This window comes from Aquarana catesbeiana, linkage group LG02 (assembly GCF_042186555.1).
Source record: "Aquarana catesbeiana isolate 2022-GZ linkage group LG02, ASM4218655v1, whole genome shotgun sequence".
Classification (NCBI taxonomy): domain Eukaryota; kingdom Metazoa; phylum Chordata; class Amphibia; order Anura; family Ranidae; genus Aquarana; species Aquarana catesbeiana.
The window spans coordinates 553318932-553607289 of record NC_133325.1 but is presented as its reverse complement, the minus strand read 5'-3'; the positions used below and the strand labels follow the sequence as shown (position 1 = coordinate 553607289).

Sequence of the window (288358 nt, the reverse complement as noted above, 5' to 3'; positions counted from 1 at the left end):
AGAGTGTGGGGAGTTGGGCAGCATAGGATGGGAACCGCCAGACACCATGCAATGGTGTAACTGATTTTGGAGGTCTGCAGCTGTGAGGGCTTCTCTCCCTCTCTCTCTGCAGTCCTGCCAGGTAAAGGACTTGCCTCAGATTCTGACTTGGTCTCCTGCCTAGGGATGGGCAGAACGGACCCCTGTTCGGTTTGGACCAGAACTTCAAATATCAAAAGTGCCCATTTTGAAGGCTTAAATGCAAGTAATTAGGCATACAATGGTTTTAGGGGTCCGGGTCCTGCCCTGGGGGACATGGATCAATAAAAAAAAAAGTTTGTGAAAAACGTCATTTTTAAATGAGCAGTGATTTTTTGATTTTTAACGTGAAAGGCTAAAAATGAAAAATTCTTTCCAATATAGTGCCTGCGGAGTCCCCTTAGTCTAACTGTAAAGTGGCAGATCTGTACCATGTCTAGAATCTGCTGCAGCAATAATTGAGTTGATAAAGCCAAAAAAAATGACATTTTTCCTGCAAGTTGCCTTTATTTTGCTCAGCAACAGCTGGGGAGCCAGTGTATATGAGGCCACAATGTAGTTCACTGGGAACAAGATTAGAGATTTTTTGGATACATTCTGGTGTCACTTTGGATAGAAGTAATGGGTGCGTTAAAATTGGTCTTTGGGTGTCTGTGGCGCTTTCCCACCATAACCCTATAGAGATAATTTTGATGAAAGTAAGAATGTGGGTGGCAGGGACTGTATTTTTTTTTCCGCTGCAGAAGATGGGGCAGAGAAATTTTCCGGCTACAGTCTACAGGTGGTGGTGTGCTGCTGGTAGATAAGCTGCTAGGACCTTGGACACCCTGTGCTATACCATCATCCCTGTCAGTGGAGGCTGCTGAAAGGTAATGACTCGGTATCGCAGGGGCAGACTGAAGTGGGTAAGGAGGAGGAAGAGGGACAGATTTGTGCCTCTTTTGTGTGGCTTTTAGGTGCTCTTGCCAACGGGCCGAGTGGTTGGACGTTAAATGCCTTGTTAGGCATGTGGTACCCAAATGGCTGGTGTTTTTGACACGTTTGATGTGCCTGTGACACAGTTTGCAGATAGCAACAGTGTGATCTGCTGCAGATGTGCTGAAAAAGGCCCAGACAGCTGAGCTGTGGGGAGTGGGCCGGGAGATAACAGCTGCAGAATGTGATGGAATAGGGTGGCTGCTCTCTACTCTTTCTTGATGCCGACCTCCTTGGGGTTGTGCCGCCTCACCTTCAGTTTCCTCCTCTGCTCTATCTGGCATCCAAGTCGCATCAGTGACCTCATCATCATCTCCATCTCCATCATTACCACTGGAGACAATTTGGCAATACGCTGCGGCTTGGGGAACCCGAATGCCAATTTGTCTACCAGTGTTCCTCCCTCTCTCTAGGCTCATGTTCCTGTCACATCCTTAACTTCAGAACCAGCATCTGAATCCAGTAATGGCTGGGCATCATCAAGGAGCAAGTGGCTGACGCTGTGGTCAAATAACTCAGCTAACTTCTCAATGGCTGATGTTAGAGCTATGGCAGGAATAGATGTGGACAAGGAGGCAGGTTTATCCACTCTGGCAACTGCAGGGGACTGCACACTTGTCTCTGCTTGTGTGACAGAGGATGAGGAGGATGAGGAAGGTTTAGTAAGCCAGTCCACCACCTCCTCTGCATGCTGTGGCTGGATAGCACAGGCAAACTCACTAAACAGAGGAAATGATGCCCTGCCTAAGGACTGACCACCACGTCCACCTTTGCCTGTCTGCCTCTCCTTGTTGTTCGGTGCTTATAAGCAAATATAAAGGAGAAGTTGAAATCTGTACGTAGATGCACTTTAATCAATGTAAAGAGGTGTTTGGTGCCCTTTAATTTGAGTACCCACACTACACAAACACACTCCATGGATACAATATAATATGCTGCAATATAATGCGCCAAACGTACAGTGATGCAAAGAACTATGTGGCGTTAAACTGGCAGTAACGCACACAGAAGTAAATGGCGTTAAACTGGCAGTAACGCACAAAACGATATGGCGTTAAACTGGCAGTAACACACACAGAAGTAAATGGGGTTAAACTGGCAGTAACGCACAAAACTATATAGCGTTAAACTTGTAGTAACGCACACAGAACTATATGGCGTTAAACTGGCAGTAATGCATGCAAAACGATATGGCGTTAAACTGGCAGTAACACACACAGAAGTAAATGGGGTTAAACTGGCAGTAACGCACAAAACTATATGGCGTTAAACTTGTAGTAACGCACACAGAACTATATGGCGTTAAACTGGCAGTAATGCATGCAAAACGATATGGCGTTAAACTGGCAGTAATGCACGCAATACCATATGGCATTAAACTGGCAGTAACGCAATCAAATAGACGGTGTTCAACCGTCACTACACTGAAGCTATCTGAACTGTCCCTACTCTAGCTATATACTAATGTCTCACTACACTGAAACTATCCCTACTGTAGCTGCACACTATGAAAAGCTGAATGATGGTCCTCCTCACTACACTCACACTATCACTAGACTGACACTAAACTAATATTCTACTCTGACAATTGAAGCAAAATAGCACAGTATAGCACAATAATATCACTGAACAGAGCCCTGTTCTATCTCTCTCCACACCAAAATGGAGAAAATGGCTGCCATTGAAAGAATACTTTTATACTGTGGGACGGGAATGAGCCATGATTGGATAAAGTCATGATGACAGTGTCCAGTCATGACTCTGACAGTGCTCTGTGCCTTGATTGGCTGAAGCTTTCACTGCTTCAGCCAATCAGGGCTTGCAATGCACTGTTCAATGCCACAATGCATTGTGGTCAGTTCGGGGGTCCGAACAAACGGTCAAACGCCCCGTTTGTTCGGCTGTTATCCGACCGTCCGAACAACGAAAGTTCGGCCCGAACTTATGCTCGGGCCGAACCGTTCGCACATCCCTAGTGCTGCCCTGGCTCCCCTGCTATGCTGTGTACTTCTGAGGGTTTGACAGTCAGACTGGTTTTTGTCTAAGACTCTGACTGTGTCTGCTGTCTGCCTTTGGAAGTGCTGCCTGAAGCTCACCTGCACATACTTCTGAAGTGAGTGGATGAAGGCAGATGGCTCTTAAAGTGGTGTTCCAGCTGAAAAAAAAAAGTTTTAAAAGTCAGCAGCTACAAACACTGTAGCTGCTGACTTTTAATAAGCACACTTACCTGTCCAGGGTGCCCGCGATGTTGGCCGCCCAAGGCCGATACGTCCATCGGATCGAGTCCAGGCGCCACCATTTGAACTAAGGGAAACAGGCAGTGGAGCCTTGCGGCTTCACTGCCCGTTCGCGAGTCGCGCGGCACTTTGTGAATGGCCGGCTGTGTTCTGGGACACATACATACACACACACACACACACACACACACACACACACACACACACACACACGTCCCGGAAGACAGCGCGCCCCATTCACCAGAAGACGCGAGGAGGAGAAGAATGAAGACTACTGTGGAATAGGAAGTGGCAGATTAGGACGATCTGGCTAGCAACAGCCATTTCAGGTAAGTAAAAAAAATTTTTTTTCAATTTTTTTCCCCCACATTTTTAGGAGCCTTTCTATGTAATTTTTTTTTTTATTTTTTAGGGTGGACCTCCGCTTTAAAGAGACAGTGTACCTGTTTTTTGGTGAGAGGTAATATGCTTTTCTCCATATATTTTGTGCAAATATGAGCTTGCCACACCCGTTAGTGGCACAGAAGATTAACAAAGGTAGGAGGGGGCGACGTGGGACATGGTTCTTAAAAGAGTACTCAAGGAAAATATGCAAATTAAGGTGTTTTGCATTATTTTAGGAGCAGAAACGCTGAACGCAAACGCTCCAAAAAATATAAGACCCGCCAACGATCACAGGATGACGACACCTAACAGGTTGTCACATTCATTAAGCATGTGGTTATTACACTCTAAAGGAGTTGTTTCCACTTACCCTGTGACAGGATCGAGGAAATTGGCACATGCGTTTATGCCAGCATGATAGAAGATGCCTTGCCAAGCTCATTTTCGTTGCATTTTGGGCCTGCATGTAGTCTGCAGTGGCAGAGCAATGAAATTGCACAGGCAGCCTCACAAGGATGAGGTTGTGCAAAATTCTAAGACCTATTAAGGCGACTATAGCAGAAAGTATACTGCAAATATCCACGCCACCAGCAACACCCATAACGATAGAGCGTAAATCGCTTGTTTGATGAAGGATGACCGAGACCCCGTCAGTGTTGCCAACCACCCGTAGATTTATGGCAGCCTGTAATTTTGACCCCTTTTTCGGGGCGCCCGTGAAAGTCCGTTACGGGCACCGGTGCCCGTAAAAATGATGGCCGCGAGCCGACCACGCAACTGCGCATGCGCGGTTCCGAAGCCGGCCCGAGCTCGGGAAAGCTCGTACGCGCTCGGCCGGGCAGCGCATGCGCAGTAACGTAATTGCGCCACCTGGCACCATTTTCGAATCCATCAAGAGAGACCACGGCGGCCAGCCAGGGCGACTCTGTCCTGTCATGCAGTGGATGATTGCACACTCATCATAGGCAGAGGTAACGGAGGAGAGTGAAGCTGTAGGGGGGGATATAATATCCGTAGTAAAAGGAGGACGTTACTGGGAGCCGGCCGCAAGAAGTAATATGATGGTGAATAGAGCACATCAGTCTCTGTCCCTGGGCCCTGGCTGCATGGCATATGCAGGGGACAGAGACTGATGTGCTCTATTCACCATCATATTACTTCTCCAATCCACATCATCAGTGTGCTGTGTCCTCCTGTGCCCCTTTCATCTCTCCACAGGTCAGGGCAACACAGTGATGATGTGGAGAAGTAATATGATAGCGGGCAAAGGAGGAGGCTACTCTGAGGATGTATCATGCCCGCAGCCTCTGTCCACCTCCTGTAGTATGTCCGCAGCCTCTGTCCACCTCCTGCAGTATGCCCGCAGCCTCTGTCCACCTCCTGTATTATGCCCGCAGCCTCTGTCCACCTCCTGTAGTATGCCCGCAGCCTCTGTCCACCTCCTGTAGTATGTCCGCAGCCTCTGTCCACCTCCTGTAGTATGTCCGCAGCCTCTGTCCACCTCCTGTAGTATGTCCGCAGCCTCTGTCCACCTCCTGTAGTATGTCCGCAGCCTCTGTCCACCTCCTGTAGTATGTCCGCAGCCTCTGTCCACCTCCTGTAGTATGTCCGCAGCCTCTGTCCACCTCCTGTAGTATGTCCGCAGCCTCTGTCCACCTCCTGTAGTATGTCCGCAGCCTCTGTCCACCTCCTGTAGTATGTCCGCAGCCTCTGTCCACCTCCTGTAGTATGTCCGCAGCCTCTGTCCACCTCCTGTAGTATGTCCGCAGATTCTGTCCACCTCCTGTAGTATGTCCGCAGCCTCTGTCCACCTCCTGTAGTATGTCCGCAGCCTCTGTCCACCTCCTGTAGTATGTCCGCAGCCTCTGTCCACCTCCTGTAGTATGTCCGCAGCCTCTGTCCACCTCCTGTAGTATGTCCGCAGCCTCTGTCCACCTCCTGTAGTATGTCCACAGCCTTTGTCCACCTCCTGTATCATGTCTGCAGCCTCTGTCCTCCTGTATCATGTTTGCAGCCTCTGTCCTCCTGTATCATGTTCGCAGCCTCTGTCCTCCTGTATCATGTTCGCAGCCTCTGTCCTCCTGTATCATGTTCGCAGCCTCTGACCATCTCTTGTCTTTTATCATGTCTGCAGTCTCTGAGGGGATCCTAGAAAGGAGTCAAGAGTGGGAGCACCGCCAGGATGGGGGTTACAGGAAGAGACAGACTTGTGTGGACTGTGGAGAGGAGACTATAGAATAGCCGCCAAGCTGGAGCCGTCTGACTAAGCCCTGCAAGGTGCACCTGAGAGGAGGTCAGTGACAGTGCCGCCAGGCCAGTCTGGGGGGTCACTAATGTAAGGGTGGAGTGAATACAATAATGTAAGAGGGCACTGATAGAAAGGTTTCCCCCTATATTAGTAACCCCCCTTACCTTAGTGTATTCACTCTGCAGAAGGTGGTCTCTGGTCACCATCCTGTACACTCTGATGTAAGGGGGAACTCTCTGCTGGCCGGGTTATAGTATCCTGACCTTCATGTAAATTGAGAAATATGTTTTTTGACTTTTGTTTAACTTAAATACATTGCTAATAGCACTAGCTATGTGTTTATAGTTCAAATATTGATATTTTCACTGTTTAGCACTAAAAACAGTAATTTGGATCCGCCAGTAAATGTCATGATTTTTTGCCAGTAAAATTTGTAAATTTTGGCGTTCTGCCAGTAGATTTCACTTTGGGGGGTTGGCAACACTGGACCCCATCAGAAGACCAATTTACAGTAACAGGTTCTCTGAACTTTATCCAGATGGCTGATGTATGTTTATGCACTGCACTTCCAGGGGTGGATGCTGCCCTCTAGTGTCTGAGACAGCAAGTGTCTTTGCCTTTTTATAACTCGGTTGTCTTTAGAGTTCCTATGGATGAGAAAGTGGACTTGTTCACACCAGATGCAGTCCAGTGCGTTTTTATTCTGCATCAAGAACGCATGGACTGTGTCTAACTTTGATTCCAATTACTTAGTTCACACCCGTACAGCACATTCTAGTGCAGTCAACCAAAGTAGAATGTTGCATTGTTTCTGTATGGAACGCATCTGGAAAGTGGCAAAACGCATTGAGATGCATCAAAAACACTCATGCAGAAACACATCTAGAACATAGAAATTGTGGCGATCTGGCCATCAGACTTGTACAGAATCTATACAGTGACAGATTTTGCCTGCCAATCAGCAACAGAGTTAACTTCGCTATATAAACTTCAGAAATGGTATTACATTCAACACAGGAAACTACAAGATTTGGCATAGTTTCTGGAAAGAGTGGAACCTAGCAACTGACTTTTGGTTGATACTTTTGATAGACCTAGTATAAGCGCTGGCGCACTCAGTCACTGCTATGAGAGCATTATGGTTATGCCACCGGAGGGCAGGCGGAACTTCTACACAAACCTTTGACATTTCCTATAATGGGAGGTTATTGTTTGGCCAAACACTGAACAATGCACTTAAGCGAATGACAGGAGGAAAAGTCTGGATGGTGGCCACAGATTAGTAAGAGGAAGCCGTCATCCTTTACTCAAGCCTACTGAACTTCAGAAGGTGCAGGAGGCCAAACCTTATAGGACAGGCTGCAGATTTAACAGATCACAGTGGAGGTGTCTCAAAGTTACTTTTGACATGAAATCAAGCCCAGAGCAAGCTGCTAAGATGGCTGGAAAGTCTTTTGAAAGTACGTCCAACCAGTCTCCTCCAGTTGGGACCAGAGGGCCTGAGTAAAATTGATGGTTGCAGCCTCCTTCTGGAGGGTTTGGAAGTCAATCATCAAAGACCAGTGGGTCCAGAAGACAGGTGGGAGTACAATGGGGAATTCCAAAGTTGACCACTGAATTTGTTTAATTTATGTTCAACAGATCTCAGTTTGCAAGATTTTTATACTGCTACAAGGCCATCATGCCAGTGATGCCAGAAACATAGAATCATCTGTGGGCCTTTCTCTCCAGTTTTTTCTAGTACTTAAGGCAGGAGCATTCTGGCCTGTTTCTGTTTGAAGGAATTGAATGTGTTCATACACACCAAGAGGTTTAAGATGGAGTTCATGCAGACAGTCCCAGGGACAGTTCAGCAGGAGGACCAGTTGGTATCAATCGACCAGCCGACTCATACTTCCATGTACCAATCAATGCCGAGCATCAGAGGCGTGTGAGATTTACGGTGGCCAGATGTCACTTCTAGTTCAGGTGTCTGCCTTTTACAGAATTGGCACAACCCCAGGAATCTTTTTGAAGATCTTGTTGGCAGTGGTGGTACCTTGGGCCAGGTGGCACATAAAGTAGTTTTCAAGCTGTCTTCTTTAACGTATGAGCTGGGCTGTCTATGGATCAGAAAATCTTTGTGCCTATACAAATTCAACAAGAACTGGAATTTAAAAAAAAAGCACTGTGCTTCTTTCGGAGGCATGCCTCTCAGCCCAGGAGATGTGCAAGGCCATTGGAACGCTGTGAAACGCAGATTCCCCAAGTATCTTGAATGGAAGGAAGTGTTTTCTAGCATTGCAAGCCTTATGCCGCGTACACACGGTCGAACTTTTCAGCTACAAAAGTCCGACAGACTTTCGACGGACTTTCAACAGACTTTCTAACGACCGGACTTGCCTACACACGATCACACAAAAGTCCGACGGATTTGTACGTGATTACGCACACCGGACTAAAATAAGGAAGTTGATAGCCAGTAGCCAATAGCTGCCCTAGCGTCGTTTTTTGTCCGTCGGACTAGCATACAGATGAGCGGATTTCTGGGTCCGGCGGAGTTACGACGTAAAGATTTGAAGCATGTTTCCAGCCGTCAGATTTGCGGCTGGAAAAGTCAGCTGAAAGTCCGGGGAAGCCCACACACGATCGGATTGTCCGCCGGACTTTTGTAGCCGAAAAGTCAGACCTTGTGTATGCGGCATTATAGGATCTTACAGGGGGCTGAGTAAGGTTGACAACAAGACTGTAGTAGCCTACATTGCCTGACAAGAGGACACCAAAAGTCTTTTCCTGTTGCATCTTGCAAAGAAACTTTTCGTGGGGCAGAGAACCACTTAGTCGGTTAAGGTTGGTCTTCTTGCCAGGGAAGCAAAATCAAATTTTTGGTTCTGTTAGGTAGAATATTTTTTCTACAAGTGCCTCATACCAATATTGGCCCTATGGGGCAATATTATGGGGCAGTAGTTCTCAGGGAGACTTCACTGAACATGCAGCTTCTGATATTTGCAACAGAATACCAATGCAAAGACTCCGTCATACAAGATACGTTCACAGTGCCATGGAATTTTCTGTCTGATCTTTGTCTCTGTTCAAATGAAATCTTTTATGGCAAGATCAGTAACAGCACCCCAATCCAATGAGACTACTTTTAATAGCCTGGCTATGGAATAGGCTACGCTAGAGGTGCAGGGATTCTCATCTGAGGTTGTTCAGACCTTGGTGACCAGAAGATCATCCATGAACAATACATAGGAGAGGATATGAAAGAAGTTTGTTTTGTTTGCTCAGCGAAAGCTTTCTCTCCTGCGTTCCCTGCTCTAGCCAATATCCTTGACATTTTACAGTCAGCACTAGAGGTTGGTCTGGCTAACAACTCCATTTAAGGTACAGATCTCTACTTTATCTCTTCACAGGGTGCAAAAGCCAGTCATCAGATGATTCTTCCAGATGAAAATCTATATATGACCTTGAGAGAAATCCTTGTTCCCTCTGTGGGACTTGGGCTTGGATCTGGGAGCACCATTGCTCCAATAGGTTTCATTTCCATTGAAGTACCTCACGGTAAAACTAGTTCTCCTGACAGAAGGATGTTGAAGATTGCAACACTTTCCTGCAAGGGCCCTTTTCTGTTCTTTTTTTTACCAGAGATGGGGATACTATGTCTATCGCCAAAGTTAAATTTTAAAGTGGTATCCAGTTTCCAGAAAAACTTGTAGTCCCTCCGAGTTTCACATGAGAGTCACTGAGTGCACAGCAGGAAGACTTCAATTTTCTTACACATGGTCGAGTTATTAACAGTGTACTTGGTCAAAAGAGGAAAGTGTACAATCTTTTCATTTAGCCATCAGGCCCTCAAGAGTCATCCACTCTTGGGTTACCAGCATAGCTCCCAACTGTCCCTGATTTGGAAAAATGTCCCTCTGTCCTCCTTTTTTCCCTCATTTTGGTCTGATCTATATAGATGTCTATAAAATGCACTTGTTATCTAAGTGTTTTCCAGCACTAAACCTTTCATCCAATTTCTAAATTGCTGCATTTGTAAATTCCAAAAGCCAATATAAAGGATTAGTAGTGGTTAAAAAAAAAAAACCACTTGTGGGTTTAGCCCAAAAATCTTGTTTTTTGTACAATTCTCCTTTAAGTGGACGTGGCAAGGGGTGTGTACTGTGCCTGCATACTTTTTCTGATCGGTGGCCCTCATTTCCATCTCAAAGTTGGGAGGTATGGTAACCAGGGTGGTTATGCCAGAATTGCAGGGAAGATATAGGTAAGGGCTAGCTTGAAAGTCTGGTGTGGCCTTCATTCAACCTTACAAGCTAGATATGCGACCAGCAAGTTTGGGACAAGAGAGATCAATTCTTTCTGGCTTTAGCAGGTTTTCTTCAATTGTCAGTGTCTCTTTTCATTTGCTCTCTCCCGCCCTATATTAGCTAGGTATATCCCGTAGTGTGCTGATGTGAGGTGGGCCAGGAAAAGGGAAAATTGTTATCAAATACTTACTGTAATTTTCCTTTCCTGGCCCATCCTCACATCAGGACTCCCTCCCTAGTGGCCTGTCGCAGGCTAAGTTATCAAACATTCTAGTTGGGGGAGGGGCTGTCTTCTATTTAGCTAGATACAGGTGGTCATGTGGGGCTCTGGAGGAGGTGTTAACCCATTGTGTGCTGACGTGAGGATGGGCCAGGAAAGGAAAGTTACAGTAAGTATTTGATAACAATTTTCCCTTATTTCGAGTCTGCTAAAGTCAAACAAAGCAAAAATCAATCAACTTTTTATTTCAACATTAGTATAAACATTTTGTTACATGAATGTACTTGGGTCAAAAAAAAGGCATGGAAATGATGCTCCAGCATTTCACAATAGTTAGAAGGGCCCTGATCAAAAGACCTTACAATCTACAAGGGTAGGACAGCAAAAATTAAACACATTAAACAAATCACATTAGAAATGCAGGGATACAAATCAAGCATGACTAACCTTTTTTGTGATCAGAAGTCCTCGCCCCAAACCCCCAAAAAGTTACATGGCAGAAGTATCATAAGCAAAAAAAGACAAAATACAAAAGGCAGAGTACAAACTTCATTGACACACACACAGTAGGAATGAATTAGCAGGAACATTCCTTTTTATCTCAAACATTACATAGCAGTTGTAAGTCTAACATGTGAGATTTAGAAGCAATCATCAAACAGCTTTAGTGGGGTGTGCAGGGTTAGGAATTATGCAAACCCCAAAAAACCCACATCTATTTGTAACCCAGTATACACACTGCAAAGAAAAATTCTGGCCTGTTCTTAGGCCAAACAGCCGTCACAAATGCTGGTCTTTAAATAACCTAAGCTTTCTCACCTCCACCCACCCAGTAAAGGACACACCCACCAGTCCAATTGATTCTGTCTCTTGAGGTGGACTCAAGTGGTCACACTTGTTCATTAGAAAATACACACTCGGGGGAGGTGGCCGAGCGATGGCAGAGTGAGGACGCACACCTCGGAGCTCTGTGCGGGGAAGCCCTGAGAACGAGCAGATAACGTTGTCAGAGAGAGCCGGAATTCATGCCAGGGGACCGCAAACACCCGCTGGACTTGGGGGCACAGAAGGGCTAGGAAATCACCCATTATTTCCTCAGGCAACACGCTGTTTCCTCCCCCGCTGCCCCGGCCAAGATGGCGCCGCCTCGAGTTCCTCCAACGAGCGCCGCCGCTTCATCCAAGAAGAGCACTCAGCCGGGACCCAATGCTGGAGGCGACCGAGCAGCTCAAGATGACAGGTCAGCCTCCCCTATACTATCCCCTATGATTCCAAGTACAGACACACAACCCAGTTGCGGTCATGCAGGGGAGACAGGCATTAATGCGGAGTGCTCTCTTAGAGACATTGTGGCAGGTCTGCCCACAAGGCAGGATCTCCAGGAAATGGCGGCATCCATAGTTAATGCTCTCTCCAGGGAACTACATGACTTACGCCATCAAGTAGATACAGTGGAAGAGAGGGTCACTGTGTTGGAATCCTCCGCATCCACTTCTGATGCCCGCATTGCCTCTATGGAGCAGGAGCAGCGTGGCTTCCGCCGCCATCTTGTGGAGATACAACTAAAGTTAGATGACGGCGAGAACAGAAGCAGACACAACAATTTGTGCCTCCGCGGCATCCCTGAAGCCACCATGGGCTCGGACCTACTTGCAACGGTGGTAGCTATCCTGAACCAGGTCCTCGGAAAACCGCCGACTACGGAGTTGGAGCTGGATAGGGTCCACCGTATCCCAGGACCCAGAGCGCCCCCCGCAGCATCCCAGGATCCCGATGCTATAGACCACCCACGAGATGTTCTGTGTAGGGTGCATTTCTTTAACATAAAAGAAGAGATCCTGCGCCTGGCATGGGAACGCGGCCCAATTGACTTTGACGGTGCGTTGATCCGGATCTACCCTGACATCTCCAGCCAAACAAGAGCAATGCGTGGCCTTCTGAGACCCCTGTTGGAGGTAATCCATGAGGCAGAGGCGACTTACCGCTGGGGTCACCCCTTCCATCTAATTGTGCGGAGGCGAGGAGCAGAATTCTACCTACGCTCACCAGACCAACTCTCAGACTTGTTCAGCTTTTTAGCCAAGCCTGCTGTGAGTGTCCCCAATTGGTTTGACTACCTGTTTTCCCTGGAGGCCCTTGGCCCACCTCTGCCCAGGCCGCAATGAGTTTGCCGACCCCGCTCACGCGCCACAAGTCGAGAGACTGTTAGATCTCACCCGAGGTCCTCCAAAGCTTAACCCTTCATCTTACGCCAAGGATTGGTAAGACATGATGAACGCTCGCACTGCATCACCTTCCTGGGTATTCTAAAAACATTAGCATTACACCTACAAGATGTTTCTGGAACTGCCTTGATGGGCAACTTCCTGGGGCTACATTGACTATCTTACACAGTATGCCCCAAGGATTCCTGGCCCCTGGATGTACCTTTGAACTCCATCTGGGGACTACAGGATGCCAACTGACATTTGCTAGCCTGCTAAGTGAGGTGCTGGGACAAAACAGACTCTGAATAGTCCCGTCTTGTATGCCGCCTCTCCCATTCAGTTTCACTATTGGTGGCTGGTGGGGGAGACGGATGCAGCGGGGAGAGCAGCAGACGGGTCATAAGCCCCCACATCTTAGGATGCTCCCACTGAATTTCATTATCCACTGGATATGTCGATTCCTCAATTTCAGATAGGTGCCCTGAGGGCCTGGTTTGTTTCTTTTTATGTGTTTTTCATATTCAATGGTTATTTTACTTGTCTCCCGGGCTAACTTCAAGACCTCTTACCCCCCTTAGTTTTTCCTAATGTATATGCAAGTAGCTACGTATTTGGAAGGGGGGGAGGGGTAGTGCCATAGTGGGTAATATTCTCAGGGCTGTGGTAGTCATGGGTGACATGTTCTGTTATGTTATGTTTTGTTATGCTATGTTATGCTATTTTATGCCGTTTTATTTTATTTTATTGTTTTTCATTTGCATTGTTCGCATTGACTTCGCCTCCCACAATCCGCTTCGGTATCCCCCAATGCGTAGGTAAAGACCCTTGGTCCTGGTGTTACGGGCTTCGCCATTGGGCATCAGCGTGGGTCCCGCCAATAATTCTTATTGTTTGCTTTGGCACTGGGATTCTTTCTGACGTTCATGAGCCTCCCGGGGACACTATCACCGAATGGTCACGGCGGAGGGTGCCCAGCTGCTCCGTTTTAAGTACTAATTGCTAAAGGTAATGTTAAGTTATATTGGTTCTCATATGAGAAACATTACGATTCTCTGGGGCGTTATCCCCCACATCTCCACCTATATTGTTTATTCCGATCACTGCCTTAACCCTGCTCAATTTAGAGTAGACCTTAACGCTCCTTCCACCCCCCCATTAGGGCGGACTCCTGTGTGGGCACTTTAAGTGTGCAACAGGGGCCCATAGTTAGTCTACGACAGGAACCGTTCACTCCCCTACCCCATCCCTCTTCCCTTCCTACCTTTTCCCCTCACGCTACCTTTTCCTGTCTTCTCCTTCTCCCCCCCCCTTTTTTTTTTTTTTTCCCTTTCTATTGTTCCCATCTTTCTCCCCTCACGTACTTTTTGTTAGTGTCCATACCTCTTTTTCCGTCCATTCGCCCCTTCCTGTTTCCTTACTCTCCCCCCTGGTCTATTTTCTCCTATCCCTGACCTCTGCCTGGGGGGGGCTCTGTTCTTGGGAATCTTCCACGCTTCTATTGACGTCCATTTCCCTGCCAGAAGATACAATGGGTCACCTAAAGATCACCTCTCTAAATGTGCGTGGCCTCAATATACCGGAGAAGCGCTCACAGCTTCTAGCCGACCTGCGCAGGGGCAAAACACATGTTGCTTTTCTACAGGAGACGCACATCTGTGCAGATTCTATCCCTAGGCTGACCAACGGGGCCTTTCCTGTAGCATACCACAGTGTCTCTCCGATCTCCAAATCGAAAGGGGTCAGCATCATACTAGCCAGGTCGGTTCCATGGGTGTTTGAGGCGCAGTGGGCAGACGCGCAGGGTTGTTTTCTTCTCCTAAAGGGAAGGGTGTCCGATGTGCGGGTCACTTTCGCAAATGTCTATTTCCCCAATGTGGATCATCCACAGTTTTTGCGCAAGCTCCTCTCTGAGCTCTTGGAGTTCTCAGAGGGGATGCTTATCTTTGGCGGAGACCTTAATTTTGCCATGGATCCGACCTTGGACGTCTCACGTGGAGCCTCACACCTGTCATACTCTCGCTTGAGACGTCTTAAGGCAGACCTCCATACCCTACACCTAGTTGACCCTTGGCGGTTGCTCCACAACCAAGACAGAGACTATACATTTTACTCTCAGGTGCATCACACCTACTCGCGGTTAGACTATCTACTGTTGTCACATAAAGATCTAGATAAAGTGGTTTCTACATCCATAGATGTCATATCTTTTTCCGATCATGCACCAGTCCACTTGACACTCCAGTTGGGGCCAATGGCTCGGTCTCCCCCATCTTGGAGACTAAATGAAGCACTGCTTCAAACGGAGGAAACCCGCTCAGATACTGAACACACTGCGGGAGTATTTTTCCGTCAACGAGGGGTCAGTTCCCAACCCACTTGTGGTCTGGGAAGCCCACTAGATGGTTGTAAGAGGCGCATTGATCAGAATAGGAGCCCGTCTCAAGCGGGATAGACTTCGACGCACGGAGGAACTCCTTGCATTGATCCGTAATCTGGAGAGTATACGCAAGGCTAGTCTTGCTCGCGCAACTTTTCGAGACCTTCAGAAGGCCCGTGAGGAGCTTTGTACGCTTTTATTTCATAAGACAAAACAGAAACTAGCATGGGCATGTCGTACTATGTTTGAGTTCTCAAACAAACCCGGGTCACTTCTGGCTAGAGCTCTGCAGGGCCCTCGCACGAAAACCTATATCCCCCACATACAGTCTTCCACGGGACAGAAGCTAAATACCTCTTCGGACATGGCTGAGGAGTTCCGCTCTTTCTACACAAGTCTTTATAAGTTAGAGAGAGCGCAATCTGTGGACTCCCCGACGGAGGGCAGTCATACCCTCCAATCTTACTTAGCTGCATCAGGCATGCCATCATTACCTGATAATGTAAGGGAGGAGTTGGAGGAACCCTTGACTGTTGAAGAATTGGGAGCGGCACTGGCCTCTTCGAAACCAAAAAAGGCCCTGACGGCCTAACCCCAGTGTACTACATAACTTTTTTCGACATATTATCAAAACCTCTGGTTTCGGCCCTTAATACCATCACGGAGGGGAACTCATTCCCAGTAGATACCTTAAGGGCCTATATCTCTCTCATCCCGAAAGAGGGTAAAGATCCGCTGCTGTGTGGGAGTTATCGCCCAATTGCACTTCTGAATTCGGACCTAAAACTTTTTGCCAAGATCCTGGCCAATAGACTGCTCCCCCACATACAGAGTCTTATTCACCGAGACTAGGCAGGCTTTGTGCCGCTACGAGAACCGCAGGATAACACCATCCGAGTTATTAATTTGATACATGCGGCAAAGACTACTAAACGGGCTCTTCTGATGTCAACCGACGCGGAGAAGGCCTTTGACCGTGTCGACTGGTCCTTTATCCGGGCTACTCTAGAGCACATAGGCCTTCGTTCATCCATGCTACAGTGGATACTGTCCTTATATACTCACCCCACTGCATCGGTCAAGGGGAACAAGACGAGATCGGACTTCTTTGACATCCGAAATGGCACACGTCAGGGCTGTCCCCTATCCCCCCTGATCTTTATTTTGTCCCTAGAACCCCTTCTGTGTACGATAAGGGCGAACTCAGACGTTGTAGGTTACTTGAAACCCTCGGGATCTCATAAGGTGGCCGCTTTTGCGGACGACCTTATCTTCTTTTTAACAGAACCACTTACTTCTCTCCCCAACTTGCTCCGATCCCTTCAAGAATACGGTACTCTCTCTTCTTTTCAGATCAATTTAACCAAATCCTCCATTCTCAACATAATAGTAGGCACAAGAATTGTCCAACGGTTACGTTCGGCCTTTCCACTGAGATGGGCAACCAAGCTTATACGATACCTAGGAGTTGACATTACCTCGGCAAATTATGCCCCGCTACTCCTCCGTCTCAAAACGGACCTCCTACACTGGCATTCTCTGACGCTGACTTGGTTCGGCAGATGTAGTGCCCTCAAGATGACTTTACTGCCTAGGGTTTTATACCTGATGCAGGCACTTCCCATCCGATTTCTTGGGGCCCAACGGCCAGCTTTCCTCAGAAGCCGGGACATCAGTGACGGACCCTCCCCTAGATTTCCGTAGTGGCCTACAGCTGCGTAATTATCTACGCAGCTGCTTGAGGAAACCAGGCATTACCCGCAAACTCACTAAACTGGAGCTTATTTGCCATCATGGGGAGCCAATACGACACTGTCTCTCCCTGCTTTACTCATCCTTAACCCAACCAGAGGAAGGGTATGTACCCCTGTTTCTCACTAAATGGGAGGTGGAACTCAGAACCCAATTCACTGATGTGCAGAGACAAAAAATTCTCTACTTTGCCCAGAAATCCTCTATTGCCACTAGGGTACAGGAAACCTGTTACAAAATTATGACACGTTGGTACAGGGTTCCTGCCGTTCTGCATCGTTTCTTCCCTCAGGTGCCCAGCCTTTGTTGGCGCTGTGGCACTGAGGAGGGGACGATGTTACATATCTTCTGACTTGAGGTTACCCGCACAATCGGACACCTCACCGGTGTCTCCTTGGAAGGAAATCCTGCAGCCTGTCTGCTCCATCTATCAGAACGACCCATTAAGAAATATAAGACCTCCCTCACCATCCAACTATTGAATGCCGCCAAGGCTTGTATTCCCCTTTGCTGGAGATCGGAGAGACCACCGGCAAAGTCCCTATGGTTTACTAAAGCGAACGAACTAAGGGATATGGAGGACCTTACTGCTACCTTACACAATCGAGAGGAGACCTTTCGAGAGACCTGGAGACCATGGCAGCACTTTATCTATACAGAAGCCTATCTTCAGGAAATGGCACAATCTAACTAACTTAATGGGCTAGCATCATCCCCCAGGCGGAGGACACCACATCCTACTATATCTATTATCACACTTTACTCTACCCTCCCTTTTTACTACCTCATCTCTTCAGTCTTTGCTCTCCTCTCTGTCCCCTCCCCTTTCTTTGCCCTCCCTCCCCATCTACCCTGGTTATATTCCTTTCCTACCCTTGGGGATACCAGTTTTTGTATTATGCATCCTCATTCATGGGTTTCTTTTTGTCCAGATACAGAGAAAATCCTAAAATTCATTACCCCTCCATAGGTCCCATGTCTGGGCTACATAGCTTTTTAGATCCCAATGTTCACCAATTATATGAAAAAATATCTTATATCACTGAGTGGCACGACTTGACATACAGGGTAGTCAGCTTTAAGTCAAACAACTAAGCTCCCAGAGCACTCACAAGGTCTCATACATAGGCAGTATTGTTATACCGGGGTATCACTCCCATAAGCCTTGAATATGGTGCTAATTAAGGTAACTAGATTTGTTGACCTTGTTGTTTTTGGTATTACTGTTTACATTTTTTCTTTCTCCTCATGTTTGACTATGACATTGTACTAATATTGAATATGTAACTGGTTGTATCTACTTAGTGTGGAAAATAAAGGAATTGAAAAGGAAAATACACACTCTTTACAAATGAAAAAATGCCTCAGCAGGGTAAAAGGGGAAATGACAACTTTCTGAGGGCTGCTTCACACAAATTGGTGACAAAGCACATTCGTCATTTATCATAAGCATACAACATTAAAATATGTGTGCAGCATCACACCAGACATATACATCTGGGCCAAAATACCCCAGTTCTAGATTTGGTGCAAACCCACACTTGCTTGATTTTATAATGTGATTTCTTGGGGTTCCATTATGTGAAACCCATCAAAAATGTTAGCACTGGTGAAAAAGAAAGTTTAACACCACAACATATAGACCTCTAGCCAGCTAGCAGGATTAGGAATCGAACCAAGAAACTCAGTGCTGCAAGGCTGAAGCTTTAGCCCCCGTTCCCACCTATGCGAATTAGATGCGGCTTACTCCGCATCTAATTAGCAGGACATTTTAAAATACATTCATATGAATGCATCTGGTTCACATATGTGCATTGCATTCGCACTTCGCATTGCACAAAAAGCATGTGCGTTTTCTGGGCATTGCGGTGCGAATTACGAGCCCCTTGTCTTCTATGGGACCGCATCTGCTTCGCAGATGCATTGCGTTCTGAACATGGATTTTCTCCTTCTCCTCACTACACCTCCCCCTCTCTTCCCCCTCTCCCTCCCCTTATGTTTAACAACATTGGAAGAACAGAACTTCTCTACATGAAGTGGCATGTTTGGGATGCAAACCCAGAAACTCAAGTAACTCAATGTTTGTTGCGCCAGGGCACTCCCAGGCACAAGCAGGGATATGGTAAAAGCAAATCAACCTTCTAACCATACACAATGAAAATTATATAGCATGGATGGGAAGTGAAAGAAATGGTAAAGGAATGATGTTTACCAATTGAGTTTTTTTTAAAAAAAAAACATTAAAAAAAATGACAAAATGGTTAATAAATGTGAAAAGTCCATTTGTCCTGGATGATAACCTCAGGGATAGTGAAAATCTGGGGAGCCACACTAGAAAGGTAGCTAGCTGGGGAGCAGAAGTTACTCTGGTAATAGGAACATAAAAGACAAAAGAGCAGCGCCAATCTGAGTGTAGTAGTTATAAAAGCACACTTTATTCATAAATAGTTGCACTCACTAGATAGCAGTTGTATGTGGGCACCTCATTAGGTAGCGACCAAAAGTGTCACAGAAGTCCAGGGTGGCTTAGTGCAGCGCGGTGCGGTCCTATCGAGGTCCACGGTGCCGGTGGCAGGGTGGCTTAGTGCAGCGCGGTCCTGTCAAGCTCCGTGGTGCCGGTGGTTTCCGGTGTCCCAGGCTTGACGTGGAGGGCGCAGAAGGAGATCGTCAGCCGGGTGTCACTGTCAAGTACCAAAGTACCATTAGAATCAATGGCTGAAACTTGCATTGGGCTACATAACTCTCATTTTCACTCCCAAAAAAGCTTTTTAACTCAGCTCTCATTTTGGTATTTACCATAACTCTTGGTAAAAAAGCAATGAGAGTTGTTTGCAGGTCTGAGCATGCTCAGTTGTGTTGGCACCTAGTTGTAAAGAGACAGGGAATTTATTTCTTCTCAGACTTTTAAAGATATTTCAGTGTAGAAATCACTTTTTCACACAGTTTAAAAGCACATTATCTTCAAACAATATACCACATATTTCAGTAATTTAGGCAATTATTGCATGCTCTAAACATTATTTCCATGTGCAATAGTCGTGGTCCTAACAAGAGTCATGGTTTGAGCGCTATTTGTTTTCAGGGAGCTATAGTAAATTCGTTTTTGAGAGTATTTTTTGCACCAGCGCTATAGTAAATACCGTTTTAGCGCTAATTAGTGCTATATTAAATGACCCAGGGGGGTGAATACAAGGGGGGAGGGGGGGCGAAGAAAGAAAAGGTTGCCAGAAGTCCAATGCCAGGGGAAAAAAGTTATAATTCAGCAAACAAACTCATTAGGTAAGGCAGTTACAGTGTAAAGTCTACAGCTTTTACCCATACTCCCAGATTTTGGTAAATTTCCTAGGGCAATTTTACCCCAAATAAGTAAGTTTATAAAGTGATAAGGTTTTTTTAACCATGGATCTCCACTGTTATACCGTAGGAGGGTCCGACACCTTCCATTTGGTAAAAATAGTTTTCCCAGTCTTACTGTGGATATAAAAAGTCTACACACCCCTGGTAAAATGTCAGGTTCCTTTGATGTAAAAATGAGACAAAGATAAATATTTTCAGAACTTTTTCCACCTTGAGCCCGGGTTCACACCTATGCGAATTAGATGTGCGTTTCTCCACATCTAATTCGCATAGCAGGAGAATGTGACTGGCTCCCTATGGAGCCGGTTCACATATCTCCGGGGCGGCTGCGGAGCGCACTGCACAAAAACACTGTGCTCCGTTTCAGCCGAATTCAGGCATAGAATCAGCCCTGATTCGTCCCTGAAACGGGGAACAGGGACGCACAGCACTCCTGTGCGATCTGCAGCCCGTTATAGTGTGAACCCGGGCTTCATGCGACCTAAAAACTGTACAACTCAATTGAAAAACAAACTGAAATCTTTTAGGGGGTGGGGGGGGAGTAAAACTAAAAAACTAAAATAATGTGGTTGAATAAGTGTGCACACCCTCTTATAACTGGGGATGTAGCTGTGTTTAGAATTAAGCAATCACATTCAAACTCATGTTAAATAGGAGTCAGTACACACCTGCCATCATTTAAAGTGCCTCTGATTAACCCCAAATAAGGTTCTAGTAGGTGTTTCCTGACATTTTCTTAGTCGCATCCTACAGCAAAAGCCATGGTCTGCAGAGAGCTTCCAAACCATCAGAGGGATCTCATTATTAAAAGGTATCAGGAGAAGGGTACAAAAGAATTTCCAAGGCATCAAATATACGATGGAACACAGTGAATACAGTCATTATCAAGCGGAGAAAATATGGCATAACAGTGACATTACAAAGAACTGGACGTCCCTCCAAAATTGATGAAAAGAGAAAAGAAAACTGGTCAGGGAGGCTTCCAAGATGCCTGCAGCAACATTAAAGAGCTGCAGGAATATCTGGCAAGTCCTGGCTGTGTGGTACATGTGACAACAATCTCCCATATTCTTTATATGTAGGGGCTATGGGGTAGAGTGGCAAGGCGGAAGCCTTTTCTTATGAAGAAAAACATCCAAGCCCAGCTAATTTTTGCAAAAACACATATGAAGTCTCCCAAAAGCATGTGGGAAAATGTGTTATGGTCTGATGAAACCAAGGTTGAACTTTTTGGCCATAAATCCAAAAGATATGTTTAGCGCAAAAACAGCACTGCACATCACCAAAAGAACACCATACCAACAGTGAAGCATGGTGGTGGCAGCATCATGCTTTGGAGCTGTTTTTCTTCAGCTGGAACAGGGACCTTAGTCAAGGTAGAAGGTCAATATTGGCACAAAACCTGCAGGCTTCTGCTAGAAAGCTAAACATGAAGAGGAACTTCATCTTTCAGCATGATAACGACCCAAAGCATACATCCAAATCAACAAAGGAATGGCTTCACCGGAAGAAGATTAAAGTTTTGGAATGGCCCAGCAAGAGTTTAAAGGTGTGCACACTTATGCAGTTGTAGAGCTGTACGATTTATAGGTCACATTAAAGGTGGAAAAAGTTCAGAAATGATTTAGCTTTAGCCTCGTACACACGTTACGATTGTTGGCCAACCGAGTGTCTGATTTTTGTTAAAAGGGCGTGTGCCAGGATCTTGTCTTGCATACTAATGATGCACAATTGTTGCGCCACAAACATGAACGTAGTGACGTACTATTAAGAATTTCAGCTCTTGAGCACCACCCTTTGGGCCCCTTCTGCTAATTTCGTGTTTGAGCATGCGTGTTTGTACTTTCGACTTTTATGTGACAGATTTGTGTACTGACCATAAGGAAATCTGACGTCAAAACGTCGTCTGCCAAAAATTTACTAGCCTGTCATCCAACATTTGTTGGCCAAAAGTTGGACAACAATTGTCAAAAGATGCGTACAACGGTAAGATTTTAGGACAACAGTCTGCCAGCAGACAATCCACTGCCAACACTCGTACCTTGTGTACAAAGCTTTAGTCTAATTTTTTTTCATAACAGAAACCTGACATTTTAACAGGGGTGTGTAGATTATTTTTATATGCCATGTAAATAACTTTATGTGAAGAGGAGTATCGATCACATCGCATTATCCCAGCAGGAGCAAAAGCTAGTCCATAGAAGCTACCAATTTGCGTCCTACAGAAAGATCAGCCACCACTACTTGCCAAAAATATTGTATATACAAGACCAAACCAAGTGAATAAACATGCCTGACTCAGTAAGGCATTTACGGCAATGAGGATCCACGTTCGCATAGATAGTAGAGAGTCTTTTGGGTGAATAGTATGCCCTGTGAAGAAATTTTAGTTGTTTCCATCTGTCTCGCTCTGAGATGTCTCTCACGGACGCATGGATTCCAATGGGTTTTTTTTTTTTTTTTGAAGCACGTGATTTTAGCCAAAGTCTCTAATAGGCTTCAAAAAAGGGTGGGCTTGGGGCGCAGAGCACTGCACCCCGAGCCCACCCAGTTGTGTGGCAATAGCGATTGAATACTCGCTATTGTCACACTAATTCCCCTCCCGGCCAATCTGAGACCCGTTTCCCGGCTGGCCGAAAGGAGAATCGATCCTATTGGCCTAGGAAGAGGAAGGAGGAGATGCACGGCCGCTGTGATGCAGAGGAGGAGATGCAGGGAAAGCTGCCGCCCATCACCTGGAGGGAAGAGCTGCCAACCGACCGAGGGGGGTGCGGATGACCCAACCAAGCCAGTGCGGGTGACCCGAATGACAGGGGGGGGGTCTGTGGGTGCACTGTTTGCCGCAAAATGAAATATACCACCAGCTGCCACTAGCTTGGAGGTATCAGTCTAGGCAAGGCAAAAATACAAGGAGAAAAGGAGTATCTTTTGATACAGACCATATCATATGATACAGACAGGGACAATCATAGTATATCTGTACCATATGATAGCTGTGGCCAATCACAACTTTCACAATAGTACACAATGAATGAATTGATGCTATTCATAAAAATGATTGCTTATAAAAGTGATAATAACTGTTATAAGCAATCATAGTGTAAAAGAAAAAAAATCCTGGTCACCTCTCCAAATTAGTACAGTGTCACTCTGGTAACACACTGTATTGCTCTACTCACAGTATGTTTTTCAATGTTTAAAAAATAAAATTACAAAGAAAAAAATGTTAAAAAATTGAAAAAGAAAAGATTAGATTTGTGTTTTTTACATTCTGTCACCAGTTAGTGTCACCAGTCATATGATGATGCTGTACTGGTCTAGTGACACTATGCGGAAAAAAATTGTAAAAAAAAAGTTTTTTTTTTTAATTTCTTAATTTTCCAAAAAAATGTGACAAAAAATAAAAATTTCAAGAAACTCACCAGTTTCAGCTTGTTCAATAAAGCCTTCACAATGAAACCTGGAAGCTGATTGGTTACTATGCACAGCTGCACCAGATTCTGTGTGCACCAGTTTTAGTAAGTCTCCCCCATAGTGCTCACCAATGTGTTTATTGGCTCAACTGTTGCCGCTTTCAAAGTAGTCCCCAACAAACTTCACAAAGCTTGTGTAGCAAAGTCTCTTACCTCTTTTGGTCTAATGAGAACCTCCAAGGCCAAAGATAGCTGACATTCTTCTGTAAGTGGTGGGTTGTGAGGCATAGTGGGTGCAAAGATAATGAAAGCTGTTGGGCGCCAGACACTTCTTGGATGTAAAAGAAGTTTTATTTCTTTTGACAGTCCTTCTATATTTGGGGGAAAGAGGGCTAGGGGCAGGACACCCTTAGATAGTTGCAAACTGAAATGGCAGACTCCGAGACTTCAATAGGAGGACAGCCGTACATCGAAAGGCCCCAGCAAGGTGCCACTTCTGCACGTGCACGATTGCTGTCTCCTATGGTAACAGTCCTTTAACAGTTCTAACTCAAAAGTAACAGTTCTTTTAGCTCCACTACAACTGCTCCTTGTAGTTCTTCAATACTGAGCTCCTGGTCTCTCACTAGACCCTCTGATTCACTGACTATGAATCCCTCCAAGGTTTGTGATAGTATCTCCCTCAAGCGTCACCCATGCTTCCCTGCTGGGTCCCTAGGTTGGCACTTCGGATACCTTCAAGCTTTACCCCTGCTGACCGGCTTGGTCCCTGGCTTGACACACAAGGCTACTCTGCAAGCGTCCCCTCCGCTGGTTGGGTGCAGGGGCGGATCCAGAGTCTAGTCTCGGGAGGGGCAGTGCCAAAAAATATGTTTTCTTGTGGGCAAATTAATGAAAAAATGGCTGGTGTTGGCGCTTCAATCATCCCGGCACCATGGTTGTTATGGTATCAGGATGATTGAAGCACATTATTTCTTTTAATACATTGTAATATAAAATTAAATGGTTCAACTCACCATAATGCAGAATCAGTGGGAGCCCTGAGCGTGTCACTTGCCACCGTCGCCTGCCACACATTGTGGATTGTCACTTACCTGCCACATGTTGCAGATTCTCACTTGCCACGTCACCTGCCACCAAATGCGGATTGTCACTTGCCACGTCACCGGCCACACATTGCGGATTGTCACTTGCCAGGTCACCTGTCAGCAGATGCGGATTGTCACTTGCCACGTCACCTGCCATACATTGCGGATTGTCACTTGCCTGCCACCAGATGCAGATTGTCACCTGCCACATGTTGCGAATTGTCACTTGCCACATCACCTGCCACCAGATGCGGATTGTCATGTCACCTGCCACCAGATGCGGATTGTCACTTGCCACACATTGAGGATTGTCACTTGCCATGTCACCTGACACACCTTGCGGATTGTCACGTGCCTGCTAAGGTGGTGTTTTGCTTGTCTCTTGCTCCTTTTGTCCGAGTCAAGCAGCAGAGAGATAATGTAATCTCTCTGCTGCCCATGCTGCCCGCACAGTGAGGGCAGAAGTTACTTCAGGGATGCGGGGGCGGTGAGAGGTGATGTCATCTCTCTGCTCCCCTGCCCGCCAGCTCGCTGATTGGCCAGCCGCCCACTCACACCTAGCCTGCTTTCACCCGCCCACACACTGAGCCACACGCCTGCCCACAAACCGAGCCGCCCGGTCCTCCTGCAGAGCCGCCCACTCCCTCATCCGCTCGCGGAGCCGCCCGCACTCTCTCATCCACCTGCAGAGCTGCCTGCTCTCTCACCCGCCCGGCCCACAACAAATTTCTCGGGGTGGCAATTGCCCCGTTGCCCCCCCCCAGATCCGCCCATGGTTGGGTGCCTTGATCACCGCCTGAAGTTTCCCGATTCTCCCCTGTGCCCTTTTTAGTGAGAATCTGATTCCGGTACTTTCTTCAGTTACTCACTGTGGTCCCTGGTAAAGGTGATTGGTCCCTTCATGGCGACAGCTTCCCTTCAACCTCCGACCACTGACAGGTTTTCCGGCCAGCAGAACCATCAATTTTGGTTGGACTGCAAGTCGCAGTCCCAACCCTGTGCTGCCCTCTTACTTCTGGATAGGCCCTCACACAGCCTGGCATCTAGATGCCCCCCGGGATAGGCCCAATCTCCGGCCTAGCAGCCCAGGGCAGTCGCGACATGTCCTCCCTAACAGCCATCCAGGTGGCACAGAACAGAGATCGCCTGACCTCACCCGAATATATAGGCTCTCCCAGCAGGCCAAGGGATTAAAGAAAACCCCTGCGCATTGGCTGGGACACCCACATACCCATAACCTGACCTTAGGTTGACCTTCTCGTACCTAGTATCACCAAGTACCCGGCCACCTAGTGGTAGTTTTAGGGCTGGGCTCAGCCCTTCCTTCTCAAAGCTGGCCACTCAGCTGTCTAATTGGCAGCTCCTATCTCTCCACAGTGACTCATCTGTTGATGATATCCTGCTCGTCAGTCCTGCCTACTTAAGCCGTCCAGTCCAGATGATCTCTGCCTTCGCCTTGGTCACATCTCTAGAGACGCTCTCCTGTGTTCCTTGGCTGACATTCCTTCTAGCTCCAGATCCTGCTTGCTGCTCTACTATGCTCATCTCTGGCTCCCTAACGTTTTGGCTTATCTGACTGTTTGTTCTGGTTCCTGAACTCTGGCTATGTTTTGACTACGTTTACCTTTTTCTATTATTATTAAACAACTGTGATTTAACTGTACTTCTGTCTCAGTTTGATTCATGGTTTCTGACAGGTAGAAAAGAAAAGTGCAACAAGGCCAAGCTTAGGGAGAAATCAAAAGATCCCTATCAATCGACCAAGATAACTACTCTTGGCAAGTAAATTTGGGAGGAGCTCCCTGACTAAAATCCATGGCGCTACACTTATTTGGTTATACTCCTATGGGTCACAGGAGTGCACTTAGTTCTGCAGTCCTGTGACCCAGATTCAGCAGACAGCGGGCTAAAGTTCAGGGTCTGAAGGTATCCTGACAATAACGTCGGGATCCACCCAGATGCCACTCAGTACGCTGCTGAGAGCCTGGGGCAGCCACTCCCACCCTCTCAACAACCCGGCGCTTCAGTGAGCGCTGGAAGGGCAGGACAGAGAGACGGTGACTGACAGTCATCGTTGTCTGCTCAGTGAAGGCTGAGAGCTGAGCAATCAGTGGTCTTAGAGACAGCAGTGGACTGATGCTGCATCCACATAGGTGAGTATGTGTGTTTGTTATTTTGTAATTCCGTACTTCTATAATATGCAGAATGGGTGTAAGTCTTGTTGCAGAGCAGTTAGTATTTTGTGGCATATGGGTGCAGTGTATACAACAAGTAGGTTCAGATTCTATTTAACCATGCCTCCTTTTCACCCTTTATGCATTCTGTATTCATGTTGCTTAGCCTTGTAATTTAACTATATCCTTCTGTATGCCTATGGCTACCACCCTGGAAGAAACCCAGAATAAAGAAGCAGCCATGGATCCCCTTAAACTACCTGGCCAGGTCCTATTGCCCAAAAAAACAAGAATACCGGATAGGCCCCATCTTATTCAAATGATACTGTAATGCTCTAATAGAAATTCCTACAATTATGGCATGTGAGGTGCAGCAACAGTGCACAAGAGCAGCAAAAAGTTACAACTTCTAGCAGGTTTTTTTTGCTGTCTCTGTCTCACTGAGGATCTTCGCCCTCTATCTAGTGTGAACCAGCCTATGCAATTATTCCTAGTGAGGGTAAAAGGAAACAAAAAGTGGTAATAATTTTAACAGAACTTATTCACATTTATCTGCAGAGTTTATTATATACAACGTAAAAAGATGACATTTTATTCCTTAACCAGTTATTGACCGCCCACCACACATATATTGCAGCAAGGCGGCCGCTCTGCGCCAGATCACATTCCTGGTACGTGATCTGACACTCCCGGATCTGGGGTGATTATACACAGCAGAAGTCCAGCAGAGGGTACCGCGTACTCGTTGTCCGCCAGCACCCGCCAATTGTACAGGGCACAGGCAGAACGACAATCTGTAAACAAGGTCGATTGTCGTTCTGTCAGAGGCGAAGGCACAGATCCTGCGTTTCTGCTAAGCAGGAACACTGATCTTTGTCTTCCCCTAGTCAGATCACCTCCCCAACAGTGGGTAAGCACAACCCAGGCATACATTTAACCCTTTCATCGCCCCAGCTGTTAACCCCTTCCCTGCCAGTGTCATTAGTACAATGACATTGCAAAATTTTTTAGCACTGAATTAGTGTCACTGGTCCCCAAAAAGTGTCAAAAGTGTCAGGTGTCTGATTTGCCTGCCGCAATATCGCAGTCCCACTATAAGCCGCAAATCGCTGCTAATCGCCTCCATTACTAGAAATTTTTTTGGGGGAAAAATAAATAAAAATATGCCATAGTTTGTAGAAGATATAACTTTTGCCCAAACCAATCAATATACGCTTATTGGGGGGTTTGCCAAAAAATATGTAGCAGAATACATATTAGCATAAACTGATGAAGAAATTTGATTTTTTTTTTTACATTTGTTTATTGTGTATGTTTTATAGCAGAAAGTAAAAAAAATGTTTTTTTTTCTTCAAAATAGTCAGTATTTCTTTGTTTATAGAGCAAAAAATAAAAACCGCAGAGGTGTTCAAATACCCCCCAAAAAAGCTCTATTTGTGGGGAAAAAAAAGAACAAAAATTCTATTTGGGTACAGTGTCGCACGACTGCGCAATGTCAGTTAAAATAAAGCAGTGCTGTACCACAAAAAATTGCCTGGTCGTGAAGGAGATCTTCTGGAGTTGAACTGGTAAAATACATTTTGGTTGCAGCCAAGTAATCATTATTTTATGCCCAGTGGGCTAAATACGGTATGCACCCACACATAAGGATATTTTAGCTCAGATTGTGCGTGAAATGTAAAATGTGCCTATAGCTTAATGTAAAATTATTTTACATCTTTTCTTTCAGAACACAAAAATAATATGATCTCTACCACACTGCCCTCTAGTGATAAAACATGTTATGTTCCTTATCATAGTACTGATTGGCATGCGCACCTTTTAAGCAGAGACAGCTGAAGCCTTTTTGGGCCCTTAGCAAAATTTGGGGGGCCCCACATTTTGTCTGTATTGTACTGTACTGAGGCTTAACCCTGTGTGACAAAGTGTGTGTTTTCAAGAACTTAAAGCAATGTAACCGCTTCCAGAATGATTTTCCACAATGGTTGACCTATTAAATTTTACTTTATTAAAATGAATGGTTTTAAAAATTAAAAGAAATTTAAATAACGTAAAAGAAAGTAATATCAACTTGCAAATGCATAGAATAATCATCTGAGCACAGTAAAAAGTAATACATAATGTTAACATAGTGAAAATGATTTCCATACTTGAAGGATAATTTCAGTAAGGCCAGTTGTAGACAGGCGTGATAATTTTATAATGTTTATACTCAGGATCTTGTTGACAGAAAGATTCTGGGTAAAATGTTCTGTAAAGACCTTGCGCAAACACACATGTGAGCGTAAAAGTGTGTAAGCATATAGACAATTAAAATTCTTCTTCATTGCCAATCAGGGTGGATATAAATCAATGTTTTGGTTTTTTTTTGTTTTTTTTTTAACCACTTCAGCCCCGGAAGGATTTACCCCCTTCCTGACCAGAGCACTTTTTACAATTTGGCACTGCGTCGCTTTAACTGCTAATTGCGCGGTCATGCAATGCTGTACCCAAACAAAATTTGCGTCCTTTTCTTCCCACAAATAGAGCTTTCTTTTGATGGTATTTGATCACCTCTGTCGTTTTTATTTTTTGCGCTATACCTGGAAAAAGACAGAAAATTTGGAAAAAATTGATATTTTCTACTTTTTGTTCTAAAAAAAATCCAATAAACTCAATTTTAGTCATACATTTAGGCCAAAATGTATTCGGCCACATGTCTTTGGTAAAAAAAATGTCAATAAGTGTATATTTATTGGTTTGCGCAAAAGTTATAGCGCCTACAAACTAGGGTACATTTTCTGGAATTTACACAGCCTTTAATTTATGACTGCCTATGATGTTTCTTGAGGTGCTAAAATGGCAGGGCAGTACAAAACCCCCACAAATGACCCCATTTTGGAAAGTAGACACCCCAAGGAAATTGCTGAGAGGCATGTTGAGCCCATTGAATATTCATTTTTTTTGTCCCAAGTGATTGAATAATGACAAAAAAAAAAAAAAAATTACAAAAAGTTGTCACTAAATGATATATTGCTCACACAGGCCATGGGCATATGTGGAATTGCCCCCCAAAATACATTTAGCTGCTTCTCCTGAGTATGGGGATACCACATGTGTGGAACTTTTTGGGAGACTATGCCGCGTACGGGGCCCCGAAAACCAATCACTGCCTTCAGGATTTCTAAGGGCGTACATTTTTGATTTTACTCCTCACTACCTATCACAGTTTTGAATGCCATAAAATGCCCAGATGGCATAACCCCCCCCCCCAAATGACTCCATTTTGGAAAGTAGACACCCCAAGCTATTTGCTTTGAGGCATGTTGAGTCCATGGAATGTTTTATATATTGACACAAGTTGCGGGAAAGTGACAAATTTTTTTTTTTTTTTTTTGCACAAAATTGTCACTAAATGATATATTGCTCACACAGGCCATGGGCATATGTGGAATTGCACCCCAAAATACATTTAGCTGCTTCTCCTGAGTATGGGGATACCACATGTGTGGGACTTTTTAGGAGCCTAGCCGCGTACGGGGCCCCAAAAACCAAGCACCGCCTTCAGGATTTCTAAGGGCGTGAATTTTTGATTTCACTCTTCACTGCCTATCACAGTTTCGGAGGCCATGGAATGCCCAGGTGGCACAAACCCCCCCCCAAATGACCCCATTTTGGAAAGTAGACACCCCAAGCTATTTGCTGAGAGGCATGGTGAGTATTTTGCAGCTCTCATTTGTTTTTGAAAATAAAGAAAGACAAGAAAAAAACATTTTTTTTTTCTTTTTTCAATTTTCAAAACTTTGTGACAAAAAGTGAGGTCTGCAAAATACTCACTATACCTCTTAGCAAATAGCTTGGGATGTCTACTTTCCAAAATGGGGTCATTTGGGGGGGGGGGGGGGTTGCCACCTGGGCATTCCATGGCCTCCGAAACTGTGATAGGCAGTGAAGAGTGAAATCAAAAATTTACGCCTTTAGAAAGCCTGAAGGCGGTGCTTGGTTTTCGGGGTCCCGTGCGCGGCTAGGCTCCCAAAAAGTCCCACACATGTGGTATCCCCGTACTCAGGAGAAGCAACAGAATTTATTTTGGGGTGTAATTTCACATATTCCCATGGCATGTTTGAGCAATATATCATTTAGTGACAACTTTGTGCAAAAAAAAAAAAAAAAAATTGTCTCTTTCCCGCAACTTGTGTCACAATATAAAATATTCCATGGACTCGACATGCCTCTCAGCAAATAGCTTGGGGTGTCTACTTTCCAAAATGGGGTCATTTGGGGGGGTTTTGAACTGTCCTGGCATTTTATGCACAACATTTAGAAGCTTATGTCACACATCACCCACTCTTCTAACCACTTGAATACAAAGCCCTTTCTGACACTTTTTGATTACATGAAAAAATTATTTTTTTTTGCAAGAAAATTACTTTGAACCCCCACACATTATATATTTTTTTAAAGCAAATGCCCTACAGATTAAAATGGTGGGTGTTTCATTTTTTTTTTTCACACAGTATTTGCGCAGCGATTTTTCAAACGCATTTTTTGGGGAAAAAACACACTTTTTTAAAATTTTAATGCACTAAAACACACTATATTGCCCAAATGTTTGATGAAATAAAAAAGATGATCTTAGGCCGAGTACATGGATACCAAACATGACATGCTTTAAAATTGCGCACAAACGTGCAGTGGCGACAAACTAAATACATTTTTAAAAGCCTTTAAAAGCCTTTACAGGTTACCACTTTAGATTTACAGAGGAGGTCTACTGCCAAAATTACTGCCCTCGATCTGACCTTCGCGGTGATACCTCACATGCATGGTGCAATTGCTGTTTACATTTGACGCCAGACCGACGCTTGCGTTCGCCTTAGCGTGAGAGCAGGGGGGACAGGGGTGCTTTTTTTTTTTTTTTTTTTTTTCTTTATTATTTTTTTGCTTTTTTTATCTTATTTTTAAACTGTTCCTTTCATATTTTTTTTTTTAAATCATTTTTATTGTTATCTCAGGGAATGTAAATATCCCCTATCATAGCAATAGGTGGTGACAGGTACTCTTTTTTGAAAAAATTGGGGTCTATTAGACCCTAGATTTCTCCTCTGCCCTCAAAGCATCTGACCACACCAAGATCGGTGTGATAAAATGCTTTCCCAATTTCCCAATGGCGCTGTTTACATCCGGCAAAATCTAAGTCATAAAATGCTCGTAGCTTCCGGTTTCTTAGGCCATAGAGATGTTTGGAGCCACTCTGGTCTCTGATCAGCTCTATGGTCAGCTGGATGAATCACCGGCTGCATTCTCAGGTTCCCTGTTGAGACAGGAGAGCCAGAGAAAAACACGGAAGACGGTGGGGGGGGCACCCCCCCCCACTGCTTGTAAAAGCAGTCTAGAGGCTAATTAGCCGCTAGGATTGCTTTTACATGAAAGCCGACCGCTGGCTGAAAAGAATGATACCAAGATGATACCTAAACCTGCAGGCATCATTCTGGTATAACCACTCAAAGTCGTGAATGGCGTACCTGAAGACAAAAAAATGGTTAACAATAAAGCACAGTAAACGGTAAAGTATAAAAAATTGCAGACCTGAAAAACAAACATGATAAAACATAATAACAATAAAACACTGCAGAATAGAATACAGTAAAAAAGAGCAGAACAATAGAGAGAGAATAGAGAGAGAGAGAACAATAAAACGACAACTATTTTTTTTTATTTTATATTTTTGTATGTGTTTTTTTTTTTTACACTTTTTTTTGTAACTAACTTTTATAACTGTAACCGGTTCCAGGTTTGGGTCTCTCAAAATGTGATGGCATCTTGGGAGACCCTGTGAATGTGTGCCTAGCCTGTGCAATGCTGTACCCTACGCTAATACTCAACTAGTGAATGGTAGCATTCAAAACATTCACCAATGCAAAGACCAGGATTGTCAGGACAGGAGGGACAATAATAGCGGGTGTCACGCCTATATCCGCACTTGCTGCAGACACAACATCTTTTTTGGGGGGGTTCGCTGGGTAGGGGTACTCGGGAGGACATAAAGAAAATGCCTCTCATGCAGCCGACTGCATTTGGTTGGGGATGTGAATGGGGGAAGTACGGGCGCTGCAGAAGTGGTGGGTTCCCAATTAGGATTGGCGAATGCAGCAGGAAGGGCATTATGGGCACGACGAGCCTGTGTTTGTCTTCTTGGTGGCAGTGGGACACTACTTGTGCTTGCCACCTCACCAGCTTGAACTGCACTTATGGGACTCGCCACGTCACCAAGTGTTACTGCAGTGCTGGTTTGACTACGACCGGGGTGTACTAGGCCGCTGGTGCTTGCCAGTTCACCAAAACGCTACCAAAAAAACTGTTAGCGATCGCAGGGATCAGGCCTGACTCTGCGAACGCTGCAGTTATGAGTTTAGTGTTTTGTAAGTGACAGTGATCGATCGATACTGCACTTGGGTGGGCTGGGCCGGGCTGGGCGGAGGGGCAAAACGCAGGTGCTAGCAGGTATCTGGGCTGATCCCACTAACACTGCGTTTTTGGGAACCCTAAACTGCTGGGGACGCTAGTATAGATCTGATCGGATCAGGTATTGATCTGATCAGATACTATACCACTAAGGGAGGTGTACGGTGCGTGCGTGGGTGTTAGCGCGACTGGCGCTAACCTGACGCTGCCTGGGGCTGGTGCTTGCCAGTTCACCAAAACGCTACCAAAAAAACTGTTAGCGATTGCAGGGATCAGGCCTGACTCTGCGAACGCTGCAGTTATGCGTTTAGCGTTTTGTAAGTGACCGTGATCGATCGATACTGCACTTGGGTGGGCTGGGCTGGGCCGGGCAGAGGGGCAAAACGCAGGTGCTAGCGGGTATCTGGGCTGATCCCGCTAACACTGCGTTTTTGGGAACCCTAAACTGCTGGGGACGCCAGTATAGATCTGATCGGATCAGATATTGATGCGTTCAGATAGTATACCACTAAGGGAGGCGTATGCTGCGTGCGTGGGTGTTAGCGGTACTGGCGCTAATCTGACGCTGCTTGGGGCGACGCATATCACCGCCGGGCGATCAGGGGGCTAAACCTTTATTCGGTAATAAACGGCGGGTGCCCTGACACTATGAAAAATAAACGAACTAACCAGCGTCACCCGTAACACTTATACGGTGATCAGTGGTGAAAGGGTTAACTAGGGGGCAATCAAGGGCTTAAAACATTTATTAGGTAGTATATGGGGGTCCCTGTCACTATAAAACGCTGACGGCGAACCTAAATATTTACGTTCCTAACTAGCATCACCAGCGACACTAATACAGCGATCAGAAAAATGATCGCTTAGTGACACTGGTGACAGGGGGTGATCAAGGGGTTAAAACTTTATTAGGGGGGTTAGGGGGTACCCTAGACCTAAAGGGGGTAACACTCACTGTCCTAACACTGTAACTGTCACTAACTGACACCCTGCAGTAATCAGAAAAAAAAAATAAAAAATACTGCTTGGTGTCAGTGTTACAGGGAGGGGGGAGGGGTGATTGGGGGGTGATCGGGGGGCGATCGGGGGTGTTTTGTGTGCCTGGCATGTTCTACTGTGTGTGTGTGTTGGTGCACTTACATGTCTTCTCTCCTCGGCGTTAGAACGGAAACGGCCGAGCCGAGGAGAGATGACATCACAACCTCTGCCTGTGTGTACTATACACAGGCAGGGGATGTTCCTCATTGGCTGGGAGCGATCGCGAGGGGGGGGGCCACGATCGGATGGTCCCCCCCTCGTCTCTCATCGCTCCTAGCCAAATGCCGACCGCCGCTGGCACCGGGGGGGGTCCGATTGGACCCCCCGCTCGCGGGAAGGCAATCACGTATGGGTACGTGATTTTGCCTGCCCGTGCCATTCTGCTCACGTATATATGCGTGAGGCGGTCGGCAAGTGGTTAAATCAGATTTTTTTTTTATTTAAATCGTTTTTTTTGTTTTTTTTTAACTTTACCAAATTTAGTTTAATAAAATGGTTTTGGAGTAAAAATCTAAAGATAGTTTTCTATTTAAGATACATTAATAATTTAGTTTATTCAGCATGAAATGGAGCTTAGTTATGTAGCACGTGGCTGTATATTCTGCAATATTTACATTTTTGGTAAACACATTCAATGAATCCAAGCTCTGCAAGCTGAGATAACATGCACTGCATTGATGAATTCACACAATTTCACAGTAACCATGAGATAAAACAAAGTTCAGGAATATTCCTTTATCCCGTTGTTTTGCAAATCTATGTACACTACAAACTGTATGATTGAATCAGTTTTGATTTCACTGTTTTACCAACCTGACAGCTTATTATTCTAAATAGGAAACCTTCAATTTGTTTGCAAATATTAAAGATTTTAACTACCAGCAAGAATGAGTCCTTACATTTACAGAGCCGTGTCATTTCAGATCCATCATGGCAGCACCTGTTAGTGGACATCCACTCATCTGCTGCCGCCACGTTCCTCACCTTGTTGTGTCACTGCCGCATCACCAGCCGTCCCATTAAAGTGAATGAGACTGTCAGTGAGTCAACAGCGGGTCAGAGGAGGAGCCGCTGTGGGACAGAGATGACAGTTGCTCTTTAAAAATTATGATTTGAATCATGATTTAACCACTTAAGCCCCGGAACATTTGGCTGGCCAAAGACCAGAGCACTTTTTGTGATTCGGCACTGCGTCGTTTTAACTGACAATTGCGTGGTCGTGCGACGTGGCTCCCAAACAAAATTGACGTCCTTTTTTTCCTACAAATAGAGCTTTCTTTTGGTGGTATTTGATCACCTCCTGCGGTTTTTATTTTTTGCGCTATAAACAAAAAAAGAGCGACAATTTTGAAAAAAAAAAAAAACAATATTTTTTACTTTTTGCTATAATAAATATCCCCCAAAAAATATATAAACACATTTTTTTCCCTCAGTTTTTGGTAAAAAAAATCGCAATAAGCGTTTATTGATCGGTTTGCGCAAAAGTTATAGCGTCTACAAAATAGGGGATAGTTTAATGGCATTTTTATTGATAATTTTTTTTATTACTAGTGTAGCGCCCACCTACTTAGGTGTGTGCTAACTAGTCAGTGAAGGTTAGTGTTAGGTAAAAAGTCCATTGCATTACCATGTTGGTTTAAGCCTGGTTGGGTTTATTTTGGTTGTGAGAAATGACAGAGTAGAATTGGGGGTGTGACCACCTGCATTCTGTTGAGAGTGATGCCTTGTTTGTCCAGTAAGAGGTGCTGGAGGGAAGGTAAATTGGAAACAGGATACAGTTAGTTGTATTGGCAACCCTGAACCAATCATTAATTTGAGTGGGCAGGGGCTATCGGGCTCATATAAACTGTGGGTCAAATGCTCAAAGGAGTCTGGCTGATGGGAAAAGATTTGCAGAAGAAGACATCATGTAGAAGTTGGTGCAGCCTGGGGGTTCTCTCCCCTCAGGGGGAGAGGAGTGTGCCACGTGGGAAAGGAGGTGGTTTAAAAGACATTTAAAGATGGTTCTGAACATGCGGAGCAGGAAGTGACTGTCAAGAGGATGCGGTAGATCGGGGCTATCTCAGACTTTTCCTGAACCGACCAGGGAGGATTACAGAAGTCAAGATGGGCAGGTGAGGCCTAACACTTCTTAAAAATCTGAGACCCAAGGTGTCTTTCAGAGGGGCGCTGTCGGTTCATCAAGGGAAAAGGTTATAACTACCATTACAGGAACCAAGTTTATAAAGGCAGCTCATATTTCCTGAGGATACAGATTGTACATATCACACATTCTTTTCAGCTATGCACCAATGGAAAAGAATAAAGTTTCAAGTTTATCTGTTTTAGACTGTCTGCTGTGTCATTAGTTCAAGGAAGGGGGGTAACAGAACCACACTAGCGAAAAGGAATGAACTACCCAGCAGCTCCTATGGGGGTAGTGCGCTACACTAGCAATGGCGACGATCAGTGATTTTATCATGACTGCGACATTATGGCGGACAGATCGGACACTTTTGGCGCTGTTTTGGGACCATTCACATTTAACAGCGATCAGTGCGATTACAAATGCATGGATGACTGTGTAAATGTGACTGGCAGTGAAGGGGTTAACCAGGAGGGGGCGCTGCAGGGGTTAAGTGTGTCCTAGGGATGTGTTCTAACTGTGGAGGGGATGGGCTATGTGTGACACGACACTGATCACCGCTCCCGATTACAGGGAGCTGTGATCAGTGTCACTAGGTAGAATGGGGTAATGCATGTTTAGATCAGCATTTCCCCGTTCTTTCTCTCTGTGAGACGATCGTGGGTATCCCTGTGGACATCGAGTCCGCGGGACCCTCGATCACACTCACGGAGCTCGCGGCAGGGTCACGCGCGTGCCACCGGTGTCGCGCATACGACCACACGGCGGCAAATTTAAAGGGACGTACCTGTACGCCCATTTGCCTGTCCGTGCCATTGTGTTGACGTATATGTACATGCGGCGGTCGGCAAGTGGTTAAATCGACTTGATTTAAATCAAATCCACCCTGTTGCCAATGTTGTAATGTACTCATTTATACTTGGGTAAACATGCTTATAGACACATAAACATGCATAAGCGTGTAAATTACTGCACTCAAATGTAAAATTTTCTATTTTTGTTTTACGGCTCTGTACTGTATCACAGATCTTTACTCAGCTGTGTGCATTGTTCCATAGACAACAATGCATCTAATTTCAAATCAGTAAAAAAAGTGTCTGTAATGCTACCCCCGTAAGGGCCCCTGGATGTTGTTTGTCCTCTTGTGCTGCCCTGAACCTGGGAACTTCCCAGCCTTTCTGACACTCTAGGTTCGGACATACTGTATACCCGTTTAAAAATGAACCACAGACAGTATAATCTGAACTCAGCAGACTTTCTGTATTGACAAAATGAACAGTGGGTGCAATAAAGTGTATCTCCTTTTTTGATTGGCATGGTATCTGGCATATATGTATAGATGTTCTGATTAGAGTCTGCTCGGTTTGAATTTATAGGATATCTCTATTACAAATATTTTTTCTTCTTTTGCACATGCTGGTTGGTATTTTTTGACAATTGGTTTTCAGTTTCTGCAGGGAAGGCACAGGCGTTTCTCTATGAATAATAGTTGCTGTGGAAAATTTCTTTAAGGAATATACATGCATTTTTTAATTAATATTATATATATATATATATATATATATATATATATATATACAGTATATATATATATATATATATATATATATATATATATATATATGGTATTTCACAAAAGTGAGTACACCCCTCACATTTTTGTAAATATTCTATTATATCTTTTCATGTGACAACACTGAACAAATGACACTTTGCTACAATGTAAAGTAGTGAGTGTACAGCTTGTATAACAGTGTACATTTGCTGTCCCCTCAAAATAACTCAACGCACAGCCATTAAAGTGGATGTAAACCCAATTTTTTTTTTTTTTTTAGTGTCATAATGTAGAGTATAAGATTTGCTATCATTTGAGCCCAGTCTTGCCACAAATCCAGCTCTGCAATCCTCTTTTATTGTTCAGTGAGATAAATCTTGACAAACAGAGAAAAACTTTGTCAAATCCTCCCCCTTGCTGTGAGTGACAGCTGATTTACATATCTCGTGCACTAGCCTAAGACACAGGCATTATTTTTTAATTCCCTCCCACTCCTTTCTTCTGCTGCTCTGCCAGGATTGGATGTTCCACACCGCAGCATACTTGGGCATGCTGAAGTAATGTGGTTACTTTCCTGTCTTTTCACTGGATGTTAGAGATCATAGCAGAAGTTCAGTGTTAGAAATAAACAGGAGAAATGCATATTGACAAGGGGAGTGTAGAAGTGGGCGGGGAGTCTACTGACATCATGACTCCACTCACCGAGCTCCAGACAACAGACCCACCCACAGAATCTGCAGTTTTTGGGGTCTAATAACAGACAGAGGGAAGACATTTGACAGGTAAAGATACATGCAGGAGGCATGTATATCCTTATAGATAACCCCTATGGCAGTAGTTTAGAAAGGATGACATTTGGTTTACATAGACTTTAATGTCTAAACCGCTGGCAACAAAATTGAGTACACCCCTAATGATAATATCCAAATTGGGCCCAAAGTGTCAATACTTTGTGTGGCCACCATTATTTTCCAGCACTACCTTAACTATCTTGGATATGGAGTTCACCAGAGCTTCACAGGTTGCCACTGGAGTCCTCTTCCACTCCTCCATGACGAGATCACAGAGCTGGTGGATGTTAGAGACCTTGCACTCCTCCACCTTCCGTTTGAGGATGCCCCACAGATGCTCAATAGGGTTTAGGTCTAGAGACATGCTTGGCCAGTTCATCACCTTTACCCTCAGCTTTTTTAGCAAGGCAGTGGTCGTCTTGCAGGTGTGTTTGGGGTCATTATGTTGGAATACTGCCCTGCGGCCCAGTCTCTGAAGGGTGGGGATCATGCTCTGCTTCAGTATGTCACAGTACATATTGGCATTCATGGTTCCCTCAATGAACTGTAGCTCCCCGGTTATGGCAGCACTCATGCAGCCCCAGACCATGACACTCCCACCACAATGCTTGACCAGGCAAAACACACTTGTCTTTGTACTCCTCACCACCACACAAGCTTGACACCATCTGAACCAAATAAGTTTATCTTGGTCTCATCAGACCACAGAACATGGTTCCAGTAATCTGTGTCCTTAGTCTGCTTGTCTTCAGCAAACTGTTTGCAGGCTTTCTTGTGCATCATCCTTAGAAGAGGCTTGCTTCTGGGACAACAGCCATGCAGACCAATTTGATGCAGTGTGCGGCGTATGGTCTGAGCACTGACTGGCTGACCCCCAACCCCTTAAACCTCTGCAGCAATGCTGGCAACACTCATACGTCTATTTCCCAAAGACAACCTATGGATATGACGCTGAGCACATACACTCAACTTCTTTGGTCGACCATGGCAAGGCCTGTTCTGAGTGGAACCTGTCCTGTTAAACTGCTGTATGGTTTTGGCCACGGTGCTGCAGCTCAGTTTCAGGGTCTTGGCAATCTTCTTATAGCCTAGGCCATCTTTATGTAGAGCAATAATTATTTTTTCAGATCCTCAGAGAGTTCTTTATCATGAGGTGCCATGTTGAACTTCCAGTGACCAGTATGAGAGCGTTAACACCAAATTTAACACACCTGCTCCCCATTCACACCTGAGACATTGTAATACTAACGAGTCACATGACACCAGGGAGGCAAAATGGCTAATTGGGCCCAATTTGGACATTTTCACATAGGGGTGTACTCACTTTTGTTGCCAGCGGTTTAGACATTAATGGCTGTGTGTTTAGTTATTTTAAGGGGACAGCAAATTTACACTGTTATACAAGCTGTACACTCACTACAGTCTCACTTATACACTCTGGCAAAGTGTAATTTTTTCAGTGTTTTCACATGAAAAGATAATAAAATATTTACAAAAATGTGAGGGGTGTACTCACTCTTGTGAGATACTCAGTGTGTGTATATATATATATATATATATATATATATATATATATATATATATATATATATATATATATATATATATATATATGATATATTGTTAAAAAGCTAATACAACATATACTTGTACCGGTCTGTGAGGATTTTGCATGATGAGACGATATCTGTCTGTCTTGTCTCTCCACGGATTAAGGGCAGTGACTCCGTGCTTTTGATTTAATATTTGTTTGTTCTATGTTTATGCCTATTTTTTGTGTATAATGAATGGTGCTGCTCTGTTATAGGACTGTAGTGTGACCTATGTGCCACAGGTTATAAATTAGAGAGTAATACTAAAACTGTGCACAAGATGGCAGTAGGAACTAAACGTGCAAAAATCAAAACAGCCTTCAAAATGCAACTGTGAAAAAGGATATCCAGGGCAAATAAAAAACTTGTATAACAAATAATGAGTGATAAATCAATCAGTGCTCATAGGAATAAACATCAACATCTCAATAAATAATGTCTCTAAAATAATCCTGGGGTGCAGGTGTGAGGAGTGAAAAGTGGTGCTCCAATCTTATCCGTGCAAACTATGAAGTAAGTAACAAGTGTCTCTTCATTCCATGCAGTGACACGTCTATGTGAAGTGACCTCTCACCTTACTGCTGTAAGGTAACAGCATGGGAAAAATCAATAATTCCAAACTCCTCTGTCTTTGCATGGATAGCTAGTGGCTTCTATATGTGCTCTGTTTCTTTTAAGGGTCCTCCTCACATTAATCCAAGAATCAGTACTCAGTGGTGGATGGTGGCTCCTCTGTACTGGACTTTCACACTCGCCCCAAGAGGGATGCAGAGGAAAGAAGGGGAAGCCCAATAGTGTAGTAAAATGTATTGATAAAACCAACACAGAATGACGCTTACATTAGGCAAGATGAGACACAGGGGTTTATTTACTAAAGCTGGAGAGTGCAAAATCAGTCTCACTTCTGCAGAGAAACCAATCAGCTTCCAGGTTTTATTTCCAATGTTTACTTGAACAAGCTGAGGTTAGAAGCTGATTGGTTTCTCTGCAGAAGTGAGACTGATTTTGCACTCTTCAGCTTTAGTAAAACCCCACAGTGTATCATCCATGAGCACTGAGCTTGTCTCCCGTGTCACTTCTGGTGTGCCTGTCAGTCAACCCCGACGCATATTGGGTCACGTGACTTCTTCCACTGATGCCACCACCATGTTTCATGGTGGGGATGGTGTGTTCAGGGTGATGTGCAGTGTTAGTTTTCCACCACACAGCGTTTTGCTTTTAGGCCAAGAAGTTACATTTTGGTCTCATCTGACCAGAACGCCTTCTTCCACATGTTTACTGTGTCCCCCAAATGGCTTCTTGCAAACTGCAAACAGGACTTCATATGGGTTTCTTTCAACAATGGGTTTCTTCTTGCCACTTTTCCATAAAGGCCATATTTGTTGAGTGCCTGGCTTGTCAGTTTCGGTGGACGGCCATGTCTGGTAGGTTTGCAGTTGTGCCATACTCTTTCCATTTTCCGATGATGAATTGAACATTGCTCTGTGAGATGTTGAAAGCTTGCGATATTTTTTTATAACTTGGTGATGCATTTAATCTGGGAAATACATTCCTTCAGCGCAAAGCACAGGATTTGCATCAGTGCATAGGATATCCTTACAAAAATAAAAAAGTGGAAGGTAATTCACCCCTAGGTATTATATATATCATACGCGCATTTGTGTCTCCTCCCGCCCTTGCACGTCTAATTAAGTATGACCTCTTGTATACAGAATTGGACTCCCTGCCCACTTTCTGGATGCTGGACCACCGTGAGCTTATCCTGATGTGTTGTGACGTTTTGTCTTCTTGCTCTGGCTATTTAAAATATTTCTCGTATCAAAGGTAGGACCCTTTGTTATTTTTGAATTCCTGCATATACAGGTTCTTTATTCCCAATGATGTCAATATTGCTTATACTCTGTATTGATATGTTATAGATGTCTGTATCCCCCTGAAGAAGATCGTATACAAAATTATGATTGAAACACGTTGGGTTTACTCTAAACAGTAATATCCACAGATATACCATTTGTGGATTTCTTTTTGTTAAATGTTATGTAGACATCTAATATGTTTATTTTTGTGTACACTAGAGCTCTTGTTGTTGTTTCTCCTTTTCCACATGTTCCCCTTCCCATACCCTTTCCTTTTGGTTATTGCTACTTTTATTGATGCAATTTTACCCATTAAAAATAAAAACAATATTTTTATATAAAACAAGTATTTTTCATTACTTATAAGCTGCGTACAAGCCACTGTATCTTACTTTTTGTTACATACATTATTGGGCTAGCAGCACGTTGTTTATAATCAGGTCTGGTGTGTTCCTTGGCCTTCATGATGCTGTCTGTTCACTAAGGATCACTAACAAACCTCAGGGGCTTCACAGAACAGCTGTATTCATACCGAGATTAAATTACACACAGGTGGACTCTATTTACTAATTAGGTGAAATCTGAAGGCAATTGGTTCCACTAGATTTTAGTTAGGGGTATCAGAGTAAAGGGGGTTGAATACAAATGCATGCCACACTTTTCAGGTATTAATTTGCAAACATTTTGAAAACCAAAACATTTATCATTTTACTTTCACTTCACAATTATGTGCCACTTTGTGTTGGTCTAACACATAAAATCCCAATAAAATACATTTACATTTTTGGTTGTAACATGACAAAATGTGGAAAATGTCAAGAGGTATGAATACTTTTTTAAGGCACTGTACGTCAGCCAAACCCTGGGTCAGCACCCAAAGCTAGTTGAGTTGAACACTCTGCAATCAGGTATGTACAGAATATCAAGCACACAGTAATGAATAGTAACACTCAAATATGCAGAAAAGAATAATAAACACTGAATAATTGAATACTAAAAGGAAAGAATAGAAGGTTCTAGCAGTCAGCAGGCAAATAGTGGGTATGGTAGAAGGGATAAATTCCACTGGAATCCGGATTATGATGTCTGCGTGCAGTGTCCATGTGTTGTATGTTACTGACAAGAAGGGGACATGGGCATACGCCCACTCACTGGATCTCGAAGGCAGTCGGCACGTACAGGCAATGATATAGGGTCTTTTCCCCAGCCAGGGCAAGGATGGTTGCAGATTCAGCAGTCAGGGCTGGGACCCTATGCACAGTTCCTTTATTCACCAGCCACAGGGCTAAGGGTCCTCTGGTGTGGCACAGCAATGCAATCCCTCATGGGCCCGCTCCAAACACTTCTTTTAAAGCCTCTCCCATAATCCCCTCTTGTTGATTGGTGGCTTGTTGGGAGATGTAGTCTGAGAGGGACTCGCATTTCAGTTGTGGCTGAACACAGGACTACAAATCCCACAGTCCTTTGCATCCTGGCTCAGAAATATAATGCAAACAGTCTGGGTGCAGCACTAGAAGGAAACAGGAGCATACTGCAGCTAATGAGGTAATGTCTACTATATTTATACCACGGTAACCTGTACCTTGCTACATTCCGTTTTTCTACTCCTGGCCACATAATCACATCGTCACTGCCAATCTGTTTTTAAAAATCCATTATTCAATAATTGGCTATAAACAATTCTTTCAAGTACCAGCCTACTGTCCCACCTTGAGCACTGGCATCTCTACGAGTGCTGTGAGAGGTGACACACTGCAGTGTGAGGATTATTCAAACAGAATAAGTTCCTGCCCATGTCACAGCCACTCCCTGGAGGCCGACATGTGCGGTTTGTTTCGTTCCGTTATTATTCGAACAAATTTTCCATTATTTGGATATATTTTTTCGAATCCCCGAATTACAATATAAACACATTTTACCGAATGCTCTGAATAATGAAACGAAATTCAAAGCAACTTTTACATTGAACTCTAGTCGAAATTCTAACTGTACACATATTGCTGAAATCAAAGACTGTGTGTGTTATTAGAGTACCATTTCAAAATAATGCTGTTTTTGTTAAGCCAAAGGTGATTTAAAGAGCCATTGTAATCATTTGATGAAGATTTTTCTTTTGTTCAAAATTCGAAGAAAGTTCGAAAAAGACATAAAACTAATTCCGAAAACGAATTGAAAGAATCAACCGAATTTAACTAAACTAAATAACTAGATTAACAAATCGAAACAACATTTTTTCGTCATGGACATGTCTACCTGGAGGCCCGCCCCGACCTGATATGGAAGTAGAAAACTGTTTTCTGTCTTCCTCCGCCCTTTTACAGGAAGCTACCACTGAGCCCCGGCATCATGTCCTGCGGTGAGGCCGAAAGGAGGACCGGGACAGGAGGACTCAGGGGTTGATTTACCAAATCTGGTGCAGCTGATTGGTTTCTATGTAGAGCTGCATCAAATTTTGCGCACTTCAGTTTTACTAAATAACACCCACAGATTCCCCCTTAGTCAGTGTCACTCCCTAGAGGGCCACGTGGCTTGCAGCAGACAGAGAGATGCGGGTGAGAGGCAGGTGCATGATATATGCAATATAATTGCATATTTTATGTCGCAGCTCTTTCCCTCTGGAGCTCTCTGGAGAGAGAGAGAGGAGGGTGAGAGAGACGAGGGGAGAGGTGAGAGAGAAATCAGTGGGTGAGAGGAGGGTTGAGGGAGACCCCTAGCCCTGTTTTCAGTCCCTCCTGTGCCCCCCTGTCCCAGTCCCTGTCTGTCGGTAGGTGTATGTGATGCCTGGTACCTTCCATGCCAGCATTAGGACATTTAAGGCTCTGGGAGGCACTAGGGATGCTGCACCCGCTGCTGCTGGCCTCTTTGGGGGTCAGGGAGAAATATTCTCCCTTCTGGGCTCTCAGTTCTAGATAACCTCGATGCTCAACTTCCCTGTGGCCTCCGTCTCTGGGGGAGCCCACTCACCATGTGGGGATGATAGGCAGAGCAAGACACGTTAAAGATGGCTATGCTCTGTCACATTAGCCAGCTCTTGCACATGTGGCCCGAAAGCCCCCCCGGCCCACCAGGTAAGTGCTCGGTTTACCTTATGGCCAGTCCGGGCCTGCTATCGTCCTCTGCCCATCTTCACTTCACCCCCCCCCACTGTAGTGTTCTTTGCCCCCTTCACATCACCCCGCTGTAGTGTCCTCTGTCCCTTTTAAATCACACCCACAACCACTGTAGTGCCCTCTGCCCCTCCATCACTCCCCACATCCACACACAAACACAGCTGTGTGTAGGTAGCACTTTCCTACCTTACACAGGTGTACAACAGAACAGAGAGTGGGAGGCAGCACAGCAGAGGATGAAGGGCGGGAGCATGAGCTGCCGGAGTTAACTTTTCACAGTAACAAGCTAATGATTGTTAGGACCGCCTGGCATCCTTGCAACCATCACCTACTGGTTAACTCGAAAGGTAAACTGAAGCAGCTCCCAATCCTGCCCTCCATCTACTACTGTGCTGCCTCCCGCTCTATGCTCTGTAGTGAAGAAGAGAGGGGCGGAGACTGGGAAAGAAGGATCGGCAAAGCAGGGCCATGTTTGCAATGAACGGCTTCCTGACCCCTGACATGGAGCATATACTCACCAAGCAATTTATTAAAACCCCACTAAACTAATTCTGGACAGGACCTCCCTTGCTCTCAAAACAGGCTCAATATTTGGAGGCATGGATTCCATTTTTTATAAACATACCTTTGAGACATTGGTCCATATTGACATGATTGTATCATGCAATTTTTGCAAATTGGTCAGCTGAACATTCATGCTGCAAATTTCCCTTTGGTGTTCTGTTGATCTCAGATCCCGTGATGCACCTACCATGTGTTTCTCTGAGCAGAAAACAAAATTAATCAGAACAAGCTACTTTATTCTAGTCTTCAACAGTCCAGTTTTGATGAGCCTGTGTCCACTGCAGGCTTTAGCTTTCTGTTCTTAGCTGACCGGAAAGTAGTGTTTTGCTGTCGTAGTCCATCCACCTCAAGGTTTGATGTATTGTGCATTCTGCTCATCACAAGCAGCTTGAAGCTGTCTGTCCAGTCAGGCGTTTTTTTTCAACAAAACTAAAAAATTTTTGGTATTTCCCACCATTTTGAGTAAACTCTAGACTGTGTAAGAAATCCCCAGGTGATCTGCAGCTATGGAAATATTCAAACCAACCTGTTTAGCACTAACAATCATGCCATGGTCAAAATCATGAACATCCCATTTTTCCCCATTTTGGTGTTTACATGGTTAGTACACCGACTCCTGACCGCAGCTGTCAGTTTTGGGTTGGATGGCACAAAAAAAAACTGTAGTGTGTATCCGGCTGAAGTCAATAGGGCATGCGGCCATACAACCCAGGTCAGGGTCTTCCTAAGGTGTATTCATTTATTTAAAACAATATTGCACTTACATCAATTGTAGAAGAAAAATGCTTAAAACATCATTGCCGGCCGGCATACAGCAATACAACCCACACTTCTGGGAATGGGGACAGGCGATGACTTCAGCACATCGCTCTGCTCAAATGTGCTCACGTCATTGCTTGACCCCGTTCCCGGAAGTGACGGTTGTATTGCTGTATGTCGGCCGGCAATGACGTTTTAAACGTTTTTCTTCTACAATTGATGTACGTGCAATCTCGTTTTAAATGAATTTTTACTACGCAGAGTATTCTTTTTCATGTCTACCCATGGGAGTGACATCTAGGAGTGATCTTTGGATGACCATTGTTGTGTAGTCTCTTATCTCGGAGGAGATCTTCTGAATACACCTTGGGAAGACACTGGCCTGAGTTGTATGGCCGCATGCCTTATTGACCTTTCTTTAACCAGAAGGTCATATAAAGTTGGTAAACTTACATCTTTACCATTAAGGTGGAGGTCACAGTTGGAATCCTTAAAGTAGTGATGGATTTCTTACTTCACGCACAGACTTTTGGAACAGTTTTGAGCATCCTTTGAAGAGCACATAAAGTCCAAGTAAAAATGAATAATTATGTGCATTCGCTTGAACTTTATACACAGTATACCCATTTACATTTATTTCCGATTTAGAGGTTCTTTTATTTGTTCACTTTCGGTGGTACAATTACTAATAAGCGCAATTTTTTTTATATGTTATACTTATTTTTTTTTATTTCAGGTACTTATATAGTGTCGTCAATTTACACAGCGCTTTGCATATACGGTACATTGTACATTCACATCAGTCCCTACCCTCAAGGAGCTTACAATCTAAGGTCCCTAACTCACATTCATACATACTAGGGACAATTTAGAGAGGATCCAATTAACCTACCAGCATGTTTTTGGAGTGTGGGAGGATACCCAAGTACCTGGAGGAAACCCACGCAGGCACAGGGAGAACATGCAAACTCCAGGCAGGTGGTTGGGATTCGAACCAGTGACCCTTTTTTCTGCTAGGTGAGAGTGCTACCCACTACACCACTGTGCCGCCCATACTTATGTGTACTGTGCTAATATCTCACAGCAAAGTCGCTGCTCATTTTTATCAATAAGGTTTATATTTATATTTTTTGGTATTTTGGTCTAAGCACAGTTTCTTCTTAAATGTAATACTCCCAGTGTTTGCACCACATTAAGCTGAATTGAGTTCGGGAAAATTAGTAATGCTCTATCAATGTGCACATTTCGTTTCCTAGTTATCAGCTGATCAATTAACATACACACTTTGAATCTGGATGCCATAGTCAGCTGCATATAAGGCTTTGTTTACACTATTGCGAATTGGAAGCAGATTTACCAATTCGCATAGCAGAAGATTGTGACAGGCTCCCTATGGAGCCGGTTCACACATCTCCGGTGCAAATTGCACATGAGTCCTGTGCGTCTTTTGGTCTATTTCAGATCTGAATTCAGCCAAAAATTTGGGCTGAAATTGGACCTGAAACGGTGAATGGGAATGCAGCGGACTCCTGCTGTAGTGTGAACCCAGCCTAATACTATTATGAAAAGAAAATACCGGTAATTCTTTCTGTGGAAATGTAGTTTGCTTTTCTACTAAAAGTCCCCTCTACTGTTAGTCAGGGTCATGCTGGCCACTTGTGCTGCTGTATGACTTACAAGTGTCATGTTTGTATTATGTTTAAAAAGAATAAAAAAAAAACATACACACTTTGAGGTTCTTCAGCTGAAACAAGGCCTCTGGGAACTGGATGTCAAGGTCTACCACTGTTTTAAAAAAACACCATAGATGTCTTTATTATTTCAAGTCAGTTTTCTTTATCACCAGGGCCGGGACCTGTATCTTAAAAAAATGGTTTCCTTGTAACTGATAAAATAGTGTCTGGTTTTCCGAATAAAGCCCACTGTAACATCAAGCTGTGTGTTGGTAGATGTCAGTAGTTTGCTTATGGTGTTTGGTTTGCAGAAGATGTCATAAAAGACCACACTTAAAAGGAATATTCTGTCATCTTCTTTTAACTTGCTTGTGGCTAACAACTTTAATTTGTTATGAATAAGAATTTGTGACGATTGGCAGGAATTCCACAGTGCACAAAACAGTGTGTATAATGTAGTAAAGTATCAGGGTTATAGATAACAAAAAGAATGCTGGTAGTAATAGTACAGCTAATTGAACAGATTGCACATTAAGGAGGAGATACTGTAAATTATTGCACAGTGGTAGCTGGCAGTAAAGCTGACTGGTGGTAATGATAGCCTCAATTGATCAGGGAGTATGAGAGTGATGGTGGAGCTGAACCATAGTTGTCAAGGGATTGCAGCATTGCTCAATTTTTTCTCTCAATAAAGTTAGCAGGGAACCTGTACAATGAACATGTGTGATTCAATCCTATCATTCATGAGCACAACAACTCAAACATGTGAGTATAGCTGTAATTGTTGGTAGGGTTTAGGTCTGCTACTATGCAGCAATGCCATAGAACCACCGCTTAGCCAGTTTGGCTACAGCAACAATATGTGCAACAAAGGGTAGACCCTAAGACACTTTGGGGGTTATTTACGAAAGGCAAATCCACTTTGCACTACAAGTACAAAGTGCACTTGGAAGTGCAGTCGCTGTAGATGCGAGGGGGATATGCAAGGTAAATAGAAAACAGCATTTTAGCTTGCACATGATTGGATGATAAAATCAGCAGAGCTTCCCCTCATTTCAGATCTACCCCTCAGATTTACAGCGACTGCACTTCCAAGTGCACTTTGCACTTGTAGTGCAAAGTAGATTTGCCTTTCATAAATAACCCCCTTTGTCTTTGTTACTAAGTAAAAGCAATAATGCTGCTTACAATTGTGCAACAAGAATGACTTCTTTGTGTGTTGCTTCTAAGTACTTAAAGTGTATCTAAAGCAAAAGAAATTTTTTTTTCTAGTTTTGAATACAGCAGAAAGAAGGTCAACCTCTGGCAGGTGTTGGGTATGTGTCTCCGCTGGTGCCATTCACAGACTTTTTTCCCTGGAGAACATTGCTAGTGGACAGGGAAAGTGATGGGAAATCCAAAATTTTACAGCTGTCAACCAAACAGAAGCTTAAGTGGAAACTGGAAAACCTTCTCTGATGACAACTGTCTAAGAAGGGATTTACATTCACTTTGGAGGGTTTTCATCTCACTCTCTGTTGTGTCTATGACAGAAAGTGGATGGAAATCTGCTAAATGGGACACAGACCGTTACATAGTAGGTGAGGTTGAAAAAAGACACAAGTCCAACCTATGTGTGTGATTATATGTCAGTATTACATTGTATATCCCTGTATGTTGTGGTCATTCAGGTGCTTATCTAATAGTTTTTTTTAAACTATCGATGCCCCCCGCTGAGACCACCTCCTGTGGAAGGGAATTCCACATCCTTGCCGCTCTTACAGTAAAGAACCCTCTACGTAGTTTAAGGTTAAACCTCTTTTCTTCTAATTTTAATGAGTGGCTATGTGTCTTGTTAAACTCCCTTCCACAAAAAAGTATTATCTCTATGGTGGGGTCACCAGTATGGTATTTGTATATTGAATCATATCCCCTCTCAAACGTCTCTTCTCCAGAGAGAATAGGTTCAGCGCTCGCAACCTTTCTTCATAACTAATATCCTCCAGACCCTTCATTAGCTTTGTTGCCCTTCTTTGTACTCGCTCCATTTGTAGTACATCCTTCCTGAGGACTGGTGCCCAGAACTGGACAGCATATTTTAGGTGCGGCCAGACCAGAGTCTCATAGAGCGGGAGAATTATCGTTTTATCATTGGAGTTGATCCCCTTTTTAATGCATGCCAATATTCTGTTTGCTTTGGTAGCAGCAGCTTGGCATTGCATGCCATTGCTGAGCCTATGATCTACTAGGACCCCAAGGTCCATTTCCATCCTAGAATTCCCCCAGAGGTTCTCCCCCCAGTGTATAGATTGCATTCGTATTTTTGCCACCCAAATGCATTATTTTACATTTTTCTACATTAAACCTCATTTGCGGAAAAGTTATTGCCCTGCAAATAATAAGTAAAAAAAATTTAGTACGGGTAACAACAATTCCTTACTAGGGATGAGCCCGATGTTCGAGTCGAACGTTAGTTTGACTCAAACATTAGGTGTTCGCTGAACAGCGAACAATATGCAGCATTCGTAGCAAATTCGAAAGCTGCGGAACACCATTAAAGTCTATGGGACACTAGCATAAAAAAAAACAAAAGTGCTAATTTTGAAGGCTTATATGCAAAAAGTTTTAAAAACTTCTGTTTTTTCAGGAGCAGTGGATTTTAATAATGCTTAAAGTGAAACAATAAAAATGAAATATTCCTTTAAAATATGGTGCCTGGGGGGTGTGCTTAGTATGCTTGTAAAGCGCATCTTTCCTGTGTTTAGAACAGTACCACAGGAAAATGACATTTCTAAAGGGAATAAAAGTCATTCAAAACTGCTCGCGGCTGTAATTTATTGCCGGGTTCCAGCAATATAGATAAAAATTTACAAAAACGGCATGGGTTGACCCCCACCTCCCTCCAAAGTCAATTACCAGGACCTTTGGGTCTGGTATGGATAATAAGGGAAACCCCGCACAAAAAAAAAGGTGTAGGGGTACCCCTCAAAATCCATACCAGACCCTTATCCGAGCATGCAACCTGGCAGGCCGCAGGAAATGGGGGGGCGAGAAAGCACCCCCCCTCCTGAACCGTACCAGGCCACATGCCCTCAACATGGGGAGCATGCTGTGGGGTCCCCCCCAAAACACCTTGTACCAGTGTTGATGGGGACAAGAGCCTCTTCCCCACAACCCTTGCCCGATGGTTGTAGGGGTCTGTGGGCTTATCGGAATCTGGAAGCCCCCTTTAACAAGGGGACCCCCAGATCCCGCCCCCCCATGTTAATGGGTATCGGGTATATTGTACCCCTACACATCCACCAAGAAAAGTATCAAAATGGTAAAAATGACAGTAGACAATTTGGGACAAGTCCTTTTTTTTTTTTTAATGTCCCGCGATGTCCATTCATCCTCAATCACAGCGTCCGCGGACTAAGAAAAAAAAACGGAAAAAACTCCGCCTCCATGGGAGGCTCCCGGTTGACAGCTGACAATGCAGAAAGCCTGCAGTTATATAGCTGAGGGCGGGGCCACCCGGTGACGTAAACGGTGGCCCTGCCTCATGTGATGTCATGTAATGTCAGAGGGGGCAGGGTCACACGTTTACGTCACCAGGTGGCCCTGCCCTCAAGCTATATAACAGCTGTCAATGCAGAAAGCCTGCAGTCAGCGGGAGCCTCCCATGGAGGTGGAGTTTTTTCAGGTTTTTTTTTTCCTCGGTCCTTGGGACGCTATGATCGAAGATGAATGGACATCATGGGACTTTGTCTAATTGTCCAAATTGTCTAATGTCATTTTTACCATTTTGATACTTTTTTTAGTGAATATGTAGGGGTACAATGTACCCAATACCCATTAACATAGGGGTGGCTGGGATCTGGGGGTCCCCTTGTTAAAGGGGGCTTCTAGGTTCCGATAAGCCCCCCTGCTCGGCAGACCCCCACAACATGGGGACAAGGTGTTTTGGGGGGACCCCAAAGCATGCTCTCCAAGTTGAGGGCATGTGGCCTGGTACGGTTCAGGAGGGCGGCGCTCTCTTGTGTCCCCCCCTTTCCTGGGGCCTGCCAGGTTGCATGCTCGGATAAGGGTCTGGTATGGATTTTGGGGGGACCCCTGTGCCATTTTTTTTACATTTTGGCTCGGGGTTCCCCTTAAAATCCATACCAGACCTGAAGGGCCTGGTATGGATTTTGGGGAGCCCCCCCCCCCACGAAATGTTTTAAAAATTTTGGTGTGATGTTCCCCTTAATATCCAAACCAGACCCAAAAGGGCCTGGTAATGGATTGGGGGGGGAGCCCATGCCATTTTTCAATGATTTTTATCTATAGTGCTGGGAGCCGACAATTCATTACAGCCGCAAGCAGTTTTAAATGACTTTTTTTCTTTTAGAAATGTAATTTTGCTGTGGTACTGTTCTAAACACAGGAAGGATGTGCTACTTTACCGGCATACTAGGGAGACCCCCCAGGCACGATATTTGAAGGAATATTTCATTTTTATTGTTTCACTTTAAGCATTATTAAAATCACCGCTCCTGAAAAAATGTCCATTTTAAAAAAACGTTATTTTGCTCTGATACATGTTCCCTGGGGCAGGACTGGTTCCCCAAAAACATTTTGTGGCAATAACTTGCATATAAGTCTTTAAAATTAGCACTTTTCGTACAAATGATTTGCCTGTTCGCAGGTTCTGGTGCGAACCGAACCGGGGAGTGGCTCATCCCTATTCCTTACTCAATCAAAAACAAAAACTGCTTTGGCTTTAAATATACTTTTATGAGAAAAAGTACTTTGTTTTACTTTCGTAGAATTCATTTTTCAACTGTACATTCAAGCTACTGGTTGTAGCATATGAGTTTTGTATAGCATGAGCCCATTTTTATTATTTTGTGTATCACTATAATTTTTTATTAAATTGTATCCAATGGTGAAGCACTTCCTTGGCACTGGATATGATATATATGTCATTAGACTATGTGGTGATAACAAGTTGTAGGTGGTAACTGCTTTCTTGTTTTTTTTTGTTTTGATATAGTGGTGTTGAGTAGAGTAGTGCAAGGTACCTATATTTATTTATTCTATATTTTTTTTATTATTTGAGAATATGTTGTAGCTTTAATAAGGAGGAGGTTTCATGTAGATGCAAGTGTTCATGTACTGCATATGATAACAAAAAAATTGGGCAAATGATGATCTTATGGGAGAGAAGGCAGAACCAATAGTTAACCAGAAGACAGAAAATTATTGTCTCTAATTTCCTTGAAAGCACATGAATATTCACCAAGGCTTTTTGAGGAATATTATAAATGAGACGTGAGAAAATTAGTATAAAGCAAATACATCATTGCACATTAAGAAAATCATACCGGCAGTTAAATTGTGATCATGTTGTAGGATGATTACTATCTCGGTATGGATGCCTTGCAAGGGATTGTACTCTATGGGGGTTATTTACGAAAAGGTAAATCCACTTTGCACTACAAGTGCAAAGTGCACTTGAAATTGCACTGAAAGTGCACATGGAAGTGCAGTCGCTGTAGATCCGAGGGGGACATGCATGGAAGATAAAAAACAACATTTTAGCTTGCACATGATTGGATAATAAAATCAGCAGAGCTTCCCCTCATTTCAGATCTACCCCTCATATTTACAGCGACTGCACTTCCAAGTGCATTTTCCGTGGAATTTCAAGTGCACTTTGCACTTGTAGTTTGCACTTGTAGTGCAAAGTGAATTTGCCTTTCTTAAATAACTCCCCTTGTCCCCTTGTCAGGAAACTCTGGATGAATATGTTCCATCACCCATCCATCAGTTAAAATCAAAGCATTGATGGGCCATGGAGGGCAAATATTCAAAACAAAAACACAATGAAAAGTAGCAAAGTTTTGAAAATGCTTAGTCAAAGTCCTGACATAAATTCAAATAGGAAGCTGTGGCATGACCTGAAACAATTAGTTTGTGTTAACTAATTTTAAATTAAAGCTGTCCTGCACCACCCCCTTTTTTTTTTTTGTGTTGCAAATTAAAAATATTTTCATAACGGGGCTTTTGCTTGTTTGCCCCTCAGGCAACTTATCTTTCATAATGTTTATTGGAGCCACCCTCCTAGTTCTATCTCTACTAGTGCTTTAACGTTGATTACTAGTTTGCTTGTCCTTTTCCAGATATGCTTTGTTGCTGTGCCTGTTTAACATAGTGCTCTATGCATTATACAAGACTTTTGGTTGTATTGGTAGTCTACTAGAAAGAAAATGAATGCAAAAAAAATAAAAAAAACACAAATCAGTTCTGCATAGGATAGTGGGCTAAAGTTTCTACAAAGTGATTTGAAAGAAAGATATTAGATGCTTGGTAGTGTTGTTTGCAAGCATTATTTGTTCACTTTGCTCCTTTTATTAAATGTTTGATTTTGATTGCAGACCTGGAAACTTTCAGTCTGAGAGAAAATACAGTAACAGAGGAAATCAGGAAGTATGAAAACTTAATTTCACTAGATTAATTGTGAATGGAAGGATCGTTGTTAGGGCCTGTGTCTACAGCTCTGCACTTGTGTCGATGGGCAAATGCAGATTGTTTTTGGCTACATTCAACTTACTGAGATCAGTTTCAGATACTTCGGAGATCATTTGGAGTACATTGCATTTGACCTCCTCATCTGCATTAGACCTCCTTGTAGGCTGCCTTACCCTGCTTTGGGCTGGGCTTTTGCATTCATATCGACTTGTTTGATGAGAACAGCAGTTTCAGTGCAAAAAAAATGGTATATGTAGTCAGCTTTAGGGTATTTATATAAAACCATGCGTGCCATACTAGCCTTTCCTTCAATGAACACAGCAGTCTGCTCAAGACGTTACCACAAAGCTTTTATCATCAAATTATATACAAAATGTCACTAAAGGCACCTTTATGCATACAAACTGATTCTTAAAAAATACAACAAACAATGTTATAGTTTCTTTGCTTATAAATCCTTCAGTGATGTTATTTACAGGAGGTGCACATGCCGCACACAAATATAATGTACAGGTTATTTCAAAATATTAAAACTTTTTTGCTTTTTAATTTTGGCAAAATATAAACCTTTACAGCTCCGTTTTTGGGGTATTTTTGTAAATATATACAAGTTTGAAGAATGCTAATGAAGTACACCTGTTATGAGAGAAATATGTGCCCTGCCATTGCTGGCCCCATGTGAAAATTCTAATTTCCTGGTTCAGAACTTCTGAGCCACGAACCCAGAAGAAGTTTAAGTAAAAGCCAAAGACTGAATCCCTTACCTCTAATCTTGCTCTAGGTCAGTGACTCAAAGTACTGAAGCCAGTGAATCAACATGACAGCCACACAATGGCATCCTACATATTTCCCCCATGGCAGGTACCCTTAATAAAAAGGCAAACTAAAAAAGGCAGCATTAAATATTAACTAAAAATCAACATAATTAGTGACAAAGGGCTGAAAGCATGTGCGATTCAAATGCGGTTGCTGCGAAGGTTTCAGTTGCCCCCTCATGTAAACCAAAAAAAAAAAAGAACTTGGCAAAAATGAACATGCAATAAAACAATGGATACAAAGGTTTGGACTGTGTATGCTGTTAAATTAAGTCAACAATGGTCAAAACTTTCAATCACATATCTGTATGATAACCGTCTGATGACTTTAAAGGTACAGAGTCAAATCCATCGGATGTTCTCTGAAATAAAAATAAACCATCATAAATACCTAAGGGTCTTCTAGTTTGAAGGGGAGAAATAAAGACAGAGACAGTAGGAGGAGGACTATAAGAGATCATAGAAAAAACATGCACCTTCTTAGACAGCGACATAAACTTGCGCAGTATGGAATGACGATTATTAAATATGAGTTCATCCTCAGCATCCTCCCCCTCCATTATGGCACAGCTGTCAGCTGCTGGTAGCTCTCCATCCTTTGTTGGGGCATTCATCATCAGCCGTGAATACTTGTACTCCAAGCTTGGCAACAAGAGAAAAAAAAAAACTCTTTATGATAATGTAAGAGAAGATTTGAAATGAAGGCCCTCTGAGTTGATGTCTATCCTTTTTCCATTTTATCAGTGAGTACTCTATGGCAAGTTTTTCATTATAATGCACACACTTATTACAATAGTTTAATGGTGACCTACAGTGTATATAATTCTATTATTTTCAATGGTACTTCAGAAGGTAAGAGATAAACACAATGGTGGGTAATACAGATATTTTAAATATAACCAACAGCAATTACTTGTGGTTGTTCTGCAAAAACATATACAGCAACAACAAGATACACTTAGACCATATGATCTTGCAATTCAGGTAAAAGGGGTAGAAAAACACAAGGTAAGGGATTAAATAAACTGTATAAATTGTAGCAATTGAAGGGGAGGCAGAGGCAGTAGCAAACCGGAAAATTTGGGGTCAGATTGCATGCTTGAATGAAAGGATGATTTTTAAGGGTGAATTTAATGGATTCATAAACTGAAGAGTGCTGAACTGTGGTCAAAAGGGAAGGATAGGTCATTTCTGGAGTAAAAGTTTGCACTTGGTAGACGTGATTGAATCTGGGAAAAGGCAGGAAAATGTATGGATTTCCAGACTGGAGCAACTTTGAAGGGTCATCGAGGTTCAAACCTAAAGACCAACTCTAGTTTTCCCATGCACTTCCCTTTGTTTTTTTTTTTATTATTTTAAAATGTTTCTGTGAGTGTTCAATCCAGTTGTGTGATGTCACAAGTGCTCTTTTTCTCCTGTCTTCTGTGATTGGTTGGTTCTGAATGTTGCAGGGAATGCTGACACGCCATTATATGGTGTCATTCTCTGCAACCTTGTTCTTTGAACCCAGGGTGACCGAATGACGGGGTGGGTCTTCGATGCCCTGGGTTGGACACAAATGGCATTAAGCGCCGGCACCACTCGGTGCAGCATTCAGCCCTGGGCTGAGTGCTGTAACTTTCACTCCTAGGTGTACTTAAACACAGGAAGGGATGCACTGCAGCGAGACAAGCCCCGTGTGCAAGGGGCCTAAGATGTTATTAAAAATAATTTTTATTTCTTTACCATTTGTCCACTTTTTATTAATTTAGTTTAGTGGTGGATCAAAAAATACACACACTTTAAAAAAAAAGCTTCCATTTAATTTGTGAATAACTTTACCATGCTTTATGCCGGAAAAAATAATTTATGTGCATTAAAAAAAAAGTGACAAATCACAGAATTCTGTGATTAATAAAGTTACAAGCAGCATTAATTCCCAGATAGAGAAACCCATTTTGATTATTACAATTTTAGCAAAAATCTGGCAAGGTTTCATAATGCTCATGACTAAATCACATGGGTTAATACCAAAACCACAGCAGTAGTAAAATTGCGCTTGCTCCAAAATGGTAAGCCGCTAACACCGCAAACAGAATAATTGCCAAATCAATCAATAGTAACCAAAACGTGTAGCGCTAACTGAAAATTATACCCTCAAATTAATAAGGTGAAGAGCTAATGCTCTAAATACAATTTGACTAGAAAAGAAAGAAGAACACAGAAAAAATGTCCATCACTGGAAAAAATTTGTGAAATATAAATAAATAAATATAAATAAAAGTCCGTGTACATAAAGACTCTACTTATCACCACTTGTGAGATGTATAAAGTACCATCACCAGCATATAATCATAAAAGTCTTAAAAAGATAATGCACAGCTGGTTCCTAAGTAGTCCCATGTATATATGTTGAATAGTGCGTGGAAGGACCAACTCTGTAACTTCACACCACAGTGTCCTAAAAGATGTGCACTTCCCTCAACCGATGAAAATGGGGGCTTACCGGAGGGTTTGAACCCAAAACAGTGTATACTGTGAGGGTCAAACCGGCTTTTATTGCTCACTGGCAATGGGAGGAAGACCTTGACAGCCTGAAGATGAAGAGATCACAGGGGGCCTCAAAGATGTATCCTCTCCAAATGAAACCATGGATCTCCCCACATGTGGCTCATACAGGATAGAAAAAAGGGCCACATAGTGTGATACCGTAAAACAACATATTTTATTGTAAAAAAGAAATACACTTACATTATAGATGATAAAAAAGCGCTTGTACATAAAAAGGCGGCAGTGGAGTCCTCCCGACGCGTTTCGTCTAACAAGACTTCGTCCAGGGTTTCATTTGGAGAGGATACATCTTTGAGGCCCCCTGTGATCCCTTCATCTTCAGGCTGTCAAGGTCTTCCTCCCATTGCTAGTGAGCAATAAAAGCCGGTTTGACCCTCACAGTATACACTGTTTTGGGTTCAAACCCTCCGGTAAGCCCCCATTTTCATCGGTTGAGGGAAGTGCACATCTTTTAGGACACTGTGGTGTGAAGTTACAGAGTTGGTCCTTCCACGCACTATTCAACATATATACGTGGGACTACTTAGGAACCAGCTGTGCATTATCTTTTTAAGACTTTTATGATTATATGCTGGTGATGGTACTTTATACATCACTCACAAGTGGTGATAAGTAGAGTCTCTATGTACACGGACTTTTATTTATATTTATTTATTTATATTTCACAAATTTTTTCCAGTGATGGACATTTTTTCTGTGTTCTTCTTTCTTTTCTAGTCAAATTGTATTTAGAGCATTAGCTCTTCACCTTATTAATTTGAGGGTATAATTTTCAGTTAGCGCTACACATTTTGGTTACTATTAAATCACATGGGTTAAACCATATCCAACCCCCAGTTCTTTCTAGTTGTCCATGGAGAAAACAGTGGAAACCCTAGCACCAAGAGACATTGGGGGTTATTTACTAAAGGAAAGTCCACTTTGCACTTGGAAGTGCAGTCGCTGTAGATTTGAGGGGGACATGCAAGGAAAATAAAAAAACAGCATTTTAGCTTGTACATGATTGGATGATAAAATCAGCAGAGCTTCCCTTCATTTCAGATCTACCCTTTAGATTTACAGAGACTGCACTTCCAAGTGCACTTGTAGTGCAAAGTGGATTTGCCTTTCGTAAATAACCCCCATTGGATGTCATTCCTGGCAGGGCCGCTGTGCTTACAAGCACAGTCCATCTTGGCTTGGTAGGCAAGGACACTTGATATTAATATTCACTGCTACAATGAGCATCAAGGATTTGGCCGTCTTATTTGCCATGACAGCTCAGACCACAAAACTGGATGAATGCAGAGAATGACAAAAATCTCCACATTTGTATTTCAAGCCATTTGCCAGGGGTTCTATTTTGAGTATTGTTGTTATTTTTATAGCAACTGCTAGAGCAGGGGCCATTTATACCACACCTCGCTGCAATGCATGTGTTTTCAAGTTTTGAAGCACATTGTGACGTGCTGCATTAGGCAGCCTATTCAAAAATTGAATGGGCTGCAATGCACTTACATATGCATAAAGCAGTGTAGACTGTATTTTTTCCTCAGCACTCTGGACAGGACACAGGTGGGGTTATTTACGAAAGGCAAATCCACTTTGCACTGCAAGTGCACTAAAAGTGCACTTGGAAGTCGAGTCGCTGTAGATATGAGGGGGACATGCAAGAAAAATAAAAAACAGTATTTTAGCTTGTACATGATTGGATGATAAAATCAGCAGATCTTCCCCTCGGATCTACATCGACTGCACTTCCAAGTGTATTGGTAGTGCAAAGTGGATTTGCCTTTCGTAAATAACCTCCAGTGTGTTGTGGGGCACTTAAGTACCATTGAAAATGAATAGGTAAAAGCAGGTTTCTGCAATGCAGTGGTGTGAATAAACCCTAAAGAGCATGTGTAGCAAAAAAACAAAAAAAAAACAAAAACACTAAACAAACTTTAAAAAGAATGGTAAGTATGTTAACGGCAAATTCTTACTTTCGATTCTTGCTCCAAAAGTAAGCAGTAAGTGCTGTGAGTATCAGTGCAGAGCAAATACCACCAGTCACTCCCACTTTCAGCCAGAAATCTTCGGTCTTACAAATACTGACAGTCGATTCTGGAAGCTTCACACCACCGACACACAGCCGTGGCATATGCCACAATGCAGTTGTCCTCTGAAAAATAAAACATTATTGTAAAGTTGTTAGTGGACATTTATATACCGTGTGCTCACTGTAGCATATGTTACCAACCCTTTTAATAATTTATTAGTCAGTTTTAGATCCATTTTTCCCCAGAGCCTTAAACAATGTACCCAGATCCATATGGTTTTTTTTTTTGCATTCTTTTTATTCCAATACTTAGGGGTGCAGAAAACATCACCAAAATGAGACAGAGAGCATAGACATCCATAAGCCACTTGAAGACAGGTAACGTTACAAGTAAAACGCAATTAACATATCTAATAAGAATGGCGTCGGTACAAGGTAAAGCACAGAAAGTTCTGGCAAAAAAAGTGCACTTGAATTATCCAATCGAGGAAGAGAGGGAAACGCAACAAAATTGATAAATCATACACATAAATTATGTAGTACTCTTGCTTCATTGAAATGCAAGAAACAGGCATAAACAGTTCCCAGAACTACAGAATTCATGTTCCAATGCCTGTGGATATGTGCTAAACATAATCCATATAATGGGCAAAAAGGGGATGTAGACCTGTCAGTATATGGGACTAAGTGCTTTAAACTGGTTGTAAAGCTTCAGGGTTTTTTTTACCTAATACATTTTCTGCACTGAGGTTAAAAAAAAAAACATTTACCTGCAGCTCCCCCCAGCCCCCCTAAATACTTACTTGAGCCTGATTCAGTGAGGGCAGCGGAAGCCATTGGCTCCTGCGGCTGTCATTCAAATTCAGGGACGATGGTACAGAGCCAAGCTGCACTGTGTGTGTGTCAATAGATCAAGCCCACACTTGTGTTACCATAGGAAGCACCTTCCTATGGTGGCACACGGAGACGAGGAGGAGCCCAAAGCACTGGCGGAGGATCCCAGAAGAAGAGGTTTGAGGCCGTTCTATGCAAAACCATTGCACAGAGCGGGTAAGTATATCATGTTATTTTTTTAAAAAGAGAACCTTTACAATCAATTATAAATAGAAAAATAGAGCAAAATTACATGATAGACACAGATAGAAAAGAAAGGCACAAAGAGATGAAGCGAAGCAGAAAGAACAGCACATCAAGCAGAAGGACGGCACGTCAAACCCTAATCTGGGGGGGGGGGGGGAGGGAGGGAAGAGTTGGCAAGGGGAAAGGTAAGAACCCAAGGAGTCAGTCAACCCCAGAGAAATTGCTTGAACTCAGAATGAATATGCATTCCAGTAAAGCCATATTTTACCGCGATGTTCCTCCCTGTCATGTAACTTACTGGTGAGTTCCTCTATATGTAGAATTCTATGTAACCATGGTTGAATCAAAGAGGAAGTGTAGACTTCCAGTTTTCCGGGATGCAAGAACAGGCAGCATTAAATAAGTGATGTATGACAGATTTTTTTGTAAGCTTTCAAAAGGATGTTATTATGGTGTGAAAAAATTAAGAAAGGGAGTCTGGGACTACCTGCTCTGTAAATGTTTGAATTATATTGCACACCCATGTTCAAAAGGGTTGGATAACCGGACAGGACCAAAAAATATGGAGCAGAACCCCCGGGTGACCCTTGACACCTCCAACAGGTCGCTGGCGTAGATGGGTACATTGCGTGAAGTTTGTATCCTAATTCTTGATACCTATTATTTATAGATGATTTGTAGGATAATAAAGTATTTTGGAATGTTCTACAGGTGTCAGTGTAAGTTGGAGGTCAGGAGTAGCTGATAAGCCCAGATAAAAAGTATGACATCTACAGATTAAGTGCTTTTTGATTTTTGATAACGTAGAATTAAAATTCTTGCAATATATTAGGGACAGTTCTAGCAGGGTGGCCCAGGAAAAAAGTAGGTTATCGACATAAGCCGAGACCTTATGTTCTTTTTGTCCCACCATGATCCAGGAGATGTCCCTGTTTGTCCAGGTAGACTTTACCCAAGGTTCCAAGGTTAATAAAAAAATTAAGGGACAACCCTGATGCATACCATTATATATGCTGAAAGGCATAGGCAAAGTCCCATAAATTTTAACCTGTACCCATGGTGCCGAGTAAAGTACACCCACTCATTTTCTCATACGTGGGCCCAGGTCAATAAATTGATTAATTGGATGGATGAAAATTCAGTTGACTGTGTCTACATAGTTTACATAGTTAGTCAGGTTGAAAAAAAAGACACAAGTCCATCCAGTTCAACCATAAAAAAATAAATAAAATAAAAAATATCATACAATCCAATATACCCAATTCTATAACCACAGTTGATCCAGAGGGAGGCAAAAAACCGCAGCAGAGCATGCTTTAATTTGCTACAGCAGGGGAAAAAATTCCTTCCTGATCCCCCAGGAAGCAATCGGATTTTCCCTGGATCAACTTTACCTATAAATGTTAGTATCCAGTTATATTATGTCAAAAGCCTTTTTACATAGTTACATAGTAGGTGAGGTTGAAAAAAGACACAAGTCCATCAAGTCCAACCTATGTGTGTGATTATGTGTCAGTATTACATTACATATCCCTGTATATTGCGGTCATTCAGGTGATTATCTAATAGTTTCTTGAAGCTATCAATGCTCCCCGCTGAGACCACCGCCTGTGGAAGGGAATTCCACATCCTTGCCGCTCTTACCGTAAAGAACCCTCTACGTAGTTTAAGGTTAAACCTCTTTTCTTCTAATTGTAATGAGTGGCCACGAGTCTTATTAAACTCTCTTCTGCGAAAAAGTTTTATCCCTATTGTGGGGTCACCAGTACAGTATTTGTAAACTGAAATCATATCCCCTCTCAAGCGTCTCTTCTCCAGAGAGAATAAGTTCAGTGCTCGCAACCTTTCCTCATAACTAAGATCCTCCAGACCCTTTATTAGCTTTGTTGCCCTTCTTTGTACTCGCTCAATTTCCAGTACGTCCCTCCTGAGGACTGGTGCCCAGAACTGGACAGCATACTCCAGGTGCGGCCGGACCAGAGTCTTGTAGAGCGGGAGAATTATCGTTTTATCTCTGCAGTTGATCCCCCTTTTAATGCATGCCAATATTCTGTTTGCTTTATTAGCAGCAGCTTGGCATTGCATGCCATTGCTGAGCCTATCATCCACTAGGACCCCCAGGTCCTTTTCCATCCTAGATTCCCCCAGAGGTTCTCCCCCCAGTGTTTAGATTGCATTCATATTTCTGCCACCCAAATGCATTATTTTACATTTTTCTACATTGAACCTCATTTGCCATGTAGTCGCCCACCCCATTAATTTGTTCAGGTCTTTTTGCAAGATTTCCACATCCTGCGGAGAAGTTATTGCCCTGCTTAGCTTAGTATCGTCTGCAAATACAGAGATTGAACTGTTTATCCCATCCTCCAGGTCGTTTATGAACAAATTAAATAGGATTGGTCCGAGCACAGAACCCTGGGGAACCCCACTACCCACCCCTGACCATTCTGAGTACTCCCCATTTATCACCACCCTCTGAACACGCCCTTGTAGCCAGTTTTCAATCCATGTACTCACCCTATGGTCCATGCCAACGCACCTTATTTTGTACAGTAAACGTTTATGAGGAACTGTGTCAAATGCTTTCGCAAAATCCAGATACACCACGTCTACGGGCCTTCCTTTATCTAGATGGCAACTCACCTCCTCATAGAAGGTTAATAGATTGGTTTGGCAAGAACGATTCTTCATGAATCCATGCTGATTACTGCTAGCTAAAATCTTGTATATAGTCCCTTATCATCCCCTCCAAGAGTTTACATACTATTGATGTTAGGCTAACTGGTCTGTAATTCCCAGGGATGTTTTTTTGGGCCCTTTTTAAATATTGGTGCTACATTGGCTTTTCTCCAATCAGCTGGTACCATTCCAGTCAATAGGCTGTCTGTAAAAATATACTACTCCTAATAAGATGAGATCAGACCTATTATTTAAATAAAATAAAAAAATCAAAGACTGAGGAGACATTGAAAACAAAAAAATATATAACTTTAGTATAGTTCTCTCTTCCCACTATAATTCTGATCGATCAATAGATCAAAGAGTGGCCATGCTCAGCTTAATAACAGCAAGCAGTTTGTTTGATTCAAATTCGCTTGCAACAAATTGGAACACAATTTATACATCTGTAATGAATAGCTTTCACAAATAAGAGAATGCTAACTACATATAAAATGTTTTATTGTGTAAAGGTATTTAAAAAAATCTACATAATTAAAAAGAGTTTATAATGACACACCTGGATTCCATGTTGACACACACTTGTGATGATGTGGTAATCATTGACAGTACAAAGAGGACACGCCTTTTCTGTCTCCCACAGAAAATGAAATACACAGCCATCACAAGTTCCCTCTGGGCAGTGCCTGTAAGACAAAATTAGTGTTATGTCAGATCCATTAGCTATATCTTCACATAAAAGATGCTCTTCAGTCTGTAGCAAAAAAAATTTAAAAAGTCAACAGCTACAAATACTGTAACTGCTAACCTTTATTATAGGGAATTTTACCTCTCCGGGGATCCAGTGCGATCCTCTCCTGACCCGGTTCTTCGCCGGTCTTCGGGTCCCCGACACTGGCATGTCTAGTGTGGAAAGCCAGCTGTGACTCCTTGTGGCTTCACAGCCAGCTTCCCCATACATGTGCGAGTAGTGCTGAACTTTGTGAATGGTCCTGCAGCCTCTTGGGACCTGTGTCCGAGGAGGTTGCAGACAGGGAGGGGGGACAACGTCAGGTAGAATCACTTAGGTAATTCCAGCTGAAGTGAGAGCAGGTACCTGCCAAAACTAGGTACCTGCTCCCCACCACCAAAAAATAAATAAATAAATAAAATGAACCTCCAATATTGTTAGAGGCGAGGGGAAGATTCTTTAAAACAGAACTTCCATTGAGGGTGAAGTTCCGCTTTAAGCAATACTCTAAAAAAAATTTAAAAATTAATAAATATAATTAGTACAAACACCAACTTCAAGTATGTTATTTATTGCATACTTACATTGGTCCAGCTTGGTAGCAGTGTAGGTATGCATATCTCACACCTGTTGGACCTCAGGGAAGCAGACCATCCCTGCAGTAATTGGTATTACTACAGTGATAGCAGAATCTTGGTCCTGTGACAAGCAATTTCCCATGTGCACACTGACCACATTTGCTTTTCTGGCACTGCCACCATTCACAGAATGCCATATAATGTTTTCAGTGAATACAAGGCGTTCTCTGATTGGAATCAGTAGAGGGGAGGGGCAGTGATGTCACAATGCATTTCTAACTATATTGAGCTAAAGATATTTTAGGTAAAATATGCAGTATGTGTATATTCATGACACTCACTAACTGGCTTTAATAAGCTCTGAAACACATTCAACATTGCAGAACAAGTTCAGATGAAAGACTAAATGAGATTCTCCACAGATAAGCAGTGAAGAGATTGTTAAATTTTTAATAGGGAAAATAAATATACCCTATTTATCCTAATTTAGCTGACACAATATCTGTCTGGGAATTAGCGGGGAGAGGGCGTGTTTTTAGATCTTTTCTCTTTTTTTTCATGGTGGGAAATGCTGTTGGAGGTGAAGGAGGGGGTGCTAAGCAGAAGGGATAGGTTTGTGACAAGGGGTAGGATAGGTACAAGGAGAAGGGAAGGTAGGAATGAGAACTGGAATGAGGTTGTAAGGTGAGCGATGGCCAGATGGTGTAAGGTATGGGAAGTGGGGAAAGAAAAGTATATGAATGGCCCAGGGGCATAAGCAGGAAAGGGGGGGAGTAGATGAACAGGGGTCAGTGTATCCCTCAGATGGTCACTGAGTGTACTGCAGAAAGTTCAGGGGTCTCCATAAAGGAGGGCCTTGTCTTCCTTCAAAATCGTGGAGTCAGGTTTGCTTTGGGAGAGAGACTGAGGTCCTCCACCTGCCTGTTATCCTGCCCCCTACAGATCCACACGGATATTGAGGGTGGGAAATTTCTTGGAGATTGGTCCAGTAGGGTCTACGATTCAGGCAGGACCAGAAAACATGGATAATCAAGACCTTGTCATTACTGCAATGCCAGCATCTGTCAGTAACCTCTGGCTAGTTCTGTGCCATCTGAACAGGGTTTTGAAGTTAGGTTCTTAAAAAACCATGTGCTGACAGAATTTCACTGTAAAGTGAACTATTTTTTAGCATTGTTCTGGCATATGGCTGTTTGCAGGACTTTGTTTGAAGTTTGGGATGAATTGACCCACCTTTGGTTGGAAAAGACATTTGTAGAAGTTGGGCAGGGTGTGTTGGAGCAGGCCCAGGTGAGTGCATAATGTTTCAAAGTTGGTAAGGAATTTTGAAAATGACATGGAAGATGGTGGGGAGCAGAGAAACTGTCTGAGTTGTACAGCTTTCCATAAGTCTTGGTTGGAGGACATCATCAGGGAGTTAATAGAGGGCCACTGTTCAGACAATGTGAAATGGAAGGCTTGGAAAAAAGACCTTTCATTTAGTCCAGTACAAACTCAGGATTACAGTGTACTAGATATAGAGGTGAGTGGGTAGGGAGATAGGTTGCGTTTCTGGAAAGCCTGAGAGCAGCCCTACATGGGGGGTTATTGGATGTCATTTCAGTTATGTAGGATTTTTTGGGTAGCACCATGTGAGTCTACTTAGGGGAAGATAGAGAGGGCTTGTTTGAGTGCAACCCATTGTTTGAGTGGTATTTGAAAATGTCAGGCCTCCATGGATTTTAGGGGGGTGGGAGTTGGGGAGCTGGACTTTAAGCTTGGGTCATTTGTTAGCCCACATGAACTTGGTTTGTGGCTTCTGTGGACACCTAGTCAGTCAGTGCTTGCAGATTTTGGTTAATCTCTGCGAGGTCTCTATTTAAAGCGAACTTGATTTGAGTTGCAAATGGAGCAAGATCCTCCCTCACTGGAAGAGACTAGAAGAGACTACAGGATTTTAGAAATATTTGCCACTGACAGAATATGGAAGAGGTTGTCGTCTGGTGCACATTCCCTCCATAGCAGTGACAGAGTGGTGAGGATTATTGAAGCCTGCAGGCCCTTCACTGAGTCTGGGGTGTGTCAGGGTATTATTTCTGGGCTGTTATGCATTGAAGCCCCCCCCCCGAGAGGCAATCGGATATTCCCTGGAACAATTGTACCTATAAATGTCAGTATCCAGTTATACAACCCCTGGCAAAAATTATGGAATCACCAGTCCCTAAGGATGTTCCTTCAGTTGTTTATTGTTGTAGAAAAAAGCAGATCACAGACATGGCCAAAAACTAAAGGCATTTCGAATGGCAACTTTCTGGCTTTAAGAAACACTAAAAGAAATCAAGAAAAATAATTGTGGTGGCCAGTAACAGTTAGGTTTATAGAACAAGCACAGGGAATAAATTATGGAATCACTCAATTCTGAGGAAAAAATTATGGAATCATGAAAAACAAACAAACACAATAACACTCCAACACATCACTAGTACTTTGTTGCACCACCTCTGACTTTTATAACTGCTTGCAGTCTGAGGCATTGACTTAATGAGTAATAAACAGTACTCTTCATCAATCTGGCTCCAGCCTTCTCTGATTGCTGTTACCAAATCATCTTTGTAGGTTGGAGCCTTGTCATGGACCATTTTCTTTAACTTCCACCACAGATTTTCAATTGGATTGAGATCCGGACTGTTTGCAGGCCATGACATTGACCTTATGTGTCTTTCTTCAAGGAATTTTTTCACAGTTTTTGCTCTATGGCAAGATGCATTATCATCTTGATAAATGATTTCATCATCCCCAAACATCCTTTCAATAGATGGGATAAGAAAAGTGTCCAAAATTTCAATGTAAACCTGTGCATTTATTGAAGATTTAATGACAGCCATCTCCCCAGTGCCTTTACCTGACATGCAGCCCCATATCTTAATTGACTGTGGAAATTTGCATGTTTTCTTCAGACAGTCGTCTGCATAAATCTCATTGGAACGGCACCAAACAAAAGTTCCAGCATCATCACCTTGCCCAATGCAGATTCGAGATTCATCACTGAATATGACTTTCATCCAATCATCCACAGTCCACGATTGCCTTTCCTTAGCCCATTGTAACCTTGTTTTTTTGTGTTTAGGTGTTAGAGATGGCTTTCTTTTAGCTTTTCTGTATGTAAATCCCATTTCCTTTAGGCGGTTTCTTACAGTTCGGTCACAGATGTTGACTCCTGTTTCCTCCCATTTGTTCCTCATTTGTTTTGTTGTATGTTTTCTGTTTTCAAGGTCTATTGCTTTAAGTTTTCTGTCTTGACGCTTTGATGTCTTCCTTGGTCTACCAGTATGCTTGCCTTTAACCACCTTACCATGTTGTTTGTATTTGGTCCATGTTTTAGACACAGCCGACTGTGAACAACCAACATCTTGTGCAACACTGCGTGATGATTTACCCTCTTTACCTACATACTAACAAACAGATTTAATCTGATGCAGGTGTTAGTGTTTGTAATGAAAATTTACAGGGTGATTCCATAATTTTTTCCTCAGAATTGAGTGATTCCATAAATATTCCCTGTGCTTGTTCTATAAATCTAACTGTTACTGGCCACCACAATTATTTTTCTTGATTTCTTTTAGTGTTTCTTAAAGCCAGAAAGTTGCCATTTGAAATGCCTTTAATTTTTGGCCATGTCTGTGATCTGCTTTTTTCTACAACAATAAACAACTGAAGGAACATCCTCAGGGACTGGTGATTCCATAATTTTTGCCAGGGGTTGTATTATGTACATTTACGAAAGAATCCAGCCCTTTTTTTAAAGCTGTCTACTAAGCTGTCCAGAACCAGCTTTTGAGTGAGTCTATTCCATATTTTTGCAGCTCTCACTGTGAAGAAACCTTTCCATATTTGGATATTAAATCTCTTTTCCTCTAGATTTAAAGAGTGCCCCCTTGTCCTCTGTGATGACCTTAAAGTGAATAGCTCAACACCATGTTCACTATATGGACCACTTATGTATTATACACATTGATCATATCCCCCTTAATCTCCTCTTTTCCAGAGAGAATAAATTCAGTTCCTCTACACTTTCCTCATAGCTGAGCTCCTCCATGCCTCTTCTCAGTTTGGTTGCTCTTCTCTGCACTCTCCAGTTCCCCAATATCTTTTTTATGAAATTGTGCCCAAAACTGAACTGCATATTCCAAGAGGTCTTACTAATGATTTGTACAGGGGCAAAGTGATATTTCTATCTCTGGAGTCTATACCTTTCTTAATACAAGAAAGGGCTTTGCATGCTTTGGAAACCGCATCTTGGTATTGCATGCTATTATTAAGCGTATGATTTACCAAAACATTTAGATCCTTCTCCACCATTGATTCTCCTAGTTGTTCTCCCCCTAGTATCTATGATGCATGCATATCCTTAGCCCCCAAGTGCATAATTTTACATTTATCAATATTAAACCTCATCTGCCACATAATTGCCCATTTAAACAGTGCATTGAGGTTGGCTTGAGAGTTGTAGCCCTCATGTAAGGATGTTATTCCACTGCATAGCTTGGTGTCATCTGCAAAGACTGCAATGGCACTTTTAATCCCAGAAGCTATATCATTTATAAATATGTTAAAAAGTAAAGGGGCCCAACACTGTACTACTTTCTAAATTCTGTGTTTTAGCCAGTTTTCTATTCATTTACAAACTGATTTTGCCAAGCCTGTAGACTTTACCTTACACATTAGGAGCAGTTTGGTAAGACCACAACTCAGTACCACAACTCAGGAAAGAGTGAACTATGCCAGTGAGCTCTGTTCTTTATATATATTTTGTAGTGACCATGAGCTGGAAGGCAAATTGTTGTGGTATCTGTTGGGCTTTCTGGGCATTCCCTTAATATATCTTTTTTTTTTACCATTTTTACCATTTTAGTAGATTTTAATGTGGTCTTCGATATTTTTATTTTCAAGTATGGCAACCCATTATCAGATTTTGCTTTTGGTAAAAAAGGAGGTTATTCACACAAATTCTCCTGTATGTTTGGTGTGTAAAAGCTGGCCTTGGAACAGTTTTTTTATAATTTTTTTAAATTATTGGATCATAAGATTGGTTAAACAAAATAAATTCTTTGGCAGATAGGACAGTTCACATATAGTATACCATACAGTATATGTATTTTAGCAGTGCATTTATCCACTGAATTTCAGTTTCAATAAAAGATATTACTAACAGCTAAAACCCAACGGTCACTATTACATACTCCCCCTCTAGTACCTCTCCGCTGCCTTTGATACAGTTGACCATCCCCTCCTCAAAAAACTCTATTTCCTTGTTCTCCATGACTGTGCTCTCCATTGGTTTGAATCTTACCTATCTCACAGCATCTTCAGTGTCACTTACAACTCTACTTCCTCATATCCTTCTCCTCTTACCGTTGAGGTCCCTCAAGGTTCTGTCCATGGACCTCTCCTATTCTCAATCTACACCTCCTTTCTGGGTTTGCTGATAGCCTCCTAATATAATTTCTATGCTGATGACACCCAAATTTATCTCTCTACCTTTCAGCTTACCCCATCAGTTTACTCACGTATCACTGATTTACTAAGACATATCTCACTGGATGTCACACCCCTTTTTTAAACTCAATCCATCCAAAACCGAACTCATAATATTTCCTCCCCCGCGTGCCCCTTCCCCTGACTACTCTGTCAAAATCAAATGACACAATTATCAGTCTGTCCAGCATGCCAGGGTGCTAGGGGTAACCCTGGACTCTGAACTGTCCTATCAGGCCCACATCCAATCCTTGTCCAAATCATGCCACCTTAACCTCTGCAACATCTCCAGAATATGCCCCTTTTTAACCATTGACACAACTATGCTTCTAATTAGGGATGGCTCCTGGCAATATAGATGAAAAATCAAGGAGAAAAACTGTGTAGCCCCCCCCCCCCCCCCCCCTAGTCCATACCAGGCGCTTTGGGTCTGGTATGGATATTAAGCGGAACTCCATGCCAGCATTTAAAAAAATATTGGCGTGGGGCCCCCCCAATATCTATACCAGACCCTTATCCGAGCATGCAGCCTGACAGGTCAGGATGGGGGGGGGGGGGACGAGCGAGCGCTCAACCCCCTCCTGAACCATATCAGATATATATATATATATATATTTTTTTTATTAATAATAATAGAAAATCTTTTTTTACCTATTGTTTTTCATTTTGTTATTTTAAAAGTTTGCTATGCCTCTTTTTACATTTAGAAATAGTTGCATAAGAATTAAAATTGTAAATATTTAAACTATATAGCTACAGTAAATAATGTGAACCATGTGCAATCAGTTTCAAATTCATATTGTTTGGGAACATATGAATATAAAAGAACATTTCCTACCTTGGCACAGATATATTTTGTATGTCAGTAATTTGAGGATTACAGCGAAGGCGGATAGTAGTAGACCGTCCAGAAATACAGGACTGTGTAACCTCTTTTGACCTGTAAGATTATGAAGAGATTAGTGGAAAACAAATAAAAAATAAACAAACATACCTTCGAGTCTGTAACATAACTAATGTTAAGCTCCCAGTAATGGCATATTATATATATATATATATATATATATATATATATATATATATATATATATATATATACACACACACACACACACACACACACACACACACACACACACACACACACAAAATTGTCACTATGAAGAATCCACAAAGAAGCCAATGATTTTTATTAGTGCTACTGCTAGATTACCCAAATCTATATAGAGAAAATGCCACCACATAGAAGGCAAACAGGAAGCAATTCATGCCGGCCATCTGAATGGGAGATAAAGATCTAATCTTTTTTTTTTTTTTTTTTTGGCAAAAAAAATTAGGAAAGAAGTGTAGACTGGAGTTTACTTTACAGCTATTGATCTTGGGATAAAATTACCTACGGTATTTACATTTTGTTAATCCCCTTCTGCATTTTACAGAGTAATATATTTGACATTAGATTGTGGATCGCTTACCTGTAATAGAATATGATGTCTTTTACGGCTACGTTTTCTCCAGGAAAAAGATCCACTGGAGATGAGATTTTATCAAGAGCGGTTTCTGTTGTGACACCTAGCAATAGAAATATAGAGATGTTGAATTTGTATCTGCAGATTTTCCTATTCCTCATATATTGAGCTATTAGCAGTTTAATATAGTAGTAGCCTTTAACACCGAACTAACCTATGAGCTGATCAGCGAGGTTTGCTGGTTGTGTAGTCATCACTGTCTTGTGACCAAGTTTATCTGAAGGCACAAACATAGACTGGCAAACGTAGGAGGCAACAGAACGCATGGGCTCCATATCTGATCCCCAGGTATCTGATGCATTTTGTATACACGTAGCCAGTTTTTTCCCCTGTAAGAATAAATTCACACTTACAGCCTGATACATAAAATTAGGACATTACTTTATGTGCATACACATAATAAAACTGCAAAAACTGTGTCAACAGAATCTGTAGCATGCTTTGTGAGAAAGCAGTCTAAAAATTTTAGTTGCATCTAGGTCAGTGGCCTCCAATCTGTGGCCCTTTGCTTGCCTTTATCTGGCCCTTAAGGCACCATTCCATTCACTGACACCAACGATAAGGCACTATTCCTTCCCTAAATACCAACAATGGGGCATGGTTTCTCCCACTAAAAACCAATGATGGGGCATTGTTTACGCCTCCAGGGTGTTTTCTAATCCCACTGGCCACACTATGGCCTCTCTAAATCCTGAATGACAGTTAACTGGCACTTTGCTTAGAAAGTTTGGAGACCCCTGATCTAGGTGGCAGTGGTATCGATTGTTTTATTGATTTGTTGATACAACTATAAGGAAAAGTTTTTTTTTTTTAGTGCTGCAATAGACATGCAACTTCTATGAGGCCCATGACACCTGGCAGTCATAGCATATTGGGAATGCCTGTATACTTTTCCTTTTATAGCTAACAATACATGTAAACAGCTCAATACATAAAGAAATATACATTAAGGGCCCTTTCAAATCATCACATTTTAAGGGAGTGTGTCCTATGCCATACTTTTTCAAATAGGTGTCCCTCGTTCCAATTTCAAAAAGTTGGGAGGTATGTAGTTTCATTAGAATCTTTAGACCTATTCACTTTGGTAATGTACATTTTGAAATCTCCTGCTTGCTGTATTTATATTGGTTGATACTAGAGCGGCTTGCAGACGTTGAAGCTCAGCGCCGCCATTCCCTGATGATAGGTATTGGGTAGGGTGATTGAGCTCAGTTTAGTTTCTATGCATCTTGCTTGCTGCACCTTTTGTGCACCCCTTGAAAAATGCGCATTACATCATAGCCACAGTAATGCAATATAGTTGCTGTAACAATTTTAGTTATGGTAATGATGTGAAACCAATGGAAGAATCAGTGTGGTGTGCTAATTATTTATTTAAGATACAAGCTGCACCTCTCAGTTTTGTTATTTGTGCAAGTGTGTGTTATTGGGCCTTTCATTATATTTTGTAATGAGTCCCAAAGGAGTTTTGCTAAACCCCTATGTGTGCAGATTTAACAGCTCCAGAACTAAATGCATTAGACCAGGTCAGGATCCAAGGATTAGACATAATTCAAATTTAGAGATCCATCAATTAAAACGGTTTGTTCAAATATGAGGGTGCCCGTAGATACTGTATGTAGTGTCCAACAATCTTAAGATTAAGAGATTTTATAAGCAATATTCATATCAGGTTATGTGCAGTACCGAAAGAAAAAAATTTCTTGGTCCTTTTTTTCCTTACATTTTCCTTGAATAACCAGAATTTCAGGTTTGGAAATTAATGATAAATTGCATAATAAAAAAAACTTGAAAATGTCAAAACACTGCAAGCAGAGCATTTCAATAAACTAAAATGTTGCAATTCAGAACCTCCCAAATTAATTATAGTTTGCAGAGGGATGTTGTATTGTCTAAAAAGATTTGTGTAAGTTTCAACATGTAGAGCCACATATATGGAAACCTGAAAGGACAAGTAGGTTATTGTTTTAAAAGGAGGTGTCAAAATTAGGTATAATTCCAACGCAAAAGTTCTGTGCCTGCTCTCTATTCTGGCCACAGCTTTTATATAGTTTTTGTTGCCTTCTTGAACTACTAATGATTAATCACAAGAAGAGCAGTTGTTTGCTAATTAGATGGAGTAAAATGGCCACCTATTGAGGTCAGGTGCACAAGTACATTATACTGTATATATTTACTGCAATTCATGTAAGCTTACACCATTAGAAGCCAGTTTTTCGAACAACGAAATCCTCCCTATAGGAGATATGGAACCCGCCATGATCGAGGTTTACCTCCCTCCCCGCTCCCAAGCTAATCTAGACCTATACAGGCTCTGCCACAGTCCCCCAACTTGATACTAAACCAAAAAAAACAAACAAAAAAAAACACAACATAACAAAGAAATGAGTTATAACAGCAACGCCATTGGGAGATAGTTCCTCCGCTCTAATTATAGGTCTCTTAAATGAAGGCTCTTCACCTTGGAGTAATGTTGTAATACACCACTAGTTAGTCATTTAATTTCCGTAGAGACCCATAAATTATATTAGTACCTCCCATAATTTAAGACCATGTCCACTTGAGTCTAAAATTAATTTAAAGTTAAATCAACCTCTTTTCAGTTAGTCATCTTTGTCTCCTACAAGAATCACTAGGGACCATACTCCAAGGTACGGTACGGAATTTGAACAAAATCCGTCCTCCGATTTTCAGGGAATGTCACCTCTGAGAGGCCTAAAACTTCCATAAAACCTGCTACGTCACTATGTGATTGATAAACCACAGTAACATCACCCTTTTTTAGTATGCAGCCCAAAAGGAAAGCCCCAGTGGTATGTAATCCCTGTCTGTCTTAGAACCACTAAAAGAGGTCGCAATGAGTGCCGCTTTGATAGGGTACATCTAGAAATATCTGAAAAAGTATAACTGAGCTCCTTCAAATTCCAGACATTGTCTAGAACGCATCCTATTCATGACGGCATCCTTAATCGAGTATTTGTGCATTCTACAGATCACATCTCTAGGGGCATCAGTGCCTGAGTTGAGTGCCTGAATACCCGATGTATCCGATCAAATTAAATTGGGGTAGTGATCTCTCTTCCAAGGATTGAATTAAAAGTTCTCTGTAAGGTTAAGCTAAAATCTTGCATCCTGACTGTCTCAGAGAGGACCCTAATTCTAATATTAGAGTGCCTATTCTTATTTTCCTGATCATCTAATTGAGAAAATAGGGATTCTGTTGATCTTGTGCAACTATTTTGTCCTTTAACTGCTGCATTGCCAGTGTAATATCATCCTGTTTGGTTTCTAAGGCCTCACTCACCTGTTGTCTGAAGCAGAGAGCGGATGTGTGCGTCTGTAAGCTCCAGGCCATCTGGCCTCCCTGGATTCATCCCGGACTCCCTAGGAGAACAGAACCGGGACCCCTCCAGCACGTGTATCAGGATCGGGACGGGACCACCCCGGACCCGACTCGCCTCAGGCAGCCCCCCAGGTCTCTATCCGAGCCATCCGCAACCATTCGGACACCCGATCCGAGCCGCCAGCGTCTTCGGAAAAGCCTCCAGGACAGGCCACGTCTCCGGCATAGGTCCGACCCAGTGCCGGCCTGCTGCTTCTCTCCCCCCCAGGCTCGATTGGTAGACCCGCGCACTCCCTCCAACCGGACCCCATCTTCACTCTCAGACTTGACCGCAGCTGCGCCGGGAGCCTGAGCATCGAACAGCCCGCAGCTCGGGCCAGCCCGGCAGCCATCTTGGTCCACCCGACGAGGCCACAGCACTCCACCAGTCCTCCAGGAACTCATCTCCGGACTCCCCTGCAGCACCATCCGGGACCCCAGTCCCACCAGACCCCCACCCAGCTCTCAGTCCACCAGGGCACCTTCCGCAGCCGCCGTCCGGTCCCCTCTTCTCTAACCCCTAGACTCGAGGGACAGACCGCGGCTGCGGCCTAGTTTCAGCCCTCACCAGCCTACCCCCTCAGATCACCCACTTCGATTTCAGCAGACCAGCCGCCCTTCCTACCCGAACCCCCTCTCCGCTACCGGACCACCGTGGGGGCACTGAGGGATACAAGAGCCAAGACAAGAGCCAGGATAACCATGGCCCAGACCTAGCCCTGGAGTCCAGCCCCACCTAGACGCGGCGGCAGGATTGGTAAGTAGTGGCCTAGGTCCCCTAGGCCCTCCTCCGGTCAGTGTGTCCCCCCCGACTTTACATCCTGCCTTCTCTCGCTTCATCTCTGGTATTTCCGGTCAGGTAAGTGACCCGGGGCACCACTCATAGAAGTTGATCCAGGGTCCCCAGGTCCGATCACCTCTCGGGGGGGTCAGGAAGGAATTTTTTTCCTCTGCTGCAGCAATTGGCCAGCTCAGCTAGGGGTTTTTCGCCTTCCTCTGGATCAACGGGAGGGTAGGCCAGTGGAGCCCCCCCTCCATCACCACCACCACCAGAACTTTGCACCTTCATCAGCACTATCGGCTACACTACCCCCTTTATCAGCGGCACCCCTCAGGACCATCATCTACTCAGCAACTGCAATTGTCGCTTCATCAGTATCATCATCGCATCATCCAATCAGCATCAACTCTTTTTTTTATCATGTGCAACTTCAAATACTCAGCAGATGCCCTCCACAGGCTAAGAAATACCATCTCAACTTTACCAACCTCCATTAAAAAAATACTAAGAAAAAGAACAATTACTAAAGACCAACCTACAATCAGCCATCAAACATAGGAAGTCACCAATCCAACCACAACAATTAACATGCGCCCTGATAAACACCAGATCTGCAGTCAAACACAGACTGGAAGTTCACGACTTCATCACCCAAAACAACATAGATTGCCTCTTCATCACGGAGGAGGAGGAGGCCTAGCAGTGATCTTCAAATCTCACCTTGCGCTCATCAAACCAACTTTACAGAACTCAGTGCCTTTCATGTAGACACTCACCCTTCATCTTCAAACAACACCCCAAGACACCAGTCACATACTACTATGCTACAGATCACCAGGACCGAAGACTAATCTCCTTACACCCTGCACTGAATTCTTCTCAACACCCTGAAAACCAAAAACTTTCTGGTACTTGGGGACTTCAACCTCTGGGCAAACTACCCAAGACCCCATCGCCACTGCCTGCATTAACCAACTAGAAGAACTTGGTCTGCAGCAACTGATAAATACTCCCACGCATGGTTCAGGACACATTCTGGACCTCATCTTCAAACAAAATATGGACATCAACTTATTTGACAACATACTGCTACCATGGACGGACCACCATGCTATCAAATTTAAAATTGCCACCAACACCACCATCCAAAAACCGAAACACACAATAACAACACACTGGACCAGATCTCAGAAGAAACTACATTCCGAACACTTCAAAACCACATTATCAACCAAAATAGCAATGCTAAAGCCAAACCACTCAACGGAACAAACTCTCAACTCCTTGAACAAGACATTACTACGAAGGAGACGAAGTGGCTCCAAAACGTAGAACACGCATCCGCAAAAAGAACTCTGGATGATTTAATGGCACTCTTACATCACTACATCACTGAAGCAGGAATGTAGAAAAGCCGAAAGAGCCTGGAGAAGAAAGGAAAAAAACCACACTAACTACAAAGCACTCACCAAGAAATATCACATAGCAATCTTCAAAGCAAAAAAAGAACATTTCTCAAACACCATCTCAACAGCCTTAAACCGCCCTCGGGAACTTTTCAAAATAGTCGCGCAGACTATGAACCCTACCTGCCTAGAGCCCCCAGCATACGAAACTCAAGAATTCTGTAATGAGTTATCAGATTTTTTCATTGACAAAATCGACAACATTTGGGAAACAATTCAACAGAAAAAAACAACCAACCTCATTCAACTAAAGCAAAAAGAGAAAATCGACACGAACGTCACACAAGCACCGAATTTCTCGCTGATCCCAATCACCACTGACACCACCAAAAACATCATCAGAAGCCTCCGAGACAGCACATCACCAAAGACATCATTCCCACAAAACTCCTGAAAGAATGTTACGACATTCTGGCTCCTACTATAACACATCTAATAAATCAATCGTTCAGAGAAGGGATTGTTCGAATCGCCCTCAAGCAAGGCATCATCAAACCCCTTGACCCTAAAGATCCTAACTACCGCAGACCAGTTACAAGCCTCAACTCCATCTCCAAGATTATGGAAAACGCAGTACAATGCCACTTGGACACACACAAACTCTCGGACCCACTGCAATCAGGCTTCTGCCCAGGCCATGGCACACAAACGGCACTTCTTCAAATATGGGACGACGCCCTCGAAGCAGCAGATGACGGAGAATCTTGTCTCCTGGTACTGTTGGACCTCAGTGCAGCGTTCAACACAGTGGACCACAATACCCTACTCATCCGCCTCACAGAAGTAGCTGGAGACTCAGATTCAGATCTACCATGGTTCGCATCCTTCCTACAAAATCGTTCACAGACAGTGAATCTAGGAGCCTTCACCTCTGAAACTCTTGCAATTTCTTGTGGAGTCCCTCAAGGTTCACCCTTATCACCAGTGCTCTTCAACATCTACATCCGTCCACTCCTCCAAATCATTAGAAAATCGGACCTCTGCTTCCACTCATTTGCTGATGACACCCAACTCTACTTTTGCATCACCGATCAAAAAGACCACTACCAGAGACTAGAAAAATGCCTCACATTGATAGATGATTGGATGACCACGAGCTCCCTCAAACTCAAACGGATCCAAAACAGAGCTTCTTCTCCTCCAAGCAAACCGTAAAACAAAAACTTAGAATCCTTGGACACCACCCACCATCCTTGGACAGACCATCTCCCCAAGCACCAAATCCAAAAGTCTCGGAGTCATCTTTGACTCAGAAATGTCGATGGATGCACAAATAGGATCGGTAGTCAGTGGATCTCACCATCTCTTTCGCCTACTACATAGACTCATCCCCTTCATTCCAGAAGAGGACAAAGCAGCAGTAGTTGAAACAATCATCAATTCCCGGCTCGACTACGCAAACTCCCTCTACATAGGACTACCTAAGTCATCCAAAACACTGCAGCAAGACTGGTAACTGAAAAAACCCTGGAAATCCATCTCCCCATCCCTGAGGAGCCTACATCGGCTAACCATAAAGGACCGGATCACTTTCGAAGACCCTCTGCCTCACCCATAAATGCACTCATTGAAACTCTCCACAATACCTTTGCGAGAAAATAAATCACTACACACCTAAGCGCAGTCTTCGATCAACTAACCAAAACCTCCTCCTCATTCCCAAGTCCGTCTACAAATCAAAGGGAGAACGAAGATTCGCAGTCCAAGGACCATGGTTATGGAACGCTCTACCTGCCAACATCCGCATGGAAGAAAATCATCGGGCCTTCAGAAAAAAACTCAAGACCCATCTCTTCTAAGTAAAACAGGACTAACAGCATGGATCAAGTGCCTTGAGGCGATTCACTTTGCATTTGCAGCGCTATACAAATCTTTCATTCATTCATTCATTCATTCATGGCCCAGCTGTGTAGTATCCGCTTTAACGCAGTCTAATTCCTGTTTAAAAGCATTTTCCATTTTGCTCAACATGGCTTCAAGCTCCGCCTTGGTAGGGAAAGATCTAATATGCTCTCTAATATCCCAGTCTCGTTCAGGGGAGATGGGTGCTGCAGCATCTGGACCTAACTGATGATATGGTTGTTTTTGTATCCAATTCCGTGGCCGTAGCTTTACCGATGGTTGTAGCTGTACTTGCATTTGGGGCTGCAGTTGAGTCGGTGATTGTTGTTGCAATTGCTTCTGTAATTGAAGCTCTTGCTGTAGCAGTAATTGTGTCTGCGACTGTACGTGCAGCTCCAATGGCAGCTGCTGCATCCGCATCTGTGATTGCTGATACAGCTATGGCTGTAGTTGCTGCTGTAATCTCGGCTGCTGTTGCAATTGTGCCTGCTGTATCTGCTGCCCCGTTTGCACTTTTAACTGTGACTGTGCCCTCAGCTAAGGCCATATCTGCGATAGCTGTGCCTGCAATGGAGACTGTGATTGCCCTTGTATCTGTGGTAGCAACTGTCTCTAACTGTGACTGTAATTGTCATTTTGAATGTGGTTGTAACTGCGTTTGCTGCTCTGACCGCTGCTGCTGCAGCTGCATCTGGTTCTGCAAGAGAGGATACAGTGGGGGATATTCCTGCAGATCTGTAAGTGCGACTGTACCTCCAATTGTTGTTATAATTGCTGATGTGGTTGCAGTTGACTTTGAGAAGCCAAGTCTTCCTATGTCTGTAGCGATTGCAACTGATGCATATGCTGTATCTGCAGTTGAGTCTGCAATTGTGACCGCATCTGTGACTGTGGCTTTTCTTGCTGTAGCTCCAACTGTGGCTGTTTCTGTAGTTGCAACTGTGCGAGTTGCAATATCTGTTCCTGTTGTTCGGACAGCGGCTGTGGCCGTTGCTGTAGATCTAGGGTCAAGTCCAGGTGTGGCTGCATTTATGATTGCAATTGCTTCTGAGATGTCTGGTGCTGAAAGGTCTGAGACATCAAGTACTCCTGTGGCAGTGTCTCCATCAGTATCTGTGTCTGGAAGACCGTATATGTTTGTTGCTGTGTTTGCAAAGACTGTTGCTGGTGCTGTGTTTGCAGCCGTTGCTGCCGCTGCTCTTGCTGTGACTCTAGCTGTTGCTGCTGCTCTGATTGCTGTTCAAGTTTGGATTGTAGTTGTAAGTGTGACAGTGGCAGAGTCTGTAATTGCGGGGTTGGCTGCAACTGTGTATGCTGTATTTGCGATACTGACTGTGGGTGAGGTTGTGGCTACATTTGAGATTCCTGTTGTGATTGGACCTGTAAAGATGGCTGTATAGATGGCTGTGGCTGCTCTATAATTTGAAGAAGTTCAGGCAGTGCAGGGTATAGAGGAGGTGCAGATATAGGGAGAGACATAGGTAATTCAGATAAATCAGATCCATCAAGACTTACTGCCAACCTGCTTCCTCCATTCTCTGCACTTGTTTGCTGTGTTCTCTGAGTGCCACTTGACCCAAGTATGCTTCTTTCATTCTCCCTATCTTCCGAATTGACATTGGCTGACCCTGGAGCCCTGGCGCCCCCTTTCATAGATCCTGAAGGTGCTGTGACAGCAGTGACAGCTAAAGGGGAACCCTTTCCTCTCTCCTGGAAGAGAGATGTCTGGCCACACAATCTATCTTGTTGCTGACCTGCTGGTGTCTGCTTCTGCTGTTTAGGCTGGTTAGCCCTTCTCTGCCCGTTCGGAGTCAGGTCCTTTTTGGACACTTGCGCATGGCCTCAGGTGTGAGCAGGCCCCGTGTAAGACTTTAGGTCTTGTTTTGTCTTGTTTTGGGGGTTAAATGAAGGTTTTTGGAATAGGATGGGTTGAGTATGAGTGTTGGTTAGGATTGTGTTTTCTGCCTGTGTGGTTTGTGGGTTTCTTTTTTTTTTAGGAGGACCTGATCCCGTTTCATCTATATTATATGGAGTATTCCTGAAGCTCTTTTTATTGATATTACCTCTGACTTATGAAAGAAATAATTAAGGTCATCTCTTATAATGTCCGTGGGATGTGTTCTCCGACTAAACAAAATTAGGTTAGAATTAAAGCGTCTAAATCCTCAGATTATAATGCTGCAAGAGACACATTTTAAGTCCACTAAAACCCCTAAATTGCCTACACATACATTTAACCTGTGGTATTCAAGTTTATTACTGGTTTCAAAGGCAAGAGAGGTGGCTATAGGAAACCATAAGAACTGCCCCTTTTTGGTCAATGATTACTGTATAGACCCTGAGGGCGGTTTCGATTTTCTGAAAGGTCAGATCAAGGGCCAAACATACACTTTTGCTACAATATATGCTCCCAATCTTCATCAAATAACATTTATAGAAGGGATTCTCTCCAAATTGGTATCCTTCCAGGAGGGCATCCTTGTTCTGGGGGGAGACTTTAAGCCCCAACCCAGAGCTGGATATATCAAATGGAAAGTCGGTACTATCCAAGAGGGCCTTAATGCGTTTTCATAAGACTATGGAGTTTAATCACTTAATTGACTGCTGGAGGATGCTTAATGCATCTATGAAAAGGACTATAGTTATTACTCTAAGGTCCATAAGATGTATTCTAGAATTGATGTTATGGTTGGATCAGTTTTAATTTGATCTGTCAGAGGAAGCAGTTATCGAAAAGATTACATTGTCGGATCATGCTGCGGTCTCAATTACGATTAGATGGGATGGCGAGGGAATGGACCTGGCACATGAACGAGAACAGCAGCAGTCACCGAAGCAATTAGAACAATTTGAGATAAACACTACAGACGATGTCTCCCAAAAGGTAATATGGGAAGGGCACAAAGCAGTTATTAGAGGAGTTCTGATTTCACAGGGTCCAAGGATCAAGAGGCAAAAATCTGAGGAAATGCGGCACCTACTTTCAGATATACATATATATAATATATGGAAAACTTATATAAACGCTTACAATCTTCTGAAATCGAGAACCGTCTCTATGAGGCAAGTGATAGATTGTCTGTGTTCCTGGACCATCAGGTTAAGAGAAAATTAAGGTTCTGGGCTCATAGGTTTTATAAACAGGACCAAAGAATGCGAAGCAAGCAGATGTTGAAACCATACTGATAAGGCCGAGACCTGGCCCTTGATAGTACGCAGTTTCACCTCTAGCCCCATTTGCAGAAATTCAAGAATTCTACCTATGACATACTTCCTAGGATGCCAACCCCTGGATTTACACCAAGAAACATATGCTTTCCAGACGCTATAATAAATAACTCTGGAAGCTGGCTTCCTTGCATTAACCAAGGTAGGTATCACTGAGCCTGAAAGCCCACGATTCTTTAGAATGTGGGTTTCAATAGCCAAACCGTTAAATTTAGCATTTGTAAAGTAGGATGGAACACTGTTCCCTGCGATAGCACGTTTAGATGTGGTGGTAGGGTCCATGGGACCCCTACCACCATCTTTACTATTTCTGCATGCCAAAATCTTCTGGGCCATGCTGGGGCCACAAGAACTACAAACTTAATTTCCCGCTTGATCCTGCGAAGAAGTCGAGGTAGCAGCAGAATAGGAGGGAATGCATAAATCAGTGAGAACTGATCCCACGCATCTGTTCCGCATGCGAGTTTACCAAACTTTTCCTTATTTAAATATTAACTTTATAATAAAAACATTTCCTTATTTAAATACTACACTATGGGAGCCCATATCTCATTTCTTGCATGAAAACCTTACCTATACTGGATATTGGAGAGAGCATTAGGAGAGGAGTACAGCTGGTTGATTTGGGCTTGGTGAGGGATCCTTTGCACACACAATTCGATCCAGCTGCGGGATATCCTTGGAAGATCCATAGGACCTGGATACTGGTTGGTAAAGTTGGAGCCTGGCTGCATAATCGGTGCATCAAGCCTATATGCTATGCAAGATCCCCCTGTAGGGGTTACTGGAGCTGGTGAGTGGGGACCCAAGAGGGGGAGCACTTAAAAGTCACCTGAATTTTTTTCCTGTGTATCGTCACCAAGCACTTAACTATCACATAAGACTTTGGTTGGATTGATTTTTTGATGTATTTATTGGACTTGGCACGTTAATTTTTTGGGGTCGTTTCATATAATTTCTACTATTTTTTAATATCTTATATTTGTCCTACACTTTTGGGACTTTTGATTTTTATTTGATTTATTTATTTATTTTCATTTACCTGTATTTTTGTTATTGTAGTATCACGTTTTTATTATCACTTCTAAACATTTATTTATATCTAGTTTATTTGGCAACCTAGTGAGGTTTGCAACATTAGCACATGCACATTGGAAATTTATTAGGAATGCACTATTGGTATATGCACATTTAATAGTCACTATAGAGGCACACAGCACCTAACAAGTGAACAGGGTCTGTCGCCTTTCATTATATAGGTAGCGCCATTTACCCTCATACTTGCACTATTATCGAATGGAACTGAGCATAGGGAACTGCTTTGAATGAAGCCACTATCTTCCCCAACAACCTCATACAAAGGCGAATGGAGGGACCCTTCTTTGCCCTGACCCCCTGAACCAGCTCCTTTATGGCGCTGATCTTTGCCTGGGGTAAAAACACCTTCTTCTGGGCTGTATCTATGACAAGACCCAAGTACTCTAATCTTCTTACTGGCTTTAAAGTATATTTCTCTAGGTTGAGGACCCAACCTAGGTATTCCAGGTAATTGACTGTGGTGACCATGCTTTGGTCCAAGTAGACTACCGACCGGTCTATCAAGAGCAGGTCATCCAGGTATGCTATTATTGTTATACCTTGAGTCCTTAATCTGGCCAGAGGAAGGGCCAGAAGTTTTGTAAACACCCGAGGTGCAGTAGCTAGACCGAAAGGCAAGGCTACATACTGAAAATAAAGTTTTTCTACTTCGAAACGCAGATACTTCTGGTGAGCGGGGAAAATAGGGACATGCAGGTATGCATCCTTGATGTCGATTGATGCCGGAAGCTCTCCCCCTTGTAGGAAGGAGACTACTGATTGGATTGATTCTATGCAAAAAAGAGCGAATCTTCAGGAACTGGTTTAGATCTTTGAGATCTAGAATGGGTCTGACATCCCCATTTGGTTTTGGTACCGTGAAAAGGTTTGAAAAAAAAACCAACTCTTCCACGCGGACCACCATGATCACTTTTTGTGACAAAAGTCGTTCTAACGCTAGAAAGAGAGACTTCATTTTCTCTGGATCTTTGGGGACATTTGACCTGAGGAAACGAGGAGACGGGAATTCTCGGAACTCTAGTTTGTAACCTAGAGCTATTCTGGAGACCACCCATCTGTCCCAAAATTCCTCCTGCCAAACCTTTGAAAACTGCAGAAGTCTTCCCCCCACTCGAGCGAGCGGGGGCGCCCCTTCATAAAGAGGCTTTAGCATTCTGTCTTGCGGGTTTCCTCCCCCAGGACTTATTTTGTCCCTGGGGTTGACCCTGAGGTTTACCTCTTGAACCTGATGTTGAAGGCCGTCTCGACTGCTTGGAGGCTGATGCCCCTGGCACTGGAGAATGAGCCCATTTAAATGAGGGACGTTTACTCTTTTTCTTAACTGGCAAAAGGGTACTGTTCCCCACTTGATATTCTTTGGATATATTTGTCCAAATCCTCCGCAAATAGCTTTTCACGGAAAGGAAAACCAGCCATGAGCTTTTTTGCATGGCGCTTCGGCTGAGCAACTTTTCAACCATAAGATTCTACACATATTTACCAACCCAAGCATAAGGCGAGAGGTTTGAAGAATAGAATCTCTGATTGCGTCAATTGCAAAAGCCACTGGCAGCTCAGCTAATTCCTGGGCCTGCTGTTCAGGGAACACCTTGAGTAAATGGTCTCTCAAGGACTGACATACCCCATTTGCCGCCACTGCAGGTTGAGCCACTGAACCTGTGGAGAAAATATTTTTTTACAGGAATTCCAATTTTTTTATCAGTTGGATCCCTAAGCATTTTCAACCAGACAAGTCAAACTTTTATACACAGAGGATATAGCAGCGTCAATTGCTGGTATACTCCACATCTTAGTAAATTTTTCCTCCATAGGATAAAGTGTTGAAAACTTTTTAGGAGGGAAAAAGTGCTTATCTGGGTGATCCCACTCAGAATACATAAGCTTTTCTAGTAATGTTAGTGAACCCAAACGGGAAGTGGGCTCTTGAACCGACTTCGTTAAGGGTAGCTTAAATGTGGAGCAGACCATTTCAGTAAGAGAATGCACCAGCAACTTTTCAGCATGTGAAGATGAAGAAGGTCCTTCCCCACTTGATTCCTCGGAAGAGGAATCATCAGCCTGTTCACAGTCCCCTGAGGAGGATTCATCTTCCCACCCTCCCACAGTTCCTATGTTTGAGGATCCTGGGTGGTAGAAGGGGACCTAATGCGTTTTCTTCCACTCTGTGAAGACGCGATTAAAGCCACTAATCTTTCCTCTAAACCAGTGGTCATCAACCCTGTCCTCAGGGCCCACTAACAGGCCACGTTTTATGTATTACCTTGGGGAGATGCAGACTAGAATACTGCACTCACTGAGAAGTAAATGATATCACCTGTGATGTATTTCAGTTATCTTACAAACCTGGTCTGTTGATGGGCCCTGAGGACAGGGTAGATGACCACTGCTCTAAACCACTCATAGCTGAGAAGAAAGCCTGCTCAATTATATAGACTGGGGCTGAAGTGTCGGAAGCAACTGCAGCCTCTGGTGACCCCGATGGCTCAATATGACCAGCCTCCTTAGATCAGGATGGTGTTGCAGAGGTAGGGTCCTTAGGACCTGAGGGCGACCCCTTTGTGTGCTTGGTTTTTGTGACATTTGAACCACCTCCTCTGGTCATAGTGCTGAGCACAAGCGCAGAGGTACTACCAAAAAAATGCACCCACTGCTGAGCAATAGTCCAGCAACTGCCGCTGCTATTAAGCTCAGCCTGATGCTTAAGTAAATGTGTCTGGGAATGCCTGTGTCACCAACTCACATGCCACCCGTCCGCTCTGTGTCCCTCCTTTAGCTGAATGCACCTGAAAAAAGGTGCATTCTATAGCTATACAGCCCGCGTTGTGGATGCTGAAGCACGCCAACACAGCTAAGCCCTGCCCCTTCCTCCGACCACCCACCACGTTCTGCCTCATCTATTTTAAAATAGATCATTTTCCCGCGCGAGCGGGCTCCGATCCTGACCGGACCGCATCGAGGGGAACTGGGGTGGAGGAGAGGAGGAGAGCTGCCGAAGGAAACCGCCGTAATGGCAGCGAGAGCGGTGGGGCACATCGCCGTCTGACGCCATGCTCCCTCTGCTTGGAGTAAAGCTATCCAGGTGGGGGACATTCCTAGGAGAACAAAACCCCCTTTCCCACAACTTTACCTGGAGCTTTGGGCCAGGGGAAGCGTGCAGCTTGTACACAGAGTACGTGCTCTTGACAGCCCCCCGGTGATGACTATAGGCATGATAACATTTACTTAAAGGAGAAAAACCCACAAGAATTTGAAAAATTCCTTAGGAATCTCCCTTACCTTATCCAGATGCAGGGTTCTGTGGTAACAGACCAAATCTTCACCTCACAGTGGGCTCCGTTAAAAAACCTTCAGGGACTGGGGCCCCCTTTTTATCGGGGGATCCACAGCCCTGGGCCTGTAAAAAACACCCCGCCAGGAACATGGCTGAAAAAACCAAATACTAGATCCCGGGGTCCAGCTCTAAAAAGAGAAGCGTTACAGGTAAAACCTTGTTTCTTCAGACACGAGGCCCGGGTACCATTCCATTCGGTCTGGAAAAGACCCTTTGAATGGATCCGGTTGCATGGCTTGCCCCAGTAAGGAATATTCCAGCGGTGCTCAGCACAGCACATCTTTACTCGTGACCAACACCTAAGACACTGGCGAAAAAACGGAGGTACTCCCGGTAAGGGGAGGGTTTATATGGGGAATTGAACTTCCTGTTTAGGGTGTGCCAGTGTCCATCACCTGAAGGTGCCATGCTTCTGTATTTACAAGTAACAGCGCTCTCCTCCCGGCGGCCGTTTAGAACCCCCTCTGCTCTGCAAAACAACTTGTCTATCTCCATACGAGAGCAGAGAGAGAGAGGAGAGAGCAGAGGGGGGAGGGGGTGGGGGATGTACACAGGCAGAAGCTGCTTCACGGAAATGCAGTAAGTTACAACTTCTCTTCTGCAGCCCCACTCTGATGTTATTTAGGTGGTCGGAATGCTCAGTATTGGAAGGGGGAGGAGGGGTGAATGCTGTGTATTGATGGGAGGTGAGCTCCAAACTGGAATCTGGGGGGAGGAAAGCTCTGTACCTAGGGGGGTGGGGACTTGGATGTACACAGATCACCCGTCATTCCTGCATTCCGTACACAGCTCACCCCTCATTCCTGCACTCCGTACACAGCTCAGCCCTCATTCCTGCACTCCGTACACAGCTCACCCCTCATTCCTGCACTCCGTACACAGCTCACCCCTAAACCCCGCACTCTGTACACAGCTCACCCCTAAACCCTGCACTCTGTACGTAGCTCACCCCTCCACACTGCTATATGGCAGGCGGCATGACTTGTCATTTATTTCTGGCAGCCTGTCCTCAGGGATACTGCTCCTATTGGGCTCTGTTCTTGGCTGCACTCAGTTAACCTTCATAGCTGTGTGCTTTGCTCTGCTCATTGCTAATAACAAGTTCTAGGAGTTTTCTGTCTATTGGCGGGTCTCCTAACCTCCCCAGTCCATGGTGTGAAGGCAGTGATAAGATGATGTGTTGTAACCTTTAGCAACCAATCAGTGAGCTGTGTTGATGTGCTGTGACCTCTAGCAACCAATAAGTAAGTGGCAATGATGCACAGTAACCTCTAGCAACCAGTGAGCGGTAAGGATGTGCAGTAACCTCTAGCAACCAATCGGTTAGCAGAAATTATGTGCTGTAACCTCTAGCAACTAATCGATGAGTCGTAATGTGTGCTGTAACCTCTAGCATCCAGTTAATGAGCAGTAATGATATGCTATAACCTCTGGCAACCAATCGCAATTGCTGACTCGCCTGATTTTGAGCCTAGCTATTTATTGTATGTCTCAGAGCGGGGGGGCTTGATTGAAGCTGGGGGGGCCCAAAGAAATGTTTGCCAGGGTCCAATCAATATTAAAACCGACCCTGCCTGCGACCCAGTGCAATGCCTCTTTCATGGTACCCAAAGTTCCATTAGGGTATATAAAAAGGAGTATAGTTCCACATTTTTTGGATGCAGCTAAAGGGCTGTTTCCGGTCTATTGGAAAAAAGCAGCAAGTACCTTCTCTCCATGTTTGTTGGTTATGTGTTTGTTTATTGATTGTAAGAAGAAAAATTAATAAAGTAGGGAAGAACAAGCAGCCAGTTTTTCTTTTAGGACAACTGATCATATATTTGGCTGAGGAATTTGCAGATTGCTAATAGCCCTTGGTGAGGATGTGACACATAGAAAATAAAATTCAACTTTCACTAGTACCTGGCACCTAAGACATGGGGCAATATAAACTGTTTTTTTCTTTCAAACAATAGGTTATTTTCCTGAAATTACATTTCTTGTATGGTAAGGGGACAAGTTTGAATAGAAAAAAAGCACTCACATTTTTCAAAGCTAAAGTCTTTGAGATGGCCTTTAGCAACCTAATTAAAACAGGAAAATTACTACTACAGCAGATCACACAAACCTGGTTCCCGCAGAGGCTTATACTAAATTGACGATAGTATTTGAGTCCTTTGGCAGTAAAACTGGGAGCTCCAATAAATGTGGTTACATTTGAAAGTAATGTAAAGTCATACATCAGTTTTGTTCGTCCTGCTGATACAGTCATTTTGCAATCATGAAAACACAGGGAGTGTGCCTAAAAATTAAATTTAAAACATCATAAATAAAATAGAAAAAAATACTGAAAAAAAAACTGTATAAAATAAGTGAACAGGCATCATTTTAAAAAGGGACATTACTTGTGTCTTAGTATTTTGCAATGTAAAAAAAAAAAAGTTATGATTTTTTTTTTTTTTAAGCACTGGAATTGATTTACTGGACCAAAATGCTAAATTATAAAGCCATTTGGTTGTATATTCACGTGTTGTTGACATCTGCAGTAAGATATACCACACTACACCACAAAGTGCAGCGCAACCTTATAACATTCAACATGTGTCATACATGTACAACATCTCAAAAAATGGTGCAAAACATCAACAAAAATAAAAAGCAATAAAGAAAAAATAAAAAAAAAAATCATAAAGAAAGACAGCCCAACTTCCCAATTGTGTCCCCAATTCCACAGGAAAGGTGCACATTTATTGCTTTCAATCACCAAGCGTGATGACAGTATTGGCATCTGCGGCTTGGCCACCTGTAAGCATTATGCCTGGGGATCCGGGATGCTGATGTGGTCATCACGCTCTCACATAAGGACTGCCGAGCTAAGTGAGAGACTGGTACAGTGTGGAATGCGGGCTGTGCATTGAGTGCTATCTAAACACTGACGTGCTGCTTCTCTAATGCCGCGTACACACGGTCGGACTTTTCGGCTACAAAAGTCCGACAGACTTTCGACTGACTTTTGGCGGACTTTTGGCGGACTTGCGGCAGACTTTCTTACGAACGGACTTGCCTACATACGATCACACAAAAGTCCGACGGATTCGTACGTGATGACGTACACCGGACTAAAATAAGGAAGTTGATGGCCAGGAGCCAATAGCTGCCCTAGCTTGGGTTTTTGCCCGTCGGACTAGCACACAGACGAGCGGATTTCTGGGTCCAGCGTAGTTACGACGTAAAGATTTGAAGCATGTTTCAAATCTAAAGTCCGTCAAATTTGAGGCTGGAAAAATCCGCTGAAAGTCCGGGGAAGCCCACACATGATCGGATTGTCAGCCAGCTTTAGTCTGTCGGCGTCCGTCGGACTTTTGTAGACGAAAAGTCCGACCGTGTGTACGCGGCATAAGTGTGTTTACTTTGTTATCTGGTTTAAAAAAAAAAACAAACAGCACTTATTATTATAAATATTATAAAGGATTTATAAAGTGCCAGTTTGTGCAGCGCTTTATAAAATGAAGGCGGACATTACAGTTACAATACAATTTGGAACAAGAGGAATCAGGGGGCCCTGCTCGTTAGAGCTTAAAATCTAAGAACTTTTAGTCCTTTTCTGTTTTTTGTGGCAAATTTGGTAGATACTTCCATGGGGTAGAGTCGGAAAGGAGACATGTAATGAGAGTCGCTGGATGGTGATTCTTAATACTGCATTTGGTCCTAAGAGACACATGCTTGATCTGACCTCAAAATTATCATAGATAGGGGTCAAATCATTGAGGTGAGCAGTTAATTTTGATCATGTGGTGGAGAGCACAAGTGGTCAGTGGAGATTGGAATCAATAAATGTGCACCTTTCCTGTGGAAGTGGGAGACACAATTGGGGTGTTGGACTGTCTTTCTTTATGATTTTTTTTTTTTCACTTTTTGCTGATGAGGTTATGCACCATTTTTTGAGATGTTGTTCATGTATGAAACATATTGAATGTTATAAGTTTGCGCTGCACTTAGTGGGGTTATATCTCAGATTAGGGAACAGAGGCATTGCATACATTTGCAGGGAAGTTGGGGTATAGACCCATACAATGTATTGCCAGCATACGTATTATTGTCAGTGTTGCCAGCCTACCAGATTGAAATTTACTGACACACCACCCAAAATTTACTGGCACAGCCAAGTTTTTGCTGGCATTACCAAAAGTTACAGTTTTATGGGAAATTTCAGTATTCAGGCTACAAACAAGTACAGTATGCAATTCGCAATATGATTTAAAGGTAGGTATTAAAGGCAAAAAACATATTTCTCATTTTATTTTCGATATAGTAAGTAGCTCAGGGACAGGGCCCAGGAAGGCAAGAAATTAGAATGGGCGGCACACAAATTTTCCTGTCACTGGCATTTAGGGCTCATTTACACTTACTTCGGCTTCAACAAGGCTTCGTACACGCTTTGTTAAAATAAAATTAAAATAGTTAGCTTACAGTCCTGTTTACACCTGCTTTTGCTTTGGCTTTGCTTCAAAAATTATACCCCATGTAGCTTCAGTGGTGCTTCAATGTGTCTTCAAAGGCTCCATAGAAGTCTATGGTAAAGCTCGCGTGAAGCCTCATTGAAGCACCAAGCAAAAGCAGATGTAAACAGGACTGTAAGCTAACCATTTTATTTAGTGACAGGAGCTTTGACTTGTGTTCAGAGAGCTTTAACTTCTTCCCGACCACCGCACGCCAATATACATCAGCAGAAGGGTACGGTACGGTAAAGGGTGTACACGTACATTCCTTCTTAATCCCGGGATAGCGGGTGGGAGCGTGCCCGAGGGTCCCGCGGACTCGATATCCGCCGGTGGCCCACGATCGCAGCGAGGAGAGGCAGAACGGGGAAATGCTTATGTAAACAAGGCATTTCCCTGTTCTGCCTAGTGACATGACAGGGATCTTCTGTTCCCTGTCATCGGGAACAGGGATCTCTCATGTCAGTGGTAGCCCATCCACCCCTACAGTTAGAACACTGCTGAAGGAACACATTTAACCCCTTGATCACCCCCTAGTGTTTACCCCTTCCCTGCCAGTGACATTTATACAGTAATCAGTGGCTATTTTTAGCTCTGATCACTGTATAAATTTCAATGGTGTCAAAAGTGTACGATCTGTCCGCCACAATGTCGCAGTCCCAATAAAAATCACAGATCACCGCCATTACTAAAAAAAAAAATGTAATAATATAAATGCTATAAATCTATTCCCTATTTTGTAGACGCTATAAGTTTTGCGCAAACCAATCAATATACACTTATTGCGATTTTTTTTTATTACCAAAAATATATAGAAGAATACATATCGGCCTAAACTGAGGAAGACATTTTTTTATATATTTTTTGGGGATATTTCTTATAGCAAAAAGTTAAAAATATTGCTTTTTTTTTTAAATTGTCAGTTTTTTTTTGTTTATAGAGCAAAAAAAAAAAAAAAAAAAAAAAAAAAAAAAAAAAAAAAAAATCGCAGAAGTGATCAAATACCACCAAAAGAAAGGTCTATTTGCGGGGAAAAAAAGGACACAAAATTTGTTTGGGTACAACATCGCAGGACCGCGCATTTGTCAGTTAAATAAACGCAGTGCCGAATCGCAAAAAATGCTCTGGTCATTAAGGGGTAAAACCTTCTGGGGCTGAAGTGGTTAACAAAGCGTGCCCGAAGCCATGTTTTGAAGCAAGTGTAAACTAGCCCTTACTGTCAGGAGAAAAGTGCTGCCAGTGAAAATAACTGATGGTTGGCAACACGGATTATTGCAAAGGCTAGTTCTCTGGCTGTCTCTGGCCTCAATACTTTTAACTCACTGACCCATAAAAAATATGCAGTAAGCAAATTAGAACTCTTGATCTTTGTATTAGTTCTAGGCTAGTGATATGCAAAGTACTGAAGGTATGATTCAGGGTCAGTTTTCATATTTAAATCAATACAGGTGAAGGGAAAAAAATAAAAAAAAATCTTCAATAATAATAAATATAAATGTAATATAATAATATATAAAAAATGTATACTGAAAAAAATTAATTAAAAAAAAAAAAAGAAACTGATGTGGCAAAGATGTGTAGAAACCTCTCTCAGACTGTTAACTTTTGGAATAAGAACATTATAATAAGCATTCTATACAATTTACATTCCACTGACCAACATTTTCAGAATGTATGTATTTACTCTTACATCATTGCTTTTTGTTCCAGGCCCACATTGTGTACAAGTTTCATCCCCAGTAGGTAAGTTTGATTGCAGGTAAGTGTTAGATGGGCAAGAGATGCAGCTGCTGGCCTTTTTGTCAATGTAATGCCCAGGGGGACAAGAGATGCACTGGGAATCCTTGTCCTGGGCACATGGGCGACACCACGATGCAACGCCATCCTTAGCATTAGTAACATTTATTGAATATATTTTTGCAATATCTGCAGTATATTTCCGACCCTAAATAGATAAACACAAAATGTTAGTAGTCATACAATATAGGATTTCTGTAGTAATGTATATCAAATGGTTTTAACATGTGATGCTCGATTTAAATGTATGTACTGTGATTGCACTATATTTCAGGTATTGTGATTAACAGCTAGATATAAAATATGCTACAAAAGCTTCATACTGGGTAGAAAATAAATGTTTCAATATACCACGTCATCATTAAAAAATCAATAATATTTTCATTGTTATCCTTGTTATATTACATCCAGCTTTTGATCAAACTCATTCTTATGGAATACAGAAAAATGGCCTATGATAATTAGCTGGTGAGATCACAGACATTATGGGGATATGCTGTACACTTGCAAGCTGGTGTCTTTCACTATTAGCAATTCTACTCACTGATCTGCACTTTCTTCCAGAGGTATTAGTATGTATTTTTGTAGGGTGTTACTCCCCAGCAACTCCTTAGAGCATGTGGACATACATAACTACACCCAGTAATAATTAATCCCTTTAGAAGTGTAATCTGATGAATTTGGGAACAACTTTCATGTTCTTTTGTTCCTTGTAACTTTTATAATTGTTGTTACTGTGTGTTACTCTAACATAAAAGGGAGGAACTTGGATGGATGCCAAGAATAAAGCCGAATGTCAGGAATGAAGTAACTGTTATGCATATGCACAGGAGTTACATAATTACTGACCACCCTATGGCAGAAGAGGAGCAATGAGGGAATCAGCAGAAGAAGAGATGGCGGCTGCCATCATAGTACAGAAGACTGAGAGACTTCAGACATACTACAGCTCACTTAAAGTGGACCTGTGGGGGGAAAAATGTTACAAAGCTTTAGTGATCACCGCTCTGTTTTTTTCTCCTTTAATAACGTGTTATTGCTTAGTGAGGCAATTCGTCACTGTAATCTGCTGGCTGCAATATGTATGAGCTGGATGTCCAGAACACAGGGGCAACAAAGGAACCTACGCATTGCAACATGTGTTTTGGGGTGCCCATAGAGAATCAGAGCTGTCCTTCAGGCTCCTGGGAGGTGCCTACCATTGCATAAGTAAGGCAAACTAAATGTATACAAAAAGGTAAACAAATTTGACAACAAATTTGGAAAAATGTTACATAGCTTTAGTGAGCTGGATGTCCAGAACACAGGGGCAACAAAGGAACCTATGCATTGCAACATGTGTTTTGGGTTGCCCATAGAGAGCTGTCCTGCAGGCTCCTGGGAGGTGCCTACCATTGCATAAGTAAGGCAAACTAAATGTATACAAAAACGTAAACAAATCTGACAATCCATGGTATTATAATATGGTAGCAATGCAGTACAGTATAATATACAAAAGAAGACATACCGATGAATTACTATTTATTATTACTTACCCCATTGGAATCAACACTTGTCCTCTGGAATGCCCATGTAAAAGTGGTATTAGCATTTTTCTCCAAACGATATGAATAGGACTGTTTTTCCGCAGGACCCGTCCAGCTTTCTATCAATGAGGTCATTTCTGAATTTGCAGCCTGAAAACAATCCCGTAAAAAGTTATATGAAAATAACTATATAGGTAAATAATACAAAAAGTAACATATAGTAATTCACCAATTTGAACGAGCATGTAATCATAACTGAATTATTTCAGATGTTATTGAGGTTTTAAACACCAGCTGAGGAGGAGCCTGGAGGATGTTCCCCCGGGTCAATATGGGCTGCTATATTTAATGTCTAATAGGACTGCCTGGCACATTACCACCATGTCAGTGTGCCTGCAGGGCCATGGGCTACACAACTCTCCAACTCACATGGGACAGCAGTAATGTTCAGAGGGTGCAGTCCAAGGGACTCAGATAGCTACCTTTAAAGAGCAACAGTCTGAAAGTAAACAGCTTTTGCTGTACTCTCACTGCAAATGCATAATTCTCTGTGAATTCTGTTTCATCGGTGTATTAAAAGTTTAATTGGGAAAAATGTTTACAATTAGAAAAAAAGCAGACCAAATATTATATACGGATAATAAAGAAGAGGATATTATACCCTTAGTTTGTGACTAAATACGCCAATACTTACCATCATGAAAAAGAGCTGGCAACTGATAGTACATTTAAGATCAAACACAAATGAAATATGGGCCACTTCATTATTACTGGCATCTGTTGCAATGCTGGCAGAGCTGTACAAAAAGGGAAAACAATTAGACATTTAGTCAATTAATGATTAGGCTGCTACATTTACACATTGCTAGGATTATTACCTGAAGCCAGGTATGTTCAATCTAAGTACCATGTAATCATTATCTGAAGATGCAGCAGAAGTGTAAATATATTCTCCAGCAACTTCCCACCCTGGAAAACAGGTAAATGGAAATAGAAATAAGACTTTTAAAGTGTTTTTTTAGCTAAATATTTGTAGAAAGGTGCTATTAGAATAGCCCTCAGTGATAAAATTGTTGCATAAAGGGTAAAGGTGGTCATACGCACAAACATTCTCATGGACTACATTCAATGACAAGAGCAATGTCATTAAAAATCATTTGCTTTTAAAGTAGTTTTAAACTCTTTTATATACCCAGTGATATGACTGGCCTCAGGTGATACACAGAGATGAGACCAATCCTCCAACATAAGTTGTACCTGTTTAACTGCAGCCCTCTCTCCTCTACAGCCATTCAAAGTTCTGAATTTATAGAGCTTATCTGAACTTCCAGGAAGCAGGGGCGGAAGGCCTCCTCACAAAGCACACAGGAGGAGCAGAGATGAGGCTGACAACCTCAGGCTGTGTGCTGGAGCTCCCTCCCCGTCACCTTTTTACCTCTTGGTGTCAGGAAAACTTGTCAGAAATTACTTATGCTGATAGCAGAGGAACAAGGCAGAAAACAGATATGACACTTAGTGCTCTGGATTGAGACAAGTACTCACTATGGAAGGATATGCTTTGTTCAGATTTCATGTCTGAGGTTTACAACCACTTTAACAAATCAATTTTGAAGTGGATGGAGTTTCCCAAATGAAAACCACATTCACTCTAAGAACTTTGAGAAAAAAAAACGTCCATCCTGCTCCTTCTAAATTTCCTTGTCACTATGATTAAAATGTCTGTATCAAAAGAGTTATCAAAGCACCAATACAGGATGGAACTGTGGGAGCTTAAGGTAGCACGGTGCCACGTCCTAAACGCCATTTGGTCAAATAATAAAAGATGAATAAAATTGACTTTCCAGGCACCAATCATAGGAAATAAACAATGAACTGTTATTAACAATTAATACATAGTAATAAAAAACACATTAAAATACTGCAGTATTACTACAGTGGCAGCTAGACCTCTCCAAAGTTGGTCATAGATGTCAGAAACATGTCAGGGTAGACATGTGTGACTAGACTATAATGTAGCACTAAAATAAGTTGTACATGTTTTGCTGTGGGTGCGCGCGCGCCGCGGTCTCCGTGACCGCGGGTCCTGCGGACTGAATGTCTGCCGGGTGCCCGCGATCGTGTCATGGAGAGGTAGAATGGGGAGATGCTTTTGTAAACAAAGCATTTTCCCGTTCTGCCTAGTGACAGGACAGAGATCACTGTCATGTGAGGTGTAGCCCCTCCCCCCACAGTTAGAATCACTCCCTAAGACACACTTAACCCCTTCACCGCCCCCTAGTGGTTAACCCCTTCACTGCCAGTGTCATTTACACAGTAATCCATGCATTTTTATAGCACTGATCGCTGTATAAATGACAATGGTCCCAAAATAGTGTCAAAAGTGTCCGATCTTTCCGCAGATCGCCGCCATTACTAATAAAAAAAAATTAATAATAAAAATGCTATAAATCTATCCCCTATTTTGTAGATGCTATAAATTTTGCGCAAACCAATCAATATACGCTTATTGCTATTTTTTTTTTTTACCAAAAATATGTAGAAGAATACATATCGGCCTAAATTGAGGGAAAAAAATGTTTTTTTATATATTTTTGGGGGATATCTATTATAGCAAAAAGTAAAAAGTATTGCTTTTTTTCAAAATTGTCGCTCTTTTTTTGTTTAAAGCGCAGAAAATAAAAACCGCAGAGGCGATCAAATACCACCAAAAGAAAGCTCTATTTGTGGGAAAAATAGGACGTCAATTTTGCTTGGTAACAACATTGCACGGCCGCGCAATTGTCTTTTCAAACAACACAGTGCCGAATCGCAAAAAGTGCTCTGGTCAGGATGGGGGTAAATCCTGGGGCTGAAGTGGTTAAAGCTAAATATAATATAATAGGTAGGTAGATAGTCTCAGAGTATGCAGAAAGCACCAAAACTGCACCCAGGAGCAAGCGAATGAACACACAGCATGCAACGTGCGCGAAAGGTGATATGTGGGGGCGTGCCAGACAGAAAATGTATAAACATATGTCTATATAGATGCACTAAAGGGAGGGGAGTGCAACACCTAAATTATGTAGGAAAAAGAAGAAAAATAAACTGTGTAAGATAATTAGGAAACTACGCCCATATCCGGATATTTTCATGCGTTAGAGTAAGCAGGATCCTACCTTGGTGTGAACAGTAAATATTTGTAGATTGTAGATATTTAATCTGTAGTATGTAGCTGGGATCTTCACGTATGGTCTATTCCACTCTGGCAATAGAGCGGGGCGGGCGTCCCAGTGGAAGACATAGGACTAAGGGCTCCCCCCAGTGGCAGCTCAACGCCGTGCAATGCAAAGAAATATGCATTGCACGGCCTTGAGGTGCCACTGGGGGGAGCCCTTAGTCCTATGTCTCTCACTGGGATGCCCGCCCCGCTCGGTCTCGCTTGTTGATGGCCGCTATTGCGGACTGCACATGCGCGGCCGGGCGAAGATGCGCGTGCACCCTGTCACGGCCGAGTCAGGTGATGCGGATGCTCCACACTGCACACCTAATTGGGGCGTGTATATAAGGCACTAGTTGTAACCTTATATAATGGCAACTACCTCCACATTTGGATTCCTTATCCGGACAAACTTTTACTTCACTATTTTACCTGGTTAGGTATGTACCTATTGCTCTTACTCAGTGGTTGATGGCATTATCATTAATTTTAGATTTACTGGAGACATTCCTATCTTTACAGATGGTGTGGATCTGACCCTCTTTGGGCTTTTTGTGCTTTAAGCTTAACGGTATACTTAAAAAGACTCCTATATGATGTAAATCTCCCTGGTTTTAGTACCTGTCCAGCTCTATTGACACCGGCATTACTTTTTTATATACTGAGTGTAATTATCAGGTGAGACTTTATTTTATTAGTCATACACTGTGAGCGTTTCTCCCCTAGAACCATTTTCAATTTGGTCTTTTATATTTCATAGATGGTATGTTTTTGCCGCTAAGCAGATTTAAAGCCATATGTGAAGATCCCAGCTACATACTACAGATTAAATATCTTCAATCTAAAAATATTTACTGTTCATACCAAGGTAGGCAATAGGAAGGGTCCTGCTTAGTCCAACGCATGAAAATATCCGGATATGGGCGTAGATTCCTAATTATCCTTCACAGTTTATTTTTCTTCTTTTTCCTTTGCCTACATAATTTGGGTGTTGCACTCCCCTCCCTTTAGTACACCTATATAAACATTTGTTTATACATTTTCTATATGGCACGCCCCCACGTATCCCCCCGCCGCGCACGTTGCATGCTGTGTGTTCATTCGCTTGCTCCTGGGTGCAGTCTTGGTGCTTTCTGCATACTCTGAGACTATATACCTACCTATTATATTATATATAGCTTTAATGTGTTATAATTATTGATTGTCTTTTTCTCTCCTTAGAATATATACAAAGCTCCTGAAGAAGCGATTTTCGCAAAACATGTGGAGCTTATTTTAGTGCTACATTATAGTCTAGTCACACATGTCTACCATGACATGTTTCTGACATCTATGACCAACGTTGGAGAGGTCTAGCTGACACTGTAGTAATACTGCAGTATTTTAATGTGTTATTTATTACTATGTATTAATTGTTAATAAAAGTTTATTCTTTATTTCTTACGATTGGTGCCCGGAAAGTGAATTTTTTCACCATGGTTAAAATGTCAAATTGACCCTACTAACAATAAAAAAATAAAACTTCAGCAAACTTTCTTAAAACAAACTTTAAATTCTACTTGTGTATGGCTAGCTTTGGTATAAATAACTTTATAGTACAAGTGATGTCAAGTCTTGATGTCCTTGTATTATAAACAAGACCATTTTGACCAGACATAGGTGCAGGTGCATGTCCCCTGAACACAACAGATGGGGAGCAGAAGCAGCTGTGTAGCTACTTCATTCCAATTGACATGAATGGGACTGCCTGCATGTGGATGTACAGAACACCTGTGCGTCCTCTGCAGGTAAAACATGGCCCTCACAGAGGTGTATGCCCAAGTACGCCCGTGTGAACGAGACCCTAAAAGGGATGTACAACATATTTAAGTGAGCAAATATTTTGAGTAATTTTTGCAGTGTTTATCTCAATGGTTCTAAAACTTCTTCTGTCATGCCCCACTTTGAGGTAGTTGAATATTTACCCCATTATCCAAAAAGATATGCCTACCAGTGTGTTGGCTTACCCATTCACCGCAGGAGCATCCCCTTGATGCATTGGCGCCTGGATTTCTATTTTGTACTCTATTTCAGGATGTGTACTCCAATACGTTTGTCGATGTCCGCCGGTGGCCCGCGATCGTGGCACGGAGAGGCGAACAGGGAGATGCCTATGGAGACAAGGCATTTCCCTGTTCTGCCTAGCAACATGACAGGGATCTACTGCTTCCAGTGATTGGGAGCAGTGATCTCTGTCATGTTCTAGTGAGCTCATCCCCCCTACAGTTAGAACACGCCCAGAGAACACACTTAACCCCTTGATCGCCCCCTAGTGTTTAACCCCTTCCCTGCCAGTGACATTTACACAGTAAAGCAGTGCATTTTTACAGCACTGATCGCTGTATAAATGCTAATGGTCCCAAAAAGTGGCCAATCTGTCCGCTGCAATGTCACAGTCACAATAAATTTAAAAAAAAAAAAAAAAAAAAAAAAATCGCAGATCGCCGCCATTACTACTAAAAAAAAAAAAAATAATAATAAAAATGCCATAAATCTATCCCCTATTTTGTAGATGCGATAACTTTTGTGCAAACCAATCAATATATGCTTATTGTGATTTCATTTTACCAAAAAAAATGTAGAAGAATATATATCGGCCTAAAACTGAGGAAGAAATTCCTTTTTTTATATTTTTTGGGGGATATTTATTATAGCAAAAAGTAAAAAATATTGCATTTTTTTTTTTCAAAATGTTCGTTATTTTTTAGTTTATAGCACAAAAAATAAAAACCGTAGGAGATGATCAAATACCACCAAAAAAAGCTCCATTTGTGGGAAAAAAAGGAGGACAATTTTGTGTGGGTACAACATTGCACGACCGTGCAATTGTCAGTTAAAGTGACGCAGTGCCTTATCACAAAAAAAGGCTTGGTCAGGAAGGGGGTAAATCCCTCCGTGGCTGCAGTGGTTAAAGTCTATACCTAAAAACACAAGAAGACTATACACTTTTTTTGCATATCTACTGAATATATGTATTGCATGTATATAGCATATTCCATGAAAAAACACACACACACAACCAGACCTTCCTGGCAGTTGACTGGCATTTACCTGGCACATTCTCATATTCAAAGGTTAGCCCACTCATGACCAAACTTTGCATGTTGTCAGGTAGTGTATTCCACCATTTGTACTCATATCCAAGCATAGCTTCTGTACCAGCTGGGCAGGGATTGCAAGCTATGAGAAAGAACCACAGAATTAGGGGTAAGACAAATAGAACAGCAAACATTCAAGGTACAGTAATTCCCTGTACACACGATCGCACATTCCGACAACAAAATCCATCGGATTTTTTCCGATGGATGTTGGCTCAAACTTGTCTTGCATACACATGGTCACACAAAGTTGGTTGGAAATTCCAAACGTCAAAAACACGGTAACGTACAACAGGTTACGACATCAACATGGGGACAAGCACTCTCCCCATGTTGAAGGCAAGTGGCCTGGTATGGTCCAAGAGGGGGGCGCTCCCTCTCCCCCCTTTCCTGGCCTGCCGTAGCTGCTTGCTGGTATGGATTTTGGTGGGACCCCCCCATGCCATTTTTTTTTTTTTATTTTGGCACGGGGTTCCCCTAAAATCCATATCAGACCTGAAGGGCCTGGTATGGATTTTGGGGGGACCCCCAAAAATTCTGGCACGGGGTTCCCCTTAACCACTTCAATACACCGTGTTATATATACACTACACTGCCTGAATATAAAGTCTACACTGAATATCTAGTCTACACTAAATGCAGAATATATATATATTAATATTAAATACACTGCCACTAACTAACCTGCCTGCCTAGTCTATCTCAATCTATCTCCGTCCACAGTCACACTCTATACAAGGCCGCCATGTAAGCAGCGTTATATAGTGTATATATAGTAAACATCCCTTGTAATAGAAAAAAAGCATGACAGGACCTCTTAAATATGAGATCTGGGGTCAAAAAGACCTCAGATCTCATATTTACATTAAAATGCAATAAAAATAAAAAAAAAAATTGTCATTTAAAAAAATGAAAAAAAAGAAATGGCCCTTTAAGAGTTATGGGCGGAAGTGACGTTTTGACGTTGTTTCCGCCTGCAATGATATGGAGACAAGTGGGGGCCATCTACCCCTCACTCGTCTCCATGTCAAGCCACGAGAAGGACGCGATCGCCTCTGCCGCTGCCGACGGCTCCGGTAAGAGGCAGAGGGCACCGGATCACGGCGGAAATGGGGGCCCCCTCTCCCGCCACCGTAAAAGTGATCTTGTGGAATCCGCCCCAGAGACCACTTTTATCTTAAACCGGACCGCCCGCTGAAAAGGAGGATACCGGGGTTATGGCAGCTAGCGGCTACCATAACAACGATACCCTCCTTCAAAGTACCGACGTATAATGATGGTGGGCGGTCCGGAAGTGGTTAAAATAACATATGGTGATCTAGCCATGAAGGCATATGGTAACAATGCTCCAGCATTGTCACGTAGGCTTCTGTTTGAGACTACAAATGGCTGTTTTAGCATCTGTTCCCCAGATAAAGTCCAATTTTATCAGCATCAGGAAACCCACCCTGAGAACTATCATTCAGCCATTGCTGAAGTGAATACATGTAGACAAGAAGTGTCTGCAAAGAGGCTACTGGAGATAAGCAGCACTGAGATCAACACAGGGTGGGAAAAAAAAAAGAGAACACAAGTATTTTAAATGGTAATTGTTAATGATACACGGTGCTTTAGCAAACTAAATGTCAGTCAAGTTTTACATCTACTTTAAATTAAAAATGAAAATGCTTAAACTTAAAACTAAACTCCACAGCAAAATACTCACATGCAACTTCCAGCGCTTCCATTTTTGGCTGGCCAGTGGAGGATAACGGGATAAATCATAAATATTATTTTTAATTTTATGTTGAATGTTTAGGTCTCAATTGCTAAATGTTGTGGACCAACACCTACATGTTTTATAGCCAAATACTGCTTAGACCTGATAAAGAATGGATCCCTGAAAAATGAACTATAACCAATAAAAATAAACACACTTAAAAGTGCCAAGATACTAGCTGTTAATGGTATTAATACAAATTATAATTAACATAAACCTGTCATTAAAGAAATATAGGGGTTTCCATTGCCGATCTCCAGCATCTGTCTTCTACTCCTACTGCCCCGCTGCCTTTAAAACATCAAAAGCCACTGACCTGGAACAAGTATGCAGATCAGCAAATAGGAAAACAGAAGTCTTTATATGCATCTTTGTTCCAGTTTAGTGACTCAAAGAACTGAAATAGGAGAAACAAAACAGCAGCCATGCAACAAACATAGGAGACATCAGAGATAGCAGTTTCTATGTTTATGTTACGAGAGGTTTTCTGTAAGGCCTAATTTCTATCTGTGTAGTGCGTTAATGCGCATTATGTTGCAAGTCAAAGAACAACTATAGGCAAAACTGTTTTTTGTCTTTTTGGATATAGCATGGGAGGATTATAACCCGTCAGATTTTATTTTTTTCGCCATCTGTGTCCCATTGCAGAGATATCCCTTCACTTCCTGTCCCATAGCCAAACAGGAAGTGAGAGGAAATCCCTACAAATTGAAAGGGAATTCCTTGGGGACCCCCAGGTCACCAGAACTAGTGTCCCCATTGGAAGATTTTCTCTATATTACTTTTCTGGGGACAACCCAAAATTTGGGCTTTTCTTTTACTTTCAATGATAATGATAAACAGGACAAATAGAGAGGGTAGATCTTCTCAATGGGGTCACAGACAGCAATAAAAACTGACAGATGTTCTCACCCCCCTCCACTCTGTCCAAAACTAAAAAAAGTTTTGCCTTTAGTTATCCTTTGAGGCAGCTCATCAAGGGCCTTGTTACACCAACTTGTTGCAGTAACAACATGCGTTACTGTGGTTTACATGACATCGCTTGTGCAATGCATTGGTATACTGTGCTTCCATTTCATAATGGAATCATTACAAACGCAACCTCTGTTGGAAGGTGCTTAGGGTTCCATTCCAAATGGGTGGCACCATATCCCCCAATGCATTACACCAGCACATAACATGTGTTTCTGTAAAGAGGTGTTGTGAAGGGGCCATCTAAAAAATCTGAGGTACCACAAAAATTGTAACAGTGCATGTGATTGGCTGGCAACTCATATGCACAGCCTTGGTGTGTTGTGGTGCCATTTAAAATGAATGGCCCCACAAAACAGCAAACATAACTACTGTTGCCATGCAATACATAAAACATGAATGGGCCTTTCCCTTGTGTATTCACAGAGATTATGTTAATCAATTTCAAATCCGTTCAGAGAACGTTGTCATTTAACATTTTTTTTATTTGTTACAAATAATATGCATTACTTACTGGTCCCATTTGAAAAAGTATTTTTGGGACAAGGCTCACAAGCACTCGTATTTGTCACATAGAATCCTGGATTGCATGGTGGGCACTTCTGCTTAACACCCGATACTGGCAGACCTTTCGCTCCTTCCAAACTGTCACTGCATATCTTAGGTTCGATCCATTTATACATCAGTTGAGTCTACACACAAATAGACAATAGTGGTTAACAGTTTTCCCATTTCTGCAAATTTAATTGTGGAGTAAAGTAACCTTCTACAATTTACCTCTCTATTGGCATCACATGGTGTGTGTGTATAGAAATAATCTTTGTCTGTGCATGGTGGACGAGGAAGACAAGATCCAGATCCAGGAACTGGAGATAAAAACCATTACATGCAGAACGATTATTATTATTATTATTTTTTTTTTAACCAAAGGTCCTTTGCCTTTATCATCTGTGAACCATGCTCCTCTATAAAGAAGAAGAGGTGAACCACAAAATATAGCTGCTATAACTGAACTCTGGCTCAGAGTTAAAAAAAACAAAAAAAAAAACACTGTTAATTAAAAAACAAAAAAATGAATTGTAGCCTATTAAAAAAGGACCTAGGATACACCTCCTGCACCTTGGAGTCCTTTCACACTTTGAGTTGGTTCACCTGTCTTGTAGCACAGCACCAACTATTGTAACAGCATGTTGCAAACAAAAAAGTTACATAGATTCTAGGTTTCTCCAACTGTCATGTGCAGCCAACTACAATAAAAAGTAACTTTTTTTTTCTTTACACAATAGTCACTTAAAGAGGAGTTCCCATTTAAAAAAAAAAATAAATAAAAGTCAGCAGCTACAAATACTGCAGCTGCTGACTTTTAATTGGACACTTACCTGTCCCAGGGTCCAGCAATGCGGGGGTTTGAAGCCCCGCTCGTCTCCCCTTCCATTCGGCGGCACCGGCATTGCAACTGTGGGCACCCACTGCGCATGCGCGAGCGGCGCCACGCGCCGTGGTTGGCCGCTCAGTCATCTGGGTCCTGTAATGGGTTCCAGATGATTGACAAGAGGGAGGGAGCAGAGCTGAGCCCTTCCTGTGCCGAGGGGAAGTGATGTCACCAGCCCAGGCACTGAAAGAGGCAGACTACGAGGGACCCCCTAGCAACAGGCATTTAGAGGTGAGTAAAAAAAAATGTTTTTTTTATTTTTTTTAGGCACATTCATGTATTTTTTTTTTTGGGTGGCACACCACTTTAAGCAACGTGGAAAGGGTTTAAAAAAATAAAGAAAAAAAAACTATTATGACTACAGTAACACTAGATTTAAAAGTATTAGTGGTCAAGCTAGAAATAAAATGTTTGTTTTTTGTTTTTTTTTGCGTAAAATACATACAAAATTAGTTGGGTGACCATACAACTAAAAGAACTCTTGTCCCCCCCCCCCCCAAAGCAAACAATGTTATTGCCAAATAATTTTCTGATATCTGAAATTTGGAAATGGTTCTGGACCGTAAAGCTCATCTATAGGCAAACGGATAAATAAAAAAATACACAGATCAAATATCTATAGAGGGGCTGTTATTTCTGCCAAAGGATATGTGTTTCTGTCAATCCAGTTCTGAGATTTACACAGACCTGCTACATACAGTGGGACAAAAAAGTATTTAGTCAGCCACCAATTGTGCAAGTTCTCCCACTTAAAAAGATGAGAGAGACCTGTAATTGTCATCATAGGTATACCTCAACTATGAGAGACAAAATGTGGAAACAAATCCAGATAATCACATTGTCTGATTTTTGAAAGAATTTATTTGCAAATTATGGTGGAAAATAAGTATTTGGTCACCTACAAACAAGCAAGATTTCTGGCTCTCACAGACCTGTATCTTCTTCTTTAAGAGGCTCCTCTGTCCTCCACTCATTGCCTGTATTAATGGCACCTGTTTGAACTTGTTATCAGTATAAAAGACACCTGTCCACAACCTCAAATAGTCACACTCCAAACTCCACTATGGTGAAGACCAAAGACCTGTCCAAGGACACCAGAGACAAAATTATAGGTCTGCACCAGGCTGGGAAGACTGAATCTGCAATAGGCAAGTAGCTTGGTGTGAAGAAATCAACTGTGGGAGCAATAATTAGAAAATGGAAGACATACAAGACCACTGATAATCTCCCTCGATCTGGGGCTCCACGCAAGATCTCACCCCGTGGGGTCAAAATGATCACATGAACGGTGAGCAAAAAATCCCAGAACCACACAGGGGACCTAGTGAATGACCTGCAGAGAGCTGGGACCAATGTAACAAAGGCTACCATCAGTAACAAACTACGCCGCCAGGGACTCAGATCCTGCAGTGCCAGACGTGTCCCCCTGCTTAAGCCAGTACATGTCCGGGCCCGTCTGAGGTTTGCTAGAGAGCATTTGGATGATCCAGAAGAGGATTGGGAGAATGTCATATGGTCAGATGAAACCAAAGTAGAACTGTTTGGTAGAAACACAACTCGTCGTGTTTGGAGGAGAGAGAATGCTTAGTTGCAACCAAAGAACACCATACCTACTGTAAAGCATGGGGGTGGCAACATCATGCTTTGGGGCTGTTTCTCTGCAAAGGGAACAGGACTGATCCGTGTACATGAAAGAATGAATGGGGCCATGTATCCTGAGATTTTGAGTGCAAACCTCCTCCCATCAGCAAGGGCACTGAAGATGAAACGTGGCTGGGTCTTTCAGCATGACAATGATCCCAAACACACTGCCCGGGCAACGAAGGAGTGGCTTTGTAAGAAGCATTTCAAGGTCCTGGAGTGGCCTAGCCAGTCTCCAGATCTCAACCCCATAGAAAACTTTGGAGGGAGTTGAAAGTCCATGTTGCCCAGCGACAGCCCCAAAACATCACTGCTCTAGGGGAGATCTGCATGGAGGAATGGGCCAACATACCAGCAACAGTGTGTGACAACCTTGTGAAGACTTACAGAAAACGTTTGACCTCTGTCATTGCCAACAAAGGATATATAACAAAGTATTGAGATGAACTTTTGATATTGACCAAATACTTATTTTCCACCATAATTTGCAAATAAATTCCTCCCCACCCCTAACCCATGACTATGCAGTAAATAAGAAGCAGCACAATGAAAAGCTCCTTTCTGTCCTTCTATCCTCCTATCCACATGCTTTTTTTTCACTACAGCAAATCTGACTTACCGCTGTGCTGTTTTTGCCTCCTTCCCCAGAGCTCTGCTGTACAGAAAACTGATACCAAGTAAAATTCAGGTGCTTACAGCATTTGCATAAAAAAAAAAAAAAAATTTACTAATGAATACAGAATTGCATCAGTTTTTGTCCTTTATATATGCCTGTAGTTCAGCTTTATCTGGGTTGAAGTGCTTGTAAAAGGAATTTTTTATATATATTTACAAACAAATCAATCATAAAAACATTTCTAAGTCCACAATGGACACAAAGCAACCAGGTCACCAAGATCGTGTCCAGCACGCCAGAGGACCTTCCAGATGGCTGACACATTTCAAGGGGAGAGCCCCTCTTCCTATGTGAGTATAGCTCTGTTCTTTGTATATAAATAAACATTACTTGGATAATGTGCAAAGGTTAGTGCTCCCTCTTCTCGTTTTTTCCCAGAGCAAAGAGTAAAGGAAAACCCTCAAATGGAGGAACCTGTTCCTCTGAAAACAGAGGTTGAAATTCCATTCACTTTAGAAAAATTATCTAATTTCTGGTTGCTGCTGCAGAACAGGAAGGTAAAATAAATCTCCTCAGCAGGACACAGGGAAAAATAAACTGATAGGGGGTCAACCTTTTTTTTCCATCTACAAAAAAAAAAATTTGCATTGGAATACAGTTTTTGCAGTTAGCATATTTGAATCTGCACTAGTGAACAAAGGGTGACCTCATAAAATGTGCTGCTGCCATTGTTGCATTGTCCAGTCTTCAAATCACCAAGGCCCCGTTTACACCTGTGGTTGAGCTGCAATTTTAATGCCCCCCCAACCACTCCCCCTTAGGCTCCAAAGACAGAACAGGGGTGTACACATGCCACCATCACTATGCCTTGCATCATGACATGGCAAAGATGATCTCCCCCGTTGCAATCAGTGCGTAGTAAAGCCTGCTCAGCATGACCCAGTCAACTGAATTTTAGGGTTAAACCAGTCAGTGAGTAGGCAACATAAATCCTCCTCACAGCCTCTCAAATGTCCCCTGAAGAGCGATCCATGATGAATCGGCCTTCAGATGGATAACACTAGTGTAAACTAGCTCCAAGGGTGGGTTTTGACCTGTTTTTTTTTACCAAGATGCAGTGAAGCTGCAGTGGAGGTCAGGGGCCCCAACTGAGCAAAAATATAAATCCTTTGGCAATAAGCCAAAATTTCAACTCACCAGAGTACTTGTCAGCTTCACACTGTATACAGGAGGCAGCTCCACGTATTGAGTAAGTGTTTCTTGGGCAGATCTGACAGGATGGTGCTCCGTCTGTGGGTGCAAATGTTCCAGGCTTGCACGGGAAACATTCTGACGTATATGCTGCACCTATGGAAAGATACACAATGCTTTTTTTCCTATACTATCAGATTAAAAGAAAACAAAAGAAAAAAAAAAGTAATACAAAAGTGTAAAAATACCTGTGATTAAAATGTTTCTCAATAACACTGGTTTAGGGCTGGAATCTCCAAAATAAAAGGCTGTAGTTTTCCAGTACAGTACATTAGTTCCTTGAGTAAGCTTTACCTAAAGACAGTTCATTTTTTGAATTAGTAAGCCCATAATGCTGTCTAAACAGCACATATGCATTCTTGATTCCTTATAGTAAACAGTATGCGTCTGAGTGGGTCTTATCCAAGTAACCTATGTGTGGATATCAGCACAAAATTGTCAGGTGGAAATGAAGTGGTTATAGGAATTAAAATCATATTCCCCATATGGTCTTAACATGGACTGGGATATAAATGGTTTCATAGATACTAGTTAGAACTTGATATTTAGTTACCAGCCTTATGGACAATCATTTTCCATAGTACATAACATTATATGTGCAATATGTTTAAAACTTTATAATTTTTATAATTCTGATCATTTTTTAGCTCTCTCCAGTATATTTATATTATCAGTATCATGGCTATTTAAGTTTTCGTTTTTTAATGGTTATATGTAGCCCATTCAGAACACAAGTTTATTTGGTCAATTTCATATGTTCATCAGGTGTTCGAGATAAATTGTGTACATGATTCATATTCCTGGGATTTGACTTTGAGCCACAAAACGAGGTGATGTATACAGAAATTATTTTGTTTTTTTCTTCAAATTTGGTCAATTTAATAGCAGGTCCAATTGTTTGTATGTCTTTTGACTACAACAAAATGGCACCAAGGCAGAAGTGATGTCATATGCTTCTGGTCTTTATACGGAGTGGTCTCTATCATAACAAAATGGCGTGGATACCCAAAATTACGCCATTTAGTTCATACAATGGGCTACATAAATATGGCTGCTGTACACAGATGATAAAGACTCCTGATGACACATGGACCCGCAAAACGGCATTGAGCAGTAGTGCTTGAGGTCCTGCTTGTTGGGCTAGCTTATGTAAGTGTACCAAGCAGCATCCTTTATTTGGCTTTTATGGTTGTTTTTTTTAATCAATGTTTTTAACTTGTTTATGCACAGTGGATCACCATTAAATACTACAGTACACATAGGAGTATCTTCTTTGTATTGAGTGGTTCCTTGTGCTGACCCCTGGTGCACTAGAGAAGCATAACATTCATTTTTAACACTGATGAAGAGAGAGAGAGAGATCCTGAAGGATATAATCAAGCGTATTTTGTTGTTATATCTTTAGACAGAATTGTGTTGCGGAAAGCCTGCAATCTTTGTATAAGAACTGTTCCTTTTCTGATTTATGGACACTTTGAAGTTGAACTAAATTCACTTTTTCATACAGTTTAGTGCTGCAATCGTTTTTTGGACACAATTGTTAGAGCCAACCACAAATGCACAGCTCATTTGTTCCAATAGGATAAACTAAACAAACCTATTAGTTTGATTTTCTCAGCCACAAGTATACACCAAGGGTGACAAACAGATATGAACCCTCAGAAGCATATGGTGTGTGTACTTTTAACTATAAAGTTATTTTCATAAATTATTACTTTCAATTTTTTATCCTTTTTTGGTTGTAGTGGAGCCAAGGGTTTATCGGCTGTTGAGTGCCTTATACGATTTGTTAGAGAGAATGTGGTTGATTTACTATGGACAAATAAGATGTTAACTTTAAAGAATTTTACCTTAGCTTAGCTAATGAGGTGAAGCTCTGATGATTTTCAACATCAATACATGCGTAAGCAAAATTATACTTTTTTTTTAATTTTCATTAAATGTGATTGGGTATTTTTTGCACAGTGAATTTTCACCACAAGCTAAGCTAATGGAAAATGCCCTTGCAAACAGCCTATTTGCCTTCAGTATATCAAATCTACATTCACCACAATTTTGGCCCTGAAAGACAAAAACTTTATTCTCCAAAAAGGACTATCTCCACAATTTCCAAATGAGAATCTATCAAAGGGCCGGTGACACACACAAAAAAAAGAAAATATATGCCCTATGCTCAGTATGCAATCCACAATATAGCTCTTTCCTTTGATTATATTTCAGTAACTTTGGAAATAGTTTAGGGATTGCTGCTTGTGTGCATAATTCCAAGGTTGCAACAGCTTTTTTTTCTGTAGTAAAAATCTAAACAAAAACAACAAAAATTGCAGGCATGCTTGTTGTGTACTTGGGGATTCACCAGCAGATGCTGTAAGTTTTTTGTGCTTTGGGACAATTTAGTTTTAAATGTCTAAGCCATATATAGCTAAAGGGCCTAACTGTAAGCATATGTCTGAAAGAATAGAATTTAAGTGATAACCTTTATTGGTCTACTTAAGTTATTAAGATGCAAGTTTTTGGGATGCATTAGATCCCTTTAGCAGGCTTTATAAGTTTCTGAAATGTATAATCTGGAAAGCTTACATCTTTAATAACTAGCCAGGCCAATCAATTAATAACTACTCTGTTAAGGGTATCATCTATACTCCAAATTTTTGCATTAATTGATGGCTATTACTCTACTACTGCTATGCAGATGTCTACATGTGGTCAAGTCACACTTTCTCTGATGCAAGGCTTGATAACTTGCCTGACCCAAGTAAGACTACTTTAGAAATATTGGTCTAGATTAGAATGATGGGGGTTTCAATTTAGTCATTTATACAATGTATAGAGGCAAATGCATAATAGAAGATTTACTGGATGAACAATCCAGCCATTCTCAGTGGTCCTCATCCCTCCGGATGCCTCTTCTCTGGGCTGACATTGATCATTATGAACCTAAAAAACACAAAATGAACAATTACTAAAATGTTTCTTAGAATTGTAATTGGTCCTGTAAAACATACACCTATAAAATGGTACTGTGGAGTTTCAAAAACAATATATACAGTATCTCACAAAAGTGAGTACACCCCTCACATTTTTGTAAATATTTTATTCTATCTTTTCATGTGACAACACTGAAGAAATGACACTTTGCTACAATGTAAAGTAGTGAGTGTACAGCTTGTATAACAGTGTAAATTTGCTGTCCCCTCAAAATAACTCAACACACAGCCATTAATGTCTAAACCACTGGCAACAAAAGTGAGTACACCCCTAAGTGAAAATGTCCAAATTTGCACCAATTAGTCATTTTCCCTCCCCGGTGTCATGTGACTCATCAGTGTTACAAGGTCTCAGGAGTGAATGGGGAGCAGGTGTGTTAAATTTGGTGTTATCGCTCTCACGCTCTCATACTGGCCACTGGAAGTTCAACATGGCACCTCATGGCAAAGAACTCTCTGAGGATCTGAGAAAAAAAAAAAAAAATGTTGCTCTACATAAAGATGCCCTAGGCTATAAGAAGATTGCCAAGACCCTGAAACTGAGCTGCAGCACGGTGGCCAAGACCATACAGCAATTTAACAGACAGATTCCACTCGGAACAGGCCTTGCCATGGTCGAGCAAAGAAGTTGAGTGCACGTGCTCATATCCAGAGGTTGTCTTTGGGAAATAGACATATTAGTGCTGCCAGCATTGCTGCAGAGGTTGAAGGGGTGGGGGGTCAGCCTGTCAGTGCTCAGATCATACGCCGCACACTGCATCAAATTGGTCTGCATGGCAGTCGTCCCAGAAGGAAGCCTCTTCTAAAGATGATGCACAAGAAAGCCTGCAAACAGTTTGCTAAAGACAAGCAGACTAAGGACATGGATTACTTGAACCATGTCTTGTGGTCTGATGAGACCAAAATAAAATTATTTGGTTCAGATGGTGTCAAGCGTGTGTGGCGGCAACCAGGTGAGGAGTACAAAGACAAGTGTGTCTTGCCTACAGTCAACCATGGTGGTGGGAGTGTCATGGTCTGGGGCTGCATGAGTGCTGCTGGCACTGGGGAGCTACAGAACCATGAATGCCAAAATGTACTGTGACATACTGAAGCAGAGCATGATTCCCTCTCTTCAGAGACTGGGCCGCAGGGCAGTATTCCAACATGATAACGACTCCAAACACACCTCCAAGACGAACAATGCCTTCATAAACTGAGGGTAAAGGTGATGGACTGGCCAAGCATGTCTCCAGACCTAAACCCTATTGAGCATATGTGGGGCATCCTCAAACAGAAGCTTGAGGAGTGCAAATTGGTCTGCATGGCAGTCGTCCCAGAAGGAAGCCTCTTCTAAAGATGATGCACAAGAAAGCCTGCAAACAGTTTGCTAAAGACAAGCAGACTAAGGACATGGATTACTTGAACCATGTCTTGTGGTCTGATGAGACCAAAATAAAATTATTTGGTTCAGATGGTGTCAAGCGTGTGTGGCGGCAACCAGGTGAGGAGTACAAAGACAAGTGTGTCTTGCCTACAGTCAACCATGGTGGTGGGAGTGTCATGGTCTGGGGCTGCATGAGTGCTGCTGGCACTGGGGAGCTACAGAACCATGAATGCCAAAATGTACTGTGACATACTGAAGCAGAGCATGATTCCCTCTCTTCAGAGACTGGGCCGCAGGGCAGTATTCCAACATGATAACGACTCCAAACACACCTCCAAGACGAACAATGCCTTCATAAACTGAGGGTAAAGGTGATGGACTGGCCAAGCATGTCTCCAGACCTAAACCCTATTGAGCATATGTGGGGCATCCTCAAACAGAAGCTTGAGGAGTGCAAGGTCTCCAGTGGCAACCTGTGAAGCTCTGGTGAACTCCATGCCCAAGACGGTTAAGGCAGCGCTGGAAAATAATGGTGGCCACACAAAATATTGACTTTGGGCCCAATTGGGACATTTTCACTTAGGGGTGTACTCACTTTTGTTGCCAGCGGTTTAGACATTAATGACTGTGTGTTGAGTTATTTTGAGGGGACAGCAAATTTACACTGTTATACAAGCTGTACACTCACTACTTTACATTAATTTCTTCAGTGTTGTCACATGAAAAGATAGAATAAAATATTTACAAAAATGTGAGGGGTGTACTCACTTTTGTGAGATACTGTATACATACACACTATTATATAAAACTGTTGTTAGGAACACGCTAAGAAAATTTAGCTTTTACCATATTAAAATGGAGGTCATACATGCCCATTAAATAAATAAAAGGAAACTCCCATCACAATCACAATTCAGAGAAGCAGCAATACACCACATGAGCTTGTAAGTGCATATATGTGCGTTTTGTCATGCTATGCATACCTCCCAACTTTTTGAGATGGGAATGAGGGGCACCTATTAGCAAAAGTATGTAGCGTAGGACACACCCCTGCTACGCCCCCTTAAAAGGAGAATTATACAAAAAATTGTTAGTTAAACCCATAAGTGCTTTTTTACCACTACTATTCCTTTATACTGACTTTTGAAATTTATAAATGCAGCAATTTAGAAATTGGATGAACGGTTTAGCACTTGGAAACACTTTTTGAAAGACAAAAAGTGCATTTTATATTCACAACTATATAGATCAGACCAAAATGGGGGACAAATGAGGAGGAAAGAAGGACAGGGGGACTTTATTTCAAAGCAGGGACAGTCCTTTGAAATCAGGGACAGTTGGGAGCTATGTGCCATGTCATATTTTGTAAATGAAATGCAGCACATTTTGTAATCTATTGCCTTAGGTGAACTGGACATCACTTCTCTTAGAACACAAGGTTTGTGTGAACAGGTCTTCTACCACAGGATGTATAAATTGTTCTAACTATATAGTTACATATATAGTTACATAGTAGGTGAGGTTGAAAAAAGACACACGTCCATCAAGTCCAACCTATGTGTGTGATTATGTGTCAGTATTACATTATATATCCCTGTATGTTGCGGTCAACATACTATAGCAGACCTGTATTAAAGACAAAGGCAGAAACGTTGTTTCTGGGAGCACTTTCTTCAGATTGAGAAGGAGCAGGACCCTCTATTGGGTCCTGCACAGATACCCAGGTTTTTTCCCCCCCCATTTTTTAACTAAACTCATTTAAACATTTTGCTTAACATTATGTGGAAAAGTTGTAATTACCACTGAGATTTATTATGAATATACTGTATTTTCCCTTGTCTGGTCCCTTAAAACCCCCCCCCCATCCTTGTCAGTGCGATAATAAAATATTTGAATATTTTTTTTAAATCTTGCCATTTTCAAACAAATACCTTCCTTTAGACCCAGTGACATCACCACTGGGTCTCTGTTCTTCTAATCCAGGCAAAGAGTGGCAAGTGGGGGGGGGGCTGATCAGCATAGTGCTGTACAGTTGAAAATGTCAAAGTATCCTACCTCAGAGCTCTCAAAAGTCCTTAACCCTGATGCAAGCAGTGCGCTGGCTCCTAAAAGGAGTTATGCAAATCATCTTGTAGGAGCCTGCATAGGCAATAAGTGTCAACAAGGCAGTGGAGCCCTCCCCAGTTCATTACTCCAGCACCTGCTCAGTGAGTAACACTACTGTAAATTGAGATAGTTAAGATGTTACAACACTGACAACATTTTTTTTAAATGTTGGCATGGCAAATATCTTATGCATAAAAAATGTAAAAAAAAGAAAAAAAGGCAAACAACAAATTGTAACTAAAGTGCCCAAATGGACAGACACCTTACCTCTTCTAATCAGCTGGGGGGGGGTGGGGGGGGTGTGTGATAAATCCCTGCTAAGTTCCCGCATGGACACATTCACCCATGGAGAACTGTGGATTTTATTTTTTTTTAATCTTGGCCACCCAAGGACTGGTTTCAAAGAATGTCACTTTGAACAATAATATTGGGACCCATTTTTGAAAGTCCAAAGCAGCTAATTTATCTTATTTTTGTAAATTTTTTTTCATTTCAAAGTAATTTTTATTCATGTCTGAGGGGCTTGTTCACCATTCTCATTTATTAGTTCACCACAACTTTTACAATATTTTAATGCTTCTTATTTTACTAATTTAGAAATTGGAAATTTGAGAATGACAGGATTAGTATGTCACTTTAAAACAGAACAAAAGTTTTCTTCAAACATCTCTCGCTTTCAATTCATAATTTAAAATGTTTTGTGCCGTTTCTCATTTTATAAAAGTCCACCACCTTGATTCAAAAACTTTCAAAAGGGCACTTTAGCATTTTTCTAGCTTTTAATCTGTAGCTTGCCACTATATAACTACAGTATACATTATCTGGAAAATAAAGGGCAAGTTCAGCTGAGAATGCACCAAAGCAATACTTTTTGTCTGAATAGATCCCAATGTATGTTTTTTTCAAACTAAAACCAGATAAAGCTGTGTTTTTAAAGAATTTTGGTGCGGCTGTGTAACTTTTTCATAAAAACGGTATTGGTATTCAACGAGGCCCTTCATAGAAACAGAATTTCATGCTGAATACAATGAAATGACTATGCTGGTTATTGTGCATGCCTGCTTTTTACATGGATGCATACTCACAAAGAACTCAAATGTAATACTACTGTCCGGATATAAATATTCAAAGGTAAGTGTTCCTTCCTGTTTCAGGTTGATTGAATACATTAAAGTGGCCGAGCATTCATCAGTATTTGATGCTACATAATCACCACGGGCTTCCCACTGTGACCTTGACAAAAAAATAAATAAATAAATACATTTACAAATGAGAAATGGAAAGCAACCAAAGTGACATGTATCAGACCAAGAATATATAAATAGTACTGAGGAAATCAATATGTTTCCCAACATAAAGACAACAGGAAAATTGAAGTAAAAAAAAAAAAAAAAAAAGGAGAGAAAAAAGAAAAAAATGGCAACCACTATCACACAGACAGCAACAGAGTTGTACAATGGAAGGGCAAACTACTAAGTACAAAAAGAAATACAGAATTCCTCCAACAAAGGCCTACCTATAAGAGCAATGGTCTCAGTATAACATTTTTTGCCAACATAGAAAAATATATGGAAGCCACATTGCCATAAGCGAATGATAATTTTTCTAAATAATGGCAATTAGATCTGTCTGATCTGCTAAAAAAACATGCAATTTAGAAAACCAGGCAATCAAGGTTCACAATTTGTATGACTCTTTTTAGAAATGACAAATCATGTATATGTTAAGATGAAGCAAAAACATTTGTTGTTATTTAAATCACCTTGTTTTCCAACCAAGCTGCTCACTACTACTTGTTCAGCTACCACTGTCCCACGATGTGCTACTTTAATAAGGTGGTTGTCAATATGCAAGGTCTAGGGGGCCTCAACTGTGACTCCTGACATCACCAAAAAGCTGCATATAATTATCAGTATATAAAATACCAGGGAGGATTGCCATACTATATACAGTGCCTTGCAAAAGTATTCACCCCCTTGGCTTTTTACCTATTTTGTTACATTACAGCCTTTATTTCAATGTTTTTTTAATCTGAATTATATGTGATGGATCAGAACACAATAGTCTAAGTTGGTGAAGTAAAATTAGAAAAATATATACATAAAACTATTTTTCACAAATATAAAACTGATAATTGGCATGTGTGTATGTATTCACCCCCTTTGGTATGAAGCCCATAAAATGCTCTGGTGCAACCAATTACCTTCAGAAGTCCCATAATTAGTGAAATGATGTCCACCTGTGTGCAATCTAAGTGTCACATGATCTGTCATTACATATACACACCTTTTTGAAAGGCCCCAGAGGCTGCAACACCTAAGCAAGAGGCACTACTAACCAAACACTGCCATGAAGACCAAGGAACTCTCCAAACAAGTAAGGGACAATGTTGTTGAGAAGTACAAGTCAGGGTTAGGTTATAAAAAAAATATCCAAATCTTTGATGATCCCTAGGAGCACCATCAAATCTATCATAGCCAACTGGAAAGAACATGGCACAAGAGCAAACCTGCCAAGAGACAACCGCACACCAAAACTCACGAACCGGGCAAGGGGGGCATTAATCAGAGGGGCAGCACAGAGACCTAAGGTAACCCTGGAGAGGCTGCAGAGTTCCACAGCAGAGACTGGAGTATCTGTGCATAGGACGACAAAAAGCAGTACGCTCCAGAATTGGCAGAGTGGCCAGAAGAAAGCCATTACTTTCAGCCATAAAACAAAATGGCACATTTTGAGTTTGTGAAAAGGCATGTGGGAGACTCCCAAAATGTATGGAGGAAGGTGCTCTGGTCTGATGAGACTAAAATTTAACATTTTTGCCAGCAAAGAAAACGCTATGTCTGGCACAAACCCAACACATCACATCCCCCAAGGAACACCATCCCCACAGTGAAACATGGGGGTGGCAGCATCATGCTGTGGGGAGGTTTTTCAGCAGTCGGGACTGGGAAATTGGTCAGAGTTGAGGAAAAGATGGATGGTGCTAAATACAGGGATATTCTTGAGAAAAACCTGTATCACTCTGTGTGTGATTTGAGGCAAGGACAGAGGTTCACCTTCCAGCAGGACAATGACCCTAAAAAAAAACACTGCTAAAGCAACATTTGAGTGGTTTAAAGCGGGATTCCAGCCTGAAAAAAAAAAAATGTAAAAGTCAGCAGCTACAAACACTGTAGCTGCTGACCTTAAAATAAGTACTTACCTGTCCTGGGTGCCCGTGATGTCGGGCGCCCGAGGCTGACCCGTCCCTCAGCTCTCGGGTCCCGGCACCGCCATCCTAGGTAAGGGAAACAGGCAGTGGAGCCTTGCGGCTTCACTGCCAGTTTCCTGCGGCGCTCCGCTCTGTGAATGGCCCCGTGGTGTTCTGGGAATACACACAGTTCCCAGAAGACAACGGGGCCGCTCACCGAGGAGAAGAACATGCCACGGAATAGAAAGAGGCAGATTAGGAAGACTGCCTAGCAACAAGGGTTTAGGCAAGTTTAAAATTTTTTTTTTTTTTCAAATGTTTTTTTTTTTATTTTTGGTCATTTTTTTTTCAGGGTGGCCCTCCACTTTAAGGGGAAACGTGTAAATGTGTTGGAATGGCCAAGTCAAAGCCCAGATCTCAATCCAATAGAAAATCTGTGGTCAGACTTAAAGGTTGCTGTTCACAGGCGCAAACCTTCCAACTTGAAGGAGCTGGAGCAGTTTTGCAAGGAGGAATGGGCAAAAATCCCAGTGGCAAGATGTGGCAAGCTCATAGAGACTTATCCAAAGTGACTTGGAGCTGTGATAGCCACAAAAGGTGGCTTTACAAAGTATTGACTTTAGGGGGGTGAATAGTTATGCACATTGACTTTTTCTGTTATTTTGTCCTATTTGTGGTTTGCTTCACAACAAAAAAAATCTTCAAAGTTGTGGGCATGTTCTGTAAATTAAATGATGCAAATATTTAAACAATCCATATTAATTCCAGGTTGTGAGGCAACAAAACACGAAAAATGCCAAGGGGGTGAATACTTTTGCAAGGCACTGTAGTCAAAGACTACAGAGATGCTACAGATGTGGTTAGTGCCTTTAGACAGGCTGCAGAAGAGATTGAGAGACGTGGGAAATGTTGTTACACAAGGCTAGTAGAGATTACTGATATACTGTCGGACCTTTATACATCATGTCCACTACCACTAAAGAATGCTGTGGCCGAGGGCTGCACAATAAGTACCAAAAAGCCGTATATGGCCCTTGGGCCATTTGGACAAAAGATTCAAATCTATAGGAGCAGCCTGGAGTTTTAACATACACCATTTTATGTGAGCATACTTATATGTGCAGTATTGCATTTTTAAAGTTCATATGTTTTGCAAAGCACAGGGAAGACCATACTTAAACGAAGATCTTCCATAGTATAGATATGCTAACATCATCTTAAAACACACAATACATTATTTTTTTTGGAAAATAGTGTTTATTTGCATTTTTCTTTTACATTAAAAATAAATCAAATAAAAATTACCAACACAAAATCAAACAAACATTCGTATGACCTTGTGTTAACACATTACAATACCAATGAAATGATAAGTTCTGAAAAAATACAGACGATAAGCAAGCACAGTTGGAATGCAGTTATACCAGTAGACATCTCATGATAAACTACCGTGATTATCCATCAGAATATGTTTGTACAGACCTCTTATACATCATTATCACTGGGTTCACAAGAAAAACCCACACACATAAACCTTGTGTGCTTCCTACTATTCAGCAAATGTAGCTTCATGGAAGGGAAGAGAATTACTAAGCATTAGAAGTTATTTTACAATTGCCTAGTGTGAGCTTCCAGGATTATAATAATGCACAAACCTAAAGTTGACAGTAAGGGGTGCTGTCCAGACCACACTAAAACAGCCTCTGGAGAACTAATGACACTGGGGCTAGTCCCCGGTACTGACAAGGATCCCTGAGTTTACTATATTTATTGGGACAGTCTCTATTTTGAAAGATTAACTTTTCTCTAGGAAGTGTATTATTAATTTACTGTATCCACTCTGAGTAGGTGGCAAGAAAGAGAAGTCTGCCAATTGGAGCTAAGACATCTGGTGATAAGGCCTCTTCTTCTAACACTCCCAGAAGACATATAACAGGATCTAAGTTGATATTTGTTTAAAAGGTACGATTTATGATAGTTATAACTGATTGCCAGTAATGAATAATGAGTAATGAATAATTGGGGCATCACTAGATCATGTGTATGATCATGTGTATGAAGTCAGCTGAAGGGCCTTGACCCCTCAAACAATTTGCTGGCTAAAGTAATACACATTATTTAGGCGTTTAGCTCTCAATGAAGTGGAGAGGGTTACCTGTCCAAAACATCTCCCCCCCACCCTAAAATGTATACACTGGGCCATCAAAGGGGGTGAGGAATCTGATAAATGGACCTTATACTTTTGTCTTTAAATACTCATTTCAATAAATGTTATACTTATGTTGGCCAAGAATGCTTGTGTCTAATCTGCTTGCAATGCTATGTGCAAAAGTACAAATTTTTTTTTCTTGTTTGACTCCACAGTTTCCTTCAAACCCACAGGAATGGCAGACTGTGGCCTCCCAGTTTGCCCAGCAGTGGGACTTCCCCCAACTGCGGAGGGGCAATAGATGGGAAGCACGTCCGCATCGTCCCACCCCCCAACTTGGGGTCCTACTATTATAATTATAAGGGGTATAATAGTATAGTATTGTTGGCGGTGGTGTCTGTGACTTACGAGTTCCTGTATGTGGACGTGGGGAAAAATGGCCAGATTTCAGATGGTGGAGTCATCTCCCAGACGGAGTTCTTCAGACGGCTCCAGAATGGCAGCTTGAAGTTACCACCTCCTGAAGATAATGTGGCGGGACTCCAATTTGTCTTTGTCGCGGATGAAGCATTTGCGCTGGGGGACCATCTTCTGCGGCCATTCCCGATGAGGACCCTCACCCACGAACCAGATGGTTTTTAATTACCGGCTGGCCAGAGCCAGAAGAGTGGTTGAAAATGCTTTTAGAATAATGGCCAGGCAGTTCCGCCTATTTCTCACAGCTATCAACATGGCGGAACATAAAATCAATCACATCATTCTTGCATGCTGCATACTACATAACTTTTTAAGAAAAAATGCATCAAACTATGATGCAAACTAGGCTGGCTTATTACCGCATCCAACAAATCTGACGGCTCTTGAACCAGGCTGTCCTGGCTTGCCCCCCCAAAGCGCCCGCGAAGTTCGCCAAAAGTATGTAGAGTACTTGGCGGGTAGGGGGGGCATTGATATGCTAGAGAATCGATAAACCTGTTTAAAATCAATTTTTGATTTATAAACTGAACTCATATTTCATTTGATTTACTGCTTGTGTTTCTTATCTGTCGCCTCTGTTCTCCAATGGCCTTTTATTTTTGGCCATTTTCTTCAATAGTGCAAACGAAACTTATTTGATACATGAGGTGACAATCTCTTCTTCAGCTATTATGTTGTGCTATGGGTCTGCTACACACATACACCTTGTTTTTGTTGTTAATGTATGTAATGCATTAATGATAAAAAAAAATCATCCTTTTCAACTCCATGAATTAATTGCTTGTAGTCCTTAAAATGGTCTGAGTGGGGCAAATTTTAGAGCACTGTGTGTGTTATTTACTAAAGGCAAATCCACTTTGCACTCCAAGTGCACTTGAAAGTGCACTTGGAGTGCAAAGTGGATTTGCCTTTAGTAAATAACCCCCATTCTCACTGTAACTACACCAACTTACTTCAAAAACTGGTATTGAGCATTGAAAGAAGAAGCCACACATTGTCGAGTATAAAACATTTTACTCAAAGCACATTCACATGTGCGTTATAAAAGGGTTTCTAAACAAACCAACATTGGTTTTGTAACATTTATGTTTGACAGTAGATATAGCCTTTTTTGGCTAAACAGGCATGTTTAGAACCATAACATACACAACTCAGGAACTTACAAAGTTCAACTTTGATAAATTGAAGGCAATGTGTGACATTAGTACAGTGGGGAAAAAAGGTATTTAGTCAGCCACCAATTGTGCAAGTTCTCCCACTTAAAAAGATGAGAGAGGACTGTAATTGTCATGATAGGTATACCTCAACTATGAGAGACAAAATGTGTAAACAAATCCAAACAATCACTTTGTCTGATTTTTGAAAGAATTTATTTGCAAATTATGGTGGAAAATAAGTATTTGGTCACCTACAAACAAGCAAGATTTCTGTCTCTCACAGACCTGTATCTTCTTCTTTAAGAGGCTCCTCTGTCCTCCACTCATTACCTGTATTAATGGCACCTGTTTGAACTTGTTATCAGCATAAAAGACACCTCTCCACAACCTCAAACAGTCACACTCCAAACTCCACTATGGTGAAGACCAAAGAGCCGCCGAAGGACACCAGAAACAAAATTGTAGACCTACACCAGCCTGGGAAGACTGAATCTGCAGAAAATGGAAGACATACAAGACCACTGATAATCTCCCTCGATCTGGGGCTCCACGCAAGATGTCACCCCTTGGGGTCAAAATGATCGCAAGAACGGTGAGCAAAAATCCCAGAACCACACGGGGGGACCTAGTGAATGACCTGCAGAGAGCTGGGACCAACGTAACAAAGGCTACCATCAGTAACACACTACGCCGCCAGGGACTCAGATCCTGCAGTGCCAGACGCGTCCCCCTGCTTAAGCCAGTACATGTCCGGGTCCGTCTGAGGTTTGCTAGAGAGCATTTGGATGATCCAGAAGAGGATTGGGATAATGTCATATGGTCAGATGAAACCAAAGTAGAACTGTTTGGTAGAAACACAACTCGTCGTGTTTGGAGAAGAGAGAATGCTGAGTTGCAAACAAAGAACGCCATACCTACTGTGAAGCATGGGGGTGGCAACATCATGCTTTGGGGCTGTTTCTCTGCAAAGGGAACAGGACGACTGATCCGTGAACATGAAAGAATGAATGGGGCCATGTATCCTGAGATTTTGAGTGCAAACCTCATTGAAGATGAAACGTGGCTTGGTCTTTCAGCATGACAATGATCTTAAACACACCACCCGAGCAACGAAGGAGTGGCTTCGTAAGAAGCATTTCAAGGGCCTGGAGTGGCCTAGTCAGTCTCCAGATCTCAACCCCATAGAAAACCTTTGGAGGGAGTTAAAAGTCCATGTTGCCCAGCGACTGCCCCAAAACATCACTGCTCTAGAGGAGATCTGCATGGAGGAATGGGCCAGCATACCAGCAACAGTGTGTGACAACCTTGTGAAGACTTACAGAAAACGTTTGACCTCTGTCATTGCCAACAAAGGATATATAACAAAGTATTGAGATGAACTTTTGATATTGACCAAATACTTATTTTCCACCATAATTTGCAAATAAATTCTTTCAAAAATCAGACAGACAATGTGATTGTCTGGATTTGTTTCCACATTTTGTCTCGCATAGTTGAGGTATACCTATGATGACAATTACAGGCCTCTCTCATCTTTTTGAGTCTGAGAACTTGCACAATTGATGGCTGACTAAATACTTTTTTGCCCCACTGTATGTCATAACTGTGTAGATTTTGCCTTCATCAGATGGGGTGATGTCACCCCTGTAAAAGCCAAATTTTGAAGATGCACACAAATTTGGAGTCAAATGTGGATTTCCCTCCTGATCCCATGCCTAATGTCAACATGTGCTAGCTCCCATCATGGGGGATCAATGGATGTGTTTTGGGGGTGCAACCCCTTCCTCTCATCTACTTTAGTTGCGAGGAAGGGGTTGCACCCACAAAACGTGTACATTGATATCCCGTGATGGCAGATAGCACATGTTGACACACTGTGTGCATCTTCAAAATTTGGCTTTCAAATTACTGAATTTTTTAAAAAAAAAGATCAAATACATCCAGCAAATTTACAATTTTTGTTGTTTTTAGATTCTGCCTAAAACATCAATGATGTTGGTCATTTTTTTTTGGACATCATTGATGTTTTGATTGACCAACTCCAAATCCCGATTGCACACCATGATCTCAGCGATGAGGATCTGTGCACTTGCACTGTTGAAATGAGTTTTTTCCTCCACAACATCCACATCACCTAAAAATAAAAAACACACCATGTATTATACATATGCAGGCATACATCTATTACCTGAACTTGTGGTCTCAGACACTGACCTGTTGTGGTCACTATTTCGCCCACTTCATGAACCTCTCCCTCCACATTTTCTTCATGGTGTGTGGGGATTTCCCCTTCTTCACGAGTAGTGGGGTTCGTGGTGTCCTCAGATGTCCCAATTCTTTTTTCCCCTATGTGAATACAAAAAAAGGTATACTTAGCACACAGATATTTGAGGCAATAAATAGGAATATGAAACATTGCTTGGAAGTGTTGTACAATTGTCTGTTTTTTGGCAAAGTTTCAAGCTGAAAACATGTTTTTTTCCCTTTCTAAAGCTGGAATACTTACCTTTTTTGTTATTAAAGTTTCACACATGGAGAGACCCCTAGTATCCACTGGAGCACCTGTGTGGGACACCCTAAAAAGGGTGTTTTGGTGTCCCACAATAGTGCTCCTGCGTCCAGATGTGTAAACAGCTGCTGAGTGTCATCTCCTTACACTGAATCTAGTTTGCATTTCATTCTAGTTACAAACCCATCTAGACAACAATGTATTAAACTTATTTTAATACAAATAGGCATGAACAAATGTAGTTAACCTGCATCTGCCAAAAACATCGTATTAGTGGGCGAACGAACGATGTTTACTACGAACGATTACTGTGCCCACGAACCTGAAACTTGCTATTTTAAACTGTACAACAGTAAAGAAAAGCACATGGAGCAGCACTAAAGTAATAATAATAATAATAATAATAATAATAATAATAATAGGAACTCACGACACATACTTACGTTTTTTGCAGCACTCTCGTGATCCTTCTGTACTGATCTTGCTCCCTCAATTTCAGGTCTGACCAGCATTTCCTCAGTTGCTCCTTGTTTCGTCTTACCCCAAAATTCCTGTGCAGACTTCTCACAACTTTAGTCACGATCTTGGCCTTTCTCACACTTCCCATCATAGTCGGCCCTCTTCAAGATGTCCACCATCTCTACAAAGGACATATTTGATGCCTTATATCTCCTCCTGGATCGGGAACTGCCTTGCTCCGGGCTTTCGTCGTCCTCCTCGTTGCTGCTATTATTGCTATTGCTGCTGTCTCTCCGCCATGTGCCCTCCCACTGCCCTGAAAGAGAAGGGGGGGGGATACACTAGAAAGAAGGTCAGGGGCAGAGTTTCACGCATGCGCAGTGTATATAAAGCATAACACGCATGCGTCGTATGTACGATCTGTGAGCAGAGGACGGAGTAGTGTAAGCGCCGATCGTGCAAACAAAGGTACAATCTTAACTTGGGGCATCAGTGGTTAGTGGCCTATACTGCTTATACATTGAGACCTATATTGGGACAAGATTAGGGGAGTTGAGCCTGACATTAGGGTTTGTCATGTGTTGTGTCTTTGCAGAGAAAATGGATAAATTTAATGACCCAGACTTCCTGCGAAACTTCATAGACATGTACAGGGAGCTGCCATGTCTGTGACAAGTCAAACACGAGAATACTCCAACAAGCTAAAGAGGAAGGCAGCGCTGGAGCAACTGTTGGAATTGGTGAAGCCTGTGTATCCCATGGCAGACATCCCCTATTTGAAGGCCAAAATGGGTGCCCTGAGGAGCATATATAATAGGGAGCGCAAAAAGGTCCAGGATTCCATGAGATCAGGAGCAGTAGCAGATGACTTATATGTCCCCAGGCTGTGGTATTACAACAGACTGCGTTTTTTGTCAAACCATAGTGAACCGAGGCCATCACTATCTACACTTCCTTTCACACTTCCTTCCACATAAGATGAGGCTTCAGAAGTCCAACCTGGGCCTTCCACCCAGGAAGAAGATGTGGAGGAGCCCAGCTTAAGCCAGGTATTTCTTGTCAAAAATTGAATGATGTTAACTAGATGTTATTATTGATCACTAATTTCTGACTTAACAAAGTGGTTTACATATCAATAGACAATAGTAGCCAAAAATGATTGGGACAAGAATGAAAAATGCTGGGGTCAGAATAATAGTGTTTTCTATTTGTTAACATTCAGTTTGCAACAGTCATGAGCTCAAAATTGTGTGTGATTAATGACTAAAAAACTAAAACTATGTACCATTTTCATACATAGGAAAGTCTCAGCCAGGAGTTGGCCGTGGAAAGTGGCAGCCAGGAGGTGGCCGTGGAAAGTGGCAGCCAGGAGGAGGCTGTGGAAAGTGGCAGCCAGGAGGTGGTCGTGCTCAGCAGCCTGACCGAATCTCAGGTTCCTCCCCTCCACCTTCCAACAAAAAGGACCAGGAAGGCGAAGAACCTGGAGGAGTCAGCGACTGTTTTGATTACTGCGGTCCTCACAACAACCCCTGGTGGCCCCGAGTCCTATGGCTGTCTGACAGCCAGTGAACTGGAAGAAATGGAGGTGGCCAACGTTTCATCTGTGAGGAGATAATAATTCAGACCCTAAACAAGGGGATGAGGGGCCAACTCACAACTCAAACCCACCTGTGTTAGGACTATATTACTCCTCCACCACCTCCAGCAACACCTCCAACAACACAGCCACCCAACCCACAACAGCAGCCTGGAAGGAAGCGTGGAAGGAAGTGTTGAGAGTGATGGCCTGGGTTGGTGTGGTCTGGCAAAAGACGCAGGCTGTTGTAAGACCACAGCCTGGGGACATATAGGTCATCTGCTGCTGCTCCCGATCTCTTGGAGTCCTGGACCGGATTGTGCTCCCTGTTCAATGAGCTCCTCAGGTTACCAATTTGGCCTGTCAAATGATTGATATCTGCCCTGGGGTACAAAGACTTCACCAATTCCAACTGTTTCTCCAGCGTTGCCTTCCTCTTTATATTATAAGGACCCCTAATAAATTTAAATTTTTGGTTTGGACAAATACTTGGCTTTGTGTTTTACTTCAAAAAGGACAGTTTGTTTGTGAGTAGGCAGGTACATTTTACAATGTCAAATTAACAAGGGACACCAACACCAACCAACCTATTTGAGGTAAAAAAATACAAGATAATAATGGTGTTGTGGTAACCTGACACACAAAACGACAAAAAAATATTATGGAGATCACTAGAATAAAAAAAGAAAAATTATTCTGGAGATCAGGAAAATTTTTTTCAAAAAAAAAAAAAAAAGATCACTATAAAAAATAAAAAAAGATTATTCTGGAGATCTTGATTAAAAAAAAAAAACAACAAAAACAAAGATTATTCATTAGATCACGAGAAATAATAAAAAATCAGTTTGTCAGAACTCTGTGTGAATATCAGCAGCAAAGCAACTTCATTATTCTAGCATTATAAAAGAAGAAGAGAATGCGCTGCATTGAAAGATTTATTAGATGCTGCGTGACGAATGTGCTATCCCCATTACGAACGCCAGTTTTACAAGACTGAGCTCTTCTGTCTCGTACTTGATTCTGAGCATGCGTGGACATCTGTGCGTCAGACTTGTGTACACACGATTGGAATTTCTGAAAATTTGAGAACCTGCTTTCAAACATTTGTGTTCGGAAATTACAACAGCAAATGTTCAATGGAGCATACACACGGTCGGACTTTCCGACAACAAGCTCACATCGAACATTACCCGTCGGAAATTCCAATCGTGTGTACGCGGCATTGGAGTATGTACAAAACTATCACAAACCAGCCCTCAAGCGCATCTATAGACATACAGCCAGAACTTTTTTTTGTTGTGGATAAAGTAGGGAAGGAAAAGCACACCAGTCAAATTGTTACTGCTGTCTTTGTCCCCACTGGGTAGACTCACTCTCAGTTTCTCCGGGTGACCAATACTGCCAAGACAATAGTTAATTGGTAGCGATCACTAGAACAAGGGGTAGACCCCTACCTACCAATGATGGTAACACCTATTTCATTGCTTACATAACAGTTTGCAAAATGTGTTGGCACTTTTTGAGGCATGATTTTCATCCCCACAATATGGCATTGTATGTATGATAAAGCAAGCAAACATATTCAACATGTTTAGCAAAGCAATACTATATATGAATAATATGTCTTCTACGGCCTGTGATTTTGCAATTTACTTCAACTACTTCACTGCAGTTTTTTTACCCAACCAAAGAAAAAAAGAGTACATATGTCTTATTATTTAAAGGCTCACTTCTGGCTTATTTAATGCTTCTTACAGAGTTTTAGTCTCCAGAATAGTGGAAGTCTAAAAACTGCAGTCTCTAGCATCATGGTTCATTCTCTGGTCTAAACGTTTAGGTATGAAAAATATATTAGCAAATCCAAATTCTTTGTTTCACATATTTAACTCTGCCCTGGAAAAATGACAATTGGAAACTGGTTCTGCTACTGGCAGAAAGAAACACTCTTTTACATACATGAAATTTTATGGGGCATAACAATGAATCCTCCTTTTAAATATGATTTCTGCAGTGCAGGGGAAAATTAAATATCCCGACTAATATGGACAGTAAGACATTTTATTATTGACACTTTTCTTGCACTGGATCATAAATAGAATTACATGGAATTGTAGGAAAGAGTTGCTCCATCTTTAAACAGCAAAACAAACTCAAGCTCACCCCTTTTTTGCTCTTGAAAGTCCAGCAACTAATCTACCGCTACCTACCGATGGTGTTCAGAAAAGGACAAAACTGGGCAATGAGCATGACAAATATGTGGAAAAAAATAACAAGACAAAATAAAACAATAGCTGTGTCTAAGTTATTACTCACGTAGTGCAATTGCCAGTTGATCCATATACAGTGTTGGAAACGCTGTAGAAACCAGGTGGAAGTTCTGTCCACTCATCAAAACGCACACCAGTACCCAGAGAGTATGTTCCCTTTGTACAAGACGTACATTCTTGTGATGCCATTTCCAGGTATTGCCCAGCAGAGCAGGAAAAAGCTAGGTCACAAAAGGAACAGTTTAATTTGTAAATGGCAATACCCAAAATTAAAATAAGCTTTATTAAGCACATAGCATATGTATATAGATTTACATTCGTAGGGCTATTTGAACATCTGGGGGAGGAGCTGTGGAGGGGTCCTCCACATTCCCTCTAGGAGGTACAAGCACCTCCAAAAGATAAAATAATCATTTAATACCTCAGCCAATATTTGGACAGCTACTATCCTATGCCATTATATGTAAAAAACAGTAAAGACGTTTATTGCAAGATATGGCCTCCATGTGAATACTTAGAGAGAATTGCCTATTTTCACAGCCATGCCTTGAAGGTAAGAGGAGAGGAATGTTTCAATGTGTAAACCTGGAAGTTGTGCTTTGACTAATTGTGTAAGTACTCCTCGGGGAGGGGAGAGGGGGGTTGACCATACAGGGCTAGGAAGGTGGGAAGTGTAGGCCTCCAGCCACCATCTGTACATGGGACAATTTTTTGATGGGCTGTACAGTTGGTGCAGCCCAGTAAAATGCATTTTCTGAGACAGAGTCCACCTGTATGTGACGGCCATGTGCAAGTGAGCTGCCCCCCACCCACATGCAAATCTCCAGTCAGATCTTTTTTGTGTGTTCCTACTACATTTTTTTTAATGCAGTAATATGGCGTTCCTCCTTTTTATCGAAGTTCTAATAATAGCCCAGTGACTATATGGAATCATATAAATCTATTATATAAATGATAATTCCTCTGCTTAGATTAATGACTGGGTAATGGTTGAAAACTGATAAGTGCTCACCAGACCAGGAAATAATCCACACAATGCACTTAATGGAACTACAAGGAAGATAATATGGGGTTGATTTGCTAAAACAGGAGAGTGCAAAATCTGGTGCACCTCTGCATAGCAACCAATCAGCTTCCAGTTATTTTGTCAAAGCTTAATTAAACAAGCTGAAGTTAGAAGCTGATTGGCTCCCATGCATAACTGCACCAGAGTTTGCACTCTCCAGTTTTAGTAAATCAACTGAGTCTTCTTTGGTCACACATAAACAGGACACTAGGCATATCCTGCAGTCTCCAGTTACTCCACACATTAAGCTATACACAAAACTGTTCAAGCTATGGCAGGGACATCAGGGATTTAAAACAGAGGTCTGTAAAAGTACATCACATGTGTTGTTCTCATGCAGAGCTCCTGATTTCCGTGTTACAATGTAATCAGTACCTTGATAGCAGATTCCAGGATCCAAAACAATGAAAATGTTGAAAGTAACCTGGTTCCTTTCTGCAACCTCAGAAGAGACCATACCATTGGATTTCTTCTGTTCCTGGCATCATCTTTATGCTTTTATTGTCTTTTGACTAAGGGCTCAACCTTGGGTCCCTTACTTTTTAGCAAATACACGTTTCCACTTGACCAACTGCTTACTGTATATCACATGGTCTCAATTATCACTTCTATGCTGATGACACTCAGATATACTGTACATCCACACTAAACCGGGATTCTGCTTTGGCTGCTTCTCTTCTAACTGTATTTGTGATATAAAAAAACTTAAATGGCCCACAATTTGCTTAAATTAACCACTTCAGCCCCAGGAAGGATTTGCCCCATTAATGACCAGGCCATTTTTTGCAATACGGCACTGGGTCGCTTTAACTGACAATTGCGCGGTCGTGCAACATTGTACCCAAACAAAATTGACATCCATTTTTCCCCGTACAAATAGAGCTTTCTTTTGGTGGCATTTGATCACCAGTTTTTATTTTTTGTGCTATAAACAGTGCTAATAAAGAGCTACAAATTTGAAAAAAAAAAAAAAATTTTTTTATTTACTTTTTGCTATAATACATACCCCCAAAAAATATATATATTCATCAGTTTAGGTCGATATATATATGCTTCTACAAAATAGGGGATAGATTTATGGCATTTTTTTTTTTTTTTTTACTAGTAATGGCAGCGATCTGCGATTTTTAGCATGACTGCGACATTGCTGCAGACAGATCGGTCACTTTTTACACTTTTTTGGGACCATTGACAGTTATACAGCGATCAGTGCTATAAATAGCCACTGATTACTGTGTAAACGTCACTGGCAGAGAAAGGGGTTAACACTAGGGGGCGATCAAGGGGTTAAATGTGTTCCCTAGGTGTGTTCTAACTGTAGGGGGGGCTTACTGGAACATGACAGAGATCACTGGGAACAGTAGATCCCTGTCAGGTCACCTGTCAGAACAGGGAATTGCCTTGTTTACAAAGGCAGTTCCCAGTTCTGCCTTTGTAATAGGCAATCGCCAGCGGACAGAGTCCGCCCGACCCGCGGGCTCGCTATCGTGCCTGTGCGAGCCGCCATACAGCTACGGCAATTTGCGAAGGAGAGCCGACCTGCTGCAGTATAACGATGGCGGCTGATCGGCAAGCGGTTAAACTGACAAGACAGAAGTCATGCTTATTGGCATCCCCCATCAATTATGTAAGGCCAGTCCTAATAGCTAATCTATAGATGGCACTGTACTTGAGCTTCAGTCTAAGTTGAAAAATCTAGGGGTGATATTTGATGCCAAATTTAACCCTTGAACCACATGTACAAAATGTTGTCAGAACATCTTTTCTCCACTTGAGAAACATTGCTTGGCTGCGTTCTATGCGATCATATACTGTAGCTGAAAAGCTGATCCATACATTTGTGTTCTCCTGACTTGACTACAATGCTCTACTGGCTGGTGTACCTAAATCCACCATTAATTGACTTTAATATGTTCAAAATTTTGCAGCCAGAATTCTGACTAGGTCTGGTACAAGTGATCATATTACCCCTATACTTATGCCGCGTACACACGAGCGGACTTTACGGCAGACTTTGCCCGGCGTACGGGATTTCGTTGGACAATTCCATCGTGTGTGGGCTCCAGCAGACTTTGTTTTCACAAAAGTTGGACGGACTTAGATTTGAAACATGTTTCAAATCTATTCGACGGACTCGAGTCCGGTCGAAAAGTCCGCTCATCTGTATGCTAGTTCAACGGACAAAAAGCCACGCTAGGGCAGCTATTGGCTACTGGCTATGAACTTCCTTATTTTAGTCCGGTCGTACGTCATTACGTACGAATTCGATGGATTTTGGTTGATCGTGTGTAGGCAAGTCTGTTCATTCAGAAAGTCCGTCGTAAAGTCCGTAGAAGAGTCCGCCGGGCAAAGTCTGCCGTAAAGTCCGCTCGTGTGTACGCGGCATTAGAGTCCTTGCACTGGCTACCCGTCAGGTTTCCTATAGACTTGAAGATCCTCTTGCTCACCTAAAAGGCTCTTCATGGCTTGAAACCCCATTATCGCTCTGAACTTTTATCAACCTACTACACCCTCGTAACCTCGGCTACTCAAATTCTGCTCTTCTGTGTGTCCCCCTCTACCCACCTACACTCAGAGAGACAGAGCCTTCTCCTGCTATGCTCCAAAACTCTGGTATTCACTACTAAAGAACATCAGAGAGTCATCTAAACTTCAAATCAAATCTGAAAACTTTTCTCTTTGGACAAGCTTTCACATAATTGTCAGTTTTCTCCTTCATTTTATCCTGGTATTTCTTGCGTTTTCCTTGTAAAACGCTTTGAGAAGCTACCTTTAAAAGGCACTATATAAAATAAAGTTTTTTTTATTATTATTATTAAATTAGTATCTACAGCAGTATACTACTGGCTTTTCCCCCCAATCAACTATAATCATTAAAGTGTAAAGCCAGCCATAGACTGATCAAAATTCAGTAGGTTCAGCAAGAACCAGACAAATTTGGATCCGTGTATGGGCACCCTGGTTGTGCACAGGTCAATTTATCAATCGACTTGTGTACAACCAGCCTCTCAGGTTTTTAATCGAGCAATAAGGGCCACCAGCTATAGCCAGCAACACTAATCATTGTGTTCTATCAGCAGGGAAGGTTCCTCTTCAGCAGAAAACAATAGCACTGCGGGAGGGATTCCACCCCATCAACACTGACTGTGTTCATGGGGAAATAAAGCAAATTTTATTTCCTTCCACCATGGGAAATTGCATAATCCATGACCTACATTAGTGTTGGTAAACAGATTGTAAAGACTCAATTTTTTTCCTATAAAAACAAACATGTTATACTTACCTGCTCTGTTGCAGTGGATTTGCACTGAGCAGACTGGATCTTCTCAGGTCCCTCTTTTGTGATCCTCCTCCCCCCCCCTCATGTTCAGTGCCCCCACAGCAAGCAGCTTGCTATGGGGGCACCCCAGCTGAGTTACAGCTCCCTGTGTTTATTCAGACACAAAGTCCCGCCCCGCCCCCTCTTTCCCCTGATTGGCTAGCTGACTTTGATTGACAGCAGTGGGAGTCAGTGGTGCCGCTGCTGTGTCTCAGCCAATCAGGAAGAAGAATCTCGGACGGCTAAGACACTCGTGGACATCGCTGGACAGAGAGGGACCTCAGGTAAGTGTTAAGGAGGGCTGAGGGGGGGTGCTGCGCGCAGAAGGCTTTTTATCTTACAATCCCTTTAAATGCACAATCGAATGTCAAAAGAAAAAAATGCAATTCCGTTTGGCCAGTTTTGTGTACCTCTTTTGTGTTGCATATCTTAAGTTTTACCAAGATCATTTTTTATGCATTTATATTAAAACATATGCATTATGAGATTGTAAGATTGTAATTCTCTCACACCTGTGTGTTAAGGAGAGGTATTTAAGGGACCATGTGGTATAGGCATGACTAAGGCCTTTTTGTAGGCTAAATTGTGTCAGTGACTCTCCAAAGAATGTTACATAAGTTCTGAATAAGAGTAATGTAGGAGGAATTTATTAGCGTGTGCTGGCTTCTTTTATACCATTGTACTATTGATCAGGACTGTGACTGGACAGTGAAGGTTTAGGGTCCTGTCCATGTTCTCTCCTCCAGTCAGCAAGCTCTACGCTGTGTAATGTAGTCAAACATGACATGTGCAGGGCTACCCCTTTCACTTTCAGTGGTTTTGTGTAGGGGGATTACAGAAGACTAGCACAAGGAAAGACTTATGCCCTATACACACGGTCGAATTTTCCGATGGAAAATGTGTGATAGGACCTTGTTGTCGGAAATTCTGACCGTGTGTGGGCTCCATCACACATTTTCCATCGGAATTTCCGACACACAAAGTTTGAGAGCTTGCTATAAAATTTTCCTACAACAAAATCCATTGCCGGAAATTCTGATCGTGTGTACACAAATCCGACGCACAAAGTGCCACGCATGCTCAGAATAAATTAAGAGATGAAAGCTATTGGCTACTGCCCCGTTTTAGTCCTGACGTACGTATTTTACGTCACCGTGCTTAGGACGATCGGATTTTCCGACAACTTTGTGTGAGCGTGTGTATGCAAGACAAGTTTGAGCCAACATCCGTTGGAAAAAATCCATGGATTTTGTTGTCAGAATGTCCGATCAATGTCTGATCGTGTGCACAGGGCATAAGTGAACTATTTAAAAAAAACATTTCAATATTTTTAATGCATGCATAACTGGACTAAATAGGGGTCTCTTATATTTTGTCTATACTCCCATTTTAAATATCCTAAAAGTAAAACATTTGTACATGTACAAAAAAACGTATAAGGCTCACAATAAACATAGATTTCAAAATGTCTCATAATAAGCCCACTAAGAACAAATCACTGGATGTTTTTTCATAATTCACAAGAACGAACACCAAATAAGTTACAAGCATGTGGGGTAGCCCTGTCAAATGCACTTACAGCATTCTTTTCCTTTGACTGGATCTGGAAGTCCTGTACACAGTCCCGGAGTATGAGGCACTGCCACACGCCATCTGGTGCCTTTGCTGTCACATTCAGTGTATTCATAGTGGTACTCTGACTGCAAAGTAACAAGGAAAAAAATGTCACCTACACAGGTTTACACACACACACACACACACACACACCTGATCTGAACACATTCCTCCCATAGTAATATACTAATATTCCTTCACAAGTTTTTGTCAGGCAACCTACAATTAGAATATTTTGTACATTTTTCAGACCCTTTCTACAAAAAGGATATACAGATTGTTTTCAGCTTTAAAAAGGAATGAGAGACTACATTATACCAAAAACATAAGAACATTTGGTATGACTATTGTAGGAATATTAGGTATACCTACTTCAGACAGATATGCAAAGGCAAATAGACATACCTAGACATAAACCAGACCTTTCCCCCCTTTCACTAAAATCACATCAGCATATAGCTCTGCATGCTGATATGAAATCATCAACATTTATTAGTTCAACAAACCTTTTTGTTTTATTTACAATTGCTGTATTTAGAATTCCTGGTTGAATGAGGCCCTGGTGATGTAACCCATGCCCTCACAGACGCATCATGCTAAATTCATGTCACATGTTCCAGGAAATAAAAGGGAGCTGTATTCATCTACCCTTAGTAGAAATGGGCACCATGAGAAGAATGGGGAAGAAAATTAAAATGGGGTATGCAAAGAATAAAACAGGTGGCACTTTAAAATCTGACTCGATGCACTAGGGCAGTGACTGAGCAAACATTTCTTCTTTGTCCCTGAAAGCACCTCCTCTTGTTCTCTGAATACTGAATGATGTTCTAGCTAGGACATTGGAATATGCTCTGCTTTTCGTTAATAATAAAACATTTTTTTTCTTTGTTGTGTGTCTTACTGGGGAGATTTCCCCTCACATCCTTCCCTGGAGATGAGATGTAGAGGAGATTAGAAAAACATTTATCCATATAACTGAAATTCCAATCAGTGGTTGGTCACAGTAACAAGTGTCCACTTTGGAGAATTGTCTCTCAACACTTGCTTTGGTGACAACTCAGAAATGTTGGACTTCACCTAATTTTCTGGGCTCCATGACAACGAGGAGGGGTGAATCTCCCCTTTGGGGAAAGTTACAGCTATAAAAACTTGACAAAAGGGTAGAATTCTACCCTAATCTCTCTAAAACTAAAGAAAGAAAAGAAAAAAAGAAGAAAGAAAAAAAGAAGAAAAAAAAGTTGCCTTAAGTCAACTTTAAATGAAATATAAATGGACATTGAAACATTATTAGGTGCAATGTTTTCTTGTTTTAATACATTTTACAACAGGTTACACATTATACATTATATGAAATACAGTACTAAATACATTTTTGGTTCAGGTTTCTGAAAATAAACGTGTGCTTTTGGGACCCTGTGTTTCTATTTGCTTTAGCACATGCTAAAACCGTAAAACAATTAAGGTGTAAAGTGTACAACAAACAAATAGGAGAGTGAGCCGGATCCAGGATGCAAAGCATACCTTAAGGCAGAACTAGTATTTTCTCACAAGTTAAGCAAAGACACAAATTTAGAGATAAAGAGTATATAAGGGAAAAAAAAAAAGGAAGTGTTAAAACTAAAATTCTAAAATGATTACATTAGAATATTAAAACTATTATATATAATATTAAACCTAGAATGTAATAAAATAAATTACAATTAAGCTTACAAACCCTGAGTACAGAAAAAAAAAATATTACGAGCTGGTTACTGGTTAGTATAGCATAAAAAGTACATTCAGTAGACAGCATGTTCCCTCCAATATTAAGTTTAGGTTTAAAGTGAAACTCCATGACCGTGAAGCGGTGTTCCGCCGAAAAAAAGAAAAATTAAAAGCCAGCAGCTACGCATACTGCAACTGCTGGCTTTTAACAATAGGACACTTACCTGTCCTGGAGTCCCACGATGTCGGCACCGCAGCTGATGTTTCCATCAGCTGTCGGGTGCTGCCGCCGCCATTGCGGGTAAGGGTACCCAGCAGTGTAGCCTTATGGCTTCACGGCGGGAACCCTACTGCACATGCGCGAGGCCCTGCTCCTCTCTCCTACTGGCCCGGCGACAGGGAGAGGAGGAGGAGGAAGCCCCGCAGTGGAATCGTGGGCTGCGGCCCGGACTCCCGGAAGTGGGAACAGGTATCCTGTCGTCCCCAACCCCCCCGCCCCCGGAAAGGTGCCAATTGTGGCACCGGAGGGGGAGAGGAGACAAATGAGCGGAAGTTGCACTTTTGGGTGGAACTCCGCTTTAGGGCTTTACATCTGGATATGGTTGGAGAAGGGTTCGGATTAACCAATCCACTTGACAATGTCTTATAGCTCACAAGAACTCCATTTGTGAGATTAATGTACTTGAGATCCTTGGTCTGCACACCTCACGTCCAGTGCGGGATTATACTCTGTGGAGGCCCCTATGCAATAAAAACCTTGGGGGCCCCCTTGCATGTTTCTGGAGGTTTCTTGTGCATGTGCTCTAGTGGGATAACATTGAACTAAGTAGTGTGCATGTTGGCCACTAGATGGACGCTAGTATGACTGTGCATTACACATATGTAGATTGAACCAATTTTTTACAAACTGACAGCTGAAAAAAAGAGGAGCTTTTAATCGCTTTAGCATAGTTTTACTGCTACAGGGCGGCACCTATGCTCAGTCACATGTTTATATACACACGTGATCCGTCTCTTCCGAGTAGGGAATGCGCGCCTCCGGCAGCTCGCTCCAGCTATAATCACACACAGCGGGAGCCCAGCTGCGTGTACCGCAGACTCAAAGTCCGCCGACACCTGCTGATTATTCAGTACACAGGCAGAATGGCGATCTGTAAACAAGGTAGATCACCGTTCGGTCAGTAGGATCGCCCTAGATGTTACCTCTTTCCAGCCAGTGACATTAGTTTAGTGACTGTGCATATTTTTAGCACTGATCACTGTAATAATGTCACTGGTCCCCAAAAAGTGTCAGTGTCCAAATTGTCCGCCACAGTATCGCAGTCCCGCTAGAAGCTGCTGAACGCCACCATTACTAGAAAAAAAAAAACGCATATTTTGTAGACGCTAAAATTTTATCACAAAAATATGCTTACTGGGACTTTTGTTACCAAAAAGATGTGATCAAATACCACCAACAGAAAGCTCTATTTGTGGAAAAAAAAGACATTAATTTGACTTGGGTACAGCGTCACAGGAGAGAGCAATTGTCAGTTAAGTAATGCAGTGCCGTATAGCAAAAAATGGCCTGATCAAAAAGGGGGGGGGGGGTCTTCTGGAGGTCAAGTGATTAAGTGACAAACTAATGTGAACCTGATATCTATGGTTTATGTACTTTAAGTTGTTATTGGGTACATTACATTAATACAGTATTTTCTCTATAGTCTTTAATGTAAAGTTTTTTTTTCTTTGAGTTGATTCATTTTTCTTCTATCTTTTGTAAACATTTTTAAGAATGTTTCATTGTAATTTTCTTTCAAGATCAAATCAATATTTTTTTTTACCAATTTCTGCAGGGGGCCATAAACAGTGTGGGGCCCATAGACCGATGCCTAATCTGCCTATTTGATAAACCTGCACTGCTCCTGCCCCACTCACCTGGTTGGATTTTTTTTATTTTATAATAGAGGAGCAGAAAGTTGGAAAAGGTGGGTGGTAGATAATGATATCAATACTCCTGAATGGACTGGTTTATATTTAAGATTGTGGCAAGGAGATCTCAGAATTAGAATATTCACATTTAACAAAAATATAACTTTTGGGTAAACTGAAATATATTCTCTTGAGCACTTTAATAGTACAATGTCTCACAGATAGGAATTTGAGGTCATCCAACCTGAAAAACCCGAATGATGAAACAAAAAAGAACAAACTGCAATAAAAAAAAAAACACACACACACACACACACACACACACACACACACACACACACACACACACACACACACTACCTGCATCAAAACAAGTTGCAAGAAACACTTGGAAAAGCAAGCTTACCAAGTGCATGTAGAAACAAAGCCAGACAAAATTCATATTAATCTTGTCCTGCATATTCGTTTTCCTGTCACACAGATGGGTGGGGACCTAGTTACATTTTAACAATATTGCAATTATTTATACAATACTAACTCTTGTACATTAGAAGTACATACTAGGGAACAAAAGGCACAATTTAACCTCTGCATGCTGATATTCACCACTTGTGTCGCTTCAAAAAAGTAGGATTTTTGATGCAAGAAAATGTACATATACAATGGTGCTTGTGAACCCGTTTAAATTTTCAATGTATCTTCATAAATATTACCCAAGGCATTAGCTATTATTCACGCAAGTCCTAAAACTTGAAAAAGAGAGCCTATTTAAACAAAGAAGTAAAATACAGTAATCTGGTTCACTTTTTTAGCGGAAAATGATCCACAGTTACATATTTGTATGTGCCAAAAAGTATATAAATCTCTAGGATTCTTAGTTAATTTATCGGAAAAATTAGCGCAAGCTGGTTTAGTTGATGGGATGATAATCAGATGAGAATGTAGGAGGCCCCGATTTATCTGGGTCTTTACTGTCCAAGTCTTACCTATTTTGAAAGTGTTTGGACTTCACCAATCCACTGTCAGGAAGATAATGTACAAATGGTGGCAATTCCACCTCACTGTATCCCCCCTAGGAGTGGTCAACCAACAAAAGTCACACTAAAGCCTCGTACACACGGTACGATTGGACAACCGAGCGTCTGATTTTTGTCAAAAGGGCGTGTGCCAGGATCTTGTCTTGCATACTAACAGTACACAATTGTTGTGCCACAAACACGAATGTAATGACGTACTACGAGGAATTTCAGCTCTTGAGCGCCACCCTTTGGGCCCCTTATGCCAATTTCGTGTTTGGTGAGCATTGATTCCGAGCATGCATGTTTGTACTTTCGACTTGTGTGACGGATTTGTGTACTGACCATACGAAAATCTGACGTCAAACTTGTCCACCAAAAATTTACTAGCCTGTCATCTAACATTTGTTGGAGTAAGATTGGACAACAATTGTCAAAAGGAGCGTACTAACGGGAAGATTTTAGGACAACAGTCTGTCAACAGACAATCCCCTGCAAACAATCGTACCGTGTGTACGAGGCTTTAGAACGAAAAAGTAATACTGCAGAAGATAGCCTGGAGTTCTCTAATGTCCAGGGATGTTGGAGAATTCAAGTGAATTCAAGTGTTGAATCAGGAGAAATAATACTGGTGTGCATGGCTGGGTTGCAAGGAAAAACACTAGTATCAATAAATAAAATAACCACCAGTTTGAAGTTTTCTAAATACCACGTGGATACATCAGAAGTAGAGATGGGCTTGGGCATGTTCGAAACTCCACGGCTAATCACAGGCAGTGAGGCATTTCCTGACCTGTACTGCGGACAAGGAAATGTCTCACTGCCTGTGATTAGCCGTGTGCAGTGTTGGCTTCCTGGCGGAATCGGGCACGTGGGGTTTCGAACACGCCCGAGCCCATCTCCAATCAGAAGGCTATTGGAAGAATTATATGTGGAGAACTTTTTGGCTCAACTGAATCATTGAGTATAGTGAAAGACAAACACTTCATTCCTGCATATACCTTATACTGTCTTTGAAATATGGTGGTGACAATATAATGGTTTGGGCCTGCTCAAACAAGACTGCCTGCTATTATTGATGGAATTTAGAATTCTAAAAGGGAACTAATAAATTCTACAGAAAAAAATGTCAGTTTATCTATCTGTGAACAAAAGCTCAAGAGAAAGCAGGATATGCAACAGAACAATGACCCTAACACACAAATCTATGTACTAAATAAAAGGTTAAAGTGATATTAAGTCACGTTTTTTTTCTTTAAAAATAACAAACATGTTATACTTACCTCCTCTGTGAAATGGTTTTGCACAGAGAAGCCCAGATCCACCTCTTCTCGGGTCCCTCTTCGGTGCTCCTGGCTCCTTCCTCCTGCTGAGTGCCCCACAGCAAGCAGCTTGCTATGGTGGCACCCGAGCCGAGGATCCGTGTGTCCATTCAGACACGGAGCTGCGGTTCAGCTCCGCCCCTCTCTGCCCTGATTAGCCAACTGACTTTGACAGCAGCTGGAGCTAATGGCGCTGCTGCTGTGTCTCAGTCAATCAGGAGGGAAAGTTCCGGACGGCATTCGTGCGCATTGCTGGATAGAGATGGGGCTTAAGTATTAGGGGGGCTGCTGCACACAGAAGGTTTTTTTTAATCTTAATGCATAGAATGCATTAAGATAAAAAACCTTCTCCCTTTGTTTCCACCTATTGATCCGGTTATTGTTTAACTTTCTTTAAACAGACCAAGCTGTCCAGCAAACATGGCAGTTAGAGGTTTGAGACAAACTATTTTTATTTATAACACTGACCGGGTGCGTAACATGGTCAGCTCTTATTTATTCATTTATTAAAATAAAAAAAAAAGACGCAAAACACATCAAAAATCGCATCACAAACACAACACTTCCGTCTCTGGTGCAGTTCCATTGAAATCTATTACCCGCAAATCGCAGGAAAAAAAGTCCCCGACCCTTTCCAAAAACGCACCGGCCACAAAACGCATAGATGTAAACTTGTACCATAGGAAACCATGGTAAATGGACTGCACTAAAAAAAAAACAAAAAAAAAACGCATAGGTGTGAACCTAGGGTTACTATTTGCAGATCAACAGCAATTGGCCGGGTTTACACTGCTGCCACGAATTGGTCTTTGGCTTTTGACAGCCGATTACGAACTTTTGGCAGACGAAAACTGGATGTGCAGGCTTGAAAGTTTTTGTCTGATGTGACCACAACGTCCAATTTTCTTTTCATTAGTACGGTTTTCTGACAAAAAAAAAATCTGAAGAGCAAGACTAGGCTAGCTCAGAAATGAAAGAACACACACAAAACAATTCAACACAGTACGTGACGTTGAATTCTGTCGTCAGAAAATTTTTTGATGGTGAGTACCCTCTTCACTTTCAATTTGAGACTAGCATCAAACAAAAAACTGATGAAAATTCGTCCAATAATCTGACCGTGTGTACAGGTCTACAAGCTATGGTGCCAATCACTGAAAATTGATCACACCTGATGCACTGATGGCCCATCTCATTTCTTGAGACCCTAACAAGCCAGTACAAATACCCCCCAAATGACCCCTTTTTAGAAAGTAGACATTCCAAGGTATTTGGTAAGAGGCATGGTGAGTTTTTTGAAGTTGTGATTTTTTTTCCCCACAATTATTTGCAAAATTAAGATTTTCTTTTTTCACAAAATTGTCATAACAAGTTATTTCTCACATACAGCATATGCATACCACAAAATACATTCTACTACTCCTCTTGAGTATGGCAATATTACCACATGTGAGACTTTTACACAGCCAGGACTCAGAGGCCCAACATGCAGGGAGCACCATCAGGAGTTCTAGGAGCATAAATTACACATATAATTTCTTGACTACCTCTTATGCTTTTGAAGGTCCTGGAGCACCAGGACAATGAAAATGCCCAAAAAATGACCCCATTTTGTAAAGCAAACACCCCAACTTATAATCTATAGGCATAATGAGTCCTTTAGAACATGTCATTTTTTTTCCACATGTTTTTGGAATATTTTTTTTTTTTTTTTTTTTTACACAAAATTGTCAATTTATGAGATATTTCTAACATATAGCATGTACATAGCAACAATGACACCCCAAAATACATTCTGCTACACGTCCTGAGTATGGCGATACCACATGTGTGAGACTTTTACACAGCCTGGCCACATAGAGAGGCCCAACACGCAGGGAGCACCATCAGGTGTTCTAGGGACATACAGTATCTCACAATAGTGAGTACACCCCTCACATATTTTATTATATCTTTTCATGTGACAATACTGAAGAATGACACTTTGCTAGAACGTAAAGTAGTGAGTGTACAGCTTGTATGACAGCGTACATTTGCTGTCCCCTCAAAATAACTCAACACCAGTCACTGCTCGTATTCCAAGAGGACGGGTCTGTCCGAGTCTGTGCGGCCGCCGGACCGGACTCAAGGCTTATCTTTTGTAGCGTCTATGTAAGTGTGTTTTTTTTATGCGATTTATTAAACTCATAAGGTTTTACACTATCTGAGTTTTTATCTATGTTACACGGTCCACTTCCCATTTATTTGGTCCTAACCATGTGAAAATCCGAAGATCTAGCAGACCAGTATCGATGCCAATTTCACGTCACAGTTGTTTTCTTGCTTGCTATGATCCTCTGTGGTGGGGGATCATGGCTTTCTGGTAAGGAGATACCCCTTCTACTTTTCGGTGGTGGATCACAATTCTTTTCACAGAGTGGATCAAGATTGTCTTATGTGGACTTTGTTGTTCTGTTTTCAGTATGGGTGGTTATTAATAGATACCACCATTAACAGAGACTATTCTTTAGCATTACACAGTATTCTATAGTATCTCACAGAGACTATTCCATAGTATCTAGTTTATTCTATATATGGGAATTAGCCGATTTCATTATATATGATTCACATATTTCACAATTTTTATTGTTTTAATTCTTTAGCGCGACTCTCATGTTTCTATATTTTAGTAATTTATGGGTGTCGTATAATTAGAGTTGCTGCTTTTTTACTTATATCACTTGTTTGGGTTTATCACTTATTTCCAAATTTATATGATTGTTTATTCACAATATTTAGCACATTTTTTTTCTATTTTTCTACACAGCCATTAATGTGTAAACCACTGGCAACAAAAGTGAGTACACCCCTAAGTGAAAATGTCCAAATTGGACCAAAATGTCAATATTTTGTGTGGCCACAATTATTTTCCATCACTGCCTTAGCCCTGTTGGGCATGAAATTCACCAGAGCTCCACAGGTTGCCAGTGGAGTCCTATTCCACTCCTCCACGACATCACGGAGCTGGTGGATGTTAGAGACCTTGCACCCCTCCACCTTCTGTTTGAGGATGCCCCACAGATGCTTAATCGGGTTTAGGTCTGGAGATATGCTTGGCCAGTCCATCACCTTTACCCTCAGCTTCTTTAGCAAAGCAGTGGTCGTCTTGGAGGTGTTTTTGGGGTCGTTATCTTGTTGGAATACTGCCCTGCAGCCCAGTCTCCCAAGGGAGGGGATCATGCTCTGCTTCAGTATGTCACAGTACATGTTGGCATTCATGGTTCCCTTAATGAACTGTAGCTCCCCAGTGCCGGCAGCACCAGACCATGACACTCCCACCACCATGCTTGACTGTAGGCAAGACACACTTGTCTTTGTACTCCTCACCTGGTTGCCGTCACACGCGCTTGACACCATCTGAACCAAATAAGTTTATCTTGGTCTCATCAGACCACAGGATATGGTTCTAATAATCCATGTCCTTAGTCTGCTTGTCTTCAGCAAACTGTTTGCAGGCTTTCTTGTGCATCATCTTTAGAAGAGGCTTCCTTCTGGGGCAACAGCCATGCAGACCAATTTAATGTAGTGTGTGGGGTATGGTCTGAGCACTGACAGGCTGACCCCCCCAACCCTTCAACCTCTGCAGCAATGCTGGCAGCACTTATACGTCTATTTCCCAAAGACAACCTCTGGAAATGACGCTGAGCACATGCACTCAACTTCTTTGGTCAACCATGGTGAGGCACTGTTCTGAGTGGAACCTGTCCTGTTAAACTGCTGTATGGTCTTTTTCCACCATGCTGCAGCTTAGTTCCAGGTTCTTGGCAATCTTCTTATAGCCTAGGCCATCTTTATGTAGAGCAACAATTCTTTTTTTCAGATCCTCAGAGAGTTCTTTGCCATGAGGTGCCATGTTGAACTTCTAGTGACCAGTATAAGAGAGTGAGAGCGATAACACCAAATTTAACACACCTGCTCCCCATTCACACCTGAGACCCTGTAACACTAACGAGTCACATGACACCGGAGAGGGAAAATGGCTAATTGGGCCCAATTTGGACATTTTGACTTAGGGGTGTACTCACTTTTGTTGCCAGCGGTTTAGACATTATTGGCTGTGTGTTGAGTTATTTTGAGGGGACAGCAAATTTACAGTGTAATACAAGCTGTACACTCACTACTTTACATTGAAGAAATGACACTTTGCTACAGTGTTTTCACATGAAAAGATATAATAAAAATACAAAAATGTGAGGGGTGTACTCACTTTTGTGAGATACAGTACATTTCCAATCTAATTTGACTACCTATTACACTTTTGTGAGGCACTGATGGGGACTAATGAGCACTCATGTGGCAGAAATAGAGCATGAATAAGCCATGGATGGAGCATGAATGAGCCAAGGATGGAGCATGGATGAGCACAGATCAGTGCTATGGGAACTTCAGATCCAGCCCACAGTGCTGCTGCACCCAGCTCTCCCCCCTCTCCTCACACACTGTACCAATCAGTGTGAGGAGAGGGGAGGAGCCGAACCAGACATGCTTCAGTTTGATCACGCCATCACTGGACTGCTGTCATTGACCCTTTATCCCGATCTGTGACACGCTGGCGCTCTGTCAAATTAGCCAACTCGTCAGAAATGCCAACCACCTCACTTCCGGTTTCTTCAAACCATCAGTAGTTGGAGATCATCGAATTGCCGTTTGGACACAACAGCGGCAACCGTTTATAGTCCGCTACATGATATTATGATCAGAAATTTTTACTCGCTCCAATACTAACCAACAAAATGGCTGCCTCCAAGGCAGTGACAACTTTTTCCTCGTTAGCTGCTGTGCTGTCAAAAACAGCAAAATCTTTCTGTACTTGACTGTATTCGATTGCCAATGTTGTGTCCGAACAGCAATTTGTTGAAATCTCCAATTGCTGATGGTTTAAAGAAACCAGGTGGTTAAAGTTTCTGACGAGTTGGTTAATTTGACAGAACACTGGGTCTGGGAGACATGACGATCACGGACAATCCCGAGTGCGCCCCCCAGAATGTGCAATTCTGGGAGGACGTCATAGTACGCCCTCCCAGAGTTATCTGACCGCGCTGTAGCCGTCATTCGGCTATGGCCCGGTCGGTAAGTGGTCAAGTACAATAATCACATGTGGATTGACATGACCATTTCACTTGATTCCTGTTAGATGAAAAATTTTAATTCAGGCACGAAACGTCCATTTGCGTGTCTGGCTAAATCTTATACCATAGATTGGGGGTGTCAAACTCAATTTCATAGCGGCCCACATTATGGTTGCCCTCAAAGGGCTGGATGAATCTGTAAGATATATGAATGTATCTACTCTTATTGATACCAGCCGTTTGCAACCCTCCTTTTCAACTGGCATAGAATTGTGTTATTCTCATAATAATTATGTGGCTACACAGAGAGGCACCGGATCTGTTGGAGGAGTTCTGTCCTCCTCTCTGCTGCCAACTGCTGAGACAAGGTGGGGGCAGAGATGTTGAGGGGCACTGCAGTTGGAGGAGTGGTGCAAGGGCCACATGAAATGGTCTGGCGGTCCGGATTCAGCCAGCAGGCCTTATGTTTGACGCATGTGCCATACATGGTCTACATTTGAAGTGCAGAAAGTCGAGGGAATACATGCAAGAGAAGCTACTGTGAACAGATAGGGGAGAGCCGACAGAACACTGCAGTAAGAGCTGCCAGAAAACATAGTGTAAATGAGAATGGGACTCCTGGAGAACTGGGTGAATTGGGAAAAGCAACATAGAATGTAGATAGTGGGGGGGAAATATGCTAGAGAATGAACAATGGACAAACCTGGCAAAGCTGCCAAAGAAAGTAATGTGCATTGCCCTGCCAGTAGGGGGGAGAATGGGACATTGGTACTCGGGGTGGGGGTTGGGCCCCATGGAGGAGTAGGGTAAGGCAGCGTTGCCGAGCAGAGGAAGAGGGTGGGGCACCGTAAGAATCATGCTAGGTTTGGGTGGAGTTGTTTATGTTATTCTTTGTTACAAACACTGAGCAAACTTTTTGGCTCATACACTTTGATTGTGGAGGTTAGTGTCCCCCAATGCCAACACACCAGAAAGTTTGTGCTTGTGCAAGGAGTTAGAGCCAGGTTCTGGAACAAGTGTTCTGGCACTCGACCCCAGAACATTGTCCTGATTCACAGGGTCCCAAGCTCGTGCTAAGATTCCAAAGCAGTCATGTGGAATTTTGGATGGTGGAGGGGTTCACAAAAGTATTGGGACGCCTACCTTTACATGCACATGAATTTTGATGGCATCCCTGTCTTGGTCCGTAGGGTTCAATATTGAGTTGGTCCACCCTTGGCTTCAACTTTTCTGGGAAGGCTGTCCACAAGGTTTAGGAGTGTGTCTATGGGAATGTGTGACCATTCTTCCAGAAGCGCATTTGTGAGGTCAGGCACTGATGTTGGACAAGAAGGCCTGGTTCGTAGTCTCCGCTCTAATTCATCCCAAAGGTATTCTATCGGGTTGAGGTCAGAACTCTGTGCAAGCCAGTCAAGTTCCTCCACCCCAAACTTGCTCATCCATGTCTTTATGGGCCCTTTTGAGTCCAACAACTTTCCTGATCTAGTCATATCAATGTATAAAGTCCTGGATTGCATTGGCTTGTCTTATCAAAATGCACATTGTGAGTCTATAGATATATAGAATACCGTTTTTGGGGAAAATTTGCTGCATATAATTTCATATCTTATTCTCAAGCATATATGTGTTTATAAAAGGGTTTGCGTCACATGATAAGAAAGTGGCAAGTCCACAGCTGGCAGGCATGCTGTCATGTGTACTTTTCTTCCAGGTTGTGCTAACGTCTCCAGAGATCCCTAACAACAGGAAGTCAGATGCAAGATTGTGGGACTATAGGCATATATGATACAGCGATACACACTTATGTAGTTGGCTAGTTGCATACAAGGTACCTGACTAAATTGTCATAAAAAAAAAACAAAAACAAACACACACTAAATTCCAGCCCAACACTAAAACTATAGTAAAGTGCTCCCTTCTTGTGTAAAAAGATCTGTATATTTACCTATTTTTTGTCCACTTCGGTCTGGTCACGTGTTCCCGCACCAGACCAGCGGTGGCTGCAGGGGAGCAGACAGAGAGCCAACGATGGCTGGGTTTTGGGGGTCTATGGGTGATGTCAAAGTTCTCAGAGTTCACAGCTCCTGACGAGTGCTCCCTCTTCATTTATACAGCCACCACTTACTGACACAGGGGATCATGTGACCAGAGCGGACTAAAAAAAATAAGTACACACACACACACTTTTTTTTTTTTTTTACACAGGGTAGACAGGATAGGTAGGATGAACATTTTAGGCATAGTTAGTATCAGGCTGGAATTTCACTTAAAGCTGAATTATAGGCAAATATAAAAAGCACAAGTGAATTTAGCTAATTGTCACTAAATGTATTTTTTCTGTACAAGTAGTGTAGGTATGTGAATTTGACCTGATATCAGTGTCTTGCAATCCGTGTATTGCAGAGTTGGATTTTGAAATAAAGAACCAGTACAAGGAGGCATGTGCTGACAAGAAGCATGGCGGTAAGAAGAGAAAGCAGAGTGACACAGAGATGAGATTGTCACTGTGCTGCTTCTCCTTTCACTGTCTAGGGGTGGATTCAGGACAACTTTGCCTCAGAGAACGTGAGTTGATGGTGGCCATCAGTCTGAAAAAATCTAGCAGCAGAAAAATGTACAATGGGAGAAATCTCTGGATTGAAGGTGAATATTGTAGCAAGTGCTGTTTTTGTTATTTTTTGGCATCTTTTAGACCCCTTTCACACTGCAAACGCCGGCCATTAGCGGTAAAGCGCCACTCGTTTTAGCGGCGCTTTTCACCCCAAAGAAGGAGCTAAAAAAGCCCTTGTTGCTGCACTTCCGAATCGCTTTTCAGGCACTTTGAAAGCGCTGCCAATTTTTTTTTTAATCAGCAGGGTGTTTTGGGAGCGCTCCCAAACCGCCCCAAAGATGCTGCTTGTAGGACTTTGCCTAACGTCCAGCAAGCGCAGCGCCCCAGTGTGAAAAGTTACATTGAAATGGGAGGCAGCTTTCAGGCGCTATTTTCTTATTGATTGATGATAAAATCCACATTTCATAGTTTAGGTTGCAAGGCTTTGCATTCTTTTAATCTTCCCAGGGTGCCTGAATGCCTAGCGCTTCCAAAACACTGGGATAGTGTGCAATGTTAATGTTTAGATGTGGAAATATACCTGTGCGTTTGTGCAGTACATGGCCCTAGGCCAGTATCCGTCCTTACAAAACAATGACATATTTATCGGACAAACTGAACATTCTGAAACTTTGCAATATTTAGGCTATGGCCCAAAAAACACAGTTCTTTGTTTTACAAACCTTATTCCATCCTAATGTATTTTAACTTGGACACAGTCATTTTCCACATGATACCATGATTTCAATCCATTTAGTACAGTAGAATTTCAGGCAAAAATGTAAATACAACATTGAAATACACTTTATTGTATCTATGGTCAAAATATAAAATCATATATTCATTTCCACAAAGGGCGGCCCGTCCATTAAGGGCGTACAGGCACCGCCCCCCCATGCGTCTGGCCCCTTGCAGGACGCCTGATGCATGGATTCCATTGGAGGGGGGTTGAAGTATGTTAACATCTGTGATGCTGTTTTGATGTTACATTTCGAAAGAAGCTGATCGCCAACGGTAGAAAGGTGGTGGAGGCCATGTTGTTACACCCCGCACTGCTCTGCGCTAAACCTTTAGGCTTTCAAAATTAAACATCCAAACAGCATCACAGAAGTCAATATACTATATTTATTTATATACGCTCACTTTATTGCACTTTATTGCAAAAATTACTCTGAGAACCAAGAAGTAGCTGGGTGTAGTAATATGTCCACTATCGCCTTCTTCTGACTGCAGGTGTTCTGTCAGATTAGCAAACTTGGTAGCGGTGGAACAAATGCGTAGTTGACGGAACGTCACTTCCGCTACATTATCTGACGGGTTCCCTAATCTGATAGAACACCTGCCTTCTGAACTTCAAAAGGAGCCGATAGGAGGTGAGGTCAAAACAGGAATCATGGCTTGCAGGCAGCAAGGTACCATGGGGCATGTAGTCTTTAGATAGTGAAAATAAAAGTTGCAAAGCATGCAGGAAATCCAGGAAGTTGTAGAAAGAAATGGCCAGCAGACAGACAGAACCCACATCCTTAATGGAGATTTTTCATATAAGCTTATATTGGAATGTGGCTATAACTATAGTTTGTATTGTTATTACAAACTCACACACACACGGCATGCAACTGCTTTAGTTATGCTGAGGTATTTTTTTTTAAAAGTAGAACGAAAGCAGAAACTTTTTGTTATATTTTAGTTTAGAGTAGGGAAAGGTTATTTTTTTATTCAGTGTCCCATTGGGGAGATTTCCTTTCACTGCCTGTTTCACAGCCACAACAAGAAGCAGTGTCACCAGAACTAGTGCTTCCATTGGAAGATTTCCCTTCTATTCCTGTTCCGGTTACAACTCAAAATTTGTGATTTCTTTAGTGATAATCTAATTTTATGGAAGCCGGCTGTATCTACATTATATACGTTCTGAATGGTAGGCCAATTACCACACAGGTAGTAGCTACTAATTGGTTTCCACTCAATTCTCCTTAGGCCCCTTTCACATGACTAGCATGTTTTTGGATTGTGGGAGGAGACCAGAGTACCCGGAGGAAACCCACACAGGCCCAGAAAGAACATGCAAACTCCAGGCATGTAGTGCCATGGTTGGGTTTCAAACCAACAGCCCTAGTGCTGCCAGTGTTAACCACTGTGCTGCCCAGAGTATCTGGGGCAATCACACTTCCAGAAAAAAAAAAATGGAGTGATATATATCCAGCTACAGTATTTGTTTCTAAAGACATCATGTTTTTATATTTCCAATACTCCTTATAGATATAAAAACATGTAAAATGTTAGGGCCTGTTGACATTACGAAATTTGGAATCGCAAGCAGAATTGCCGCGTTTATGCCCATGATTCCAAATCACAGCAAACTGCGCAATGCTAATTTGGGGGACATTATGCTTGCACTCCAAATGCTGTGCGATTCTACAGCAATTGTTGTGTGGCAAAACGGGTTTAAAAAATCACGCTTAGCTTGTTTCCCAAAAAGGAGCAGACGCTTTGTTTGGGTGTCAAACGCGCATAAGGCAGCCCATTGGAGTGATGTATAAAATCGCACTCTCACAACAGCAAGCGAACACTCATTCCAGCACCGCGATATCTGAACAGGGCTCTAGGGCTCGTTCACATGGGCACACTTAAGCGTACACAAGTATGAGGGCAGTGTGCAACCAGTCCCTTTCGTGTCAGTTGGGATGCAGCGGCTGTGTCCATGCAGCCACTGACATGAATAGGTCTGCCTGCACAGGGATGCATGAAATAGCCATGCATCCTGTGCGGACAAAACACAGCCCTCACATGGGTGCATGCCTAACCCCTTCAATAATAGGCACTTTTACCCCTTTCCTGCCCAGGACAATTTTCAGCTTTCAGTGCTGTCGCACTTTGAATGACAATTGCATGGTCATGCTACACTGTACACAAACTAAATTTTTATCATTTTGTTCACACAACTAGAGCTTTCTTTTGGTGGTATTTAATCACTACTGAATTTAATATTTTTTGCTAAATAAACTAAAAAAGACTAACATTTTTGAAAAAAAAAAGCGTTTTTTTGTTTGTTTTATTTTGCAAATAAATAAATGTTCTTTATAAATTTAGCTCAAAATGTATTCTGCTACATTTCTTTGGTGAAAATAACCAAAATCAGTGTACAGTATATTATTTAGTCGGTAAGAAAGTTATACAGCCCACAAACTATGGAATATACAGTATCTGAAATTTGATCAATCCTGATGGCTCATCTCATTTCATGAGGCCCTAAAATACCAGGATAGTACAATTGCCAGGAAGTAATAGAAAAAAAGATTTTCACAATTTTTATTTTTTTACATACTGTCACCAGTGCAGTACAGCGGCATCATATAACTGTCAGTGATCAGGGACACTGACCGGTGACAGTACAATAAAAAAAAAAAAAGTTTTAATTTTTTAACACATTATGTTTACTTATAGCAGTAAATTACATTGCTATAAGCAAGCATTTTACTGAATGATACTGATTCATTCAGTTTGTTTTGCTGTGATTGGTCAAAGTTAATCACATGGTATAGATAGGCTGTGATTGGCCCGGTCTGTACCATAAGATCAAATTGACCCATCACAGCCAGCAACTCAGTTGTACACTATGGATGGCATGAAAGGAAGTCATCCATTGTGTACAACTGTCATGTGACCTGCTGTGATTGGTCACATGGTACCGGCAGGTAAACAGATATTGGCTGTGTCCCGTGGAGACAGCCGGTGACAGATCGAGCGACACTTTCTGACAGGACGTCGTCATAGGACATTCAGTCAGGATGAGAAAGCCACCACTTGACTGTCATTCTGCTATAGGCAGGGTGGGAAGGTGTTAAGTACGTCTGTGTGAACAAGGCCTAATCCTTCAACCAGACACAGATGGCAGCTATGTCTCATAGATAAAAAGATGGATGTATTTTATTATAAATGAGAAAAGGTCATCAATTTTTAAAGTACAAATGTCAGGGCGCAATGCATGCCAGTCAGGGACCCTCAAAGTGATAAGGCACTGATGAGGGTAACAGCCCCAAAAACAAGTAAAAAAAATCAGCCCCAATATTTTTATCTAGCAGGGCTTATTTACCGCAATATAAAAACCAGATATTTACAATACAACCGGACACACAAGAAACATGGAGACTGTTATTACTGAGCGAAATATCAGAAAATACTAGTTGCCTTGCTGATATGCTGGCCCAGTTTCTTCAACAGATGTAAATAAGAATTTCTGACTTTTCTCAAACTCTCTGACTTCCCCTGATCTGCATACTTGTTTCATCTTACTAATTTACAAAATACTGAAGCCAGTGGGTCAGCATAACAGTCAGACAACTAGCATTTTCTGCAGGAATTCCCCATATTCCTCTTGTGACAGGTTTAATTTAAGGGAATCTAAAACTAAGAATACAGTGCTTGGGCATAAGGCAGTTATATTTCTAGATTTCTAGTAGTACATTTCTTGTGCATTTCATGTGCTAGTGGATTAAAGCAGAACTAAAGTTCTGCTATCACGGCAAGCAGGGGGCTCTTTATTGTAGAAGAGACATATGTAGCACCCTGATGTTTATGCAGGGTTGCTAGTAAATGTATCTACCAAGTGATAGTTGCCTTGGCCAATTGATAGGAGATCAATTGATTCTACCATAATTCTGGAATTGCTGCACTTCTCTCTTCTGTCACTAGATGGCCAGGTATCTGGTGGCATTAGATAAGACAAGGGCATTGCAAGGACAGATTAGGAATAGATGAGATATCTCAGCCAATGGGCAGGGATCTTCTTGGGTCCCTTGGCCTGCTGGGAGAGCCTATTTATTTGGGTGAGGTCAGGTGATCGGGGTTCTGTGCCACCTGGACGGCTGTCTGGGTGGACGCGTGTTGTACTGCCCCGGGCTGCTAGGCTGTGTGAGGGCCTATCCAGAAGCAAGAGAGCAGCGTAGGGTTGGGATTGCAGTCCAACCAAAAGTAACGGTTCTGCCGGCCGGAGAACCTGTCGTGGTCAGAGGTAGAGGGGAAGCTGTCGCCACTAAGGGGCCATCCACCATATTACCAGGGACCACTGTGAATAGCTGAAGCAAGTACCAGAGCAGTAATCTCACCAACCGGGAACGGTGAAGAATTGGGAAACTTCAGCAGGTGTCAAGCCAGGGACCCAGCAAACGGAGGTGACGCTTGCAGAGCAATATTGTGTGCCAAGCCAGGGACCGAACGGGCCAGTGGGGGTGACACTTGAGGAGTATCTGTGAGTTCCAAGCCAGGGACCCAGCAGGTACACAGGGGTGATGCTTGAGGAAGATACTCAGTGAGAAGATTGGAAGAGCTCAGGAGATCCAGTGGCAGTGGATCAGCGGGTCTAGGTGATAGACTGGGAGCTCAGTTGAGTGAAGATCTAAAAAGGAGATTGTGGAGGAAGTAAAAGAGTTCATTGCAACCGTTGCTAGAAACTGTTCAAGATTGTTGCCATAGGAGACAGCGTGTCTACACATGCAGATGTGGTGTCCGGCTGGGTGCCTTTCCCTGCATGGCTGTCTACCTATAGAAGTCTTCTAATCAACATTGCAACTACTAAAGGGTGTCCTGGCCCTAACCCTGTTTAAGAGAAAATAAATCTCTTTGCATTCAGGAAGTGTCTGGCGCCCATTAATCTACCTTACATTGAACCCACTCTACACAGAAGGATGTCAGCTGTCCCTGACTCTGGAGGTCATTACTAGGCCTGGGGAGGCCTGGGGAGGCCCAGGGCATGGCTACACATACAAGGTCTCTTTTGCAAAAAAATACAACATAATCCTTGTTTGTTCTGTTCTCTGGCACATAAACTGACCTGCTCATGCGCAGCTCAGCTTAGCTTACGTCTCCAGTATGGGCCCTGTGTGCTGGGATGACTGACTCCTGCGCATGTGCAGGAGTAGCGTCATCTCATGCCAGCCAATAAAGACCCTCCAGAGACTGTCACCCAACAGAAGATGCCGAAGAGGTAACTGTAGCGCCTCTTTAATGCAATACAAAATTCCAGTCTGGGTACAACCATGTTGAATAATTCTCTGCAACATCCAGAGCACAAAGAGCATGCTAATTTTCCACTGATGATTATTCAGCAAATTCTGCATTATTTCTACCTGTACATAGTTTGCATGTTCTCCCTGTGTGGGTTTCCACCCACATTCCAAAAACATGCTGGTAGGTAAATTGGCTCTCAGTATATTGAACAGGGGTTATGGACCTTAGATTGTAAGCTCCTTGAGGGCAGGAACTGATGTGAATATACAATATATACATAAAGCGATAGTGCTATGCAAGTACCAGTAATAATAATAATAATAATTTCAGTTTGCATTACAAACCAGGATTTTGCTCCACCTGTTGTAGACAGAATTCAAATCTCAACAAGTGTGCATATTCAGGGGACTAGATAGATTTCCAGCTACAAACTCTCCAATCATAGGGTGGTGTTAGGTACAACCGACAATTAATATAAAATTATACAGCATCAGCATTGTACCAATAAATCAACATATAGCTTAAAGCACCTTATATTTGTTGTTTTTACCTGTAGATATACACTTTGTTTTTGTTACTTATGTTTTTATTATACTCATGTATTAAAAGTAGTGTGAAAACAACGGTAAGGTGCATAACACAAGAACCCCTAACAGCCAATCGGATAATAGGTAAAATTAAGGATAAGTGCTGATTGCTGGCTGTTGATCAAGTTACCATTTTTCTAAGAGGGTATATATATATATATATATATATATATATATATATATATTTATTAACAACATTTATTGTCATATTGCGTTGCAGGTTACTTCCATGTTCAATTTCAAGTTACCATTTTTCTAAGGGCATATATATATATATATATATATATATATATATATATATATATATATATATATATAAATATAATAACATTTATTGTCATATTGCGTTGCAGGTTACTTCAATGTTCAATTTTAAAATCAAAATTCAGCTTGCAAAGAGCTGCATGGAAGGCAGTAACCTGATCTATACTAGGTAGCTCATGAACATATTAATCAACAGAGAACAGTCTGCAAACCACTCAAGACAATGTGACCTGTAACAGCTGTCAGGTATCCATGGGCTTTGCACAACCTTCTGCATCCCTTATTTATCTAAGGCTTGCTGAACAAGGCTTGTTAACTCTTTCCTATCTGTCTTAGACCAGTATTCTACAGAACAAAACGTAATCCATAAAGAAAACCAAAAGTACCAAAATTGACTTTTTTTAATCTAAAGTATTGTCTTTGAAATCCTTACCTCTTTGCAGGCATGAAGCATCTGTCCCTGGAGAAGGTTGAAGTTTAGAGCCAGAAGCACACAGGTGAGAAGGTGTCTTGGTCCACCAAGGTATGGTGAAAAAATGGTCGGTTTAAGCATGGTTTGCTCCCACCTGCCAACACCTGTCTGCTGGAGAAGTAAGGAAAGAGGGAGAGGTGTAGTACAGTAAAGAACAGGTGCTTCCAGCTCTCATGTGTTATCAAGAAGAGGGAAGGATTTAGCACTGGGTCACACCTCTCTACTCCCCTGGATCAGCCCTGCCCTGTTAGCCTCATTAGATTATAGTTTCTTCACTGTCACTTTTTTGCACTTTGTAAAATGAAAATCTCCAGCACTGCTGTTTAGATCAGTCACAAAAAGGGCAACGTTTTATAAGCTAGGAAAGCAAAAAATAACGAAATCTGTCTAGTTTAGTGAAATATATTTTGATGATTTCCGCAATAAAATATTTATTTGATATTTGGTCAAGTTACACTATCCTATCTGCACACTCTGTTGTAATATATGTTGTATGCATTATAAAAATACAGACACTTACTTTGCCAACCTCTTTCTGAAAACGCTGATTGCCTGGCTGTAATGCTGACTAGTGGTACTTATGTTTAGTGCAGTACGTGCCCAGGGACGTATGCTCTGAAAGCAAGCAGTCTGTATTCCAAGCATTCATTCCTAGGTGCATACTACCCTAAACATAAGCACTGCTAGGTGCATCATCCAGCTCCAGCAGCTGTCAGTCTCTCATAGAGTTTGGCTGACAGTATAAGTTAAAAGGTGCATCTGTGCCCTCCACCTGCAGCTAAATACCAGCATCTAGTGCATTGGGGCTAATGGCCCGTACACACGACCTGAAAATCGGAGAAAAAATACCGCTTTCGTCGCAATCGTACAATAATCAGATCGTTAGTACAGAGCTTTCGAGAGCTGATCGAACAATATCGGATGAACTGTCGTGATCGCCAAGCACAAAAATTTTCCTCGTACTATACCAGATCGGACAATTTTTTTTTTAGTCAGTACAGTTGTCATCCGAAAATACAATACAAATACACTACAACACAAGACATCACTTCCGATTTTTTTTTCTGTCATACGAGTATTTTTGTGACTTTAGTAACCTATTCAATTTCTATTTGCGACTAGTAAGCGAAAAAAGTCAGACGATCTGTTGTCTGATTTTCGGATCGTGTGTATGGGGCATTAGGCTGTTTTCACACTGCAGCCGCCTGAGCGTTAGTGGTAAAGCGCCGCTCATTTTAGTGGTGCTTTACCGCTGCTATAGCGACGCTTTGTCGCCGCTATTCGGGCAGTAGTGGGCCATTTTTAACCAAGCAGGAGTTAAAAAGGGGTTAAAAGCGCCCCTATTGCGGCACTTCCAAAGCGCTGCCAATTCATTCCAATGGGCAGGGGCAGTCTGGGAGTGGTGTATATACAAAAATGCTGCTTGTAGGACTAATGTCCTGCAAGCGCACTGCCCCAGTGTGAAAGCACTCAGGCTTTCACACTGGGGTGGCAGGGGAGGCAGTTTTCAGGCACTATTTCTAGTGCTAAAATGCCTGAAAACTGTCCCAGCGTGAAAGAGGTCTAAATTCCCAATGTGCATGAGGTCAACATCCAGTTCTCCTGGTGATTCTACCTCATCCCCCTTTACCAATCAATTGCAGTGTGGCTGAAATTCTGCCAGGTAACTTTTAACAAATTCTTTTTATTGCAATTTGCACAAAAGGTACAATACAGCACACCTAAACTGCTCAGCATAAGGTACAAAACTAAACAACTTAAAGAGGGAGTCCTGCGAAAAAAAAATTTAAAAGTCAGCAGCTACAAATACTGCAGCTGCTGACTTTTAAAATAAGGACACTCACCTGTCCCAGGGTCCAGCGATGTCGGCAACCGAGACCTAATCGTCCCTCGGTCCTCGGGTGCTGCCGCCGCCATTCTCTGTAAGGGAATCAGGAAGTGAAGTGCTGCTTCGAGTCGCGCTGCGCTTCCTAACTGGTCCCCGCTGTCTCTGGGACCCGTGTGTGTCCCAGCAGACAGCGCGGTGGGGACGGGAAGAGGCATAGACTCCCCCCTGAAAGGTGCCAGATGTGACACCGGAGGGGGGTAGGGTTCTGAAAAGCGGAGGTTCAATTTTTGTGTGAATGTCCGCTTTAAGCCTCGTACACACAATGAGAATATCAGACGAATGATCGTCTTTTTTTTTTTTTTGCATACTATTCTCCCATCAAATTGAAGAGGTTACTAAACTTATGAAAATTCTCGTACAACAGAATACCACTTTGGACATGATGTATTGTAATGTATTCTTTCATTTCTAAGCATGCATAGTCCTGCTCTTTCGATTTTTTTTTTTTTTTCGGGTGAAAATTGTACAGATTAAACGAAAATCATACAATCTGGTATGCTACGAGAAAAATCTTTGTGTTTGTCCCTTTGGATAATTTCGGACTGTTGTGATCGGCTATCAAAAGCTGTGTACAAACGATCAGATTATTGTACAATCGCTTAGAAAGCGGTATTTTTCATCCAATTTTCCGATTGTGTGTACAGTACTAGGCTTTAGTTTAAATTCAGTTCCTCTAATATTTCCGCATATCCGAGCTCCTCCATGCCACTTATCCATTTGGTTGCCCTTCTCTGCACTTTCTCCAGCTCCCTTTTTGTGAACTGGTACCCAAAACTGAACTGCATATTTCAGGTGAGGTCTTAATATTATTTGTAAAAATGATGCATCTCTCTGGAGTTTCTACCTCTTTTAATACAAGAATGTATTTTGCTAGTTTTAGAAACTGCAACTTGGCATTGCATGCCATTATTAAGGCTCAGTTCACATATATGCGGGTGGCTGCAGAAATGGTCGTAGGCCACATTCCATTTGAATGGACTACCGTGCCTGAACAAATGTGCATATACACTTTATTACCAAAAGCATTGAGACGCCTGCCTTTACAAGCACATGAACAATAATGGCATCCCAGTCTTAGTCCGTAGGGTTCAATACTGAGTTGGCCCACCCTTTGCAGCTATAACAGCTTCAACTCTTCTGGGAAGACTGTCCACAAGGTTTAGGAGTGTGTCTATGGAAATGTTTGACCATTCTTCCAGAAGCGCATTTGTGAGGTCAGGCACTAATGTAGGCAAGAAGGCCTGGTTTGCAGTCTCCGCTCTAATGCCCCGTACACACGGTCGGATTTTCCGATGGAAAATGTGCGAACGGAGCGTGTTGTCGGAAATTCCGACTGTGTGTGGGCGCCATCGGACATTTTCCATCGGATTTTCCGACACACAAAGTTGGACAGCAGGAGATAAAATTTTCCAACAACAAAATCCGATCGCGTCAATTCCGACCGCGTGTGGCCTGTTCCGACGCACAAAGTGCCACGCATGCTCAGAAGAAATTCAGAGACGGGACAGCTCGTTCTGGTAAACTTAGCGTTTGCAATGGATACAGCACTTTCGTCACGCTGCAATGTTAAAAATGGTTTAATACAGCGCACTCTCTTCTTCTTTATAATGTGACAAGAATTAAGTAGTTTTGATGCTCATATTCACACACACTTCTCACAAACTTATTTCGTTACTATTTATCTGGATTCCCTCAATATATTTTGATTTCTCACATCTGACAACATTTTTTTTTTATTTTATTTTTTTTTTTTTGGCTTTAATGTTGATTCTTTTTTTGTGTTTCACTTTTTTTTTTTTTTTTTTTTTTTTGGTGATTTTGATTTGTACTCCCGAAAATGTTTGTGTGTGTTTTTTGTGACAAGTTACCACAACACCATTAATATGTTGTTCTATTTAATCTGTAGGAGATTGTTTGTTGTTGTTGTCCCTTGTTAATTTCACATTGTACTTTAGAAATGTACCTGAATCGTCACCAACAAACTGTCCTTTTTGGATGAAAACACACACAGGAGAGTAGAATTTACCTAAAAAATTTTATTAAGGGCTCACAACTAAACAAAGAGGGAGGCAACGCTGGAGAAACTGCAGAAGTGGGTGAAGCCTTGGACCCCCAGGGCAGACATCAATTATTTAAAAGCAAAATTGGTGGCCTGAGGAGTCCTTATCTTAGGGAGGGCAGTCTGGTCCAGAAGTCCCAGAGATCCAGAAAGCAGCAGATGACATCTATGTCCCCAGGCTGTGGTCATACGAGAGACTGCATCTTCTGTCAGACCAGACTGAACCCAGGGCAATCACTCTTTGGTCTTCCTTCCACGCTTCCTTCCAGGCTGTGGCTGTGGTGGTGGAGTTGTGGCAGCAGGAGGAGGAGGAGGAGGAGGAGGATCGTCGATCTCAATGACATCTGTCTTGGGTGTTAGTTCCCCACTCAACCCCTTACGTAGGACTTTATAAATCAGTTCCTCAGAGAGCCTGCGTTGGCCCTCCTGCATGCCCTGCAATTTGGTGGCAGCCATGCAGGCAAAGGCCTCTTCAGGACTGGGGAAGGCTCTGAGGGACGCAGAAGCCTCCTGGATCAGCCTGTATGCTGAATCCTGCACAGGACTGGGAGTCATCTTCCTGGCTCGTTTATGTGGCAGGCGGAGGGGAGGAACCTGAGACTCAGTCAGGCTGTGACTGGTCCCAGGCTTCTCTTGGCTGACACTTAGCCCCGCCTCCTCCTGGCTGACACTAATCCCCGCCTCCTCCTGACTGCCACATTCCACAGCCTCCTCCTGGCTGAGGTCTTCCTGTGTATGAAAAAGGGACATAGTTTTAGTATTGTTTTCATCAATCACACACAATTTTCACCTCCTGACTGCTGCAAATTCAATGTTAACAAATATAACAGACTATCCTTCTGAGCCCAGCAGTTTTCATTCTTGTCCCAATTTTGGGTGCCCACTACTGTCTATTGATATGTAAAACACTTTATTAAATCAGCAATTAGTGATCAATAATAACATCTAGTAAACATCATTTATTTATTGACCAGAAATCTGTAGAAGAATGCTATACCTGACTCCAGCTGGGCTCCTCCACTTCTTCCTTGCTGGAAGGCCCAGGTTGGACATCAGAAGCCTCAGCTGGGGTGGAAGGAAGAGTGGAAGGAAGAGTGGAGAGTGATTCCCTGACTTCAGTGTGGTCTGACAGAAATTGCAGTCTCTCGTAGTACCACAGCCTGGGGACATAAACGTCATCTGCTGCAGCTCCGGACCTCTGGGAATCTGTGACCTTCTTGCGCTCCCTTAGATAAGTGCTCCTCAGGCCACCAATTTTAGCTTTTAAATAAGGGATGTTTGCTGTGGGGACCACCGGCTTCACCAACTCCAGCAGTTTCTCCAGCGCTGCCTGCCTCTTCTGTTTATGGTTATAGTGGGGGGTGTCTCACTTGCCACAGACAGGGCAGCTCCCTGTACTTGTCTATGAACAGGGGCAGGAAATTGTGGTCGTTGAAGCCATCCATTTTCTCTGCAATACACAAGACAAACCCTAATGTCAGGCCAAACTCCCCTAATCTTGTTACAATATAGGCTTCCATTTCGAAGCAGTATAGGCCCAAGTTTAGATCTTACCTTCGTTAGCACGATCGGCTCCTTCCTCCGCTCACAGATCGTACGCAAGACAAACGTGTGTTACGCTTTATACACACTGCGCATGCGTATAACTCCGCCTGCCCCTGCGGTCTTTCTAGTCTATTCCCCGCCCCTTTTCGTTCGGCGCAGTGGGGGAAGAGCACATGGCGGATAGACAGCAGGTGCGTGCTAATTGTAGCAACGAGGAGGAGGAGGAAAGGCCGGAGCTTGAAACGTCCCGATCCAGAAGGAGATTGAAGGACTCAAATATGTCCTTTGGGGAGATGTTGGAGATGGTGGACATCCTGAAGAAGGCCGACTATGATGGAAAGTATGGGCCTTACCCCAACCCCAATGTCCGAAAGGCCAAGATCATGGCGAAAGTGGTCAGGAGTCTGCACTGGAAATTCGGGGTACGACGATCGAAAGATCAGCTCAGGAAGCGGTGGTCGGACCTGAAATTACGAGAACATGAGCAGTACAGAAAGATCCGGAGAGTGCTGCAAAAAAGTAAGTAGTTGTGCTGTGTTCCTATTCTTTATGTTTATTACGTTCGTGCTGCTCCATGTGCTTTTAGGAACTGTTGTACAGTTTAAAATGGCAACTTTCATGTTCATGGGCACATTATTCGTTCGGATCACACATTTTTCTTTCGGACTATAAAATACCATTGTTTAGCCCATATGCATTTGGCCAGCATTTTGAGGCCCTATACTTGTCTTCAAAGAATTGGGTTGTGTAGATGGCTTTGTTACTAGAATGAAATGCAAACTAGATTGTGTGTAAGGAGAGGACACTCAGCAGCTGTTTTCACATCTGGACACTGGAGCACTAGTGTGGGACACAAGAACACCTTTTGTATTAGGGGGGCCACACAGGTGCTCCAGTGTATACTATAGGGGGGTCTCCATCTGTGAAGCTTGTACCAAACAGGTAAAGTATTGCAGCTTGACAAAGGGCATTTAAAAAATTACATCTTGGAACTCTGCTAAAATAGACAATTGTACCTCACTTCCAAGCAATGTTTCCTATTTATAGTTCTGCCATCAAATATCTGTGTGCTAATTATACCATTTTTGTTTTACATAGGGGAGAAAAGACTCAGAGGACACCCCTCATCTGAGGAGACCAGAGACCCCCCACCTCTGGAAGAAGGTGAAATCCCCCCAACACAAGCTGAGCAGGAGGAAGAAGACGTGGTGGAACTAGTCACCACAACAGGTGAGTGTCTGCGACCACAGGCTCAGATAAGAGATGGATGGCGGCATTTTTTGTAAACAAAAATTATTTTGGGGTTCCTCTCTTTTTAGGTGATCGTGAGGTTGTGGATGAAGATCCTTTCACATCCGAAAGTGCCCAGATCCTGATCGGGGAGATCATGGGGTGTAATTTACAATTGGAAATCATCAAGCAAAACATCTATGATGTTATTCCAAAATATAAAAACATCATTGATGTTTTGGGGCGAGTTTAAAACCCCTCCAAATCACTTTCTTCTTTTGTGTGCTACAATGTGCGAAATGTTTTTTTGATTTTTCCCAAAGCCAAATTTGGAGGATGCACACAGTGTGTCAACATGTGCTATCTGCCATCACGGGAGATCAATGGACGCGTTTTGGGGGTGCAACCCCTTCCTCAATAATAAAGTAGCAGTGAGGAAGGGGTTTCTCCCCCAAAACACGTCCCTTGATCCCCCCTGATGGCAGATAGCACATGTTGACATTGTTAAATTTGTGTGCATCTTCCAAATTAGGCTTTTCCAGGGGTGATTTCCCCCCATCTGAACGCTATATCAAACACAGTTCCTAAATACTGATGTCTGACATAGCCTTCAGGTTTTACCTAATGTGAACTTTGTAAGATCAAGATTTGTGTCTTTCTTGTTGGTTTTACACAGGCCTGTTTTCTATAAAATGCACATTTTGATTTTGTATAATGCTACCACAAAAATTGGTATACAACAAACATGTTGGTTTGTCAGAAAAACCTTGGGTAAATGCACATGTGATTGTGCAGGTATTAAAAAGATTGTTCATCAAGAATGTGTGGATTATTGTCTCAACGCTACAACGTTTTTGGGGTGATGTAATTGTTGTTTTATGAGAAAATGGGGGTTATTTCCTAAGGGCAAATCCTCTTTGCACTACAAGTGCAGTTTCAGTGCAGTTGCAAGTGCACTTGTAGTGAAATGTGTTTTTGCATTTAGTAAATAACAGCCAACAGTGCTTTGTATAATAAGGTTACACAATCACGCCATTTTCTGGACTCCACACATTTCTGTCAGGGTCAGCTAAAACAAACACAAGCAGTAAATGTCCACCAAGAATTTCTTTTGTTTTTTCATTATAAAAAGGCTTCACATATTGTCTGGCATATTGATAGCCCCCCTACCCGCAAAGAACTCCAGGTATCATAACCGGACATCACGGGCACTCAGGGAGGGCAAGCCAGGACGGCCACTTTCAAGCGCCGTCAGTGTTGTTGGATGTAGGATTCCGGCCTCAGGCCCAACTGAGCCAGCATAGTTGGCAGAATGTTTTCTTAAAAAATTATGGAGAACACAGCACGCCAGTATTATATGGTTCAGTTTATACTCCGCCATATGGATGGGTGTCAGAAATAGTCGGAACCGGCTGGCCAGGATTCCAAATGTGTTCTCCACCACTCTTCGGGCTCTGGCCAGCCGGTAATTAAAAACCCTCTGTTCCGGGGTGAGGGTCCTCATCGGGAATGGCCACATCAGGTGGTCCCCCAGCGCAAACGCTTCATCAGCAATGAACAAAAATGGGAGACCTTCCACATTGTCCTGTGGAGCTGGCAAATCCAAGCTGCCATTCTGGAGACACCTGTAGAACTCCGTCTGGGCGATGACTCCACCATCGGACATCCGCCCATTCTTCCCCAGGTCCACATACAGGAACTCGTAATTAGCCGACACCACCGCCAACATCACTATACTATTAAACCCCTTGTAATTATAATAGTACGACCCCGAGTTGGGTGGTGGGACGATGTGGACGTGTTTCCCATCAATTGCCCCATCGCAGTTAGGAAAGCCCCACCGCTGGGCAAAGTGGGAGGCCACAGTCTGCCATTCCTGTGGCGTGGAAAGAAACTGTTGAGGAAAAAACAATAAACATTACTATTTTTTCACAGAAACATGGCAAGCAGATTAGACACAAACATTCTGGGGCAACCTCCAGATAGCATTTATTAAGGGGAATTTAACAAGGCCAAAGTATAAGGTACACCTATCATATTCACCCTCCCCCCCTCTCATGGGCCATTTCTAACATTATAGGGGGGGGAACTCTTGGACAGGTAACCCTCTTCACTTCATTGAGAGATGAATGCCTAAATACAGGATATTACTTGGAACAGCCCCTCCTTAGTTACACTATTGGCAGACCACTGGACAGGTAAGAAGTGTCATAATACAAAGATATAAATACACACTGTACACATTTGAGGACATTTGGACATTCTGCTATTACCTATCAAGATAATAATAGGATACAAAAACTTTAAACAGTACCAATGGAAAGTATACAGGCAGGCCCTTGCACTACATGCTTTGGGGAATTCATCCATAAATCTGACCAGTAAAGAGATGGGTATAGTGTGTATGGGTTTGGCAAAGTCAGCAGATAGATGATTGAGGATAGAGAATTTGAATCAGCTGACTTAGCAGTTGGGGGAGGGAGGGTTACTAAAAATTATTTGGGGACACCACAAAAAAAAGCCTCTGGCACTCTGCCTGAATTTAAATCAAAAATAACATTTCCAAACATTTTAGGGGGTGTTTGGGGTAAAGCACTACTATGGAGCTGATAAAATACATTGTTAAGTGACTACATGAGGTGAATATAGGGCAGGAGACACCATGCTTGAGAGGTTAGTGAAGGGCAAATATGTATGAAGGACATAAAATAATAATTACATATAAATCCAGCATGCATGAGGACAAAGGGGACATTCACTGCATATTACAATCATGGTAATTAGGGAATGAGGAAAGAAATACAATATATTATCAAACATTCAATACAATAAAATGTGATATAAAAGGATAAAAATCTTACCTTCATATACTCCTTCTGCAGGACCTGGATGATGGCAGAACAGGTCTCTGGGATAATGATCCCCAGAGCCTGGGGGGAGATGCCTGTCGAGAACTTGAGGTCCTGCAGACTTCTCCCTGTGGCCAAATACCGCAGGGTAGCGACCAGCCTCTGCTCCGGAGTGATGGCTTGCCTCATGCAGGTATCCTGCCTGCTGATATAGGGGGTCAGCGAAGCCAACAAACGGTGAAACACAGGGTCCGTCATCCTGAGAAAGTTCCTGAAATCATCAGGATTATTCTCACGGATCTCACGGAGCAAAGGCATATGACAGAACTGGTCACGCTGAAGCAACCAATTCTTGGTCCATGAACTCCTCCTCACCCTGTTCATGGACTGGACTTGTGTCAAGGTCAGGACCCCAACACCAAGCCCCCGCACAGCACGAACTCTATGAGGAGTACGCATACGAAACATGGCTAGAAAATGGTCAGCTGCTCAGAACGAAGTAACAGAACGCACTGAAGAACAGCAAGGCCTGTGAAGAGCGACCTGAAAAACAGCAACGAGCAGGCAAGATCACACAGAAAACCCTGATACGAACTGACTGCACGCACTGAAGAGCAGATAAAAACCCACAAGCACAAACTGAACGGCAGAAAACGATCTGAAAGCCACGAGTCTGAAAAAGCGCGAATCGTCTCTCACCAAACTTTTACTAACACGAGATTAGCAAAAGGAGCCCAAAGGGTGCCGCGCTTGGTTCTGAACTGGCCTTTTCTAGTCTCGTCGTACGTGGTGTACGTGACCACGTGGTTGCCGATCGGAAATTCCGACAACTTTGTGCGACCGTGTGTAGGCAAAACAAGTTTGAGCCAACATCCGTCGGAAAAAATCCTAGGATTTTGTTGTCGGAATGTCCGAACAAAGTCTGACCGTGTGTACGCCCTATAATTCATCCTAAAGGTGTTCTATTGGGTCGAGATCAGCACTCTAGCCAGAGACGCCACCAGTGGATCTACTCTTTCGAGGCTGGAGAGATCTGTTAAGAAAAACTAAGAGAATAGATATCTCTTAAGAGGACAATAAGACCCCCAGGCAATGTCTGAAAAAGCAAGCCAGGATTTTATTGAACCAATAAATAATAAACACCACACAAAAAATTAACAGCAATTTGTTGAAAAACGGGCTATGGTGAGTGACTAACACAGGCCCTGACCATAAAAATGACAACGTTGTCCTTTAAAAACAAGGGGAGCCACGGCTATGCATACCACACACACATTCCATTCACCACTCATGCACTTATGATAATGATTCAGAAGCAGTTATCATCAGTGCATGAGTGGTGAATGGAATGTGTGTGTGGTATGCATAGCCGTGGCTCCCCTTGTTTTTAAAGGACAACGTTGTCATTTTTATGGTCAGGGCCTGTGTTAGTCACTCACCATAGCCCGTTTTTCAACAAATTGCTGTTAATTTTTTGTGTGGTGTTTATTATTTATTGGTTCAATAAAATCCTGGCTTGCTTTTTCAGACATTGCCTGGGGGTCTTATTGTCCTCTTAAGAGATATCTATTCTCTTAGTTTTTCTTTGTATGCTCTAGGGCATCCCCAACGGGTATCCCGCATCCTTTTTGCGGCTGATTGCCTGATATAGGCCTGTATTCATATTCATTAAGTGCGGCGGTTGATCCAGGCTAAATCCACCTCTTTTTTGGAGAGATCTGTTAGATGGATGTGCCTGCGATTTTTGCTCAGTGAACTGTGATTCCAGCATATGGTAGCTACATCCAATATCTTCTCTTGTACCAGAAGCCCTCCAGCCCCCTTTCTTTAGAAGCCTTGTAAGACTTTTGGAACAATCAAATCAATCAAAGCTCCTGAGGAAGCAAGCCATGGCAAAACATGTGGAGCCTATACAAACTATGCTGACCTATGCCAATTCTGGTTCGGATCGTTACAGTTTCACAACCTAATCGCTGGTTCTTTGTTACGTGTGTAGAATTGGTCTGGGACATATCTTTATAGCGGTAGCCTAAAGTTGCATATTATCTGTATTATGTTTTTTTTTTAGTGTTCATGAATTTATGTACCTGAATAAAATATATTTGATTTGAATGATTGGTGCCTAAAAATTCCATGTTTTTTCCTCTATATACATATCAAATTTGAGTCATTGGTGTTCTTTTGAGACTATGGGGTTTATTTACTAAAGACAACTCCACTTTGCACTGCAAGTGCACTTGGAAGTGCAGTCGCTGTTGATCTGAGGGAACATGCAAGGAAAATAAAAAGCAGCATTTTTGCTTGTATATGATTGGATGATAAAATCAGCAGAGCTTCCCCTCATTTTAGATCTTCCCCTCAGATCTAAAGCAACTGCACTTCCACATGCACTTGTAGTGCAAAGTGGATTTGCCTTTAGTAAATAACCCCTATGTCAATACTATCCTCATTATGAACTTTCAGCATCCCCAATTTCCTTTGTAGAGGAAATACTGTAGAGCTGAAGAAGGTAATTAATAAATGTACCTTCTCTTTGTCTCCAGTCACCAACTCTAAATTGTCCTGCAAAGGGCCTACATGCTCAGACCTGACCTTTTTACTATTAATATATTTGAATAGTTTTTTTTTTGGAGGTTTATCTTACTCTCTTTTGCAACCTGTCATTCATTTCGAGATTTTGCGGCCTTGATTTTCTTTTGACATATTCTGTTAAATTCTTAGTAATTTCCAAATGATGATAGTGTTCCTTCATCTTTTCATTTCTTTTTTAACTTTGGATGTGAGTTATCTGTTTTATACTTATTGCCCATGGGGATATATTTTGCATACAGCCAGTTTGAAACATTCCCGTTTATGTTCTGTGTTATTCAATGACAATAATTCCTCCCAGTCTACGTACAGTGGGGACGGAAAGTATTCATTTAAGTTCATTTTTTCCTCATTAATGTACACACAGCACCCCATATTGACAGAAAAATACAGAATTGTTGACATTTTTGCAGATTTATTAAAAAAGAAAAACTGAAATATCACATGGTCCTAAGTATTCAGACCATTTGCTCAGTATTTAGTAGAAGCACCCTTTTGATCTAATACAGCCATGAGTCTTTTTGGGAACGATGTAACAAGTTTTTCACAAATGGAATTGGGGATCCTTTGCCATTCCTCCTTGTAGATCCTCTCCAGTTCTGTCAGGTTGGATGGTAAACATTGGTGGACAGCTATTTTTAGGTCTCTCCAGAGATGCCCAATTGGGTTTAAGTTAGGGCTCTGGCTGGGCCATTCAAGAACAGTCATGGAGTTGTTGTGAAGCCCCTCCTTCGTTATTTTAGCTGTGTGCTTAGGGTCGTTGTCTTGTTGGAAGGTAAACCTTGGGTCCAGTCTGAGGTCCTGAGCACTCTGGAGAAGGTTTTCGTCCAGGATATCCCTGTACTTGGCTGCATTCATCTTTCCCCTCAGTTACAACCAGTCGTCCTGTCCCTGCAGCTGAAAAACACCCCCCACAGCACGATGCTGCCACCACCATGCTTTACTGTTGGGACTGTATTGGACAGGTCATGGGCAGTGCCTGGTTTTCTCCACACATACCGCTTAGAATTAAGGCCAAAAAGTTCTATCTTGGTCTCATCAGACCAGAGGATCTTATTTCTCACCATCTTGGAGTTCTTCCGGTGTTTTTTAGCAAACTCCATATGGGCTTTCATGTGTCTTGCACTGAGGAGAGGCTTCCGTCGGGCCACTCTGCCAAAAGGCCCCGACTGGTGGAGGGCTGCAGTGATGCTTGATATTCTACAACTTTCTCCCATCTCCCGACAGCATCTCTGGAGCTCAGCCATAGTGATCTTTGGGTTCTTCTTTACCTCTCTCACCAAGGCTCTTCTCCCCCGATAGCTCAGTTTGGTCAGACGGCTGGCTCTAGGAAGGGTTCTGGTCGTCCCAAATGTCTTCCATTTAAGGATTATGGAGGCCACTGTGCTCTCTGGAACCTTAAGTGCAGCAGAATTTTTTGTAACCATGGCCAGATCTGTGCCTTGCCACAATTCTGTCTCTGAGCTCTTCAGGCAGTTCCTTTGACCTCATGATTCTCATTTGTTCTGACATGCACTGTGAGCTGTAAGGTCTTATATAGACAGGTGTGTGGCTTTCCTAATCAAGTCCACTCAGTATTATCAAACACAGCTGGACTCAAATGAAGGTGTAGAACCATCTCAAGGATGATCAGAAGAAATGGACAGCACCTGAGTTAAATATATGAGTGTCACAGCAAAGGGTCTGAATACTTAGGACCATGTGATATTTCAGTTTTTCTTTTTTAATAAATCTTCAAAAATGTCAACAATTCTGTGTTTTTCTGTCAATATGGGGTGCTGTGTGTACATTAATGAGGAAAAAAATTAACTTAAATGATTTTAGCAAATGGCTGCAATATAACAAAGAGTGAAAAATTTAAAGGGTTCTGAATACTTTCCGTCCCCACTGTATATCTTGGAGAGCAGTCCTCAGCCTTGAAAAACGTACTTTCTTAAAATGAAGTGTTTTTTATCTTTCCAGTATGTGCTTGTTGTTTACAGCTAACATTAAATATTCCTTATTATTAGTGTAGCAAAGTCCCGGGGCCCCTTAGGCCTAATGGTGACCTCCACAGTTAGGGACAGCTGACATTCTTCTGTGTAGAGTGGGTTACAAGGCATGGTGAGTGTAATGCAAGATGAAATGGTGGGCACCAGACACTTTAGGAATGCAAAAAAAGATTTATTGTCTCTTGAACAGAATTGGGGGAGAGAGGGTTAGGGCCAGGACACCCTTAAGCAGATGCAATGATAATAAGCAGACTCAGAGACTTCTATAGAAAGACAGCTATACAGGTGAAGGTCTCCAGCCAGACACCACCTCTGTATAGGTAGGACCGCTGTCTCTTATGGCAACAGTCTTGTAGTAGTTACTAACAGTAGTATATTCAACTATTGACAACACAAACAGTTCTCTGTTTATTCCACAATCGCTCACTGTGGATCTTCGCTCAATGATCCCCTGAACTCTTTCATTGTTAGCACTCAGTATCTTCCTCAAGCGTCACCCCCACTTCCCTGCTGGGTCCCTGGCTTGACACTCACAGATACTCTTCAAGCATCACCCCTGCTGACCTGCTAGGTCCCTGGCTTGGCACCCACTGATGCTCTGCAAGCGTCACCTCTGCTGTCCATCTGGGTCCCTGGCTTTCCCACTTCTTCACCGTCCCCGGCTGATGAGAAGACTGCTCAGGTACTAACTTCAGATTATTCACAGTTGTCTCCAGTAATAAGGTGGATGGTCCCTTAGTGGCGACAGCTTCCCCTTTCACCTCCGACCTTAGCTGATTCCCCATCTGGCAGAACTGCTACTTCTGGTTGGACTGCAGGCCAGCAGTTCCATCCCTACGTTGCTCTCCTGCTTCTGGATAGGCCTCAGACAGCCTAGCAGCCAGATGCCCCTGGGATAGGCCTCAGGCTTCCAGCCTAGCATCCCGGGGCAGTACAACACACTTCCACCCAGACGGCCGTCCAGGTGGCACAGAACCCCGATCACCTGACTCCACCCAAATAAATAGGCTCTCCCAGCAGGCCAAGGGACTTAAAGAAACCCCTGCCAATTGGCTGAGACACCCCATTCATTCATAATCTGTCCTTGCTATGCCCTTGTTTTACCCAATGTCACCAGTTAACATGCCACCTAGTGACAGAGGAGTGAAGTGCAACAATTCCAGAATTAGGGGGAAATCAATTGATCTCCTAACAATTGGCCAAGGCAACTATCGCCTGGCAACTAAATTTGATAGCAACCCTGCCTAAACTTCAGGGTGCTACATCAGTAATAAGCTCCACAATGTTTGAGATTAGCAGGTCCAACAGAGAATCATTTCTAGTTGGGGTTTATAAATTGTACCATAAAATTGTCTTGTAATAGGTTTTTAAATTTCCGCCCTATCAGTGTTCCAGCAGTGCCATTCAGTTTTGGGGTAGGTAAAATGTCCCATTATTATCACTGTCCCAGCTCTTGCAGCCCTTTATGTCTGTGTACAGAGCTGAGTCTCCACCTCTTCATTAACACTGGGGGGCCTGTAACAAACTCCAATAATTAGCATTGATGTACACACACCCAAATGCATCTCCACCCTTAATGTCTCAGCACCATCAGGCTCTTTATCAACATTAACAAGGTCCTCTTTCACACTTGGTTTGCTATTTACACTTCTGACGGAGGCAGACCCTGGCACCTTTTCATGGGTCTCTCCAGAGGAGCTTAGTCATTGGAACTTTACCGGGAGTGTATGCCAGGGAATTAACTTAGTAGTAACAGATACCTCTATAGATGTTGGAAGTTATGTTATTGGTAATGTACAATAAAGCATTTACCTTGTTAATAGGCAATTCTGGCCTGGACTGTCATTATACCTTCAGTAGGTAATTTTACTTGATCACAAGCCTGTTTGCCAAAGGGAGAGATGCTGATTACCCCCTTTTAGAACTGGTTCTACGAGATATAGATTAATATAGTTTAATATTCTTCATATGGCTTATTTAACGCCACATATATTACACAGAATTTACCCTACAGTGTCTCCTCAGTGTTGGCGCAGTGCAGGTACTCCTGCTGATTTCTTCCATACATTTTGGCCCTGTCCCCCTATTAGTGTGTTTTGGTCTGACACTACTTGTTTTATTCAGTCAATGACTACCATTGTCATTCCTCAAATGGTGGCTGTGTGCCTCTTGGGTTTAGTACAAACACGGGCATTCATTTACTAGAGCGACTAGAATACTGGTTTACTGCTCTTTAATGCCAGGAAAGCCATAGTGTTGTAGTGGGGGGGTCAGACAATCCACCATCTCTCAATTACTGGAAAGCTTTAATGAATTCATTTGTTATACTTTATAAATTGATCTATACAGTATTTCTAGAGGGTGTCTGCAAAAGTTTCAGAAGATATGGGATATTTGACTTGGAGCATCGTCCACAACTGATGCTAGCCCCGACCCTGTGATTAGGAGAATATTTTGATGGTCCACGGCTGTAGTCTATCAGAGAGAATGTTTGGCACATCCTTGCTTCTCAATTGATGGTTATCTATTTGGATTTGTTGTATTCTTCTAAGTCAGGGATATGCAATTAGCAGACCTCCAGCTGTTGCAGAACTACAAGTCCCATGAGGCATAGCAAGACTCTGACAGCCACAAGCATGACACCCAGAGGCAGAGCATGATGGGACTTGTAGTTTTGCAACAGCTGGAGGTCCACTAATTGCATATTCCTGTTCTAAGTACAGTGGGAACAGAAAGTATTCAGACCCCCTTAAATTTTTCACTCTTTGTTATATTGCAGCCATTTGATAAAATCATTTAAGTTCCTTTTTTTCCTCATTAATGTACACACAGCACCCCATATTGACAGAAAAACACAGAATTGTTGACATTTTTGCAGATTTATTAAAAAAGAAAAACTGAAATATCACATGGTATTCAGACCCTTTGCTGTGACACTCATATATTTAACGCAGGTGCTGTCCATTTCTTCTGATCATCCTTGAGATGGTTCTACACCTTCATTTGTGTTTGATTATACTGACTGGACTTGATTAGGAAAGCCACACACCTGTCTATATAAGACCTTACAGCTCACAGTGCATGTCAGAGCAAATGAGAATCATGAGGTCAAAGGAACTGCCTGAAGAGCTCAGAGACAGAATTGTGGCAAGGCACAGATCTGGCTAAGGTTACAAAAAAAGAGTGAAAAATTTAAGGGGGTGTGAATACTTTCCGTCCCCACTGTATTTATGAATGTGAGGGTCCTGCTGTGATATTTGAGTCATGTATTTAGATTTACCTAATCCCTTCCCAATTCATATACTCTACTAACTATCCTTTAGCTACTGGTGTCATTGGTCACATTTCTCTTTATCACCCTTTTTTTTTCTTTTTTTTTCTATTGTGTTCCAAGCTGGGCAATGTCCAGAGGCTCTGTTTTGTAATGTTTACTATGAAACTTTGATAAAAAGGATTTATAAAAAAAATGCAGGCAAAGAGCGTGGGATTGTAATATTTTTTGATAGTTGGGCTGTAATATTTTTTTCTGCCAATCTGGGAGTTCCCAATGGTGTAATGTCATCTCGCTGTTCTACCCTTAGAGAAGCGGGAACTCTGGGGAGCCCTATGCAGAAATATTACAGTGACGCCAGGATTATTGCCCCAAGGCGAGCATGCTGAGCAGTGAGGGGTTTAATGGCCCCTTTTAAATTTCCCTTATTAGTGTGGTGCACTCTGTTACACTTGTCTGTTTTCTTTGGATGTTTTAATCTGTTGCCATCCCATTCATTTCAATAGGCTGCCTTAAAGCAACGCATTGTACCTGGAAAAGTGTGAACCCAGTCTTAAGCTGTATGCTTATATATACGACTTAAGCCTCGTACACATGATCAGATTTTCGGACGACCAATCTTCCGTTTTTTGTTGCATGCTAGCCTCATGTCGAAAGTGAAGAGGTTACCCACCATACAAAAATTCTCTTACGACAGAATACAACTTCAGAAGTGACGTCATGTGTTGAATAGTTTTGTATGTATTCTTTCATTTCTGAGCAAGAGAAGTCTTGCTCCTATAATTTTTTTCAGACGAAAACCGTGCTAATTAAATGAAAATTGAACGATGAGTTCACGTACGACAAAAATTTTTTATCTGCACATCCAGCTTTTGTCAGACGAAAAACCGGATCTGCAAATCGTCAGGTTGTTCGTCGGACGAAATTTTACTTCCATTTTCGTATTGTGTGTACAGGGCTGAACACCTGTGACAACATGCCTAACAGTGATAACTACAACTTATGCCGCATACACACGATCTAACTTCTCGTCGGAAAAAGATATGATGGCTTTTCCGACGGGATTCCGCTCAAGCTTCCCTTGCATACACACGGTCACACAAAAGTTCGCTGAACTTTCAACCGCCAAGAATGCGGTGACGTACAACACTACGACGAGCCGAGAAAATGAAGTTCAATGCTTCCAAGCATGCGTCGAATTGTTTCCGAGCATGTGTAGGAATTTTGCGCGTTGGAATTGCTACAGACGATCACATTTTCGGATAGGAACTTTTTCCGACCCAAAAAAATTGAGAACATGCTCTCAATCTTTTGCTTGCTGGAATTCGGCCAGCAAAAGTCCGATGGAGCATACACACAGTCACATTTTCCGACCAAAAGCTCTTATCGGTCTTTTGCTGGCCGAATTTCCGATCGTGTGTACGCGGCATAAGACAGGATAGAAGACGGAGTGAAAGAAGTCCCCACTATTGTAATAGCAAGGACACTACCTTATTTTTCTTCCTTCCTCCTCTGTACTAACTACTATAGTACCTGTACAATTTAAGGTGTAACATGTCTATACATGCAAAGATTATGTGCAGATATAGGTTACTGGAGAGCTTTACTGCTTATAACCAGCTCATGTATGGAAAGTTGTATGGGAAGCTGCTGATTGCCAAGACCAGGGCTTTTTTTCTTAGAGAATAGGTGCAGGAACTCCCCCTTTCTGAGTCACCTCTTTTCTCCGCCCCTACCCACCTACGAGCACCATTCCTTGGTTTCACCCCCTACCCATCTCCCAGTACTGCCTTTTTTAGAGAACACAGAACCAAGTATCATTTTGTAATTTGTATGGAATTTTTATGGAATTTGGTAATGATAACAATAAAAGCACTAAAATAGATCCCCTGCAGCCAGTAATAATAGAGCCCCCCCCCCCAGCAACAATAGATTCCCCCATCAACAATGGACCACCCGCAACAAAATTCCCCCCAAGCAACAATAGACTTGTGGCATCAACAACAGATGTCTCACAGCTAGCATCAATAGACTTTAGGGCAGCCAACAACAATAGACCCCTCCCTCAACAGTAGATCTCTCCCAGCAACAACTGACCCCTAGCAATATAAGACCCACCCCAAGCAACAATAGATCCCCCACCAGAAACAGTAGACCTCCTCAGCAACAATAGGCCCCTAGTGCTGGAGGTGCCGGAACTGCGTTCCCCCGCGTTCCCGCTGAAAAAAAGCCCTGGCCAAGACTATAGGATATCTGCCAGGATATTACATTTCTGCAACTGTTTAGCAAATGTATGCAGCTCTTGAATAATCACTTCCAATGTCCACCAAATTTGCAGCAGGGCTGCCATCTGTTTAGAAATTATGGGGGCTAGTCCAAAGCAAATCAAGTTAATCATTCAGACAGCAAAAAAGTAGACTTTTTTTTAAACTACATCTAAATATAAAGAAAATTGAAAATGTATTTAGTGGTTGCCTTCCAAATGGTAGGGAGTGTTCTGTATATCACACAGCTCGGTACAGCGTCATACACCTGTCACACACCATAGTTCTAGTATTTCTTAATATACACAAGGCTGAATTCACAAACGAATTGATGCTTAGATTAATAATTAGCTGTTTGAAAAAAAAATGTGCTATTTCCAAATCTAGTATAAGGTTAGCTCTTGCATATCTGTTATTTAAACATCCTTTGCAAATGACAAAAGTTCTTTCTAATACAATCACCACTAATCTAGAAGGAGAAGCCCTGGGCGGCTTTGGCAGCCAAAGCTGCAAATGGTGTCACTATACTTTAGTGTGGTGTCCCTATACTTCTGGGAAGATTCCTGGGGAAAGAGGGGTAGGCCAAATCTCACTGAAAGACACTCTAGCTCAGTGCAAGAGTATCTTGTTGCAAGATGTAAGCAGCTCTTTATTTCCAGGATTCTGATGAAATGAATGCCATATCTGCCTGGCCTAGGCACCACGGGTGGAACACTGGGAAAGATAATTAGGAAATCTAACTTTTTTTTCTTTACAGGTACATTTTGAAAATATCACCCAGGATATTACACAGGGGGAGGGGACCTGGACATTATGATAGGACCTTGCATTTTAAAGTAAGGTCTCCTTTACCTAGCAGCATACTGAGAGCAACATGCTGTTAAAGGGACTATTATCAAGGATTAGATAAACTTCTTAAAAACAAAGAGATATAATTGTGCATGCATTCTTGAATTCAGGTCATATTCAGCCCTTGTTCACATTGGAGCAACATGTCTGAAGGGTCAAATCGCCTGACAAGTCGCATCCTATTGCCGGCAATCGGGCTGTTCAAATCGGGGCAACGCCGACCCTGGGGTGCCACATCAAGTTTCATCAAACACTACTTTTGGCGATTTTGGGTGTGACTTGCATAGACATCTGTGCATGAAGCCGCACAGATGTCTTCCAAGTCACACTGACATGCGGCTTTGAAATTGTGCGACTTCATCTGAGATATTAAAGCCGCAGTCAATGTGAATGAGGGCTCACACTTAAGCTTTTGTGGAGGTGCATTAATGTGTGTTACATCACATGTTAATGTGCTTTGCATTAAGGCAGCCTATATATTATGAATGGCCTGGCAATGCACTGCAACAGACAAAAATAAAACCCACATGACCCTTTTTCACAATGCCAGTATGTGCATTGTGCTTGAGGTGAACCGTGTGTTGGTTGCTTTTGTACATTGCATTAGGATGCCATTCACTATGAATGGTACTGCAATGCACCACACACAGGGCAGTGTTTTTCTGGGCATTACAGGAATGTGCAGTAAAATATGCATTTCTATTGCATGCTTCCACAACTTGCAAGTGTGAGTGGGCCCAAAATCTTCCTGGCTACCCCTGCCTTACACTATACAATATTTGCAGCTGGATCAAGCATAGCCAGTTATAACTGAGTGGCGGAGGGTGTCAAGATATAGACATATTATTATTTATTATATTATTATATCCGGTCTTATTTATTTCACGGTATGTAGTGTTCCATAGAGTATATACTGTAGATCCATTCACACTAATCCCTGCACTTCAAGAAGTTTACAATCTAATTCCCTTCTGTGGCAAAAAATAGGTCAGCTAAACTCCAAACTGAGTTAGAAGAAAGGGGATGCGAATGAAGCATTGGGATTGATTTACTAAAACTGGAGAATGCAAAATCTGGTGCAGCTCTGCATAGAAATGAATCAGCTTCCAGGTTTTTTTTTGTCAAAGCTAAAGGATAAGTTCACCTTTTGTAATATTTTACATGTTACACCCATATTCAGGGTGTAACATGTTACAGATGCACTGGCCTCCCTCCCCCAGATCTGACAGGGAGCAGGGAGCAGGGGATCCCCCCCCCCCCCCCCCCGGGAGCCTTTGCGGCTGTCGGCTTGTAGTTCTCTATGAACTACCATGATGCTGTTGAGCACTGTGGTAGTTCATTAAGACTTCCTATCACAGTTTAACTGCCTGGCCATATCAGAGGTAAGTCCAGACAGATACACAGACAGTCTGCAGGATCTGCAATGCATGCAGTGCAATGCTTTACAGGTCCATTACACACACACAAAAAAAAAAAAATGCATATTTTGTTACCTGCAAAAAATGTGCATTTAATATTGTTTTTGTAAAGGTGAACCTATCCTTTAAAAGAGAAGTATGGCTTAAAAAAAAAAAAAACTATCATACTCACTGTTCAGATGCTGCATCTTTCCCCCGTCGGCTCTGTAGTGAGAACCGAGCGATGCTGCTGATCGCTCAGTTCTCCCCCTTCATTCTGAGGAGAGAGCCAGGACTGTCAGTTTCCGGCTCTCTGCTCTGCTGCTCACTGGAGTGCTGGGCTGGGTAGGGGCTGGCTCAGCGTCTCAGGGGATTGTTGAAAAGCCAAAGCCCTGTACACATGGGCCGAATGTCAGGAGACATCGACCGGTTCAAAATAAAACTGCCGACATTTGGCCCATGTGTATGTCAGCCGGTCCGACAGCTGGGTTGAACGAAAAAAAAACTATTAAGCCTCGTACACACGATCGGATTTTCCACAGACAAAACCTCAGACTTTTGTCCAAAGGCTTGTGCCTGGATTTTGTCTTGCATACAAACGGCAAGGAATTGTTGGCCAACAAACACGAACGTAGTGATGTACTACGTGGTTTTTCCGCTCTTTAGCGTCACCCTTTGGGCTCCTTCTGCTAATTTCTTGTTAGTAGAAGTTTGGTGAGTGTTAATTCATGCTTTTCATTTTGCGCTTTTCATTTTGCGCTTTTCATTTAGCGCTTTTCAGTTCGTGCTTTTCATTTCGTGCTTTTCAGTTTGTTCGTCAACCAGACATGTTACGGAATCGGAGGAGATAACGTGTTATTTATTATTGGCCTTGGAGTTATTGCTTTGACCCAAGTCCAGTCCAGGAACAGGAGGAGAAGGAGTTCTTGGACCAATAATTAGTTGCTTTATTAATTGTGACCAATTATGTCATATGCTTTTGCTGCGGGAGCTCCAGAAGAATAATTCAGATGTTTTTCGGAATTATCTCCGGATGACGGACCCCTGCTTTCACCAACTCTTGGCATTGTTGACCCCCTACAATAAAGCGGGGGTCCACCTATCTATCGTTTTTTTTTTTTTGGAGTTCATTCACAAAATTTTCTTCTCATGATTATCTACTCACATGTTCTGTGTAATAAGTCCGCCTGTGTCCGATTTCGTTGTAAAGAATAACTTATAAAATTCACTGAAGGCGGTTTCCATCTTCACTGTGGGCATTTGAAGCCCACAAGCATGTATTTCCTGGATGCGGTGAATGCTGGGAGCAGAGATGTTGTGATGACGCTGTTGCACAATGCATGCTGGGAAGCCTGAGACTAGCTCCCAGGGACTGTGGGAGGTCTGGGAGAGGCTAGAAACACGCCTACTCCCATGGGAGGAAAATCAGGAGGGCAAAGAAGATTAGAAAAAAAAAGGTAATTACGGCGATTTAAATTTTTTTACACAGCATGTCAGCATCTAGGCAAGGAAGAGAATGCATAGAGATAATGTTCAAAATTTGGGTGGAACCCCGCTTTAAGAAGCAGGACACATGCACAAGGCTTTTATTTTATTTTTTGGTTGAATAATAATGATTTGATTTGTTATATTTTCTATATTTTTGGATGCATAGAATGCACTTTTTGGTTAAGTTCTATTGGCAGATAGCATGTCTAATTTTATTTGTTTCCTTTTTTTAATGCACAATAAATAAATTGTGGAGAATAATATTTGGCTATGTGTTTTACTTCAAATGACAGTTTGGGAGTTACATTTAAAAAAATACAATGTAAAATTGACAAGGGACACCAACATAGTTGTATCTTTGATCCTAAAAACTATGGGATAATTTTGTTGTGGTAACTTGCCCAAAAAAAAATTTAAAAAAGCATAATAATATTATTCTTGATATCACTAGAAAAAAAAAAGCCTTTGAAAATTAGCTCCATCAGTATCACCAGCAAAGCAGCTTCATTATTATCCGATTAAAGAAGAAGAGAATTGTGCACTGCATTTTTCGAGATTGCATAATTTGCCATGTCACGAATGTTAAGTCTCCATTATGAACACTAGTTTACAAGACCGACTGCTTCTGGCTCGTCCTTGCTTCTGAGCATGCGTGTTTATACTTTGGATTTTTGTCTGACAGACTTGTGTACACTTGCTCGGAAAATTCGACAACAGGCATTTGTCCGCGGAAAAGCCTGCAATCCAACATTTGTCCGCGGAAAATCTGACAACAATTGTCCGACGGAGCGTGCAAACAGTCGGATTTTCCGCCAACAGCCTGTCATCACACATTTCCTGTCAGAAAATCAGATCGCGTGTACGAGGCTTTAATGTGTACCAGGCTTAAGCCAGGTGCAGGTCCAGGCTTATGGGTGGATCCTGACCATATGGTTGGGATCTTTTCAGAGTCTGGACCGACTCTGTGACGTCATCTGAAAACGGCTCACATGAGTGCAGAATGAACTGCACTCCTGTGATCCAAAACAGCTTTGGCTATACTTCTCCTTGAATTGAACAAGCTGAAATTAGAAGCTGATTGGCTACCATGCACAGCTGCACCAGATTTTGCACTCTCAAATTTTAGTTAATTAACCCTTTTGCATGACCCTCATTAGGCTCCAAGCACACTGATAAACTGCAGTTTATTGGAGTTTGGGTGTTTTTTTTAAAAGCCCATAAACTCTACTCTATGTTATCCTATGTGTCCATGCACACATGGACGTTCTTTTAGCTTTAATGAGCAGTGGAGTTTATGGGCTTTTTTCTGAACGCCAGAAATTCGCGTTCAAAGTGCCGTTTTTCACCGCCAAAAAAATGGCAAACGCAGATAAACGCTCATAAACGCGCTTTAATTAGCGTTCGGCGTCCTATTTTTTCAATGCATTGTGGGAGTTTTGAATGCATTGTGGGATTTTTGGAGTGTCCTCTGTGTATTTTTATTAAAAACGCCCATAAACGCTAACGCTAAAAAATGCTCATAAATGCTAGTACAAAACGCTGTTAAAATCACGTTTTTCAACCAGAGTTTTCTGCCAGCAATCTGGTGTCCAGACAAAGCTTTTTTGAGCTTCAGTATGCATGGAGCCTTACTTTCTTTTCTTTCATTAACCCTTAATGCCTCAAGGTAAGACAATTTTTAATGCCGAAGCCCAGTTTTCTAACTTTGGCATGTGTTAGTAAAACTGTAGTATAGTACTGTTGTTTTCAGGACTAATTGGGCCTCCATTTGTCGATATATGGCAATGGATATCTCCTGCTTTTTCCTTTATCAAAGGAAAACTGGCCCAAAATAGTAAAATAAAAAAAACTTTTTTTTTTTTACAATCTTTCTTTTACGTTTTTTGGCGTTACCATGAACCACCACCAAAAACAACCCTGTAAGAAATGTTTCTGCTCCTCATGTTTGTGGTGATACAACATACAGTATGTGTATATTTTTTGTTGTTTGTTCCCATAGTAGGACCCGTAAACAACAGTGTGCTTTTTGCTTTTTGGCTATTCTTTCCTCTTTGCCCTGTCATTTTATGTTTTGATCTCAGTTAGGCCTTGTTGACACAGGGTTCATCAATGTTTACCCACAAATGTTCTGTGCATCCCCTTGCTAGCAGTGCCATTGATGTAAATTGGGACACAGCTGTTGTATGCCATTATGACATACGTGTGGGTGCATGTTCCCAAACTCACACTGTCTGGGAGCACACACCCATATTGATGTCAGTGCAACCACTGTGTCTCAATAGACGTTAATGTGACTGCCTGCACAGGGAAGCTTGGAACACCTGTGCATCCTTGTATGGGTTAACACAGCCCACACATGGGGTATGCATTGATGTGTCCCATGTGAATGAGGCCTTACAAGAAATCTCCACATAGTGAGACACTGTTCAGGTGACAACTGCAACATTTTGGATTCCCAATCATTTTTGGTCTTGATGACATTTGTCAATGTAGCGCTGGTAGATTTGCGATCTACCATATGTTAGGTAAATTTAGTAACTTGTTCGTTAGGAAAGTTAGGTTTGCCTCTGTTCCAGTCTGGCTGACGTTGTGTGTGTTTCCATACTGACCGGTGGGTGTCGCTGTTATCACTGGTCAGTGTTGGAAGGCAACGTGTTGAAGCGTATGGATGCTCTTCTGTCCCGGAGACAACTCGGTGGAGGTGGTCCTCCGAGTTTCATTCTGAGCGAGGGTATATATGGGACAGACGCCATTTTTTGGGGTTCGTTTTACAGCCACCTGCTGGCCCTCCTGGCCGACAGGTATGCGTTAGAGAGCTATCTCATGGTCCTCCTTTCCGGAGGCCCACGTTGCTGCGGCGCAGGGGTGGGCCCAGAAGGTTGTCTGGGGCCTACCACAGCAGCCGAGGAATGGTCCTGAGCTGTCTATCCCGAGTGAAGAAGCTGGACAACGGAGGAGATCCCAGAGGAGGACCCGTCATGGAAGGATCACACAGCGTGCTGGTCTATAGAGGGGCCTGGTGACTCGGTTGGACGACGTATCCTGAAGTAACTATACAGCATAGTGTAGCCGGGTAGGCTTAAAGGTTCAGGCACTGTGACTGACGTTCATTGCAGAAAACCAATACATCCTGTGGCAGAGGATTGTACGGGTTTACCCCCTAACAAATCTGTGGCAGAGACTTTTATTCGTGCTTTGTACTGGCTGCTAGGCAAGTGAGAGAGGCCTATCCAGGCGAGCAAGGAGTGTGTCCCACGAGGGGAGCGCATTCTATAGTAATTTCCAAATCCTACCAGGACATTTGTCAAAAATCCTACAAGAAAATATTTGAGTTTCTCCTGCAGTTTCCTTTCCGCCTCTTTCCTGCTACTTCCTTTGTCAAGTTGTTAAATAAAGCATTGAAAACGTACTCAAGTGTTGGTGCGTGTATCGTCCAGAGGTAAACTCAACGGAACCCTAGACCCAGTGCCGGTAAAACAGAGGGAAGGAGAGTGAAGGTAACAGGCCCGCTTAAACCAGCAGCTCCACTGTGAGTTATTGCTACATCAACAAGACAGAGAAGGGAGTTAATCCACCTAATCTGGGCCACATACAGCAATAACACACCTGACATGGGGTTCTGTCCTTTTCCTACTCTATTAAAAATGTTGTTTTAGCTATACATAGACCTTCAGATATTTTACAAACTGTATATGCACAGTGAGGAAATATTAATCAAGCAAATCAGGATGCCTGTCAGTTAGCAAAGTCTATGTATGCAACAGTTTTCATGTGCATTTGCAACGCATGTGCCTGTAATCTCAGGCCCTCAGCCAGCTGAGATTGGCAAAGGTCTGCAACAGATTTATTACTGAAGATGAATTTATCACTCATAAAAACAGATTCACAATTAAGAATCGGTCAGGGGCATGTTTTATTCTGTCGCCGAACTACTATAGAGCAGCTGAGGAAGAATTTAAGAATAAAGATGCCAAATTACAGTATCTCACAAAAGTGAGTACACCTCTCATATTTTTGTAAACATTTTATTATAACTTTTCATGTGACAACACTGAAGAAATGACACTTTGCTACAATGTAAAGTAGTGAGTGTACAGCTTGTACAGTGTAAATTTGCTGTCCCCTAAAAATAACTCAATACACAGCCATTAATGTCTAAACCGCTGGCAACAAAAGTGAGTACACCCCTAACTGAATATCTGCCTCACTGCTCCTGTTTAGCATTAGCTTGCTATACAACAAAATTGATGACTGTCCCCCAGGGACTGCAAGGAAATCCCAAGGAGCATCTCTAACTGCTCCATCATTTTCTTTTTCTCTTCTCGCTTTTTCATTCACATGTTGCACATGCTCAAGCAGGGTATATATGGACTGGTTCAGCAGGAACCGTCCCGAATTTTGGTCTGTGTGTACAGCTGTCTGTTCAACAGAAGCCAGTTCAACGACTAGCGTCTGTCGAACGCTCATGCTGGAAAACCAGCATTCGATCAGCGCTTACAGCCAATAACTGCAGCACTGACTCGTGTATTGTGACGGGGTCCCACGCTGTCCAAATACAATAGAACAGCAGGAGTTGAACCCGCATTAACGTAATTTATGTTGATGTGGGGATCTGTCAGTTTTTGTTTTTTTTTTTAGTCTGATGCCCAGACTAGCATTAATGAACAAACCTGTGTTGACACAGGACATGGACAGACTGGCATTGATGGTGGCCATGGCATTAACACAAAGGTGACAGCATGGCTTAAGTGCTGATTGAATTAAAAAAAACTGAACCCAGCTTTAGTGGTTGGCATTCACATAGGCAGACAGGAAGACAGACAGAAAGACTGCTTGGGGCTGACAGACAGATTTAGTGAAAAAGTTGGGCTGATGTAGAGACGGGACAGGTGCGGTGGTGAGGGCACAGATGGGGTTGAAGAACAAGCCAATCTCTCTGTGTAATCTGCATGATTCTACTCTCAGTTTGATAGCCAAGTCCTGCTCTGCATATCAAGAATGCTAACAGCGACTGATTGCCATTGATGAACAGTTTGGCTCCATCCACATGGGAGTTTTGCCACTCTGTGAATGCCAGAGGCAAGAATCCACTGATTCCTACTGCTGGGACTGAGGCTTCGTTAACACTACGCGTAGCAGGAACTTGCGTTCCCACTGGCATTTTTGTTAGCACAATTTTCATGTGGAAACGCATGTCATGCATAGAGCATCTCTTTCTCTTGAATAGGCTGCCCTATGCGTGATGGTAGTTTCAAAGAAGCTCAGGGACCAAATTTTAGCACTCCTCAGGAGAAATTTTACACTCCTTTGTGCGTGTTGTCGCACGACAATCATGGTAAAACCACACTGCATTTGGGGTGATTTGGAAACGCCCATATGGTCCTTACAGTTGCGTGCAGATAGCTGCAGCCACCGAGCCTATACATTGCAATGACTGGCTGTCAGCAACCGCAGCTATTCATGTCTGCTCACAGCCAGTGTGAACAGGTGGTGATCCTGGCTGACTTTGTGTCCACACAGCTATCAATCTCAGCAGCAGGAGTACAGTGGGGAAAAAAAGTATTTGATCTCCTGCTGATTTCGTACCTTTGCCCATTGACAAAGAAATTATCAGTCTATAATTTTTTTTTTTTAACTTCTTTTTATTGAAAAAACGTCATAAATAAAATGCCAACATCTGTCCAGGCATTATAATTACACCATTTATACACAAGGCCAAAACATCAGTAAGCAATAATATACTATTTTTTATTTATTTAAACCCCCCTTTTCCCTTCCCTTTCCCCCCCCCCCAATTCTCATCTCCCTACATCCCCTCCCACCCAACACCCCATGCCCCTCAACCTCCCTAACACAGCCACCATCCATCCCTCCCACTACCACCAACATCCTACCCAACTTCCATTCTGGCCTCATCCACATTCATCCATAACTTCCATATTTTTTCAAATTTCTTATAGTTACCCCTCTTCTTATAAATATATTTCTCTCTACTGACCAGATCAGTCTATAATTTTAATAGTAGGTTTACTTTAACACTGAGAGACTGAATAAGAAAAAAATGCAGAAAAACGCATTTTAAAAAAGTTATAAATTGATTTGCATTTCAATGAGTGAAATAACTATTTGATCCCCTATCAGTCAGCAAGATTTCTGGCTCCCTGGTGTCTTCTATACAGTTATCGAGCTGAGATTGGGAGCACTCTCCTAAAGGGAGAGTGCTCCTAATCTTAGCTTGTTACCTATATAAAAGACACCTGTCCACAGAAGCAATTAATCAGATTCCAATCTCTCCACCATGGCCAAGACCAAAGAGCTGTCCAAGGATTGTAGATCTACACAAGGCTGGAATGGGCTACAATGCCATCTCCAAGCAGCTTAGTGAGAGGGTGACAACAGTTGATGCGATTATTCACAAATAGAAGAAACACAAATTAATTGTCAATCTCCCTTGGTCTGGGGCTCCATGCAAGATCTCACCTTGTGGAGTTTCAATGATCATGAGAACAGTGAGGAATCAGCCCAGAACTACACGGGAGAATCTTGTCAATGATCTCAAGGCAGCTGGGACCATAGTCACCAAGAAAACAATTGGTAACACACTACACCGTGAAGGACTGAAATCCTGCAGCTCCCGCAAGGTCCCCCTGCTTAAGAAAGCACATGTACAGGCCTGTCTGAAGTTTGCTAATGAACATCTGAATGATTCAAAGGAGAACTGGGTGAAAGTGTTGTGGTCAGATGAGAGCAAAATCAAGCTCTTTGGCATCAACTCAACTCGCTGTGTTTGGAGGAGGAGGAGGAAAGCTGCCTATGACCCCAAGAACACCATCCCCACTGTCAAAGATAGAGGTGGAAACATTATGCTTTGGGGGTGTTTTTCTGCTAAGAGGACAGGATAAGTTCACCACATCAAAGGGACGATGGACAGTGCCGTGTACCGTCAAATCTTGGGTGAGAGCCTCCTTCCCTCAGCCAGGGCATTAAAATGGGTCGTGGATGGGTATTCTAGCATGACAATGACCCAAAACACACATCCAACAAGGGTTTGCCACCAAATATTAAGTCATGTTTTGCGAGGGGGTTAAATACTTATTTCACTCATTAAAATGCAAATCAATTCATAACTTTTTTCGAAATTAGTTTTTCTGAATATTTTTGTTATTTGATCTCTCACTGTTAAAGTATACTTACCATTAAAATTATAAACTGATTATTTCTTAGTGGGCAAACGTGCAAAATCTGCAGGAGATCAAGTACTTTTTTCCCTCACTATAGGTAGATTTTTTCCGCTGGGATTCGCAGCCTGGCTAAATGACTATGTGAAAGAAATTTAATTAGTACTGACTGACTGCTGATTCATAGAATTGACAAAGTTGTGCTGATTGGTAATGATGCCCAGACTAACATTAATAAATAAATCCATATTGATACAGGACATGGACAGTCTGGCATTGATGGTGACCCTGGCATTAACATAAAGGTAACAACATGAATAAAGTGCCAAAAAGGAACTAACCAAAGCAAACACTGATGGACAAAGTGATTTGCATTGATATTGAAGATGAGATTTTTAGGCTCATATAGCAGTTACCTAATATTTGTGGATTGGCCATTGTTAGGAGGAAATGTATTTTATAAAACCTGCTTGATTGCTAATGATACCCCTCCGAAAAGCCAACACCCATATTTCACATCACCCCACCCTTGTAAATTAAAGGAGTTGCTGAGGTGAGCATACATGTTAACAGAGCAAGAAGCTGGCCCGAGGTAGTGCATGCACAACTGTCTGTTCTCTGTTTATTTGCAGGTTTAAACAGATGGGCATATATAGATAGACATTGATGGGCAGACGTATTTACACTGTTTATGTACACATTGGCATTGACAGACAGGCTATAATTGATGGGCATGGTAGTGACATAAAGACATAGACAAATAAAGATGTTAAGGAAAAGACTGAGTGATGATGACAGATATTGGTAGACATATGTTATTCTAAATGCAATACAGACAGAAGTAAAAATGCTCTTCTTTAGTAGAGTAGGAGAAATGTAAAAACATTGGGGGTTATTAACTAAATCCACTCTACACTACAGGTGCACTTGGAAGTGCAGTCGCTGCAGATCTGAGGGGGACATGCAAGGAAAATGAAAAACAGCATTTTAGCTTGGACATGAGTGGATGATAAAATCAGCAGAGCTTCCCCTCATTTCAGATCTACCCCTCAGATCTTTAGCCTGGGTTCACACTATAACGAGCTGCGGATCGCACAGGAGCGCTGTGCGTCCCTGTTCCCCGTTTCAGGGACGAATCAGGGCCGATTCTATGCCTGAATTCGGCCCTGAAACGGAGCCAAAGACGCACAGCGTTTTTGTGCAGTGCTCTCCGCAGCCGCCCCAGAGATATGTGAACCGGCTCCATAGGGAGCGAGTCACATTCTCCTGCTATGCGAATTAGATGCGGGGAAACGCACATCTAATTCGCATAGGTGTGAACCCGGGCTCAGTGATTGCACTTCCAAGTGCACTTGTAGTGCAGAGTGGATTTGCCTTTAGTAAATCAACCCCATTGTCCGATTTTTATGTCTGTTGGTGTCCTTGTTACAGATTTCCCCTTACTTCCTGTATGGTGAAACCGTTGTCAGCATAACAGGAAGTAAATGTCAGTCTGTGTAACAGATGGCAATAAAAACCCTACAGGAGTTCTAATCCTTCTCCTCTTTACCCAAAACCAAAAAAAAACATTTTGGTATGATATACACTTTTAAAATGCAACTCGTACATAGTCAGCTTCTTGCTTGCTTCATTACGTAGTACGTCAGTGACAAGGTGCAAATATGTAGTTCATTACTCTTGACTAGACATAAAGCTGAAGTATGGCCAAAAACTATTTCTGTACATTTGCACGGTAAAAATAAATTACCTCTAATTAAAGTGTTTCAACTTTAGCTGCTTAAGTGTTTGTTCAATGTCGTATTTTTTTTATTCAACCCACAGTCTCGTGTCAGAGCCAAAAGCCAAAAATCTTGCCTTAAGACCTGTAGTTCCTGTTGAAGTGCGGGCACCCTCTCTATTCAGTAAAAGACTTGCATTCTTTTCACAGAATGCAAGGTGTTCTGTGATTTGAGGAGGGAGAATGTGATGTTTATCCACTTAAATCCTTTAATAGTTTTTAGTCAAACTTTGGCTTTTATTTTTATGACTCCAGAGCTAGTTGTAGCAGTTCGTTAATTCAGTAGTATAACTGCAACAGCTAGCTGTTGTCATCCCAAAACATCCATCAGCACGCTGGACATTTTCACCTTCATTCCTTCTGCTTCACTGGGTTCACATATATGCGAATTGGATGTAGGTTTTTTCTCACATCCAATTCTCGTGACAGGCGAGTGTGACCGGCTCTCAATGAAGCCGGTTCACACAGGTCCGGGGGGGGGGGGGGGGGTGCGATCCTCCGGATTGCAGGAGGGTCCTGTGCGTCTTTGGGTCCGGTTCAGGTGCAATGAATTGACCTGACCTGGTGAACAGGGACGCACCGGACACCATGCTGTGAACTGCCGCCGCACATATGTGAACCCGGCCTAAAGTGATTGCAGAGATATTGCTTCCATATTATTTATAGCTAGTTCATGTACTACATTGTGTGCTAAGGGGTGAATGTTGGTTCTAAAGTTTAACTCCTTTACAACCACTTCACACATACAGTATCTCACAAAAGTGAGTACACCCCTCACATTTTTTGTAAATATTTTATTATATCTTTTCATGTGACAACACTGAAGAAATTACACTTTACTACAATGTAAAGTAGTGAGTGTACAGCTTGTATAACAGTGTAAATTTGCTGTCGCCTCAAAATAACTCAACACAGCCATTAATATCTAAACCGCTGGCAACAAAAGTGAGTACACCCCTAAGTGAAAATGTCCAAATTGGGCCCAATTAGCCATTTTCCCTCCCCGGTGTCATGTGACTCATTAGTGTTACAAGGTCTCAGGTGTGAATAAGGAGCAGGTGTGTTAAATTTGATGTTATTGCTCTCACTCTCTCATACTGGTCACTGGAAGTTCAACATGGCACCTCATGGCAAAGAACACTCTGAGGATCTGAAAAAAGAATTGTTGTTCTACATAAAGATGCCCTAGGCTATAAGAAGATTGCCAAGACCCTGAAACTGAGCTGCAGCATGGTGGCCAAGAACATACGGCGGTTTAACAGGACAGGTTCCACTCAGAACAGGCCTCGCCATGGTCGACCAAAGAAGTTGAGTGCACGTGCTCAGCGTCATATCCAGAGGTTGTCTTTGGAAAATAGACGTATGAGTGCTGCCAGCATTGCTGCAGAGTATGGATGAGCCGAACACCCTCCAGTTCGGTTCGCATGCGAACATCGAACAGGCAAAAAATTCATCAGAACACACGAACACCGTTAAAGTCTATGGGACACAAACATGAATAATCAAAAGTGCTCATTTTAAAGGCTTATATTCAAGTTATTGTCATAAAAAGTGTTTGGGGACCTGGGTCCTGCCCCAGGGGACATGTATCAATGCAAAAATTTTTTTAAAAACAGCCGTTTTTTCGGGAGCAGTGATTTTTTTTTTTTTTTATTGCTTAAAGTGAAACAATAAAAATGAAATATTCCTTTAAATATCGTGCCTGGGGGGTGTCTATAGCATGCCTGCAAAGTGGTGCATTTTTCCCGTGTTTAGAACAATACCACAGCAAAATGGCATTTCTAAAGGGAAAATTGTCGTTTAAAACTGATCGAGGCTGTAATGAATTGTAATGAATTGTCGGGTCTCGGCATATAGATAAAGCTCCTTGAAAAAAATGGCGTGGGTCCCCCCCCCCCCCCCCCAGTCCATTACCAGGCCCTTTGGGTCTGGTATGACTATTAAGGAAAACCCCAAACCAAAATTTAAAAAAAAATTGCGTGGGGGTCCTGCTAAAATCCATAACAGGCCCTTCAGGTTTGATATGGAAATTAAGGGGAACTCTGCCCCAAATTTTTAAAAAAATGGCGTAGGGGTCCCCCCCAAAATCCATATCAGACCTAAAGGGTCTCCTTGCTAGAGGTGAAGTCTGCGTAAATTTAAAAAAAAGTCTGTTTAAAAAATTGGAGCCATGGGTACTGGCTTTCAATCATGGGATTACTATCATTAGCCAATCACAGTGATCACTATTGTGAAAACCTACCACAGTACTGTTCCTCTTTCCACTTGACTGAAGTGGATCTAACGATTGAGTTCTGTCAAATGGGCTTGTCTGAAACTTTTTCTCTATTAGCAGCTGGAGCCAATGGTCTGCAGCTGCTGATCAGTGTATTCTGGCAGCGAAGGAGTCTGGATGTCAGAATACAATACAGCGGGGAGGATTCCTCCATCCACCTTTTGTGTGAATAAAGGAATTCATCCTTTTTTTATGATCAGACGTTGTTGGCTGATTAAAAAAAGAAGACATCTATGGCCAGCCTTAGTGCCAGGGTCAATGTATTTTAGGAGGAAACATTCTTTGTATATTTATTGTCAGTGTGAGTGTTAGCATCAGAGTCAGGTCAAAAAGGAAAAATAAAAACGAAATTTAAAATATGGTTTCTTGACCCTACTACAGGCACAAAGAACAAATAACACATGAGTGGATCACTGTGATCACCAGAAGTAGGAGCATTTTTGGTGGGGGGTCACGTTTATGGCATATAAATATACAACTAAGTTTAATCATTTCAAGTTCCCCCCTTCCATTCTAAGCCATTTTTTAGTGTTCTGCACTGTCACTTTGAATGACAATTACTCATTCATGCAACACTGTACCCAATTAATTTTATATCATTTGTTTTTAGAAATATAGAGTTTTTTTTTGGTAGTATTTAATCACCACTGGGGTGAAAAGGAAAAAAGACTGAATATTTTTCTTAGTTTCTGTTACAAAAGTTTGCAAATAAATAACCTTTCTTCATACATTTAGGCTCGATTCACACCAATGCATGTTGCTTTTGAGCGTTTTTGGAGGTTTTTTTTTCATGCTTGCCACGTTTTTGAGCAGCGTTTTTGTAGCGTTTTTGCGGTGTTTTTGCCTCGTTTTGCGTTTTTTTTTTTTTTTTTTTTACAGTTTTTTTTTACAGTCAAAAAAAAAAAAAAAAACGGCAAAAACGCATCAAAAACGCTGTAAAAACGCTGCAAAAACGGTGCACTTGCGTTTTTGATGCTTGTCCATTGAATTCTATTACATGCAAAACGCTGCATTTTGCATGAAAAAAAGTCCCTGACCCTTTCCAAAAATGCAGAGATACAAAAAGGCATTAATGTGAACATGTTCCATAGGAACCCATGTTAAAAAATTCCCATGCATTTCTGCAAAATGCATCAAAAAACGCGCTAGTGTGAATGGAGCCTTAGGCTCCATTCACACCTATGCATGTTGCTTTTGAGCGTTTTTGGAGTTTTTTTTTCATGCTTGCCACGTTTTTGAGCAGCGTTTTTGCCGCCTTTTTGCCGCGTTTTGCGTTTTTTTTTTTTTACAGATTTTTTTTTACAGTCTAAAAAAATTTTTTAAAAAAATTAAAAAAAAAAAAAAAAAACGGCAAAAACGCATCAAAAACGCTGCAAAAACGGTGCACTTGCGTTTTTGATGCTTGTCCATTGAATTCTATTACATGCAAAACGCTGCATGAAAAAAAGTCCCTGACCCTTTCCAAAAATGCAGAGGTACAAAAAGGCATTGATGTGAACATGTTCCATAGGAACCCATGTTAAAAAATTCCCATGCATTTCTGCAAATGCAAAATGCATCAAAAAACGCTCTAGTGTGAATGGAGCCTTAGAGTCCTTCCACACTGCCACTAATTTTAGCGGCGCTTTACCGTCATTTTTTGGCCGCTAGCGGAACATATTTAACCCAGGCTGGCGGTCGGAGAAATAGTTAAATGCGCCTGAGAAGCGCAGCTGGCGAAGCACTTTGCAGGCGCTTCGGCAGTGGTGCCCATTCATTTCAATGGGCGGGGGGGTGGAAGAGCGGTGTGTTCACCGCTCCTAAACCCCTCCAAAGATGCTGCTTGCAGTACTTTTTTTGGGATAGGTCTCCTAACTTTGCACATCTAGACTTTGCAATACTTTCCCACTCTTCTTTGCAGAAATGTTAGAGTTCAGTTAAATTTGATGGTGACCGTTTGTGGACTGTAGTCTTCAAGTCATTCCACAGATTTTCAATGGGGTTTAGGTCTGGGCTTTGACTAGGCCATACATGGACATTCACCTGTTTCTCCTTCAACCATTGTGTGGTCATTTTTGCTGTGTGCTTTGGGTCATTGCCATGTTGGAAGGTAAACCTTCTTCTCATTGACAACTTTCTGGCAGAAGGCAGCAGATTTTCCTCAAAAATTTGATGATATTTTCCCCCATCCATTTTTCCTTCCATCCTGACAAGTGCTTCAGTCCCTGCTGCAGAAAAACACCCCCATAAAAAGATATTACCATCTCCATGCTTTACTTTAGAAATGGTGTTATTTGGGTGATGAACTGTATTGGATTTCCGCTAGCCATATCGTTTGGTGTTGAGGCCAAATAATTCAATCTTGGTCTCATCTGACCATAACACCTTTTTCCCTGTGGTCAGATGAGACTAAAAGTGAATTATTTGGCCTCAACACTAAATGATATCTCTGGCAGAAATCCCATACAGCTCACCTGAATATGGGTGTAACATGTTACAAAAGGTGAACTTATTCTTTAACCCCTACTCTCTGAATATGGTCTTTTAGCCAGTTTTCTATCCATTGTTTTACCTTGAGTGTTAAAGTGGCTGTAAAAGCAGAAGGTTTTTTACCTTCGTGCATTCTATGCATGAAAGTAAAAAACCTTCTGTGTGCAGCTGCTTCCCAATACTTACCTGAGCCCCATTGTGATCCAGCAATGTGCTTGAGGGTCTCCGTTCTCCAGGGACTCTCCCTCCTCATTGGCTGAGGTCAATCACAGCCAATCAGAAGAGAGAGGGGGCAGGGCCATGCCATGGCTCCATGTATGAATGGACACACAGAGCCACGGCTCAGGACGCGCCTGCTCAGGTGCCCCCACAGCAAGCTGTTTGCTCTGGGGGCACTCGGCCGGAGGGGAGAGCTGAGAAGAGGAGGATTGGGGCTGCTTTGTGTAAAACCATTACACAGAGCAGGTAAGTATAACATGTTTGTTATTAAAAGAAAAAAAAAAGCTTGAGTTTAATATCACTTCAAGATTTGTTTTGACCTTGGACATGAAGGGGTAAAAGTGAGCCTGACAGGGGATCAACAAAGTAAAAAAGGCACAAACCTGTTAAAAAGCAGTTTAATACATACCTGTCCAGCAGCCCCTCTGCTTAAACTTTAAGCAGCATTAAACCCAAAACCAAAAATGTAAAATATTGATACTTACCAATCCTTAGATGTGGTGTCTTAGGCCTCTTTCACTCGGGGGATCTGTATGTCCGTTTTTCATCCTTCCGTTTTCGGATGAAAAACGGACATACATGTATCCCTATGGAGCGTCGGATGTCAGCGGTGACATGTCCGCTGACATCCGACCCGCTCTGAACCGAAATGTGTAACGGAGGAAAAACCTACTTTTCCATCCGTTTTCGGATCGGATGACGACCGACACTACGGTCCGTCATCATCAGATCCCCCATAGGGGAGAGCGGCGCTCTGACAGGTCCATCGCTGCACAGTGTGCAGCGATGGACCTGTCATCTTTCTGCTCAGCGGGGATCGGCGGAGCAATCCCCGCTGAGCAAGCGGGTGTTCACGGAGCGGATCATCACTGATCCGACCCGTGTGAAAGAGCCCTTAATGTCGTCTGTTTTTTTTTTTCTAAAATAAAAAGTCCTCAAGGTCTTTTAACCTTGTATAGAACACCGCGGTATGTGGAGTCACAGGTATGTGACTCAAAAATGCATCCAAAAAAAATAAGAACCTGGCTCTGGCTGTACTCTACTAACTACAAAGTATTATGATCAAAAATTACAATTTCCTAGAACAGTTGGCACCATTATGTAGCCATATCAAAAATCCTAAATCTTTATTGTTTACAAATCCTAGAAAAGACACAAAACAAACACAGACGTTGTCCTAAATAACACAATTGTCCTCATAAGGTGGTTTAAGCATGTTACAGTGCTTATAACACATAGCAGTTCAAATGATGGAGTCCAGCTATGGCCTAAGTTTTTAAAGGTTTATAGTAGAGATATGCAATTAGCAGACCTCCAGCTGTTGCAGAACTACAAATCCAATGAGGCATAGCAAGACTCTGACAGCCACAAGCATGATACCCAGAGGCAGAGGCATGATGGGACTTGTAGTTTTGCAACAGCTGGAAGTCCGCTAATTGCATATCCCTGGTTTATAGCAACGGTGGTCACAGGTCCAAGCATCCACATAAAGCTGTATACGTAGCCATCCAAACTTCAAGATATCAGTCTCGAGAGAGAGAGAGCTTGAGTAAGCAGGTGAGTGAAGGAGAACGCCTAACCGGTTTTGCCGGTCAAGCTGGCTGCATCAGGGGGACATTAGCCTCTGGGCCACAGCTGGACTCCATAGCTGGATTCCAATTGTTTGAACTGCTATGTATTATAAACTACGGAAAGATGAGTGAATATGACCCTGATTTGCAGAGGTTAATTACTCCATGACTCACCTGTTGGGTGTGGTCTATGCACAAACAAAGAACCAAATTAAAGAAAAAACAGCTGTAAAGTACAGACTTTATAAAGCAGGCAAAACAAGACCAGGCAGTGTAGTATGAAAAATTGATTAAAAACTATATGGAATAACATCCATGTGTATATTGCCAAACCTTCCAAAAATAATACAACACAAAACAATGATAAAAACAATCCCAGTGGTTGCCCAGGGTCATTGAAGATCCCCAGTGGATTATCTGACAGATGTTGGTTCTTGTGATATCCACTTATGTATCCGGTGAGATAAATGGTGTTGTATTGCTATAGAGTTTTGATGTGGAGTTTTGCATACAGGAGATGCTGCACCTGTGGTGTAGGAACACGAGGTGCGTCAATCATTTAAGTCTGTTAATGTTAGGAAATCGGCGGGTCCAGATGGGGTCCCAGGAAGGGTTGTTAAGGCCTGTGCTCACCAACTTGCAGGGGTTTTTATTAATATATTGATCGATCATTTTAATTGGCCACAGTTCCAACCAGCCTAAAATCTACTATTATTACTCCGATACCCAAAAAGGACTTTAGGCCGATTGCACTTACCCCGGTAATAATGAAGTGCTTTGAAGGTCTGGTTTTACAATGTATTAAGGCAGCTTTACCAGGTAGTTTTGACCCTCATCAATTTGCGTACAGACCCAATAGAGGCTACCGGGGATGTTATTGCTCTTGCACTACATGTGGCTTTAAGTCATCTGGAACATGTGGCTTTAAGTCATCTGGCAATTACGTCAGAATGCTGTTTATTGACTATAGTTCGGCTTTCAACACCGTTGTCCCAGATCTATTGGTGGAGAAGATGTTGAAGCTGAATTTGCCCCCTTCTCTTTGCTCTTGGATAAAGGACTTCCTGGTAGACTGCCAGGTGGTCAAACTGGGTAAGCATGTTTCTTCCCAGTGTGTGGTCAGCATAGGAGTACCACAGTTCTATACTGAGCCCCCTTCTTTACTCTCTATACACTTGTGATCGTACTCACTGCTTTTCTACAAATAGCATCATTAAATTCGCAGATCTAAACCACCATAGTAGGTTGCATCACAAGAGGAGATGAGAAGCATTATAGGAAAGAGGTGGCTAGTAGAGTGGCGTGAGGCAAACAATCTGTCCTTAAACACTGGGAAGACCAAGGAATTAATAATTGAATTTAGGAAGAGTAAGATTGACATGTTTCCACTTACCGTCAGAGGGGAATTGGTAGAGCAGGTATCTGTTTTTAGGTTTTCATGCATTAATATTTTGAAAATGTATCCTGGTCATCAAACATGACATCTGTCACCAAGAAGTGTCAACAACAATTATATTTCCTGAGACTTCTCAGGAAAAATGGCCAAGGGAAAAACATGCTATGCCTCATACACACGATCAGATTTTCCAAGGGGAAATGTGTGATGACAGGCTGTTGGTGGAAAATCTGACCCTGTGTATGCTCCATCGGGCAATTGCTGTCGGATTTTCCGCCAACGAATGTTGGCTAGTAGGTTTTCAAACGTGTGTACACAAGTCCGTCAGACAAAAGTCCAAAGTACAAACATGCATGCTTGGAAGCAAGGATGAGCCCTAAGTGGTCGGTCTTGTAAACTAGCGCTCGTAATGGAGAATTAACATTCGTGACGTGGCAAAATATGAAATCTCCAAATACAGAGCATATTCTCTTCTTCTTTAATGGGATAATAATGAAGCTGCTTTGCTGGTGATACTGATGGAGTTATTGCAAACTAATTTTCAAAGGCTTTTTTTTTCTAGTAATATCAAGAATAATATTATGCTTTTTTTTTTTAATTTGGGCAAGTTACCACAACACCATTATCCCATTGTTTTTAAGAAAAAAAGATACAACCATGTTGGTGTATCTTGTTAATTTTACATTGTATTTTTTAAAATGTAACTGCCTACTCCCAAACTGTCATTTGAAGTAAAACACATAGCCAAGTATTATTCTACACAATTATTTTATTGTGCATTAAAAAAAGGAAACAAAAAAATTAGACATGCTATCTGCCAATAGAACTTAACCAAAAAGTGCACTCTATGCATCCAAAAATATAACCAACTAAAATATAATCAAATCATTATTATTCAACCAAAAAAATAATGTCAAAGCAATAACTCCAAGGCCAATAATAAATAACATGTTATCTCCTCCGATTCCGCAGCATGGCTGGTTGACGAACGGCTGTTCAGAAACGAACTAAAAAGCGCAAACTGAAAATCGCGAAATGAAAAACACGAATCAACACTCGCCAAACTTCTACTAACACGACATTAGCAGAAGGAGCCCAAAGGGTGGTGCTAAAGTTATGAAAAACCACATAGTACGTCTAGTACATCACTACGTTCATAATTGTTGGCCAACAATTGTGTGGCCGTGTGTATGCAAGACAAATTTGGGCCAACGCCCTTCGGACAAAATTCCACGGTTTTGTTGGCCAACAATCCGATCGTGTGTACGAGGCTTTTGAGTCCTTCTATCGCTCTTCTATTGAGAGCGTGCTGACATATTGTATTTTAGCCTGGTATACCAACTGCACACTAGCAGAAAAAGCTTCCCTTCAAAAAATAATAAATGCTGCTCAGAAGGTTGTGGGCTGTAGTTTAATTTCTATAAGCCCGGGTTCACACATGTGCAGTGCGAATTGAAGCTCAGGTTTCACTGCGAAGATACAAATCAGTTATTCAAAGGTTCCTCTGCGTTTTAGCTGCGGATCAGTGAGCAGGGAGAGGGGGGAGAGGGAGGAGGTGTAGTGAGGAGAAGGAGAGAGTTTGTGTTCAGAACGGAATGCATCTGCGAATCAGATGCGTTCCCATAGAAGATAATGGGCTTGTAATTCGCACCGCACTGCCCAGAAAACACGCACGTTTTTTGTGCAATGCGCAGTGCGAATGCAACGCACATATGTGAACCAGATGCATTCAAATGAATGTCTTTTAAAATGTCCTGCGAAATTGGATGCTGTGTAAGCAAGTCCCGTTGTGTCAGCAGGACAGGCAAAATAGTGAGTGACCCGTCCCACCCTGCGAACTACCTTTTTGAACTCCTGCCGTCTGGCAGGAGGTTCAGAAATATAAAGGTGAGGACAAACTGATTTAAGAAAAGTTTCTTTCCAAGGGCTATCAAGGCCCTAAATAGTAATTTTGAATAATATTATTTAACTACAGGCGACCTGGCTTTGCTGTGGTGGCGGGGTTCTTTTTTTAGGATTTTTTTATGGGGGCAAAGTGTTTACATGAGTGTATGTTGAGGATGTTATATGTTTACATATGTGTGGAGCTTTTATAGAATTTCATTGGAATGACAATAAAGTATTTATCTTATCTCAGTTAGTGGCGTAAGGCCAGAGACAGGTTTTTATTACTTTTTGGATGCATTTTATTTTTTCGTTTTCTCTGTTTTCACCTGGTGATCTGGCCAGTATCACACCTCCTGTATTCGAGTGCCCCCACTAACATATTGAAGCCAAACCCCACACTTCAGTTACACAAAAGGTTTTTTTTTTTTGTGATAAAGGTTTTACATAAATAAATACAGGCTGATCATTGTAAGCACCCCTGTCAGTGGTAAATGGTTTGCCTCAACACTTATAACTGATATATTTGCAGGACAGCTTGTTCTGTTGAAAAACAACAGACTTACTGGCCAGATCACCAGGTGAAAACAAAAGCAGGCTGAACAAAAAAAAAAACTGAAGAGCTTGGGTGGAGTTGCTGTACTAACTATGCGTTGTTAGTACAGCAAACTTTGAGCTATTGTGTTTTGACAGGGGGACACCCCCCACCCCGCCAGAACACAGTGGTCAGCCGTTCAGCAGACCTTTTTCTGTCATACCCCTTTGATGGCTTCTGCCGGACCGCCTGTCGTACACATGGGCCAAATGTCGGCCGGTATCTATTGAACTGACTGAGGCCGCCTAATATTTGGCCCATGTGTAAAAAAGAAAATGAATGCAGCCACCACATCTAGGAATTGGTAAAATGCAATATAATGTTTGCCTTTGGGTTTAATACCACTTTATTTCTGTAGCAGGGCTCCTGGCACTGAACTATGCTTCTATGATTACATTACTCCTGAAGTAACAATGTTTGCTCCAAAACACATTCATCAATTTTACTAAATTGGAGTTTTTTTAATCACAAGGGTTTTTTTTTTTTGGGACATTCTACACTTTGTTGACATTTGAGGAGCTAGTGCTATATCTGAGGCAGACTACACCTTGCAATTTAATTGAGTCTTTTCATGTGAGTGCATTCCCAGCATTAGATATTGCTGCCTAATGCCCTGTACACATGAGCGGATTTTCCGTCGGAAAAAACTTGGATGGTTTTTCCGACGGAATTCCGCTCAAGCTTGCCTTGCATACACATGGTCACACAAAAGTTCTCTGAACTTTCGACCGTCAAGAACACGGTGACGTACAACACTACGATGAGCCGAGAAAATGAAGTTCAATGCTTCCGAGCATGCGTCGAATTGTTTCCGAGCATGTGCAGGAATTTTGCGCGTTGGAATTTGTACAGACGATCGCATTTTCGGATAGGAACTTTTTCCGACTGAAAAATTGAGAGCCTGCTCTCAATCTTTTGCTGGCGGGAATTCCCGCCAGCAAAAGTCTGATGGAGCATACACACGGTCGCATTTTCCGACCAAAAGCTCTCATCAGTCTTTTCCGATCGTGTGTACGCGGCATTAGATGTGATTCTCTTTCACTTACCAGCAGTCAAAGATCACTTATTAGCAAGTGAAGTTCATTCTTGGAGCCAACAATTCTTTCAAAGTCAAGTTCAATGATATACAACATTGTGTTTTCTTGGTCACCTTAAAAGGTGAGCACTATTTATTCTGTAAATTTGATTTTTGGATCAGTGGGTACTCTTAGGCCTTGCTTACACAGGGCCTTTTAATCTGTGCCCCATGCAGGGCCGTGTTTACTGTGCAGGTGCATGGCTCCGAGCGTACCCTGGGTGTGTTCAAGGCCGTACACCTGCACTGATATCACATTGGGAGTGGTGGCTGTATACGTGCAGCTGCTGTGTCCCAATTGACAGCAATGGGACTGCAGTCACGGGGATGCACGCAACACTTGTGCATCCATGTGCCAGTGAAACACAGCCGTGTACGGGGCATGGATTAAAACACCCCATGTGAATGGAGCCTTAGAAGCACCCCTTTTTCTTTTATTTCTTTTTAATTTACATCCTTCTGTGGGAGATATCTGGTGGCTGCTAAAAGAGTATCCAACTTATGCCATGTATTACACAGCAGGAGCAGCTGTCAAAATGCAAACTTCTGTAGGTATCAGTGCAGTTCTGAGTGTGTCTTAACCCTCGTACACACGGTACAAAAATCAGAAGGGGATTGTCGTTTGACAGGCTGTTGTCCGAAGTTCTTACCGTTAGTACGCTCCTTTCAACAATTGTTTTCCAATTTTCGGCCAACAAATGATGGATGACAGGCTGAAAAAAATTATGAAAATACCAAGGGAAACAGGTACAAAAAGTTCTCAGTACATTTGAATGTCATTTTAAAGTGGTTCAAGATTTTGTTTGCTTTTAATATTGAATTTTGGAATGAATGGACTTTACTGAATGAAAACAACATACACTGTTCGAAATTTGTATATTCAAGAAAAATTTTCCATCCTGTTGTTTCGGATTTTCTTGTTGCTGCAGTTGAAAATGAACGTCGATTTAATCCCACTAATGATTAGAAATACGAATGTCAACTTCACCCCACCTAATGATTACAAAAACAAATGTCAATTTCACCCCGCTAATGATTAGAAAAACGAACAAATGATTTTACAACAAAAAATGTTGAATCAAATTCTACCAATGTATGTCCAGCTTTAGACCAACAATCCAGGAGAAGTAAGGGGGCTGAATATTGGAATAGCATAGTCATTACATTGGTTATAAAATCATTGATGGCATTCATAGGTGTGGCGGTCCAATGAACCCAGACAGGGATGTTAAGTGGGGATCAAAGGTGGAGATCCTTCTCATCTGCCATTTAAGCATAAGGTACTCAAACCATTCTCCTTAATCCTGCCACTAGTTAATAGTTGAAAAACAATGGTCCTGTTAAGCTGAATGAGATCCGTCACATGCATCAAGTTATAATTAGTACCCTTGAATGGTCCCTACAGTAGATAATGTTCCCACTGCTAATGGATGCCCTACAACACCAAATGAACTCGTATTTTGAATTGTCTATATGGTGAAGTGAGTCTCCTAGAAAACCATGCCTCTTAATCAAATTAGCTACACCATTTATATGAATTGGTCACACCCACACTTCACCTGCCACTACTTAAAGCTGAACTTAACTCACTTAAACAAGATTTTATTATTTTGTTCCTCCCTTCGGCACAAATGCTATAAACAATATTAAAATTTTTACCTTTAGGCTGGGTTCAAACGTATGCGAATTGGATGCGGATCTAGCCGCATCCAATTTGCATGACAGGAGATTGTGACCGACTCTTAATGGAGCCGGTTCACACATTTCCGTGGCGGCCGCTGAGCGGATTGCACAGGGGTCCTGTGCATCTTAGGCTCTGTTTCAGGTCTGAATTCAGGCAATTTGGGCTTGATTCGTTATTAAAACTGAGAACGAGGACGTACCGGACCCCCTGCTGTGAGCCGCATCCGTATTAGGTGTGAGCCCAGTCTGATGTTTGTTTTTGTGCCCCGCTGTCTCCTGGGATTGCTACATCACCGCTGTGCCACAAGGCAGTGTATTATTAAGCTGCAACACATCTGTGCACACATGGCTGATTTCTGTCTATGCAAACAAATGCCACTAAGCACTATAGTACTCGCCTACTGGAAGCTGGCAGCACTTGTGTGCATGCGTATGAACCCACCTCACTTGCGCATATGCACTACCAGTCTCTACCAGCACCCAAATACCTGAAAGAAACCGGCAGCACATATACACACGCATTTTTTTTAAGAATGGTGGTGTGGAAGAGGGGGGCATGCAAACGTGGTTTGGTTTCACTTTACCCACCCTTGTAAACTTCTCCCTGGGTTGACGTCTCTGTATAAAGTAAATAAATAGAGAGGGGTGTCAAGGGTTACAAAGCCATGGGGCCACTTTTCTAGTTGTTCCTGTGGGCCAGACATTCTTGTTTCACTACTGTGTGAGGTTTTAACCCCAAACAAGTGAAACAAGAATATTGCTGTGGTCGAAGTGGCAAGACATCTGATATGCACATACTTGTTATGTCATTAATGAAATACCAGGTTGGAAAGCAAGGATAAGAATGGCAGCCTGTGTGGTTGCCACCCGTTCAAATAAGTCAGCAGCTTCCATACTTCTGTATCTCTCAGCTATCTGAGCTAAAGGTATGTAGGGAAAGGCCATGCCTGCAGTTACACAGACCATTAGGAATTCTTATGCAAAAATATATTGGTTTACTCCAGAAACATTGTTTCCATTACTATTACTTTAGGGCTCATTCATATGTAAGGTTTGCTGGGGTCAAAACCCTCAGATAAGCCAAGCTTTTACTACCTTCCAACCGCTACCCCCTTTAGCTGCAAAGGCAGTGCTCAGGATTGTACATACATTATACCTAGGGTTGCCACCTCATCCCTTTAAACCCAAACACACATTAATGACACAGGTTCTGTGGCTGGTTAAGGTGGTAATTAAACTCACTTGGTGTAACACATATGTGTTCAGGTTTAAAGGGATGAGGGGGCAAATCTAATTATACGCCCTGTTGTTTTCAAGTGAATGGGACTGAATCCAAATACTGTATCCATGTATGAATAAATAGGCTATTAGACAAATCAAATGGTATGAAATGGCCGCCCACATGCAGCGCTGAAAATAAATGTTGAACAGTCTATTAGGTGAAGAGAAGAGATGAGGTCCCTGCACCAACTTAAGTGTGAAATGAAAACACACCACACCACACCACAGTGCCAAATCCAATCTCTTTACCAGAAATAAAAAACACCAGCATGTAACAGGATCTATCGGCAACTCCAACATCAAGGACTTCAAAGAATGGATGTGTGCTGTGGCAGCATCGCAGGACAGGCTGACATCAATCACCTCTTTCCAAAACGAATTCAGGTAGTACATGCGATATCCAAATTCCCTTATAGCATTCCCCCAAATCATGGGACCGATATCACCAGTTCAAATTAATGTATTTGAAGAATATTATTAATATCTAATATTCTTGTATCTCAGAGGCGCTTCCGGATGAATAGAATTGATAGTCAAACTGACTTAAAACAAAGTGTGAGTTTATTGTCACACAATTGGCATCATAAATACAATGTAAAAAATATAATAGTTCAGTTCAATGTAGGTAAAAATATATGAAATAGAATAAAAAGTTATAAAGCTGTAATAAGCTTATGAAAGCATGTGTGCTTCATGGCTGCTGTCTGTCTCCATGCTGTCTTGTGTGTCGTTCAAAAAGAAGCAGGAAATGACGTTCTTAGTCTTCTGGCAGCATTCAGCTGTGCCAACTTGTCAAAGTGTCTTGTGATCATGTCGGTGTCATCTATCCTAGTGTTTGTGTGTGTGTCTGTCTGACCTTCAATATGGAAGCATTGGCTTTATATGTTACATGTGAACGTGTGAACGTCATAACCTCACACCAACCTGTATGGCACATATTCATATCTGCTAACTTCAGCAATATGCTATACAAGAGAAGATTCTAACTCAGAGTCATATATAGCATTGGATTGACAAGTCCACATGTAACACTCCATACTTGAAGTAATGGGCTGATCATGTAATGTCATATAACCAAACATCTACATAATATGAACACATTTTACCAACTTTACATTAACTATATACTAGTACTTATTAATATGACTGAAACTACAAACTAACTTAACTTAACAGTATATAATCCACAATGTATATTCCTTTAGCTACATGGACATGTGTCTATTTTTGTCTTCTCATGACATTCTATACCAAGAAACTTTAAATGTCATACTCAAATTGGCTACACCAGAAAAATCCAGCAATGCTCAGCTTTAGAAGAAGAATCATGTCAAATCAATTGATCAAGGTCATTCACACATACTCTATTTATTATGATTAATCATAAAACCAAATATGTTTTGCAAGCTTGCCATGAATATAACACCTATAAGTGCCGAATTATGAATTTGGAATAATATTCTAACAGTATTCTTCTTGTACTAGAATGGTATTTCCTAGTGTTATTCTATGTGTGTTGTACTTTCAATCGAACTGTCAAGCCATCAAATGGATGGTGTCATAACTGATCACATGTGCAGCATCGTGGCAACTGCAGAAAAAGAAACTAAGATGGCAGCTTCCTTGGCTCTTTTATGTGATAACATGGAGCACAGTTATTGCTGTCAAAGCATTTGCCTTGTCCCCAATCTTTCTGAAGTCTCTGCACCTTGTTGTAAAGATAGTAGGCTTTCATTAAATGATAAAGCAGCAGCTTAAGGAGGACCAGAACTATGGAAGCTGTGGGGTTTATTGGTATTGTATTACCATATAAACAATAATATGTATTGCTTATCCATATTAATATTACTACTTTAATAATGCAAAGTAACCAAACACTTTTTTTATACCTGTAAATAGTTCAGCCATTACAGCTCAAATAATTAAAGCGGAGTTCCACCCAAAAGTGGAACTTCCGCTTTAAGTACTCCTCGCCCCCTGACATGCCATTTTTTTGGGGGGAGTGGGTACCTGGTTTTGAGAGGGACTTCCAGTCCCGCTTCCTTCTTCCGTCTTCTGGCCGTCTAGGCGACTCCTCCTCTTCACCTAGGCGACCCCTCCCTCCCTGCAATCTTCTAGGACACGTCACAGGTCGCAGAAGATTGCTTTGCCACTGACAGAGTGCAGCGCAACTCGCGCATGTGCAATGCGCCCCCGGCTGTTCAGCCAGGCGCCCAAACTTACAATGCCGGCAGGAGGGGGAGAGTGGGACAGGTGAGTGTCTGTTTATTAAAAGTCAGCAGTTATACTTTTTGTAGCTGCTGACTTTTAATAAACTTAAAGCTGTTGTATACCCGCTGAAATTTTTTTTTTTTTTTTTTACCCCTGTAAAGCAAAAGCCATAATGAGCTAGTAAAGGGTAGAACCTACCCTACCCTTCTACCCGCATACTAGCTCATTATGAAATACCTAAGAATGAGGCGTCGGTATCTTACCTGGTCCACGCCGAGGTAGCTGACATGTTGCCGCGGCGTGTCTTCTGGGTATCGCGGTTCCAGCGCTGTGAGTGGCTGGAGCCGCGATGTCATCACTCCCGCGCATGCGCGCGGGAGATTTCTTTCCCGGCAAGGTCCAGCAGTTGCCGGGCCTTCAGCCGAGAATCCCCTGTGCGCATGCACCACTGCAGTCAGCGGATCATGGCAACGGGAATATCTCCTAAACCGTACAGGTTTAGGAGATATTTTTTTTACCTACAGGTAAGCCTTATTATAGGCTTACCTGTAGGTAAAAGTTAAAAAAAAAGAGTATACAACCGCTTTAACAACCAGTGGAACTCCTCTTTAATAAAAAAAACATATTGTCCCATTCCGCAGAAGGGACAAAAAAAACACACAGTAGAGGACTGCGACAATTGGGCAGGAGGGATGTGTCTTCTTCTGTCACCGCTGCTTCAACAACTAACTTCTTATTTCTCTTTATAGGTTCTTCAGATCACCTGACCAACTGACTGAAATTTCCAGAAGGCTAACTGTCACATGACAGGTATTTAGCTTGTTAAAATAATGCAACTGTTTAAACAGCCCATGCCGTGCATGGGCAGGAAGTGAGCGGGGGCTTCCTGTCTATCCCGCTTAGGCCCAATTCACATCTATGCATGCTGCTTTTGAGCGTTTCTGCAGTGCTTTTTGCGGTGCTTGCCGAGTTTTTAGACATGCGTTTTTACAGCGATTTGCGTTTTTCTACACTGTATATTGCTGGTTGCTAAGGAGAGGGCCAGGAAGCCAGCCGCCGCGTCCTTAACAACAGATGAGTCATCAGCTGTCAGCAGGCTTCCCCGCCTAATGTAAAATAAAAGAATTGGCGGTTTAAAAAAATTGTTAAAAAAAAAAACAGTGTGCCCCCCCCCCAGGTTCATACCAGGCCCTTGGTTCTAGTATGGATTCGGAGGGGACCCCCCCCCACGCCAATTTTTTTTTTTTTAAATGGCGTGGGGTCCCCTCCAAAATCCATACCAGATCCTTATCCGAGCATGCAGCCGGCAGGTTAGGAAAGGGAGGGGACGAGCAAGTACCCCTCCTCCTGAACCATACCAGGCCACATCCCCTTAACATGGGGGGTGGGTGCTTTGGGGCAGGGGGGCTTGTAAAGGGGGCTTTCAGATTCCGATAAGCCCCCCACCCGCATGGGGGCAAGGTGTTTTGGGGTAGGGGACTCGTCCCCTCCCTTTCCTGACCTGCCGGGCAGCATGCTCGGAAAAGGGTCAGGTATGGATTTTGGGGGGACCTCACGCTATTTAAAAAAAAAAATTGGGCAGGGGAGGGTCCCCTCCGAATCCATGCTAGACGCAAGGGCCTGGTATGGACCTGGAGGGGGAGGGCACGCTGTTTTTGTTTTCACAATTTTTTTTTAGCCAGCAATTCTTTTCTTTTTTTTTTTACATTCAGCGGGGAAGCCCGCTGACAGCTGATGACTCATAGGTTGTTAAGGACACGGCGGACGGCTTCCTGGCCCCCTCCTTAGCAACAGCTATATACAGTGTAAAAAAAAAAAACCCAAAACGCAAATTGCAGCAAAATCGCATCAAAATCACGGTAAAAACACGGCACTTGCAATTTTGATGCGGGTCCATTGAAGTCTATTACATGCAAAACGCTACATTTTGAGGGAAGAAAGTCACTAACCTTTACAAAAACGCGGAGGCACAAAAATGCATTGATGTGAACATTTTCCATAGGAACCCATGTTAAAAAATGTCCCTGAATTTCTGCAAAATGCATCAAAAAATGCATTACTGTGCATAGAGCCTCAGTCTCGCTTGTTCCAGTGTCCTCTCATTGTTCTTGTTAGGCAGGTGAGTATAACTTAATGCAGTGTGGCCAGGGCTGTATTTAAGGCAGGGCAAAAGGGGCAGCTGCCCTGGGCCCTGTGATTGTTGTGGGGCCCAAAGCAGCTGCCTCATACTTGCCAACTACCCCAGTTTAAATTCCCTTGTACCTTGAAGTTTTAGTCCTGTGCTGTGTCCCGATATCTCAGTGTGAAGTGCTGGTACTAATGCTGCCCAGCTCTGCCCTATTGTTGTGTACAGATGACTCACCTGCAGACCCCTGTGTTTACATGTAAATAACCGGCATTTATATGTAAATAGCGGTGGCAGTCATAAGTAAATAGCTGCGGCCGGCGGCATTGATATGTAAATAAAGGTGGCATTCACATGTATATCATGCCCCCCTGCAGTGAGGAGACAATGTGTTGTAACCTCTAGCAACCAATCAGTGAGCAGTATTACTGTACAGTAATCTCTAGCAACCAATTAACAAGCAGAAATCATGTGCTGTAACTTCTAGCAACTAATCAGTGAGCCGTAATGTGTGCTGTAACTTCTAGCAACCAGTCAGTAAGCAGTAATGATATGCTGTAACCACTGGCAACCAATCACAATCGCTGCCTGATCTGATACAGTAAACTGATTTTAAGTCTAGCTGCTATTTATTATATGTCTCAGAGCAGGTGGAGAGTGAAATTGCATGGGGGGGGCCCAAGAAAATTTTTGCCCAGGGTCCAATCAATATTAAAGACGGCCCTGAGTGTGGCGCACTGTTTGTTGGTTGGATATCTGGTGATCATTGCTGACTGGAGTAGGCGGTCTTCCAGGGGGTTCATTCATACAGAACACATATTGATTTATTTTTTAATAGGAGATCAATAGGATTCGCTAAGAGGTTGCACACTATTCATTAATTAGTATGAATTACTGGTTAGATGAGCACATAGGTGTGTGCAGCCTATTGCATTAGGGTGTGCAGCCCAAAGCTCAAACACACATGCCTTTCTCTATGGCCTCAGTTGCATGGGACGGTGAATGAATGGGAAGTGTTCTGTGCTGAGCAGCTTCCAATTCATTCACAAACTGAAGCATAGTAAATACAGTTTACTATGCTTCATTTATGAATAGACACAGTGAGTGTGTTCATTTAGAAAAGGAAGGGGCCAGTAAATTACATACTTACTAGCCCTTTCCCCTGCTGTCCATCCTGAAACACCCCCCGCAGCAGCCGGGGGAGAAGAGAGGTGGGAAGCCAGCAGCACTGCCGACGGGGGCATCACAGGAAATGCCCAGGCAGTAGGGGGAATTGGCACCGCATATAGTGATTAATGTGTGCCCAGGCACACCTGGCACACCCCCTGCGCACACCTATGCATGAGCACCTTAATCTATTTATCAATTATTACCTTCTTGGAAGGAATTTTTCACTTATTTATTTGTATGAATAAATTGTATAAATTGTACAAATTGTGATTTTTTTTTTTTTTTTGGTTTGCACTAGCACTTTTGGAAGGAATCTTTCACTTCTCTATTTATTTATATGAGAAAATTGTGGTTTATTCTTTTTTATTTGTGCTTATTTGTGCTTTTGTTTGCACAAGCACTCACACTTCAGGTATATGAGGTATATGCAGTACTGATCAGTGTATTCTGAGAGCAGATAAGTCCCCCTATGTCAGAATACAATAGCACAGCAGGGAGGATTACACACAATTGAGGTGGATGGGGGAATCCGTTTGGTTTTTTTTTTTCTTTTGATCAGCCCACTTGCTGATCAAAAAAAAGAATAAAATAAAAACAATCCATACTGTATTTGGCCAGACTAAATTCACAGCATAAAGTCTCCTACTGACTTATCCGGCCATCGCTCTGCACCAAGGACTTGCTTCACATCATTTCACCTACAAGAGACCCATTTCCATATCCCATGTTGGATATATAGAATACTGTATACATAGCTCCCAACAGTCCCTGATTTCGAGGGATTGTCCCTCATTTGGAACAACATCCCTCTGTCCCTCTTTCCTCCTCATCTGTCCCTCATTTTGTTCTGATCTCTATAGTTGTATAAAAAATGGACTATTTATCGTTCAAAAAGTGTTTCCCAGTGCTAAACCTTTCATCTGATTTCTAAATTGCTGCATTTGTAAAAGTCAAAAGGCAGTATAAAGGAATAGTAGTGGTAAAAAAAGCACTTGCAGGTTTGACTAATGCCCCGTACACACGGTCGGACTTTGTTCGGACATTCCGACAACAAAATCCTAGGATTTTTTCCGACGTATGTTGGCTCAAACTTGTCTTGCATACACACGGTCACACAAAGTTGTCGGAAAATCCGATCATTCTGAACGCGGTGACGTAAAACACGTATGTCGGGACTATAAACGGGGCAGTGGCCAATAGCTTTCATCTCTTTATTTATTCTGAGCATGCGTGGCACTTTGTCCGTCGGATTTGTGTACACACGATCGGAATTTCCGACAACGGATTTTGTTGTCGGAAAATTTTATATCCTGCTCTCAAACTTTGTGTGTCGGAAAATCCGATGGAAAATGTGTGATGGAGCCTACACACGGTAGGAATTTCCGACAACAAGGTCCTATCACACATTTTCCGTCTGAAAATCCGACCGTGTGTACGGGGCATGATTGTTTTTTTGTATAATTCTCCTTTAAGGGGGCGTGGCAGGGGGCGTGTCCTATGCCTACACACTTTTGCTAATAGGTGTCCCTCATTCCCATCTCAAAAAGTTGGGAGGTATGTTGTATATACTGTAAATAAAGAGAAGGTATGCCTGGAGGGAGCCTATTCCTCCATCAGCTTCTAGAGCTGCCTGTACTAAGCTAGCCATTTACAAACCTAAAGTAACATACACAGAAAAGTAAAACATAAAAGCAACTTGTATTTTTTAACCTTTAGCAATTCTCAGATTGCAGGATAGGTAAAGCCACCCACACCTGCAGAGAAAGAGAACAAAGCCATACTACAAGAGCGCAAACAGAATTGTGTTTGGTTATAGATTTATGTCTACTTAATAAAAACTTTCAGGAGCCAATGGCATGCCTTGTCACACTTCCTGCTTGGTAACTGCTACCCCTCTGTCTCTGTCACCTAGTAACCAGTCTAAACAAACGCCACAACAGCATAAAGTCTCCTACTGACGGATCCTGTCACCTCTCTGCACTAGGGACTTGCTTTACATCATGCCACCTACAAGAGACCCATTTCCATATCCCAGATATGAAAATGATACCTCCTTCCAGGGAAAGGAAACACAGGTATGATTTTTGTCACCTGCTAGCTCATCTAAAAAGAGTATTCGCAAAGATCTGGCTGAAAGTGACGTCTCTGTGTAGCTTGTGCTGAATGCTCAGAGGAAATCTATCTACAAACTAGAAGCCTGTATTATGCTATTTTTTTGTTGCTATTTGCTCTGAAGTTTTTTTGTTTTTTGCTATTGACTAATGTGAATGAAATAATATGAAAATCTGCTAGTGTTTGCTGTAAACCAATGTGGGGGAGACATTACAAAAATCACTTGTACTAATTTGCAAGCATATTACACAGTACGTCTCCTAGGCTCCTTTCCTCCTGGCAGAAAAAATGCCTGACGCATGTAAACTTGTGTGGCACCTTTAGACCCCTTTCACACTGAGGCTTTTTCAGGTGCTACAGTGCTAAAAATAGCGCCTGTAAAGCGCCTGAAAAAAGCCTCAGCTGCAAACCCAGTGTGAAAGCCCGAGGGCTTTCACACTGGGGCACTGCGCTGGCAAGACGTCACAAAAAGTCCTGCCAGCAGCTTCTTTGCAGCGGTGGAGGTGCGGTGAATACACCGCTCCTCCCCATTGAAAACAATGGGGCGGCACTGCTAAACCGCTGGCAAAGCTCCACTGCAGCGGCGGTTTGCGGGCGGGTTTAACCCCATTTCAGTCACTAGCGGAGGGTTAAAACCACCCCATTGGCGAGCAAATAGCGGCGCTTTACTGCTGACGCCTGGGGCGGCTCAGTGTGAAAGGGGTCTTAGGCATGTTAAACACTTGGGCGTTAATTCATTTCATTGACCAAAATAATCATTTATTCTGGCCACTGAAATAAATTAATGCTCAAGTGCTAAACACACCCAGCACTTAAGCGCATTTAGACATTTAGGCGCATAAAGTGTTTTTTCTGCCAAAACTCTGAGGCTCTGGCTGTGGGCTTTCTTTTCCTGCCTCTAAACTCCTCTAAACACCTATGGGGTTGATTTACTAAAGGTAACAGTCTGTACACTGCAAGTGGACCCGCAAGTGTACTTCAAGTGCAGTTGCTCTAGATCTGAGGGAGACATGAAAGGAAAATTAAAAACTGCAATTTTGCTTGCGCATGATTGGATGATAGAAATCAGCAGAGCTTCACCTCATTTTAGAGCTTCCCCCTCAAATCTAGAGCAACTGCACTTGTAATGCACAGTATATTTGCCTTTAGTAAATCATCCTCCCAGGGTGCATGGACACATAAGGGTTTATTTACTAAAGGCAAATAGACTGTGCACTTTGCAAAGTGCAGTTGTACTCTGCAAGAGCAGTTGCTCCAGAGCTTAGTAAATGAGCAGAAGCTCTGTTAACTTCCATCATCCAATCATGTGCAAGCAAAACTTCAGGTTTTTTTTATTTTCCTTGCATGTGATTGGATATTCTTTTCGAATTGAAGCTTTCCTCAGTTACTTAGTCCTGGAGCAATTTTTGTTTAAAAAAAAAGGGGGTGGAGAGATGAAGTTACACTCTGCAGGACTCAGCACATAGGAACAAAGCAACAGAGCTGAAGCTGTCAATCAGCTGGAGGTCCCTCCCATCACCTTTTTCTCTTGGTGTCAGGAAAACTTAGTGCTCTTAACTGAGACAAGTACACACTATAGAGGGATATGCTTTGTTCATATTTCATGTCTGAGGTTTACAACCACTTTACTGGTGATGTTTTCCAATACCCCCGTTTTTGTGTGTACCTTGGCCCTATCTCAGTGTATTTTTAAAGTATTTTAGTTTTTTTGTGACAGAACCTGCTAAATTCATTAACATTGTACAATGTCTCCCATTGAAGCATGAGTTGGCATATAGGGACAATGCCTGCAGCAAAAAAAAAAGATCTAGATTCCAAAAAATGTGGTGCTGAAGTCATGGCACAGTAAATGCGTGTAATTAATGATGGCCAAAAGATGGCCAGAGAAATATGACCCTTTCCCCGGAAGGGCCCCCCCCCCCCCCCCTTTTATCATCACCCTTTTTTTTTTCATTCAATTTGCAAATTGCAACCTTACTTACATTACATTAAAAGTAGGCTTTACTTTAGCATATTTATATTTACATTTCAGAGTTACCAAAAAACATTCAATTTAACAAGTCGTGAAGATCCCTGGAACCGTCTTAATGCAACTCCGACCCTATCAAGTGCAAGACGGTCTGCTTATTACAATGATCCTGAGGTAAGCAATCTATAATGACTAACAAACCAAAAAAGATTGTGCCTTTAATAATAATATCTAAGAGCCCCGTAGACACAACCATAACGGCCTTCACTTCTCACAGTACATTCATGGATACCATACTGCACTTACAAATATATTCCCAATTTAAAGAGTTCTATGATCATAGCATACACATTTTATAACATCAGCATTGTAAGAATAATACAAACAATAGGTATTTTTCTGGCAATTCAATATAAGCTTACCTAAAAAAATCTCCTCACATGTGGTGAATTCGGCCAATTTCTCGACCATGTCTTCCCACAACTTCCTGTATTACCTGCATGTTTTGTACTTATTCCACCTCCTGACACTCCCCCTCTCAGCAGCACTGTAGTTCAGAAGGCAGGCTCTGTGAAGAGTGTGACATAGCAGTGCCTACTGACAGGGCATAGTGCAGCAGTACCCAAGTATCCACTGCAGCCCGGGGGCCAAATGCGGCCTTTTACCTGCCGTTATATGGCCCTTGGGGCACTATTTCATCCACTAACACCAACAATGGAGCAGAATTCCTTCCACTGACACCAACGATGGGGCAGAATTCCATCCATTGACACCAATGATGGGGCATTATTCCTCCCCCTGACAACAATGATGGGGCAGAATTCCTTCCATTGACACCAACGATGGGGCAGAATTCCATCCATTGACACCAATGATGGGACATTATTCCTCCCCCTGACAACAATGATGGGGCAGAATTCCTTCCATTGACACCAACGATGGGGCAGAATTCCATCCATTGACACCAATGATGGGGCATTATTCCTCCCCCTGACAACAATGATGGGGCAGAATTCCTTCCATTGACACCAACGATGGGGCAGAATTCCTTCCATTGGCACCAACGATGGGACAGATTTCCTTCCATTGACACTAACAATGGGGCACTATTCTTCCCAATGACACCAAAAGATAGGGCATCGTTTACTTCCACTGGATGCCAAGACATTTCTACTCCCACTGGCCCTAGTCCGGCCCCCCTAAAGTCTGTAGGATAGTAAACTGGCCCTTTGTTTAGGATATTTGGAGACCCCTGGCATAGTGAATTTGTGTTACAGAATACAAGAAAGTAAATGTGTGGGGATTTTCGCAAAGTAAGCTAAATTCAAGATCACTCTGTTTAACCACTTCTCGCCCGACATATAGCAATATGACCTGCGCAAAGTGGTTCAGTTATCCTGACTGAAAGTCATATGACGTCCAGCAGGATAAGCCCACGGGGGCGCGCAGCGTGGAGATCGGTGGTGTGTCAGTCTGACACATCACATCTCCAATCGAGGTAAAGAGCCTCTGAAGGAGGCTCTTTACCACGATATCAGCTGTGTCCAATCACAGCTGATCACACTGTAAACAGGTGCCTCCTTCAGAGGCTCTTTACCTCGATTGGAGATGTGATGTGTCAGACTGACACACCACCGATCTCCACGCTGCGCGCCCCCGTGGGCTTATCCTGCTGGACGTCATATGACTTTCAGTCAGGATAGCTGAACCACTTTGCGCAGGTCATATTGCTATATGTCGGGCGAGAAGTGGTTAAACGGAGTGATCTTGAATTTAGCTTACTTTGCTGAATATTGACTTTGACAGGTGTGAGTAGAGGAAAGCCGATCGGCTGCTTGATTATCAGTGCAGCCACCTTGAGGATGCCCACCCAGGAGCACCAGGGATGCCCACCCATGACCACCAGGTATGCCAATCAGTGCCCAATAGGGATGGCACTGTGCCCATCAGTGATGCCTGCCAGTGCCCCCTGATCAGTGCTGCCGAAAAGTGCCATCTATCAGTGCCACCCATCAGTGCCCATCAGTGCCACCCGTCAGTGCCCATCAGTGCCACCCGTCAGTGCCCATCAGTGCTGCATATCAGTTCCACCTATCAGTGCCATCAGTGCTGCTTATCAGTGCCCATCACTGCTGCATATAAGTGCCTCATCATCAGTGCCACCTCATTAGTGCCAATCAGTACTGCCTCATCAATGCCCGTCAGTGCAGCCTCATCAGTGCCCATCAGTGAAGGAGAAAATGTACTTATTTACAAAGTTTTGTAACAGAAACGAAGAAAAACTTTTTTTTATTTGCAGTGCAAAAAATAAACACCCTAGTGGTGATCAAATACCACCAAAAGAAAGCTCTATTTGTGGTGGGAAAATGATAAAAATATCGCTTGAGTGCTGCGTAGCAATTGTCATTCAAAATGTCATAGCGCTGAAAACTGGTATGGCCAGGAAGGTGTATAAGTGTCCTGTATTGAAGTGGTTAATTGTAGTAGGCTAGAAATAATTGAAATACAATGTGGAAATGGATATATGATTTTATATTTTGACCATAGATTCACTTTAAAACTTGATGTTAGGCCCACATTCAATGTATTATAAAAACACAAAGACATGAGCTATTCCAACCTTCCCACTGAGGAAAACTATGAAATAATTTCTGTAACAAGCCACATACATAAAAATATTTTCAGTAATGTGTCTTACTCTTGTTTTATAGTCTCCAGCTGACAGTTTAGACTTCAATTTAAAGTCCATGTACAACCATCATGAAGGCCTCTTGAAGAACCGCAATGAAACGCTATTCCAGGTGGAGACATTCACAGACAACCATGGGTGAGTCAAAAATGATAACTAAGAAGATCTGTCCACAGAAACTGCCAATAATTAATACTTGTGCAAAGGTTTCAACTCTGAATTCTTGGTTTGATGCAGAGGACCAATTCATCATGCTCTGATAGCAGTTAAAGGATTATTGAACCTAAGAGCAAAAATTGTAATATGTTGCAGCTTACCGGTAATTAGACATGGTGGCTGTGTTAGCTTTCATTTTTCAGGTTAAAAACATTTTTTAACAAATACAGAAAATACTTGTTGTTTTTTCTGGAAATGCCAAGTGTGCTTGTCACTTCATGTGAGCTGACCTGAAAGCAAAAAAAACAATCTGTAAATGACTTATTCCCCCATCCCCTATGTAATGAAGATAAACAAAGGAAGACGTGTTTAAAGTCCAGCCCCGGGGCTCCCTTCATAGATATAGTGGGAGAGTGAGCATAGCCACCCAGGAACAGAACATGTGGTATTTGCAGAATTACCAGGTGAAAATAATTAAAGAAAAAAAGCCTGATAAAAGAAAACAAATACCGTTACCTCACCTAAAGACTGTAAGGCCCCTTTCACACGACGGACCGTTCAGGTTCGCCTGTCAGTTTTGTTGGCGACCTGAACGGGCACTCCATGTTAGCCTATGGAGCGACGGATGTCAGCGGTGACATGTCCGCTGACATCTGACTCGGTCCGATCCGTTAAAATCAGACGGATGGCCCTACATTCATATCCGTCGCTGGCGGATCGGATCGGGTGAGATCTGATGAAAACGACATGCTGTCCATTTTCGTCCGATCTCTCCATAGCAACCAGCGGCGCTCGACAAGCCCCTCCCCGCTCAGTGAGCAGAGAGGGACCTGTCATCTGCCGGCCCAGCGGAGATCAACGGAGAGATCTCCCGCTGAGCTGGCGGACTCCGTGGTAGCGGATCCACCTCGTGTGAATGAGGCCTAAGCTGTTTTTTTTTTGGTTTAGATCCACTTTAAGGGCCCTTTCACACTGGGGCGTTTTGAAGGCGCTATCGCGCTAATAATAGGGCCTGCAAACCGACCCAAAAGTTGCGCTGCTTTGATTCCAATGTGAAAGCCCCGAGGGCTTTCACACTGGAGCGGTGCGCTAGCAGGACGGGAAAAAAAGTCCTGCTAGCAGCATCTTTGGAGCGGTGAAGGAGCGGAGTGTATACCGCTCCTTCACCGCTCCTGCCCATTGAAATCAATGGGACAGCGCGGCTATACCGCCGGCAAAGCGCCTCTGCAGAGGCGCTTTGCGGTGGTTTTTAACCCTTTTTCGGCCACTAGCGGGGGGGTAAAACAATAGCGGCGCTTTACCGCTGACGCCGCCCCCGCCACAGTGTGAAAGGGCCCTTAGGCAAATCTGAGCTGAGAGAAATATGGAGACTGCCATAGCTGATCACCTTTGCAATGAATGCAAATGAATTCTGCTCTATAACATTGAAATAATGTTAAACACTGCATTCCAAACAACAAAAACAAATATCAATATACACAATCCCTTACTTTTTTTTACTGCTTCACTGAAGTAGGGTGCTACTGCCACCTGTCACTACACAGTGACATTACACTCTATTTGCAGTGCAAAGAGCAAAGCTAAAGCTGTACTAGAGCTCACAGCTGTTGTCTGTACTGCATTCTTACTGTATCTGAACTTATACAGACATACACCTGCTTACATCCATCTGAGTTGACCTGCATACATTCTGCTCTTGCATATGTGCTGCTGATTACCCACTAGTGATCTTTACCTGGCCCCCTGAATGAGGCATTCATGTGCGGCAGCAAGATAGAATAACCTGGGCCTTGTCAGGCTGAGATTATTCTGCACCTGCATTGCTGCTGCATGAATGAATAGTTTAGGTTGGGTTCACACCTCCCACGGAAGCGGCTCGTAGCAGGGGTCTGGTGCATACCTGTTCTCCATTTCAGGGACGAATCAGGGATGAAATTTTGCCTGAATTCGGTCCTGAAACTGAGCCAAAGACGCACAGCGTTCCTGGAGATATGAATCTCCTGTAATGCGTATTGGATGCGGAGAAACCCGCTTCCAATTCGCATAGGTGAGAACCCAGCCTCAGAGGGAGATGGGGAGAGAGGAACTAAAGGGTTCATTCACACCATGCATTTGTGATTGCATCCCCAATGCATGGCAACCAAAAAATAATGGTTCCCCATGAATGCAGTTCATGCCAGCACCTTGCATTGCATTTTGCCAGCGCCGAAAAAAGTAGTACTTTTTTTCAGCGCAACAGGTTCAAATGTACACATAAATGCAACACGCTGCAAGGCAAATCAAGGCAAAAAAACAAACAAACAAATGCAACACATGGAAAATGTGTGCCAACGCACTACAACACATTACAAAAAACACAACGCACTCCAATGCAATGCGCATGCATTATTGGATGCATTGTGGTGTGAATGAGCCCTTAACCTCAATAGTGTATATTCAGCAGCAACAGCGCAGATGCAGAATGACTGAAGGCTAAGGTAATTCAGCAGTACTGTCATGTTTTCATCTCAGCCCTGAATTCATTATGTAGTAACACATAGGGTCCATTTATGTTGTGCACGTGTCAACGGTAGCACAAAGGTTTACATGAGTACAGCCCTAAACAATGGCCGGGACCCAAAAAGCAAAACTTTCTTGATTTGGTTTACACAGCTAAATGCTGCAGATTAAAATGGAGCTGTGTAATGGGCCCATAGCATTAAATAGTGTTGTGGTCAGATCCGGATAAATTATGGATGAAAGCAGTGTATTGTACTTCCTGTTCAAACAAATACAAACACAGTGAGCGCTTCAGAGGTAATGCTGCTAGCACAAAGGTGACTGACATTAAATGTAAATTCGTAGTAAAAAAGTGCAGTGCTACAATATATCAATTTTTAAAGTGCCATATATAAACAAGGTGTCAGGGCTGGGCTCAGCCCTCCCTTCTCACGGCTCAGCTGTCGGTTAATTGCCAGCACTCATCGTTCCACAGTGCCTCACCTGGTGATAATGTCCTGCTCCTGGTTCATTTTTACCATGCCTTCGCTTTGGTCAACATATCTGAAAATTTTCTGCAGTGTTCCTGTTAAAGATTTGCCTGGCTGATGTCCCTTCTGGTTCCTGATCCTGTTTGCTGTCTCCGACTATGCTGATCTCTGGCTTCCTGATTTACTGGCTTTCACTGACTACCCACTTTGATTACTGAACCCTGGCTATGTTTTGACTACGTTTACTATTTGTACCATTTTTACCACTATATTAAAAGGTGTGATTTTTACTGCATTTTCTATCTCCATCTGGTTCATGGTTCCTGGCAGTAGGCGAAGGCCATGAATTCTGAAGGTGCAGGCAATCCACCTAGTGGTGGTCTTTTTTCCACAGGAGCAGGATCACCGCATGGATCAGATTGCCATAGCATTACAGATGCTCCTGATTCGCATTGTTTACCTGGATCCTTCCACTGTGGGTGTTCCGGTACAACAGGTGGGGCAGGCCATCCCTGCTGCTGCTCCAGTCTCTTTGCAGGCACCCGCTTCCAATATTACCTCTGTAAGAGGTATGTATGTTTCCGATCCATTTCCCCAGCGATTTGAGGGCGATCCAGCTCAATGCAGAGGGTTTCTCAAACAGGTTGGGATATACTTTGAGATGCTGCCCCAGGCATTCCCCCACGGACAGAAGCAAAGTAGGCTTAATCATTTCTTTGCTTTCTGATAGAATCTTGGCTTGGGCAAACCCTCTATGGGAGACACAAAAACCCATTGTCCTGAGTTACTCAGAGTTTGTGGCTTCCTTTAAAAGGGTATTTGACGTTCCCGCTTGCTCCACTTCTGCTGCCAAGTGCCTGATGTCCATCAGAGTACGAGAACTGTTGCTGATTACGCCATTGAATTCCATACTCTGGCAGCAGAGGTTGCTTGAAAATATGAGGCCCCTTGTGGCTGCTTTTTCTTATGGTCTCTCAGATAACATCAAAGATGAGATAGCAGCCAGAGACATACCTACAGATCTGGAGAAATTGATCACGTTTGCTATTCCGATTGACTTCAGGCTCAGAGAGAGACCTTCCTTTAAGGAGCACTTGCGGAAGCCTCCTGTATGTTTGGCTCGGAGCTTTGCAGTCCCACCTTTAGCTCCCTCACTTCCCATGCCTCCTGGTACCAAGTCTACCAGTGAAGCAGAACCCATGCAGTTGGTCTTCACAGGTCTCTCTGCGGAGGAGAGGGCCTTTAAGGCTGGATTCACACCTATGCATTTTTAGTGCTTTTTGCATTTTGCAGATTTGCACTACAGAACGTGTTCCATAGGAAACCATGTTAAATGGACTGTAGTGCAAATCTGCAAAATGCAAAAAGCACAAAAAATGCATAGGTGTGAATCCAGCCTAAGAAGAGGGAGAGATCGTGCCTTTATTGTAGCCAGGCAGGTCACTTGTTGATGTACTGTCCTACCCGTCCAGGAAACGCTTACACCTGAGGTCCTGTAGGGGACAGATCTTAGGTGGCATTGTTATGTCCCCAGTTATCCTGAAGGATAAGCCTTTTGTTCCAGTTACCCTTTCTAGGTCTAAGTCATCCATTGAGACACAGGCTCTATTCAACTCCGGGGCTGCAGGCCTGTTCATAGATAGTGCCTTTGTGTCTAAGCACTTGATTCCACTGCAGCTTCGTGCCACTCCACTTGCCATTGAGGCTATTGATGGGAGACCTCTACAGCCTGCCCATGTGACTCATGAGACTGCTCCGTTGACCATGGCCGTAGGGGCTCTTCACCATGAGATAATCCGATTTCAAGTTATCACCATTACCGGGTGGTTATTGGTTACTCTTGGTTACAGAGGCACAATCCCTCTTTTGACTGGCTTTGGGCTGAGGTTCTTTCCTGGTCGCCACAATACATTTTTCGGAAAGTGGCCAGGTTCTTGTGTACCTCTTCACTCACTTGGCAATGTCTTTGAGAAAGGTCAAGCCGGTAGTTTGCCTCCACACTAGTCATATGATTGCACAATTGACCTTCAATCTAGTGCCATGCCTCCTCGTGGCCGGGTTTACCTTTTGTCGGTCTCTGAGGATTAAGCCATGGAGGACTATGTTGCCGACGCACATTCATGTGTCTTACACTGAGGAGAGGCTTCTGTTGGGCCACTCTGCCATAAAGCCCCAACTGGTGGAGGGCTGCAGTGATGGTTGACTTTCTACAACTTTCTCCCATCTCCCGACTGCATCTCTGGAGCTCAGCCACAGTGATCTTTGGGTTCTTCTTTACCTCTCTCACCAAGGCTCCTCTCCCCCGATAGCTCAGTTTGCCCAGACGGCCAGCTCTAGGAAAGGTTCTGGTCGTCCCAAATGTCTTCTGTTTAAGCATTATGGAGGCCACTGTGCTCTTAGGAACCTTAAGTGCAGCAGACATTTTTTTGTAACCTTGGCCAGATCTGTGCCTTGCCACAATTCTGTCTCTGAGCTCTTCAGGTAGTTCCTTTGACCTCATGATTCTCATTTGCTCTGACATACTGTGAGCTGTAAGGTCTTATATAGACAGGTGTGTTACTTTCCTAATCAAGTCCATTCAGTATAATCAAACACAGCTGGACTCAAATGAAGGTGTAGAACCATCTCAAGGATGATCAGAAGAAATGGACAGCACCTGAGTTAAATATATGAGTGTCACAGCAAAGGGTGTGAATACTTAGGACCATGTGATATTTCAGTTTTTCTTTTTTAATAAATCTGCAAAAATGTCAACAATTCTGTGTTTTTCTGTCAATATGGGGTGCTGTGTGTACATTAATCAGGAAAAAAATGAACTTAAATGATTTCAGCAAATGGCTGCAATATAACAAATAGTGAAAAATGTAAGGGGGTCTGAATACTTTCTGTCCCCACTGTATATGCAGCCTCACAGAATTTGGTCCTTATCTGTGGGGCCGCATATATGCATACCTGCGTTTATGCTGGGAGCTCGAGTATGATGTCCATAATGTGAACATACATGTATATGTACCTTTGAAAAGAGGGTATTTGGTTAATGTCTTGCAGAAGGATATTGAAGAACAGGGTCAAAGAATTATCTACTTCTCAGGAGGAAAAAGCGGGGTTTAGACATTCAGCGAGTCCACAGAAGATAAGTGTGCACAGCATTGATGGAGCTATCAGTAAGTAACACAAGCTTCTATCACAAGGCACATACAGTGGATATAAAAAGTCTACACACCCCTGTTAAAATGTCAGGTTTCTGTGATGTAAAAAGAAATTAGACAAAGATAAATAATTGCAGAACTTTTTCCACCTTTAATGTGACCTATAAACTGTACAACTCAGTTGAACAACAAACTGAAATCTTTTAGGTGAAGGGAAGTAAAAATAAAAAACTAAAAGAATATGGTTGCATAAATATGCACACCCTTAAACTAATACTTTGTTGAAGCACCTTTTGATTTTATTACAGCACTTTTTTTGGGTATGAGTCTATCAGCATGGCACATCAAATATTTGCCCACTCTTCCTTGCAAAAACACTCCAAATCTGTCAGATTGCGAGGGCACCTCCTGTGCACATCCCTCCCCAGATCACCCCACAGATTTTCAATCAGATTTAGGTCTGAGCTCTGGCTGGGTCATTCCAAAACTTTAATCTCCTTCTTGATTTGGATGTATACTTTGGGTCGTTTTCATGCTGAAAGATGAAGTTCCTTTTCATCTTCAGCTTTCTAGCAGAAGGCTGAAGGTTTTGTGCCAATATTGACTGGTATTTGAACTGTTCATAATTTCCTCTGCCTTGACTAAAGCCCCTGTTCCAGCTGAAGAAAAAACACCCCATAGCATGATGCTGCCACCACCATGCTTCACTGTGTGTATGGTGTTCTTTTGGTGCTGTGCAGTGTTGTTTTTGTGCCAAACATATCTTTTGGAATTATGGCCAAAAAGTTCAACCTTGGTTTCATCAGACCATAACACATTTACTTCAGATGTATTTTTGCAAAAATTAGCCGGATTTGGATGTTTTAAAAAAAAAAAAAAAGACTTCCGTCTTGCCACTCTACCCCATAGCCCAGGCAAATGAAGAATATGGGAGATTGTTGTCACATGTACCATACAGCCAGTACTTGCCAGACATTCCTGCAGTTCATTTAACCACTTTAGGCCCAGAAGGTTTTACCCCCTTAATGACCAGGCCATTTTTTGCGATACGGCACTTCGTTACTTTAGCAGACAATTGCGCGGTCGTGCGACATTGTATCCAAATAAAATTGATGTCCTTTTTTTCCCACAAATAGTATGGGGATTTGCGCAGCCGAGCCCCCTTGCTGCAGTATAACTGCGGCGGATGGTCGGCAAGTGGTTAACCCCCCTGGCGGTTTTCCCGAGTGTGGCTCAGGGTTAAAATTTAGTCCCATTAGCGGTAACCCCGAGCCACACTCGGGATCGCATTGCAGGATCCTGGGGCGGCGTTACTTACCTTGTCCCCGGGATCCTGCAATGTCCCCCGCAGTGTCCGAGGGCTCCGTCCTCCTCCGAAGCCTCTCTGTGCCAGGCTCCGTTCCCTGCGAGCGGCGCGACGCACGGGGGCGGAGCCTGGCGGCAAATTCAAAAAACTGTAAAAAGCATAACACATACAGTACTGTAATCTTACAGATTACAGTACGGTATGAAATTATTTCACATCCCTTTTGTCCCCAGTGCTTTGTCCAATGCCCTGCATGCAGTTCTATGTTATATATACTGTTCTTTCTGGCTGGAAACTGGAGATTGTCCATAGCAACCAAAAAGTGTCCCTTTACGTCAAAAATGGTTTTAGACCAGCTAGAAAACAGCGATAGTAAATTAGAACACTTGCAAAATTGAGCGATAGTGAATCGTGGGGAAATTTATTTTATTATTATTTTATTTTTATTTTTTTAATTATTTATTTTTATTTATTATATTATAATTTATGTTTTTGTGTTTCAAACTTTATCATACCCGGGATATCTACTAGACTCTGGTTTGGACAGATTTAAGTGTGTTATTGTTAAGAATTACAGACCTACAATATAAAATACCAAATTTCCATGCAAAATAATTGTACCGCTTTCAGCACCTAAAATCTGAAATAATCATACCGCCAGGGAGGCTAATGTTGCTGTAGGCCTCTTGGCAGTCTCGCTGACCAGCTTTCTTCTTGTCTTTTCATCAATTTTGGAGGGACGTCCAGTTCTTGGTAATGTCACTGTTGTGCCATATTTTCTCTACTTGATGATGACTGTCTTCACTGTGTTCTATGCTATATCTAATGCCCTGGAAATTCTTTTGTACCCTTCACCTGACTGATACCTTTTAACAATGAGATTGTTGGAATCTGGAAGCTCTCTGTGGACCTTGGCTTTTGCTGTAGGATGCAACTAAGAAAATGTTAGGAAAGACCTACTAGAACAGCTGAACCACATTGTTTTATTTTTGCCCCGCTCCCCCCCCCCCCCCCCAAAGATTTCAGTTTGTTTTTCAATTGAGTTGTACAGTTTATAGGTCACATGAAAAAAGTTCTAAAAATGATTTATCTTCGTCTCATTTTTTTACATCACAGAAACTGGACATTTTATCAGGGGTGTGTAGACTTTTTATATCCATTGTATATTCCATGTCCCCATCTGAAAATGTTGGATTTAATTTTAAACACTGCTGGTACCTGCAAGTAAGCGTATAATAAAGCTAGGTAGGTACAAGGAATATTTTCTAAATTTGCACCGTTTGGGAGATATTCTCTGTTTCCGCAGCTGGTGACATCCCCGGCGCATGCACTCTGAAGGGATGGAAAAACTCATGCCATCCCTTCAGAGCTCCGTGCCACAGGAGTGACGTCATCGCAGCTTAGTCTACAAGCCTTAGGCCCGGGTTCACACTGGTACGACAAACTCTCCGACATTGGGAGCTCATGTCACATGACGTATGAAAATAGATGTTTCCCTTTGGGAGCCGTCCTAACTGGTCCAACACAAGTTAGTCCGACTATGAAAATGCTCTCTGTACTAATTTGGTCCGACTTTGATCCTACTTCATTGGCATGAGACCCCACCCCATGCCAATATAAGTAGTGGCACACCACGCACCAAGCATTAGAGCAGGAGAGAGCATCGAGTCAACATTGGAAGAAGAACAGAGGGAGAAGACAGCGGACAAGACCCAGCAAAAGAGCGAGAAGATAGCAGAGAAGACCCAGCAAAGGCAGAAGACAGCGGACAGAGGGAGAAGAACTGGAGTGTGTTAGAAGACATCAGCAGTGAAGACCCGGAGAGGGGAGAAGAGCTGGCAGAGGCAGAAGATGTCAGCGGAGGAGGCAGAAGAGCCAAAGAGGGGAAAAGAGATCGGAAGAGATGACGGAGCTGCCTTTACAAATATTTTTAAAGTAATCTATTATGTGTTTTATGTTTGAGACTTTTTTTTTTAGGTGAATGGGTAGGGGTACAATGTAGGGGTGGGGGGGCCAGGATCTGGGGGCCCCCTTGTTAAAGAGGGCATCCAGATTCTGATAAGCCCCCCGCCCGCAGACCCCGACAACCAAACCTCCCCCAGTACTGTGACTGGCTGCAATATTAGGGCTCATTTACACACAAGGTTTGGGGTGGGGGCAGTTGAGAAGTGGTTTTACACATGCTGCAATGCTTTGAGGCTGTAGCAGAAATTATATACCCTGTGTGCTTGTTTGGGGTCCAAGGGGTTAAAGCAGGCGTTGACGAGGCAACACGCCTCCTCGCCACCTGCCAAATGTTCTCTGTAGAGTGATCCAAACACAGATCACTCTTCAGAGAGCATCGCACATATGAACATGGCCTTATGATGACACTATGGCCTCTTTCACACGATCGGCATGCAAAGATCTGCCTGTCCGTTTTTGAAGCGAATCTGAGCGGGCCATCCATTGACTTGTATGGACAGGCGTACATCAGCGGAGATGTGTCATCCAATCCAACAAGATCCACTCAAAACACACGTATGGCAATACGTTTACCATCCATCCAGCAGATCGGATGAAAACGGACATGCTGTCCATTTTCATCAGATCTTCCCATAGAGCACAACGGGGCTCTGACAGGTCCGTCCCTGCACAGTGAGCAGTGACAATGTGTCATCCAATTCAACAAGATTTACTCAAAACACACGGATGGCAATACATTTGCCATCCATCCAGCAGATCGGATGAAAACGGACATGCTGTCCATTTTCATCAGATCTTAACATAGAGCACAGCGGGTCTCTGACAGGTCCATCCCTGCACAGTGAGCAGTGACAGACCTGTCATCCGCCTGCTCAGCGGGGATCAACAGAGCGATCCACCGCTGAGCGGATCCGCCCCATGTGAAAGGGGCGTATAACTGGTGTGGCAGTGATCATGGACACTGGGAACTGGTGTGGTGACACTGTGACTAGTGCAGAAGTTATTAAGGACACTGTAAATAGAGTGGTGGTGTCAGAAACCATGAATCAGACTGAGACAGAATTACAGTTAAATCACAGTTGTTTAATAATAATAATAATAATAGAAAGGTAAACAGAGTAAACGTAGTCAAAATATAGCCAGAGTTCAGGGACTGGAACAAATAGTCAGACAAGCCAAAACATCAGGGAGCCAGAGATGAGCGTAGTAGAACAGCAAGCAGGTTCTGGAGCCAGAAGGAATGTCAGCCAAGCAAGTCTTTAACAGGAACACAGGAGAGCGCCTCTAGAGATGTGACCAAGGCGAAGGCAGAGATTATCTGGGTTGGACCGGTTAAGTAGGCAGAACTGACGAGCAGGATATCATCAACAGTCACTGTGGAGCAAAAGGAGCTGGCAATTAGCTGACAGCTGAGCAGCCAGCTTTGAGAAGGAAGGGCTGAACCCAGCCCTGACAGGTGGTGATTAGGGACAGTGTGACTGGCAGCACTGGTCTGGTGACATTGTACTGCTGTGACAGTTATCCGAGATAATGGCTGGCGGCACTGACATACAGCAATATCGGAGCAGTCAGCCATTGTATATGGTTACTGCCACAGGAGTACAATGTCACCATGGTGACACTGCACTTGCTCTGGTAGCAGTATCTAAAAAGAAAAAAAAAATCAAAGAAATTAAATAGCGTGGATAGTCTGATGAGCTTGTTCACTGCTTTTTTTTTTTATGGTGACATCACTCCCATTGAGATCTATGTTTAACATCTCCATACTTTTTTTTTTCTCCAACAGTCATTTCCTGTACGTACTGCTGAAAAGCCTGTGTGAATAAAGGTCTAAAGACCTACACTTGTAAGGGTTGTAACTGAACTGCCACTCACTGGCTGTATTTTGCTTTTACACCATCCTGAGTAAAAAAAAAATAAAGACTTCTGCGTGTGAAAATTGTAGAAATCCTCAAACCAGCCCATCTGACACCAGCAATTATACACAGTCAACATTGCAGAGATCATATTTGTTCCCCATTCAACATTTGATATGACCATTAAAGCTACGCTCACATGGGCTGGAAATTAGTGTGTACGAAGAGCTCAGCCCATACAGTGCAATGACAGGCTGGTGGTGCATCTATCCATGAATATTTACACAGCCAGCAATTACCTGTGGTTAGAGAGAAGTGATCGTGGCTTGATGCACTATGGAGTTTATTTTAAGGCAAATCCACTTTGCACTAAAAGTGCACTTGGAAGTGCAGTCACTGTAGATCTGAGGGGGGACATGCAAGGAAAATAAACAGCATTTTTGCTTGTACATGATTGGATGATGAAATCAGCAGAGCTTCCTCTCATTTCAGATCTTTCCCTCAGATCTAAAGGGACTGCACTTCCAAGTGCACTTGTAGTGCAAAGTGGATTTGCCTTTAATAAATGAACCCCTCTGTGTTGAGCCTCAATCACTGCCTCTGTAAATAGTCACGGATAGGTGCTGATGCCATCAGCCTGTGATTGCACTTTATGGGCTGAACGGACACAGCTCTTTGCACACAGCTGTCATTCCAGTTGCAGGAATTTGCAGTGTGCACTAATTGCCCATGTGAATGTAGCCTACAGCTCTGTATCTGCATGATTGTATGCAGTGGGGGTTATTTACGAAAGGCAAATCCACTTTGCACTACAAGTGCAAAGTGCACTTGAAATTGCACTTGGAAGTGCAGTCGCTGTAGATCCAAGGGGGACATGCAAGGAAAATAAAAAACAGCATTTTAACTTGCACATGATTGGATGATAAAATCAGCAGAGCTTCCCCTCATTTCAGATCTACCCCTCAGATTCACAGCGACTGCATTTCCAAGTGCACTTGTAATGCAAAGTGTATTTGTGTGATGTGCTGCCGCCACATGATCAGCTAGGTGGATAACTGCTTGAATAAATTGATGTGTGTGCATTGACATTCCCATGATCAAAACTGACTTGAGTAGTAAACACAATGTAATACATACTGCATATAATTAAGGCACAGTGTATCAGATTATCCATAAGAATGCAGGTTATTACATTCATCTGCATGATCAGAGGTGCTTTCCTGGAAACAGTCACACATTAGTCCAGTATGCAAACTTATGAATCTGCAGAGATTCATGATTATCGTCTCTCAGAAGGGAGGTTTTCCATAATCGTGGAAGAAGCAGGCTGCATTTCTAAAATAAATTCCATGGTTTACATCCTGTGCTCCTACATAGGCATGCAAAAAAATAAAATAGCATGTTGTTAATTTTTAAAGCCAAGCTCTGGAATAAGTAGGTATTGTATAAATTAAACACAAGTGCATATTTCTTACTTGAGGCTAGATTCACACTGCTGCGGTGCGGGAACGCTGCAAATCTACTGCAGGTTCCCGCATCGCACCAACTCGCACGGCAGTTCACACTGCCATATGCGAACTGCTGGGGAGTGTCATAGAATGTTAATGACACCCCCAGTTCAGCTCGCATATCGCACTGTGAACTGACAGTTCGGACATGAATCAGATTGCATAGGTGTGAACACCCATGTGATCCGATTCTGGTCCAAACAAAAAAAAGGGTCCTGTGCGTGTTTGGACTGAATGCGGTGCAATATCAGCCATACTAGCCGTATGGATGATATCGCACAGCACAGACATCGCATGTGATGTGAACAGCAGTGCGCTGCGAATCACATACGATGTCTGCCATCGCAGCAGTGTGAACCCAGCCTAAAACTTGGTGTCCTTTGTAATTCCCTTGAACATTTTCTTTGTGTAGAAGCTTCCTGTAATAAAGACCAGTCAGTGCTGCTCTTTCCTTGGGCAGGGTGACTGGTCTTGTTTCCAGCCCCTGTACAGTAGGTCTCATCCTGCAGTGGGTGGACCTGCAGTATAGTGATCATGCTACTTTTACAAGGTAATAACTGGGTTAAACTTCACTACCCAAAGTTTAGCTTTAAGGGCTGGTTTAGGTTTTTTATTTTATTTTTGTAAGGTGTTCAGAAGAAAGCTAACGCATACAATTTTATTGTCTGAAACATGGTCATTTATAATGTGTTAAACACTTTTTTCTTTTTTTTTTTAACTCTTAGCAAGTCATCACTCAGCTGCAACGAATCCAGGCTACTCTCGGAAACAAGATGGTGGATACTACAGTATCTGACTTGAACGCTCTCCTGTTCAGTGAAATATTGGTGTTATGGTTCAGAAATAAACCCTAATAAGCAAGTGCATGGATTAGTGATTTCTCTAACTTAGGCTTGCCATACATGTTCAATGTTCTTGTACAATTTTTCATTTATCAAAAAACATATGAGGTCAAAACTAAACAACTTTCAATTGTATCCAATTAGGCAGGTCCTTGCACTACACAGTTTAAGGTAAATCTAAAGGAAAATTGTACATGTATGGCCAGCCTTACATTACACAGTCCATTAGCCGAACCCATCCCACAGACTCCCAATCATAATTAGGGACTGGGAGGGGTCAGCGACAGCTCAAGATCACTGTGCTAAAAGCACACTCTTAAGCCAGCCATAGATTATGTGATTTTCTTTCCTGCAACCACAGGCTGCAGGAAAGAAAATCACTTGATTTCCCCAATCAAGTCAGTGTTGATGGAGGAATCCCTCCCAAGGGTTCTTCCGATAGGGGTGGCAAGGGGAGCTGTCCTGCTGGGAGAACACAGGAATTATACTGCTAGCAGCTATAGCCACTGGCAATAATCACATGTAAAAATCCAGCATGCTGGTTGTACTCAAGTCAATTGATGGATCAATTTGGGTACAATTAGCCTGCTCATAGATGGTTTTGAATCTCGGCTGGTCCCTGCTGAACTGTCTATGGCCAGCCTTAGCCTCAGCCACCATGGACACATATGAGGCATGTAGGTGTTAAAGCTCCCCCTCCTTGCAGCTGCACACATGCGTTACGTGGTCAGCTAGAGGTCAAGGGTTACTATTTAACATGTTCTACATTCAAACATATTTATTGGGGCTCTTTGCTGCTCTGTAAACCCAGTTTTTTCGCTGTAGTACACACCGTGCTGGTGGGTAGGTGCTGTCCAGGACTTTCTATGAAATGGACTGACCTTTCTAGAATACTGTTCTGAGTATATTTAAACAAAATAGCAAGTATTGTTATGGCAGTATGAGGAGGTAAAATGCAGTGCAGTACTTTCATTCACAACAGGCTCTGCTGGTCCACCCATCTTACATCAAGAAATTCCAGTTAACCCCCACTTATCTCTCCCCCATTCTTAGGCCACTTTTACACTGCTGCGCTTTTGCTACGCTAAAACACACCTTTGCGACAAAAGCACATGAAAAGATTTCCCCTTTAAATTCTATGTCACATTGCTGAACTGCGTTTTGAATATTCCTGCATGTTGTATTTTTGGTGCCCTTTTCAAAAACGCACCTCCCATTGATTTCTATGAGAAACATACCCATGGTGCACTTTTGAGTCACATGTCCAACTCTAAGGGCTCTTTCACACGGGGGATCCGTATGTCCGTTTTTCATCCTTCCGTTTTCGGATGAAAAACGGACATACATGTATCCCTATGGAGTGTCGGATGTCAGCGGTGACATGTCCGCTGACATCTGACTTGCTCCAATCTGAAAAGTGTAACGGAGGAGAACCCTACTTTTCCATCCGTTTTCGGATCGGGTGACGACGGACTCTACGGTCCGTCATCATCCGATCCCCCATAGGGGAGAGCGGCGCTCTGACAGGTCTGTCGCTGCACAGTGTGCAGCGACGGACCTGTCATTTTCCTGCTCAGCGGGGATCGGCAGAGTGATCCCTGCTGAGCAAGCGGGTGTTCACGAGGCGGATCATCACTGATCCACCCCGTGTTAAAGAGCCCTAACAGTTGCATGCTGGGAATCAGGAATAAAGCAAATGCATCAAAAACTTGTTAATGTAATATGTGTTTTTTGCAAAACACGTACCACATTTTTAAGCACATCAGTGTAAAAGTGGCTTTAATTTTAGTGTCAGATTTTGCATGTGTTTTTATAGTTCAACACTCATTTCTGGGGTAAAAGTGTTCACCTCACCTGGTATGCTCTGTCATAGTTAAATGATGTAATTAATGCCTGGTTCTGCAGTGAAAGGATGCCAGGTCAGGTGTAACGCCTAGTACTAGAGCTGCACAATTAATTGTCAAGAATCGTTATCGCGATTTTTTTCCCAGGTGCAATCTTGAAAAAAGTGTTTTACGATTCTTGCTATGCAAAGAATTCTCTCTGCTCTTCTGAAGCCACAGCCATCAAAAGAAAGGAAGAAAAAATCCGGGCAGTCTGCCAAAAATCAGAACATTCTTTAGCAGTGAACTTAACTAGAAACATTGTAACAATTTGTCAATGGAATAGACTTTGTGGGTAAATTAGGAAAGTTTAACCACTTAAACACTAAACCTTTTTCTGACATTTGTTGGTTTCAAGTTAAAATCATTTTTTTTTTGCTAGAAAACTACTTAGAACCCCCAAACATATATATATTTTTAGTAGAGACCCTAGAGAATAAAATGGTGGTTGTTGCAATATTTTATGTCACACTGTATTTGCGCAGCAGTCTTTCAAATGCAATTTTTTGGAAAATTTTACTTTAACCACTTCCCTACCCAGCCATAGTAATATGATGTCCACAGATGGGATCTCCCATCCTGGGTGGACATCATATGACAGCCTCGGATTCCCGGCCGTCTAGGGGGCGTGTGCCCGCCACATTGCTCGGGACCCGGTGGGTGTGCCTGGCGGCCGCGATGTCCGCCTGCACCCGCTATTGCCCGTTAACTGGGCCGGACCGTGGATCTGTGTGTGTAAACACACAGATCCATGTCCTGTCAGTTGTGAGGAGAGCGATCTGTGTTCCTAGTACAGCAGAACACTGATCGGTCTCCTCCCCTTGTACGTCCCCGCCCCCTACAGTTAGAAACACTCCCTTAGGAAACATATTTAACCCCTTGTGTCCCCCTAGTGGTTAACCCCTTCACTGCCTGTCACATTTACACAGTAATCAATGCAATTTTATAGCATTGATCGCTGTATAAATGTGAATGGTCCCAAAAATGTGTCAAAAGTGTCCGATGTGTCTGCCATAATGACGCAGTCACGAAAATACTAGTAAAAAAAATAAATAATTTTTTTTAAAAAATGCCATAAATCTATCCCGTATTTTGTAGACGCTATAACTTTTGCGCAAACCAATCAATATACGCTTATTGCGATTTTTTTTTTTTTTTACCAAAAATATGTAGAAGAATACGTATTGGCCGAAACTGAGGAAAAAATGTTTTTTTTTAAAAAAAATTGGGATATTTATTATAGCAAAAAGTAAAAAATATTGTGTTTTTTTTCAAAATTGTTGCTCTTCTTTTGTTTATAGCGCAAAAAATAAAAACCGCAGAAGTAATCAAATGCCACCAAAAGAAAGCTCTATTTGTGGGGGAAAAAAGGATGTCAATTTTTTTTGGGTACAACGTCGCACGACCGCGCAATTGTCGTTTAAAATGCGACAGCGCTGAAAACTAAAAATTGGTCTGGGAAGGAAGGGGGTGAAAATGCCCTGTATTGAACCGGTTAATGAATTAAAGAAAAAAAAAAAACAGTAGTTAGCCCAATTTTTTTTGTATAATGTGAAAGATTTTACGTCGTGAGAATTGTGATATTTTTACTCTAAGCAAAAAAATCGTGATTCTCATTTTGGCCAGAATCGTCCAGCTCTACCTAGTACACACAATGAGAAAATAGGCTGAAAATAACCACATTCAGAGCGATTGTTTGATAATCTAATTGTTAGTACACAGCTTGCAACATCCGCTCACGACAGTTCAGACGAAAGTTCCCAAAGGAACATAAGTGAAAAATTTTCTCGTTTGATAACTGAACAAATGATTTAAGTGTTTAGTATAGTATTCGTACCAGAAAGTAATCGAATGATAAAGACCACGCTTGATCGGAAATGAAAGAACGATCCGAAAGAAGAAAAGGGTAACAAAGACAATTATTGTGTAAAATGAAAAACATTCTCAAACACGTAAAAAAATCATAGCTTGCATATCACTTGACTTAGACAAACGGGCAGAGCCCTAAAGCATGTATGTATGTCTGTCCACTTTCCTCCTTGGCATCGGTTTCAGCAGTGGGTTTGGGGGGGGGGCTGGTACAGACAGGGCCGCCATTGGGGGGGGGACAACCCATACACATGTAGGGGGCTTGGGCGTCCTAAAGGCAGGAGCGGACTTCCCCCTGGGCCACTCTGATGCCCAGTAACAAGGCCATATGGATAAGCAGGAGGTGGAGTTTATGTGCAGCTCCTGGAGGAGCGTCATCTCCCCCAGACACTATGACCGACTTGGATAGTGTGGAGAGCAGCTATACCCTTCTAGCTATGGCTCGCCACAGTCACTGGCAGCCTAGCATACTGATAAAGTGAGAGCAGGGAAAGCAGCTTGCACAGGAGACGGGCTGTGTCCGCTCTGTCTCCACTGTCCTCCTAGCCCATCCCTCACTCAACTGCTTGTCCAATTCAACACTCTGCCTCCCATTTGTATCCATCCCATCCTCCAACCACCTGCATGCAATGCATTGTGCTGTGAGAGTTCTGTGGGCAGTAGTTTTGAAACAATAGCTGCCACAGCCCTGGGGAAGACGAGCCTGAAGGGGGAGGCACCCCCCCCCCCATCCCTTTTTGCTCTGCTCCTCCTTTCTCCCCTTTTCTCTCTCTCTATGGTCTGGAGAATGATATGAGATGGAAGAGGAGGACATAGGATGGGGGGTGGGTGGGACTGGAGGGCCACATGGGATGGAGGAGATGGGACTAGAGGAGGAAGACGATGACATGGGATGGAGGAAATATTAAGTTGTAAGAGTATTAAAATAAAAGCGGGTGCACAAGTCTAAAGTTGTGTAAGGGGCCCCAGATTTTCTGATGGCTGTCCTGAGTACAGATGCCCTTAGTGGCATTTTCTTTTGGTGGGTCCAGCTCACCATCACCTGGCTCATCGATCCGTCGGTCCTTGCTGCTGTGGAATGGATGTTCATCCTCTACCTAGGAGCTGCTCTATCCCTTGCCTCATTATGAGTTTGGATACGAGTTGCGTAACTAAACTTTGATACTTTTTAGTAAGCCAGCGCCTTGGCAACTTTGTTTCCTTTGCATATCTGTTGACCTTCCAATAAAGATTGAGACCCCTATTTTGCTATGTTGATAGCCCTGTGGACTATTATTTTATTCTTTTAAGAAAATGTAACTATCACTAATTTAAATAAATCTGCAAAGCAATCAAGAGATCAGTTGTGTATGTTTCCAATACGTTTTCCACTAGCATTGAACAAACTACAGTGAGGGAAAAAAGTATTCGATCCCCTGCTGCACATTTGCCCACTGACAAAGAAATGATCAGTCTATAATTTTAACAGTGAGAGATCAAATAACAACAAAAATATCCAGAAAACGCATTTCAAAAAAGTTATAAATTGATTTGCATTTTAATGAGTGAAATAAGTATTTGACCCCTTCGCAAAACATGACTTGTAATAAAAACAGCTTTTCCATTCTGAAGCTTCCCTCTAACCACTTTGCATATTATTTTATATATACAGTGATTCCGTACTTGCCAAATAGGCTGTAGATATCTCCCTCCACTAAGTCTGGCTGCATCCATTTTAATTGTGGGCACCTGAAACTGCTGCCTGTTCACTTCCTAGATTTACACAGAGGCACACCTCCAGCTCTGCAGCCCTCATTGGCCCTCTTATGACTCATCCTCCCTCCCTTCCAGGCAAACTCATGAGAGTTAGAGAGAGCTGTGCATGATGTCATAAGCCTAGGCTTTTTACCAGACAAGAAACAGGAAGTGGGCTGTATAAGATATTTACTGGCGGAATTAAAAATTTTTATTATCCAAGGTTAAAACAACAAGAGCAGAAGATTTAATAGATGGAAAGTTGAAAAAAATGTCTGAAGGTCCCCTCTAAGGTTTCGAGGCTGACATTTGGTAACTCGAACCTTCAGCTCCCTCCACATGTTTTCTATGGGATTAAGGTCTGGAGACTGGCTAGGCCTCTCCAGGACCTTAATGTGCTTCTTCTTAAGCCACTCCCTTGCTGCCTTGGCCGTGTGTTTTGGGTCATTGTCATGCTGGAATACCCATCCACGACCCATTTTCAATGCCCTGGCTGAGGGAAGGAGGTTCTCACCCAAGATTTGACAGTACATGGCCCTGTCCATTGTCCCTTTGATGCGGTGAAGTTGTCCTGTCCCCTTAGCAGAAAAACACCCCCAAAGCATAATGTTTCCACCTTCATGTTTGACGTTGTGGATGGTGTTCTTGGGGTCATTGGCAGCATTCCTCCTCCTCCAAACATGGCGAGTTGAGTTGATGCCAAAGAGCGCGATTTTGGTCTCATCTGACCACAATACTTTAACCCAATTGTCTTCTGAATCATTCAGATGTTCATTAGCAAACTTCAGATGGGTCTGTACATGTGCTTTCTTGAGCAGGAGGTCCTTGCAGGCGCTGCAGGATTTCAGTCCTTCACGGTGTAGTGTGTTACCAATTGTTTTCTTGGTGACTATGGTCCCAGCTTCCTTAAAATCATTGACAAGATTCTCCTGTGTAGTTCTGAGCTGATTCCTCACTGTTCTCATGATCATTGAAACTGCACAAGGTGAGATCTTGGATTTAGCCCAAGACCGAGGGAGATTGACAGTTATTTTGTGTTTATTCCATTTGCGAATAATCGCACCAACTGTTGTCACCCTCTCACCAAGCTGCTTGGCGATGGTCTTGTAGCCCATTCCAGCCTTTTGTAGGTCCACAATCTTGTCCCTGACATGTTTGGACAGCTCTTTGGTCTTGGCCATGGTGGAGAGATTGGAATCTGATTGATTGCATCTGTGGACAGGTTTCTTTTATACAGGTAACAAGCTGAGATTAGGAGCACTCCTTTTAAGAAAGTGGTCCTAATCTCAGCTAGTTACCTGTAGAGAAGACACCTGGGAGCCAGAAATCTTGCTGACTGATAGGGGATCAAATAGTTATTTCACTCATTGAAATGCAAATCAATTTATAACTTTTTTGAAATGTGTTTTTCTGGATATTTTTGATGTTATTCTGTCCCTCACTGTTAAAATGAAGCTACCATTAAAATTATAGATTGATCATTTCTTTGTCAGTGGGCAAACATACAAAATCAGCAGGGGGTCAAATACTTTTTTTTCCTCACTGTATGTGCTATCCATAAACTAGTAGCAAATTGCAGTGTGGAAAGGAGATTATGGTCTGGTTTCATAGCGCCTGATATTTTGAAGTTCATAAATGTGGACATTATAACATGTACATTACATCACTTCTGATGCCACGCTGGAACGTACGTGGGAAGCTGTATTCTGTCATAGAAGAATTTTCGTGCCTTTAGTAACCCCCTAGTTTTTGATAGGAGACTAGCATGCAAAAAAAAAAAAAAAAAAAACAGACTATTGTTCAACCAATTTTCTCTTCGTATGTGCTTAACTTAAGACTCGATGGACACAGGCACATATGGACCCACAAAAAAGAAGGGTTCACTGTAGCCAGTGTATTCCTCCTTACGTAAATAATGCTGCAAAAGACAGGAGATGTAAAGTGCTTCTGGAAAGTATTCACAGCGCTTCACTTTTTCCACATTTTGTTATGTTACAGCCTTATTCCAAAATGGATTAAATGGGTTGTAAACCCTCCTGTTTTTTCACCTTAATGCATCCTATGCATTAAGGTGAAAAAAACTTCTGACAGTGACCGTCCCCCTAGCCTCCCCGTTTTACTCACCTAAGCCCGTTCGTGCACTCGGCGGAGGCACGCTTACCTTCTCTGCACTGGGTTCTCTTGCTCTTGATTGGATAGATTGATAGCAGCGGGAGCCAATGGCTGTGCTGCTATCAATCAAATCCAATAACGTGGGCGCCGGGGCCGAGTCCGGCATTCTGTGTCTATGCATGCAAATGCTGGACTCGGGAGCACGACCGCAAGGTAACCCCCAGGGAGAGCGCTTCTCCCAGGGGGTTTACCGTTGCGAGGAGGAGCCGTGAGCGCCGCCGGGGGACCCCAGAAGACGAGGTTTGGGGCCACACTGTGCAAAACGAACTGCACAGTGTAGGTAAGTATGACACTTTTTTTTTTTTTTTAATAAGGAAGGTTTACAATCACTTTAAATTCATTATTTTAGTCAAAATTCTACAAACAATACCCCATAATGACAAAGTGATAGAAGTTTGTTTGAAATCTTTGCAAATTAAAAATAACAAAAAATTGCATGTACATGAACATTTACAGCCTTTGCTCAATACTTTGTTAAAGTACCTTTGGCACCAATTACAGCCTCAAGTCTTTTTGAGTATGATGCTACAAGCTTGGCACACCTATTTTAAGCAGTTTCTCCCATTCTTCTTTGCAGGACCTCTCATGCTCCATCAGGTTGGATGGGGAACATCGCTGCACAGCCATTTTCAGATCTCTCCAGAGATGTTTAATCGGGTTTAAGTCTGGGCCACTCAAGGACATTCACAGAGTTGTCCTTTAACCTTCGCCCCAGTCACAGGTGCAGAGCACTCTGGAGCAGGTTTTTTCAAGGATGTCTCTGTACTTTGCTGCATTCATCTTTCCCTCAACTAGTCTCCCAGTTCGTACCGCTGAAAAACATCCCCAAAGCATGATGCTGCAATCACCATGCTTCACTGTAGGGATGGTATTAGCCAGGGGATAAGCAGTGTCTGGTTTCCTCCAGACATGAAGCTTGCCAGTCAGGTCAAAGAGTTTAATCTTTATTTCATCAGACCAGAGAATTTTGTTTCTCTGGTGTGTTCCTTTCCAAATCATGTTCAGTCAACTGAATTTACCACAGGTGGACCAAAATCAAGTTGTAGAAACATCTCAAGGATGATCAGTGAAAACAGGATGCACCTGAGCTCCATTGTATCACGGAAAAGGCTGTGAATACTTATGTGCATGTGATTTTTTTTTTGTTTATTTTAAAAATTTCAAAGATTTCAAACAAACTTCTTTCGTGTTGTCATTATGGGGTATTGTTTGTAGAATTTTGAGGAAAACAATGAATTTAATCCATTTTGGAATAAGGCTGTAACATAACAAAATGTGGAAAAAGTGAAGTGCTGCGAATACTTTCTGGATGCACTGTATACAGGCACACTAGATATATGTCCATTTTGTCTATAGACAGATGTCTTGCCCTGGTGTCTAAATCAAAGTAAGTGGGACCATGAAATCGATTTACTAAAACTGGGGCGTGCAAAATCTGGTGCAGCTCTGCATAGTAACCAATCAGCTTCCAGTTCTTTTTGTCAAAGTTTAATTGAACAAGCTGAAGTTAGAAGCTAATTGGCTACCACGCACAGCTGAACCAGATTTTGCACTCTCCAGTTTTTATAAATCAAGCCGACTATCTTGTTGAGGATGGTAGGAGAGCCATAGCCAGGAGGCTGGGCTGTTATAGTCTGTGTGGAAACAGACTGAAGTGGACCTTATTCTGCACTGTCTATCTGTTTGGGGGCTGCCATCTTGGTAGAGGCAGGGCTTTACTTCTTCACATCAGAACCTTCAGCAAGAAAAATAATAGGTAGCAGTGAAGTGACATTGCCAAATCTTACTCCAAACTTCTAGCAGTCAGAGACAGCAGTGCCTTAGAATTTATGCTGCAGATATAGAACTACCTAGGCACACTCACATACCAGGAAGCACATTTCTAATTTTCTGGAGGAATTCAAGACAAAAAAGGTACATTTTAATGTACTGCTCAGGCACAATTAACAATTCTAAATATTCCCTATAATACGGCAAATCTTCAGTGTTTGAATTCAGGTCCACTTCAAGGTTTGTCATGATTTACCAAATTTAAAATTTTTCACAATAGGCTCTACAAACTGTGTTTTCATATTTAATAACAATATTATTCATAGTGCACAAAGGCATGGATAAAGCTAATTTGTGTCCCTAAAAAAGGTTCTAAAATTGTCACAGAGAAGGAAGTAATTCAACAGCAGTTTTGTCAATAACATTGCAAGAGTAGAAAGTGCAAAAATCTAGTAACTCCTTATCCTGTTATTATACCAAACTGCAGAACACGGTCTATTAAAAATAGGAAAAAAAAATTATAATAAAAATAATAAAAATAAAATCAGCAGAGCATTTAGACAGAATGTCTCCAACCGGCCACATTATACTCTTCATGTTATACTCCCAGCACCACAAACTACTGCAGTAACGGGAAAGTATATATACAGTCAAATGTTGCAATGATTCCATCTGTTCCTGTTTTATTTGCTCCTGGTCCCAATTTGCTGGGGATGTAACACAGAGATGAGTTGACAGGAGCACCATTTCACTTTATAAACAGTACATAAAAGGCCATGGCAAAACAAGACAGAGCGACAGCCAGGTGTAGACGAGAACCGATGACTGCAGCTAGAAAACAAACAAAAAAAGATGGGTTACATTAGGATCTCTTCAAATCCATGCATCGTTATTTCAACTGTATTTTCACAACATCTGAAAAAGTAACAAGCAAAAATGTTATCCCATCTGGCAGCTCCTTATATGAATACTGTACTGAGAGAAATATGCTCACCTTCACTGAAAAAAATAGATCTTGTTGACTAGGCAATTGTCGATTTGGCATTTCCTTAACAGATACTTGTTCCAGTCAGTACTAAAGCCACAGAATCAAAATGAAAGCCCAGAAGTTTCCGGAAGGAGGTCAGCAAATGCAGCCTGCATATTAGTCTCATAATGGTATTTGGCTTATTCTGACAACTTAAATTGAATCTATAGTCAAAACCTTTTTTGTTTTTGATACAGTAGGTTAAAGTACTTTTTTCTGTCTGTTTACCACAGGAGACATATTCCTTCACCTCCTGTCCTAGAGATGCAAGAGAACGTTAGAGGACATCTCGCTATGTTGGTGGAATTACCCTGTTAGACAATCATCCTCTTTGTAAGATTTCCCCTTACTATCTTATTTAGGGGGAAAAATTTGGATTTCTCCCTGCATTCTTTCTTGGCGACAACAGTAACCGGGACAAATAGAGCAGTGGCTCTACCCAATGTGGACTGCAATAACTTTTACTAGAGAAAAAACATGCACCTCAAAACAGAACAGTTTTAGAGATAGTGGAGAAGGGCTAGATTCTCTGCAAGTTTTTATCCTTATTGGAAAGAGTGTCCTTCTTTTCTTGTCTGATGAGCATAGTTGTAAATTAGTGCACATTTAAATTAGGGTTAAGAGAGGAGAATGGAAGGTATGAGAGCAGTCAGAAAGTGTGGGAGAGTATGACAGTGAGCTGTATATGCAAGAGTATGACAGTATCTAAGAGGAATGTGGAGGATAAAAAAAAAAAAAAGTAGAGGAAAGGTGCAAAAGAACATTGCAAATGTATGGTAATGGCAGGTGTCTGTAGGAGAGAAGTGTGGAGGTTACGACTGCAGGCAGTATGTGCAGGTGAGGAGTGCAGAAGGTATGACTGCAGAGCCAATGTTTGGGTGAGATGATGGAGAGAGCAAGTATACACTGTACAGATTATGTAAGGAATAGGAAGAAAGGAGTGGAGTTATTGTGGTGACACATTTTCCTCATAAAGACAATGGAGGTCTTGATCAGGGAGAAGGCCTCAACACTACGTTATCCTGGTGAAAAATAAGTAAAGGTTCCTTGCAGGAAAGTGAGCCACTCTTAGACCCTGCAAGCTGAGGAAATGGTGTAAGACGTGACAATAGCATCTCACAAAGAACAGACAAAACTAAGTTAAAGCGAACTTCACCCTAAATGGGAAGTTCCGCTTTTAAGAATCCTCCCCTCTCCTCTAACAATATTGGAGGTTTATTTTTCTGAAGGGGGTACCTAGTTTTTGCAGATATGCCCTCCTACTTCTGCTAGAATTGTCAATGCCAAATTGTCCCCCCTCCCCTCCATGCCTGCAACTTCTTGGGACACGTCACAGGTCCCAAGAGGCTGTGGGGCCATTCACAAACCAAAGCGCAAGACACACACTTGAGGCACAGGATCCTTCTCACTTGGACAGTCATCGTGCCCCTCTGTGAAAGCTGCTGTATGTAATCTTTTAAAGACATCCACTCCGAAACTCAAGGCTTTCAGAAAGTCTTCCAGGAGCTGACAAATGGCAAGATCTTCCAGGCCTGATTCCCTGGAATAGAGCATATGTTTCACCCAGACTTTAAGAATCTGGCAAACTCCCACTGCAGAGCCGCTCTCACCGGAGAGAATGTTGCCTTAAAGAGGGTCTCTAATCTCTTATCCATGGCATCTTAAACTGCTTAAGGACCGCTCCATGTACATATACTGCGGCAGGGTAGCCTTTAAGCGCAAAATCACGTACTTGTATGCGATTCCTCTCCTCTGGGGCGCACACTGCCAGAGCCTCACTCCCGCTGTGATTGGACACAGCGGGAGATGGCTGCCGGCCACCCGCGATCGTTCACAGGAGAGGTAGAACGGCGGTCTGCCTATGTAAACAAGGCAGACCACAGTTCTGTGAGGGAGGAGAATGGAGATCTTATGTTTCTGCTAAATAGAAACATGGATCTCTCTTTTCCTCCAGTCACAGCATTCCACCCACAGTTAGAAAGCACTCCCTAGGAGCACACTTAACCCTTTGATCGCTCCTGATGTTAACACCTTCCCTGCCATTTATACAGTGACAGTGCATTTTTTTTAGCACTGATCACTGTATTGGTGTCATTGGTCCCCAAAAAGTGTCATTTAGTGTCAGATTTGTCTGCCGCAATGCCACTAAAAATCGCTGATATCCGCCATTACTAGTAAAAACAATTAAAAAAAAGTCCATAAATCTATTCCATAGTTTATAGACGCTATAACCCTTTGCGCAAACCAATATACGCTTATTGGGATTTTTTTTTTTTTTTTTTACCAAAAACATGTACCAGAATACATATTGGCCTAAATTGATGAAGAAATTAGGTTTTTTACATTTTTTTAATTGGATGTGTTCGATAGCAGAAAGTAATAAAATACTGGTTTTTTTTTCAAAATTGCCGGCCTTTTTTTAGCCGTTTATAGGGCAAAAAATAAAAACCGCAGAGGTGATCAAATACCACCAAAAGAAAGCTCTATTTGTGGGAAAAAAAAGGACATCAGTTTTATTTGGGTACAATGTCGCACGACCACGCAATTGTCAGTTAAAGCAACGCAGTGCAGTATCGCAAAAGATTGCTTGGTCAGGAAGGACTTCATCCACCAGGACCAGCAGGGTCTTAAGTAGGAAATAGCCAGGTCAACAGCTGGAGACCCTAATTTCTTCTAGAATCCTCCTACATTGGGTACTGAATGAGCAAAAAGCTTTGGTGGTAAAAAAACAAAACAAAAAAAAACAAAAAAAACAAAACACCTTCCCTGGATGAGCCCAATCAGCATATGTAATTTCTTGTAAGTGAGGATGCACTGGAAAGGACATGGTGTTTTATTAGGGTCTCCGGGACCCAAAACCAGTGACTTTAGGTGAAGAGGATTCTGGCAGGTTAGTGCCATCACATCCACAAGTAAGTAAGCTGCAGTCTTTTTCCTAGGAGGACTCGTTTGCAGGAGAATTACTGATCCTCAAAAGCATCCCCTTCTTTATGAGAAATTTCCTTGGACGCCTCATCTCTCCCAAAGTAAAGGGGAAGGAGAGAGCCCAGATTTGTGTCCTAGATGTTCCATGCCAGTGGGAACCCCTGAAGCCTGGTCTTGCAACCCAAAAATGGCCACAGAAATGTTTCTCCCTTGTGCCCCTTGCTGCATGAGCTAGCTATTGAGCCTATGGGGGCAGCACTCACTGGGAAACAGCAGATAAGGGCAGAGATTGAAAACTAAGCTGGGCCTTTGGGGAGCCATTGAAGGGTGAACTATGTAGGGGGTCCTCCCTACCTGATAGAGGTATTTGGGAGTCCACCCCATTGTCCTAACCCCAACCTCTCTGCCTGTATGATGCTATTGCTTGCTGAGGGTTAAAAATGGCCTGTGAACTCAGAGGGAAGCAGGCCACCCAGCTGAGTGGAGACTTAGCCTAATCCAGAACACCTATGTGGCAATCATCCCCTGTAAACAAGGTCCAAATACTTGCTGTGTCTGGATAAGGGAAGCTGTGACAACTGATGTGCAGGGGTAGTGGCAGAAAGACAAGTGGGCTGCTTTCAGAGCAGTCTGACCAGTATCTTAAGCAGTGTAGGCTCAGAAGCTGCAATGCATGGGTACTGTGCATTGGGGGCTAAAATTGGCACACCAGACTGCCATTTTTGCACTATGCCATTGCCATATTTTGCATTAGGTGAAAACTGCATAGAAAAATGTCTCAAAGCACAGCAAACACCATTGGGTGGAAAACTGCCATGCTGTTCCACAAATCAGAGGCACTCACCAATCCAGCTGAAGGCCCAATCCTCACCCATAACTACTGGGAAGACATTGTCAGTTGCTAAGCATATGTCAAGCGCCCGCACAGCTTTCTGGGTTTCCAACAGGAGTAGAGATAGCAGCAGAGAGGAGGAGAGAGTTGGGAGGAGGTGCGAGCCAAGCTCTCTCCCTCCTGTCTGTATACAGGGGTTAAGACAGAGTGCTCTCTGATCTTACTGTGCAGGGTTTGATTCCACCCCCCCCTGACAGAAATTGTGTGTAGGAGGTGGTATCTAAATCCTACATGGTCTGATCTGAGAGCTGTTCTATATCAGCTCCCGAATACAGACAGAAGGGAGAGGAGCTGGAGAGGGGGGCAAGCACAGCCCACATCTCCTCACAGCACAATATGAATAGGCCCCAAATGATGGAAGCTCATGCATCATCATCACCTCTGCCTTACTACTTCATGAATCAAATGTCCAAAACAAGATTGCCCAAGAAGAGAATAATCTTAACCTGCAAACTTTCCAGAAAAATGTCTGGGCAAGCAGTACCAAGCTGAAAGTGATGGCCCTAGAGCTGGCATCCTCACAAACTTGTTGACAACACGTTTTTATGTCTCTATCTTGAAAGCCATCTATAGAAACCTTAAAAGGTGCAAATAAATTATCTTTGTTTGATATTGCAACGAACAGACAAAACAACAAATGATCATTTCTGAATTCTGTACTGCCTACAAAAAGCAATTCCAAACATTAATTTTTACTTAGACATTTGGAAGATAAAAGGACGAGCGTGGTTGGTTGGTAAAGGCAATACAGACAATTATTCTCTCAGACATGTAATTATTTGTGGCTTAGTTTAACCATTAATTAGGCATTTTTTTAATGGTAGAAAAATTTGGAACAGAGATTCTGCTTGAATAAGTACTGCGACACTTTCAAGAAATTACCGTTATAATGTTTACTTACCTTTATAGAAGACTCCCCATACACCTTTCTTTTCAGACAAAAGCCAAGTGCGTAATCGTGGAACCTTCCTGAAATAAGCGCAGGTGCAGATAAAGAGCAAAGAGAAGACCAGAAGTCCATCCAGAGAGTATGCTAACAAGAAAGAAAAATACAAAATTTTACTACAAATTTTTAAAGCCCAGCTCAAGCTTTGCTCCAGAAAGTATCAGAGAGTTGAATATTGCAAGCCTTAGCTACCTAAAGCGACCGCCTCGTGACAATATACACTGCCAGAATGGCACACAGGCAGGCCCACCCCCAAGTGCCCGAGGCGGTCAGCATCGTTCCAGGAGCGATCCATCCTGAGGGGGAGGCCACTGATTCATGGCCTCTCCCTCACAATCGTTCCTGACGAATTAGAAGCTTCCTCTGCTTCTGAAACTGTAAACAGAAGCAGAGGAAGTGATATCATCTCTCCTTGTGCAGCCTTTTCGTTCCGGCACCCGAGGAGAGCAGACATCAGAGTGAGTTACACCAACAGCACACTAACACCAGTATACATAGGCACACAAATCACCCCCCAATCACCCCCCCCTGCACCCCCTGTCACAGTGACACCAATAGCAGTTTTTATTTTTTTACTGATCACTGCTTTGGTGTCATTTTGTGACTGTTATAAGTGTTAGGGCTGTTAGTGGTAGGCCCCTTTAGGTCTAGGGTACCCCCCCTAATAAAGGTTTAACCCCTTGATCGCCCCCAGTTAACCCTTTCACCCCCTGTCGCCAGTGTCACTAAGCAATCTTTTTTCTGATCGCCGTATTAGTGTCGCGGGTGACGCTAGTTAGCCTGTTAGTTATTTAGGTTCACCGTCAGGTTTTTATAGTGTCAGGTACCCCCATATATTACCTAAATAAAGGTTTTAACCCCGATTGCCCCCTAGTTAATCCTTTCACCCCCTGTCACCAGTGATCACCATATAAGTGTTACGGGTGACGCTGGTTAGTTTTTTTTTGTATAGCGTCAGGGCACCCGCCGTTTATTACCCAATAAAGGTTTAACCCCTGATCGCCCGGGGGGTGATATCAGTTAGGTTTTAGGGTCTGCGTCACCCCAGGCAACGTCAGATTAGTGCCAGTAGCCCTAACACCCTCGCACGTAGCATACACCTCCCTTAGTGGTATAGTGTCTGAACTGATCAATATCTGATCAGCTTTATACTAGCGTCCCCAGTAGTTTAGGGTTCCCAAAAACGCAGTGTTAGCAGGATCAGCCCAGATACCTGATAGCACCTGCGTTTTGCCCCTCCGCCCAGCCCACCCAAGTGCAGTATCGATCGATCACTGTCACTTACAAAACACTAAACAAATAACTACAGCGTTCGCAGAGTCAGGCCTGATCCCTGCGATTGCTAATGGTTTTTTTGGTAGCGTTTGATACAGCTGCTGACAGCCTAGGAGCTTTTTTCCTGTGAGTCTCACTAGTGCACCAGGAAATTTAGAGCCCAAAATGGCAAATCGAAGGTACATTAGTGAAGAGGCCTACACATTTCTGAGCATGACAGGTCTAGGGAAGAGGAAGTCACTCATCTGTTATGCAGCGTACACATGGTCAGACTTTTCAACCGGACTGGTCCGACGGACCAGTCCGATCGTGTGTGGCCTTCATCGGACCTTCACAGTCGAAAAGCTGACGGACTTTAGATTTGGAACATGCTTCAAATCTTTACATCCGCCGGACCCAGAAATCCGCTCATCTGTATGCTAGTCCGACGGACAAAAACCGACGCTACGGCAGCTACTGGCTATCAACTTCCTTATTTTAGTCCGGTGTATGTCATCACGTACGAATCCGTCGGACTTTGGTGTGATCGTGTGTAGGCAAGTCCGTTAATTAAAAAGTCAGTCGGAAAGTCCGTCGGACCAGTCTGGTCGAAAAGTCCACCCACGTGTATGCGGCTTTAGATTCAGGCTCAGAATATGATCCTGTAGACCACAGCGGCTCCATGACAGATAGCTCTGATGACAGAGTTGTGGTCCCTGCCAAGGTCAGGCGTACCAGACCCCGATCTTCTTCTGCTGTTGTTGAGGTGCAAGAACCGCAGGGCTCTCGTATGGAGCAGAGAAGTACTAGTGCCGCTCATCCTTCTGGTGAACTGGCAAGCACCAGCGGCCTAGTACACCCTGGTCATACAAAAAGCACTGCAGTATAACGTGGTGACTTGGCGAGTCCCATAAGTGCAGTTCAAGCTGGCAAGGTGGCAAGCACATGTAGTGTCCCGCTGTCACCAAGAAGACAAAGACAGGCCCATCGTGTCCTTCCTGCAACATTTGCCAATTCTAATTGGGAGCCCACCACTTCTGCAGCACCCATACTTCCCCATTCACTGGTCAACCCGGAATTCAGGTGGAAACAGTTGATTTTACGTCACTTGATTTTTATTCGCAGTTTTTCACGGAAGATGCCGCTAATCCCCGGTTGTCCTCCCTTGCCAGAGATTGGAAACCAATTACGGTTTCCGAATTTAAGACCTTTTTGGGCCTATACCTCCTCATGGGAGTAACTAAAAAGAGTGAGTTGCGGTCATTTTGGTCCACTGACCCAATTCACTATACGCCCGTGTTCTCTGCTTCCATGACCAGGGCACGATCTGAGCAGATCTTGCGGTTCATGCACTTCAGCGACAATGAACTCTGTTGTCCTCGTGGAGACCCTGGATACGATTGGCTCTACAAAATTTGGTCTCTCGTAAACCACTTCAACCAATGTTTTGCAGCCTTGTTTACTCCCAGATTAAATTTTCTGTCCGCTTGTTTTTCAAACAGTATCTTCCCAGCAAGTGTGCCAGATATGGGGTCAAGATGTATAAGCTCTGTGACAGGGCCACAGGCTATACATATAGTTTTAAGGTTTACAAGGAAAGAAATAGTCACGTAGAGCCGCCAAACTGCCCAAATTACATAGGGAGCACTGGCAAGATTGTGTGGGACTTGGTGTCACCCTTATTCAGAAAGGGGTACCATTTGTATGTGGACAATTATTATACGAGCGTGCCACTTTTTAGTCACTTGTTTGATCATCAGATTGGCACAGTGCGATCTAATTGCCGGGGCTTACTCCAGAGGCTTGTAGATTCCCGTCTTAGGCTGGGGGAGAGAGCCTGCTTGAAGTGTAATAATTTGCTCACTGTGAAGTGGAAGGATAAGAAGAATGTTTTCGTTCTGTCCTCCCTTCACACAGACACGACGGTCCAAATTCCTACGGCGACTGGTGTTGTGGAGAAACCCCTCCGTGTCCACGAATATAACAAAAATATGGGAGGGGTGGACCTCAGCGACCAGTTGTTGGCGCCGTACCTAGTTGCCCGTAAGGCCAGACGCTGGCACAAAAAAAGTGTCTGTTTATTTATTTCAATTGGCTTTGCTGAACGCTCATGTACTATACACAGAGCTTCAGGACGGACTGGATCCTTCCTTAAATTCCAGGAAGAGATCGTCAAGACCTTTTGTTACCAAGAGGGTGCTTCGCCACACCTTCCCAATTTAAATGCAGCAAGCCAGCTGCATGAGAGGCATTTTCCGTATGTCCCCCCTGGTACCCCTACCCAACGCGTCCCCCAAAGAAGATATCATGTCTGTAGCAAGCGCAGATATAGGCGTGACACCCGCTATTATTGTCCCTCCTGTCCTGGTCTTTGTATTGGTGAATGTTTTGAATGCTACCATACACTAGCGGAGTTTTAGCATAGGGTACAGCACTGCACATTGCATTTTGAGAGACCCGAACCGTTACAGTTACAAATAAAAGTGTAAAAGAAAAAAAAAAAAAAAAAAATATATATATATAATAAAAAAACACAAAAATAGTTGTCGTTTTATTGTTTTCCCTCTCTCTATTGTTCTGCTCTTTTTTACTGTATTTTATGCTGCAATGTTTTATCATGTTTGCTTTTCAGGTATGTATTTTTTTTATACTTTACTGTGTTTTATTGTTAACCATTTTTTGTTTTCAGGTACGCCATTCACCTGCAGTGCGGATTTATTTATCTTGACAGCAACGGCGTTTGCTCCCACGATACATAAAGCCGTGACTCCAGCGATGTAGGAGGTGATTTCACCACCACAGTTTAAAAAAAGAGCATATATGCCGAAGCATGGGTGCAGGAGCGATTTGCTCCTAACTTTTGGGGTGGATGCCTCCCATGCTTCGGTATATATATATTTTAGGCACAGATTGCGTTAAAAAATGCTTTAATTTTTAGTATTTTTCTTTGTATTTGCTTTGCAGGTATTGCATGTCTTACTGCTATACTGTAATGTTACTTTGTTTTATTGTAAACCATCATTTGCTTAGCAGGTACGCCATTCAGTTGCAGCGCGGATTTATTTATCTTGACAGCAACAGCGTTTGCTCCCACGATACATAAAGCCGTGACTCCAGCGCTGTCGGAGGTGATTTCACCACCACAGTTAAAAACAAAATGGTGCATGTATGCCCATCATTAGAAGTGGGTGGATGAAGGGAAGTATTCTAACGGTGGGCATACCCACCGATCAATCTCTTTTTTTCGGTCAGCCCACAGGCTGCATGGAAAAAAAAAATAAAAAGATTACAATATAAGCCCAACAAGGACCAGCAACGTACTGGTATGTTGCTGGACTTTGAGTGATTATACCAGAATGATGCCTGCGGGTTTAGGTATCATCTTGGTATCATTCTTTTCAGCCAGCGGCCGACTTTCATGTAAAAGCAATCCTAGTGGCTAATTAACCTCTAGACTGCTTTTACAAGCAGTGGAAAGTAGACACCCCAAGCTATTTGCTGAGAGGCATGTCGCATCCATGGAATATTTTATATTTTGACACAAGTTGCGGGAACAAGACAATTTTTTTTTTTTTTTTTTTGCACAAAGTTGTCACTAAATGATATATTGGTCAAACATGCCATTGGCATATGTGGAATTATACCCTAAAATACATTCTGCTGCTTCTCCGGAGTACGAGTATACCACATGTGTGAGACTTTTTGGGAGCCTATCCGCGTACAGGACACCAATCACCACCTTCAGGCTTTCTAAGGGTGTAAATTTTTGATTTCACACCTCACTGCCTATCACAGTTTCGGAGACCATGGAATGCCCAGATGGCACAAACCCCTCCCCCCCAAATGACCCCATTTTGGAAAGTAGACACCCCAAGCTATTTGCTAAGAGGTATGGTGAGTATTTTGCAGATCTCGCTTTTTGTCAATGTTTTGAAAAAAAAAAAAAAAAAGTTTCTTTTCTTTCTTCATTTTCAAAAACAAACGAGAGCTGCAAAATACTCACCATGCCTCTCAGCAAATAGCTTGGGGTGTCTACTTTCCAAAGTGGGTTAATTGTGGGGGGGGGGGGTTGTGCTATCTTGGCATTTTATGGCTTTGAAACTGTGATAGGTAGTGAGGAGTGAATTTAAAAATGTACACCCTTGGAAATCCTGAAGGCGGTGATTGGTTTTCTGGGCCCCGTACGCAGCTAGGCTCCCAAAAAGTCCCACATATGTGGTATCCCTGTACTCAGGAGAAACAGCAGAATGTATTTTGGGGTGTAATTCCACATATGCCCATGGCATGTTTGAGCAATATATCATTTAGTGACAACTTTGTGCAAAAAAAAAAAAAAAAAAAAAAAAAAAAGTTTGTCATTTTCCCACAACTTGTGGCAAACTATAAAATATTCCATGGACTCAACATGCCTCTCAGCAAATAGCTTAGGGTGTCTAGTATCCCTGTGCTCAGAAGAGACAGCAGAATTATTTGGGGTGTAATTCCACATATAACCATGGCATGGGTGAGCAATATATCATTTAGTGACAACGTTTTGTAAAAACATTTTTTTTTGTCATTTTTCAATTACTTGGGACAAAAAAAATTAAATATTCAATGGGCTCAACATGCCTCTCAGCAATTTCCTTGGGGTGTCTACTTTCCAAAATGGGGTCATTTGTGGGCGGTTTGTACTGCCATTTTAGCACCTCAATAAATGAGGCAGTCAAACTAAAAGCTGCGTAAATTCCAGAAAATGTACCCTAGTTTGTAGACGCTATAACTTTTGCGTAATACAATAAATATACGCTTATTGACATTTTTTTTTTACCAAAGACGTGGCTGAATACATTTTGGCCTAAATGTATGACTAAAATTGAGTTTATTGGATTTTTCTTATAACAAAAAGTAGAAAATAATCATTTTCCAAAATGTTCTGTATTTTTCCGTTTATATCGCAAAAAATAAAAATCGCAGAGGCAATCAAATACCAGAAAGCTTTATTTTGTGGGGAAAAAAAAGGATGCAAATTTTGTTTGGGTACAACATTGCATGACCGCGCAATTACCAGTTAAAGCGATGCAGTGCCAAATTATAAAAAGTCCTCTGGTCTTTAGGCAGCCAAATGGTTCGGGGCTGAAGTGGTTAAAATTAAAAAATTTTAAAGGCATTTTTTAATACACTATATTAAAATCTAGAGTTGGCCTTTAAGAGCATATTCACATTGGAGGGGGGGGGGGGGGGGGGGCGCAGCAGAGCAATCAGTGTCTGGATTGTAAAAGGTTTCAATAGAATGCTTTTTAAATTGTTTTCCCACTAGAGAATTTGCCAGGAGAGACTATTAAGTGAAAGGCTAAACGTGGCCCAGATGTTGTATGCAACATTTCAGTCAACAGGGCATGATGTACTAACTACAGAACAGAGAAATGTATACCAATAGCAGGAATATACGGTTAGAAAATCAACCAATCACTTGACCGCCGACCAACGAAACAGAGTTCGTTTGTCAAAATCGTTGCCAACATTAACCAATCAAAAAAAATCTTTAAAAGAGCAAATCGATTTCATACGTAGTGTTGACGTCTCATGCGTGATAATGTTCAAAAGATGTTTTACGGACCAACCTTCACACCAACGAATAGAATATCGTTCACAAACAATACGACACAATTTTTCAATCGGTCTTTTTCGTTCACAATATCAATAATTGGGTATTACTTGCTGGGCATCAACGAGTAGAAAAAATCGGCCGATTGTTCACAGAACGAAAATTATCGCCCGATTTTCTTATCGTGTATTCCTGCCATTAGCTTTTCAACTTTGGAACTTTGGTGGGGGGGGGGGTGTTTGACAGGTGCTGAAAGAACCAATTACTAGCAGGTGCTTGCACTATGTGCTGGGTTATATAAAAAAAGACAACACAGACAACTTATTGACCAATTACTGCAGATCTTTTACTTCACTAAAAATAATAATAAAAACTAAAAATGTTATGTATACTATTCAGTAGTAAAAAGTAAAGAAAATATGTGGTAAAACATTATTAATTGCCTTCACAGTGTAAAGATTACAAGAGGCTCAAAAAACACTAAACATTTTCAGGAGTTGGTCAGTCTAGCTAGCCAACAGCAAGCAATTTCAAAAGATATCCAGTTTAAGGCTCGATTCACACCTATGCATGTTGCTTTTGAGCGTTTTTGGAGGTTTTTTTTTCATGCTTGCCACGGTTTTTAGCAGCGTGCTTGCCACGGTTTTTAGCAGCGTTTTTGCAGCGTTTTTGCGTTTTTTTTTTTTTACAGTTTTTTTTTACAGTCTAAAAAAAAATGTAAAAAAAATTTAAAAAAACGGCAAAAACGCTGCAAAAACGGTGCACTTGCGTTTTTGATGCTTGTCCATTGAAATCCATTACATGCAAAACGCTGCTTTTTGCATGAAAAAAGTCCCCGACCCTTTCCAAAAATGCAGAGAAACAAAAAGGCATTGATGTGAACATGTTCCATAGGAACCCATGTTAAAAAATTCCCGTGCATTTCTGCAAAATGCAAAATGCATCAAAAAACGCGCTAGTGTGAATGGAGCCTTAGGCCTCATGCACACTGGGTGTTTTTACAACTGCTGTTTTGGGTGTCAGGTGTTTTTTTCTACAGCCAGTAAACTCCCCAGAATGTTATCCTATGTGCACCTGTAAAAATTAATGCGGTAAATTGTGGCTATCCGGTGTTTATGAGTGTTTTTGAGCCTCAAGCTTTTGTGGGAGTATAGTTTTGCTAAAAAAACTTAAAGGCGGCAAATCACTACTGCAAAAACGCTACAAAACTTGCGTTTCTAATGCAGCATTCTACAGCAAACGCTACTGGTGTTTTTAGAACGTCCAGCGTGCATGAGCCCTTAAGCTTCACTAAAAGCTGGAGATCAGCTTTAACTCCTTCCCTGCTGGAAAGTTGGAGATATTGGATATATACCTTCCTCTTCCACATCTGAGCACAAAATGATGATGCTTTCTGCAAGCAGGGGGCTTGAAGCACAAAATTTGTTTATTACAGGTACTAGCGCCGTCAATTTACGCAGCGCTTTACAAACATACATACACATTATATACAGTATCTCGCAAAAGTGAGTACACCCCTCGCATTTTTGTAACTATTTTGTTATATCTTTTCATGTGACAACACTGAAGAAATGACACTTTTCTACAATGTAAAGTAGTGAGTGTACAGCTTGTATAACAGTGTAAATTTGCTGTCCCCTCAAAATAACTCAACACACAGCCATTAATGTCTAAACCGCTGGCAACAAAAGTGAGTACACCCCTAAGTAAAAATGTCCAAATTGGGCCCAATTAGCCATTTACCTCCCCGATGTCATGTGACCCGTTAGTGTTACAAGGTCTCAGGTGTGAATGTGGAGTAGGTGTGTTAAATTTGGTGTTAGAGCTTACAATCTAAGAGAGAGTGAGAGCGATAACGAGCAGGGCCCTCTGATTCCTCCTGTATTGAATTGTATTGTACTTGTACTGTCCTCCCTAATGTTGTAAAGCGCTGCGTAAACCGTTGGCGCTATATAAATCCTGTATAATAATAATAATACTGGTCACTGGAAGTTCAACATGGCACCTCATGGCAAATTACTCTCTGAGGATCTGAAAAAAGAATTGTTGCTCTACATAAAGATGGCCTAGGCTATAAGAAGATTGCCAAGACCCTGAACCTGAGCTGCAGCACCGTGGCCAAGACCATACAGTGGTTTAACAGGACAGGTTCCACTCAGAACAGACCTTGCCATGGTTTACCAAAGAAGTTGAGGGCACGTGTTCAGGTCCATATCCAGAGGTTGTCTTTGGGAAAAAGATGTATGCGTGCTGCAGAAGTTGAAGAGGTTGAGGGTCAGCCTGTCAGTGCTCAGACCATACGCCGCACACTGCATCAAATTAGTCTGCATGGCTGTCATCCCAGAAGGAAGCCTTTTCTAAACATGATGCACAAGAAAGCCCGCAAACAGTTTGCTGAAGACAAGCAGACTAAGGACATGGATTACTGGAATCATGTTCTGTGGTCTGATTTGACCAAGATAAACTTATATGGTTCAGATGGTGTCAAGCGTGTGTGGTGGCAACCAGGTGAGGAGTACAAAGACAAGTGTATCTTGCCTACAGTCAAGCATGGTGGTGGGAGTGTCATGGTCTGGGGCTGCATGAGTGCTGCCGGCACTGGGGAGCTACAGTTCATTGAGGGAACCATGAATGCCAAAATGTACTGTGTCATACTAAAGTTGAACACGATTCCCTCCCTTTGGAGACTGGGCCGCAGGGCAGTATTCCAAAATGATAACGACCCTAAACACACCTCCAAGACAACCACTGCCTTACTAAAGAAGCTGAGGGTAAAAGGTGATGTACTTGCCAAGCATGTCTCCAGACCTAAATCCTATTGAGCATCTGTGGGGCATCCTCAAAAGGAAGATGGAGGAGCGCAAGGTCTCTAACATCCACCAACTCTGTGATGTCGTCATGGAGGAGTGGAAGAGGACTCCAGTGGCAACCTGTGAAGGCAGTGCTGGAAAATAATGGCGGCCACACAAAATATTGACACTTTCGGCCCAATTTGGACATTTTCACATAGGGGTGTACTCACTTTTGTTGCCAGAAGTTTAGACATTAATGGCTGTGTGTTGAGTTATTTTGAGGAGACAGCAAATTTACACTGTCATACAAGCTGTACACTCACTACTTTACATTGTAGCAAAGTGTCATTTCTTTAGTGTTGTCACATGAAAAGATATAATAAAATATTTACAAAAATGTGAGGGGTGTACTCACTTTTGTGAGATACTGTAATTATATATATTAGGGCTGAAACTAACGATTATTTTCATAATCGATTAGTTGGCCGATTATTGTTTTGATTAATCGGATAAAATCATAAAAAACAAAACAACACCAATGATGTGGTGCTATTCCTCCCGGGAACACCAATGATGGGGCGCTATTCCTCCCGTGAACACCAATGATGGGGCGCTAGTCCGCCCGGGAACACCAATGATGGGGCGCTAGTCCGCCCGGGAACACCAATGATGGGGCGCTAGTCCGCCCGGGAACACCAATGATGGGGCGCTAGTCCGCCCGGGAACACCAATGATGGGGCGCTAGTCCGCCCGGGAACACCAATGATGGGGCGCTAGTCCGCCCGGGAACAACAATGATGGGGCGCTATTCCTCTCAGGAACAACAATGGGGCACTATTTCACCCCCCTCCCAAGAAAACCAATGATAGGGCACTCTTCCACCCCCCCCCTCGGAACACCAACGATGGGGCGTTATTCCGCCCGGGAACGCCAACGATGGGGCGTTATTCCGCCCGGGAACGCCAACGATGGGGCGTTATTCCGCCCGGGGAAAACCAACGATGGGGCGTTATTCCACCCGGGAACGCCAACGATGGGGCGTTATTCCGCCCGGGAACGCCAACGATGGGGCGTTATTCCGCCTGGGAACGCCAACGATGGGGCGTTATTCCGCCCGGGAACGCCAACGATGGGGCGTTATTCCGCCCGGGAACGCCAACGATGGGGCGTTATTCCGCCCGGGAACGCCAACGATGGGGCGTTATTCCGCCCGGGAACGCCAACGATGGGGCGCTATTCATCCCAGGAACACCAATGATGGGGCGCTATTCATCCCAGGAACACCAATGATGGGGCATTATTCCCCTAACAAGAACAACAATAGGGCACTATTTCACCCCCCTTCCCAGGAAAACCAATGATGGGACACTATTCCACCCACCCCCCGGAACACCAATGATGGGGCACTATTCCTTGGATGGGGCATTATTCTCCTCCCAGGAACACCAATGGGGCACTATTCCCCCTCCCCGGAACACCAATGAGGCACTATTTCACACCCCCTCCTAGGAAAACCAATAATGGGGCACTATTCCACCCCCCGGAACACCAATGATGGGGCAAACCCCCCTAGAAATACTTAGGATCATTCATGGGGCACTTGTCATAGAAATGAATGTACTGTACTGAGTTGTTACTGTATAGCCATTAGCCGCTACCTTTCACAGTGTGCAGCCCGGCTCTCACGGCTGCTACTTGCCTCTCTCTTGTTCCCTCGAGGCAGCAGCGGGCGGGGCTGAGAAGATCAGTGGGGAGCTGACGTCAGCGAGGCGCGGACTTGCAGCGCGAACGTGCATGGTCACATATGGCGGTGGGGCCACCGCCTCGTACACAGGAGGATTTTAACGGACAGACAGGGAGGAAGGTGCAGACCAACTAATCGATAATGAAGATCTTTAACAAAGATTTTTATTATCGATTAATCGTTTCAGATAGATATATATAATCTATTATACACACACACACACACACACACACACACACACACACACACAATGCCTTGAAAAAGCATTCATACCACATTTTTCATTTTACAACCAAAAATTTTTACAAATAAAATATCTGAAAAGTGTGGTATGCATTTGTATTCAGCCACCCGGAATCAATACTTTGTAGAACCACCTTTCGCTGCAATTACAGCTGCAAGTCTTTTTGGGTATGTCTCTACCAGCTTTGCACATCTAGAGAGTGAAATTTTTGCCCATTCTTCTCTGCAAAATAACTCAAACTCTGTCAGATTGGCTGGAGAGCGTCTGAATGGCAATTTTCAAGTCTTGCCACAGATTCTCAATTGGATTTAGGTCTGATATTTGACTGGGCCATTCTAACACATAAATATGCTTTCATCTAAATCATTCCATTGTAGCTCTGACTGTATGTTTAGGGTCCTTGTCCTGCTGGAAGGTGAACCTCCGCCCCAGTCTCAAGTCTTTTGCAAACTAACAGGTTTTCTTCTAAGATTGCCCTGTATTTGGCTCCATCCATCTTTCCATCAACTCTGAGCAGCTTCCCTGTCCCCGCTGAATAAAATCATCCCCACAACATGATACTGCCACTACATTTCACGGTGGGGATGGTGTGTTCAGGGTGATGTGCAGTGTTAGTTTTCCGCCACACATAGCATTTTCCTTTTAGGCCAAAAAATTAAATTTTGGTCTCATCTGACCAGAACACCTTCTTCCGTGTTTGCTGTGTCCCCCACATGGCTTCTCACAAACGGGACTTCTTATGGCTTTCTTCTTGTCACTCTTCCATAAAGACTAGATTTGGGAAGTGCACGACTAACAGTTGTCCTGTGGACAGATTCTCCCACCTGAGTTGTGGATCTCTGCAGCTCCTCCAGATTTACCATGGGCCTCTTGATTACTTCTCTGATAAATGCTCTCCTTGTCTGGCCTGTCAGTTTAGGTGGATGGCCATGTCTTGATTGGCACAACTGCAAACCTTACTCTTTCCATTTTCGGATGATGGATTGAACAGTGCTCCGTAAGATGTTCAAAGCTATAAAATTTCTCCACTTCATCAATGACCTGTCTGGTGTGTTCCTTGGCCTTCATGACGCTGTTTGGTCACAAAGGTTCTGTAACAAACCTCGGAGGGCTTCACAGAACAGCTGTATTCATAATGAGAACAAATCACACACAGGTGAACTCTATCACTAATTAGGTGACTTCTGAAGGCAATTGGTTCCACCAGATTTTAGATAAGGGTATCAGAGCAAAGGGGGCTGAATACAAATGCACGCCACACTTTTCAGATATTTGTAAAAAAATCTGAAACCCATTTATCATTTTCCTTTCACTTCACAATTATGTGCCACTTTATGTTGGTCTATCACAAAAATTACAATATGGTTGGCTGTTACTCCCTGGGTTTTTAAACGAGGGACGTTTGGTGCTTTTCTTCACAGGAAGTAGAGAACTCTTCCCTCCGGAAATTTTTTTGGATATATTTGTCCAAGTGATCACCTAATAAACGTTCCCCATGAAACAGGAAACCTGCCAATAACTTTTTACAAGGAAGCTCGGCTGCCCGGTTCTTAAGGCATAAAAGTCTGCACATATGTACAGACAAGAGAGCCAGACGAGAAACCTGCTGTATCGAATCCTTTAAAGCATCAACAGCAAAACACAGTGCTCGAGGAATATCCGTCTTACTTTCAGGTAGATCAACCTCCTGGTTAGGCCTATCCAGCCGTTTGACTGGATCCTTTAGGCTCGATTCACACCTATGCATGTTGCTTTTGAGCGTTTTTGGAGGTTTTTTTTTCATGCTTGCCACGTTTTTGAGCAGCGTTTTTGCCGCGATTTGCGTTTTGCGGTTTTTTTTTTTAGTCTTAAAAAAAAAATAATAAAAAAAAAAAAAAACGGCAAAAACGCTGCAAAAACGGTGCACTTGCGTTTTTGATGCTTGTCCATTGAATTCTATTACATGCAAAATGCTGCATTTTGCATGAAAAAAAGTCCCTGACCCTTTCCAAAAATGCAGAGAAACAAAAAGGCATTGATGTGAACATGTTCCATAGGAACCCATGTTAAAAAATTCAAGTGCATTTCTGCAAAATGCATCAAAAAACGCGCTAGTGTGAATGGAGCCTTAGGGTCGGTTCACACATGGGCAACACGACTTTAGCGCGACTTTGTACCGCGACTTCAACGCGGCTTCAGCGCGACTTTAGCGCGACTTCAGCAAATTACGAGGCGACTTGAAGTCGCCTCCATGACAGGCGACTTCGCCTGTGGCCAATCACCTCTCTGGGAGGGAGGGGGGGAGGGAGGGGTTTTCTCTGCAAAGTCGCTTGACTTTACAGAGAGATCCGACTTGCAGGCGACTTACATTGAGTTGAATGGGTACAAGTCGCCTACAAGTCGGATAGAAGTAGTACAAGGGTCTTTTCTGAAGTCGGAGCGACTTCAGTAGTGTCAATTAAGACGCTCCCATTTCCTACCATGTTAACCTAAATGCAAAGCGACTTGGGGCGACTTGAGGGCGTACAAGTCGGATCTCAAGTCGCCCCAGTGTGAACCGACCCTTAAGGACTGGCAAATACCAATTGCTGCAACAGCTGGCTGAATGGCTGAACTGGCCAAAGAAAAGGAAGCCTTTAATAATAACTCCAATTTCTTGTTAACAGGGTCTTTCAAGCCCTGTGCATTATCTACCGGACAAGTTAAGTTCTTGTTTAACCACTTGCCCACCAGGCCAATTCTGACATTCATCTCCTACATGTAATTATCTTTTTTTGCTAGAAAATTACAAAGAACCCCCAAACATTATATATGTTTTTTAACAGAGACCCTAGAGAATACAATGGCGTTCATTGCAACTTTTTATCTCACACGGTATTTGTGCAGCACTTTTTCAAACGCGCTTTTTTAGGAAAAAAAAACAGTTTCGTGCTTTAAAAAAAAAAAAACAAAACAGTAAAGTTAGCACAATTTTTTTTCATAATGTGAAAGATGAAGTTGTGCTGAGTAAATAGATACCCAACATGTCATGCTTTAAAACTGCACACGCTCGTGGAATGGCGCCAAACTTTGGTACTTAAAAATCCCCATAGGCGATGCTTTAAAATTTTTTACTGGTTACATTTTTAGAGTTACAGAGGAGGTCTCAAGCTAGAATTATTGCTCTCGCTCTAATGTTCGCGGCGACACCACATATGTGTGGTTTCAACACCGTTTTCATATGTGGGCGGGACTTATGTATGTGTTCGCTTCTGCATGCGAGCACACGGGGGCAGGGGCAGTTTAAAAATTGGATTTTTTTTTTTTTTGTTAATTTTACTTACATTTTTTTAATTTGACACTTTAAAAAAAAAAAAAAAATATATGATCACTTTTATTTCGATTACAAGGAATGTAAACATCCCTTGTAATAGGAATATGGCATGACAGGGTCTCTTTACAGCAAGATATGGGGTCAATAAGACCCCATATCTCAACTTTAGGCTGGGAAGCCTAGAATCAAAAAACAAAAAAAAAAAAAAAAAAAAAAACGATCATGGCTTCCCAGCTGAGGCGGCGCCGTTTTTTTGAATGCGGAGGCCGGGCGTGACGTCATAACATCGCGCCCGGCCTCCGACGATCATAGAGACTCCGGCGACCATCTGGCCTGACAGAAATCTTTATGGTGGAGATCCGGGGCCGGCGGATCCCGAGTCACCGATCGCAACGGTGAGTCGGTAGAAGCACCGGAGGGCGGCGGGACGTCCCCTCCTGCCACCTGTAATAACGATCAAGCGGCTGACCCGCCGCTATGATCGTTCTTATGGTGTAGGGAATCGCCGGCTGAAAACAGCAATATCTGAATGATGCCTGTAGGGATACGACTAGGTTCATCCGGAACTACTGATGATGAAGGTGTGCCCTTCCCTGTGGTGTTAGTCCCACTCCTCTTTTTGGAAGACATTCAATGCCTGCAAACAAAGAGTACTTAGCTGTAGTTAAATCACCTCAAAAGGGAGACCCTTTAATAGGGCTCACCAAGCCCCTATGCAACAATCCTGCTAAGCACCTTTAGCCTGCCAAGCAACACCTGTTGACTCACGTGACCCGGGTAAGGAAAAATAAACCACTGCAAGTGTCTGTTCAGAGCCTGCTCTGTGTCCCACTGCTGCCTTCTGGAAGCACCACATGCATGGTCTGCACAGCTTAAATAAGCTGGCTGTGCGCCGGAACGTTCTATGCGCATGTGCGCGGTCCCGGCACGTAGGCGTGACTGTATTCGCGTACTACGCGAATCTTCGTGCGCCCAAATAAAGGCTACGGCGCATGTGCGGCCAATCCGTGCACGCCATGGCTGCCAAACAAACTGCTGAGTCCAGCGGCGCTCTTGCGAACGCACGTGTGCCATGGCGAACCAAGGCGAAATGGCGCACCGTAGTGCGCCATCATACAGGTAAAAGACAGCCTGCTTAGCTTGGTCAGTTTTAATAGGAAAGCAGAGGTACTAGCAGGAACACCAGGGATTTCACATAAAGGAAGCAATACAAAGAGAACAGGATACTTTTTCATACAATTACATGGTACAGCAGTCATACATCAGGAATATGAAATGTTGGGATAACAAACACAAACTTTTTTTTTTAATCAACTTTATTGCTATTACAAGGGATGAAAAACATCCCTTGTGACAGCATGGGTGACCCGTCCTCTTTATGGAGAGATCTGGGATCTATTAGACCCCAAATCTCTTCTCTGACCTCCAATGCAGCCAATCAGGCAAAGATGAGTCTCATCGGCTGCTTCCCTGTCCAGTAACAGCCAGGTAAACAACCAACCAAACAGAAGTAACAAAATCTTCATCACTTACTGTTTCTGACATCACACAGTGGGAGGAACAACATCTGTTCCTCTCACTGTGTGCCTTGGGCTGGATGCTGGTGCATCAGGAGAGCCTAGTAAAGGTGGCGGCTGCCGCCTGAAAAAGTAATCCAGCGGCTCGTTAGCCACTCAGATTACTTTCATTTTGTGTAGAATCGCTGGGGCTAAAGAATGATATTTCAATCATTGCTGCAGCTAAGACCGAGATTTCACCCCCTTCCTGTCTGGGGACATTTATAAATGCACGGTGGATAGAAAGTGGTTAAAGAGGAGCTCTAGCGCCCCCCCCACCAAAAAACTAAAAGTCAACAGCTACAAATACTGTAGCTGCTGACTTTTAATATTAGGACACATACCTGTCCAGGGATCCCGCAATGTATCGGCACCCCAGACGATTTTTCAATCAGCTCTTGGGTGCTCCCGTCGCCGTCCATTGTAAGGGAAACTGGCAGTGAAGCCTTGCGGCCGGTTCCCTGCTGCGCTTCGTGAATGAACTGTCGATGGTGGAAAGAGGGGCGGGGCCAATCTTCTGAGGGACCTCGTCTCCCGGAAGTTGGGATGGGTACCTGGTAAAAACAGGTACCCGCTCCCCCCTCCCCCCAAAAAAGGCAACACAAATGGAGCTCTGCTTTAAGGCCCCATTCACACTTGAGAGTAGCGTTTTGTCGGGCATATTTGCGTGTTTCCATGCGTTTTTGAGCTTTGCCATTTTTTTTTCATTTGTTATGTTTTTAGATTTTGTCATCAGCTTCCAGCTCCGAAAACACCCAAATATGCCCAATTCGAGCGACAAAAAAGGGTCCAGTGTTTGAGCTGGATTTTTTCCCCTCAAGCGTTTTGTAGCTTCAGGCTTTAAGCTACAAAACGCTCAGGTGTGAATGGAGCCTAAGACAACAAACTAAAAGCAGAAAGATTTTCCTGTCAGGTTGTCATTGTTGGGCCTAAAAGGGACACGGTGACATTGCAATCCTAACCTGTCAGGTGCTAAGTGCAGTGCTCATCTTTCTGAGAGGCTGATTTGAGAATGTTCACACATCAAATTGTAAATATTCCCTCCAGTCATGTACTCGAAGTAATCAGGAATCTACTTTTCACATGACTGGATCATTGAACTGTCACCCCCAATGCCACATTGTCACACCAATCTGTGGTCTCCCCGCCCCGGGATACCAGCGCCTTCTCCCCGCCCCGGGATACCAGCGCCTTCTCCCCGCCCCGGGATACCAGCGCCTTCTCCCCGCCCCGGGATACCAGCGCCTTCTCCCCGCACCGGGATACCAGCGCCTTCTCCCCGCACCGGGATACCAGCGCCTTCTCCCCGCACCGGGATACCAGCGCCTTCTCCCCGCACCGGGATACCAGCGCCTTCTCCCCGCACCGGGATACCAGCGCCTTCTCCCCGCACCGGGATACCAGCGCCTTCTCCCCGCACCGGGATACCAGCGCCTTCTCCTCGCACCGGGATACCAGTGCCTTCTCCCCCCACCGGGATACCAGCGCCTTCTCCCCACACCGGGATACCAGCGCCTTCTCCCCACACCGGGATACCAGCGCCTTCTCCCCACACCGGGATACCAGCGCCTTCTCCTTACACCGGGATACCAGCGCCTTCTCCTTACACCGGGATACCAGCGCCTTCTCCCCCCACCGGGATACCAGCGCCTTCTCCCCACACCGGGATACCAGCGCCTTCTCCTTACACCGGGATACCAGCGCCTTCTCCCCACACCGGGATATCAGCGCCTTCTCCTCACACCGGGATACCAGCGCCTTCTCCTCACACCGGGATACCAGCGCCTTCTCCTCACACCGGGATACCAGCGCCTTCTCCCCACACCGGGATATCAGCGCCTTCTCCTCACACCGGGATACCAGCGCCTTCTCCTCACACCGGGATACCAGCGCCTTCTCCTCACACCGGGATACCAGCGCCTTCTCCTTACACCGGGATACCAGCGCCTTCTCCCCACACTGGGATCCTCACACTGGCTCCCATACACCTCGCCCCTGTGTGCTCCATACAGCACCGGCTGAACAAAGATGTAGCGTTGCTGCTCCAGCTAATTCAGTGTATATACTATGGTCATACAGTCCTGTGCCAGCACCCATAGCAATGAGCGGCCACCCGTGTGAGAATAGGAGCACACCCGGCTCTCAGCACAAGGCTACCCGCCGTCCCCCGGCCCCCGAGCCTCCCTCTCACCGTTAGTCATGGTGAATATGGACACAACTTGGCTGCCAGCAGTCTTCCTGGTACACCTCACCAAAACATCCAGAAGTGACGTCACGGCGACACGTGGCTACTTCGGTCACGTGACACCGATACCGAGCAACCTGGGAGGAAGCGGAGAGGAGAGAAGAGCGGGAGGCTTGAAAGGAGAGCGAGGGGAGAGGTGGCTGGTGGGGCTGAGCCCAGTACACCTTCACCGGGTCCTAATACCGGACATTGTCAACTGTACAAGATGCTGCCGAATCTGTACCAGTTATCAGCCTCTAGCTTCTTCAGTGAGGCTTCATTTAGACGTGCGGTTGAAGAGACAAATATGCATAGCTTCCACATGTCCCTGATTTCGAGGGACTGTCCTTGATTTGGAACAAAGCCCCTCATTCAGCCTCATTTGTCCCTCACTTTTGGTCTGATGCAAATACCCGTATATTAGATGCACTATTTATCTATCAAGAAGTGTTTTCCAGTGCTAAACGTTTCATCCATTTACTAAATTGTTCCATTTGTATATTCTAAAAACAAATATAAAGGAATAGTAGTGGTAAAAAAAAATAAGCACTTGTGGGTTTAACTAATCATTTTTTTGTATAATTCACTTTTTAAGGGGGTGTGTCCTATGCCTAAATACCTTTGCTAAAAAGGTGTCCCTTGTTTCCATCTCAAGAAGTTGGGAGGTATGAAAATGTGCTGTTGAGCCCATAGGTGTGTGCAGCCCAAAACTAAAACACACACACATAGATGTAAACAAACGTTTTAATATAGAATAAAACAAACGGTGTCTAGGGCTGCCACCTGTCCAGGATTTGAATCAGTCCACCTGAAACCCGGACACATTACTCAGACAGGAATGTGGCTCGGAACAGGCCTGACAGGAGGGTGAGGGGTAGGGTTGCCACCTTATCCCTTTAAACCCAAACGTATTAATTACACAGGTTCTGTGTCTGATTAAGGTGGTAATTAACTGCTTGCCGCCCACCCACCATCAAATGACAGCGGGGTGGTGCGGCTCTCGTTCTGGGATGACGGCTTCCTAGAAGCCCGCTCTCGCGCGCCCACGGGGGCACGCGGTGGTCGCGCTGTACTGCTAGGATCTCTGTAAAGACCCGCGGCTCTTTACCCATGTGATCGGCTGTGTCCAATCACAGCCGGTCACATGTAAACAAAGAAGTGTCAGTAATCGGCTCTCCTCACCTCATACTGACAGAATGTGTGGCGAGGAGAGCCGATAAGCAGCATATCCACGCAGGAGGATATCTAGGAATGTAATCAGGGCACTGATCACCAGTGCCCTGATTACAATATTGCAATATAGTGTCACAATCAGTGCCCACCAATGCCAGCTATCAGTGCCCACCAGTGGCAGGAATCAGTGCCCACCACTGCCCACAAGTGCCACCAATCAGTGCCCATTAGCGATGCCAGTCAGTGCTGCCCATCACTGATGTCAATCAGTGTCGCCCATCGGTACCGCCTATCCGTGCCGCCTATCAGTGCCCACCAGTGCCGTCTATTAGTGCCCATAAGTGCGGCATATTAATGCCTCCTCATCAGTGCCCATAAGTGTCCCCTCATCAGCGCCCATAAGTGCCACCTCATCAATGCCCACCAGTTCAGCCTATCAGTGGCGCCTCATCAGCGCACATCAGTGTAGGTGAAAAATTACTTAGGTACAAAATTTACTGACAGAAAAAAAGTAGAAAACTTTTTTTTTTCAAACTTTTTGGTCTTTTTTTTGTAAAAAATAAAAAACCCAGCAGTGATTAAATACCACCAAAAGAAAGCTCTATTTGTGTGAAGAAAATTATAAAAAAAATTTGGGTACAGTGTAGCATGACCTCACAATTGTCATTCAAAGTACAACAGTTATACAACAGTGAAAGCTGAAAAATGGCTTGGGCAGGATGAGGGTGTTAGTGCCCTGTAGACAAGTGGTTAAACTTACTTAGTGGCTTATCTGCATTAAATTAGCCACAGAACCTACAGTATCTCACAAAAGTGAGTACACCCCTCACATTTTTGTAAATATTTTATTATATCTTTTCATGTGACAACACTGAAGAAATGACACTTTGCTACAATGTAAAGTAGTGAGTGTACAACTTGTATAACAGTGTAAATTTGCTGTCCCTAAAAATAACTCTATACACTGCCATTAACCACTTCAGCCCCGGAAGGATTTACCCCCTTCCTTGGGAGCCTAGCCGCGTACGGGACCCCGAAACCAATCACTGCCTTCAGTATTTCTAAGGGCGTAAATTTTTGATTTCACTCCTCACTACCTATCACAGTTTTGAAGACCATAAAATGCCCAGATGGCACAAACCCCCCCAAATGACCCCATTTTGGAAAGTAGACACCCCAAGCTATTTGCTGAGAGGAATGTTGAGTCCATGGAATATTTTATATTTTGACACAAGTTGTGGGAAAGTGACAAATTTTATTTCTTTATTTTTTTTTTGCACAAAGTTATCACTAAATGATATATTTCTCAAACATGCCATGGGCATATGTGGAATGACACCCCAAAATACATTCTGCTGCTTCTGAGTACGGGGCCCCGAAAACCAATCACCGCCTTCAGGCTTTCTAAGGGCGTAAATTTTTGATTTCACTCTACACTGCCTATCACAGTTTCGGAGGCCATGGAATGCCCAGGTGGCACAAAACCCCCACAAATGACCCATTTTGCAAAGTAGACACCCCAACTTATTTGCTGAGATGCATGGTGAGTATTTTGCAGCTCTCATTTGTTTTTGAAAATGAAGACAAGAAATTTTTTTTTTTCTTTTTTCAATTTTCAAAACTTTGTGACAAAAAGTGAGGTCTGCAAAATACTCACTATACCTCTCAGCAAATAGCTTGTGGTGTCTACTTTCCAAAATGGGGTAATTTGGGGGGGGGGGGGGTTGTGCCACTTGGGCATTCCATGGCCTCCGAAAATGTGATAGGCAGTGAGGAGTGAAATCAAAAATTTACGCCCTTAGAAAGCCTGAAGGCGGTGCTTGGTTTTCGGGGTCCCGTACGTGGCTAGGCTCCCAAAAAGTCTCACACATGTGGTATCCCCATACTCAGGAGAAGCAACAGAATGTATTTTGGGGTGTAATTTCACATATTCCCATGGCATGTTTGAGCAATATATCATTTAGTGACAACTTTGTGCAAAAAAAAATTGTCTTTTTCCCGCAACTTGTGTCACAATATAAAATATTCCATGGACTCGACATGCCTCTCAGGAAATAGCTTGGGGTGTCTACTTTCCAAAATGGGGTCATTTGGGGGGGTTTTGAACTGTCCTGGCATTTTATGCACAACATTTAGAAGCTTATGTCACACATCACCCACTCTTCTAACCACTTGAAGACAAAGTCCTTTCTGACACTTTTTGTTTACATGAAAACATTTTTTTTTTTTTTTTGCAAGAAAATTACTTTGAACCCCCAAACATTATATATTTTTTTAAAGCAAAGGCCCTACAGATTAAAATGGTGGGTGTTTCATTTTTTTTTTCACACAGTATTTGCACAGCGATTTTTCAAACGCATTTTTTGGGGAAAAAACACACTTTTTTTAATTTTAATGCACTAAAACACACTATATTGCCCAAATGTTTGATGGAATAAAAAAGGATGTTAGGCCGAGTACATGGATACCAAACATGACATGCTTTAAAATTGCGCACAAACGTGCAGTGGCGACAAACTACATACATTTTTAAAAGCCTTTACAGATTACCACTTTAGATTTACAGAGGAGGTCTAGGCTAAAATTACTTCCTTCGATCTGACCTTTGCAGTGATACCTCACATGCATGGTGCAATTGCTGTTTACATTTGACGCCAGACCGACGCTTGCGTTCGCCTTTGCGTGAGAGCAGGGGGGAACGGGTGCTTTTTTTTTTTCTTTCTTTTTTTTTTTTTTTTTTGCTTTTTTATCTTATTTTTAAACTGTTCCTTTCATTTTTTTAAATCATTTTTATTGTTATCCCAGGGAATGTAAATATCCCCTATGATAGCAATAGGTAGTGACAGGTACTCTTTTTTTAAAAAAAGGGGTCTATTAGACCCTAGATCTCTCCTCTGCCCTCAGAGCATCTGACCACACCAAGATCAGTGTGATAAAATCCCAATTCCCAACTTCCCAATGGCGCTGTTTACATCCGGCGAAATCTAAGTCATGAAATGCTCGTAGCTTCCGGTTTCTTAGGCCATAGAGATGATTGGAACCATTCTGGTCTCTGATCAGCTCTATGTTCAGCTGGCCGAATCACCGGCTGTATTCTCGGGTTCCCTGTTGGGACAGGACAGCCAGAGAAAACCATGGAAGACGATGGGAGGTGGGGGGACATTCCCTCCCACTGCTAGTAAAAGCAGTCTAGAGGCTAATTAGCCGCTAGGATTGCTTTTACATGAAAGCCGACCGCTGGCTGAAAAGAATGATACCAAGATGATACCTAAACCTGCAGGCATCATTCTGGTATAACCACTCAAAGCTCAGCAACATACCAGTACGTTGCTGGTCCTTGTTGGGCATATATTGTAATCTTTTTTTTCATGCAACCTGTGGACTGAACGAAAAAAAGAGATTGATCGGTGGGTATGCCCACCATTAGAATACCTCCCTTCATCCACCCACTTCTAATGATGGGCATACATGCACCATTTATATATGCTGAAGCATGGGGGCATCCTCCCGCAAAAGGTAGGAGCAAATCGCTCCTCAGCCCACTGCTGCCCCTATGCTTCGGCATATATGGTGAAGTATGTGGTGGTGAAATCACCTCCGACAGCGCTGGAGTCATGGCTTTATGTATCGTGGGAGCAAACGCTGCAACTGAATGGCGTACCTGCTAAGCAAATGATGGTTAACAATAAAACAAAATAACTTTACAGTATAACAGTTATGCCCCGTACACATGGTCGGACATTCCGACAACAAAATCCTAGGATTTTTTCCGACGGATGTTGGCTCAAACCTGTCTTGCATACACACGGTCACACAAAGTTGTCGGAAAATCAGATCGTTCTGAACGCGGTGACGTAAAACACGTATGTTGGGACTATAAACGGGGCAGTAGCCAATAGCTTTCATCTCTTTATTTATTCTGAGCATGCGTGGCACTTTGTGCGTCGGATTTGTGTACACACGATCGGAAATTCCGACAACGGATTTTGTTGTCGGAAAATTTTATAGCCTGCTCTCAAACTTTGTGTGTCGGAAAATCTGATGGAAAATGTGTGATGGAGCCTACACACGATCGGAATTTCCGACAACAAGGTCCTATCACACATGTACGGGGCATAAGACTTACCATACCTACAAAGCAAATACAAAAAAAACCATAGTAAAATAAAACATTTTTTAACACAACTTGTACCTAAAATATATATATGCCGAAGCATGGGGCGGGGGCGGATTCAGGGGGGGCAACGGGGCAATTGCCACCCCCAGGAAATTTGTTGCGGGCCTGGCAGATGAGAGAGCAGGCGGCTCCGCGAGCCGCTCCGCAGGTCTCTCAGCGTGCGAACCAGGTGGCGTGGTTTGCGAGGAGTCGGCATGAGTTGTGGGTGGGTGGCCCGGGCTGCCACATCAGTGAATGGGCGGCTCAGCGTGAGCGCACAGCTGGCCAACCAGCTAGCCGAAGGACGGGGATCAGAGAGATGAGATCATCTCTCACCGCCCTGCATCCCTGCAGTAACTAAGTTCCGCCCTCACTGTGCAGGCAGCGTGAGCAGCAGAGAGATTACATTATCTCTCTGCTGCCTGAGTCTGGGACACAGCAAGAAACAGACAAAACACCACCTTAGCAGGCAGGTGACTATCCGCAAATTGTGGCAGGTGACGTGGCAAGTGAACAATCCACAAGGTGTGGCAGGTGACGTGGCAAGCGGACAATCCGCAATGTGTGGCAAGTGACATGGCAAGTGACAATCTGCAAGATGTGGCAAGTGACAATCCACAAGGTGTGGCAGGTGACGTGGCAAGTGACAATTCGTAATGTGTGGCAAGTGACAATCCGCAAGGTGTGGCAGATGACGTGGCAAGTGACAATTCGCAATGTGTGGCAAGTGACAATCTGCAAGGTGTGGCAGGTGACGTGGGAAGTGACAATCCGCAAGGTGTGGCAAGTGACAATTCTTAATGTGTGGCAAGTGACAATCCGCAAGGTGTGGCAGATGACGTGGCAAGTGATAATTCGCAATGTGTGGCAAGTGACATGGCAAGTGACAATCCGCAAGGTGTGGCAGGTGACGTGGCAAGTGACAATCCGCAAGGTGTGGCAGGTGACGTGGCAAGTGACAATTCGCAATGTGTGGCAAGTGACATGGTAAGTGACAATTTGCAATGTGTGGCAGGTGGCGGTGGAAAGTGACACACTCGGGGCTCCCACTGATTCTGCATTATGGTGAGTTGAACCATTTCATTTTATATTACAATGTAATAATAGAAATAATGTGCTTCAATCATCCTGACACCATAACAATCATGGTGCAGTGATAAATGAAACGCCAACATTAGCCATTTACCAGATAAATTGCCCACAAAAAAACTTATTTCTGACAGTGCTGCTCCAGAGACAAGACTCTGGATCTGCCCCTGGCATGGGGGCATCCTCCCGCAAAAGGTAGGAGCAAATCGCTCCTCTGCCCCTGCTTCCCCATGCTTCGGCATATATGCTGAAGTATGTAACTGTGGTGGTGAAATCACCTCCGACAGCGCTGGAGTCACGGCTTTATGTATCGTGCGAGCAAACGCTGTTGCTGTCAAGATAAATAAATCCATGCTGCAGCTGAATTGCGTACCTGAAAACAAAAAAAATGGTTAACAATAAAACACAATAAACAGTAAAGTATAAAAAAACTGCATATCTGAAAAGCAAACATGATAAAACATAATAACAATAAAACATTGCAGAATAGAAAAAGAGCAGAACAATAGAGAGAGAATAGAGAGAGAGAGAACAATAAAACGACAATTATTTTTTTTTTGTTTTTTTTACACTTTTTTTTTGTAACTTTAACTTTTGTAACTGGTACCAGGTTCGGGTCTCTCAAAATGCGATGGCATCTTGGGAGACCCTGTGAAAGTGTGTCCTAGTCTGTGCAGTGCTGTACCCTACGCTAACACTCAACTAGTGTATGGTAGCATTCAAAACATTTACCAATACCATTTTCTTTGGGGGCTCTTTGGGTAGGGGTACATGGGAGGACATAAGGAAAATGCCTCTCATGCAGCCGGCTTACTGTATTTGGATTGGGAAGGTGAAAGGGCTCTGACGATCTCTTCCTGGAATTTAAGAAAGGATCCAGTCCGTCCTGAAGCTCTGTATAGCACATGAGCGTTCAGCAAAGCCAATTGAAATAAGTATACAGACACTTTTTTTTACCAGCGTCTGGCCTTACGGGCAACTAGGTACGGTGCCAACAACTGCTCGTTGAGGTCCACCCTTCCCATATCGAGGTTATATTCGTGGACACAGAGGGGTTTCTCCACAACACCAGTGGCCGTAGTATTTTGGACCGTCGTGTCTGCATGAAGGGAGGTAAGAACGAAAACATTATTATTGTCCCTCAACTTCATAGCGAGCAAATTATTACACTGCAAGCAGGCTCTCAACCCCAGCCTAAGATGGGAATCTACAAGCCGCTGGGGAAAGCCCCGGTGATTAGATCACATGGTGCCACATGCTCCAATCTGATGATCAAAAAGGTGACTAAAAAGTGGCACGCTCGTGTAATAATTGTCCACATATAAATGGTACCCCTTTTCAAATAAGGGTGACACCAAGTCCCACACAATCTTGCCAGTGCTTCCTATGTAGTCAGGGCAGTTTGTTGGCTCTACGTGACTATCTTTGCCCTCGTAAACCATAAAACTACATGTATAGCCTGTGGCCCTGTCACAGAGCTTATACATCTTGACCCCGTATCTGGAACGCTTGCTGGGAAGGTACTGTTTGAATGACAAGCGGCCAGAAAACTCAATCAGGGACTCATCAACGCAGACAACTTGATGGGGAGTAAACAAGTCTGCAAAACGTTGGTTGAAGTGGTTTACGAGGGGCCGAATTTTGTAGAGCCGATCGTTTTCAGGGTCTCCACGAGGACGACAGAGTTCATTGTTGTTGAAGTGCATGAACCGCAAAATCTGCTCGTATCGTGCCCTGGCCATGGAAGCAAAGAACACCAGCATATGGTGAATTGGGTCAGTGGACCAATATGACCGCAACTCACTCTTTTTGGTTATGCCCATGAGGAGGGAAAGGCCCAGAAAGATCTTAAATTCGGAAACTGTAATTGGTTTCCAATCTCTGGCAAGGGAGGACTGGGGAATAGTGGCAATGTGTTGACCAGAGTACAAATTGCTTTGGTCCACAATAGATCTATAGAGATCTTCGGTGAAAAACAGCGAATAAAAATCAAGTGTCGCAAAATCAACTGTTTCCACATGAATGCCGGGTTGGCCAGTGAATGGGGGAAGTACGGGTGCTGCAGAAGTGCTGGGTTCCCAATTCGGATTGGCGAATGCAGCAGGAAGGGCACTATGGGCACGACGGGCCTGTGTTCGTCTTCTTGGTGGCAGCGGGACACTACTTGTGCTTGCCACCTCACCAGCTTGAACTGCACTTATGGGACTCGCCACGTCACCAAGTGTTACTACAGTGCTGGATGTATGACCAGGGTGTACTAGGCCGCTGGTGCTTGCCAGTTCACCAGAAGGAATAGCGGCGCTAGTACTTCTCCCTGCGGTTCTTGCACCTCAACAGCAGAAGAAGAAGTTCGGGGTCTGGTACGCCTGACCTTGGCAGGGGCCACAACTCCGTCGTCAGAGCTATGGAGCCGCTGCTGTCTACAGGTTCGTATTCTGAGCCTGAATCTGAAAGATGAGTGACTTCCTCTTCACTATCTGTCATGCTCAGAAACGTGTAGGCCTCTTCACTAGTGTACCTTCGATTTGCCATTTTGGGCTCTAAATTTAGTGGTACACTAGTGAGACTCACAGGCAAAAAAGCTCCTGACTGTTAGCGACTGTATCAAAACGCTACCAAAAAACTGTTAGCGATCGCAGAGATCAGGCCTGACTCTGCGAACGCTGCAGTTATGTGTTTAGTGTTTGTAAGTGACAGTGATCGATCGATACTGCACTTGTGTGGGCTGGGCAGAGCTGGGCCGAGGGGCAAAACGCAGGTGCTAGCAGGTATCTGGGCTGATCCCGCTAACACTGCGTTTTTGGGGACCCTAAACTGCTGGGGACGCTAGTATAGATCTGATCGGATCAGATATTGATCCGTTCAGATACTATACCACTAAGAGAGGTGTATGCTGCGTGTGTGGGTGTTAGCGGTACTGGAACTAACCTGACGCTGCCTGGGGCGACGCAGACCCTAAAAACTTAACTTATATCACCGCCGGGCAATTAGGGGGTTAAACCTTTATTAGGTAATAAACGGTGGGTGCCCTAAAACTATAATAAACAAACTAACTAACCAGCGTCATCCGTAACACTTATATGGTTATCACTGGTGAAAGGGTTAACTAGGGGGCTATCAGGGGGTTAAAACCTTTATTAGGTAGTATATAGGGGTCCCTGACGCTATAAAACGCTGACGGGGAACCTATATACTTACCTCCCTAACTAGCGTCACCGGTGACACTAATACAGCTATCAGAAAAACAATCGCTTAGTGACACTGGCGACGGGGGGTGATCATGGGGGTTAAAACTTTATTAGGGGGGTACCCTAGACCTAAAGGGGGCTAATACTAACTGCCCTACCACTTATAACTGTCACAAACTGACACCAATTCAATAATCAGAAAAAAAAACTGCTATTGGTGTCACTGTGACAGTGGGTACAAGGGGGTGATCGGGGGGTGACTGGGGGGTGATGGGGAGGAGAAAAGTGTGCCTGCGTGTTCTACTGGAAGTGTAGTGTTGGTGCAAACTCACATTGATGTCTTCTCTCCTCGGCGCTGGAAAGAAAAGACCGGCTCGAGGAGAGATGACATCACTTCCTCCGATTCTGTTTACATTACAGAAGCCGAAGAAGCATTTCATTCGCCAGGAGCGATCGCGAGGGGGTGGCCACGAATGAGTGGCCTCCCCCTCACCTCTGATCGCCCCTGACTAGAATCCGACTGCCGCAGGCACCGTGGGGGGGGTCCGATTGGACCCCCGGTCCGCGGGCAGGCAGGGACGTACAGGTAAGCCCTTATGCCTGCCCGTGCCATTGTGCCGACGTACATTGGTGTGCGGCGGTCGGCAACTGGTTAATGTCTAAACCGCTGGCAACAAAAGTGAGTACACCCCTAAGTGAAAATGTCCAAACTGGGCCCAATTAGCCATTTTCCCTCCCCAGTGTGACTCGTTAGTGTTACAAGGTCTCAGGTGTGTATGGGGAGCAGGTGTGTTAAATTTGGTGTTATCGCTCTCACTCTCTCATACTGGTCCCTGAAAGTTGAACATGGCACCTCATGGCAAAGAACTCTCTAAGGATCTTAAAAAAGAATTATTGCTCTAGATAAAGATGGCCTAGGCTATAAGAAGATGATTGCCAAGACCCTGAAACTGAGCTGCAGCACAGTGGCCAAAACTATACAGCAGTTTAATAGGACAGGTTCCACTCAGAACAGGCCTAGCCATGGTCGATCAAAGAAGTTGAGTGCACGTGCTCAGCTTCATATCCAGAGGTTGTCTTTGGAAAATAGACATATGAGTGCTGCCAGCATTGCTGCAGAGGTTGAAGTGATGGGGGGGTCAGCCTGTCAGTGCTCAGGCCATACGCCACACACTGCATCAAATTGGTCTGCATGGCTGTCGTCCCAGAAGGAAGCCTCTTCTAAAGATGATGCACAAAAAAGCCCACAAAGTTTGCTGAAGACAAGCAGTCTAAGGACATGCATTACTGGAACCATGCCCTGTGGTCTGATGAGACCAAGATAAACTTATTTGGTTCAGATGGTGTCAAGCGTGTGTGGCGGCAACCAGGTGAGGAGTACAAAGACAAGTGTGTCTTGCCTACAGTCAAGCATGGTGGTGGGAGTGTCATGGTCTGGGGCTGCATTAGTGCTGTCGGCACTGGGGAGCTACAGTTCACTGAGGGAACCATGAATGCCAACATGTACTGTGACATTCTGAAGCAGAGCATGATGCCCCTCCCTTTGAAACTGGGCTGCAGGGCAGTATTCCAACATGATAACAACCCCAAGCACACCTCCAAGACGACCATTGCCTTGCTAAAGAAGCTGAAGGTAAAGGTGATGGACTGGCCAAACATGTCTCCAGACCTAAACCCTATTGAGCATCTGTGGGGCATCCTCAAATAGAAGGTGGAGGACCGCAAAGTCTCTAACATCCACCAGCTTTGTGATGTCATCATGGAGGAGTGGAAGAGGACTCAAGTGGCAACCTGTGAAGCTCTGGTGAACTCCATGCCCAAGAGGGTTAAGGCAGTGCTGGAAAATAATGGTGGCCACACAGAATATTGATACTTTGGGCCCAATTTGGCATTTTTACCTATGGGTGTACTCACTTTTGTTGCCAGCGGTTTAGACATTAATGGCTGTGTGTTGAGTTATTTTGAGGGGGCAGAAAATGTACACTGTTATACAAGCTGTACACTCACTACTTTATATTGTAGCAAAGTGTAATTTCTTCAGTGTTGTCACCTGAAAATATATAATATATTTACAAAAATGTGAGGGGTGTACTCACTTTTGTGAGATACTGTATGTATTTCATATGTGTTCGGGTTTAAAGGGATAAGGTGGCATCCATAGTGAGGGGGCTCATTACTATTCTCTTTGGAGTGCCCAAAGGTGTCCCAGGTCTGTTACAATTGTATTGGGCAGGGGTCTCCAAACTTTCTAAGCAAGGGGCCAGTTTACTATCCTTCAGACTTTAGGGGGACCAGACTGTGGCCAGTGGGAGTAGAAAATGTGTCAGTGGGATTAACCAATGCCACATCTTCAGTTGGAGTAATAATGCCCCATCACTGGTGTCAGTGAAAGGAATAGTGCCCCATCATTGGTGCCGTTGGAAAGAATAGTGCCCCATCGCTGGTGTCAGTGGGAGGAACATTGCCCCCTTTTGGGGTGTTAGTGAGGGGAATAGTGCCCCATTACTGGTGTTATTGGAAGAAATAGTGCCACATCGTTGGTGGCAGTGAGAAGAATCGTGCCCCTATTGGTGCTGTTAGTGGGAGGAATAGCGCCCCATCATTGGTGTCACTGGGAGGAATACTACCCAATCATTGGTGTCACTGGGATGAATACTACCCAATCATTGGTGGTAGTGGGAGGAATAGTGCCCTATCATTGGTATCAGTGGCAGGAATTATTCCCCTATTTGTGGTGTTAGTTGGAGGAATAGCGCCCCATCATTGGTGTCACTGGGAGGAATAGTAACCCATCATTGGTGTGAGTGGAATGAATAATGCCCCATCACTGGTGTCTGTAGAAGGAATAGTGCCGCATCATTGGTGCCGTTGGAAGGAATAGTGCCCCATCGCTGGTGTCAGTGGGAGGAACAGTGCCCCATCGCTGGTGTCAGTGGGAGGAACAGTGCCCCTTTGGGAGTGTTAGTGAGAGGAATTGTGCCCCATCATTGGTGTCATTGGAAGAAATAGTGCCCCATCATTGGTGTCAATGGGAGGAATAGTGCCCTATCATTGATGTCAGTTGCAGGAATTATTCCCCTATTGGTGTTGTTAGTGGGAGGAATAGCACCCCTATTGGTGGTGTTAGAGGGAGGAATAGCGCCCCATCATTGGTGTCACTGGGAGGAATAGTACACCATCATTGGTGTCAGTGGAATGAATAGTGCTCTATCATTGGTATCAGTGGCAAGAATTATTCCTCTATTGGTGGTGTTAGTGGGAAATAGTGCCCCTATTGATGGTGTTAGTGGGAGGAATAGTGCCCCGTCATTGTTGTTACTGGGAGGAATAGTGCCCCGTCATTGGTGTTAGTTGGAGGAAAAGTGCCCCATAATTGGTATCAGTGGCAAGAGTTATTCCCCTACTGGTGGTTTTAGTGGGAGAAATAGCTCCTCTATCGGTGGTGTTAGTGGGAGGAATAGTGCCCCATCATTGGTGTCACTGGGAGGAATAGTTCCCCATCATTGGTGTTAGTGGGAGGAATAGTGCCTTATCATTGGTATCAGTGGCAGGAATTATTCCCTTATTTGTGGTGTTAGTGGGAGGAATAGTACCCCATCATTGGTGTCAGTGAGGGAAACAGTTCCCCTTCATTGGTGTCATTGGGTGGAAGGGTGCTCATCAATGGTATCAGTGGGAGGAATAATGTCCCATTGTTGGTGTCAGTGGCAAAAATTTGCCCCATTGTTGGTGTCAGTAAGAGCAATAGTGCCCCAAGAGCCAGTAAAAAGCAAGCAAAGGGCCACATCTGGCCCCTGGGCCGCAGTTTGGAGACCACTGCTATAGTGTATACTAAACCAAAAAAAATTGACTGTGCACTGCTAAAGTGTTTGGCTTGAAGAAAAAGTGGCAACCATAACAGTGTCAGTAGAGCAGAGGGAATCTGCACCACACAGGGTGATTAGGGTGCGCCCAGGCACATCCGGCACACCCTGTGCGCACGCCTATAGTTAAGCTGCATTTTTTTCCCATCACCCCCCGTAAGCTGCAATAGGTTTTGAATAGGGGTGTTTACATGCTTCTGTCGCACCTGCGGCAAAGTTTACCCAACATGCAGCCACACGCTACACATTGAAGCAAATTGGGAAGTGCTGCAAATGCTCTGCAATCGCGTGAGGAGGTGTCGCATTGCTTTTTCACTGGCTGTCAGTAGCCTCTGAAGTGCCATTATAATTAAAAGTAAAAAAAAAAAATCCAAATAAAGAAGAGGTCCTTGATGATGCCTTGTGGGAGGGTGAAACGTCTTGACATTATTTCCAGTGTTTGAGTCCAGACGACATCACTTCCAGTTTCTGTGGAACGCACGCTGAATGCGGAGTTTCCTGTTTGTTATCACTGCAATACCTCATGCGATATGAATTCCTTCTGTCTGTAAGTACCTATCCACCTTGCGCAATAAAGTGTTTTTTTTTTTACTGTACTTTACTATCAGTCTTTCCTTGCTTTTTGGTGCCACTATTCACTCATAATCATCACGGTTGGGGAAGAATCTGTGATATGCCATTTATGGCCAACATCCAAGCTTGATTGACTCCTGGACTGAAAAGCCAGGGGTCCATTCGTTTTGGTGAGTGGGGACACAGGAGGGGTGTGGGATGCACCTTGAAGTTTGAAGCACTTGTGCACTTTATTACCTGGAGCACATCTGCACAAAGTATATGGACGATTTGACATGTTAAATTTATTTTGTGAACGCTGTAATTTCTTTTTATTTTTCATTTGTCCAAGTGTTAGCACTTTGTGTACAGCAGCTGCAATTTACGTATTTTCACTTCTAGCGCTCATCCTTTTGTTTTTCTACACACATTGTGCTTTAATAGCCTAAAGAAAGAAATATCTAAGAGTCTAAATGACAGGGCTACATTTTATTAATTAAAGCATTGCCTGCCATCTCCATTTATAAACCCAGCCTGGCTCCCCAGGCACACAGCAGTCAGCTCTAAAATTCAGCCTGTTTTTTACCCATCTCACCCTGGATCAGTGATTGGGGGGAGTCTGTGGGCAGGAGGCTTCCTGAAATCTGGAAACATCCTTTAAAGATAAGGGTCCCCCAGATAATGCGCCTTGCACATGAATAAGTAAGGGCTACATAGTAAAGCAAAAAAGTGCAGTGCTTAAAATAAGTGAACTAAAAAAAAAGATCATTGAAATAATAACAAAAAAGCTCACAATGTCATCAGTGAGTAACTTCCACCATTGAGTTCATACTGAGCAAGCGAAAATGTCAAGAAATGTGTAATCTTCCTCTCGTGTTCAGAAAGTATAACCACTTCAGTTCTGGAAGATTTTACCCTCTTCATGACCAGGCTAATTTTTTCTATTCGGCACTCCGCTACTTTAACTGGGGATTGCGCGGTTATGAAACGCTTTTTATGCAATAAAAAAAGACCAACATTTTTTGATAAAAAAACCCCAATATTTTTTACTTTCTGCTATAAAACATGTCCAATTAAAAAAAATCTAATTTCTTCAAGTCAAAATATATTCTGCTACAGGTTTTTGATAAAAAATCCCAATGATACAACTACCACCTGGATAGCGGCAGTCAGGCGGTGACAGGCTCCTGGGTGGGTATTCTTTCCCTTACCACCCTCTTTCCTCTATTCCTTATTTCTTCCTGTACTCTTTTCATCCCCCTGCTTTGTATCCTTTGTACTCGGTTGCACTCATATAGTCAATTTTTTTCCTTCATTAGTTATGCATTGTGTAACATGGTGCTTATAAGTATTGTTCTTCCATAAAGGCCATGGATTTATCACTCTATGGTATCCCGAGTTCCTTATCTTGAGTCCTTATTACCCCCTCCCTAAGTGGAGGGGGGATTGGGTGCCATATTAGAGCTTGATTACAGAGTTAAACTTTCCTGAGATTCTGCTGTAAGCCCTCCCTGGCTTCCTTGACCCTGGATGGGGTCACCGCTGGGAATGACACCTTACACTATAGCAGACTCTCAAAAGCATTATCCTTGATTTAGCTGGGTATTGAAGGATATTTTTCCCTTATGCACTTCTTTGATTGTTATACACACAAAAAAAAAATTTTATTGTTTCACTGTACACTTTGCTATCAGAGAAGTCTTGATGCATTTTCCTTTTCATGAATAACATAAAAAACGATTGAAAAAAAAATCCAAATAAGTGTATATTGATTGGTTTGATTGAAAGTTATGGCACCTACAAACTATGTAATTTTTTTTTACTACCAATGGCAGCGATCAACGACTTATAATGGGACTGCGATAGTGCTGTGGGCAATCTGACCATAACTGATGCTGAGGGGAGGGGGGGGAACTGACTGACTGCCACTGACATCAGTAGTGACACAAATACAGTGAAGTGATCAGTGCTAAAAATGTACACTGTCTCTTGCTTGCGTTGTGAGCTCCATTTGCGTTACATCAAGGGCTCATGGCTGTATTGTTACCTATTTGTATGTTAAGCTTCAATAAAAATATTGAAACAGTAACATGTACACTGTCACTGTACTAATGACAGTGGCTGGTAAGGGGTTAACATCTAGGGCAATCAAGGGGTTAAATATGTGCCTAACTATGTGTAATGTGTGTAAATTGTGCTGCTTTTACTAGTTGATCTCTAATGCCGTGTACACACGGGCGGACTTTCCGACCGAACTTGTCCGCCGGAACGAATCCGCCGGAAAAATCCGACCGTGTGTGGGCTTCATCGGACTTCCGACGAACCTTTTCGGTCGAAAATCAGACGGACTTTAGATTTGAAACATGTTTCAAATCTTCCCGCCGGTACTTTGCCGGAACCAGTTCCTATCGGGAAAACCGTTCGTTTGTATGCTGGTCCGACGGACCAAATACAACGCAAGAGCAGCTACAGCACCTGCCCGCAAGAATGTTTCCAGCGAGATCCTATCGCGCTAGTTCTTGGCGACAGGGTACTGTACATCTTGCGCTCGCTGCAATAGGAAAAACACATTTTCCTATGCAGCGAGCGCGAGAAAGAGGAGACAATGTCCCTTAGGTCTGGTATGGATTTTAAGGGGAACCCCCTACTCCGAAAAAACGGCGTGGGGGTCCCCCCAAAATCCATACCAGACCCTTATCCGAGCACGCAGCCCTGCCGGTCAGGAAAGGGGATGGGGACGAGCGAGCGCCCCCCCCCCCCTTCCTGAACCATACCAGGCCGCATGCCCTCAACATGGGGGGTGGCTGCTTTGGGGAAGGGGGGTGCCCTGAGGCCCCCCACCCCAAAACACCTTGTCCCAATGTTGATGAGGACAAGGGCACCTGCACGGCAACCCTGGCCGTTGGTTGTCGGGGTCTGCGGGCGGGGGGCTTATCGGAATCCGGGAGCCCCCTTTCATAAAGGGGCCCCCCAGATCCTGGCCCCCCACCCTATGTGAATGAGTATGGAGTACATCGTACCCCTACCCATTCACCTGGGGGAAAAAAGTGTCAATAAAAAAAACCACACTAGACTGGTTTTTAAAGTAATTTATTAGGCAGCTCCGGGGGTCTCTTCCGACTCCTCTGCTCTCCTGCTTCTTCTCCCGCTCTCCGGCCTCTTCTCCCGCTCTCCGGTTCTTCTGCTGTGTTTCTCCGCCACCTTCTGCTCTTTTGCTAGCGTTGGCCCAGTCCTCTCCGTCGTCTTGTTCCCTCTTCTCTTCTTCCAATGTTAACATAACGCTCTCTCCCCCTGTAATGCCGTGTGAGCGGTGTGCAACGACTTATATAGGCATGGGGCGGGGTCACCAGGTGACCAACCAACAGCCAGGGTTGTTGGGAAGGGGCCCTTGTCCTCATCAACATGGGGACAAGGTGCTTTGGGGTGGGGGCTGCAGGGTGCCCCCTTTCCCCAAAGCACCCATCCCCCATGTTGAGGGCATGTGGCCTGGTACGGTTCAGGAGGGGGGGCGCTCGCTCCTCCCCACCCCTTTTCCTGACCGGCCGGGCTGCGTGCTCGGAAGGGTCTGGTATGGATTTTGGGGGGACCCCCATGCCATTTTTTCGGCGTAGGGGGTTCCCCTTAGAATCCATACCAGACCTAAGGGCCTGGTATGCTCTTGGACGGGAACCCATGCCATTTTTTTAATTTAAAATTTGGCGTGGAGTTCCCCCTCAAGATTCATACCAAACACAGTGCCTGGTATTGGCGGGGATCCAAGTCGGAGTCCCGCGCCAGTGTGAACCCGGCCTTAATGTCAGCAGTGCTTGTCGCTCATTGGGAAAGGAAAAAACATTTTTCCTTTCCCAATGAGCGAGCCAGCTCGGCGCTGGCTCCCGCCACGGGGCTCGCAAGGTGTCAATCTTGCCGATAAAAGCGGTGAGATTGACTTCCTTTCCTAGTCCGTCGTACGTTATCACGTTCAAAATGAACGGACTTTAGAACGGACTTTAGTGCGTTTGTGCGTGGGCAAGTCCGTTCATTCGGAAGTCTGTCGTAAAGACCGTCGGACATTTGATGCTGAAAAGTCCACCTATGTGTACACGGCCTAAGTTTCTCATCCTTGTTTTGCTGGGATTAGAAACAGAGATCATACCCTGTGTACAGAGCTCTGTGTTGAATGTCATCACAGTGCTCTGGGCTGTGAATGCACAGTGCTCCCCCAACCACGGTGACGCTTACCAGAGAAATTGTGACCCTCATATGAAGAGTCTAAAAACGCTTGTTGTTTCCATTACCACAGACTGCCACAGGACTTGGCAACTCTCAGGGCCGCTTTCCTTATCATTCCAGTCAAGGCCAGGACTCCAAAACTTGACCCAATAGACATTAGGTCAAATAGCGCTTTCCTTTTAAGGGAATTCATCTCTCACTCCTCGCTCTTATCATTCCATGGCTCATGGTGTGGTGGACTGCTTTCACTGTATGTTCTTCCAAACTATCGTCATCACATACTTTGTCATCCTGGTGTATAGTTCCCTTTAAAAGATCAGGGTTCCCCTCTGCGGTGCAGATGTAATGTGACCTCAAAGGTAGAGTGGCAAAAAGTGCTTTCATAAACAGATCTTCCCTAGGGAAAAGGCAAGCTCTTCTGTTATTCCATGCTTTCCAGAGACATCACAACGCTGCACTTTTTTAATTGAATCCTATGTGTGGTGAGCTGGCTGATTTTGTTACCTTTAGCGTAGTGATTTTTTTCTGTTTAAATGGGGTACATAGTAACCCTGCTCATTGACAAAAAAAAGAAACTGTAAATAAACACACGACACCAGTGGCGGCGCCCCTAATGGACGGGCTGCCACTGCATGACACGCTTTGTCAAGTCCTTATTTAACCACTTGATCTTCTGGAAATTTTTACCCCCTTCATGACCTGGGCATTTTTCGCTATTCAGCACTGCGCTACTTTAACTGGCAATTGCGTGCTCATGTACCCAACTGAAATGTATATCTTTTTCTTTCACATAAATAGAGCTTTTTTTTGTGGTTTTTGATCACCACTAGGTTTTTTATTTTTTGTGATATAAATGAAAAAAACTGAAAATTTGGGGGGAAAAAATACATTTTCTACTGTTTTAAAACATATCCAATAATATCAAATTTCTTCATAAAGTTAAGCCAAAATGTATTCTGCTATGCATCTTTGGTGAAAAAGAAAAATCCCAATAAGTGTATATTAACCACTTGTCAAATGAAGGCTGGGCGGTGCGGCTCTTGTTCTGGGTGGACGTCATATGGTGGCCTCCCAGAACGACCGTGGCCGCACCATGTTGCTAGGACACGGCCTGACCCCAATCTTTGTAAAGAGCCACGGCCCTTTAACCATCAGCTGTGTCCAATCACAGCCGGTCACATGTAAACATGGAGATGTCGGTAATCTGCGCTCCTCTCCTCACACTGACAGAGTGTGAGGAGAGGAGAGCCAATCAGCGGCATCTACTCACAGGGGACAGCTAGGTATATAATCAGGGAACTGATCATCAGTGCCCTCATTACAATAAAGTGCCCACCACTGCCAGCAATCAGTGTCCACTAGTGCCAGCAACCAGTGGCCATTAGTGATGCCAGTCAGTGCTGCCCATCAGTGCCGCCTATCTGTGCGGCATATTCGTGCCTCCTCATCAATGCCACCTAATTAGTGCCCATAAGTGCCGCCTCATCAGCACCCATCAGTGAAGGAGAAAAGTTACTTATTTACAAAATTTACTGACAGAAACTAAGGAAAACTTATTTTTTTCAAAGTTTTTGGTCTTTCTATTTTTTCCTAAAAAAAGAAAACCCAGGAGTGATTAAATACCACCAACAGAAAGCTCTATTTGCGTGTAGAGAATATTATAAAAATTTCACATGGTTACAGTGTAGCATGACCGTGCAATTGTCATTCAAAGTGTGACAGCGCTGAAAAATGGCCTGGGTAGGAAGGGGGTGTAAGTGCCCTGTATTGAGGTGGTTAATTGGCTTGTGAAAAAGTTAAAGCGTCTACAAACTATGGCATTTACACTATACTGGAATTTAATTTACGCAGCTATAGATGCTATACTGTATTGACGGTGATCAGCGACTTATAGTGTGACTGTGATAGGGTTGAGGGCAATCTCATGCTAAGAAACACTATCTGGGAGGGTCACTAACACTGACATCGCTAATGACACCAATGAAATGCAGTGATCATTGATAATACTTTACACTAACACTGTGTTAATGACTGGCTGGGAAGGGGTTAACATCAAGGTGAAATCAAGGTGTTAACTGTGTGCCTAACAATGTGTAATGTATGCTGATTTTACTCTAAGAAACAGCCAGATCGCTGTTCCCTGTACACAGAGTTCTGTGTTTTTGTACAGTGGGTATAGAAAAGAATCAGCCCCTTTAAAATAATCACATTTTGTTGCTTTGAGGCCTGAAGAAAAAACAGACACAGTTTTTGTTTTATCCAGCTGCAGTTACTAGTGCAACTAATAACATCCAAATTATACAGTAACAGCAACATGTCAGAAAAAATAAAAATAAACTATTAAAACCAGAATCACTGAGTTGGGAAAAGGATCACTCCCTTATGTTAGTATTTTGTTGGACCACTTTTTGCTTTAATTACAGCCTTTAGGGCTCTTTCACACGGGGCGGATCAGTGATGATCCGCCCCGTGAACACCCCTTTGCTCAGCGGGGATCGCTCCGCCGATCCCCGCTGAGCAGAAAGATGACAGGTCCATCGCTGCACACTGTGCAGCGACGGACCTGTCAGAGCGCCGCTCTCCCCTATGGGGGATCGGATGATGACGGACCGTAGAGTCCGTCGTCACCCGATCCGATCCGAAAACGGATGGAAAAGTAGGGTTTTCCTCCGTTACACTTTTTGGATCGGAGCGGGTCGGATGTCAGCGGACATGTCACCGCTGACATCCGACGCTCCATAGGAATACATGTATGTCTGTTTTTCATCCGAAAACAGAAGGATGAAAAACGGACATACGGATCGTCAGTGTGAAAGAGCCCTTAGTCTGTTGGGATGTGTCTCTACTAACATTGCACATCTAGACTTTGCAAGTTCAGTTAAATTTGATGGTAACCATTTGTGAACTACAGTCTTCAAGTCATTCCACAGATTTTCAATATGGTTTAAGTTTGCACTCTGACTAGGCCACACAAGGTCATTCACCTTTTTTTCTTTACTGTAGGAATGGTGTTATTTGGATGGTGAACTGTACTGGATTTCCACCAGACATATCATTTGGTGTTTAACACCTTTTTCCATGTGACCTCAGAATGTTCAAGGTGCATTTAAGGTGGTCAGAAGAGACTAAAATTGAATTATTTTGCCTCAACACCAAACAATATGTACAGTAAAGCATGGAGGTGGTAAAATCCTGTTATGGGGGTGTTTCTCTGCAGAAAGGACTGGAGCACTTGTCAGGATAGAAGAATAATGGATAGGGCAAAATATCATCAGCAAATCTGCTGCCCTCTGCCAGAAAGTTGTCAACGGGAAAAAGGTTTACCTTTCAACATGAAAATCACTCAAAGCACACAGCAAAAATGATGAAGGAGAAAAAGGTGAATGTCCTTGCATGGCCTAGTCAGAGCCCAGACTTAAACCCCATTGAAAATCTGTGGAATGAATTGAAGACTGCAGTCCGCAAACAGTCACCATCAAATTTAATTGAACTTGAGCAGTTCTGCAAAGAAGAGTGGACAAATATTGTAAAGTCTAGATGTGCAATGTTAGTAGAGACATATCCCAACAGACGAAAGGCTGTAATAAAAGCAAAAGGAGGTTCAACAACATACTGACACAGGAGGGTGATCCTTCTTCCAACTCAGTGATTCTGGGTTTTTTCTGACATGTTGGCGTTATATCTTTCACTTGGATAGTATAATTTGCACTACTAAAAACAGCTGCATAAAACAAAAACTGTGTCTGACGTTTTTTAAAAGGGGGGGGGGGGGTAATCTTTTCTATACCCACTGTAAGCATAGAACTCTGGGTGTAATTGGCCACAGCCAATCAGCTGGCTTCAGCCAAAATTATTGACTGAAATCATCTGCCAAACTCCTGCTTTGTCCAAACACAACACAGGTCAAGCAGGGGATGTGCACATGCATGCCCTGAACACAGAAGGCTGTGACGTACAGGTACGTTGCCCGGCCTAAAGCTGCCGTCCACCCGCAGTACAACTTCTATGGGTGGGTGGGAAGTAGTTTAAAGAAAAAGTGCTGCAAATTTTCCTAAATATTGTTGAACGCCTGCTGACCCCCAAAAAGACAAAAAAACGTAGTCTGCTGAGATGATCTGCTCCTGACGCTATTCTTCGCTATATTACAGATTTCCAGACAGAGGAATGCATGCAAACAAAAGGGCAAGGATGGTGGCTGTTGTCTTTGACAAATATGGCCATGCCCATATTTGGTCAGTGTTATTGAGCAAATATGACCATGGTCATATTTAGTTAGTGATGTTAGCTACCGTCCCCACCCCTTTGTGTGTGCATTTAACTATCAGCCAGGAATCCCCATCAGACAGCTGAATGAGCTGGGCAGGGATGCATTACTGGTTGCTAGGAAGCCGCTGTCTTCCTAATAACCAAGGTTTTTGCTATGGAAACCATCTCTTCTTAACTTACCACAACTGAAAGGTTTCAGAAGGTATCCCACCAAGAAGCCCACTGGGTCTACACATTAAAGCAGACCTTCACTCTCTCAGAGTCACACTAGAGCGATGCGGGAACCAGCGCAATTCCAGTTCTGGTTCCTACATCGCATAGGACTCGCAGGCAGTTCACACTATCACTGCGGGTGTCAATAGAAAGTTAATGCCCCAGATTGGTTCACATATTGCACTGTGAGCTGTCAAATGGTGCAGGAATCGGATAGCATAGATGTTCATACCCATGCGATCCAAATCCAGTGCGGGCCAAGAAAAGGGTCCTGTACCATTTTGGTGAGAATGTGATGCGAATTCAGCCATACAATCTGTATGGCTGAATTTGCATCGCACAGACATCGCATGTGATCTGCATAGCAGTGCGGTGCGAATCACATGCAATATCTAACATCACACCAGTGTGAACCCAGCCTCAAAGTACCCCACTCCTGTAAAACAATCAGATATTAAAAAATTTTTTTTTCCTGCACAAGATATCTTTTCAGTGAGACCCTTTCCTGTACACCAGGCTTCTCTCACCTAGGCGAGACAGACAACCCCCCTTCCTTCCGAAAGCCTCCTGGGATACTCATGTCACGCATCTCAGGAGTAAGGATGAGCTCCGGCGTGTTCGCACACTTCACGTGCAGAGCCTGCCAGGAAGTCGGCACGGTGCTGCGCTAATCACAAGCAGTGAGACATTTTCCCGATGTGCAGCTGCAGAGATCGGGAAATGTCTCACTGCCTGTGATTAGCGCAGCGCCGTGCCGACTTCCTGGCGAGCTCTGAACGTGGAGTGTGCCAACACGCCGGAGCTCATCCTTACTCAGGAGTATTTGAGGCAATCCCGAGCACACTGCTCTTTTGCCAAACAATCTTTTACACTCTGTGCTTGTGCAGCAGTGTGATGTCAGCAGGTGACCCCCTGATGACATCAGTATAGAAGATGGCGGCGTGGGACCCAGTGTGCAGAGCATCAGGTTTCACCAGACAGCGCTATATTCGCTGGGCATACAGGTATGATTTTTGAGCACTAGTGGTACAGGTAAGAAAGGAGTAAAAAAAAAAACCTAAGGTGGAGTAAAGGGTAAAGAGTACTATAATAATGCTTACTTGTAGGTACAATGAATATCTCCTAAACTTGCACTGTTTACAGTAGGAGAGTCACACAGGATGCAACCGGTGGCATCACCGATGCATGTGCTCTGAAGGGACGGCATACCCATGTGGAACCTTCAGAGTTGTGGGTGTGACATAATTGTGGCCCCCGCCATTTATATAGCAGAAGCCTGTGAATCCGGAAGGATAACTGGTAAAGATGGAAGCAACGGGGAGCTGTGACAGCACTGCGCTGGAGGGCTCCGTTCGTAGGTAAGTCTGTCATAATGTGCTAGTATGCGGTGCATAGTAGTACATTATGACTTAAGACTGCAGGGGGGCCTGATTTTTTTTTTTTATGTGGCCGTTTACTACCACTTTAACCACTTGCCAACCAGCCACCGTCATTATGCGGTGGCAAGTCAGCTCGTTCCCGCGAATCGCCATACCTGTACGTCGGCTCCTTTAAGAGCCATAGCAGAGAGCCAGAACGGGGATCTGTGTATGTAAACACACAAATCCCCATTCTGACAGGGAAGGAGAGACAGATCTGCTTTTCCTAGTAATTAGGAACAGCGATATGTCTCCTCCTCCAGTCAGTCCCATTCCCCCCAGTTAGAAACACACTGGAGGGAACACAGTTAATCCTTGATCACCCCCTAGTTTCAACCCCTTCCTTGCCAGTGACATTTACACAGTAATCAGTGCATTTTTATAGCACTGATCGCTGTATAAATGTCAGCGGTCCCAAAAAAAAGTGTCCAATCTGTTTACCGCTTAAAAAAAAAAATGCAGATCGCCACCATTAAAAGTAAAAAAATAAATAAAAATGCCATAAATCTATCCCCTTTTTTGTAGACGCTATAACTTTTGCGCAAACTAAAAAATATACGCTTATTGTGATTTTTTTTTTGACCAAAAATATGTAGAAGAATACATATTGAGCAAAACTAATGAAGAAATTTGTTTTTTAAAAAAAGTTTTTGGGATATTAATTATAGAAAAAAGTAAAAAATAGTTTTTTTCTTTCAAAATTGTTGCATAAAATAAAAACCGCAGAGGTGATGAAATACCACCAAAACAAAGCTCTATTTGTGAGAAAAAACAAGGACGTCAATTTTGTTTGGATACAACGTTGCACGACCGCGCAATTGTCATTTAAAGCGATGCAGTGCTGTATTGCAAAAAATGGCCCAGTCATTAACCACTTCAGCCCCGGAAGATTTGGCTGCTGAATGATCGGGCCATTTTTTCGATTCGGCACTGCGTTGCTTTAACTGACAATTGTGTGGTCGTGCGACGCTGCACCCAAACAAAATTGATGTCCTTTTTTCCCACAAATAGAGCTTTCTTTTGGTGGTATTTGATCGCCTCTGCGGTTTTTATTTTTTGCACTATAAACAAAAAAAGAGCGACAATTTTGAAAAAAAAAA

The 288358-nt window shown here is 43.0% G+C and overlaps 3 protein-coding genes across 3 annotated transcripts; 1 reads left to right on the top strand and 2 right to left on the bottom strand.

Moving 5' to 3' along the window:
• Nucleotides 1-55056: 55056 nt before the first annotated feature.
• On the bottom strand, nt 55057-156553 carry ELAPOR1 (endosome-lysosome associated apoptosis and autophagy regulator 1). Its single transcript, XM_073615961.1, has 22 exons — nt 156329-156553; nt 135356-135476; nt 129438-129612; nt 116693-116840; nt 112005-112085; nt 109337-109442; nt 109095-109244; nt 104986-105074; nt 104723-104900; nt 101431-101559; nt 96023-96113; nt 95839-95941; nt 95154-95294; nt 93512-93766; nt 89451-89624; nt 72370-72544; nt 72162-72258; nt 71528-71629; nt 64427-64553; nt 60053-60231; nt 56015-56180; nt 55057-55900 (listed from the first exon to the last, which is right to left on the bottom strand). The coding sequence occupies exons 1-22, from the start codon at nt 156446-156448 to the stop codon at nt 55835-55837; spliced, it is 2973 nt and encodes a 990-aa protein (XP_073472062.1). The 5' UTR covers nt 156449-156553; the 3' UTR covers nt 55057-55834.
• Nucleotides 156554-210601: 54048 nt separating this feature from the next.
• Nucleotides 210602-229237, top strand: CFAP276 (cilia and flagella associated protein 276). The gene is made up of 5 exons (XM_073615959.1): nt 210602-210771; nt 212841-212951; nt 215489-215604; nt 221640-221755; nt 229101-229237. The coding sequence occupies exons 1-5, from the start codon at nt 210697-210699 to the stop codon at nt 229169-229171; spliced, it is 489 nt and encodes a 162-aa protein (XP_073472060.1). The 5' UTR covers nt 210602-210696; the 3' UTR covers nt 229172-229237.
• A 9699-nt stretch (nt 229238-238936) lies between these two features.
• On the bottom strand, nt 238937-263223 carry TMEM167B (transmembrane protein 167B). Its single transcript, XM_073615960.1, has 3 exons — nt 263096-263223; nt 244391-244522; nt 238937-239476 (listed from the first exon to the last, which is right to left on the bottom strand). Exons 1-3 carry the CDS (start codon nt 263103-263105, stop codon nt 239394-239396), a joined length of 225 nt encoding a protein of 74 aa, XP_073472061.1. The 5' UTR covers nt 263106-263223; the 3' UTR covers nt 238937-239393.
• Between the last annotated feature and the right edge of the window lie 25135 nt (nt 263224-288358).

Bases quoted from the DNA above. Each gene is read 5' to 3' on its own strand.
- ELAPOR1 (XM_073615961.1), bottom strand. From the start codon at position 156,448: ATGCTTAAACCGACCATTTTTTCACCATACCTTGGTGGACCAAGACAC. The intron at 135,477-156,328 runs GTAAGGATTTCA...GTTACTTTGCAG, and splicing joins TGCTTCATGCCTGCAAAGAG to TCAGAGTACCACTATGAATA. The intron at 112,086-116,692 runs GTGAGTATGCAT...TGTGTTTTTTAG, and splicing joins GTATTACATTTGAGTTCTTT to GTTCATAATGATCAATGTCA.
- CFAP276 (XM_073615959.1), top strand. From the start codon at position 210,697: ATGCCACCTACAAGAGACCCATTTCCATATCCCAGATATGAAAATGAT. The intron at 212,952-215,488 runs GTAAGCAATCTA...CTTGTTTTATAG, and splicing joins CTTATTACAATGATCCTGAG to TCTCCAGCTGACAGTTTAGA. The intron at 221,756-229,100 runs GTAAGTAACACA...TTTAACTCTTAG, and splicing joins CAGCATTGATGGAGCTATCA to CAAGTCATCACTCAGCTGCA.
- TMEM167B (XM_073615960.1), bottom strand. The intron at 239,477-244,390 runs GTAAGTAAACAT...TTTGTTTTCTAG, and splicing joins ATGGGGAGTCTTCTATAAAG to CTGCAGTCATCGGTTCTCGT.